General features: G+C 53.4%; 18 protein-coding genes across 38 annotated transcripts in view; 11 read left to right on the forward strand and 7 right to left on the reverse strand.

The window, feature by feature from the left end:
* Nucleotides 1-21,124: 21,124 nt before the first annotated feature.
* Nucleotides 21,125-34,154, reverse strand: IL9R (interleukin 9 receptor). The gene is made up of 9 exons (XM_032607056.1): nucleotides 31,286-34,154; nucleotides 30,832-30,945; nucleotides 30,403-30,508; nucleotides 30,130-30,308; nucleotides 29,528-29,673; nucleotides 29,002-29,203; nucleotides 28,420-28,525; nucleotides 26,990-27,074; nucleotides 21,125-24,069 (listed from the first exon to the last, which is right to left on the reverse strand). The coding sequence occupies exons 1-9, from the start codon at nucleotides 31,458-31,460 to the stop codon at nucleotides 23,572-23,574; spliced, it is 1,611 nt and encodes a 536-aa protein (XP_032462947.1). The 5' UTR covers nucleotides 31,461-34,154; the 3' UTR covers nucleotides 21,125-23,571.
* A 4,005-nt stretch (nucleotides 34,155-38,159) lies between these two features.
* Nucleotides 38,160-43,293, reverse strand: POLR3K (RNA polymerase III subunit K). 2 transcript variants are annotated; one of them, XM_032604973.1, is made up of 4 exons: nucleotides 43,170-43,293; nucleotides 42,422-42,455; nucleotides 41,730-41,817; nucleotides 38,160-40,530 (listed from the first exon to the last, which is right to left on the reverse strand). In XM_032604973.1, exons 1-4 carry the CDS (start codon nucleotides 43,241-43,243, stop codon nucleotides 40,403-40,405), a joined length of 324 nt encoding a protein of 107 aa, XP_032460864.1. In that variant the 5' UTR covers nucleotides 43,244-43,293; the 3' UTR covers nucleotides 38,160-40,402. The 2 variants fall into 2 exon arrangements, with proteins under 2 accessions (XP_032460864.1, XP_032460863.1); XM_032604972.1 differs by lacking the exons at nucleotides 42,422-42,455; nucleotides 43,170-43,293 and adding an exon at nucleotides 42,876-43,059.
* SNRNP25 (small nuclear ribonucleoprotein U11/U12 subunit 25) lies at nucleotides 43,234-46,075 on the forward strand. The gene is made up of 5 exons (XM_032604975.1): nucleotides 43,234-43,459; nucleotides 44,241-44,331; nucleotides 44,557-44,662; nucleotides 45,275-45,349; nucleotides 45,804-46,075. The coding sequence occupies exons 1-5, from the start codon at nucleotides 43,418-43,420 to the stop codon at nucleotides 45,859-45,861; spliced, it is 372 nt and encodes a 123-aa protein (XP_032460866.1). The 5' UTR covers nucleotides 43,234-43,417; the 3' UTR covers nucleotides 45,862-46,075.
* Nucleotides 46,076-46,693: 618 nt separating this feature from the next.
* RHBDF1 (rhomboid 5 homolog 1) lies at nucleotides 46,694-65,888 on the reverse strand. 4 transcript variants are annotated; one of them, XM_032604959.1, is made up of 18 exons: nucleotides 65,812-65,887; nucleotides 54,084-54,224; nucleotides 53,884-54,014; nucleotides 52,720-52,933; nucleotides 52,069-52,278; nucleotides 51,873-51,995; nucleotides 51,643-51,800; nucleotides 50,884-51,141; nucleotides 50,671-50,782; nucleotides 50,484-50,558; nucleotides 50,237-50,398; nucleotides 48,999-49,099; nucleotides 48,775-48,838; nucleotides 48,295-48,389; nucleotides 48,004-48,079; nucleotides 47,831-47,931; nucleotides 47,560-47,713; nucleotides 46,694-47,356 (listed from the first exon to the last, which is right to left on the reverse strand). In XM_032604959.1, the coding sequence occupies exons 1-18, from the start codon at nucleotides 65,815-65,817 to the stop codon at nucleotides 46,937-46,939; spliced, it is 2,601 nt and encodes an 866-aa protein (XP_032460850.1). In that variant the 5' UTR covers nucleotides 65,818-65,887; the 3' UTR covers nucleotides 46,694-46,936. The 4 variants fall into 4 exon arrangements, with proteins under 4 accessions (XP_032460850.1, XP_032460852.1, XP_032460848.1 ...); XM_032604961.1 differs by lacking the exon at nucleotides 65,812-65,887 and adding an exon at nucleotides 62,611-62,702; XM_032604957.1 differs by having other exon boundaries at nucleotides 53,884-54,224; nucleotides 65,812-65,888.
* On the forward strand, nucleotides 62,824-76,609 carry MPG (N-methylpurine DNA glycosylase). 3 transcript variants are annotated; one of them, XM_032604968.1, is made up of 4 exons: nucleotides 62,824-62,949; nucleotides 69,857-70,090; nucleotides 72,711-72,951; nucleotides 75,366-76,609. In XM_032604968.1, the coding sequence occupies exons 2-4, from the start codon at nucleotides 69,869-69,871 to the stop codon at nucleotides 75,770-75,772; spliced, it is 870 nt and encodes a 289-aa protein (XP_032460859.1). In that variant the 5' UTR covers nucleotides 62,824-62,949; nucleotides 69,857-69,868; the 3' UTR covers nucleotides 75,773-76,609. The 3 variants fall into 3 exon arrangements, with proteins under 3 accessions (XP_032460859.1, XP_032460858.1, XP_032460860.1); XM_032604967.1 differs by lacking the exon at nucleotides 62,824-62,949 and adding an exon at nucleotides 67,689-67,850; XM_032604969.1 differs by lacking the exon at nucleotides 62,824-62,949 and adding an exon at nucleotides 67,692-67,850 and having other exon boundaries at nucleotides 72,747-72,951; nucleotides 75,366-75,810.
* An 869-nt stretch (nucleotides 76,610-77,478) lies between these two features.
* Nucleotides 77,479-78,614, forward strand: LOC116740444 (DNA-3-methyladenine glycosylase-like). Its single transcript, XM_032606090.1, has 2 exons — nucleotides 77,479-77,535; nucleotides 77,617-78,614. The coding sequence occupies exons 1-2, from the start codon at nucleotides 77,479-77,481 to the stop codon at nucleotides 78,058-78,060; spliced, it is 501 nt and encodes a 166-aa protein (XP_032461981.1). The 3' UTR covers nucleotides 78,061-78,614.
* Nucleotides 78,615-78,962: 348 nt separating this feature from the next.
* On the forward strand, nucleotides 78,963-80,375 carry LOC116739972 (DNA-3-methyladenine glycosylase-like). The gene has a single exon (XM_032604976.1). It carries the CDS (start codon nucleotides 79,998-80,000, stop codon nucleotides 80,346-80,348), a length of 351 nt encoding a protein of 116 aa, XP_032460867.1. The 5' UTR covers nucleotides 78,963-79,997; the 3' UTR covers nucleotides 80,349-80,375.
* Nucleotides 80,321-115,848, reverse strand: NPRL3 (NPR3 like, GATOR1 complex subunit). 5 transcript variants are annotated; one of them, XM_032604962.1, is made up of 14 exons: nucleotides 115,503-115,748; nucleotides 111,115-111,184; nucleotides 104,279-104,408; nucleotides 102,935-103,009; nucleotides 98,125-98,278; nucleotides 96,878-96,959; nucleotides 89,411-89,548; nucleotides 88,350-88,506; nucleotides 85,667-85,773; nucleotides 85,098-85,227; nucleotides 82,927-83,065; nucleotides 82,594-82,800; nucleotides 81,703-81,895; nucleotides 80,321-81,188 (listed from the first exon to the last, which is right to left on the reverse strand). In XM_032604962.1, exons 1-14 carry the CDS (start codon nucleotides 115,618-115,620, stop codon nucleotides 81,023-81,025), a joined length of 1,866 nt encoding a protein of 621 aa, XP_032460853.1. In that variant the 5' UTR covers nucleotides 115,621-115,748; the 3' UTR covers nucleotides 80,321-81,022. The 5 variants fall into 5 exon arrangements, with proteins under 5 accessions (XP_032460853.1, XP_032460857.1, XP_032460855.1 ...); XM_032604966.1 differs by lacking the exon at nucleotides 82,927-83,065 and adding an exon at nucleotides 108,398-108,436 and having other exon boundaries at nucleotides 82,594-82,783; nucleotides 115,503-115,746; XM_032604964.1 differs by lacking the exon at nucleotides 82,927-83,065 and having other exon boundaries at nucleotides 82,594-82,783; nucleotides 115,503-115,848.
* A 13,963-nt stretch (nucleotides 115,849-129,811) lies between these two features.
* Nucleotides 129,812-130,620, forward strand: HBM (hemoglobin subunit mu). The gene is made up of 3 exons (XM_032604971.1): nucleotides 129,812-129,963; nucleotides 130,119-130,323; nucleotides 130,434-130,620. Exons 1-3 carry the CDS (start codon nucleotides 129,872-129,874, stop codon nucleotides 130,560-130,562), a joined length of 426 nt encoding a protein of 141 aa, XP_032460862.1. The 5' UTR covers nucleotides 129,812-129,871; the 3' UTR covers nucleotides 130,563-130,620.
* A 1,616-nt stretch (nucleotides 130,621-132,236) lies between these two features.
* Nucleotides 132,237-133,069, forward strand: LOC116739968 (hemoglobin subunit alpha). Its single transcript, XM_032604970.1, has 3 exons — nucleotides 132,237-132,410; nucleotides 132,517-132,721; nucleotides 132,845-133,069. Exons 1-3 carry the CDS (start codon nucleotides 132,316-132,318, stop codon nucleotides 132,971-132,973), a joined length of 429 nt encoding a protein of 142 aa, XP_032460861.1. The 5' UTR covers nucleotides 132,237-132,315; the 3' UTR covers nucleotides 132,974-133,069.
* A 2,315-nt stretch (nucleotides 133,070-135,384) lies between these two features.
* On the forward strand, nucleotides 135,385-136,193 carry LOC116739661 (hemoglobin subunit alpha). The gene is made up of 3 exons (XM_032604199.1): nucleotides 135,385-135,558; nucleotides 135,665-135,869; nucleotides 135,996-136,193. The coding sequence occupies exons 1-3, from the start codon at nucleotides 135,464-135,466 to the stop codon at nucleotides 136,122-136,124; spliced, it is 429 nt and encodes a 142-aa protein (XP_032460090.1). The 5' UTR covers nucleotides 135,385-135,463; the 3' UTR covers nucleotides 136,125-136,193.
* Nucleotides 136,194-137,700: 1,507 nt separating this feature from the next.
* Nucleotides 137,701-138,416, forward strand: HBQ1 (hemoglobin subunit theta 1). The gene is made up of 3 exons (XM_032604200.1): nucleotides 137,701-137,836; nucleotides 137,927-138,131; nucleotides 138,230-138,416. The coding sequence occupies exons 1-3, from the start codon at nucleotides 137,742-137,744 to the stop codon at nucleotides 138,356-138,358; spliced, it is 429 nt and encodes a 142-aa protein (XP_032460091.1). The 5' UTR covers nucleotides 137,701-137,741; the 3' UTR covers nucleotides 138,359-138,416.
* A 17,537-nt stretch (nucleotides 138,417-155,953) lies between these two features.
* LUC7L (LUC7 like) lies at nucleotides 155,954-186,754 on the reverse strand. Of its 3 annotated transcripts, XM_032604198.1 has the most exons (11): nucleotides 186,538-186,754; nucleotides 185,636-185,706; nucleotides 184,565-184,659; nucleotides 180,424-180,522; nucleotides 168,491-168,601; nucleotides 167,432-167,575; nucleotides 163,243-163,419; nucleotides 160,607-160,695; nucleotides 157,585-157,614; nucleotides 157,020-157,187; nucleotides 155,954-156,302 (listed from the first exon to the last, which is right to left on the reverse strand). In XM_032604198.1, the coding sequence occupies exons 4-11, from the start codon at nucleotides 180,517-180,519 to the stop codon at nucleotides 156,161-156,163; spliced, it is 957 nt and encodes a 318-aa protein (XP_032460089.1). In that variant the 5' UTR covers nucleotides 180,520-180,522; nucleotides 184,565-184,659; nucleotides 185,636-185,706; nucleotides 186,538-186,754; the 3' UTR covers nucleotides 155,954-156,160. The 3 variants fall into 3 exon arrangements, with proteins under 3 accessions (XP_032460089.1, XP_032460087.1, XP_032460088.1); XM_032604196.1 differs by lacking the exon at nucleotides 185,636-185,706 and having other exon boundaries at nucleotides 186,538-186,749; XM_032604197.1 differs by lacking the exon at nucleotides 186,538-186,754 and adding an exon at nucleotides 186,004-186,440 and having other exon boundaries at nucleotides 184,565-185,706.
* A 9,417-nt stretch (nucleotides 186,755-196,171) lies between these two features.
* Nucleotides 196,172-227,384, forward strand: FAM234A (family with sequence similarity 234 member A). Of its 5 annotated transcripts, none has more exons than XM_032605342.1 (14): nucleotides 196,172-196,257; nucleotides 201,053-201,177; nucleotides 215,796-215,843; nucleotides 216,150-216,447; nucleotides 222,675-222,794; nucleotides 223,031-223,222; nucleotides 224,007-224,137; nucleotides 224,367-224,499; nucleotides 224,654-224,783; nucleotides 225,131-225,271; nucleotides 225,517-225,592; nucleotides 225,729-225,884; nucleotides 226,174-226,276; nucleotides 226,364-227,384. In XM_032605342.1, the coding sequence occupies exons 4-14, from the start codon at nucleotides 216,183-216,185 to the stop codon at nucleotides 226,573-226,575; spliced, it is 1,659 nt and encodes a 552-aa protein (XP_032461233.1). In that variant the 5' UTR covers nucleotides 196,172-196,257; nucleotides 201,053-201,177; nucleotides 215,796-215,843; nucleotides 216,150-216,182; the 3' UTR covers nucleotides 226,576-227,384. The 5 variants fall into 5 exon arrangements, with proteins under 5 accessions (XP_032461233.1, XP_032461238.1, XP_032461236.1 ...); XM_032605343.1 differs by lacking the exon at nucleotides 196,172-196,257 and adding an exon at nucleotides 196,286-196,509; XM_032605347.1 differs by lacking the exon at nucleotides 224,654-224,783 and having other exon boundaries at nucleotides 224,468-224,625.
* A 982-nt stretch (nucleotides 227,385-228,366) lies between these two features.
* On the reverse strand, nucleotides 228,367-237,577 carry RGS11 (regulator of G protein signaling 11). 3 transcript variants are annotated; one of them, XM_032605350.1, is made up of 17 exons: nucleotides 237,475-237,577; nucleotides 237,011-237,107; nucleotides 236,883-236,933; nucleotides 236,630-236,736; nucleotides 235,947-235,998; nucleotides 235,773-235,831; nucleotides 235,485-235,561; nucleotides 235,236-235,317; nucleotides 233,962-234,030; nucleotides 233,010-233,033; nucleotides 232,866-232,927; nucleotides 232,634-232,747; nucleotides 232,440-232,555; nucleotides 232,257-232,344; nucleotides 232,033-232,171; nucleotides 229,208-229,290; nucleotides 228,367-229,129 (listed from the first exon to the last, which is right to left on the reverse strand). In XM_032605350.1, exons 1-17 carry the CDS (start codon nucleotides 237,535-237,537, stop codon nucleotides 229,027-229,029), a joined length of 1,386 nt encoding a protein of 461 aa, XP_032461241.1. In that variant the 5' UTR covers nucleotides 237,538-237,577; the 3' UTR covers nucleotides 228,367-229,026. The 3 variants fall into 3 exon arrangements, with proteins under 3 accessions (XP_032461241.1, XP_032461240.1, XP_032461239.1); XM_032605349.1 differs by having other exon boundaries at nucleotides 233,010-233,039; XM_032605348.1 differs by having other exon boundaries at nucleotides 233,010-233,057.
* Nucleotides 237,578-239,949: 2,372 nt separating this feature from the next.
* On the forward strand, nucleotides 239,950-242,488 carry ARHGDIG (Rho GDP dissociation inhibitor gamma). Its single transcript, XM_032607077.1, has 6 exons — nucleotides 239,950-240,114; nucleotides 241,178-241,357; nucleotides 241,435-241,518; nucleotides 241,771-241,847; nucleotides 241,930-241,993; nucleotides 242,089-242,488. The coding sequence occupies exons 1-6, from the start codon at nucleotides 240,042-240,044 to the stop codon at nucleotides 242,286-242,288; spliced, it is 678 nt and encodes a 225-aa protein (XP_032462968.1). The 5' UTR covers nucleotides 239,950-240,041; the 3' UTR covers nucleotides 242,289-242,488.
* Nucleotides 242,489-242,619: 131 nt separating this feature from the next.
* On the forward strand, nucleotides 242,620-245,876 carry PDIA2 (protein disulfide isomerase family A member 2). The gene is given in 11 exon segments (XM_032607076.1): nucleotides 242,620-242,854; nucleotides 243,473-243,679; nucleotides 243,749-243,882; nucleotides 243,961-244,098; nucleotides 244,181-244,297; nucleotides 244,387-244,512; nucleotides 244,590-244,787; nucleotides 244,881-244,904; nucleotides 244,906-245,002; nucleotides 245,075-245,256; nucleotides 245,393-245,876. Coding segments are annotated over 11 exon segments (1,656 nt in total). The 5' UTR covers nucleotides 242,620-242,643; the 3' UTR covers nucleotides 245,615-245,876.
* A 211-nt stretch (nucleotides 245,877-246,087) lies between these two features.
* The window catches only part of AXIN1 (axin 1), a 57,557-nt gene continuing 28,143 nt past the window's right edge, over nucleotides 246,088-275,501 (reverse strand). Inside the window, exons 3-11 of one of the 3 annotated variants that reach the window (XM_032604848.1) lie at nucleotides 266,976-267,116; nucleotides 263,561-263,657; nucleotides 258,768-258,905; nucleotides 254,125-254,651; nucleotides 253,435-253,605; nucleotides 251,135-251,380; nucleotides 249,314-249,421; nucleotides 247,503-247,670; nucleotides 246,088-246,874 (exon numbers count right to left, since the gene is read on the reverse strand). In XM_032604848.1, the coding sequence (XP_032460739.1) occupies nucleotides 246,748-246,874; nucleotides 247,503-247,670; nucleotides 249,314-249,421; nucleotides 251,135-251,380; nucleotides 253,435-253,605; nucleotides 254,125-254,651; nucleotides 258,768-258,905; nucleotides 263,561-263,657; nucleotides 266,976-267,116 (1,723 nt within the window). In that variant the 3' untranslated portion in view covers nucleotides 246,088-246,747. The other 2 variants (XM_032604851.1, XM_032604849.1) reach the window with 2 other exon arrangements.

The following is a 275,501-nucleotide window of genomic DNA, read 5'->3' on the forward strand; positions in this document are numbered from 1 at the left end:
AACTGGCATCAAAACCCCCGTAAGATGGTTTTTCAGAGACACTAGTCTGCCATCTTCTCGGTCTACCAGCTTTCCAAATGAAGTTGTATCCCTTGCCTCAGCACCTCGACTGACTTATTGGTCTGTCACGCAGCAAGCAGAGCCAGCTTAGGCTCAGTAACACCCACATGATGCCTCTCACATTCCACCCCAATGTGGTCTTTCTGAAGCATAAAGGAGATTGACTCTCTCCCTCCTGTGATTCCCCCCAAAAGTTTTCCCTCATTTGCTTGGGTGTCTGGTGAGACACACATCTGCCAAGGCCCTGAGAGTCTCCAGCATCCCTGCTAGGCTGTGGCTCCTGGGTTCCCTGACACTGAGCGCCTCAGCAGGCCAGGTGACACGGCACAAAACCGCAGAACTGCTCACCTCAGGAGGGGGCTGGCACTGCTGCTGCGTGATCAAAGAGAGCAGAGAAGGGTTCCCCAGCTTGGAGACAAACACTGCAGGAGTGGCCTCTCCCTGGGCCATTGCATGATCCCCGTGTGACCTGAGGGAAGGAGGGACCAAGGCACATGTTGGTACCTAAGCAGGATGGTGTGGGCTCAGCTGTGTCCCCCCAGATTCACATGCTGAATCCCTAAACCCCAGGACCCCAGATGTGTCTGTACTTGGAGACGGAGTTTTTAAAGAGGTGATCAAGGTAAAATGGAGTCACTAGGGTAGATCCTAATCCAATAGGACTGATGTCCTACAAGAAGAGATTAGGACACAGTTAGGCACGGGGAAAGACCATGTGAGGACAAGGGGAGAAGAGATGGCTGTCTATATGTCAAGGGGAGAGGCCTCAGGAGAAACCAGCCTGCAGACACCTTGACCTCAGACAGCATCCAGGACTGGGAGATTGGTCTGTTGTTTAAGCTGCCCTGTCTGTGGTATTTGTTAGGGAAGCCCCAAGCAGACTCACACATAGGGTAGTAACTCAAGTGTCAGATGGACAGAGCCCACTCTCCATTCCCCCGTACGTGAGTTACAGGAATCTCAGGAACTGAGGATGTTGTCCCCGAGGAGAGGCCCAAGGTAGAAGATTTTAGGCATAACACAACTGCATTCACGTTAAACATGCCTGAACTACATTCACACGAGATGGTTTTGTCTTGTGTGTCCATCGGCACCTTCAGTCTGAACCGCAGACCTTTGGCTTGAGCGCCTCCACTGAGAGCATTAGCTTCCCCTGCTGTGAACCGCCTCCTGTAGGATTTCCAGAACCACAGAGCATCAAAGAGCTCATGCTGAAGTGTCATCACATTGCACAGCACCCAGGACTGTGTACTGGTGTCCGGGCGACCCTCACAGCAGAGCCGCCCAGCTGCCCACCAGAACCCATTTTCCTTTCCTCTGCTCATGGCTCCCCTGCACCTCCCAGCCTTCTCACCCCTTGCAGCTGGGGCGCAGTATCTCCTGTTACCAAGGGGAAGTGGTGGAGGGGGTGAGGGCCTTGGCCAGTCTGCATCCTAGGATGGAGGGCTTGGTGCCCACGTGGTCACCCACCGTGCTGGTTGGAGCTCTCCACCTGGAAGCAGGGAGGAGAAGCAAGGGGGACAGAGCCTGGGCCCTGACACGCACCTGCCCTGGACTCTTGCATGAAGGGGACAGAGACACCTTGAGCCTCAACCCATCCGAGGAGACCCTTTGCTCCAGCAACGAACATTTGCCCTAAAAGCCAAGGTGCTTGACAAATCCCTCCCCAGCTGTTACAGAAAGTAAGGCTTAATCTCATCACACTTTTCTCAAACCACAGCTCACGCTGAGACCACCACTCAGGTGATGGTGCTTCAAAGCAGTTTCCTTGACAATCTTGACAAACCTGACTGGTTTCCTTGACAACCAAAGAAGACTGGTTCACAATCTCCCAAAGAAGATTCCTTCACAATCTCCCAAACTCTTCTCCTTCAAACATTCCTATTCTAGGCTTGATGAGCCTAAAGTGACAGTGCCGTCATCACACACCAGAAAGCAATTCCTCCAAGCCCGTAGTTATTGGTTACATGACGCTATTGATGATGAAATCGCAGAAGAGCCAGCTTTGCAAGGTAACCACTTCTGCACTTGCACTGGGCACCTTTCCACGGACAGAGTGGAGTGGCTGTTTTCACAGCCCCCCGTGGAAGAGCTCACCAGGCCTTGATCCTTTCCAGGTGCTTCCTGGGTCCTCATTCTCCCCAGACCCCCACCCACATGGCTGCTGTCTGTGCCAGTCTATACAGGACCTTGGTAATCTCCTAAAATGAGAGGGTTATTTCATACATAGACAATGGGTTGAATGGTGGCTCCAAAAGATGTGTCCCCCCAGAACACGTTAACAGGACCATATTTGCGGAAAGGGTCTTTGCAGATGTAGTTAAGGATCTCGAGATGAGGTCATCTTGGGTTAGAGTGGCCCTAAAGCCAATGACAGCGTCCTTATAAGAGACAAAAGAGGAGAGACCCAGACACAGAGAAGAAGCCACGTGAAGACGGAGGCAGAGACGAGAAGGATGCAGCCACAAGCCTGGGGACGCCTGGAGCCCCCAGAAGCTGGAAAAGGCAGGAAATATCCTCCCCTTGAGCCCCTGGAGGGACCTCAGTCCTGAGACATCTTGATCTCAGGTGTCTGGTCTCCAGGACTGGGGGAGGATGAATTCCTGTTGTTTTAAACCACCCAGCTTGTGGTCATTTGTTAGAGAAGCCACAGAACAGTCACACAGACCCTGCTCTGTAGGATCCTGGAAGTGGGGTCTCACTAAAGGCAGACAGAGGCTGGATTGCAGAACCCTTAGAGTCAGCACTGGGCCCCTAGAAACCCTAAAGCAGTGGATGCACACCAGAATATTGGGGGTCAAGTCGGAAGCCCATCCCTAAGGGTGCCGGCTGCACACGGCCTCCCCTGGTTCTTACACCTGTACGTGTGTGGGGTAAGTATTTCAGTCTTGATTCAGGACCTTTGATGTCGCCATCCACGCTGCTAATTAAGAACCCGCCAGGTACACAGATGAAAAGCCTATCAGGACACTTGCTTCACCGATGAACAAGTCTCAAGCTGGTCAGAGGTGGGCAGTTTTCTCTCAAGCAGCCAGCAGCTCCCCCCACCCCAAGGAGCGTCCTCGTTGGAAAGCTGGTGCGGCGGTGTCTCTGAGTAAACCTTAGCTGACCCCCAGGCCAGCTGCTCCTGGACTTTATCCACCCTTGGCAGGGAAGCAAACCTAAATATGTGCAAGGACCTTACGGGCTGGAGGAAAGGGCTTGCAGCACGCCAGTGGCAGCACGCTTACTGAGTTGGCTCCCGCAGGCCATGTAGGATGGTCCTGGCCCCTGCTCTCCTGGGAGCTTTCCATTTACCTACCTGAGCTATCCCTCCTCTCCTGACCCCCACTGCCTTTTTTCTTGCTTCCTCACCTCTGCCTGGGGAGAACTTCCAATGGCAGGTATGGGCGACACATCCTCTTCCTTAGCAGGTAGCAGCCCAGCAACTCCTGTGGAAGGTCCAGCAGAGCCCCACTCAGACCGGGCCGGCCACAAGGCCGCGGCCCCTCCCTCCCTCCCACAAGCCCAGCCCCGCGGTAGCTGATTGGGCAGAGAGTATGGCTTCAGGTACAGCTGTGGTTCTCTCACTGCCCGGAGCGGGTGTCTATACAGAGCTCAACCCAGGCACACCTGGGGACGGCTGGCTGGCTGGGGGAGGCTGCCCAGGTCAGCCAGTCCTTGCCCATCAGGGGCTTGTAATTGCAGAAAATGGGTCTTGCTGCACTGGCCAAGTCCAAGGAACAGGTGTCTTGAAGATCAGGATGGACATGGGGCTGTAGCTCTGGCTTGTTTTCTAATCATTTTATCTGGCCCACGAGTGGGAGACAATTTCAAGAAGACCCTCTCCTACTGAGAAGAACCCAGGCGTCGGGGAGAGGAGGGGTGGTGGGTGGAGACAGGAGCCCAGTGCCCCAGAGGCAGCGGAAGCCTCTGGAAGACCTGGTGGAGGGAGGTGCGTGAGTGAAGCCCAGGGTCACAGACCTATCCAGGAGCTGCTGTTTGTTAGTTCAAGTCCTGCCCTGACCAACAGGTGGGCTGGGGATACTCTGCATCGAGGGCTATGTGCACGGTTCCTGTGTGTTGAGCCTGTCGGGGGGCCTGCAAAGATGGGCCCTGTGCCTTGAGAGGGGTCTTCCCACGCGAGCCCCATGGGCTGCTGGGTGCCTGCCCAAGAGAGCCCTGTGTGCTGCAAGGGGCATGTGAATGAGCGTCCTCTCCGATTCTTTCCTGAGAATATTGGGCGGGGGGGGGGGGGGGGGTGGGGATTCAGGCAACAGAGCAAACAGCTTGTTCTGGATGTTACTGTGGGGAAGTGGGGGCATAGCAACAGGGGCTCAGCCTGCAAAACCCCAGAACCACTCCCAGAGCAGCTCCAGAACCGCTTCTGGAATGGCAAGAAGTGGATCTTCCACCTACTAGAAGTGGAGGAAAGGGGTGGTGTCTGCAGGGCTGCCCTCACCTTCAGGGACTTGCTGGGAGGCTAACAGGACTCAGCACATGTTTGTGTGTTCACGGGTGAGATGGGTCACGGTGCAGAGTAGGGATGCACGGGTGGGAGGGCCCCTGCTCCAGACACGTCATGACCCTTCGTGCCCCCTCCTTCCTTCGAGGGTCTCTGGGGTGTCTCTTCCCCCAGCGAGGAAGGGCAGAACCATGACAGTTACCCCCACCCCCGCCCCCCTGGGGAAGCTCATTAGAGACTTGGCACCCAGCTGGGGGCTGGTCACGTGGTGTTGTCTGCCCTCACCCTCCGAAATGCCAGTGCCCAGAAGGGGAGCCAGGGTTCGGTGTGAACCACATGGTTTGTGCAGACAGCACAGGTGCAGGGGGCTGCCTCTAACGGGAGGAGGGAGGGTTTAGATCTGGGTGGGGAGCTGCTCACCAGGTGCATTAGCTTCCTGGGGCAGCTGTGACAAACGGAGGCTCAGAACAACAGAAACCTGTCCTCTCAGTGCTGGAGACCAGACATCTCACATCAAGGTGTCCCAGTGCCGCGCTCCCTCCGAGGCTCCAGGGGAAGGTCCTTCCTGCCTCTTCCAGCTTCTGGGGGCTCCAGGCGTCCCTGGGCTTGTGACTACATCTCTCCCATCTCTGCCTCCATCTTCACCTGCTGTCTCCTCTCTGTCTCTCCTCTTGTCTCTTAGAAGGACACTGTCATTGATTTAGGGCCACCCTGATCCAGGATGACCTCATCTCCAGATCCGTAACTAATTGTACCTGCCAAGACCCTGCTTCCAAATAAGGTTCCATTCTCAGATTCTGGGGGGCATGACATGGACGTAACTTTTGGGGGCCCCCCATTCAACCCACTGCAGCAGCCCAGTTCCCAGCCTTGCTCAGGACAGCATCAGGCTGGTGATGTTCTCTCTTTCTGCACAGAGGCATCTTTTGTTTCTTGTGGTGACAGTGAGGTTGGGTGGGGGCGCTGCTGGCCAACCTCCCGGTCATTCCAGGGGCCAAGCTGAAGTGTCCTCCCCCGGGAGGGTGCGAGCACGGCCAGGGCTCCCTGTGGTCAGTCACACCTCCCCGCATCCCGCGGTAGGGCCACCTTTCCTGCGTCCTGGGGCAGGGTCATGCCTGTGTATAGAGCAGGGCACACAGCAGTGCATGCAGCAGGCCTGATACCTGCCCTTGCCATGGAGCTGGGGGCTTGGTGACGGTGGAACATCCGACGGGACACGGGGCCGACCTCGGGGAGGATGTTGGATGAAGCGTTTGGGAGCCACTGGAGGGAACGCTCACCTGTCTGCACAGGTGGATTGAGGACAGCGACCATGGGTGGGCAGGCGGGGGAGCCCAGGGAGGGTCCTGGGTCATCCCTGAGGCTGGACGAGGGGTGTGGAGCTGGGGGTGATGGCGGTGGGGAGAAGGGGCTGATGGCTGGACAGTGAGGAGACGGACCATCCGAGGCAGCGGGGAAGGTGAAGACTGTGCCCAACGGGAGGACGGAGAGACCAGCAGGTGGCGCTGCAGGCGCGGGGATCAGGGCTGCTCCCTGCTGCTCGGTGCCTGAGACCCGCACAGCTGGAAACCACCCGGTGTCTAGCCAGACCCCAGCCGGGAAGAGAAGGGAAGCCCCGTCTACACTGCTGGAAACACCGGTGCCGGGCAGTCACCCTCCTCTTCACCCGGCGGGGAAACAGGCAAACTGAATGGGAGAGTGATGGGGCTGAGATGGGAAATGTGGGTGCTGGGAGCCTGGAGAGGGGGTTCCTGAGGGGTGAGACCACAGGGCGCAGGAGAGGGGCAGGGGGTGGGCAGGGGGCTGGCAGTGAGTGTCCGGCGCTGGAGCACGTCCGTCCTCCCTCGGGCCAGCCAGCCTCCCCCGAGCCTGGGCCTATGAACACAGGGGACCCTGGAAGAGAGTTTTCTGTCTGGCTGGTTCACTGAGGCTGGATGTCTGTGGGGACATGGGCCAGCCTGGTGGCCCCGGTGAAGACATCGTTCTCTCTGGGGGAATGAGGTGGACACTCAGTCCCCGCTCTGTGGATGCTCTAGCCCTCTGGGTGTCATGTCTCTTCTTGGGGGTCACTGGGGCTTTATCCTCACTCCATGGGGTACGGGAGGGGAGCGATGGATTCGTCCTGGCCTAGCTGTGCCTGGGCTCCTGGGGAAGATCTCTCTGGCCCACAAATTCACAGGCCTCAGTAACCCCTGCTCGACATCCCCCTCCAGGAACTCAGCACGAGCACCTGCCCTGTGAAACGGGGAGCCTGGGTCGGGGGCGCTGGTGGGTCACTTCTCAGATGACCACGCTCAGGTCTCAGGGTGGGGTGGGGTGGCCTGCAGCCACTCACCGTGGTCACCATGCTGCTGTGGCTCCTTTCTGGGGCCTGAGATGCCCCAGGGGTGGCGGGGGTAAGGTCGCCGTTACAGGGACATGTGGGCTGGGAGCCCTGGGTCCCTCCCCGAGGAGGAGTGGGGGTCATGCCCAGAGGGGAGGGGCCAGTGACGGTCCTGAGTGTCAACAAGCACAGTGTCCCCTCGCCAGGCCGGGTGTGGGTTTCCTGCGGCCCCCTCACTGCACACCAGATGGGGGGCAGGGGTTGGAACAGGGGACATTTACTCTCAGGCCAGGAGCCCTAGATCAAGGCGTTGGGGGCCCTCCCCTGCCGGGGGTTCTGGGGTCAGTCGGTCCCAGGCCACCCTCAGCCCCGTCTCTGTCTCTGCCATCACACTGCCTTCTCCCCCGTGTGTCTGTGTCCAAACCTCTGCCCATGAGGACCTCCCCACACACAGGTCAGTGACCTCGCCTCTCCCCGGGCACCTCTGCGGTGGCCCATCTGCCCACAAAGTCCCATTCTGAGGTCCCAGGGAGTCTGTCTTCCAGGGCCTCTTGAGGTGACCAATCCTGGTGGGTGACACAGCTCGTGGGGGTGGGGCCCCAAGGCCGGAAGCCAGGAGCCTCACGGAGGACATGGTGTCCTGACTCAGGGAGGACAGACGGACAGGCAGAGGCGAGAGGGCGGCCGAGCGGGCGGTCAGCCCTTCACTCCGGGGAATGAGGAGTTTCTTGAGGGCCAGGCCGGAGCTGGTGGGCGGGACGCGGAGGTCAGAGGCAGGCGGCCTGGTCTGCGACATTTGGGTCACATAACTAGGCCACCAGCCCCAGCCCTAATGCTAACCCTCCAAACCACTAACACCAAGCCAGATCTAATCAAAGCACACAAATACATCATACAAAAGAAAATTACACCAGTATACCTTGTAAATATGAACGCAAGCATCCTCCACAAAATTAGAGCAACATGACACCAACGGAACATGAAATGGACGATGCCATAAGCAACTCTCTCTACACCAGAAATGTCAGGTTGTTCAACATATTAAAACTAAGCAATGTATTGAACCTCTATAACGGTGTGAAGTAAAAACACATGATCGCATCAATTATTGCAGAAGAAGCTATAATCAAAATCCGGTGCTATTTCATGATACAAACGCTCAAGCAAGTAGGAATAAAAGGAAATTTGTTCAATATGAAAAAGAGCAGTACACAAAGCCACAGCTAGCATCATGCTCAATGTTAAAAACTGAAAGCTTTCCTCCTGAAATCAGGAACAAGGCCAGGAAGCTGGCCTCCACCACTGTTACTTAATAGTGTACTAGAAGTTCTACCCAGAGTTTTGAGGAAAGAAATAAAAGGCATCCATGTGTGAATGGAAAAATTAAAACTGTGTCTACTCACAGAACACAGATCACATCATCTTATATATAAGACATCCTGTAACAACAAAAAATTATTTGAGCTAGTCAACTAATTCAGCAAAGTTATAGGACAAAATATCAATTCACAAAAATCTATCTTATACGTATACGTTAGCAATAAATAATCTGAAAAAGAACTTATGAAAACAATTTAAATTTAAATAATGTCAACATTAATATTTAAGAATATATTTAATCAAGATATAAGACTTGCTTTTATGTATGTAAAGTTGTCTGTACATTTGAAATTACTGGGAAGTAAATTACTTTTCCAACCACCATGTCAAAACCATGCCAGAAAAGCAGAGAAAACATCAAACTTCCATACTGAGGCCAAGCCTTACCCAGACCCAGTTCACCCAAAGTCCACATGTCATTTAGAGGCATTGTGGGAAGACTATATTAGGACTTCCCAATATAAAGGACTTCCCTTTCTTCACTGTTGTGGATGACCTGGATGTGGCAGAAACAGTGGGATTTTGGAATTCCAATTTTCTACAACATTCCACCAAAAAGCTATTAGAAATAATAAATGAATTCAGTACAGATCAATTCACAGAAATCAACTGCATTTCTAAACACTAATAATGAACCATCAGAAAGAGGAAAAAAAAACTCCACTTACAATTGCATCAAAAAGAACAAAATAACAAGGAATAAATTTAAGCAAGGACGTGAAAAACCTGCACACTGAAAACTTTAAGACGTTGATGAAGAAACTGAAGAAGACACAAATCAATGGAAAGATACCGCGTGCGCATGGATTGCAAGAATTACTATTGTTAAAATGTTCATTCTGGGCTTCGCTCGTGGCGCAGTGGTTAAGAATCCGCCTGCCAATGCAGGGGACACTGCCCGAGCCCTGGTCGGGGAAGATCCCACATGCCGTGGAGCAACTAAGCCCATGCGCCACAACTACTGAGCCTGTGCTCTAGAGCCCGCGTGCCACAACTACTGAAGCCCACAACTACTGTTGCGGAGTCCACGCTCCGCAATGGGAAGCCAGCGCACCACAACGAAGAGTAAGTAGCCCCCGCTCACCGCAACTAGGGAAAGCCCGCGCGCGTCAACTAAGACCCAACGCAGCCATAAATAAATTTATCAAAATAAAATGTCTATTCCCCCCAAAGCAATGTACACAGTGAATGCAAGCCCTCCTAAAATTCCAATGGTATTTTTTCACAGAAATAGAGCAAAGTCTCCTAATATCTGTGTGGAGCCACAAAGGACCCCAAATAGCCAAGGTGACACTGAGAAAGGAGAACAGGCTGGAGGCATCTCCCTCCCCGACTTCACACTACCCGTATGAAGCTACAGTCACCAACACGGTGCGGAATTGGCACAAAAACAGGCGCGCAGGCCAGAGGAACAGGACAGAGAGCCCAAAATTCAACCCACATGGAGGGGGTCCATTAATTTATGACAAAGGGGCCAAGGACACACCAAGAGGAAGGACAGTCCCCGCCATAAACGGTGCTGGGAAAACTGGACACCATCTACACAACACACCAAACTGACTAAAAACCCAGCTTTCCACTGCAAGCGCTTCTGGGTCGTCTGAAAACAGACGTCAGTCACCCAGAGGAAGCTTCTCCCCACTTCTCCTCACCTTTTCCTCCCGGCGTCGCCTGGGTCGTCAGGAAACCCAGCTCCCGTCAGCGTGGACGCAGCCCAGTGTTGTCCTAAAGCTGAAACCCCGGCGAGTCCTAAGGAGACTGAGCTCTGTCAGCAGAGACGCTGACCCGGGCGTCCCAGCCGAAGCCCCGGCGGTGCCTGAGGAGACCCAACTGCTCTCAGCTGGGCGCAGAGTCGAGCCCGCGGGGAACGCGTGTGCGCAAGCTCAGGAAGTCTCCCCACTTTCTCCTCACAATTTCCTCCCGCGTCGGCACCTTCGGGCAGGTCCTGAGGAGACTGGACTCCTGTCAGCGAGGACACGGCCCCGCGTTGTCCCGAAGCCCTGGCGGGTCCCGAGGAGGCCGAGCTCCCGCCAGCCAGCGGCAAACCGAAGTCCGGGGGCGGAACTCGCACGCACGGTGGGGTCAGCCTGGTGGGTTGCGCGCCCCCTGCGGGACGCCCGGGAAGTGCAGGCCCCGCAGCGCTCCGCTTTCAGCCAGGCCGCACTCCCTGCGGGCCCTTGGGCTGCTCCCACTAAATTTTGGAAATTCAAACTGAAATCGAGTTGAATATCCCGGCGTGTCTTCTCAAAACATAGTTAAGGAGCAAATAATTGGAAACCATATGGAATGAAATGAATGCAGACAGAAGCTTTACAACTGACACCGAAAGGCACTCAAAATTGTCCACAGGGCTTCCCTGGTGGCGCAGTGGTTGAGAGTCCGCCTGCCGATTCAGGGGACACGGGTTCGTGCCCCAGTCCGGGAAGATCCCACATGCCGCCGAGCGGCTGGGCCCGTGAGCCATGGCCGCTGAGCCTGTGCGTCCGGAGCCTGTGCTCCGCAACGGGAGAGGCCACAACAGTGAGAGGCCCGCGTACCACCAAAAAAAAAAAAATTGTCCACAAATTTAAATCGCAAAACTAACAATTCTAGAGGAGGGGCTTCACTGGAGGTCCAGTGGTCAGGACTCCGCACTTCCAATGCAAGGGGTGCAGATTCATCCCCGGTCGGGGAACGAAGATCCTACATGCCCTGCAGCACAGCCAAAATAATAATAATAATAAAATTTTAATTAAAAAATACGAGCTAGTGGACTAGACAGTGATGGTGGGTGGCCTCGGCCTGCAGCGGCTTGAAGCAGTGTTTCAGTTCCCTGCCAGAGACTGAAGTCAGGCCGTGGCAGTGAGAGCGCTGAATCCTAGCCACTAGACCACCAGGGACCAGTGGCCAGTGACAAGGCCCTGGCCTATCAGCTGTGTAGAAATGAATTTCCACATAGAGATGGAAAATAGTGAAACAAGTAAAGTGTTTATTAGGAGGAAAAAGGGTACGTGTAGATTGACACAAGGGCAGGCTCAGAGAGAGATTTTGCGCCCTCATGGTAATTTGAATCACTTTTATGGGGCATTTCTTCCAGGTTTCCTTTGGCCAATCATCTTGCTTTGTCTGGTTCTAAGTCTGTATTTGGTTTATCTCAGGGTCCTCCCATGTGTGCGCGTGCATCTCTTAGCCAAGATGTAGTCTAGAGAAGAGGCCTATGGGTAGGTTGGCATCACTTACTGTGGGGTGTCGCCCCCTCCCTATTTGACCCGCAGGAGCCTTTCTGTGCATGTGTAGTCGGAGAGGTCTCCTTGACCTCGAGAATGAGGAATATGTGGGTTTTTATCTCTTATCTGGGCAGGACTCAGCTCTTCTCTTTCTCCTCATCTTGGAGTATCTGTCCACACGGGACAAACTCCAGCTGCTCAGCCTGGGGCCCATCTTTCTCCTGCCTCAACAGGAATTCTCCTTCCTTGCTGGTGGGATGCACGTACAGCCATGCTGGAGGTCAATTTGGCAGTTTCTTCCAAATCTAAACAAATCTCACTTTAGGATCCAACAATCACACCTCCAGTATTTAGACGACTGCTTTGAGAAACCGTATTCAAACAAAAACTAACATAAAATTATGCACAGCCCAAGACTGTTGTTTTGGGTCTGTGTAGGGATTTTTGGTTGTTTTTTTGTTTGTTTTCTTCTTAACTCCATAGACATTATAACTGTACATACAATCAATGTTTGTATTTACCACTGTTTTTGTTATTCATTCTTTCTTACAGCTCAGACTTCTGAAATATATCCTTCAGTAGAGTGAGGACAGGGTGGGACTAGTGAGGCACCAGGGGCACGACATTCAAGGAGGAGCTCCTGGGACTTCCCTGGTGGTCCAGCGGTTAAGACTCCGCGCTCCCAATGCAGGGGGCCCAGGTTCTATCTCTGGTCAGGGAACTAGATCCCGCATGCCGCCGCAACGAAGATCCCACGTGCTGCAACTAAGAACCGGCGCAGCTAAATAAATAAATATTTTTTAAAAATTATGCACAGCACATTCCTAACGGCTAAAAACTTAAAGATATCAGGATGTCCTTCTGTAGATGAATACATAAGGAAATTGGGGCACATACATGTCAAGGGGAGCAGAATGTGCCACCCCAAAATATGTCTCTTTGGCATAAGGATTATTGTGAGCTCATTTTTTTTTTTAAATATTTATTTATTTATTTATTTATTTGCCTGCTTCAGGTCTTAGTTGTGGACCGCGGGATCTTCATTGCAGTGCCCAGGCTCCAGAGCACGTGGGCCTAGTTGCCCTGCGGCATGTGGGATCTTAGTTCCCTGACCAGGGATCGAACCCACGTACCCTGCATTGGAAGGTGGATTCTGAACCACTGGACCACCAGGGAAGTCCCTGAGCTCATTTATTTTTAATTAATTAATTTAATTAATTTTAATTAATTAATTTTAATTTAATTAATTTGGGTGTGTCAAGTCTCAGTTGAGGCACACGGGATCTTTGTTGAGGCATGCAGGATCTTTTTTGTTTTTTAAGTTGTGGCATGCGGACTTCAGTTGCAGCCAGCGGGCTTCTTAGTTGCTGCATGTGGACAGTTGGTTGCAGCGTGCGGGATCTAGTTCCCTGACCAGGGATCGAACCTGAGCCCCCTGTATTGGGAGCTCAGACTCTTACCCACTGGACCACCAGGGAAGTCCCTCATTTATTTATTTATTTATTTATTTTATTTATTTTTGACTGCGTTGAGTCTTCGTTGTTATGCGCGGGCTTTCTCTAGTTGTGGTGAACGGGGGGCTACTCTTCATTGCAGTGCGCTCCCTCATTTATTTTTAAAAACAGCAGACACAGGAGAATCTCTGAAAAATGAGTAGAATTTGCCCTTTTGGGAGGGAAATTTACATTTATGCAAATCTCCATTTGAAAGGGTTCTCCCTCTCCGCACAGGGAATTGAAGGATGACTAAATCACATGAAACTGTTGTCAGTGGAGAAGGCCTGAACTTAAATCTGCACAAGAATCATACCCTTGTTCACTGTGCTTTGCCTGATAAGCTCCCTTACTGGCTCCCCCGAACCCCATCATCTTTCTTTTGTTTTTAGCTGAAGATGGCATTTAAGGAAATAACTTGGGTCATTTAAGGGCGTTACTCAGTTTTCCTGGGTATCTCCCATGTATACAATAGGTATACATGTTATCAAACTTCTATTTTTTTTTCGCCTATTAATCTGTCTTTTATTGGTGGGGGGTAAGGGGATCTCAAGCAAACCTAGAAAGGTAGAGGGAAAATTATTTTTCCTCCCATACACATGCAATGGAATTTACCGATAGAAAGAAATGAACCATCAACCCATGCAAAAACATGGATGAATCTTACATATGTCACCGTGCAACTCAGATTGGGACTTGAACCCACGAGGGAGTGGAAGTTACAGATAAGCAAGGGGAAAACCTTTGCCCTCATAATCCTGGATCTGGGCTTCCTGGGAGGACGGTGTGGGGAGTCGACTGGCTGGGGGAAACACACAAATCTTCACGCTTGGAAGACCCTGCAGACATAGTAACCTCACACCCCATCTTTCCACCCACACCTGCAGCACACACTCGGCCCTCCATAATCAGCCACTTGCAGTTTTTAAGACTTCTTTGGTGGAGCACTGGATGGGAGTCAACCTGCCAATGCAGGGGACGCAGGTTTGATCCCTGGTCTGGGAGGATCCCACGTGCCACGGAGCAACTAAGCCCATGTGCCACAACGGCTGAGCCTGTGCTCTAGAGCCCGCAAGCCACAACTACTGAAGCCCGCACACCCTAAAGCCCACATGCTGCAACTGCTGAGCCCACATGCCACAACTACTGAAGTCCACATTCTCTAGGGCCCGTGTACTGCAACTACTGAGCCTGAATGCTGCAACTACTGAAGCCCGCAGGCCTAGAGCCCGTGCTCCACAACGAGAAGCCACCGGAATGAGAAGCCCGCGCACCGCAACGAGGAGTAGACCCCCGCTCACCGCAACTAGAGAAAGCCCACGCACAGCAACAAAGACCCAATGCAGCCAAAATAAATGAATAATTTTAAAATCTTAAAAAAACAACAACAACAACAAAAATTCTCATCCCCAGGCAGATAAAGGAGTGTGAGGCTCTTGAATTACCCCAAAGCTGTCCCAGGGGGCTGGAGCCAAGGTGGGGATGCCTGGGCTTCTGACCAGCAGGTGAGAGGAAGGAGGAAGGCCAGTCCCAAAGGCAGGGGTCCCCTGAAGTCTGTGAGCCCTGGTGCCCTGATGGGGTTCATTCCCAGTGGGGACATCGGCGGGGCTGCAGTGGTTCTGTGTTCCACCCAAGCCCCTTTGATGAAGCCACAGCAGTGCCAGGCTCAGGGGTCTCCTGGTGGTATCTCAAACTCTGACACAGCAGCTTGACAAAAGAACGAGAGAATGTGCTTCAGAACCTTCCGAAATGAGGGAGAGAAGAGTGAAATTGAAAGAGAAGAATCTGAGGAGCTTTTCCTATAAGGGCCCCTGTTGGGAGAGGCAGGGATGGAAAAGCAGGGAACTGGTGGACAGCAGCCCTCACCAAGCACCTCCCTCACACATGGGTGGTTTTGAAACACAGAGGACCTCATACCCTCCTGGAGAGCAGTCCCAAGACCCACATGCATCTCCTGGTTTGGGATGGGGATCGGGGTGGGGGACCCCTCACCCAGCATGTGTCTCTAGGTGACACTCTGGTCACCTGACACATCAAAGGCCACCTACGAGGGGACCCTCCCATGAAGACTTCTGAGAGGTGAGTCCGAGCAGGGTAAAGTGGGCTGGAAGGAGGGGGTGCAGGCCTTACCAGGGATGTCATCTCGAGGCCCCTCCAAGTGTCAAGGTCTCAGGGGGTTCCAGCTGCTGGACCTCATCCCTTCCCCTGGTCACACTGACCCCACCCCCTACTCCCCACCAACCATCTCCTCAGCCTCCACACTGGGATAAGCGGACATCCTAACCATGGGGGCACCTCTTCTAAGGAACACAGGCCTGTGGGTGCTCCGCCCCCTCTGTAGCCCCGAAGTGCCCCTAAAGCACACATGTTCTGGTGGACAGGTTGTCACCCTGAACAGGTGAGCATCTGCAGGCTGCAGGGGGATAAGCCAAGAAAATCATACCCAGTGGTGGAAATGATGAAGAGACACCCAGACCTTTGGAAGCAGCTCTCCTCCCCAACCCCATGAATCCTCCCCCTGGAACCCTGGACCCTAGAGCACCAGCCAGGGCTGGTGTGAAGCGCTGGGCTGACAGCTGCTCTTTGCTTGTAGCTGATCTTTCCTTTCTCAGATGTGACTTGGAGTCTTGGAAAGAAATGCTGATTCTGTGAGATTGGCTTTTTCAAGTGGTCTCCTTCCATCTGGTCCTGAAGCAGGAGGTTGAGGCCGAAGATGACTTGATGCTGCCAGAGATGGGCCAGAAGGGGGAGAAATCGGACCTGGGACAGTTTGCTGCTCTCCACCTCCCAGGGCTAATAGCCCCTCACTCACCTAGAACTGGAATTTCTAGTCAACCGTTGATGGCAGGAGGAGGTGGGGTAGGGGGAGGCCAGGGGGTCATTTCAGCACCATGGATGTCTGTGTCAGAGCCATATATGCCCAGGTAGCTCTGCTCTGAGGGCTGGATCCCCTTGGACGTTACATCTGGGCTCAGAGATTGTTAGTCTCCATTCCAGCTTCCATGCCAGCGGCCCATCTGGTTGTGCTGAGGCGTGTATGTGCCATGGGTGGAGGCCAGCCCTGGGGTTGATCGTCACCTGGCAGCAGCAGGAAATGTGGCATGAGCCACGGAGTGGAGTTTATAGGAAGGCCTCAGCTACAAGCCAAGTCACTGGGCTGTGAGTTGCTGCTCCATAAGTCGTGGCTTATTTTCTGGAAAACTTATTTGTGGGGGTAGCCTTGTCAACTCAGATTTTCAAAAATGTCTAATTTGATTTGCTGTGAACTGATGTAATATGATAGAACCTAATTTGATCTTATTGACATGGATGAGGCTGAATTAGCTAATGTCAGGCCCATTTCCAAAGTGCACAAAGGCTGCCGAGGAGGGGGCCCCGTGAGGTCAGACATCGCTGCATTGGAGGCCTCGTCTTTACTGCAGCCCCCTGAGACCTGGAGGCCTGGGGTGCAGCTCGCAGAGACCACTGATGCTCTTGCTCCTCAGACAGCGAGAAAGACACCAGCTTGAGTCATGACTGCAAAGCACCTGCTACAGAGCCTGGGAAATTCCTTGCCCACCGGGGCCATGGCATGCACATCTGCAAGATCAGGCCACGCCTCACTGAACAAAAGAACGGCTCTTGGACCCAAGGAAGCAGCCCTGATACCACCTGCTCTGTGTGCTGGGCTTTTTGATCTCTCAGATCTGCTGCTCAGTTTTCCGGTCTCTTCCTCTGGTCACCGCTGCCAGCGTGCCTCTCCTGCAACAGCAAATACCTCCTGCCTTCCATTCTCTGTGCTCCAGCTGTCCTGCGGCTGCACTTTTTTTTTTTTTTAGAATTTGATCTTTTTTTTTTTTATTTATTTTATTTACTTATTTTTGGCTGCATTGGGTCTTTGTTGCTGCGCGCAGGCTTTCTCTAGCTGCGGGAAGTGGGTCCTGCTCTTCCTTGTAGTGTGTGGGCTTCTCTTGCTGCAGAGCACTGGCTCTAGGCGCATGGGCTTCAGTAGTTGTGGCACATGGGCTCAGTAGTTGTGGCTCGCAGGCTCCAGAGCGCAGGCTCAGTAGTTGTGGCGCATGGGCTTAGTTGCTCCGTGGCATGTGGGATCTTCCCGGACCAGGGCTCAAACCAGTGTCCCCTGCATTAGCAGGCAGATTCTTAACCACTGCGCCACCAGGAAAGCCCTGCACTTTTTATAACAGAGCAGAGAATAAGTGCCTGGTGAGCGCACTGTGAGCAAAGCGGTGCCCTCACTGTGACTGTTGGGATGTGGTGTGGCTCCTTAGGGCTTCCTGGATGTCTGGGTCAGCCGCACGTGGGTGTCACCTGGTCACATGCACGTACGTGAGTGCCCGCTCTTCTGAACTCATTAGACAAAACGTCTGATCTCAGGGAGGCTGCACACCTGTACACCAGGTGACACTCAATCTCCTGAGGCTGACAACCATTAGGGACAGATGCCATCGGGGCCTTGTGTCTGAGTCAGAGAGGGAGCCGATGCCTCCAACACTGCACTGCTCCCTGAGGGCAGGCAGGACGTCTCACCTCCCTCCCTGGACTGGGCATGTGCACTTCCAGAAGGAGAGCAGCCCACACGACGGACACTTCATTTGGAAAAGAGAAGCAAACTTTAAGTGAAGCAATTTGATAACTACTATGATATCTTAATCCCGAATACTACTCAAGTGTATTTTTTAGAAGGTTAACATTATTTATTATAGCTTAAAAAATGGAATATCCAGCAACATGGCACTAAGTAAACAAAGGAACGCTCTGGAACCTTTGCAGACCAAGAGAAGATGTTCACGTAACAGTGTTTACTGAAATGAGAAGAACGCAAACACTATAGCATAGATGAGAATAGGTGCCTGGTTCTGCACACGTGAGACAAGTGACATGACAACTGTGGACCAAGTCTGGGGACGGACCAGGGGTTCTGATGTGAGGCAGCAGTGACCTCAAGTAGAGGCCAGGTTTCCATGGGGAACACCCATCTCCCCCAAACCTAGATGTACTTCCTGAGAGCAATGAACACAGGAAGATGATGTAGTAGACAAAAGAATTCACTCAGGGGCTTAATGTCCCCAAGACCGTTTGGCCTTTGTCCTCCACCCACAGATCTAAGTATCTATTGAACAGGAGCTAACCAGGGCCAGAGCCAAACACAGAAGCTGCTACACAGCAGGCGCTCCATAAAGCACCGTTGAATTAATGGAGCTGCTCCTACGTGGAGGCTGAGTAAGGGATCTGACGCATCTCACTGCCCTTTACTGACTGAAAATGCCAGCCCACTAACAAGGTCTAAGTTGATTGATTATAGAATTTAACACATTTATTTTAAAAGGGATTGCAAAAGAGTGTCTTGATAAAAACACATACAAAACCGGTCACATTCTTTATCATACAGATTGATTTATGTGCAATGTAGCCATTTGTTGAAAAGCTAGCATTCACTAGATATCAATTATCAGCAGGTGAAAACTGGATATCATGTCCTAGGCGTGCATGTTTATTCACATGCTAAATCGTGGGTACAATCGCCTCTCTAGATGTGTCTAGAAGACACACAACACGAGTTGCCAGTTTATTTCTAGAAGTTCATGATGAGGTGGTGGGAGTGTTACCAAACCAAACTCAGGTCCACTTACCTGCGCACAGCAAAGCCAACCTACTGACACCGGGTAGTGGTGAAGGAAAGTGCAGCGTTTATTTCAGGGCCATCGAGGAGGATGGGCAGCTCACGCTCAAAAGGCCCAAACTCCCCGAAGGCTTTCAGGGAAACGTTTTTAAAGACAGGTCAAGGGAGAGGGTTGCGGGGTACGTGATCAGCTCATGGACATTCTTCTGACTGGTTGGTGGTGAGGTAACTAAGAGTCAGCATCATCAACCTTCTGGTTCTAACAGGTCTGGGCTCTATGTGCTTGTGGTCAACATGAAGTTAACTTCTTCACCTGGTGGGGGTTTCAGTATCTGCAAAACAGCTCAAAGTATATGACTCAGAATATTATCTACAGCCCTTGAGGAGGAATTAAAGGTCCTTGACTTTGTTTAATGGCTAAACTATTATTATTTTGTCTTGCCTGACTGTTTTCCTTTGTCTCTGAATTTTTCCCTTCTCTGATTAAATCTATTCTTTGGAACTTGGGGAAGGCCTAGGAGGCTAAAGCTTTTCTACAAACCAGAGGCCATGGACACAGAAGGCGGGTGGTGTTTCTGTCCCAGGAAAGGCCCTGCAGGGTCCTGCTTGGTTTCAAAACTCTAAACCCAGAGGAAAAGGGTGATTTCCTAGTAAAAATACACATTGACAAAATGGACAGTAAAGTAAGGAAAATATAAAAGCTCCCATTGGAAAATATTGGTTTACAGTTAACAACTGAATGTTAATTGACCTTTAACACATTCTGATTTTAATATCAAAGCTTGATGTACTTACATGTTTCATCTAATATAGGATGTCAACGTTTTACAAAACAGACATTATTTTACGTACCATTACAACTCTGATGCCAATTAAGTTTTTTGACTTGATCAAAAAAATTTCTTGATGAGATTACTTCCATTAAAGCCAGAAAAGTAAATTTTTAAAAATATATATATATTTATTTACTTATTTGGCTGTGCCGGGTCTTAGTTTCAGCACACAGGATCTTTAGTTGCAGCATGCAGGATCTTTAGTTGTGGCATGCAGGCTCTTAGTTGCAGCATGTGGGATCATTTAGTTGCAGCAGGCAGGCTCTTTATTTTTTAAAGATTTATTTATTTATTTGGTTGCACTGGGTCTTAGTTGTGGCAGGCAGGCTCCTTAGTTGTGGCTCCAGGGCTCCTTAGTTGCAGCATGTGAACTCTTAGTTGTGGCATGCACATGGGATCTAGTTCCCTGACCAGGGATTGAACCTGGGCCCCCTGCATTGGGAGTGTGCAGTCTTAACTGCTGGACCACCAGGGATGTCCCCAGAAAAGTACATTTTTAATAAATTCTGGTTTGGGTCTAAATATTAAATTTAAACTTAAATAATGCTGCGAGTTTTAATACACCTACTTTTCAGTGTGTCAATTTATTTTTTAAACTGTGTTAACACTGTAACAAAAAAGGACCATTACAACACTTGAGGGCAAGAACACAGGGGCATCTGGCCCTCAGGTGGACGCAGGACTGCCATCCCCACGGCCCAAGAGTTTCTCCTCTTTCTCTGCAGGGACTCCTCCCCATAAACACCCTGAATCTTTAAGAACCACAGGGTGCCATGAGTAAGAGCGCCCAAAGCCTTCATGCAGGTATGCTTTTATAAAATAAGTCCTGCTGATATACTCCAGGAGAAATAGAGATACACCATGTGGCAGAGTCCAAGAGACAAGCGTAGAAGACTAACATCCCTGGGAGGACGCCACACCTCCCCGCTGCGAACTCAGGGCTGCCAACACGATCCCAGCTGTGTCCTCTGGGATGCAGCGCCCAACACGCCCCACTCACAGTTTAGCAGTGGCCAGTTCATCCCCTCCGACAGTCCTGGTGAACCTCTGAAATTCAGTGTTCTGATTATTCAATGCCATAATTTAGAAATTCCAAGTGAAGTAGAGCCCACCAGTCCTGTGCCTTGATCAGAAAATATACAGGTAAGGAAAAGCAAAGTAGAAGGTCAACCAAAGTCAACTGATTTTCTATATCACAGTCCTATGGTCGGAATGTTTGTGTCCCCCCAAAATCCACAGGTGGGAATCCTAACACCCATGTGATCGTGGTAGGAGGGGCAGCCTTTGGGAGGTGATTAGGTCATGAGGGTGGAATACTCAGGAATGGGATTAGTGCCCTTGTAAAGGAGACCCTAGCCCCTTTCCTCCATGTGAGATACAAGGAGAAGTCTGCCACCAGAAAGCGAGCCCTCACCCTACCAGGCTGGCACACTGATCTCAGACTTTCAGCCTCCAGAACTGGGAGACATAAATTGCTATTGCTTATGAGCCACCCCGTCTGTGGTAGTTTGTGATAGCAGCCCAGATGGACTAAGGCAATCAGCAATGATGTAGGGGACAAATTGGAATTCGAAATGAAAAAGAAAAAATTACAATAGTGCGCAGCAACAAAGAGTAGCCCCCGCTCGCTGCAACTAGAGAAAGCTCGCGTGCAGCAACAAAGACCCAACACAGCCAAAAATAATAAATAAATAAAATAAATAAATTTATTAAAAAAAAAACACTACGCTAGGAGAAAAAAAATGAACACGAAAGGCCATGCATTATATGACTCCATTTATATGAAATATCCACAGTAGGTAAATCCATAGAGACAGAAAGTGGACTCGTAGTGGCGAGAGGTCAGAGGGAGGGTGGGGAGGAGAGTGACCGCTTAAGGGGCAGGGGATTTCCCTTTGGAGGGTGAAAATGTTTTGGAACTAGATAGAGGTGATAGTTGCAAATATTACAGACGTACTAAATGTCACTGAATTGTACACTTTAAAATGGTTACTTTTGTACTATGTAAACTTCACCTCATCAAAAGCCAAAGAAAGAGAAAACGTCCTGCAGCCTCCCCTGAGCAGGGTGAGTTTGCTCCCCTTACCCTGCCCTGGCCTGGCCTCCAAGGTCTTCCCTGGTCCAGCCACATTTTGGACCTTTGTGCTCCAGCCACACCATGCTCTCAACTCCTCCACCAGCAGCTTCCTCATCGAGTCCCAGGCCACCTTCTCTGACTCCTTCCTAGACACCTGAGGATCAGCGACTCCTCACCAGGGCTCACGGGGTCTTTCGAACGTTGCGATCTCAGCGTGCGGTTTCCAAGGGTCATCTCGTCGGAGTAAGTGGAAATTAGCATTTTCTGAGCCCCACGACATGCAGGCACCTGGCTCAGGTACTGCCAGGCCTGTGTCCTGAGGGGCGGGCACGGCTCACCTACAACCACCGGCCTCTGAGTAGCTCCTCACTCAGGCACCACCAGGACCGAGTGTGTTAGTCAAACGAACACTGTCCCCGGGTATGGAATCCCATGGGGGCCCAAGTCCACGTGAAGCCACAGGAGCCATGCAGCTGCTGTCATATACACAGCAGCTGGGGGTTCCAGGGTTGGCTCCAGGAAGTGGAGTCACACTGGTATTTTTACCCTTGGTTAGAGCGGACGGTGCCTGCGCCTCATTTCCACCTGCACCCCTCTGCTCTCTGGATACTGAAGATACATGCGGGGTCCTCTTCATCCCTGCTGACCAGGATCTGGCTCTGCTGCGGCCCCCGCAAAACCTCAGGGCTCCACAGGCACACAGAGGGGACCTTTGCCTTCGGGGGCCTGGGGCTGCATGTGCTCCTCTCTGCTCAGGCTGCAGGGGACCCTGGACCCCCAGAGAGGTGCCCCCTCTGGCTCAGCACCCAGGGAGACAAACCTCCATCTATCCCACATTCAGTACTTCAGCACCTCCAACGCCAGGACAGTCTTGGTCCAGCCCTCACTGGGTGGAGGATCCCAGCACCAGACCCAAGTCCCGCAGCCCGGCGGTGGGATAGGGTCTCCTGCCCGAGGCCCCGAGTAAGAGTGGCGGGGCTGTCCTGGGAGGGACCACGGCGCCTCAGGCCAGCAGAGAGGTGGACATGGCTGGCAGGGGCACTGCCCAGAAATTCATATGTTGAAGTCCTAACCCCCAGTACATGTGAACATGACCATATATGGAAATAGGGTCTTTACAGATAATCCAGCCAAAATAAAGTCATTCAGGTTGGCCCTAATCCACTATGATTACATTGGTATAAAAAGAGGGGCTTTGGACAGGAACACACAGAGGGAAAACACCTTGTGAGGACTAGAGCTGCGCTGTCCCAAGCCAGAAACTACCAGAGGTGCAGGGAACCCTGAATCAGATCCTCCCCGGTGCCCTCACGGCCCTGCCAACACCTAGATGTCAGACTTCCAGCCTCCAGAACTGTGAGACAATAAATCTCTGTTGTTCTAAGCCACCTAGTTTGTGGGACTTCGTTATGGCAGCCCTAAGGGACAGACATAGGCGCCCTCTGCTCTGTCCCCCTCTCTCCAGACCACGGGGGTGGGGGTAGAAGCAGGGCCCTTCAGAGGCCAAGACCACTGCTGGGTGGTCACTCTGGCCACAGCACTCAGCCCCCAGGGGCCGACGAGGAGGGGCGGGGAGGCGGCCTCCCTGGAGCTGGTCACTGAGCCTCCCCCTGCTATTCGTGGAGCCCAGAAAGCCCAGGAATAGCCAGACGCCACCCTTCCTGTGTCCTCTGGGCCCCTCTCCCAGCCATCAGCAGTTTGAAACAGCTGCTATGTCCCTTTTAATCTCAGTAGGGGAGAGACCTCAGGAAGGCACAGAAACAGGACACTAGGCCTGGTCACGGTGTCTCACCTGTGTCCACGGGGCCCAGGCTGGCCCTTTAAGGGACTGAGGGCAGAACTGGCTGTGGGCCCTGGGGTTAAGCCAGGAAGCAGGGAGGGAAGTGGTGGACGGGGGGCCAGGATGGCAGGATGCTGAGGGCAGAGCCCCCTCCCGACAGATGCAGAGGGAGGGGAGGAGCAGAGAGCCTCCTGCCTCCACCCGGACCGGACATGTGACGGCTGCATGGGTGGCCCTCCGCAGGTCCAGTGCCAGTCAAGTGTTGGCTCCATGGATTTTGCTTCATGTTCCCCAGGATGGACGTGCTGCTGCACTGTGGGGACGGAGCCCACGGTCTGCCGAGAGCAGGAGAGCCTCATGCGGCCCATCCACCAGTGTCCTGCCTCTGACTGTGACCGACGCCTGCACAGTTACCTCCTGGCCGGGCATCCAGGCTCTGCTGGTCACAGAAAGGGCCACAGGCCAAGGCAGCGTCGGGCTCAGAGCTCTGTGCGCTTCCTGTTAAGGTGGAGGGGCAGCCCCACCTGGAGCAGCCCAGGGTACAGTAGTCGCTGCTGCTGCCCTGGGACTGCGGGGGAGCCAGCCTGGTAGGGCCTGCGGGGGCCCAGGCCTCCTGTGGCAGGTAGGCGGGCAGCGGCCCCCCCTCCTCCACACATCCTGCGGGCAGCGCATCTGCTGGGAGGCCAGTGCCAGTGCTCCCCTCCTCCTCCAGGCCCGCTAACGGCCCCACGTCCACCGGGTCATAGGTGAGCAAAGCGATGGCCTCCCGGACACGGGTCTCCCAGGCTCCTCGTGCGGGGCCTGTGCAGTCCGGGCTTGGCTGTGGACCAGCTCTGTTGGCCCCTATCCAGGTCTGGAACAGAGCACCGAGAGGAGGGAAGGCCTCAGGCAGTGTGTTCAGGACTCACTGTGGGAGCAGCCTCCCCTCCTCCAGGAAGCTCTCCAGAAATCCACTCCCAGAGACCAAGAGCACCTGTGCCCAGAACATTCTGTCTTCCCCCCATGGGCCAGCCCAACCTCAACACAGAACCCCCATTCCCTTCAGGACCCTCCCCTGGCTCCCAGCACAGGCCTGTGCTCACAGAGGCCTGAACCAGGGTACAGATGGTGACAGGGCTGAAGACACTGCTGCCTCACACACTGCCAGCAGCTGCAGAGCCCGGGCACCCTCACCCAAACCCCACTACACGCACGCACGCACGCACACACAGGAGGTGCTGTTGGGCCTGGCACCTTGGGGCCAAGGCCAGCAGACCTGGACCCTCTGTGGGGCCACAGGAGGCCCACTACCTCCAAAAGGAAGATGTTCCTGCATGTAAATCAATGACGTTAGAACACACCCTCACACCACACACAAAAATAAACTCAAAATGGCTTAAAGACTTCAACATAAGACAGGACACCATAAAACTCCTAGAAAAGAGCACAGGCAAAACATTCTCTGACATAAATCATACCAGTGTTTTCATAGGTTGGTCTCCCAAGGCAACAGAAATAAAGACAAAATAAACAAATGGGACCTAATCAAACATATAAGCTTTTGCACAGCAAAGGAAACCATAAACAAAACGAAAAGACAACCTACAGAAGGGGAGAAAATATTTGCAAATGATGCGACCGACGAGGGCTTAATTTCCAAAATATACAAACAGCTCATACAGCTCAATAACAAAAAGAAATCCAATCGAAAAATGGGCAGAAGACCTAAATAGGCATTTCTCCAAAGAAGAAATACAAATGGCCAAGAGGCATGTGAAAAGATCAACATCACTAATTATTAGAGAAATGCAAATCAAAACTACAATGAGTGGGCTTCCCTGGTGGCGCAGTGGTTGGGAGCCCACCTGCCGATGCAGGGGACACGGGTTCGTGCCCCAGTCCGGGAAGATCCCACATGCCGTGGAGCGGCTGGGCCCGTAAGCCATGGCCGCTGAGCCTGCGCGTCTGGAGCCTGTGCTCCGCAACAGGAGAAGCCACAACGGTGAGAGGCCTGCGTACCGCAAAAAAAAAAAAAAAAAAAAACTACAATGAGCTACCACCTCACACCAGTCAGAATGGCCCTCACTAAAAACTACAAATAACAAATGCTGGAGAGGGTGTGGAGAAAAGGGAACCATCCTTTACTGTTGGTGGGACTGTAAGTTGGTGCAACCACTATGGAAAACAGTATGGATGTTGCTTAAAAAATTTAAAAATAGAGCTACCATATGACCCAGAAATCCCACTCCTGGGCATATATCCAGACAAAATTCTAATGCAAAAAGATACATGCACCCCTATGTTCATAGCAGCACAATTCACAATAGCCAAGACATGGAAACAACCTAAATGTCCATCAACAGATGAATGGATAAAGAAGATGTGGTACATACCTACAATGGAATACTACTCAGCCATAAAAAAGAATGAAATAATGCCATTTGCAGCAACATGGATGCAACTAGAGATTATCATACTAAGTGAGGTGAGTCAGAAAGACAAACACCATATGGTATCACTTACATGTGGAATCTAAAATATGACACAAATGAACTTATCTACAAAACAGAAAGAGACCCACATACATAGATAACAGGCTTGTGGTTGTCAAGGGGGTGGGGGTGGGATGAACTCGGAGTTTGGGGTTAGTAGATGCAAACTAGTGTGTATAAGATGGATAAACAACAAGGTCCTACTGTATAGCACAGGGAACTATATTCAATATCCTATGATAAACCATAATGGAAAAGAATTTAAAAAAAAAAAAAAGGAAGCTGTTTCCTAGGTGGGACCAGGAGTCTCCATCAAGTGCACCACATACCACACCTTCCATCATTGTCCTGCCCCCTGGAGAGCCAGCCCGTGGCTCCAGACCACCTCCCAAGGGGTCTAACTAACCCCTGACAGGTGCTATGGTTCTACAGAGAAGGGGCTGGGTACCTGCAGCCCAGAAGATGAGTGCAGGGCATCAGAACATTTACTCCCCATGCAGCCCTGACAAAGTGCTCGGCTTTAAGCTTCAAATTATATTTTTGGATGACAAGCTTGAAAACTAGACTCCCTGTTAAGAGAGAAAAGAGCCAGGCGGAAGGCAGCCACGCGAAGCTGGTGTGGGAGAACCTAGGCAGCACCACCTCCATCCTCTGCCCAAAGTGAGGGGCCCGAGAGGGTGGGGACCAGAGACCACCCATTGGAGCTCCTCCTCCCCTCCTCCTGCCTGTGGAGCAGGAACTACCAGGCCAGCAGGGAGGGTCCAGCGGGGCCTCCAGGCTGTTCTCAGCGTCGCGGCCTGTGAGAGCCCACCAGGGCACCACGATGTGGGGGTGGTGTAGGGTCAACTCATCGCTACCCAGGGGGCCGGGAGGGGCCAGGCACTCCATGACGGCCACCAGAGTAGCCCAGGGACCAGGGAGGGCCCCAGGGGCAGCACAAGACACAGATGCCTTCAGGTGCACACTGCCCCCTGAGCTGGCACCTTAAACTGACGATTTACCTCCAAGGGCTGCTGCAAACCAGAAGAGGCAGAGATAATGTCATGAGAAACTTGACATTTTTTCCCATCAGCAACGGAATCAGAGACATGAGAAGAAAAAGAACTCAGCAATAAAGAATAAAGCTAATTTGTCTTTGGCCCCTTTGAGTCATAGTGCGTACATATACTACATATACACTATATATACCACTATATATAGCAAAAAAGCTCAGAGCACTGACAGAGGCCCCCAACCTCACCCAGAGCCCACACCCTGGGCGGTCCAGACATCTGGGCACCCCAGGCCCACCGGGTCACGAACCTGAAAGTCCCCATTGTGCACACTGTACAGGGACTGGAAGAACGGGCCTGGGGATGGCACGTCCTGGTACAAGGCTGTCTTCATCCTGAGGTCAGGAGACAGCAGTCAGAGGTCCAACTCCAGGAGGTCACTGCCAGGAACGCGGCTCCTTCCAAGCAGCAGGGACCAGCCCTGCCCCGTCGGTGCAGCTGTCGCCCTCTCCTCTCGTTGGGTCCAGGCCTGACACCTGGCACCTGCGGCCCCCTCGCTAATGACCCCACAGAACTGATTTATACCAAGACATGGGTCCCTTTAAGGTGAGTGGTGATGGCGGGTTCAGGGGTGGGGGTGACCAGCTGTGTCTTCAGCCGGAGGGGGAGACAGCACTTCCGGGAGCCCCATCAGACTTCTCCCCGAGCACCGGATCTACCCGCCCAAGACCCACTGCTCCTCCCCTGAGAACGGCGCCCCAGACTCCGACCCAGCAAGTCCAGATCAACCTCACCAGCCTCCCTGGGGGCCTGTCCCGATTCCCCACCCCAGGGTGGCATCAGGGGCCACGAGTCACATCGCATCCACCCAACGTCCCCTCACTTTCCCGTCCTGAGACCCTGTCACTCCCTGCACTTTGCTCCAGCTCTGCCTCTCCCGCCAGCTCACACACAATTGCCTCCCTCTGGACCCCACCCCTGGCCACCCCGCAGGTCCTCCTCCTCACTTGTACCACAAAACTCCATTCTCAAAACATAAACCAGATCCCATCCCACGTGACCAGGCTTCAGGAGCTCTCCTGGGACCCGAGGGCAAGCCTGAGCCCTCCCTGGTCTTCTTGGCCACCCATCGGGCCCTGCCCAGCACCCCGTCCCTCCCTCACCCTGGCTGCCTCTGTCCAACCTCCTCTCATCCTCTCTGCTACCCGTCCATGCCTGGCCGGTCTCCTGTGGGACGAGGCCCCTGTACCCCCTCTCGTAAGTTGACATGTGTGATGGCTTGTTTCAGGAGAGCTTTTTTGTTCATCTGGTTGTCCGTGGCACCCATCAGGGCGGGAAACAGGGCCCCGTGAAAACCAGATGCCCAACACTGTCTGCATAAAACCACTGTGCAAATGAGCCAGTGCCAAGCACCTCCGGAGGCAGGAGACAAGGGCCTCAGGCGACTCGGCCCCAGGGACTTAGGGTCCCTTGAGGGCTCTTTTGGGCCACACTGCCCACCACCCACATGCACCTGGCAACTGGGGACATCCCCACTGGTCCGGGTCAGAGGCCTGAAAACCCCTCCCCACCCAGGAGCGTTGTGGGAGGGCGTGCGGGTTTGGGCCCTCAATGCACCGCCTACCCCACACCCACAAACGCACACACACGCTCATGCACATACAAATTCTCACACCCACATGTACAATAACACATTCACGTACATGCACACACTCCCACACACACTCCTTGGCTACAGACCTGGGTGATAGCTTGAACAGCAGGTAGGTCAGGCTGGTCAGCAGGAGAAAGATGGACACAGAGACCAGGGTGCTGTCACGCTGCCCCAAAGCTGGGACCAGGAGACCTATAGCAGGAAGGGCCCAGGGCTGTGTTCCTCCAAACTCACCTGGCAAAAGCACCTGGATGGGCGCCTCAGGCCAAAATGGAAGGTTTATGTCGCGCCTCCGAGAGTACCCTGGGTGAATCACGCACCCCTGGGCCTTGCCTTTCCCATCCATAAGATCACCAGGGTCCGAGATCCTTTCCAGTACCTCTGTGCACAAGAGTCAGCCCAGCCCCCTAAGCAGACGAGGCCCTGCCCGGGCTCCAGAGACAGCAGCACCAGCCTGCTGTGCAGCTGGGGCCACACTCGCTCCAAGGAGACCGGGAGCTGCAGCTCCCTGGGAGGCCCAGCACCTGGCAGGTGTTTCCCCTTCACACAGACCTCCAGGGGAAGGCAGTCAACTGGGCCACGAGGGAGGAGGTCCCAGGAGGGGTAAGGGGTGGGATGCGAGGGGGCGGGGAGGCCCCACCCAGGCCCCTGAAGGCAGCAGCGCCCACCTTGTCTCTGGGGGGAGTGGAAGCGGGCGGGCTGGCTCCACTCACTCCATGGGCCCTCGTAGCGCTCCTCCTCCGCCACCGCGTCCTCTGGTGTGGCCATCTGGACACGCAGCCGGGCCTCATAGGTGGAACCAGGGTCCAATTCAGTGGCTTCAAGTTTCAGCCAGGTCACCCCAACGATGTGATCCTTGTGCCGAGCCCGCTGTGGGGTGAAGAGTTAGGAGGTGCTGGGGGTGAGACTGGGCCCATCAGCCCTCGAGGACGTGTACACACACACGTGGGCACACTTACACGTGTCCACACACTTACATGCATCCACGTGCATGCACGCTCATCCACACAGGCACGCCCTGTGAACGCTCACACGTACACACAGGCACACTCACCACACCTGCACTCACTTACCCTTGTCTCTGGTCACTTCCCTCCTCACAATTCCAAGGTGACACCACCCTAGATGGGACGAGGAGTGACCCTGGCTGCTGCTCCCAGGAGAGGCCCCCAGGGTAGACAGACCCAGCCTTACCTCCCAGGTCTCCTCCTGCCTCTTGAAGGCCAGCTCGTAGCTGAGGAATGAGGCCAGCGGCTCCAAGGCAGCACTGATGCTCCAGGTCAGGACACAGTGGTCAGAAGTGATGTTGCTCAGCAAGTCAGAGGGAGGGTCCAGCTTCACTGAAACAGAATGAAGCTGTGTAACGGTGTGGGGGCCAGCACGCCCAGCACTGGGGATCGCAAAGATTCCCGGGAAGGACGGGGCATGTGGCCAAGGCCTTCTCAGAGCAGAGGCCTCACTGGAAAACTGGTCCAGAGAAGCCCCAGGTGGGACAAGACAGCAATGACTTCCTCCAGCCTCTGCAGCCAGACAAGGTGAGTTTCAGATCTAAGCTGCTGCTGGAAGTTCTTCCTCCTAGTGTCTTACTGAAGTCCTTCCTGCTGTGACTGAAGTAGATCGCAAGTGACTCAAACTGCAGCTCCTGCCCCAACTCAAAGCCCTGCACCTTCAGCCTCCTCCAAAACCCTCCCCCTCCCCGGGGCCCCGTCTGATGCTAGCCCTGGTTCCATCAGCAGGGACCGTGGGGGGTGATGTAGCCAGGATGCTCCCGGCCAATGCACTGACCCAGGCCTCACCGTGTCTCCGGGGCAGGTACTGTGGATCCACCAGGCTGACCTGCTCCTTCCCAGAGACGTGACGGTGGAAGGTGATGGTGAAGTTGTCAGAAGGCACGAGCACCTCCTCGGGTGGCAGCTCCACTGTGCACACGCTGGCCCGGAAGACGCACCTGTGCTTGCTGCCTGGAGCGTGGTTGCTGGAAAAGGCATGTGTTGGCACCAAAGGGCCACTGCACCAGCCCGGCTCCCTACCCCCACCCCTGCCCTCTACCCCCTGCCCTCCGGCCTCACCTGGTGAAGAGCAGCCAGGGGCCGGCCCCCTGGCCCAGCTCTGGGGCAGACCAGTGGCAGTCAATCCTGAGGATGTTGTTGGTGTGGCACGTGAAAGTCCCAGGCCCTGGGAACAGTGACCCTTGCAAGCCCACAGTGGCTGCTTCAGGGCAGGGCTGGGGGAGGGGGAGGGCGTGGCAGCTGACCCCTCGGACAGGGCAGGCCCCAGAGAACGAGCCCAGGAGAAGTTACCGCGGGCAAGGCTGGGAGACCCCGAGGGGATGGGCTCTGAACGTGCAACCTGGGTGGGGCTGAAGCCCCGGCTGATCTCAGGAAGACGGGTGCCCGCACAGCCCAAACCCAACCCTTCCCCGTGGAGCCTGACGGGGGCACCCCTGCCCCCAGCTCTGCCCCCACAGCCCCCCACACACACACAGTGCCAGCCCTCACCTCCTCCGTCCCCTGGGACAGAGACGCCCAAGCCGGCCCAGGCGCACATGCAGGTGCAGGTCAGGAGCCAGGTGCCCACCTCTCGCATCAGGACCTCGCTCTGCAAGGTCCAACCTGGAAGACGCTGGGCTGAGGGGCTGTGTGCGGAGTGCCCCAGTGGGTGCTCCCGTGGGGGGCACTCCGAGTGGGTCACCACCTACACCCTCACTCTGTCCCGTGAAGGAGGCTGAGCACCGCTGTCCAAGCAGCACCGGCAAGAACCTCCAGCTCAGGCTTCCCGGGGTCACTGGACTCTGACTCAGCCACGTGTCCAGGTCTGCCCAGTGGGCGCCTCTCTGGGCCCGGCCTCCTATCCCTGGGCCCAGGTCCCCTCCCGCAGGGGAGGCACGGTTGGGGGAATGGGGTCGCGGACAACAACCACAGGGAAGCTCTGCTGGACCCCCTGGTCCCACACCTGGGCCGACTGTGTGAGGCGCATCACCCACGCGAATTCCCACCATAGCCACATGAGGTGGGGGACAGTCCCTGATCACTGACAAGGGAGCTGACCCCAGGGTCACACAGCTAGCTGCTCCCATCCTGGTGCTCTGCCCCAGAAAAGTGGAGGAGGGTGGCAGCCGGGTGTCCATGCGACAGCCAACACCTCCCACACGCTGTCTATCACACGCCTGTCCCCAGGTGCCCTGCAGAGGACAGCGCCCCCGGGAGCAGGGCTCTCAGTGCAGGGGTGTCAGCCCCAGGATCCCTAGAGACAGGGGCTGGGTGCTGGGAAGCATCTGGGGGTGAACAGGCCACTAACACCCTGTCACCCCATTTGCAGCTCCAGATGGTACACTGATAGCTCCTCTGCAGGAAGCAGGACCAGCCTGGTTATGCAAGCCTGATGAGTGATAAGGAAGCAGAAGAGAAGCAGACATGCACAGACCGCAGCACGGAAGCGCTCCAGGAGCCCGCACACACTCACCCGGTAGCAGACACACTCCCACCCCGCCCACTGCAGCCTCTCTGTGGACCCACAGGATGGACCCCTGTCAAGGCCAACAGTCAAGAAGACCCCACCCTTCCCTAGACTGAAGCATCACCTGCTACAACCAGCCACGGCAGGAGAGGCTGCAGCGGCCACTGGATGGAGACAGGCAGCCTGGCAGCAGCTGGCTCTCAGGGCGCATGAGGACAGGATCAGAGGGAGCACCAGGATGGGGGCGGCTCAGGCACAGCCACCACTGCCTGGCTAAGAGCTGGCCCAGGCCACAGTGGGGATGGCCACTGCCCCAGCGGTGGAGGGACACCTGCATCTGTGAGACTTGGGCCGGCACGGCCACAGGCTGACTCAGGAGCGTGGACTGGGGCGCTCCAAGCTCAGCTGGCCCCAGGGGCAGGCGTGGGGAGGACAGGACCCACACGGGACACTCATGCGAAGTAGCAGGCCAGGCCCACCCTGGGGAGAGGTGGGCAGGGCACACGGCAACTCGGCCATCTACGGGGAGGGTTCCTGCTTTTCCTCTGCACAACGATTCTGTCCAAACATGGTGAGCCGAGCAGGGCCACCACCCTCCTATGGACGAGGAGGCTGAGGCCCAGAGACACCAGACTTGCAGGATTGGGGGCACTGGTCACCTGGCCTGGGCACCTGCTCCACCAGCTCCCACGCAAGCCTGTGAGCTTCCCCCTCCCCGGGGCATGAGTCTCTCTCCTCAGGGAGCCTCGACACTGAGGCAGGGCTGCCCCCATCCTTGGCAACAGACACCGGGCCAGGAGGGGCAGAAACCCCACCTGACTACTCCCTGGTCCTGGAAGAGGCACTGGGATGGCCCCAGGGAGGCCTAATCACAGCTCAGACAAGACCAGGTCACGGGATGGCTGTGATGGCAGGAGGATGGGACCCAGAATCTGGGCCCTCGGGCAGAGCCGCCCACTACACCTCCCATCCTGCTGGGAGCCTGGCTGACATGTCCACCCAGCACCGTCCCTTCCCATCAGGACCTTCAGCACACAACCACTCTGGCCCCTTCTCAGGACCCCATCTCCTCCCTGGCCTCTAGGTCAAGTTCTGGCCCAAATGACCACTGGTCCCCACAGCTTGCCTGCCCTGGTTTCCCGGCCCAACATGAAGGCATGGGCTGCCGTGCACTGGACCCCTGCCTCGGGGCCCACAGACGCTGCCAGCCCAGGGCCAGGTCTCCAGAAGGACTCAGCCCCCCGCTCCCCTGAGCGCTCACCTGCTGCCAGGCGAACTGCCCGGCCAGAGCAGGCCTCTGTCATGGGGCTGGTGCATCGCAGCACGCCCTCCGGACTGGCTTCATGGCAATTACCGCACCCACTTTCTGTCCCCTTTCACACAGAGTCTGTGTTTTTAATGGGGAGCTAGGAGCACCCTGTTACTCTCCCTGCCCACCCCAGAAGCTGGCAGACACAGAGGGGGTGAAATGGAGGCTGCTGCTCACCCACCACTGTCCTCTCTGCTGGGGCAGGAGGAAGAAATCCAGGTCCTGGCTCCCCAGAAGCAGCTGGAACCTGGGGGAGGCGGGGACTAGCCAGGAAATGAGGCTGGAAATGGGATCAGGCAGCTCCTGCTCTGGGCCCCACGTGTGCAGGTGGGCGACCCCAGCACCCTCGGACCTGATGCTGTGGGGCAGAAGTACTGGAGGACTCCGCTTCCCACGGTGGTGCCAACCCTGCTGGGGAAGGGCAGGGAGCAGAAGAGGAAGGAGGCTCCACGGCGCACTTGCCACCTGCCTTCCTAGAGGGCTGAGCTGGACGGGCGCCCGCCTCAGTGGGGTGGATGTCCGGGAGATGTGGAAAGGCCAGGCTTGAGCCAGGGGCGGCCTCGGGTGGACAGGGGCACAGAGGGCGGGGCCCAGAGCAGAGGGAGGAGGAGGTCCGAAGATGGAAGTCGGAGGAGCACAGAGAGGACCTGAGGGCCCTCAGGACAAGCCCTCACTGTCCCCTCTGCCCGGCTGCCTTCTGCGTGATGAGCCTTCATGAAGCCCCCGAGTCCCCTGGCTGTCTCCCCAGCCAGAGCAGACACCCCTGAGCCAGGCCCAGCCTGCTTAGGACAGGGGCGGGGGCAGGGCAGGTAGTGGCTATGGGCACGGGCTGGAAGGACACTGACACAGGCCTGGGGCTAAATGGGGGGAAATGATGCCCCTGCTCTTCCCGTGCTGCCCCTGCAGCCCTGGCAGCGAGGCTCAGCCGGCATCGCCCCTGCATCTGGTTCCTCCAGGGCAAGAACCTATCTGACTTACGCTGCATCCCCTGCACCCAGCCCCTCACTGTTGAAGAAGCACATCCTGAACCTCCCCACAGGCCCGCCCTTGCCTGGGGTAGACAGTGTTAACGCCTTAGGTCTCCTGGGGGCTCTGAAACATTATTCAAGCAGAACCCTCTACTCCCCTCCCTCACTTAGCTGAGTAACCCTCCCAGAATCCCACCCTCACCCACTGCCTCGTCCACAGCTCCAAGGGGAGTCCACAGACTCACAGCTCCTCTTCTGTCCTAAAGCCCCCCAAAGGTGTCGTGGAGAGAAGGGGCCTTACCAAACTCAGGACTGGGCCTCAGCTCCACTTGTGGTTGTCATGGCTGAGACCACCTGGCCCCAGAACTCCCGCTCACTTGTCCCCACAAAGGTCAGGACCTACAAACTGCCTGACAAGCTCAGAGCCCTTCTTTCTGCCCAGAGGCACCCATGACCCCTACAGGCCTGGGAATGGCAGCCCAGCATCCTGTGATCACCACTGCAATCCTGCTGTCTCTGGGAGATGCCCGAGGCCAGGACATCAAAGGCGGTGAGATGAGGGTGGCCGCCCAAACGCCCTCCGCCCTTCTCGTCCAAGTGTGGTCCCCAGGCTCTTCCTGGGGCCTGGGATGGCAGGCCACCAGTCTCTCTGTCCCACAAAGTTCACGCTGACCTGAGTGGTTGAGAAGCCCAGATTACAGACTCACCTTCCCAGACGCATCTGCTAGGTCCCATGGCAAGTCTGACTGGCCCCCAACCCTGCAGCCCTGGAGGTGACTTGTCGCCCTACCACCCCCGCGTTTGCAGCAAGTCCCTCAGCCTGATTCAGGAGATAACTGCACCGCCCGGTGACGTGAGCCTCTCATGGCAGGCTGACACAGGCCACCCACAACTGAAACCACGAGCCCAGAGCCGAGCAGCTGTCCCAAGTGGGGATGACAGGCGACCATCACCCCAATCATAAATCCTACCTTTCACTCCTCAGGAACAGAGAAGTTGCTGAACGCGGACTTTGGTGACCCATCCACTGATTGGCGGATGACTGTCCACCATGTTCCTCTCAAGAAACACCAGTGAGATGTATTAAATTAGTGCCGGGAGGTGAGAACCCTGACCAGGCACAGAGCAGGTCTTCTTTCCTAGGCTTTCTGGGAGGTGCAGCTCAGGCGATCCGTGAGCACTGGGGTGGGTGGAGGGGGTGTTAAACATAAAAGTACTGCAGTCTCAGTTCAGGAAGGAAATAAAAAATGGGAGTCCCCTTTGACCTCAGAGAGGCAGCCCCTGTATGAAGTCAGGCACAAGTCCCTCCAGACCACGTCTAAGCTCCAACAAATGCACATTTAATGGCCTCGTTCCTCACTCTGAGCTTTGCGGCCTCCTTGCCGCTCTGGCTCTTTTCAAAATCTTTCTAGGGAACTACATAAAAACCTACCTCACGCCTTTGCGGGTGGTGCAGGCCATGGTTTAATAATCCTGCTGATGGACATTTAGATTGTTACCTACATACGCTATTTTAATTTAATTGTCATATATATAACTGACGTTATCATATTAGTTTCAGGTGTATATATGCTACATGCTATTCTAAATGAAGGTAGGAACTTCCCTGGTGGTGCACTGGTTAAGAATCCGCCTGTCAATGCAGGGGACACGGGTTCGAGCTGTGGTCTGGGAGGATCCCACATGCCACAAAGCAACTAAGCCCATGCTTAGCCCACAACTACTGAGCCTGTGCTCTACAGCCAGTGAGCCACAACTACTGGGTGGCTAGAGCCCATGCTCCGCAACAAGAGAAGCCACTGCAGGGAGAAGCCTGTGCACTGTAACGATGAGTAGCCCCCGCGCACCGCAAGTAGAGAAAGCCTGCGTGCTGCAACAAAGACCCAAGGCAGCCAAAAATAAATAAATAAACTTTTAAGAAATTAAATGAAGGTTGTGAACAATTCCAGGCCTGGATCTTTAATCACCAGGATGAGTACTGTACAAAAAATGGCTAGGGGGCTTCCCTGGTGGCACAGTGGTTAAGAATCCACCTGTCAATGCAGGGGACACGGGTTTGAGCCCTGCTCTGGGAAGATCCCACATGCTGCGGAGCAACTAAGCCCATGCACAACTACTGAGCCTGTGCTCTAGAGCCCGCGAGCCACAACTACTGAGCCCACGTGCCAAACTACTGAAGCCCGCGTGCCTAGTGCCTGTGCTCTGCAACAAAAGAAGCCACCACAATGAGAAGCCCGTGCACCGCAATGAAGAGTAGCCCCTGCTCGCCATAACTAGAGAAAGCCCGCGTGCAGCAACGAAGACCCAATGCAGCCAAAAATAAATAAATACATAAATTTATTATTTTAAAAAATGGCTAGGTGTGGAACTGTTGTGTCTAAGGTTGACCGTTGTAAAATACTGATAGATATTGCCAAGTGGCCCCCTGAAAATGTACCAACTTCTGCTCCCACTAGATGTGTAAGAAAGCCTGTAGCCCTCACCAACTGTATACATTATCAGTCTTTTAAATCTTTGTCAATCTAAAAAAAAAAAAATCTTTGTCAATCTGATAGGCAAAGACATTTCAATGTTGTCTTAATTTGCACTTGATTATCAGTGAAGATAAGCATCTTTTCATATACTTATTGGCTATGTGCTCTTTGGGGTACCAAATAAGGTCACATTTCAGTGTGTCCTTGTGCCTACGTTTAGGTGTGAGTGCGCATGTCTGTATTCTGTGCATCAAAACAACTGAGGCACAGTCTAGAGGCCCCAGAGCTGGTTTCCAGTTTCTCTGGAGTCTGAGAAACCAAGACCCATGGAGAGATGGAATCAAAGGCTCAAGTCCGTGAAACACCTTAAGAATGACCAGGGGCATAATCATACTTCTTTCTAATATTTAAATTTCAATTAGCTTGGCCCCTATCTTACCTATTATAAGCACGTACTTTCATACTCACTGGTGCCATCCCTTCCCTAGTATCCTATCAAAAGAGCTTACTTCTCTCTGTCAGGTTAGAACTTACTACCTTGAGACCAGCAGACCACACACCACCCACACCACAACCCCACAAGGAGACACCACCAAGGCTACAAAGGTGGGTTATCATGGACACTTAGATGCGGGAAGAAGGCCAGTGCCTCTTTGCCCAGAAGTGTTCTGACGGCACAACCTGACACCCCACCCCCTCCCATAACAAATGGAGATAAAAAGAAAAACAACATCCATAGATGGAGGGTAAAAGACCATACAACCAGAGTCACCAAATACCTGTTGAAACCCAGCCCCTTGAAAGAAAGGAACAGCCAATAACAAACACCACTGGTCAGACATGTCCTAAGGATGTTATATGTGAAGCTACATAAGTCCTCACAACCCTATGAGGTAGACCAGAGGTTAGCAAACTACAGCCCACAGGCCAAATCCACCCCACCCTTTAAAAACAACCTGTGAGCTAAAAATAGTTTATACGGAGAATTCCCCGGCAATCCAGTGGTTAGGAATCTGTGGGCAGTCCAGTGGTTAAGGCTTTCACGGCCGTGGGCCCAGGTTCAATCCCTTGAGGGAGACTTCCCCGGCAGTCCAGTGGTTAAGGCTTTGCCTTCTAACGCAGGGGGTGCAGGTTCGATCCCTGGTTGGGGAGCTAAGATCCCACATGCCTTGTGGCCAAAAACCCAAAACATAAAACAGAAGCAATATTATAACAAATTCAATAAAGACTTTAAAAATGGTCCACATCGAAAAAATCTTAAAAAAATGAAAAATAAATAAAGTCCCAATCCCTGGTCAGGGAAATGAGACCCTGCAAGACGCGCCTCACAGAAATTAATTAATTAATTAAGATAGTTTATACATTTTTAAATAGTTGGGGGGAAAAAGCTTAAAGAATTATACGACATGTGGAACTACTATGAAATTCGGATGTCAACATCCAGCTTCACTGGAAGACAGCCACACCACCCACTCGTGTTACCTGCAGCTGCTCTCATGTGCTGACAGCGAAGTACTGGTGACAGGGCTTCCAGCCCTTGCTCTGCCGGCTCACAATGCAGCAGTGACCTTAACAGCATTTCAAGGGACACCATATGGTTGTATCCATTCTCTTTATTCTTTTTTTTTTTTTTTTTTTTTTTTGCTTACTATGAGTGCACACCCAGCATGTCAAAATAAGAAAAGTGGGCACAGAATGTCATGTTTTTAAGGCACAGGGCAGTGCAGACTATCTTGTCAGCAAACTGGATAGCAGAGCAGTGTTTATCACGCAACGATACCACAATGGTCGACGTTGCCAGACCGAGCACTCGTCACTGGCGCGAATCTCAACACCAAACAGAATTCCTGGACTTCCCTGGTGGCGCAGTGGTTAAGAATCCGCCTGCCAATGCAGGGGACACGGGTTCAAGCCCTGGTCCGGGAAGATCCCACGTGCCGCGAAGCAACTAAGCCCGTGCACCACAACTACTGAGCCCGCGAGCCACAGCTACTGAGCCGGCATGCCAGAGCTACTGAAGCCCGCGCGACTAGAGCCCGTGCTCCACAACAAGAGAAGCCACTGCAATGAGAAGCCCGAGCACCGCGATGAAGAGTAGCCCCCGCTTGCTGCAACTAGAGAAAGCCCGCGCGCAGCAACGCAACACAGCCAAAAATAAATAAATTAATTAATTTTTAAAAAAAAAAGAGAGAGAAAGTGCTCACAGGCTGTGAGTCTTCACTGCACTATTCACCTGCAAATATGCTGAGGAAAACACCTGCATCTCTCACCACACTGCATCTACTGAATCCATCAGCAATGTCAACAGTGAACTTCCTCTGCTCTCATGGCCTGAACCAGTATGAGATGCACGTTTGCAACGCTGATGACGAGGAACACTAACTCTGAACCTCAATTACGCAAAATGGTATCCATTCCTTTCATCAGTGGACTCGCATTACAAAATATTGTAGGATTATATTTTGAATTTCTTTATAAGACTTTGTTTTCTTGTGTTTTCCTAGATTTTGACTCTTGACCCACAAAACCCAAAATACTTACTATCTGGCTCTTTACAGGAAAAGTTGTAAACTCCTGAAATAGACTATTATTATCTCCATTTTACATAAGAGGAAACGAACTTGACAGGCAGGCAGGCTGACTTCAGAGGGCACGACCTTCGCCACTGATCCACGCTGCCTCCAACAACAAAAACGAGAACAGGCATCTGAGGAAACGTAACTAACTAATGGCACAGAAAGAAGACACTGAAGATAACAGCCACAGGATAAAACCACATTTGCAAATCCAGCACAAACTGCTCTGAAACAGAAAAAATTGGACACAGTGAGCTCAGGACCTGGTCTACCATTACGTGACCCATACAGATTAATAGTTTCTTGGAAAGATAACAAGTTTCAAAAAAGTAAAAATCTGTATCAGAGACATAAATTTAAGTCCCATTATTTCATAAGTGAGACTTCATTATGAAGAGAATAGATACAGGAAACTACATTCAATATCCTGTAATAAACCATAATGAAAAATAATGTGAAAAAGAATACATGTACACATAACTGAATCACTTTGCTGTACACCAGAAATTAACACAGCGTTGTAAGTCAACTATACTTCAATAAACTAAAAAAAGAGAGAAATCTGAAAAAGCAATTAAGTCTGAGCAAGAAACCAATCCATCAATAACCAAGATCCTGTCCCCTGCTAGCCCAGGGTGTCCTTTTTCTCTTTAGAGTAGAAAGATAGACACAGAAAGTATAAAGTGTAAAAAAAACATACTACCTATTAAGTTTATTGCAATCCTAGGAAAAAAGAATATAAATCATAAAGAAACAGAAAACCATGTTACTCACCATTTTGTAACTAGTTTGGCCCTAAGTATAGTAGTCAGTTTTGGAATCCTGTTTTGGGGGTTGATGTCTACTTCTTCAGGCATTTAAAACACTGAGAAGGTGATATTAGACTTTTAACTTTAATTAAATTTTCAGAATAAATTTTGATTAAATAAGTTTGCAATTAACAGTTTAAATACTGAGGGACATCTAATGTACTAAACTACTAAGTTTTACCTTATTAGTTGTGCAAACAATGTAAATGTTTGAGTGTCGGCTGATGGTGAGAGAATGTCAACTGCCCAATAAACGTAAAAGATGCAGAACAGGACCTTAAAGTTATGGATACTCCTCTCCACACACACAGTCTCCTGGACATTAATGAGTTAATCCACTGACTGGGAGATGGGCTACATTTCCTCAGCCCCTGGCCAGCCACCCTAAAAGGGTTAGCTTTCCACCACACTCGCAGCTGGGAATCCACCCTGGGGAATACGGTAAGCAGACGCTGACACAGCTGGGCCAGCCTGGCCCTAGTCCCGCCAGCGATGTCCACACTGAGCATTGCAGCACTTGTAGAAGGTGGTCATGGGCTCGTCTGCAGAGCGGGTCTGAAGCTGCATGAAATAGGCACGAGGATGTTCGCATTTGGGACACGGCTCTGGCAATGAGAAAAACAAACAAGTGACCCATGTTTACTTAAAAAAATGATGCTTGTGACCAACACACTTGTTAGAAGTAGGTGTTATGTGAAAGACAGCTCATCTGGAATCCCTTGCCCAGGGTGCCCTGCACCACGATTTAAGGTTACCGACAGCGTTATCATTCCCACTACGCTCTCACACTGAGGGAATGAGACCTGTGATCTTGGAAACAGTCCTCCTTTCCCTGGGTCCCTTTTCTTCAACTCTGGCTGAAGACTGGCTAGAAACACCATGTGAAAGGTGACACGGCTGCCGTGTGCATTACAGGGTCCATGCCCTGCAAATTCCCCTAAAAAGTGCATCTCCACCACCTGGTAATGGACAGGCCCTCTCATCTTCCCAAAGGAAATCCCAATGCACGACCAATCCACTTCCCCTTGAATTTAGGGATCCGTCTCGGCAGAAGTTGTCCAGGCTGTTCTTATCAAGATCTCAACATACATCCCACGCCTTTTCAAAGTGTCCCAAGGCACGTATTTACTTTCACTGAGATTTCAATTTGAGAACCTTGCTTTTGATGGAAATGCCTTCAAACACTCTCAAACACCATTTTGGTAAGTAATTCATCTCCTAATGACAAATTCTGCCAGTGCTGGATTTTTAACATAGCAGATCTGGATGTTCCCTGGGGGAAAAAGACAGCAGTGATCATGCACTAGCTCTTCCTCCTCTCAATACAGGTAATGTCTAGGGCTCTCCTTCCTTCTTTGGTCACATCTAATCTCTACCAGAAATGAATCAAAACTTGGAATAAATATTTATTTTACTGAATGTTTAGTGCAGTTTAATACTCTGTATCATTAACTTTTAGAAATCTGTATTAGAACAAAATCCTTAAACTGTTTTTTTATTACTCCAATCACATCTGCTAAGTGCCTGCTATATGCCAAACGCTCATTTGTGCTCTCACAATCTATGACTATGGATTAGCCCAGACAAATCAAGGACACCCTGAGACTCTTAAGTCAGGTCTGAAGGACTCCAAAGCTTGTGCCAATATTGTTTGCCTAACAGATACATTATTAGAGAAGAAAACACTTTCTAGTTTTAGAAGCCCACTTCACACAAGTACATCACAGACTCTGCCGCACAGTGGCACAGCCAGCAGCCTCATCCTTACACGCAGCTCTGGAACAGAAAAGGTTTTCCCTCTCACCTGCAGTAGAGTCAACATTCTCCCAGGCAGCTGCTCCACCGAGCACATCATCCACTTCTTTCAGCTTTGGATACTTCCGATTTGTTACCTAATAAACAACAGCAGGTCTTCAGACTCTACAAGTAAGTGAACAGTACAAACCTGGGTCACCAAACCATACCCGTCCTCAAGTGTCTCCCCAGCCTTCGCTTCCTTCCTTCAACACAAGACTGGAGGAATACTAAATGAAAGCAGAGTTCCTGCTGTCACAGAGCAGGATGCTCCGTCAGAATTTAGAGGATCCGCAATTGGGATGTCCCCAAAAGAAGTGACAAGATCTCTGCAAGGATTGGATGAAGCAACAGAGCAGGAGGAAAAAAATGGCTTAGGTGTGACCCTCTTCTTTTCCCACACCTCTAAGATACTTGGTAATCCAAGATAAGAGAACCAAATACAACTGAAGCCAAAAAGGAGTCCAGCCACTCTCCCCAGGCAGAGAGTTTTCTGTTTTCCAAGTTTTACCAGACGTCCTTGAAATGTCACCCTTTGCATAGTTTCAGACTCTAAACTCCCACAACACAGCTATACGGTGGAATAGTATACAAACATTAAGAATGAGGTAGTACCAACATGCTCTACTTCTAAAAATTAAAGCTGTTCTAAAAAAGAAAGATGCACTACCGAGGGAGAGTAATAAAGTGTGCATTACTCACGTAATGAACATCCAATACATTCCAGTTGTTCAGACTAGAACATAAGAGGGAACAAGACTGAAAAATCCCTGCCCTCCTACAGCTTATGCCCTAGTATTAATAAACAAAGCGCATAAGTAAATTGCAAGGCGTATTGTAAGGCAAATGAGTCTTACGGAAAAAATAAAATTAGGGGAAGGAGCATAAAATTTAGAAAGAGGCTGCAATTTTAAATAATCCTTTAAGCAAAGACACGAGCAACGACTGACATGGGTACCTAGGGGAGAAGAACGACCCAGGCGGAAAAGTCGTGCACAGGCTACAGGAGTAGTGCCCGTGCCGGGCGGGAGCGCCTCGGAGAGGCTGGCGTTGCGGGCAGAGGGCCCGCTGGACGCGAAATCTGAGCAGAGGATGGGCGGGGAAGGTTAGGGTCGGCCTCTGCGCTGTGCGCGCCGCGCGGCCGGCCGGGGCCCACCTTGCGGGTGACGTTGTGCACATAGGGGCAGGTGTTGCAGGCGAAGCGGTGGCAGCGCTGCCCCTCCTCCACGATCAGCCCGTTCCCGCAGCCCGGGCAGAAAAGCAGCATCGCGGCGACTAACCCGGTTCTCCCGGCAGCTCTCGCGACCGTTCGACGCCGGCGCGCCAACGCTCCGACGCCCCGAACTCCCATTGGTCCCGGCAGCCTCCCCGCCCCAACCAGCCCACCAATAGTCACGCCGACTTCGCGCTCCCAGGGAGCACTGCGGCTGGCCGACTCCCAGTAACTCACTTCTCATTGGTCCTCGAGGTAGCCCCGCCCCTCGACGCCCCGAGGGAGAGTCTGCGGTGGCGGTCCCCGCGCATGCGCGCCGCACCACGGTCGCGCCGACCGGCCGTGCGGGCTGAACCCGCGGGAGGCTAGGCAGCCTGGAGGAGGCGGGGGCCGCGGCGCGGCGGGAGCCGCAGGAGGACGAGGAGGACGAGGAGGAGGCGCTGCCGCACTCCGAGGCGGTGGACGTGTTCCAGGAGGGTCTGGCCATGGTGGTGCAGGACCCGCTGCTCTGCGACCTTCCGATCCAGGTGCGCACGGGCCGGGGGCCGTCGGGGCGCGGACGGACCCCGGAGTGTCGATGGGGGCTGCGGCCAGAGGCCTTGGGATGGCGTCTCCGGGCGTAAACGAGGGTCTAGGCTCCGGCCCGGCCTGGGGGCGAGCGAGGCTCTGGCCTCTGGCGCGGAATTTAAAGGGGCGCCCAAAACCCCCACTAGTTAACACACATGACTTTTCAGCAGTGTTTTTAAAACGCAAAGTTGGTTTACAAAAGCCTACGGCAAACAAAATAATATCATTTTCAAATAAAAGATCACTGTCACCGGTTTTTCCTTTCTCCTCAATCTTCAGTGAGTTTTGGCACTGTCATGTTTTAAAGTCCTTGTTATTTTGCCCATCGTGGAATTTTTAAAATAACTTCTGTTGTGTTAACGGTTGTATTGACATGTTTATCTTTTACCGTTTTTTGGTGCCCCAGCCTTGCCTGGGGCCCTGGATCCTGATGATCAGGGGCTCTCAGGCCGGAAGGTGGGGCCCAGTGTTCCTCCTCCCACCCAGCACCTGGCCCGGAGGAGCCAGGGGCTGTTCCTCAAGGCGATTCGTTCTCCTTGTCCATTTCTCCCGAGCGTCCATCCACTTCATAGAAAACGTGGATAAGACATGAGATTAAAGTGCTGAAAAACCGGGAAATCCTAACATATATGCAAGAACCTCCCAAAAATGTGGCACCACTTTTTGAAGACTATCAGCTGTTTTTCTTTGTTGTTTGGGGTGGTGAAGAGAGCTCCCACCTCCAGTCTTGGTCTTTTCTAGGTTACTTTGGAAGAGGTCAATTCCCAAATAGCACTAGAATACGGCCAAGCAATGACAGTCCGAGTGTGCAAGATGGATGGAGAAGTTATGCGTAAGTGCTGCCCTCCCCCTCAGGCCGTGCAGTCTGAACCTTCACGGGAGAAGATGTTAGCAGGGTTGGTCAGTGGAAACTCAGGGCCATGCCCAGGGGTGTTGGGGCAGCCACAAGCTCCCCCTGCCCAGCCTTGAGCCTCAGGAAGAAGCTTCTGGGTTCCTCTCCTGCCATCTGAGGCTGTGGCTGTGGATTCCCACCACGGATCTTCTCCCATCTGTGCAGCTGTGGTTGTAGTCCAGAACGCCACAGTCCTGGACCTGAAGAAGGCCATCCAGAGATACGTGCAGCTCAGGCAGGAGCGCGAAGGGGGCATTCAGCACATCAGCTGGTGAGTGCAGCCACAGCTCCTCCTTGCAGCCCTTCCTAGGAGCTGGACTTCACAGGAACTCTTGCTGGACATGAGCCTTTTCATCACCTGAGCTCTGCTCCAGAGTGCGGCCTGGAGCAACGAGCTCCCTGTCCCGAGCCTCGGCCAGGGCAGGTGCTTCTGTGTCACGAGCCCTGCCTCAGCTGCTCTTCACTGACATCATCCCACCCAGGCAGCTGGGTATCTTCACGTGAGGACACCTTAGGGCACTTGCGGTGTGCCTGGAGGTGGTTTCCCTGGTTACAGATGGTGCAGCTGCCAGCTCCTCGCCTGGGTGCTCTCAGCTCTCAGTCTCCTGGATCAAGTGTCCCGTTAACTGTGTCTTGGTACAGCCACCCGTTTCATTAGCAACGTGGGTTTGGCCCCCAGCCACCCCATGCATCCCTTTGAGAGCAGTGCGTCCTTGAACCTGCCTCAGGCCTGGTACACACAAGGTACAGGGAAAGAGCCCAAGGAGGAGGCTGGCGGCCTCAGGCCCCGCAGAGCTGAGCGCCTTGAGCCCTCCTCAGGCACAGTTGCATCCCAGCTGCCCTGCTCACCCTGCTCGTGGTTGACTGAATTCCCATCTTGCAGGTCCTATGTGTGGAGGACGTACCACCTGACCTCTGCAGGAGAGAAGCTCGCAGAGGACCAGCGGAAGCTCCGAGAGTAAGTTCAGGCTACGCCTTGAGCTGCAGGGAAGTATCTGGTCTGTGGCCCTCTGATTCCCCATGCCCTGCCATTCGGCTGGGGTCCTCTCCAGAGGCTCGTAAGGGAAGGAGGGATCTTAAATCAGTTCCTGGGGAATGTGTGAGACCAGGAGAGTCCCTGTTTGGACTGAGGCCCTCCTGCAAGGAGCTCCCTGGAGGCCTCCCTGCCAGGAGGACGGGAGACAGAGAAGCAGTGGAAGGGGCCCTGCGGCTCCTCTCCAGCAGCAGTTCAGGGCTGCACAGAACCGGGAGGACAGAATTAAGAGTGTGCATGGCCCTTGCCATCCTCCTCACCTTCCCGGACACCATGCTCTTCCCACCTGGTCTCCGTTATCCCTCACAAGCCTCAGGTGGGGAGTCACAAATGTGCCCTTCTGTAGATCGGACACTCTGTGCTTTTACTTCTCTTTCAGTTATGGTATCCGGAATCGGGATGAGGTGTCCTTCATCAAAAAGCTGAGACAAAAGTGAATCTCCAGACATGGAAAACCCTCTGTGCTGGTGGCCGAGCTTTTCCCCGAGAGGAGGAAGCCTTGGCCACTGTGCCATTTTCCCAGAAGAGTGTTGAGATAGCCTCACCCCAGCTGGACCCACCTGGACTCTCAACGTGAACCCCAATCCCATGGCGGATCCCACAGGGCTGTGGGCCTGGCCCTGTATACAGAATAAACCTATTTGCTCCTGAGTTTGGAGAGTCAAGCCACTGTACGGGGGCAGGCGGGACTGGCGCTGCCCCTCACAGTGAGGAGGCGAGGGCAGAGAACGTGCAGGCACGTCACATGGTCTGAATGCTGCACCTGAGCCCTTGGCCACCCCATTCCCCAAGCCATACACACCTGTCCCTGTAATCTCTGCAGCAAGGAGAAGGTGAAAGCTGAGCGGCTGGCTCTCTGTTTCTGCTTGTGGGGAAACAAAGGCCTGTGTCTGAGCCCAGCCATGGACAGGGCCTCCAGCTTCAGCCTAAGGGCTCACCTACAGCAGTGCCTTCACCAGCTCCTGTAAAGGGTGGTGGCTCGGGGCTGGAATTGGAGCTGCCAGCTGGGCAGGGAGGGCTGGGGTGGGGCGCCTCTCAGTGTGGGTAGGGAAGTGTGACTGTGCATTCATAGGTCCTTGTCCCTTTGTCGCCTACCAGTCCTCCTATAGAACGGGGACAGGGTGTGTGCACTTGGCTGAGGACTTCCCTGGGAGGTGTACGTGACACTGAGTTCCCTGTTCTGGGGACTTGTGAGTGGGAGGCCTGGGCACTGAAGGACCTCCCTCCACAGCCTCCAGCCAGAACCCGGAAAGGAGGAGGCAGCTCTGGTCAAGTTAGTGGCAGCTAAAACGCTCCCGGTCCATTTATTGGCCACATGAGGTGGTCGTCGAGAGGCTAGTTAGAAGGTAATCTCGGGAACTACTGTGATAAATGCCCGGAAGTACGAGGGGTTCAACAGCAGTGAACACGGCACAAGGGGTCTGTGCAAGGGGAGCAGGGCTCACAGGCGGAGTCCCGAGCCTCAGGCCTGGCCCCGGCCCACAGGGCACACGGCCCCAGCACCCCACCAGCTCAGTGGAGCTGAGCGTCCAGCTCGTACTTCTCACAGAACTTGTCAGTGAAGGGGATGCAGGTGAGGAACTCACACCACTCACAACGCACGGGGTAGAAGTAGAAGAGGACCACCAGGCCGGCCAGGAGGCCCAGGAAGACCGCCTGAAAGACGATGATCTGGCAGCGCTTGCGGTACAGGTCAAACTTGCCAAAGCTGATGTAGGGCAAGAAGGCAAAGGAGAGGAAGAGGCCGCTGACGAAGCCCGAGATGTGGGCGAAGTTGTCGATCCAGGGCAGCAGCCCGAAGGTGAACAGGAAGAGCACCACAGCCAGCAGCTTGAAGAAGGCACGCCAGGGCCGCGCCAGGACCTGCCAGCTCTGGAAGAGCTCCACGAAGAGGCAGGCCAGGATGCCGAACTGCGAGCCGGCGGGGCCCACCTGGGGGCGTGTGGGTGCCTGTGAGCCGGTGGGCCTGAGCGGGTTGCCCCGTCCCGCCTCCCTCCGCCCAGAGTGTATCGGGACAGGAGCCAAGTGGAGCTGCTCCCAGGCGGGGCGCTGTAGGAACTCGACTCTGTGATGGAACCAGTTCATGCTGGGCAGCAGGTGCACGTAGGAGGGCCCCACCCTGGGGGCAGCCTTACCTCTGCCCGGTATGGCAGGAAAATGGCACTGGCCAGGTTACCAGTGATGCCACTCAGCAGGTAGATGATGGCTATGCGGTGCCAGCCTGCCAGCTTCTCCAGGTCCCGCAGGACAGTCATCTGGAAGCAGACAGACACCAGGCAGTGCAGGATCCTGTGGCGGGGGGGGGGGGGGCATTCAGCAGGGAAGGCTCACCAGCTACTCCTGGGGTCCCTGGGACCACCCACTCCACTCCACCCAACCCCGCTCAGCCCAGATGGTGTCACTTGCCCAGCGTGCAAGAATAGGGACAGCCACAGGCGGTAGAACTGGTCGGGCACCTCGGGGTTGAGGAAGGGCAACAGCCCACACACGTCGTCCATGCAGTGCACCTGTGCAGAGTGGCCTGTCAGCACCCGCCGTGGCTGCAGGGACGGGGAGGGACCCTCACCCCGGAGGCCTACCTGAGAGCAGAGTGTGGCCTCCTCGTGGAAGTAGCCCCTCATGAAGTCACAGTACTCCCGGGAGGTGATCTCACACCTGGAAGGTCAGGCCAGGGTTGGGAGGGCTTCCAGGCCCAGGTTTCAGCCCCACTTGCCCAGCTTTGTTGGCCCTGGATAGGCCTAGCCCCTTCCTCACCCCATGCCCCTTGGTATCTTGAGTTATTTTGGGACTGGGGAGGGGAAGAGGGCACAGCCCCAGGGCAACACTTTGTGCCCAAGACCAGCTGCACATGCCCACACAGGCAGCCCTACCTGCCCTTGGTGCCAATGCAGCAGGGCCGGCCCGTGATGACACAGTCCATGTGCGGGTGGTTGGTGTAGTTCCCAGCGCTGTTTTTGGTGCAGATCTGTGTCACAAACGGGGGTGAGTTGGGTCAGGGTCTCCCCTAACCTTGGGCCCCACGCTATGCTTGGTTGGGGCAAAGATGGACAGGCTCCTAGGATGGGAAATAGGCTTCCTTTGACTTCAAGCAGGTACTACACCCTAAGCCTCAGTTTGACCATCTGTCAAATTGGAATAATGTCATTTGACCTCCCAAGGCTCCACGTGGTTCTGCTCAGAGAGGTAGGCTGTGGTGGATGGACAGGCTGGCTAACAGCCAGGGCAAAGCATCTGGAAGCACAGGGTGGTCCCCCAACGGGGACCTCTGTGGCATCGCTGATGGATGAGGTGTGGATTCCTCCCCCACACGATAAGGGTGACTCCCAAACAACCCCTCCACCCCGGCTCACCGGCCACTTGGTGATGTCATCTGGCCACTCATGGGGGTCCTCGGAGGAAGGCTCATCACACACCCTGCACGAGCCCAGGATGTGGTCAGTCCTTGCTTTGTGCCCTTGGCTTAGCCCCCTCCTGCCCGACTGGACAACAAGGAGAGCCATTATACCTCTCTCCACCCGCACTCCCAAGGGAGACGTGGACAAAGGAAGGTAAGGGAGGGGCCAGCAGGACTGACCTGGGGTCCTGGTGGCAGACAGAGCCAAAGTGCCTCTTGTGGCCAGCAAGGTCTGGGGCGCTGGGATGGAAGGGCCACTTCACCCATACTGCCAGCGTGGACTGTGGGAGGACACGGGCTCAGCCCTGGTCAGAGCCCACGTCCCGGTACAGTTCCCAGACGGGAGGAATCAGAAGCACTGATTCTGAGCTCCTCCCTCTGGCTCTACACGCCCACCGCTCTGAACTTAAACTCTGGAAATCGCTCGCGTGTTGGGAGATGGTTATAAGGAATTCAACAGCATAATTCCTATTAGCTTAAAAATAGAAACCACCAGTGTTCAAAATCAGAGAACTGGTACAAACTACAGCACCTCCAAATAAGATGATAAAAACGTGGATAAAGTTTTTAAAATTCAGGGACTTCCCTGGTGGTCCAGTGGTAATGAATCTGCCTTCCAATGCAGGGAACACGGGTTCGATCCCTGGTCGGGGAACTGGGATCCCACATGCCGCGGGGCAACTGAGCTTCCAATGCAGGGAACACGGGTTCGATCCCTGGTCGGGGAACTGGGATCCCACATGCCGCGGGGCAACTGAGCCCTCGCGCCACAACTACTGAGCTCGTGCTCCTCAATGAGGGCCCGCGTGCCACAAACTACAGGGCCCACGACTCTGGAGGCCGCGCACCACAACTGGAGAAGAGAAAAAACCCCATGCCACAACTAGAGAGAAGCCCACTCGCCGCAACAAAGATCCCACCTGCCGCAAATAAGACCCGATGCAGCCAAAAAAGTATTCAAAAAAAAAATTTTTTTTTAATTTAGTGGGAAAAGGCAATACCATTTATAGAAACTTAAGACACGTGCACAAAAACAAGATGAACACGTGTGGGAAGAGCACACCCAAATTAAGGACACATGCGTAATTCCCTGGCGGTCCAGTGGTTAGGACTTGGCGCTTTCAATGCCGGGCCTGGGTTCGATCCCTGGTCGGGGAACTAGGATCCCACAAGCCTTGCAGCGCGGTCATAAAAAAAAATAAATTAAGGACACAGGGTCTACAGGGTGAGCAGCATGAGATGGAGGAGGTGCGGGAAAAAAGGAAAATGTGATGCAAGGGGTCTGGCACAGACGGATGGCATAATGTGCTGAGAACTAGGGGTTTAGGATAACCAGCTGGCTCTATCTGAAGTCCCAAGGTAACCACAAACACAAGGTGCAGACAAGGGTGCGAGCTGAGCTGCGGGCAGGCACTCACCGAGCACTCCTCTTCCGAGGTCTGCACGCAGCCAGACCGGTCGTTGCGCACACAGCAGGCCGAGTGCTTCTCACGCTCGCGCGCAGCGTGGATGAAACTATGCACCTGGGGATCCTGGCGCATGCAGGGCGAGAACTTGGCACCCAGGTGAATGAGAGCCTCCTGCAGGGAAGAGGATGTGCAGCTGCGGCCGGGCCCTCGGCCAGCCCAGGGGCCCTGGGGCCCCGCCCCCCGGCCCCACCCTCACCGAGCTGGGCCCGATCCAGAAGTTCTCCTGCTGAACGTACTTGACATTCTCATAGACCCCTCGGTTGCGCAGCACCTGGAAGTTTGGGGAGAAAGATCAGACGGAGCTCAGCCGAGCCCTCTCCTCCCAGAATGGGTGGGAGGGAGCCCAGAGCCCAGGGCTCGCCAGGGAAGGCGCCGAGGCTCACCGAGTCTACGGTCTCGTGCTGTGAGAAGCCTACGGGCGCCACGCCATAGATGCAAACGGCTAGAATGGTGACGAGCGAGTGCACGAAGGTGAGCCAGTAGGTGAAGAAGGGCCTGCGGGGCAAAGCGTCAGCAGAGGCGGCATCCCCAACCCGGAGCCCCCACGCCCACCTGGAGGCCTTGCCTTCCCGAAGCCGCATCCCCTCCACGCCTACCTGTGGTCGTCCATGTCCTCAATCTGGCGTTTGACATAGCTGTCGATTCGCTTGCGGTAAGTGCGGTTGGTTAGCCGGCCCACCATGCCCAGCCCATACGGCCGCTTCTCCCTGGCGAAGAACTTGCGCACCGGCATCGCGATGCGCTGGCCCCGCCGCTGACCCGCGGCGCTCACCACCTCCTGCCGCAGCCGCACCTTGGGCTGCGGGGCCCCTGCACCGCCCTCCTTCTGCTTGCGCCAGCCACGTTCCAGGGGCCTGGGGGAAGGGGTGCCGTCACTCCCAGCCCCAGAGCTCCCACCTGCCGCAGTCCATCCCCGGCGGGACATAGGCGACACTCCGTGTCTGTCTTGCTCCCAACTAGCGGTGAAGACACTGTGCGACAGGCTGATGTCAGCCCACACCTCACCAGGAAAAGCATGATCCCCAGCCGCTCCTGGCATGGCAGGGAGGTGGGTTCGGACCTACATGAGGGTCCCTGGCTAATCTGCGAGTGTTAACTACGTCACCTCCTCCTTCCCCCGAGATTCTCTCCAGCCTGTGGGCTCTGGGACTGAGATCCTCTTCCAGGTGTGGGCAGTCCAGACTCGAACGGTGCCCACCCCTGGGTCCCCCAAACACAATTGCCAAGCTGGGCTCCCAGTCCACAAGATGACCTCCTCCCGGGGCCCTCTAGGGTCGTGCCTTTGGGGCCAGCCGCTCCTGAGAGCCGCAGGACCTGCCCCCCGGCCCCCTCGGAGCCCGCCAGGAGGCACTCACAACATTAGGTGGCTGCGCTCCAGCTCGCTGCGGTCCAGGGCCCCACCCGTGAGGTCCGCCTGCTCTGGGGCTCTCTCCCAGTCCTTAAGCGCTGCCTCCGATGGGGACTCGAACACCTCATCTGGGTATGTGGACAGCTCCTCGTGGAGGACACCTTCCTGAGCAAACACGCATGGTCAGTGTGGGAAGCATAGGCACAGGGGTCATGGGTGATGGTGCCAGGCTCTTACCCGGGCAAAGAAGGATGTGTCCAGCTCGTCGGGGAAGTCAGCCGTGTCCTCCTCCAGGAAGCTGGCAGGAGTGAAGCTTCGGCGCTGGACCCGGCGCAGTGTGCCATCCCTAACCGAGCGGCCCTGCCAGCGAGGGGGTGAGGACGCAGCGTGGTACTGGCTCAGCCCCCGCCCCCACCCCGGCCCCTGCACCCACCTTCACCAGCGCAGCGGCTGCCCGGAAGCTCATCTTGGCCACCGACTCGCGCTTGCGCCGCCGCGGGAGCCGGTTGAAACCCGAACGGGAGCTGGAGAAGGAGCAGAGGGAGGCGGCACCCGGCGTGACCGGCGTGTGCGGGGCACTCAGGCCATCGGCGGCATCATCCGCCAAGCGGAAGGCCCGGCCCCGGGCCAGGGGGTCTATGATCTGGAGGAGGGGAGGAGATGCAGGAGTCGGGGGCTGGGTCATAGCCAAGGGGGCTCCTCCCCCACCCGACCCCGCCATGGAGAACACAGCTGCTGCTCGTCCCGCTCCCCAGAGGCTCCCTGGACAGCTGAGTGGGTACCACCCCCACCCCCACACTGCACCAGAGGGGTCCCGTTCTCCGCCTGTATTTCCTTTACGCTGCTGTTCATCCTGGGATGCTCTCCCACCCAGAGGCTGGCCTGTGGTACAATCCCAGGACCTGTCCTCTCCCCCAAGCCCCGCTTCCCAGAGAGTATCTTAGGTGCCTTTACGGGACCATCCGACCACCCGCCCAGACCGTGAGCTCCAAGCAACCTCTGTGCTTAGACTGGCTGTGTCCCCAGCCCCAGCTCAGGGCAGCAGGGTGACGGAACTGTGGGAGGCAGCAGCGGGAGGGCATACCTTCTGCATGCCCAGCTGGCATGGCCCCACGTACAGAGGAGGGGGCGTCTCAGTGCTGGTCAGCGACACGTTGTCCTGGCTGGGCAGGTCTAGCTCCCGGATGACCTGGGGCTTCAGCTTCCCGTAGCGCTGGCTGCAGTGACGGATGCTCTTGCGCTGCCACTTCTGGGTGCTGTCACTGTCCTTGCTCACCCCAAACCAGTCGGCAGTGCCCCTGCCAGGGGAGGGACTCAGCAAGGGGAGGCCAGCTGTCCCCTCTCCCCAGCAGCGGCCTCAGAGGCACTACACCTGGGCAGCATGCCCGCCCCAAGCCTCCGGACACTCCAGGGTCTGGGGTCCAGGTGGGCTGGGTCTGATTAAGAGGATAAGTGGGTTTCGGCCCTGGCCACCCTCTAAACAATTAGCCAGCTCCAAGCTGCCACCAGCACCAGAGATGGCAGGTCTTGATGAAATAGGTGAGTATTTCACACAGGCCCTCATTCCATCCCTGAGACGGGCATTTGTGGGGAGACACTGAGTCTGGAGACAGAGGTCAGAGTTCAGCCCTTAGCTCAGCCAGAGAAAGCGTGGCCCTAGGCAGCAGCTTGACCTTGGACACCACAGAAGTCAGGCAGGGGGCGCCGCACACCCAAGCAGGCTGCCCACAGTCCTTGGACATGCAAGCAAAAACACTGCCAGCACCTGCCGTCAGGAGCCCCCGGGGAACACCAACCATGCTGGCGGCTCCCGAGAGGTCACAAGCCATGCACACACCAGCTGACGCCAACACACTCATGCCCTGCCCAAGGTACCTGAGCAGGGACCGAGAGAGAGACGAGCGCTGTGTGAGGGCCCTGCGGGCAGCAGGGGCGCCCAACAGAGGCAGAGTGTGGACACGCCCAAAGCGCACCTGTCGGCTGTTCAGGGAGGACCAGAGCATTGGGTGGGGGGGGCGGGCGAGAGAGAGAGGAGAGAGCAAGTTCTGGGGGGGAGCAGAGAAAGGCAGTAGGTGACAGCAGTCAGTCCCCAGAGCAGGAGGAGGACAGGGTGATGAGGGGAGGGGATGGAGGAGAAAGCCCTTGCTCCACTTCCAGCCCCGGTGCCCGAAGGGGACCCTGTATGCCTGCTTCTGTCCCACCGGCCCAGCCCCCAACCCGCCGCGGAGCAGCCGGGACAGCGAAGTACCTGCGGATGGTCTGTGTGATGGACATCTGGCGCTGCAGCCCCGGCCGCCGGGGCTCCTGGTGGGGTGAGGGGACGCGGGTGGGCTCGGCCGGCATGCTCACACTGCGCAGGAACGCCTGGCGTCTCAGGGGCTGGGCAACGGGGACCCAGTGAGGCGGCTGGATGGGCTGCACCTGCAGCCCCCGCTGGCCAGGGCCTACCTGCAGGAAGCTGGACTCCTCTGCTGCCGGGGGCACCACAGCCGGGATATCCAGCTTCAGCCACGGCGGCTTCTTGCGCTGCAGGCTGCTGGTGCTGTCCCTGCGGGCCTCACCCATGGTTCCAGGCAGAGCTAGGGGGGCCTAGGGGGCGTGGTGTGTTATTCAATAACAGCGCTGACAGGCATTTCCCTGGCAGCCCAGTGGTTAGGACTCCACACTTTCACTGCCGGGGGCCCGGGTTCAATCCCTGGTCGGGGAACTAAGATGCTGCAAGCTGCATGGCGCAGCCAAAAAACAGCACTGGCAGATCTCTGAGGGTTCATGGGGCCCAGACACAGGAGGAGGGAGAAGCTGGGATAGCCCAACAGGCGTGGGCATGGCTCCGCTGCCAGAGTCCCAGCACGGACTCGGCACCCACGCACTTGGTTCCTGCCTCTGCCATCCCGAAAGACACGGCTAGGCACACACTAGGTCCTCAAACAACACGCGTTCATGTGATGAATAGCTGAGGACCTACTATGAGCCACTCCTAGATGCTTGGGACATGTTGGTGGAGAAGCAGGGAAACCGAAACAGACAAAATCCCTGCACTCCTCAAGCTTAGAGTCCAGACAAACAATAAGCTCACATGTAGATACACCGTGCTAAAGGCTGCAACGTGTGACAAGGATAAAACAGCACATTAGGACTTCCCTGGTGGCGCAGTGGTTAAGAATCCGCCTGCCAATGCAGGGGACATGGGTTCAATCCCTGGTCCAGGAAGATCCCACATGCCACGGAGCAACTAAGCCCGTGCGCCACAACTACTGAGCCTGCGTGCCACAACTACGGAAGCCCGCACACCTAGAGCCCATGCTCCGCAATGAGAGAATCCACCGCAATGAGAGGCCCGCGCACAACGAAGAGTAGCCCCTGCTCGCTGCAACCAGAGACAGCCCGCGTGCAGCAATGAAGACCCAACGCAGCCAAAACTAAATAAAATTTTTTAAAAAGTTAATTAAAAGATAAAGGAAAACCCAGCACATTACAGTCGTCAGAGGAGCGATGCCTCTCTGTGCGGTGACGTCTGAGCAAAGGCTTTCGAGTTGATCTAGTGAGCAAGGTTAGGTGGCAGGGTGTTCCCCACACTGGGAATGGCCAGTGCAGAAGTATGAATAAGCACGAGGGCAGAGGCAAGCTGAGGGGCTGGCCCGGTCTGTACACGGGGCAAATCTCAAGCCTATTGAACACAGACCTCAGCTTCTTAACCACCATGACAGCTGCTCCAGGGACAGAGGGTTCACTATGCCCACGACAGGGTGCATGGTCCCTCCATCTCTCAGAGGAGGGACCACCTGGCTTCCCAGGGGCCAAGGGCTCCTATAGCCAAGAGACCTCCTGGAAACCACCTGGTGAAAAGGCCGCTGTGACCACCAGGGGGCGCCACAGGCCCAGAAACAGCAGCAAAGCCCCACAGTGCTTCGAGACGCCTTGCTCTGTGCCACCTTAAGCATCTGAGACCCCTGTCCCACATTACCTGGGCACAGGGAGAGGGCCCAGGACCCAGAGCAGAGAGGCCAGGGCTTGATTTGGGCCACCCCAGCCTGGCCATGTGACCGTGAGGCAGTGGCCACATAAGCATGGCGCCTTGGCACTTAATTCTCCCTTTACGAAATGGCAGTTTCAGGGCGTATCTGCTTCCCTGGCCCCAGAGAAGGATCACAGGGCCTGGAAACAGGATATCCAAGACTAGAAGGGTTCCTAGAACAACGGGGGCAAGGATAGCAGGGGCGTGGTGGAGACTCCAAAATTCCTCAGCCTCTCAAAGAGCTTCAGACCCTGAAGATTCTGACCTGCGGGGTCTGTGACCCATCCACTGAGGTCGCTAGAAACAGCTTCTACTTTGGAGCCTCCCTCTCAACTGCCTGGAGAGATACAGAGAAAATACTTTACAAATCAGGAAACTGAGGCCTAGAAAGAGAGGCTTGTCTTGCCCAAGGCCACATACTTCAGGCGGCATAACTAAGGACACAGTTGCTACTGGCCCTTTACAGATCAGGGAAGGTCCAGGGGTCCAGAACCCTGCTCAGAGCCACCACCAACCCCAGCTCTCTATGGACCTGGGAACGGCCTGGGATGTTGCTCATCCCGCACCCCACCCCCACCCCCGGCCCCGTGACACAGACGCGGGATGGCACAGAACACTGCTGTGCTGCTCATAAGACACGGGGGGCCCAGGACGCCGCTCCCAGCTCCTAGCGGCCCTCTGCCACCCAGGGATAGGCCCAGGACAACACTCACAGCTTCTATCGGCCCTATGACAATCGGGGACCAGCCCGGGACCCAGCACACAGGTCCTACTGGCCCTATATTGACTGGAGACCAGGCCAGGATGCAGCTGGCAGCGCCTACTGGCCCTGTACCAAATGGGGCTGAGCCTGAACACTAATCACTGGGTTCCCACTGGCCCTACCCCAACCAGGAACAGGCCTGGAGGGAGGCAGTCCGGGGATGCCTTCTGACTCTTGGCCCATCCCTCACGTTCCGACCTTTTCCCTGAGCTGACTATGCACTCAGGAGTCTTTCCATCACAACATAGCTCCCAGGGCCAAGCCTCTCTCCCCTGCCCTCACCTGCTCTGGTCTCAGGAAAAGGGCTGAGGGCAGCATTTGTTCCCACATCCCTGGGAATCCCTTCCTGGCCCCACCTACACTGAGCCCCACAAGCTGCGGTCAGATGGAGGGTCCCTGGAGAGGATGGAGGCAGCGTCTGACATGAGGGCATCCTGACTGAGAACTGGGTCCCTCTGGGACCAGCACTCGGCATCCAACTCACACCACAACCCAGCCCAGCCCTGCACGGCTGTGGCTGACCAGGCCACAGGTCAGCATCCTGGGAGGGCAGCGTCTTCCTTGTCATCCGCCAGCCCTCTCTTCACAGACCAAGGTGATTGTAAGCTCTCCCTGCTGGTAAGGAAATGACTGGGCAGGACAGCTCCAGGTCTCAAGCACTAGTGGTGGAACTTCAGACAGTGTTAGGCTTATCGAGAAGGCAGAAGGTGCTGAGAGGCGCGTCCAGAACCTGCAGGGCTGGGACAGCACCCTGGGTGCACCCTCTGAGCCACGGTGGGCCGGGCCTGCCAGGTGGAGATCTGGGCGATCGGACTCCTCAGATGGTGCTGTGCCCATGAGGCCTTGTCGGGAAGGGGCCAGACAGGATGGGGACCCCCTTAGCATTTCAGATGGGGGAGGCTATGGTACCTTAAGTCTGTCTCTGCCACCCGACCACCCCATGCCTCACAGAGTTTCATACGCTCCTGGCAAAGCTATTGTGAGGTCTAGAGAGGCCAAGTGTGGACCTGGGATCACTGCTGGTACCCGGCAGGCTGGGTACCAGGGACGAGCCCCTACAGGAGCCTGCGCACGCCCAGCACCTCTAGGTGACAGAAGCTGGTTCTCCACTCAGGAGTGCCAGAACCGTTGCCAGCTGACTGGCTCAGCATCACACACACACTTGCGACCCTCCCTGGCTCCCACTGTGCTCCCACAGCCTCTCCTCACACCTGGCTCTCCCAGTACACGCATTCTGCCCACGTGTTCAAGGATCCCCCGCCTCAGTCAGGCGGCCCCTCCCTGACAGGCCCTGGATTCCCTTGGCACGGTCGGGAGCGCACCCACATGTGTGCGGTCCGGTCCTGTCATGCCGGGTCCACAGTGCCTAGGACAGGGCTGCTCCAGAGCCACTGCTGAATGATCACTGGTCATTTCAGGGCACGAGCTAGCAGGGGCCAGTCCCCATAAAGTGGGGTGATGGCATATTCCCAAAGATGCCCCTCCACTTGGCTCTGGGAGGAGGAGCTACCACATGACCGGGTGGGAACAGAAACAGCACAAGCAAGGAGGTGGGAAGCGGGTGGTGAGCACACACAGGAGCCAGATGCCCCCCCGACCCCCGCTGGCCTGGGCCCACCAGACACAGGAGCCGCTCACCTCACGAGGGAGGCACCAGCTCCCTGCCTGGACATACAGACCTCCCGGTGGCCCTCACCCCACCAGATCCCTCCTGTGTCTGGGGCAGAGGCTGGAGGGTGCCCCATAACCCACACAGCTCCCTGCCCTCAGTGCTATGGGTTCCCGGCCTGACCCACCCCTGTGTGCCCAATCCCCTAGCGCCCCTGCGGCAATCTGGGCATCAAGTGGGTGGGATTCACAAGCAGGGTCGGGGGTGGCTCCACAGTGGACCCTGAGGGTGTGGGGGAGGGTCGGGTCCAGACCGGACAAAGAGTCTGGGCCGGGAAGGGGCACAGCGCCCGCCCAGAGGAGACAGTGGCTCAGTGTCTGGGTCTCCCCCAGGCGCACAGTGGGCTCTTGTTCCTAGACGGTCCCTGAGGGGGAATCCCAACAGCATCTCTGCTCTGCTGCCCCTCAGTGCAGGGAGAGACCACAGCCCAGGGAGGGCCTGCCTGCCGTCTGAGTCACTCTGGTGACATTCGTGGTTGCCCACCCGGGGCCCAGACCCACCAGGAGACACCCAAACAGGCAACTAGAAGCGCAGTGGGGAGGCTGACGAAGCAAAAGCTAACTGTGAAGACGGAGCTCTGAGCAGCTCAGGAGTGTGGGGTGAAGCTGGAGGGGATGCAGAGGGAGGGCCTGCAGGGTACCGGGACCACCAGGGCTGCTTTAAGCGGGAGCGAGGGGAGGGGGAGCCACTGCAGCCAGCAGGGTGGAGGGCTGTGGGGCAGCCCTGAGAAGCAGCCATGCCTGCTCTGGGGATGATGGGGGACCCTGGGCAGGGGTCCAGGGGGGCGTCCAGAAGCAGGAGCCAGTGCAGGCAGGCCGGTGTCGGGGAGCCTGGCCTGAGACACTGTGCACTGACCCAGCTCCCCTCTACCACCTGCAACCCTGAGATAGCCTGAATTTTCTCCTCTGAAATTCAGGGGCCACAGCAGTGCTGGGCACACAGTAGGTGCTCGAGAAGCAGCAGCTGAATCAATTTCAGCTGGACCTAAAACGAATATAATATTGTAAGTCATCTATACTTCAACTAAAAAGAAACAAACAAACGAGCAGGCTGGTGATGCCTGCCGGCTGTGGGGAGCTCCCCAAGGAGGGCCCGGGAGCACGTTCAACCAGAGCACAAGGCGTGGGAGGACCCAGGCCACACCCTTTGGGGAGGCCCAGTTTGGGAAGGTGTGGCCAAGAGGCAGGAGGAGACCGGGGAGAAGTTCTGGCCCACCCAGGCCTGGACAGGCTGTGGCCGGGGTTAAGCTGGACCCTCTATTTCTGCACTTAGGCCTGCCCCGCACACTTGAGGGACAACACGGACCAAGGGCAGCTGGAGGTCAAGTAAGCGGCCCGGCCCCAGGACCAGACCCACCAAGCCTGGGGCCTACCCTGCCCAGGGGACCACCGGCCACCCATGTCAGTTGGAGCAGTTGGGCCCACCCCAGGACACCTGCCCAGACGTGTGCCCAGCTCACCTGAGCATGGTCCCAGGATGCGCCAGCTCCTCTGACCTCCCCACGTGAATGCTGACCTCTGACCCTCAGTGTCCTGTCTGACCCCTAGTCTGATGCCCAGCCCCAGGTCTCCCTTGGGAGGGGGGAATCACCAGCTGTCTGGCAGCCTAGAATTCAGTCCTCCACTACGTGCTACTATGTGGCAAAGCGAAAGTGAGCTGGCTGCTCTGTGCCTCTTGACCTCACCATCAGTAACCGGCATCTTGTCGGGAATGATCCTGGCCAGGCCCTCACCCCTCCCAGAGGCCCCTCCACTCTTCTGTGGAAGATATGAGGTTCAGAAGGGAGCAGGGCAGACCTGACACCTGGCCAATGGCTTGCTGGGTGCCCCGTGCTGTCCCCAGGAGGATACATCGGATCCCTGCCCCCCCAAGGCGCCCATCACCAGCTGTCACCCCAGATGATAGCAATGCAGGGATCCAACAACAGAACCACAGGAGGCTCTCTGCACAGGAGGCCCTGAAGGTAACTGCCCTGGGAGGGTGGTGCAGGAAAGGGAGCACTGGCCCTGTGGACTGGGCGCTGCCCAAAGCCTCAGCAGACTATGACCCAGAGGGTCACTGGCCACCAGAATTAAAGCCTATGACCCGGCTGGGTCTGGCAGGGTGGACGCACCCTGGGGTCGGGGTGCCCCAGGCTCAGAAAGGTCAGAGGACCCATCCGTGCCACACAGCCAGCAGTGGGGTAGGGCAGGGGCTCAGCTATAGCTTCTGGGTGGGACAATCTGGGATCTAGCTGGACCTCGGGAGTTAGGTGCAAGCCTGTCTCAAGCTACACAGTGGAAAGACCCACATCCCAGCAACAGGCCTGGAGAGAAGGCGGATGAGCAGCCTAGTCACCAGTCAGAGGCCCCACAAGTGCCCCTGACCAACCCCCCACCCCCACACGAGCTCCCGGTGCCCACATACCCTCTGGTTTAGCAACCCTTCTCAGGACACGTCAGCTGCTGGATAGTATCTGTAAGGCCGCGGGAGGGGACACCAAGCCCTTGAAGTCGATTATCGGAGCAGAAACGGCTTCAGTCAGCAGAAGCCTGGCACACCTGCCTCAAACCTGACTCTGGCTAGCCCCACTGACCTGTCACAACCCCTGCAGGGGTCCTCTGTGTCCATCTTACAGATCAGGAAACTGAGGCTCAGAGAGGCCAGTCACCACCTGTGGTCACCAAGCCTCCAGGGGGGTTCAAAGCCTGGGGCCATGTCTGCCCAGGAGCTGGGGAGGTGGCCACAGCCCCCCAGGGGAGGGGCAGACCATCTGGGCTCCTCAGGCTGGGGAGGGCTAACAGGCCCCTCTGGGCCACCACTCCACCCCACCTCCACCCAGAGCATCTCAGTTCAGGGAGGAAGGAGTCACCCTCAAACACACCTAACCCAGAAAACAGGCAGAAGCTAAGGAATCTGATCCTTGGGCTGAAAGTCGATCCTGTCACAGACACCGATGACATGGAGGGACAGGAGCTGGGGAGGTGCGGGCAGGGAGAGCCCCTCACATCTGGGGAGAGGAGCTACAGGAGGTGCCCTGGGCAGCAGCTTGAGTCCAGAGGCCCTGAGGGTGGGCCCAGGAAGGCAGGCGAGGCCTGGGTGACTCCCTCTGAACCAAGGGCTCCCCTAGAATTCGAGCTCCCAAGGGCAGTGGTTTGCCGGCCGGCCCACTAACGCTGGACAGGGGATGCTGTCACTGCAGTGCTCCAGCTCTGGTGCTCTCAGTCAGCTCCCTGTGCAATGGGCAGAGATTGCTTGGAGGGTTTGGGAAGCAGCCTGGGGCCTGGCACATACCATCCAGGGCCACTCAACTCTTATGCCCCACTAGTAGCCCCTGCTTTTCTCAAGGAAAAGGACCCAGAATAACCCCTGGTTGCAGGGGGCTCAGCCTCAGGGACCCCTTGGGCCCCCGCCATCTGCTGGGTGGCCCAGCTTCCTCCCAACCTCTGGGTGGGGGCTAAGGGGGCTGGGGCTGGCTCCACAGGGGTGGGGAGAACCCAGCATCTGGCTGGGCCAAACCTGAAAAGCCAGTTTCATCCTTGAATCTTCTCTGCCAGGAAGTCCCCAGGTCGGGGTGGGGGGGCCTTTCCCAGCACAGGGCTAGGGCCTCCAGACCCAGACCTCGCCCACCCAGACAGACACACAGACGCACCACCCCAAACTGCACACACAGAAGAAGGAACTCTGCTCAGGACCATCTGGCTCCACTGCCCATTCCCCACCCAGCCCCACAGACATGCCCCCAGCAGGGCAGACAGCCAGGCCCTCCCCCAGTGCCCTGAGCACCTGGGGTCCAGCAATCTCCCCAGCCAAGAGCAGGCCTGCTTTGAGGCACCGTGTAGTGGCCACAGGCTCAGCCCTGGCCTGCTCCTCTTGGCCACTGAGCACAGGGTAGGGAAAGTGCCCGGCAGCTTCCAGTGTTTAGAGCCGGGGAGATTGGGTTGTGAAGCGGAAGGTGGGGTCACTCCCTCCTCGCACCGCCCACCGCCCCCCCCTCCAGTTCCACAGCTACTGCTATTATTGCTGAAATTATTCCCATCCCCAGGGAACACGACTGGGACAGGGATGATCCGGAGAAGTCCCACCCTCTGAGCTGGAGTTTCGACTTGGAGACACCACCCACTGGTGGTGGCCGGGAAGGAAAGCGTAAGGGGGGGAGGGTACAGCTCAGAGGCGCCTGGGGACACCCCCGGACTCCGAGCCCTCCCGCTCCCGGGACCCTCAGCTGTCGGGCGGGGGATGGAGCCGAGATGTCCGGCCGGGTCAGGCCGCCGGGACGCGCTAATCCGGCCACGGGCTATTTTTGCGGCGCGCCGGGTTAGGAATCCGGGGCTGGGCCGCCTCCTCGGGCGGCTCGGGAAACTCCGGGAAGGAAAGTCCAGCCGCCTCGGGCGGAGAGTCGCCCGAAGCCGGGACGCAGCCAGACTCCGGCCGCTCCGAGCGGCTTCGGCCGTGGAGGGGTGGAGACGGGCCCCGCGCGCGCGGCGGACGCAGCCCCGGAATCCACCCGGCCCGCGCCCCGCGCCCCCCGCCCCGCGCGCTCACTCACCGCCGCCGCCGGCACCGGCGCCTCGGGGGTCCTGAGGGCTTCGGGGAGGGGCTGCCGCCGCCGGCCCGAGGGCACCCGCGCCGAGTCCCCGCCCGCCCGCCCGGGAATGCCATGGAGCGAGGGGCGTGCGCGCCGGGGGCGGGCCCGGCCGGAGGGGGCGGCCGCGCTGACTCAAGGCTCAGGAATGCGCGCGGCCCGCCCGGCCCGAGTCACCTCCTCCGGGAGGGCGGCGGGGACACCTGCGGCTGGGGGTCGAAAGCGCCTTGGTCGGGGAGGGAGGACCTGGTGGCCCAGCTGGACCGAACCTGATGGTCAGCGGCAGCCACTCCCGGACTCCGAGTGAGTCCTGACCTTATTCTGCTTTGACTTGTGCTTGAGAAGTGGGCGGGGGGCGCTGTGCGGAGGGGGAGGGGGAGGGGGGAGGCGGCCCTGGATCTACCGTAAACCGAACCGCCAGCCTCCTCCGAAGGCCGCGCTGCCCAGTCTCTCACCCTAAGCCGCACGGGAGCCTCACTCGCACACACATGCCCCTGCGTTCATCACTTAAACACACACGCTCTGTACGCACTCACACTCATGCTCGCCCACGTGTTCCTTTACCCACACCTGTTTACAGACTCACATACACACACCTCCGCATATACACACTGTAACACCTCCATGCTCACTCCCATTTACACACGTGCACACAACCACTGATGCACACTCAGTCGCACTCGCACCAAAGGCAGGATCAGAGCAGTGACCTCCTCCCGGGGCCCCAGTGCTCCCCACCCGCTGAATCCCTCCTCCCCCAACAGGCACTCCCAGGCCAGGCTAGAACCCCTGGAGCAGAGGTGCAGAGGCAGCAGCACCATTTCCGGCGACCACTCTGTGCTCCTCCCTCTTTCAGGGCTCACCCACCAGCCCTGTGGGCCCATCCCTGCACTCCCTGAATCGAACACAAAATGGCCCATCTGCTCTAGGCTGAGGCTGCTGGCGGGAGTTTTCCAACATTCCTCTCCCTCTCTCCTGACATTGCAGGAGTCGGTGGGGCACAATCACCAGAGAAAGACCCAGGAATGGGGGAGGGGGTGCCAATAGCAGGGCAGGGCTGACCAGGAGCTGTGAGTGGTGGAGGGGCACAGACTTCCCCCCCGTAGGGAGCAGAACTGGGACCATGGGTGTCCTAAGGACCCTTCTGCTGGGAACGAGAATACTGAGGCACATGAGGCCCAGCCCCTCCAGCTTTGGAGGGTCCACAAGTGTGTCTTCACAGGCCCTTTGCTGGTCTGGGACCAGGAGGCAGTGGTCCTCTCTGAACAGAGGTGCTGCCACGGTCAGGTCAGCAAGCTATGCCCAGGGTATGACCGCAGACAAAGCCCTGGTCCTTGGCTACACAGAAAGTAGACAACTTGAGGTGGCAGCCAATTCACAGTTGGCCCTGGAGCCTGGGAAAGGGACAGAATCCTCCAACTGTCTCCTCATCCATACCACAGGGCAGAGTGGTACCTGCACACTCTGGGTCATTTATGAACTCAGGTAGATCAACACAATTCCTAGGTAGAGAGAGACAATGGAAGCTTTGGAGGGGCTACGAGAGGACTCCTTCACTGGGGGGTGGGGTGGTGACTACAAGTGCCTTGGGGACACAGGCAAGAAGAAGGCTGAAGGCTGCCCAGTGCCGATGCTCAGGGCTCTGGCTGCCCACACTGCCACCCCTCCCGTGCCAGGCTCTCACCCACAGAAAGGACAGTCTCTCCATGCCTGGCATTCTCGACCCCCGCCAGGAATAAGCATGCCCCGTCCACCTGGACGCTCAGCCTGGGCTGGCAGGGCCAGCGGCAGTGGTGTCATCTCTGGAGTCCAGGGCCTGGGCTCACCTCCAAAGCTTGCCGTGGCCAGGCGTCCAGTGCTGCCAGGTCTCCCGCAGTGGGTACTGCAGGGTACCCAGGCCCCCTCCGTGACCCAGACACTCATTCCCAGCTGCCAGGAGCATAGCCGTAGCTGGCTCACGGCTGAGACAGGTGCCCATCCCCCAGTCCCCCCCACCTCAACCCCCGCCCCACCTGGAGTCACCTTTAGTGAATGAGAGCTGCCTTGCCCCAAGTAACACCCCCTCCCCAGAGAGGGTGGTCTATGTGTCCAGTCACAGGTAAGTGGCTTCCCCCTGGTTCATTCGTTCAGGTTACCTCCAAAGGACCCTCTCAGCTCCAGTGGGACCCCAGCAGCCTCTGTTGCAAACACTTGCCCCTCACAGGTGTGGCTCCCAAGTACACCTTGGCAGGCAAACCCAGGAATCCCCAGGTTCTGCGCCCACCAAGCCTCCTGAGTGACGACCCGGGTATCAGAAGGACAGTATGAGCAGAGGCCTGGACCCAGTCCACAGGGACACGTGTGTGCACACACATGTGCTCTGTCTCACACCTGGCCCACTGCCCTGTGTTCTGGTGGAGGAGGGCCTGACACAGAAACCCAGCTCCCTGTCCCTCTTTTTCCTTTTCCCAGGCCCTGGAAATAGAAATCAGCTGCAATTGCCCAGTATGTGTGCAGGTGACTGGGGATGGGCAAGTATCTGGAGCACCCCATGACTACACTTCACTGTAGGACCTGAGGGGGTGGCAGTCCTGACCACTGACAGCAATCCCCACCAGCCACTCTGGAATCAGCTCAGCAGGCCAGCCTGAGCTTTGGGGGGCCTGAATGGGCCCGGGACCAGCCCCTGGCTATTTGGGGAAAAGGCAGAAGTGGGCCAGACCAGCCAGGGCCTGAAGTCACTGTCTATTTGAGGCAGCTGCCCCTCCCCATGTCTTGGGGCCTGGCAAGGGGGGCCCTTAAGTACCTGGCCTCAGGACCCGGCAGCACTGGCGGCACAGCCCCAGGAAAGGAAGATGCAGCCCACAGCTGCTCACTCTGCCCAAGGAGCCTCCGAGCCCCCAGGACCTGTCAGCTGCAGAGGGCCCCAGAGGCCGCCCTACTGAGATGTCACCCCCAGAAGGTGCTGCCCCTTTCACGGTGTTAGCTGTCCCTACATAGAGAGAAGGACAGTGAACAGTGTGCTGGGTAGGAACAGTGCTGGCCTCTGTGGCTGGTGGAGCCGCTGTCCTTTCTCTCAAGGCTCCAGGGTCTGATGGCTCCTCCAGAGGCCATGGCTGGCCTGGCAGGGCACAGAGCAACTCACCCCAGTACTGGCCCCTTTCAAAGCATTGAGGGTGTCCTCACCTTCATCCTCCATGGACATCCTCCAAAGGGCCTCTCCCAGCCCAGAAGCAGGGCACTCTGGGGATAAGAAGGCCCCAGGCCCCTCCTCCCACGGAGACCACCTTCTTACCCCCAGCCTGCCTGCCCTGTAGGCCACAGTGGGAATGCTCAGCCCACCACTTCCAGCCTGTGGTGGAGCCTCAGACCACAAACCAGGAAGTGGGGGTGGGGTGGGGGGAAGGGGGGCAGAGGTTGTGCAAGGCCCTGCACTCAGGCTGGAACATCTGGAGAAGGGGTTGCTGGCTCCAGCCCTGCGTCCTCCTCCTGGGCTGTCCTCCAAGCCTCTCTTTCCTCATCTTCAAGTTGGGAAAAAGATGTCCCTCTGGGAATGCGTGGACTCCCCATGATTTCTACAAGGACCATGCACTATTTGTGAAATCTAAATGAAAATGAATACAAAACCGCACCCACCCTGCCCCTGCCCCCACCAGGGGGACTGGCCCAACTGTAGCCTCAGTTTCCCTCCCAGAGCAGGGAGAGGGGGAAGGGAGGAGGGGAGGGAGGCTGGGCACACAGGAAGGCAGGAGGGGGAGTCATTGTTCGGGCAGAATGGCTGCAGCGGGTAAGGAGGAAAGAAAGGGGTGGGAGTCACATCCAGGCCCGCCTCACAAGCACTCATTGACGACACACCGCCCACCCCCGGAAGGAAGCGGCACAAAGTGCCGCAGACAGCTGGGTGGCTTCCGGCAGGAGCTGAAAGGCTGCTGCCCCTCCCTCCGCAGGAAGTCCTGGTTGGGGCCCTGGGCGGAGCGGGGAGTACAGCTGGGCCTGGGCCTGGGCTGGAGTTGAGCTCCTGGGCTGGTCCAAGGAGGAGGAGGAGGAGTTGGAGACCAGGGTTCCCCCAGCTGGACTTGCCCTGAGACCAGGTGCCACACTCGCTCATCCCAGGGCCCCAGTCACGTGGCCCGTCCAGCATCTCCCCCCCCGCCCCACACACCATCCTTTGCCCAACTGTTCTCCAAGGCCCCACGGGTACCCTTCACAGGGCCAGGGTGACACAAGTCAGACAGCTCAGGACATGGTCCAGGGCAGGGGCGTTCCCTCTGCTGCCCCAAAGGGCAGTGGCATACCTCACACTGCCCCCAGCCACTGCCCTGCAGGAGGGGTGTTCCTGGGTTCCCACAGCCCTCCTGCTCGCCTCAGCCTCTTCAGGAGGCTGGCCATGCTCCAGCAGGCCCACCCCTGGACTTGGGCGGGCTCCTCTCAGCATCCTTCCGTGGTGGGAAAGGTGGGGGCCCCACTGCAGACACAGAATCCCAGGACCCATCCATATTGTGATGGGAGTGGTGGTGCTTCCAGAAAGGCCTGGGTCCACTTCCAGGACAAAGTCTTCCTGGCCCACTCCCCCGCCCTATCTGTCCCCTCCACCCAAATGCTCCGCAGGTATGGAGCAAGTAATGCCCCTCCGCAGTCCCAAGGACCAGGGGCTCCGACACCACCTCCCTCACGCACACTCCACGTGCACCCCACCGAACCGTCTGGGGCACCCCCAAACCACTACACCCCCAGCCGGGGCCCCTCTAGGGCCCAGTCAAGGTTCACAGGGACCAAGCCTCTTTCTTGGTGGTCTGACCACCAGCTGGAGGTCACCAGGTGGAGTAAGCGCTGCGGCTGCGGCGGGACCAGGGTGCAAGTGGGGCGGGGGGCGGAGGGCTTCCCTCCACCCCAGCTGCCTGCTCCCCCTCCTCACACCACAACTGTCCCAGCAGCCCCGGGCCTTTGTCCCGGATGGGAGGTAGGGCGCGGGGCAGGGGCTGCAGCGGGGAACTCCGATCGCTAGCCCGGCCCCACCCCCGGGGCGGATCCGCGCCTGCGCCCGCCCCCTCCCCCGCCGGGCTTCCGTCCTTCTCCGCGCAGGCGCCGGCTCCAGCCCCGGACCCGGCGGCGCTTCCGGGTGGGCGGTGGGGTGTGTTCCGCGCCGGGCTGGGCTCAGCGCCGGCTGGTACAAGTTTCGAGAGCCCTGACGGAACTGCCGGTCGCCCGCGCGCCGCGGGGCCCAGGTGAGTGCGCGCCCAGGTGAGCGTGCTCCTCGCCGGACGCACGGCCGAAGGACTGGCTCGGGGGCGGACCCCCCGGAGTCGCACCGCCACCGCAGTGAGCCCTGAGTGGGAGCCAGTAATGTGCGCATGGGCCGCCCGTAGGCGTCTGCAGTTCCCAGACGAGCGCCTGACGGCGGGGTTGGGCCGGCTCGGATGCTCCATTTGCCAGAAACAAAGCCGAGGCCCTGCCCAAGGTCGCCAGTGAGGTCTGAGAGGAGCGCCCGCCACCGGTTTCTTGCTTACGTGCTGGGCGCTCAGCCTGGCCCAAACGCCGCCTGCCCCGAGCTCGTCTGCCGCAGAAATGACCATAGGGTTGCCTCGAGGGGCCACTTCCCCACACTCCTCCCTTCAGTGTCTGTCCCACACGGATAAATGCTCTTCCTTTATTTACTAACCCACTGTTTGCCCAGGTTTTGATGGAGGGCTGGCGGGTCCCTTGGGTGCCCCCATCCAGGCTGCTGTTTTCTGCCCACCACTGGCTGGGCCCAGCCTGGGAAGTGACCCTTGTCCCCAGGTTTTGCGTTTCTTCCTAACATTGGTGAGCGCTCGCTGTACCCAGACAAGTGCTTACCCAGCTTCTCATTTTATTCTCAGAACCATCTTGTATGACAATGTTGGTTCCTTTTCTGCAGATGATACAGAGGCACAGACACCCTAGGTCACTTTCTGGGGCAGTGGTCACTCTTGGGTGCAACGGCAGGGTCACCCCACTCTTCAGTCTGAGGTTCTGAGGCAGGTTCAAATCCTAGGTCTGCAGAGGGGGAGACAAGGCCTCTCTGAGCCTCAGTCCCAGGGCATCTGCATGAGCCGACCCCCACTGCCCAGGGTGGGTCAGGGCAGAGACCCAGCGCCACCCCAGAGCCTCGGGGCAGGCCGGGGGCCAAACCTGGGCGGAGAACGGGCTGCAGCGTCCTGGAGTCAGCCTGTGGTGGGTGTTGGCAAATGCGCCCGGCTGCAGACAGGGTCATATCAACATCCATTCTCAGCAGGCTGGCGGCTCCGGACAACATAGAATGTCAGCACTTAACGCTAAAAATAACGGGTCTGTCACATGCCAGGGAGGTATGGGAATCAGCCCCTAAGGAGGGTGTTTCCAGGCCCCAGTGCTCACCTGCTGCTCCTTTCCTTGGAGAGCAGCTGGTCCCCGAACGGCCAAGGGTGTGTGGTCAGGTTTTCCAGGCCCTGTGGCAGCAGGTGGGAGGCAGGCAGTGTGCCGGTCTTGGCAGATCCTCCTCATTCCTCACACCTCACTTTTGCCTCACTTATCCTTATTCTGACATCCTGGGTCATGAGACAGAGGACAGCTGGGGACTCATTGGGGGTCATACCCTGAGCGCTTGGGATGGGGCCAAGTAGACAGTCTGCCTGGTGCTCACCCATGTGCGTGTGTCAGGCCTTCTGGGCCATTCTAGGAGGGGTCTGGCACAGTGGGAGCCCTGCCAGCATTGGGGAGGGGTGTGGATGACACAGTGACCCACAATCCGTTCCTCGGCCAGGCCCCACTGAGGTCACAGCTGTTTTAAAATTCCTGGTTAGGGGCAGGTGCAAAGGGAAGGGTTCCAGAAAGAAGCTCAGAAGTTCATTTGGAGACTACGTGATGAGTGGCAGTCAGAGGGCAGCAGCCCTCCTGTCCCAGGCTTGGGTGTCACTGTCCCCTCCCCAGGCCCTGCAGCCCTTTGCCACTCCTGCTTGTGGATGGCACATGCAGCAGAATGGCTACCAGTCACTGCTGCCACCAGCCTGCCTTCACGTGCCGTCATTTCCCAAGTCTTCCTGGGTCCCAGCGCAGGGCTGAGCATGCCAGGTATGGCTCAAGTATGGCATTCTGTTTGCACAGGCTGGTTGCCCTCTTTTTGCATATGAGGAGACAGGCAGGCAGTTGAATGAGTCCTTGAGCTCCTGAGTTCACTGCACAACCATCTGTTCTCTCCTCTTCAGACCCTTTATCTTGTCCTTTCCCGTTTCAGCTTTCCTGAAGAATGGGGCAAAAAAAGCAGCGACTGTTGGAGGCCAAGCGGCATCAGAGCCCGCCAGATGGGACCCGGACATCTTACCCCAAGGAGCCCCGCTTGGAGCCACCCACGACCCTCGGCCCCCAGCGCAGCATCTATTTCTCAAGCCTAAAGGGCCGCCCTGCTCGCCTGGGATCAGAGTTTTTCGACCAGCCCGCAGTCTCCCTGGCACGGGCATTTCTGGGACAGGTAATGGAAATGTAGCAGCGTGGCCTCTGCTGAAGGGTCATCACCGTGCAGCGTCTGTGGGCCCCAGCCCTCTCCCCGCTGGGCTCACGTCCCTGACTTGGCCCTGCGTGGCCACGTGCAGTCAGCCGCTTTGCCCACATTTGCTCTTGGGTAGCTTCACCTCAGTCATCTGGGGCAGCCTCTGGGTCCAGGGTCAGCTGGGAAGAATGCCGAGGTTTTTAGGGGCGCCTGCCTGCTCTGGGCAGTGAGGACGGGGCAGCTACAACATTAGCCTTCCCCCTGGGGCTGTGGGAGCATTACCCCTGGTCCACCTGGGATTGCCCTCAGGGCAGGTTTCTTATAAGGACCACGGTCAGTGCTGGCCCCCCTGTCTGTGAGGGGCTGCTTTTGCCTGCCCCATCCCCTGACACAGTCAGTGCCCCTGCTGGAGCTTGTCTATGTGTGTAGCAGCTTTAGACACATGGCAGCTGAGGCCATGGCCTACGGGCTGCCCAGCATCAGGGTTGTCTTGATGAAGGACAGCCTCCTTCTCCCCACAGGGGCTCACAGTGCCAGAGCTGGCTTCCCAGCAGCCCCTGCAGCTCCAAGTTCTGGGGTGGGAAGCAGGACCGCCCAGGGCCCTTGGGGGTGGAGCCCGTCACCATGTTGTGTGTACATGGCATGTGCCTCAGCTGCAGAGTTTTGGCCACATCCATCTGGAGTACCATCTGGCTAGGCCTGGCTTGCTGGTCCTCCTGGAGGTTCCATGGCTACCCTGTGTCCTTTAGTGAGCCTACTTTTAGGTTAAAATGGCCAAGGAGAGTCAGTTTCTGTGGCTAATAGAAAATTGGTGCCAGGAACAGATCCTAAAATGTGAGCTAGTGGAGTGTGACCTAAAGTGTGGCCTCATTGAGAAGCGACCAGAGTCTGTTACATGAGGATGCTTTCAGCTGCAAGGGCCAGAAGGTCCTTGTAAAAGCACCTTAAGTCAGGAGAGGTTATGATCTCATGTAAAAGGGCACATGAGGCAGGTGGGCCCAGCATCGGGTAGAGGGCCCAAGGGCCTCAGTGTGTCACAGTCTCCCCCTAGGCTCCCCTAGGCTCGCATCATGCCTGTTTGAGCCCGAGGGTAGACAGGGTGATGTCCAGCAGAGAAGGGAGAGTCTCACCCTGTATGTGCCTTTGGTTAGGGAGGAGAGCCTTTTTCATTACCCCTCAGTGGACGTCCTCACAGACCTCTTGACCAGCCTTGGTCATGCACTCATCCTTAAGCAGGTCACTGCAAGGAGCAATGAGTTGCCATGACAACCCAGACCACTCTTGTGTCACCCTCTCGGCTGAGGAGGGTCTTGCCTCTCTCGGGACCCTCCACCAGCAAGGAGGAGATGTGTATAACGGGGGTGAGGGGCAACCACCATCTGCTATCTGGAAATGATATCAGTGAAATTCAGGACAGGAAAGAAGACAGTGAAGAAAGGGCTGTGGGAGGCTCCTCCCCACGCCCCATGGAGGTGTCAGGCTGACAGGGAATGCTCCCTCTCATCTCCTGGGAAGATGGGGGGGAGGCCTCACCTGAGGTGCTCTGGCCAAGCCCACCTGTGCACACATATAGGGATTTGTGGGCTTTGTCTCCAGGAAGGCCTCCTCTAACCCTTACCCCCGAGTCCGGCCTCCAGCACGCCCCTCCCTGCCCCCACGACACTGACCCTGGCCGCAGACACATTGAGCTCCGTGGGCTAAGGCATGGTGGCCTGGCCATCCAACTTGCCTGAGGCTCTGGCCTAAGGACAAGGCAGGTGCTAGGGACAGGCCTGGTGAGGTGGCTGGCCCCTGAAACTCCACTGTGAACCCTGGTTGAGTCAGACCTGGGGCTCCGGACACTGGGCATGACTGCTGGCCATTCCTGGAACCGTACCATGGTGATGCGTGGCGAAGGGCAGAGGGGCTCCAGGCGGGGGAGGACTCAGCTCCCGGGGTACTCAGCGCTCCGCAGGCCCTGCCTGGCTCTCCTGTGGCCTACTCTGTTCTCCTAGGTGCTCTGCTGGCCTGAGAGCACCCACCCCTCTGGGGACAGCCCCTGACAACTGTCCCCTGCCCTGTCCTCGGCTGGGCCCTCTGTCCCCTCCCGTACCCACCCTGCCCAGGGTGCTGTCCGAGGCAACCGTCGCCAGGCTTGCCTTCGTGGCCTGCTGCCTGCGCTGACCCACTCCTTGTGGAGCTCGTTACCGCCAGGGCTGTGGGCCAGGCCTGGGGCACTGCTGGGCAGCTGGTCCTGCTGCTTTCAGAGTTGGCTGGGTAGGGGCTGAATGTGACGGTCCTTTGCAGTTAGTCCAGGGGGAGGGGGCTCCACAGGCTCTGGAATCCCAGTGTGCCCTTCACACTGCTCGGCCCCAGGCTAAGCTTTAAGTCCAAGGGGACCCTGCTGAGAGGAAGTGTGAGAATTCAGTAGTGCTGGTGCCCAGCCCAGCCCTGGTCGGCCTGAGATGGCTGCACCTTGTGGACAGGACACTTGGTGAGCAGGGCCTGTGGTCCAGTGGTCCAGCAGGATGGAGGGGATGGTGGGGAAGAGCCAGCTGTACCTGGGTGTCCTGTACCTGTACACCCTGAGCTGGAGAGATGAGTCCAGGCTGTGGACTGTCAGGGAGGAGCGAACCCGGCTCCTTCCTACGCTGAGCAGGTCTTGGTCCGACGGCTGGATGATGGCACAGAGCTCCGTGGCCGCATCGTGGAGACTGAGGCATACTTGGGGCCAGAGGATGAAGCTGCCCATTCGAGGGGCGGCCGGCAGACCCCCCGCAACCGCGGCATGTTCATGAAGCCAGGGACGCTGTATGTGTACCTCATCTATGGCATGTACTTCTGCATGAATGTCTCCAGCCAAGGTGAGCGGTGCTGGGGCTTGGGGAAGCAGGAGGCCTGGGCAGAGCCCCCTCAGCTGGCAGACCCCGGGAGGACCGGGTTGGCTAGGTGATTGAGCAGGGGCTTCCCTTGCTAGGCTAGGCGAGGGTTTCAGGAACTTTGGCTGCACGGATGGTGGTTAGAGGTGCCAGGGGCCCCACAGAATAGAGGTCATGGGTTGACTTGAACACAGAGCACATGGGTTCACGAGCCCACCGCTGGCCCCAGAGCTCAGTGCTGGCGTCACTGCCGGCCCAGAGAGGACTCGGGAGGGGCTGATGTGGGGAAACGAGTGAGATCGATTTGGGGTGAGCTGGGCTCAGGCAGGAGCCTCGCCAGGCGGCCAGTTATGGGGTCTGGGTCAGTTGTTCTCAACTGGGGATGATACTGCCGCTCTGGGGAACATTAGGCAATGTCTGGAGACATTTTTGGTCATCACATCTGTGGGGATGCTCCTGGCCTCTAGTGGGTGGAGGCCAGGGAGGATGCTCAGCAGTTCACAATGCACAGGATGGCCAACTCCACAGAATCATGGCCCCAAAGGTCAATGGTGCCGATGGGAGAGATGCTGGTCTAAAGCTCCCGGGAGGGTCCACGCACCTTGGGGGACCCACTGGGTCTTTCGTGGGTAGGCAGCTGTGTTTTCTGAGTGGTCTGTGCTGGGAAGGAAGTGCCCAGCACCGTCTTGCCAGAGCCGCTGCTGACCAGCAGCGGCGGGTGGGGTGGGGGGTGGGGGGGTGGTCTGCCCAGCCCACTCTGGCTAGCCAGTCCTAGCGTCCATCTGCCAAGCCTCCCGTTGCCGACGCAAGATGAATGAAGGCTCGAGGACAATAAGGGGCTGCCGGTCACACACGTGGAAGGATTCCAGTAACGTGTGAGTTGTGATTGCCCAGAATAGACAGCTGGGGATGCTTGATGCCAGAGCCACAGGGCCAGAGGACACAGGGAATCCACGACTGGCCCTGTGCCCAGCAGAAGGCAGGTGCTGTGTGAAACTGAGTGACAGGGACTGCCCCTGAGGGCCCTGTTATCAGGCACAGAGCTTATTCCGGTCGCTGAGCTTTTCTTTGGCGTTAGAACCAACCCCTCACGTGAGAGGAGACTGCACTTGGACAAGGGGCTGCAGTCAGTGAGGAAAGGGAGGAGCCCAAGTTTCTGCGGGTACAGTGGACAGAGCAGATGTGGGAGGTGGTGTGTTACTTTCTCGTTACGTGACCAGGATGCCCCAGGAATGTCGAGGTTAGGGGAGCTGAAAACCACATGGGTACAGACAGGGCCAAGGGTCATCCAGGTGGAGTGAGGGAGAGGGGCAGCTGAGACAGTCCTTGCCTGTGGGGTGGAGGCCGTGCAGAGACCGGGACTTGGGGCTGCGCGGTTGGTGCAGGCAGACGGGTTTGGCGGGGGGATGATGGGGAGGCCTGGTGCGATGAGGTAGGGGTGTTCTGTTCGTCAGGAGTCTGGACTCAGGTGCATCCCAGGAGAGGGAGGGGTCAGCTACTCCTCCAGACCTGTCTGCAGGTGGTACCCACTACGTTCAGGATGGAACCAGAGAGAGCTTTGAGGCCAGTGAGGGGAGCTACCCGGGAATCACAGAGGGACTAAAACTCAAGGCTTTAGGTGCCCTTGGGCACATCCTGAAGTGCTTTGAAAGCTGGCTGGTTAAGGGACATCTGGTCGCACACACCCCCACACTTGCTGGCTGTGCAGGAGGCCAGCTCCTGGGTGCTGATGGGAAGGCCTGTGCGGCTGAGGCCTGAGAGAGGGACTGGCCTGGCCACGCCTCAGGCTGAGCCCCTCAGACTCCCAGCTAGTGGGTGGGCTGAGAGTCAGGGGAGCAGGTGTCCCAGGACTGTGGCCTTGCTGGAGGGTCAGGGCGCCTCTGTCCAGGGCGCAGGGGGTAATCACTGTCCCCAGCCAGGAATCCAAGGGGGTCTGGACAGAGGTGTCTTCTCGAGGGAATCCCTGGGCCTGGGTGTCTGCTTGCCGTCCCACAAGTGGCCTGAACTGGTTGGGGAGGGGACCCCACGGAGGTGGGGGGCTATTCCTGCTCTGTCAGTTTCCACACTGGATCCTAGGGTGGGGCTCACCTGCGTCCTGTGCACACTGGTGGCTGCTCCAAGCCAGGCTTCCGGCTTCCCCAACCGCCCGGGGGGGGGGGGGGGGGGGGGTTGGGGGACCCTAGGGTTTTCTTTGCTGACCTCACAGAGGGAGCTAGGGAGCTCCATGCCTCCCCAGCTGGTGCCCATAGGAGGCACAGGTGCCTTGTGGGTGCAGGTGTGCGTGAGGGGGAGGCAGGCAGAGGGTCTGGATGGTGAGTGAGCACAGGTGTCACCCCCAAAGCTTTGGTCGGGCCTTGGGTAGTGGGGCGACAACCTGGGAGGCTTCATCTCTTCCACAGGGGATGGGGCATGTGTCCTGCTCCGAGCGCTGGAGCCCCTGGGGGGCCTGGAGGCCATGCGGCAGCTTCGCCACACCCTCCGCAAAGGTGTTGCTGGACGAGCCCTCAAAGACCTTGAGCTCTGCAATGGTCCCTCCAAGCTGTGCCAGGCCCTGGCCATCGACAAGAGTTTCGACCAGCGGGACCTGGCCACAGATGAGGCTGTGTGGCTGGAGCGGGGCCCCCTGGGGCCCAGTGAGCCAGCTGTGGTGGCAGCAGCCCGAGTGGGCATCGGCCATGCAGGAGAGTGGGCCCTGAAGCCCCTGCGCTTCTATGTGCAGGGCAGCCCCTGGGTCAGTGTGGTAGATAGAGCGGCCAAGAGGAACACACAGGCCAGAGCAAAGGCCAGCCGGGATGAGGATTTTTAATTATTTAAAAATGAAATAAATGCTGTGTTTATAGAAAACTGTCATTTGTGTCTCGGCCGGAGCCCCTGTCGGTGGCCAGCTCGTCTCTGTGGGAGGACCCGGGGCCAGCAGGTGCACTTCCTCCTCAGGCCTGAGGCAGCCGTGTGTGGGGAGCAGCGGTGCAGACACTCCACCCCACCCCACCCCCGCCGGCCAAGGGGAAGCTAAGACAGCTGTGGGACACCGTTAGCCCAGGTCCTCGTGCCTCGGGTGGCACGGGGGCGACCGCTTGGCCATGGCCTCCTGGTGGCTAACACAGGACTGTGGGGGGCGGGGAGGGGCTGGGCCAGGCACCGGCAAGCTGGGGGGAAGGGTGCCTGCAGGCGGCCAGTGCTGGCCATACAGGCCAGGCCAGGCCAGGCCCTCGGACCTGAAGCTCTGGACGGCCCAGGCCCGGGGAACACGGGACGGGGAGCGGGGCTCTGAGAGAAATACGGGCCAAGTTGGTGTGGGCAGCATGCAAGCCTCACTCCGAGGCAAGAGTCCTGGACGCTCTCCCAGCTGGAGCCTCACCTTCTCAGCTCAGAGGCCCTGAGGCTGTTCCAGGACTGGAGGCGGGTGAGGATGTGGAGAGCAGGGGCCCCATGGGGAGGGAAGGAGCCTGGGGTGGGGGAGGCTCCCTCCGGTGCCCCAGCTCAGGTGAGCAGGGCCTGGAAGACAGTGATGACCGGATCCTCGTGGGTGGTCACCACCAGGACACTGCGGAACTTGTCCACCAGCGCAAGCAGCTGGGAGCGCCGCGTGTTCTCGTTGTACATGATCTCCTCCAGGTGGTGGCGGCCGCGGAAGTAGTGCAGGAGCCTGGGGGGTGGAGGGTAGGTATGAGCACAGCTACGGAGCTGGCGGGAGTTGCGGGGGGGGGGTCCTCAGACAGGCCCCTGCCCCAAGCAGTGCCCTGGACCCGCTGCTCACCGTGGCCCCTGAAATGTCACCCTGCCTCAGTGCCCACACACATGCTGCAGGTGGTACCCACTACGTTCAGGATGGAACCAGAGAGAGCTTTGAGGCCAGTGAGGGGAGCTACCCGGGAATCACAGAGGGACTAAAACTCAAGGCTTTAGGTGCCCTTGGGCACATCCTGAAGTGCTTTGAAAGCTGGCTGGTTAAGGGACATCTGGTCGCACACACCCCCACACTTGCTGGCTGTGCAGGAGGCCAGCTCCTGGGTGCTGATGGGAAGGCCTGTGCGGCTGAGGCCTGAGAGAGGGACTGGCCTGGCCACGCCTCAGGCTGAGCCCCTCAGACTCCCAGCTAGTGGGTGGGCTGAGAGTCAGGGGAGCAGGTGTCCCAGGACTGTGGCCTTGCTGGAGGGTCAGGGCGCCTCTGTCCAGGGCGCAGGGGGTAATCACTGTCCCCAGCCAGGAATCCAAGGGGGTCTGGACAGAGGTGTCTTCTCGAGGGAATCCCTGGGCCTGGGTGTCTGCTTGCCGTCCCACAAGCGGCCTGAACTGGTTGGGGAGGGGACCCCACGGAGGTGGGGGGCTATTCCTGCTCTGTCAGTTTCCACACTGGATCCTAGGGTGGGGCTCACCTGCGTCCTGTGCACACTGGTGGCTGCTCCAAGCCAGGCTTCCGGCTTCCCCAACAGCCAGTGGCGGGGGGGTGGGGGTGGTTGGGGGACCCTAGGGTTTTCTTTGCTGACCTCACAGAGGGAGCTAGGGAGCTCCATGCCTCCCCAGCTGGTGCCCATAGGAGGCACAGGTGCCTTGTGGGTGCAGGTGTGCGTGAGGGGGAGGCAGGCAGAGGGTCTGGATGGTGAGTGAGCACAGGTGTCACCCCCAAAGCTTTGGTCGGGCCTTGGGTAGTGGGGCGACAACCTGGGAGGCTTCATCTCTTCCACAGGGGATGGGGCATGTGTCCTGCTCCGAGCGCTGGAGCCCCTGGGGGGCCTGGAGGCCATGCGGCAGCTTCGCCACACCCTCCGCAAAGGTGTTGCTGGACGAGCCCTCAAAGACCTTGAGCTCTGCAATGGTCCCTCCAAGCTGTGCCAGGCCCTGGCCATCGACAAGAGTTTCGACCAGCGGGACCTGGCCACAGATGAGGCTGTGTGGCTGGAGCGGGGCCCCCTGGGGCCCAGTGAGCCAGCTGTGGTGGCAGCAGCCCGAGTGGGCATCGGCCATGCAGGAGAGTGGGCCCTGAAGCCCCTGCGCTTCTATGTGCAGGGCAGCCCCTGGGTCAGTGTGGTAGATAGAGCGGCCAAGAGGAACACACAGGCCAGAGCAAAGGCCAGCCGGGATGAGGATTTTTAATTATTTAAAAATGAAATAAATGCTGTGTTTATAGAAAACTGTCATTTGTGTCTCGGCCGGAGCCCCTGTCGGTGGCCAGCTCGTCTCTGTGGGAGGACCCGGGGCCAGCAGGTGCACTTCCTCCTCAGGCCTGAGGCAGCCGTGTGTGGGGAGCAGCGGTGCAGACACTCCACCCCACCCCACCCCCGCCGGCCAAGGGGAAGCTAAGACAGCTGTGGGACACCGTTAGCCCAGGTCCTCGTGCCTCGGGTGGCACGGGGGCGACCGCTTGGCCATGGCCTCCTGGTGGCTAACACAGGACTGTGGGGGGCGGGGAGGGGCTGGGCCAGGCACCGGCAAGCTGGGGGGAAGGGTGCCTGCAGGCGGCCAGTGCTGGCCATACAGGCCAGGCCAGGCCAGGCCCTCGGACCTGAAGCTCTGGACGGCCCAGGCCCGGGGAACACGGGACGGGGAGCGGGGCTCTGAGAGAAATACGGGCCAAGTTGGTGTGGGCAGCATGCAAGCCTCACTCCGAGGCAAGAGTCCTGGACGCTCTCCCAGCTGGAGCCTCACCTTCTCAGCTCAGAGGCCCTGAGGCTGTTCCAGGACTGGAGGCGGGTGAGGATGTGGAGAGCAGGGGCCCCATGGGGAGGGAAGGAGCCTGGGGTGGGGGAGGCTCCCTCCGGTGCCCCAGCTCAGGTGAGCAGGGCCTGGAAGACAGTGATGACCGGATCCTCGTGGGTGGTCACCACCAGGACACTGCGGAACTTGTCCACCAGCGCAAGCAGCTGGGAGCGCCGCGTGTTCTCGTTGTACATGATCTCCTCCAGGTGGTGGCGGCCGCGGAAGTAGTGCAGGAGCCTGGGGGGTGGAGGGTAGGTATGAGCACAGCTACGGAGCTGGCGGGAGTTGCGGGGGGGGGGTCCTCAGACAGGCCCCTGCCCCAAGCAGTGCCCTGGACCCGCTGCTCACCGTGGCCCCTGAAATGTCACCCTGCCTCAGTGCCCACACACATGCTGCAGGTGGTACCCACTACGTTCAGGATGGAACCAGAGAGAGCTTTGAGGCCAGTGAGGGGAGCTACCCGGGAATCACAGAGGGACTAAAACTCAAGGCTTTAGGTGCCCTTGGGCACATCCTGAAGTGCTTTGAAAGCTGGCTGGTTAAGGGACATCTGGTCGCACACACCCCCACACTTGCTGGCTGTGCAGGAGGCCAGCTCCTGGGTGCTGATGGGAAGGCCTGTGCGGCTGAGGCCTGAGAGAGGGACTGGCCTGGCCACGCCTCAGGCTGAGCCCCTCAGACTCCCAGCTAGTGGGTGGGCTGAGAGTCAGGGGAGCAGGTGTCCCAGGACTGTGGCCTTGCTGCAGGGTCAGGGCGCCTCTGTCCAGGGCGCAGGGGGTAATCACTGTCCCCAGCCAGGAATCCAAGGGGGTCTGGACAGAGGTGTCTTCTCGAGGGAATCCCTGGGCCTGGGTGTCTGCTTGCCGTCCCACAAGCGGCCTGAACTGGTTGGGGAGGGGACCCCACGGAGGTGGGGGGCTATTCCTGCTCTGTCAGTTTCCACACTGGATCCTAGGGTGGGGCTCACCTGCGTCCTGTGCACACTGGTGGCTGCTCCAAGCCAGGCTTCCGGCTTCCCCAACAGCCAGTGGCGGGGGGGTGGGGGTGGTTGGGGGACCCTAGGGTTTTCTTTGCTGACCTCACAGAGGGAGCTAGGGAGCTCCATGCCTCCCCAGCTGGTGCCCATAGGAGGCACAGGTGCCTTGTGGGTGCAGGTGTGCGTGAGGGGGAGGCAGGCAGAGGGTCTGGATGGTGAGTGAGCACAGGTGTCACCCCCAAAGCTTTGGTCGGGCCTTGGGTAGTGGGGCGACAACCTGGGAGGCTTCATCTCTTCCACAGGGGATGGGGCATGTGTCCTGCTCCGAGCGCTGGAGCCCCTGGGGGGCCTGGAGGCCATGCGGCAACTTCGCCACACCCTCCGCAAAGGTGTTGCTGGACGAGCCCTCAAAGACCTTGAGCTCTGCAATGGTCCCTCCAAGCTGTGCCAGGCCCTGGCCATCGACAAGAGTTTCGACCAGCGGGACCTGGCCACAGATGAGGCTGTGTGGCTGGAGCGGGGCCCCCTGGGGCCCAGTGAGCCAGCTGTGGTGGCAGCAGCCCGAGTGGGCATCGGCCATGCAGGAGAGTGGGCCCTGAAGCCCCTGCGCTTCTATGTGCAGGGCAGCCCCTGGGTCAGTGTGGTAGATAGAGCGGCCAAGAGGAACACACAGGCCAGAGCAAAGGCCAGCCGGGATGAGGATTTTTAATTATTTAAAAATGAAATAAATGCTGTGTTTATAGAAAACTGTCATTTGTGTCTCGGCCGGAGCCCCTGTCGGTGGCCAGCTCGTCTCTGTGGGAGGACCCGGGGCCAGCAGGTGCACTTCCTCCTCAGGCCTGAGGCAGCCGTGTGTGGGGAGCAGCGGTGCAGACACTCCACCCCACCCCACCCCCGCCGGCCAAGGGGAAGCTAAGACAGCTGTGGGACACCGTTAGCCCAGGTCCTCGTGCCTCGGGTGGCACGGGGGCGACCGCTTGGCCATGGCCTCCTGGTGGCTAACACAGGACTGTGGGGGGCGGGGAGGGGCTGGGCCAGGCACCGGCAAGCTGGGGGGAAGGGTGCCTGCAGGCGGCCAGTGCTGGCCATACAGGCCAGGCCAGGCCAGGCCCTCGGACCTGAAGCTCTGGACGGCCCAGGCCCGGGGAACACGGGACGGGGAGCGGGGCTCTGAGAGAAATACGGGCCAAGTTGGTGTGGGCAGCATGCAAGCCTCACTCCGAGGCAAGAGTCCTGGACGCTCTCCCAGCTCGAGCCTCACCTTCTCAGCTCAGAGGCCCTGAGGCTGTTCCAGGACTGGAGGCGGGTGAGGATGTGGAGAGCAGGGGCCCCATGGGGAGGGAAGGAGCCTGGGGTGGGGGAGGCTCCCTCCGGTGCCCCAGCTCAGGTGAGCAGGGCCTGGAAGACAGTGATGACCGGATCCTCGTGGGTGGTCACCACCAGGACACTGCGGAACTTGTCCACCAGCGCAAGCAGCTGGGAGCGCCGCGTGTTCTCGTTGTACATGATCTCCTCCAGGTGGTGGCGGCCGCGGAAGTAGTGCAGGAGCCTGGGGGGTGGAGGGTAGGTATGAGCACAGCTACGGAGCTGGCGGGAGTTGCGGGGGGGGGGGGTCCTCAGACAGGCCCCTGCCCCAAGCAGTGCCCTGGACCCGCTGCCCACCGTGGCCCCTGAAATGTCACCCTGCCTCAGTGCCCACACACATGCTGCTGTGGCTCTTAGGGCACCTCGGCTGGGGGCTCAGTCCCTGACAACCTGACGCTCCCAGAACACCATACACCCAGTGCACCCAACTCAGGGTTGAGTGTGACAAGTCTGTGTCACCTATGGCGTGGAGACCAAGGGCCCCACCCGATCCCCATGAGGACAAGAACTTGCTGCTGCTTCCCAAGACGTGACAAGAAACACCCAGGAAGTACAGAAGAGACCCCCCCACATGCAGGTGCCAGGTAGCGACGGCTGTGTACTGGAGATGCCACCTCAACCAGTGAGGGCTGTTTGCCATCGGGATTTAAGCTGAGATACACTTTCTGTCCTGTCCCTAGATGTGGCCCCTGCTCTACCTGGCAAACATGCGGAGGTCCTCAGGGTTCTGTGCCGCGGGCACGCTGAGGATGGCTGCCCGTTCATGCTCGGACAGGCTGGCCAGCAGGTTCTCCGTCATCCTCCTGTTGAGTGGCGAGTCCCCACTGGGGAGCAGCTCTGCACTGGAGTTGTCCATGCTGGGGCTGGTGAGGGTCATGTCATCACTGCTGGCTGAGGACGGGCACAGTCAGGGAGCGGCTGCCCCCAACCCCACAAGTCACCTGCGCCCACCTAGGAAATAACTGCTGTGCCCTTGGGGAGCAGCCCCTCACCCCAAGGCCAGCCTGGTCATCCAACCCGTCCCACCCACTCAGAAGACAGGAGCCCTGGGCAGGCAGGTCCAGCACTGAGCCTGATGTCCAAGGCCCCGCCTTAGCCTGGGGAGGTGCCTCCCCCTAAGCCTTCCAGCCCCTCGTCTTCCCCAAGCCAGGGACCTGGGGCTCGGGGCTGCTGCCTTAGGGGGCACACCGTGGCCAAAACAGCTCCTTCGAAGAGGGACTATGACAGTCACTGTCTCCTCAGGCCCTGAGCATGGAGGTTTCAACAGTCCTCCCAGGGACGGGGTGTGGTCTGCTCTGACCCCAGGCTGGGCCAGGCTGCTCCTGACTCAGCAAGGTAGAGCCTCGTCCTCAGGGAGGCGGGGGAGGGGACCTCCCCAAGGGAGAGCTGCCCAGCTGGGCGAAGTGGCGTCCTCGGGGACACAGCTGCCCACGGACACCGTGTGTGCACGTTTTCGAGTGCAGCCCTGTGAAGGTGCTGTGGTCATTCCCTGAGGCGCCCAAACTGGGCCTCCTGGCCGCCTGCCTCTTCCAAGGGCGCCCAAGGTGCTCACCCCCCACCAGACAGATGCCCTGGGCAGGGGGTCCTACTTGGGGAGCCAAAGCTGAGGGCGTTGGGCGTGCTGAGGCTGCGGCCGCCAACCCTGGTGGTGAGGGGCACGTCATCCTCCCGGGGGCGGGGCTCGTCCTCACTTGGCGAGGCCATCAGGCAAACGTAGGTGTGCAGCTGGACCAGGAGCCTGCGCTGCAGCATCCACACCACCATCTGGATGAGCTGTGTCTGCAGGATGGGCAGGCCTGAGACATGACCCCCAGGTCACCCCGGAGGTCAGGGTGAGGCCCCACACCTCAAGAGAGGGAGCGCCCAGCCACCAGCCGCTCTGCAACCCCAAATCCCATCCAGAGGAGGCAGCGGGGCCACACCTGCCCTTGCTCCATCACACGCCCGGGCTGCCCATGGCTGTCCTTTCTTGCCCAGAGCTGAGGAGCAGGACCTGTAACGCGGAGGACCTGCTCTGCCTCCTCTTCCCCAGCCCACTGGCCTCTGTGGGGACCCTGGACACTGTTGGGAAAAAGGCTGCTGGCAGCTGCCCTGACAGCAAAAAAGTCCTCCCCTTGGGTCAACCTGAAAGCCTGCCCGGGGACCGGGAAGCCTGTGCAGGTGGTGCTCCAGCAGCCGTTGAGTGGGGGTGTGTGTGCACATGGCGTCCATGTCCTCAGACCCACACACCCACCTGCTCATCCCTGGGGGTCCCTTGCTGGGAGGGGCTGGCTGACCGGGCATGGAAATAGGGGCATATGTGACCCAGTCACACCAAAGAAAATTGAAAAGGATTGTAAAATAATTAAATTATGAGGGACTTCCCTGGTGGTCCAGTGGTTGGGGGTCCGCCTGCCGATGCGGGGGACGCGGGCTCGTGCCCCGGTCCGGGAGGATCCCACGTGCCGTGGAGCGGCTGTGCCCGTGGGCCGTGGCTGCTGAGCCTGCGCGTCCGGAGCCTGTCGCTCCGCGACGGGAGAGGCCACAGCAGTGAGAGGCCCGCATACCGCAAAAAAAAAAAAAAAAAAAAAAAGACTCCTTGCTCCCAATGCAGGGGGCCTGGGTTCGATCCCTGGTTGGGGAACTAAGATCCTACATACCACAACTAAGCCTGCGTGCCGCAACAAAGACCCAGCGCAGCCAAAATAAATAAATCAATCAATTTAAATAAATAAAAATTATATTAAGAGACTTCATCAGCACTTGAGCATGTTCTGGGCCTGAAGTAGTAGGTATGGAAGGCAGGTGGCCTCACCCTGGGACTGAGCAGAACCAGAACTAGCTCCATCCGGGCCCCTCGGGCTTGGCCTAGAAAAGCCACCCGCCATCCGGACCATTGGGAAGTTTCCGCTGGGGAGGGGAGAGGGTGAACATGCAAAGTGTGTCTTTTATTCAGCTGGCACGACCTGGCACAGTTCCTGGAAACCAAAGGTGCCATGAAAGACAGCATTCAGAACAGTCACGCTTGGCATCTAAATGAGCGGACCAACAGGGTCTCCTCCTCATTCACAACTTGAGGAGGAAAAGGGTTTCCTTTTAAGCATTTTTTTTTTTTTTTTTTTTTTTTGTGGCGGTACGCGGGCCTCTCACTGTTGTGGCCTCTCCCTTTGCGGAGCACAGGCTCAGCGGCCACGGCTCACGGGCCCAGCTGCTCCGCAGCATGTGGGATCTTCCCAGACCAGGGTATGAACCCGTGTCCCCTGCATCGGCAGGTGGACTCTCAACCACTGCGCCACCAGGGAAGCCCCCTTTTAAGCTTTTAAGGACTGGTTTTGCCTAACAGACCTGGCACTTATTAAAGCAAATACTTTACTTTTGAAGACAAAGCCTTGAGAACACCCAGACCCATCTCCGACACCTGTCCCACCTGGCCCTGCCCAGAGCCCCAGAGCCCCAGGTTTGCAGTGGAGGGGAGGAGGCAAAGCCTCTCGGATCCAGGCTACACTCAACCCTGCCACAAACGCAGAACTCACCAGTTCGCTCCACACGTCTCACCCTTCCCTGGTGGCCAGCCCACCACACCCAGCACCCTGCCTGCCTCTCGCCCTGACCAAGACCCAGGACCCCTTGGATGAGGAGATTCTGGGGATCAGTGAGCCCAGGACTTACACCCACAGACCCTGTGGCCACCTGGACCGTGGCAGGCAGGGGAGGGAGTAGGAGTGTAGGGACCAGACTCAGTGAAAACAAAATCCCCTCTGCGTCCCCCAACTATGGGATCCCCAGGCCCAGAAGGGGGCACCAAGTGGCTCTGTCCTCCCAGGAGAGGTCACCGATCTCCTGCCAATTGGGCCTCTTACCTGCGTTCTAACCCTAAGAAGTTCCCACCATGGGCAGGGGGGCTCCATGGGGGGAGGGACTTGCAATGCTCAAGTGTCTGCAGGCGGCCTAGCCAGGGACACGGCTTCTGGTCACCCTGGCAGGGCAGGTACCACCTACACAGCAAGCACCTCCCCCCAAACCAAGGCTAAAAGCACAGCAGCACTGAGAGCCTGGGATCAGGGACTGACGGCAGGTGGGTGGTTCCTGGGCTCCCTGAGCTCCTGAGACTCACCTCCTGCACAGCAGGGGCCAGGGGGTTCCTAAATTCTGACAAGGAGACCGGCAAGGAGAACTTAGCGAGGACAGACGGCAGGTCGTGAGATGGAAACTGGCGTGAGAACTGCTCAGCCAGTGGAGAGTACCTGGGGACAGGGGGTGAGGGTCCGTGAGCTCAGCAGACCTCCCCACCATTCAGGCGTCTGCACCCTCACCATGAGCCTGTGGTGGGCAGGAGGGGGCGCAGCCTGGTGGGTGGGCCAGGATGGGTGCAATGAGCACAGAACCCAGATGCTTTCCCCACACCACAGCCCCTATGAGCCCCTTAGTCAAGGCCAAGGCTCCTGACCTCCCACCAGGTGCCCCGTGCAGCACCCACTGGCTGGCCAGGTACGGGCAGGCGCAGACCCTTCCTGGAGCCCGTAGGTGCTGGAAGAGCACAGGCTAGGGGTGCCATGCAGGGCTGAACCAGGCCAGAACTGGAACGTGGGCCCAGCTGACCTGGGGAGCACCGCCTGGCCGGCCCTGCTAGCCACTCCCCTGCCCACTCAGGGGCCCTGGGCTCTCGCAGCCAGGGGGACTCACAGACACACACTGGCGTTGGGAGAAAGCATGTAGACGTTGTTCTCACACAGCGGGTAGATGATGATGGCCTTGCCCCAGTACACCAGGTGCGCCGCAAGCTGGAAAACCTGCGGGCAGAGGGCCGGGAGGAAAATGCTGGGGAGGCCAACCCACACAGCCCCCTGGCTCATGGCCACAAGCCTCTCCATCACTGGTCCCTGAGCCGTCCTGGCTGGCACCAGCACGGGGACGCTGGGGCACCCGAGATGAGGCCAGTCCAGCTGATCAAGGGGCTTGGCTGCACATCCCAGCAGAGGCCAGCCCACAGCCCAGCCGGCGCCCAGCACGGAGACGGGGCTCCACGTGACAGTGGATGTGGGTCACTGCACCTGCCCCCTCCACACACTCATCCCTGGAGAACATCCCACTGTCCTGCTGCCCTGACTCTCAAGACACACAGACCATGATGACAGGACAGGGAGCCAGGGTGAGACCACGGCAACGGGCACCGCTCATCCTGCAGCACCACGGCCAAGTGCCTCTGAGGGTGCATGCATACCTGTGACAGTGCCGGGGACACCTCTACCTCGTCTCGGCAAACAGGGCCTCCAGTGCCACAGCCAAATCAAACACAGAAGTTTCAGTTCCATCGCTGACCCTCTTCTTTCTCAGCCCAAGTCCCAGTGCTGATGGCTCTAAAGGACACAGTCCCCCTTCCTTCCATCTCTGCCACCACCCTCGCCCAATGGGCTCCACCTCCCACCTCTCTGCAGCCAGAGCGCCCTCTGCAGGCCACAAGTCTGAAATCAGGATCACCTGGCTGAAGTCAAGCTGTCAGCAGGGAGACTGTTCTTTGCTTCCAAGTTGCTGTGACCACACGTCTCATCTCTGCCTCATGGTCACATCCCCGCCTCCCTCTCAGAAGGGCCCACCCAGATCATCCAGGATCATCACCCTGTCTCAAGGGCGTTATTCCCATCTGCAAAGTCCCACATAAGGAAGGTCACACTCACAGGTCCCAGGGATTAGGTCTACGGGGCCACTGTTCACCCAATCACAAGTAATGTGTGATCCTAATTTTGTTATTCAGAGATTATGTGTTAATATGTACATAAAAAGCTTGGAGGAATCTAGGTTACCACGAGGATATGGGATTATGGGGACTTTCTCTTTTTCTGTTTATAATTTGTATGATATTTGAACTTTTATAAGAATATATTAATTTCATCATGACAAAAAACCCTCAAAATACTTGTAGAGCTTTTTTGCCTAGGATGGAACATGAGTGATTTTAAATCATCTGGTGACATTGACACCTGTGCTTGAGGTTCCAGCTGGGCTCGCTGGCCTCCCTCCCCACGGGGGCCTCCGCTAGGTGGTCTGCTGCAGGAAGCAGCAGTCCCAGAGGCTGGTAAGGTCAACCACCAGGGCTGGGCCCCAGGGGGCGTCTGCACGACCACACCAGCGGCAAACCCTGATTTGCACCAGGTTCAGCGGGAAGGGGCATGGAAGGAAACAGCAAGGGAACCCCATGGCAAGGCCGGGGAGAGGCGAAGGGGACATCATCAGAGCTTTGTCTGTGTCTGGGGGACTGTGAGGCGCAGTGTCCAAACAGGCTCCGTGTTGGGCAGCCTCAGGGGACAGTGAGGGTCACCCCCTCAGAGCCGCACACTCACAGGCACCTGCTGATCAGCCAGTACTGGTCAGAACACAAACTCCGCAGCACACACGCAACAGCCAGCGCATTAAATGTTCTTTGTCTCGTGGGTGCTAGGTAGGCAGTCCAGGAGCCCATGTGAAACACGAAGGCAGAGTCCAATAAACACTTTCAGATGGGGTGGACAAAGGTCATGGGGTAGAGATGGGGGAAGGGCTTATTTGGGACGAAAGAATCCAGAGAGGCTGCTTTGGGGAACATGGCCTGAGAGTCAGGCCTGGAAGACAAGCTCCCCTAACGTGCTAAGGAGCAAAGGCCAAGGGCTCCCTGGAGGTGCCTCACCTCATGGTGCTCCACCCTTGGCCTTTGTAGGAGCCGCTGGTCCCTGGGCCAGGCCCTGCTGCCCCCTGGTGGCCACACAGTGCCCCGTTCCAGACCCTGAGTCCACCGTCAGGCTGTCGCTTGGAAGGCCCCCTGCCCCTGGCCTTCAACTTCTCCCTGTGCTTTTCCTTGCCCCCAGTCCCTGCCCAGGTTCAAACCAAATCCACAGCCAGGGAGAAGGGGCCCCCATCTGGTCAGAAAGGGCAGCTCATGAGCACGTGGCTCGGCAAGGAGGTGGCACCTTGCACAGAAACACAGGCCTGTGTGCCCGTGGGGCGTGGCGTGGGGAATCAAGGCCACTGGGTTTGATGCTGGCTCTGCATGGCTCCCACGTGGGCTAAGGCACCCTGTGTACCCCTGCTTCAACCCTGCAAGCCCCCAGCCCTGGCTCTGGTCCTGTGCGGCCCCGTCACCTGGCACCACGATGGCCTCACTCCTCTGCCACAGTTTCACTGCCCCCTCCCCTCCACAGAGGAGGAAGTCAATCCCGAGGCCTGACCCCAGGTCAGACTCCAGATCCACCCACCACCACAGCAGGCCACGCAGCAGCCCTCGGCTGCATGCAGGCCCTAGGGAGGCGACCTGAGGTGCCAGCTGTGATGCGTCCAGCCCCTCCCTGCTGCCCATCCTGCCCACCCAGGGTGTCTCCTCAAGCCCCCAGGGTACCTGCAGCAAGGCCAGGTCTGCGTCCTGGGCCAGCTGCTGCAGGTTCTTCACAGCAGACGTGGTCTTGATCACACGCACCAGGGCTGGGGAGCAGTCAATCGGGAGCTCGCCCAGCAGGGACTTCTCGTCGCTGAGCAGCAGAAGGGCGTGGTACGGGCTGTGGGGCAGAGACACGGGTCATCACAACCAGCGAGCCCCAGGCCCTTGCCCTGGGTGTGCATCTGCAGAGAAGAGGCCGGGGAGGAAGCGGAAGACAGTGCTGTGCCCTGAGGCCTCTAAAAACCTGCAAGGATCACCCACAGAAAAAACTGAGGAAGGCCTGACGGGTGACCTGGCTCCATCCCACCTCTGGGATTGCCCAGCAAATGTTCGTTCGAAAACGAGTGAATCTTTCCTAAGGAAAGAGTCCCAAATATGGGAAAAGCAAAATCCCCACTGCAGACTATGAATAGAACTACCTAGAAATACACTTAGCAAGGAAGCCCGGGGCGGCGCACAGGCCTGGGGAGGGAGGAGGGACCAGGCAGTGCTTTGCTTTCTGTCGTCTCAACATTTTCTATTATGTACCCAGATTTCCTTTTCTGGTTAAAAAACGTTTAAGGAAACAAAGGACTTGATGGAGGAGGGGGAGGCAGAAGATTGGGCTCAGCGCTTTCCTTGAAGGAAATCAGTGACATGAAGAAACAGATCTCACAAGTTCTGATCTGAGCAGGAGGTCCGGTGAGTAACACCATGAAGACACAACGTCTCCCGTGGTTGGCTCCTGGCCCCTGCCATGATGCTTAGCCCCACAGCCCTGCCCAGGTCCTCGTCTGGGACCGCAGCATAGCGCCCCGCTTGGCCAGGCAGTGCTGAGAGGGCCCGTGGGGAACCTGGGGTGGTCATCTCTAGACAAAACTGGACACAAAGGCGTGTATTTTTACTCTGTAAACAGCAGCGCCCTACCTGCCAATTTCTGTGGCAGGAAGAGGAAAAGACGATTTTTGGAACCAAGTACTTGGTAAACCTCAGGACACAGGAGAGCAGGGCCCTGGCAGGGTGTGCGTGGGGCTGGCACTCACCGGATGGCCTTCAGGCTCTGCTCGATGGCCTCGGGGGGAATAAGGCTCGTGGCCGCGTAGTGGATCTTATGGGGCAGGCAGAAGCTCACCTCCAGCCAGCTGTTGACGTGGAGCCGCACCACGCCAGATGTGCACAGGCTGCAGAGAGCGGGCCGTCAGCCACCCACATAGCAGCTCCCAGCCGTGCACACAAGCCACACAGACATCCCTGAGGGCGCCTCCTCCCAGCACACGGAGGAAACTGCAGGGGGAGACTTCCAGAGCAAGAAAGCATCTTGTCCCGGACCTCAGTATGTGTAAGAGAAGAAAAAGTATTAGGAACACCCACAAAAACTGTATTCCTGGCCAGCCCTGGAAACTCTAGTCCAACTAGAGAGCCAGGGCTCCCATCTCTGTCCCACAGGCTCAGTGCACTAGGGGTATCCTGAGGCCGCCTCTGCACACCTGAGGAAGGCTCCATCACAGTGGGCTGCCTGGCAGGGCAGGGCCTGTCACCAAAAGGGAGAGTTGAGCAGGAGAGGAAGGTCCTGCCGGGGAGGGGCCCATCCCCCTGCAGACACCAGCAGCCCCAGGGGCTCCACGGCCACCGCCAATGCCAGCCTCGGCTCAAACCTTCGGCTTCCCTCGTCTCCGTGATGGAACTTTGGTTCTTTCAAGCCCTGGCCTTGCTCAGGCCAGACATGGCAACTCTGTGTCTGACCCTCATTTCTCACATCCCACCTCAAACCATCTGTCAATCCTATCTGCTTCATAGCAGGGACAAAGTCCAGACCTTCTCCGTTCCGGCCCCCTCTGTCCGCCCTCTCCACTCAGACCCCCAGGGTTCCCACGTAAGCAGTCCCAACCAAGACCCCAGAGTGCCGGAGCCCTGTGCGACCTGCCCACTCTTCTCCGACCCTGTCTCCTCCCCGCCTCCCATGGGTCCAGCAAAATAGGCTGCCCTGCGGCTCTCCAGGCCCATGTAATTGCCCTGGCCACACACTCTCCCCCAGGTGCCCCGGGGTTCCTTCCCCCCTTTTCAGATCTCAACTCAAGCGCCACCTTCTCAGTGGCTCAACCATGAGCCAGGCCCCACAGGCTGCTCACAGTTCCCGTGTGTCCTGTGCACCAGGCAGCAGCACGACCTGCCGTCTCCTGGTCAGTGCTGTTTCCCGACCAGAATTCAGTCACAAGGTGCACTGCTCACCGTACAACCCGTAATGGTGGGGTACGTGGGGGCACTGAGGGCATTTCCTGAATGGAGGAAGGAAAAGGCCCGAGGAACATGTGTCCGCTCTGGGGGGACCATCTCTCAGGAAGACCCTGCCAGGAGAACAGTCTCCTAGCAGCGCCGTGCAGGGGGACCACACACAAAGCTGGGGCCATGGCTCCGTGGCATGGCACCTGGTGTGGACGTGGGGGGAGCGACTGCTGGAGCAGAGGGCAAGGGGGTCTGTGCCCAGCCAAGGCCCGCCTGCCCTGCCCGGGGTACCCTCCCCGTCACACTCCAGCCCCACTCTGCTGGCCCCGCTGGTGCTCAGGTCTCAGGGCTCTCAGGCACACAGATGCAGGATGCTGGGAGGCGGCCCCGCGGCCCCCCCCCCCCCCCCCCCCCGCGCCCACAGGCCGTTCTTACAGCCTCTCCCCACAGCTCCGCCCAGACGGACGGCAGAATCCATGGTCAGCAGTTTCAAATGTAAAAATAAGCCTTCATTGTCTCCAGCAGGGAATGGGCAACGGGCAAAGGACCGTGGGAAGAACACAAAGCACGTCTGTGACCTCAACTGCCCCAGGACTCCTGCCAATACCGGCGTCTGCTCCCTCTGCCTGTCCTGCCACCAGGGCGTCAGGAGAACCAGGCCCCCAAGAGACCCCCTCAAGGGACGGTCTTAGGCTCTGAGCTGCAGGCTGTAGCTGAGTCTGGAGGGCAAAGGTTTGGCCAATGCTAATGACACAGCCCCTTAAGGTGAAACCCAGGCACGGGTTTGGTGACTGTCACAATTTGGGGAAGAGACCCCGGGTCCTTCCCCAGGTCCCAGTGGAGGACACCGCTCTTGGCTTCTTCCAGGAGGAAGCAAGTACACCTGAGCAGACAGAGGCTCCTGGAGCCTCCCCACTCCTTGGCCAAGGGCCTTTGTGGGCTGGACGGCTCACGTCAAACCCTGGGAAACAGCGTCTTCAGGGATCAAAAGTCACACGAAGGGGACCCAGGGTAGTGGCTCCACTTGCCTGGGCAACATTTATGCTCTCAGCATCTGTGTATGAGAGAAGCAGGCAGGGGAAACTGGGCGCCAGCTCCTCCTCCATTCACTTCACCCCAGCTCGGAAAGGCTGGTGGATTCAAAATCAAGGTCTTCCTGTCTCTGAGCTCCCCTCTAGGACACGGCTCAAAGTGCCTGCTAGAATGAATGCCGCAGAGTCAGAAGTAAACACTGAGAGGCCTCTCATTTCAGAGGTAGCCGTGTGGGCTCCTCAAGGAGCCCAGGGATGCCACGTGCAGGTTGCCGAGCCACATGGCACATGCAGAGGCCCCAAGCACTGGTTCGGGCTCCTGGGGCACAATTTACAGCCCTGCACTTGGGGGCTCCCACTCAGCGGTGCCGAGAAAGACACAGGGAATCGTAAGCAAACTGTGTGAACACGAGAAGCCCAAGAGAGTGGTAAGAAAAGGGATGGGGGGAGGGTGCAGGGGTGTGTATGGGCTGGGAGGGGGCTTGGGACAGGCCTCATGGAGACTCAGCTGCAAGTGCCGAATCTGGGTACCAGGGAAACGAAGAGTCAAGGCCTGTGCAGACTCTCCATCATGTCACTGTCCCCAGAGCCCTGGCCACACAGTCTGGGCACATGCTGGCATGGGGTCCTCTTCTCTGGGGGGAGACACGCCCTCCCTGGGTCCCTAGTTTCCACGTGGACTTTACTCCATGTTCCCAACACTGGCGACTGCCTCCTGTGGGGCACTTGGCACTGAGGCTGGTGCCTCTTTACAAACAAACGGAGCTCTGTAGCGTGCAGACCCTGAGCGCCATCTCCAGCAGCACCCGAGGGCCAGCTGCAGGCCCAGGCGAACCCCGGGACACCCTGGAACAAGCCAGGAGGGAGGGCGCCGCACTGGGAATGTCCTATAAACCCCACCGCTATCAAGAGGTGAGCCCGGAGCTGTGCTGAGGTCTGTCAGGAGGAGGAAAGAGAGATGTTTGCCCTTGTTTCTCAAGTGTGTGCGGCTTTAAGACAAAACTAGCAGAGCAGAAGTTGGGCCCGAAATGGGTCCTGGGAAGCTCTCACTTCTATTTGCTGGCAGTTAACGGTTGGGTCTGGGAACTCTGAGGAAAAACACTGCCCCAGTGTGAGGCTTATCCGGCCCCTCACACAGCTCCCAGACACCGCCCCGCCTGCGACTTGAGATAGATGCTCCTCCAGAGCCCGCGTCCTGAGGCGGCCACACCGGCCTTCCAACAAGCTCTTATCTTTCACACCCCAGACGACTGTGCACCAGCTCATTTCATCAGCTCACACCTCAGCATCCTAGAGAGAATTTCAATTCCTAACCTAACGTCCTCCTCTAGCCTCGGACCGGTCACCCTTCTTCCTGCCCCAGGCCAGAGACCTTCGAAGCCAGCCCTACACCCTTTGGTCCAAACACAACATGCACTGGGACGAAACTGCACATGACCCACGAGGTCTGGGTGGGCTCCAAAAGGCCAACCTTGAAATGTTTAAGTTTAGGTTTAAGTGCGTTTCATGGCAACAGAGACTGAAATTCCCAGGATACTTGCGGACGTGTCTGTGGGCCCACCCCTGCTCTGGATGGGCAGCAGTGAGGCAGCATCCCCAGCGCACACAGCACCGCCCACAGGCCCGGACCTGGGTGGCTTCCCCAGGCTCCCAGCCTCCCGGGCCCACCACAGGCCCTGTCAGCTCTGAGAACTCTTCAACAAGCACTCCTTCAAGCCCCACGGAATCCACATCAACGGGACTCGTGTTTACTCATCCCTTCAACCACATGCCGAGCACGAGGGCTGTGTCACAGAAAGTGAGGGGATGTCCCTGACCTCATGGGGTGCTGTCACTCAAGTCACAAAGCTGCACAGGCAGACACAGGTGCTGGGCAAGTTGAGGCGGCCACAGGCGCCTAAGTCCCGGGGCACAGGACCGCCAGGCCACACCACAAACCCGGATTTTAATTAAAGCAGCCAATCCAGAGCCATTCCTTTGCAAAGTCCCACCCCAACCCCTAACCTCAACCAGTTCTCACAGCTTCCAGCCTCTCACTTCTGCTCTGAGAACGCCCTTCCCAGGGGTCAGCCAGCAAGTCTCCACCAGGAAAGAGCTGTATGTTCCCCACCGCCTGCACAGCCTCCCCTTCTTAGCTCCAAGGTGCAGTCCACCCTGCAGGAGCAGAGTGGGCCAGGCCAGACCCTCGAGGCCAACATGGACCTGGTGGGTCAGAGGGAAGGCCACAGACCAGGGGGCTCCTGGGAAGTCTCAGAGCCGCTGCTGTTGCCAGGCGGGGACAGGGGACGGGGAGGACACCGATGCCCCTGGGACTCCTGCGGGAGAAGCACCGCCGGTTTCCCTGGGGCCGGACCCAGGACCCAGGAGCCCGTTTCCAGACCCCACTTGGTCAGAGTGAGGTCTGGAAATAGGAAGGATGGGGTGGTGTTTCACCTGGAGGAAACTGACACACCTCGGTTCTGGAAGGAATCTAAGTGCTGAATGGTGGACCCTGGCAGCTGTTTTTGCCGCAAACGCTGACTCCTGTCCTTGGAACTAGTGCCACTAGAGGGTGCTGGGCTGCCGCAAGCCCCAGCTCGGCCGGCCCAGCAGGTCACCAAGGAAGCAGCCAACTCTCCAGGGCCTCATTCCCTCCAACTTTCCAACACAATTCAAACCTAAGAAATCACAGCTCATTATTCACTTAGAAACATAAAGTCTGGTTCTGGTTTGCTTTTTATTGTAATTCCACGTTAGTGTGAACTTAGCTTGTAGTCTAATCCTACTTGAGGCATGCAAACTCCCACTCAGAAAATGGCAACAGTTTCCAAGGAAGGGGTTTCTCATACCAGGCCACCCAGACCAGAGGGCAGTAATGCTCTTACTGCAGGAAAAACTGCCATGTGATCATGTGGAAAAAAAGAGACAGGGTCAGACTACAAGACCAGAAATCTGTTCTGGGTCAAGACCAAGGCTTCGCCAAGAGGTCTCCAGAGCAGGAGGGACCAGAAACCAAGGCAATCATGCAGCAAGGGGCGTTTCACGCTGCTCTGATCTCCCCCAACGCCCAGAGGTCACCGAAATAAAGAAACGGAAACTCCAGCCCGGACGCACACCCCAAAGGACAGCTCTCCCTCCCACATAAAGGCACCTGTGCCCCCAAAAGAACACGGGTGAGGGGGGAAAACTTCCCTGGCGGTCCAGTGGTTAGGACTCCGCTTTCACCACAGAGGGCGCAGGTGCAACCCCTAGTCGGGGAACTAAGATCCCCCAAGCTGTGCAGCTGGGCCAAAAAAGAAAAAAAAACCAAACAGGTGAGGAGTTGGAGCAGAGCGCTCACAGAAAAGGAAACAGGGATGTTCCACACGTGAAGTCGCGCACACCTGCGTTCAGATAAAGCTGCCCTGAGACCCCGTCCTCCACACATCACGGTGGGCAGTACCCAAAAGCTCACAAGACCCTGTGCTGGCAAAGCTCAGGTGCTGCTGATGGGAATGCAGACTGAGCCACAGAAAGAAGCGCCTCCAAATGACACGCACACCTGACCTATTCAGCCCGGCAATTCTACTTCTAGGAATTTATCTCATGGATGCACAAGCACTCGCACGAAATAACATGGATATAGCTGAGCAGCGCCTCTTTCAGCAGCAAAAGCTGGAGTCAATGATGCCCCAGGGAGGGGGCAGGCAGCTGTGCAGCAAGAAGTCAGTGCCTGTTTACCCAGACAGACGTCTGTCGGTAAGCTGCACGTCAAAGCGAGGAGGTAAAGGGCGAACCGTGCACTCAGTGCGCTCTGGCTACGAAAGGGTTCACCGTATGTGCTTTAGCACCTTGCGATGGGGCGCACGACACTCACTGCCTGATGCGCCGCACCTGCCACCAGGAAGGAGACCTGGTGAGGGAGCAACGGGAAAGAAACTCTGTGCTCTGACTTTCAGACTCAAAGGACAGGTGACCTTTTCAAAGGCTTAAGTTAAAAAAAAGGAAACTTACCAAAAGGTCATAGTGATTATCACTGGGTATGGGATTATAGATGATTTTTATTTCCTTTATATTTTTTTATATTTCCTAAATGTCTATAATAAACACATATCATTGGTGAAATCAGAAAAAATATTAACATCAAAAAAAAAGAAAGGGACTTCCCTGGTGGTCCAGTGGCTAAGACTCCACGTTCCCAGTGAAGGGGGCCCAGCTTCAATCCCTAGTCGGGGAACTAGATCCCGCACGCTGCAACTAAAGGTCCCACACGCTGCAGTGAAGATCCCCGATGGTGCTGTGGCCCCAGCTCTCAGATCAGGTCCACCTCCAGCAGGGAATGTGGGTCCACTGGACAGAACGAAACCCCGAGAAAGCCGGGGTGGGGGAGGTGCGGGAGCAGAGGAGAATGTGGGGAAGTTGGGGGTGGTGGAGAGGAGAGAGGCCTGCACCTACACACTATCTGTCCAGCAACATGCCTGGTGCTGCAAGGTCCCCTCAGCCCTGAGAGGCCCCTGGTGAGCCAACTGGCCAGATGCACTTGGGCAGACAGCCCCCCACCCCCATTCCCCATCCCATCCCCACTGCAGACCCAGGGCCAGGGAGCAGTGGTCAGAGCCACACGGACGCTCTTTAAAAAGAAGAGAAGTGGGGCTTCCCTGGTGGCGCAGTGGTTGAGAGTCCGCCTGCCGATGCAGGGGACACGGGTTCGTGCCCCAGTCCGGGAAGATCCCACATGCCATGGAGCAGCTGGGCCCGTGAGCCATGGCCGCCGAGCCTGTGCGTCCGGGGCCTGTGCTCCGCAACAGGAGAGGCCACAGCAGTGAGAGGCCCACATACCGCAAAAAAATGAAAAAAAAAAAAAGAAAAAAAAGAAGAGAAGTGCCTTGCTGGTCCACATTTAAGAGAGTTGGTGCTGAGCCACTAATATGAGCAGTGTCTCCAACGCCTGCTGCCCTCACACACTCAGCGTCCCAAACCCCCACGTCCCCGGTGCGGGGGAAGCAGAGGCAACCCCAGCCCCAGCCCCTGAGCCTCAGTCTCCTCGTGGGTGAGGTGGTGACAGTGACCATGCCTAATGAAGGTGGGCCTGGAACTTGGCACGGTGTTGCCCTCAGTCAGCGTCACCGTGCATTTCAGGTCCCATGCTCAGCTTTCTTCAGGTTCATTTTCTGGCTAAAGACAAGTCTGGAGGTGACCGTCCCAGCGGGGCTCCTCCCCAGCCTCCCCCCATCTCAGGCACAGCAGGGAAACGGCACCAGCCCGGAGAGGCCCATGGGAAGCAGGCCACCGTCTCACCTGTCGTAAGCGTCCTTGAGGTCCCTGGCCAGCTTGCACTTGGGCAGGATGTGATGGAACGGGGACTGAGGCCCATCATTTGCTGCAAGAATTGTAACACAGAGGACTCAGAGTCTGCACAGCGAGGAGCTTGCACAGGCCAGAAGACAAGCTTAACCTAAAAAGAATTTTAGGTGGCTGTAAACCAAACATCAGGAAATTCTCCACTGGTGTGCTCAACCGTCTTTATAAGGGATGTCTAGATTTACCCTTCACCAGTGGCCCAACCTGACCCTGTAGCCACAGCCCTCACAGGAAGAAACCCTTCTGCAGCTACCCTGCAGGCTCCCCGCAGGCTGCCAGAGCCACCCCCACCTCAGGCCAATCACTCCCTGCCTCACCCCACTCCTTCCCCCACACACACCAGTGCAATTTATTTTCATGATCCAAAGTCTCTTGTTAATCTTTTCTCAAAAATGTCTAACAGAAAATATATGTACTTAAATTAAACTTTTAAAAATTTCCTGTGAAAAAGTCACAGATTCTAAAGAGAATGTTTAAAAAACAAAACTTCTGGATTGTTATTAGCTAGTACATAGCTGGGCAAAACAAATATATTACACATTTGACAACTAACTGTCAAACATCAAAAGATAACTTTTACTGAAAAAATGCACCCGAGTGACACAGTTCATGTACACTTCTACTTATTGTTAAAATTAGCCCAGGTTCACTGGCAAATCTGTTCCTAGTTTTCTCTTCTGTTACGGAGGTGCTGACCCGAGAAGACGGAGGTGAACAGTCTGTGACAGGTGGGCATCTCTCTGCTCTGAAATGTTGACAGTACACCAAAGCCTCATGGGGATCTATCATCAGACATTACTTTTAATAACTGGTCAGCTGATAACTCAGTTGGGTCCCCCTTCAATTTAGGTGAAAGCAAAGAACTCCCCCCCCGCCGCCAGCTCAATCTTCCTGCTGCCCCTCTGCATGCCCCCTGCTTCAGGGGACTGTCCAGCAGGACCAGGGCGGGGCAGGCGGTGCCTGACCTGCAGGAAGAGCCACCGTGCAGGGGTCTGGGGGGAGGGGAACGTTTTGGGCTGGGAAGCCACTCCTGGAACATCAGTTCAGGAATCTGGGTCTAGCTGTGTCCCTTGGGGATCTTCCTGTGCACCCAGGGCATGCTGAGCCCACCATACAGACCATAAGTTTCCACATCGGCCCACCCAACGGGGTCCCTGCCCAGAGAGGCCGCCCGCCGCCCTCACCGTCAGCCATGGCAGACACCTCGTCCTGCAGCGCCAGGATCAGCTTGGCCTCCCGCGTGAGGTACTGGCAGCGGCGCTCCTCGTGCTGCAGCACGGTGGCAAGGCGGCGGGAGAGGTTGTGCAGACAGTTTATCACCGATGGGTCAGCGTTGGCCTGCAGGAGAGAGGCCACAGCCAACTCGATCGTAGCACATGCACTCGGGGAGGACATACGGCAACACTCAGAGCCCCTCTCTGGGTGCCACCACTGTCCCCAGTCCTGGGTCCCCTCTAGGGCCTGTCCCAGCAACGTGGGCATGGAACGGCCGCCTGGACAGAACACAGATGGCTCCGTGGGGGTCCCCGGTGGGGAGGGAGGGGGGACACAGGCATTTCTAACAAGCAGAGAGAGGTGCCTATGCTCAGGGCCCCAGGCCAGGGCCATGCAGAGAGAGGTGCCTATGCTCAGGGCCCCAGGCCAGGGCCATGCGGAAGGCAGAGGATGTTCAGGCATCCACTCTGGACGTGACAGAGGCAGCCCAGTGGCACAATGGAAGGCACAGATCCCATCAGCCACCTGCTGTGCGACCCCGGGTCACAGGCTCTCATCTGAGAAAGGAGAACAGTGGCCCCTCTCTCAGCAATCAGTCAACATGTCAAGTGCTCAGAACAGAGCAAAACCCCTGGCAGTGTCTGCGGTCACCAATGTGCCACTGAGTGCTAGTGGACAGGATCGGTTGTGTGAGAATTTGGTCACACAGCCCATGTTACAACAAGGACACAGTGTGAGAAACAGAAGCACCAGGCCCACTGTTCAGTGAAGACCTGTCCTCAGGGTAAACAGCTCTTCCTGAGACCCTGGCTAACAGAGAAGCCAGGAGGCGCCAGGCCATCCCCTTCCCTCCGCGCCCATGCTCACTCTGGGACCTATCAGGGGCCACAGCCAGGCCAGGCGGGCGCATCTACCCAGGCCAAGGGTGGGGCAGGCAGCTGTGGGGTCTGTGAAGATGGGACACGGAGCAGATAACCAGCCACTGTGACTCAGCGCTCCAGGAGGCCACCAGAACAGCTGAGTCATCCCGTGGGTGGAGGTGGGAGGAGTGGTGCCCACGATTAGAACCTCTGGTCGCCCCGCTCCCGGTTATCTACAGGCAGGGCCCTGCGGTGAGTGTCCACAGCCAGGCTCCTGGGCCAGACCCTGACCTGACTCAGTAAACCCGTTCACCACCTGGAGCTGGAGACACTTTCTGAGCTCCTACAGACCCATGTTCGTAAACAGAACACACTCCAGGCAGCACACCTGTGCGGGGACAGGGCTGAGGGCTGACTCCACACCGGGCCCACCTACGGGCAGCAGCCCTGCCCCAAGCCCAGGACAGCCCCTCAAGTGTCCCCGCAAGGTCACGGAACGGAGGGTCTGGGGTATAGGGTGTACACAACTGCCTCAAAACAAAATGTTCTGCTTTAGATTTTAGAGAAATCTGTGTAAAATTCCTCCCCGCAGCAAAGCAGAGAGAGGAGAATGACCTGGGCGCATGGTTACTCCCTTGAAGAAGTAGCCCAGTCACACCTGAGAGCCTCATCCTCCATCACGCTCCTACTGGCTAGGGCACAACGGTGTCGCAAGTCAGGCGTCTGGGGCCGCTCGCTCACACTCCAGGATGAGCGAGGATGGAGCGTGCCTGGGTGTCCCAACCGGCTGCACAGGCCAGGCTCGGCTCAGGGTGCCCACAGAGCCTGGGCTACGTGGGGCCACAGTGAGAAAGCGGCCACCCAGGATGTGCCAGCCCTGAATGGAGCTCGAGAAACACCCACTCTCCCCACACGCGACGTGAAGCAACAGTGAAGTGTAGGGATCTGCCTGCGAGATTTTCTCACCCTGAAACTTGTACCCAAATCCAGTCAGGCCTTCAGAGCTAACGTTCAGCTTGCGGAAAACACACGGACATGGAGCAAGCCTGACTGCACACTGAGATGGGTCCGACCGTGGACCCTTCACAGGACAAAGGAGGGGAGAGTCAGAGACCTGGAGACACAACCCCCAAGCTTGTGTGGGCTGGCTTCTGGTTTTCACCCAGGTTCAGACAGGTCAACGGGAAAAAACGCTGTGGCAACTAGGGCACGTTTCCATGGACCAGGTACTAGTTGATACCAACTTACGGTGAGTTCTGTCAGGTATGGTATAAAATAGCTGTCCCCCCTTTTCCAGAGATGACTTCTGAAGTATGTGGGGGTGAGCACACATGGGGTCTGAGACTTGTCTTGAAATACGTGAGCGATGGGTTGGGGGCAGATGGAGCCAGGGTGCAAGGCAGCTGCTGTGGGATCTCAGAGACAGGTGTGCAAGGACCATCAATCTATTGTCACTAGCTCAGGGTTTGTTTACAACTTTTCAAAGTAAAAAGGGTGCACATTTTTTTTTTAGCATGCACATTTTAAAATAACTACAGAAAAGAAGAAAAAAACTGGCCCACCCTTTATGCTATTTTAAATTCCTCCCACTGTTCACCTCACGGCCTCTGTGCTCTGAAATCCTACACTGCCCTGTTCCCACTGCTTTAACCTGGCAGTGAGCCACCCACCCGCTCCAGGATCTGGCCTCGCCCCCATTTCTCATCTTCAGTGGCCACAGGACGTTTCAGTGTGTAAAACCACTACCCTGTCTAATCATTCCCCAACTACCGGATACCAGGATTATTTCCAGGCTACTTATTATAAAACTCTTCGTACAACTTTAAAATCTGCCTGTTTTCTTGACTGTCGGGTCCATGGGTGTCATACACTCCGCTATCACACCCTGCTCCCCAGAGATGAGGGCTTGCCAGCAACGTCCAGGGTGGGGCCGAGGCTGCTTCTCATGGCCCACCCCACAGGGGCTATCAGTGCTGACGGGGGGAGAGCACTGGTCATGGTTTTGGTTTGTCTGTCTTTAACTTGAGTTCTCTTTGTGGATGTCTGTATTACGTAATGATATAAGTAATAAAGGGACACTGTGAAAATGCAAACACTATGGAAGTGCACGGAGCAGAAAGTAAGAGTCTCCTCTCGGAACCTCAAGTCCCAGGGACAGCCACCAGGAACAGCTGACTTTGTTTTAACTTGCAGCTCTTTATTTATCAACAAGGTGGGACAGTTTTAAGAATTAAGCTCCCTTCAGAAAGGAGAAAGCTCCATTCAGGAGCTTTTCCCTAGCATTTTTTTGATTCTGAACTCTTCAGTGAGACCTGTGGTCTTCACAACAGAAAAGCCTCAGTGGGAAAAACACTCTGAGACTAAGGCACCTGATATGACAGGCTCCCTCCTGCTCAGGCTCACCCGCGCCACAGCACAGGGTACAGAGCACACTGCTCCTTGTCACCAAGATCTAGCCACTTTCTCACTAACACTTCTGTACAAAAGCCGTCGTGCAGCTCACATGTGCCCAGCCAGAAAGAACTACTGGATTCTTTGGTGAAAACCGATAGTGGGATATTTCTAAGGAATGCCATTATTTAACAGTATGGAATATATACATTTCCTAAATTTCAAAGTCCCTTCGTAGTAATACCAGCCAGTCCTTACCCAGGGGTGCTTTTTATATTTATTTAGAGCCCTTGTATTTTGACAGCTTTATTGAAAAGAAATTCCCTGTAACTAGTGAAAACACAACTTCAGACAGTGCTGGGAACTGCCAAAAGAAATAATTACACTTAATTATAAAACAACAGAAAATAACAAGTGTTGGCAAGGATGTAGAGAAATTGGAACCCTCGTACATGGCTGGTGGGGATGTAAAATGGTGCAGCTGCTGTGGAAAACAGCCTCAAATGGTTAAACGTAGAGTCACCACGTGACCCAGCAACTCCACTCCTAGCTATCGATCCCAAGGGAAAGGAAAACCTGCCTACACAAAACTTGAACACAAATGTCCTTAACAGCATTGTTCTTATAGCCAAAAGGTAGAAACAACCCAAAAGTTCACCAGTAGATAAACAGATAAAGTACGGTCTATCGTACAATGGAATATGATTGGGCCACAAAAAGGAATAAAGTACTGATATACATTATAACATGGATGATTCAATTAAAAGATTATTTTTTTAAAAAACTAAAAATAATTTTTAAAAACCCACAAGGACCTGCTATATATCCCTACTGTATAGCAGTAGAGATATATATGTATCTATAGATATACATGTGTATTCTTTTTCAGATTCTATTCCATTATAGTTTATTACAAGATACTGAAGGTAGTTCATATATATACCTAACTGAATCACTTTGCTGTACACCTGAAACACTGTAAATCAACCACACTTCAATTAAAAAAAAAAGATTATAAAAAAAATGGATGAATCTCAAAATCATTATGTTAAGTGAGAGAAGTCAGACACCAGAGGTCACATATCGTAGGATCCCTTTTATGTGAAACATGCAGAACAGGTACATCCACAGAAAGAGAAAACACATTAGTTGTTTCTGGGGGCTGGAGGAGGGGAGAGAATGAGGAATAACTGGTGTCCTTTTGGGGCAACAAAAACTGGATAGTGGTGATAGTTACACAACACTGCTACCAGATGCCACCAAAATGTCTCTTTAAAATGGTTAAAATGGTAAATTTGATGTTATGTATATTTTACTTAAAAAAAAAGAAAAAAGAGGGAAACAATGAAGTTAGACTCTTCCAGCACCCCAGGAGGGCCAGTGCTGTGCCCACAGCGGTCTGAGCTCTAAGTCAACAACACGGTCACTGGAAATGAGCTCTGCCCTCTCACCCCCTCCCCACCGCCCTCCCCAACCCTCCTCCCCACCCCGCCTCCCTGATCTGCTCTTCAGCCATTTATACACTCACCCTCAGTGCAAATACCACATTAAAAAGAATCATGGTGGGAGCCTCCCTCTTCGGAGATGGATCTGTCTTGGAGACCTGTGAAAGAGGCATAGTTCTAGTGAATGAGAGCCACCACCTCCCAAGAAAAGCACTTAGAGCTATTACTTCAGGCAGGGAAAGTGTTCCAGAATACAGCAGAACCAGAGAAAAGCAGAGCGCTAGGTCTCTGATAAGCGACCAGCGCCTTTGCACAGGCAAGTGCTGGCTGCATGGAGACAGTCACAGTGGAGAAAGGAGCAGGAAGGTGTTGTGACCCAAAGTGACAAGACTGTCCCAGTCACCTCGAGTGAGCTGAGGTGCCCAGAGGAGAAAAGGTGGAGAGGTGCCCAAGTGGCTGGAGTGCTCCCTGACCAGACCCTCCCTTCCCCACGCCAACCCCCGTGCCCACTTGAGTCCTCCCAGGCAGGACAAGTACTCAGGACAATGCTCCCACCCAGGAGAGACAGGGCTGCCGCTGGGGCACCCAGCCAGCCCAGGGCCCAAACACCAAGCTGCCTACAAGTGTTGCCACCAGAGGGCAGAGGAGTCTCTGGGCCATCTCAATCAGGCCTGTCACCATCCCTGTCCCTCCATGTCTCCAGGCCAGTACTGCCAAAGCTCCCCTCCGTCACCCACAGGCCATCAGTGGGGCTGAGCCTGTCTGAGCAGCATAGGTGCCACCACAGCCGTCTCCTCAGCCATGGCCCCCTGCCCTGGTGCCTCCATGTCTCAGAAGCTCCTCCTGTGGGCTTAGTCATGGAGAAGATCTGAGGACCACAACCCAGACCCTCACGGGATTTCTGGATTGTGTAAGTGGAGCTAAGTCTTGTGCTGTCACATCAAAACCCTTCAGAATCTAAGTGACACTGTGTGCAAAGGACTGACTGGCAGCTTCTGGTGTGCAAATTCCCTTGGGTAACAACAGTGCATTCAGGCCCCATCAGAGAACGCATACAGAGGGTGTGGCACAACAGTAAGAGCTAAATTAATAACAATATTGGCTATGATATCACTTAATAAGAAGAAATGCTTGTACTACTTTATATAAAGTTCAAGAATCTGACAAACGCTGCTTAACTCGTCCTCTTGGCCTCCCCGCAGAAACCGGCATCATATCTACAAAGTAGAAGGCCACAGTCAGGAGAAAGGCTGGATGCAAACAGCAAAAGCTAAGGGCAGGGGCTGAGACACCAGGGCAAGGACGTCTGTGTCCTTCTCTGCCAGGCCCTCAGGGCCCAGGAGGAGGTGCAGCCAGGCAAGCACCTGACGGGATCTGCTGCACGGGGCTGCCTTCTGCAGGCCCGCATCAGCCCAGGGAGGGCGTACCTGGCCCAGCGCGTGCTGCAGCAGCGTCGGGTGCCCGACAAAACGCACGTTATCGATCTTCAGTTCAAACTTCTGCCCACACATTTCAGACTTGGTCGCCAGAATTGTTGCCAGAATGACATCTGAAAACCTTAAAATTAAAAAAAGGTAGAGTGGAAAAGAGTTAACCAAGCACCACAGCACCAAACCTGCTGCCCCAGGGGTAGGGGGTAGCTGCGCGCAGGGTGGCTCTGCCCCCACTGCTGACCTGGAAGCTTCTGACAGTCTCCCTTCTTTTTTTTGGACATTGGAGATTTTTCCTTTATTTTTTTTTTATTTATTTTTTGATGTGGACCATTTTTAAAGTCTTTATTGAATTTGTTACAATATTACTTCTGTTTTATGTTTTTGGTTTTTTGCCCCAAGTCATGTGGGATCTTAGTTCCCCGACCAGGGATCGAACACGCAACCCCCTGCACTGGAAGGCGAAGTCTTAACCACTGGGCCACCAAGAAGTCCCTATCTTTTAATTTATTTTTGGCTGCATTGGGTCTTTGTTGCTGTGCGTGGGCTTTCTCTAGTTGTAGTGAGTGGGGGCCACTCCTTGTTGCAGTGTATGGGCTTCTCATTGCAGTGGCCTCTCCTGTTGCTGAGCACTGGCCCTAGGTGTGCGGCCTTCAGTAGTTGCAGCACGCGGGCTCAGCAGTTGTGGCACGTGGGCCCTAGAGTGCAAGCTCAGTAGCTGTGGTTCACGGGCTTAGCTGCTCCGCGGCATGTGGGATCTTCCCAGACCAGGGACCAAACCCACGTCCCCCGCATTGGCAGGCGGATTCTCAACGACTGCGTCACCAGGGAAGTCCCCCGACAGTCTCCCTTCTGAAGCAATCCCCAAGACTAGGGTCGCAAAGTCACCAGAACTACAAGGCGGAAGGTGCGTGCTGCCACCCTGGCCCCCGCCCGCCTAGGAAGGCAGGAGGAGCAAGGCACCTGCCCGGAGAGGAGGAAGCTGCGGGAGCCTGCGTGGCTTGTCAGGCTGGGGGCCTCCCCCACTGGCCCAGGCGTGCTGGGCTGCCCCCCTCAGCTCCCGGGACCCCCACCCCTCAGTGCTGTGCGAAGGCCGAGGGGAAGCACGAACTGCAGCGTACTGATCACTCTCCTCACAGCTCGGCTGCCGGGCCCTTCCCTTACCCTCAACACTTAAACCTTCCAGTTTTTATTAGGGAAGAAAGGTTCCAGACACACTAGATGTGCAGACCCACTGACTGACATGGACGGAGGGATGGACAGGGCTGGACACCATGCAGGAGGAATGACTGGGTGCAGGTAAGAGCAGTTTGGATATGATCCCTGTAAAACTTCCCCTTTTCCAGGCTCTTCTGCACCTTTAGGTCTCCTTCCTGCCTGGGGGGCGGGGGGGGATCAGATAAGGGAGAGTCACTGCAGGGAGGAGAGGACAGCGCAGACTCTTATCTCAGAGCCCAGGCTCGGGGCTCCACTCTGGAAACTCGGATGCACCGTGTCTAACCTGGAGCCAGAAGGCAGACAAGTCCTGTGCTCATTTCTCCACCTGGGGAAAGCATCTCCATCACGCAGGTCGGAGGACAGGTTGTGCTGAGAGGGGCCCCAGCCTCCCTGGGGCCGCATTCTGTCCTAAAGAGCCCATCAAGGACAAACACTCAGCGTTGAGTCTTGGGCTTTCCCGAGGAGCTGTGGTGAACGGGCACCACACCAGATACTTCTCTCCAGGAGGCCCTTGCTCTAGGGGGAGGGAAGCACTTCACACCAGAACCCTCGTCTTCAGAGAAGGGAAGCGTGCTGCACACTGCTGCAACTCCAAAACAGCAAACACCTCCAGGATAAACAGATCTAGGAGAGGGGCCACTGGCTCCTGGCTCCTCGCACACTGCAGGGCTCACCAACCGATGCAGGAGTGACTCGGAGCCACCTGCAGCAAGGGCCTGGCTACGCTCGACCTGCATCGAGCAAGACAAAGCCCGGGACTTCCCAAGCCTCTCCCCTCCAGAGGGTGGGGAGCCTGGGGGGGGTCACGCTGGTGTCCAGCCTTCCTCCAGGACTGACGTGGTCTTCTAGGCGTCCTAAGTCGCCCTGTGGCTCCCAAACAAACCAGATGCAGAGGGTCTGTCAGAATGGGCTGCCATTCCACTTGCACTGTCTGGGCTGCGGTCAGACCTTCTGACACCGATACCATCAAAGACATTCTGGGACACGCGGCCCCCACAGCCAGAGCCCTTGGCCTCCCCTGTGGGTGTCTCCTCCCTGGAATACTGCTCCCTGGAGTGATTAAACCAGAGATGGAAGATTCCAGTGTCTTAGACCAGAATCGTTACATGCTTTCTTCAAAAGCCCCCAGTGGCTCACTCTGCCCTGGAAGCCGCATCTGAGGGCCCAGTTAGGGTGACGGAGGGCCCAGGGTGGTGGAACCTAACAAACACTGCTGCCCTAGAGCCTGACCCAGTGCCAACACTACCCGCCCTATCTGAACAAACACCTCCCTCTACTCTGCCACCCACTGACTCAGGACACACCAATAACAGATAGAAAAACAACCTTCCACCACCCCAGAGACTTCACTTTTTACTGTGATATCCAAAAATCTCCACCAAAAACCTCTGCTCTGCCACGAAGAGCCTCAGATGGGCCTGAGCCCTGGCCCTCAGCCACCATTCCAGGAACCTAAGTTAGCCGGGCTGTGGGATGGGGACTGAGATTCAGAGGCAAGAAGTGGTGGCCTAGCTCACGACTATAAATGTCCAAATCCAAAGGCCAAACAGAAAGCGCTTTCCCCGCTTGGGCCCAGAGAGGCCGGGGTCTCCAAAAGCAGCCAACCAGAAAGCCAGGTGTGCTCAAGTTAAAAGCCACACTGCCCTAAGTGGCCACTCAGGGAGGTCCCTCTGCTGTTTGGCCACTCTGCTTGTCTGAGCAAGTCTGGCCCACAGAGAAATCCACTCACCAGAGCTTAATATTACACACTGATGACAGAAAAAACACTTGAATGGCTTTATACTTTATACAGCATCTGCTGACATAACATGCACAAAGACAGAGTTATGTCCATCATGACATAACTGCCATAAATAGCAAATCAAAACAAAAACAAGTGTCAATGTTTGTTTGTTTGTTTTGGTCACGCCACGTGCCTTGAGGGGTCTTAGTTCCCTGACCAGGGATTGAGCCTGGGCCCTGGCAGTGAAAGCGCCAAGTCCTAACCACTGGACCGCCAGAGAATTCCCTCAATATTTGTTGTTGTTTCCAAAATTTAGAAAAATACTTTTCCCTTGTTTTGATGGTGATAGGTCTGGTAAACATATTGTAACACAATAAAATCGCTGCTACAAAAACTAACATTTAGAGATTAAGAAAGAAAACACATTTAGAAAGATGAATCAGCCCAGCTGGAAGACAAGTCAAGACCTTCCATTCCTGCTGAGACACTTGGGAACAGGGCTTTTTCTCTGACCTGGCCAAAAAAAGAAGGGACAGCACGGAAGAGAGCTCGACTCTGCCCCCTCCCATTCTGGGGGCTCCCAGATGCTCTGTGCACCTCCAACACCCAGGAGGTACGCCCTGTCGGGGATGGGAGGGCCCCACTGTATCCCTACCTCCCAGAGAAGTGTCATATAAACCCCATGGGAACATTTTTGCCTCTAATGGGCACACACAACAGCATCCAAGCCCAAGCATCACATGGAACACTCAGCCCTTGGTAGAGACTCCCACTAAGCCCCTCTGATAAATGAAGGCAAGGAGCAATGATCAAGGGTCTCTCTGGGGGGCAGCAGGTGGATGAGACAAGCAACCTTGCTCCTGCTTGCCAACCACCCTCCCAGGGCACGGTGTCTGCCTGGAGGAGGGGGCATTTGTGTGCATGCCTAGTCCCAGAAGTCCCTGGTGCCAGCCAACCCTGTCTTGGCACTCAGGTACAGAGAACCAGCTAACTAAGTCCAGGGGGAGAAAGGGCAGGGGCTGTGGAAAGCCTGGGCACTCATGGGGCACAGGGCAGTGAGCCTGTGTGCCCGTCAGTCCTTCTCCAGCACTGAGGGAAATCAGGAGTCCAGCACAACCACAGGAGAAGGCGGCAGGAACTGAGACAGAAGGACGGTGGAGAAGCCTTGGCCTTACCCTGCAGCCAACCACCCATCGCCTGGAGGACACGGCTCGCTGAGACGGGAACAGGACCATCGAGACCAAACAAGAACACAGCAACTCTAAAAATCATGAAGAGTTACGAGGTCGTGATCAACACAGTGCTAAGGTCTGGCAGAAGTACCACCACTTATGTTAACTACTGAGGTCAAGGCTAAGCCACTCTGCCACACAAGCAAGAACAGACACTCCCCACGTGGAAGACGTACTGCACAGTCTTTCCACCAACGCTCCAATTCTTACGTGTGAACCCAGGCCGGGCAAGAATGAGTCAGTTCCCAGAAGCAAGAGCAAGGCCAGAGGACACCAGTCAGAGCCCAGCACCACACGCACTAGCTAGACGCCTGGGCACAAGTGTTCAATCTTCTGACCAAACCGTCTCAACAAGATCAAATGAGGTCCCACAGGTAGAAGCCTCACGAAAACTGCAGAGCGATGATGAGTATCTCAGCCCCAATTCCCGAGGTCCTGTGGCCACTTGCAGAGCTTACCTCCCTAACAGGAAGACCGCACCTTTCCTAAGCTTGACCTTCAGGCCGTAGAGAAAACAGACAATATCCATTTTCTTCTCTCCCTAGTGAATTCTAGAAAAGGGTTAAAAGAATTGTGATGGTCAATTCCTGTACCCTGGAACACATCATCACGATGATTCATCTCATAAAACTATCCCGTGCTCTAAGGCAGTGCAGCCAACAAAGCTTTCGACACGGTGGAAAGACACTAAACCTGCGCCTTCCAACACAGTGGCAGCTGGTCACGTGGGGCCACTGAGCACCTGAAATGTGGTCAGTGCAACTGAGGAACTCAATTTCTTTCTTTCTTTCTTTTTTGGCCACACCGCACGGCTTGCGGGATCTTAGTTCCCCAACCAGGGATCGAACCCACACCCTCGGCAGTGAGAGCGCAGAGTCCTAACCACTGGACTGCCAGGGAAGTCCCAGTTTCTAATTTTATTTAATTTCAGTCTACCTCATTTTAAACGGCCACCCGGGCCAGGGAGGACAGCCCTGGGCAGCGCAGCTCTGCGTCCTCCCTCCCCTGAGGCCAGCCATCACCACACGCAGAGGCAACCCATCAGGCCTATTAACGTGCCTTTGACCTGGCAAACCAACAAGCAGGAACGTTCCACCGGTTGCAGAAGAAAAAGCACCTCTGAAAATGACAACCAAGGAAAATGGAGAATGGGTGTGAGGCACCGTCACTGCGTGGCTCCGGGAAGATGTCTGGGCTGGGACAGCGCCCCCCGGGTGCCAGGGCAAGAGCAGGAGCTTGGCAGGTCTGTACAACAAAACGCAGCTGGGCCCCTGGGGGTACTGACCTGCACCTCTGAAGGTGGGGTGGGGAGTGGGATCACCAGGTGCTACAATGTGTTAAAATGACCAAATAGAGGCATTCTTCAGTTTTATGAATGTCTAAAGAGACCAGCTTGTTCTCCTTAGGGAACAAGCATGTCTGGGGTCCCGACAGACCCACAATGTCTTATTCCCTTCCCCTGGTTTCCTCTCTTCATTATGCTAAATACAGAATGAATTCCCCAGAAAACATCCTCATGGTCATTTTATTACAAGCCTCTGAAAAGTAACTGCAGCAATTAGGTGCTGCCAGTCCTCCTCACAGACTGTTCGAAGAGCTCTTTCTGAATCTTCAGCAGCCCGAGCCTCACGTCACGGAGCAGGCGGGTGGCCAGCCCTGCTCTGAACTCTCCATGACACAGGTGGGGGACAAAATGCACTCAGCGGGTGTGCAGGGGCAAAAGCTTTCTATGTGCCTCACAAACAAGAGTTTGTTCCCTGTTGCCATCTTTAAAGGACACGACATCCACAGGCCTCTAAGTCAAGCAGGATGACCCACGGGATATCCAGCAGCACCCCCCCACCACTGGTCCCTCTTCCAGAACCCACTCCCCTCAGAGATAGTCACTGGTCATGCCAGAGGTCCCTGACACCCTTACACAAAGGGATACAAACCCCTCTTGGAAGCACACAGCACTATGGCAGGCGTGGTGCCGTGTCAGAGAACTGAGGGAAACCATACTAACGCACTGCATGGCGAGGGCCCAGCATGGGGACCTCAGCTACTTTCCCACAGACGTTACCTCACGCAGGACTGGCAATTTACAATCTTTTCTCCTTCATCTGGGCCTGAGTTTCAATTCATTAAGCTTTAAAATGAACATAAGAAGGCAGAAGTGGTCATTTCTCAAGGCTGCCACCTAGAAAGCACTTCCCAGAGAGAAGAGGGGTAGCATGCACAGGAAGGAACAGGACCTGCCTTTCATCCGGGCCCTAAAAAGCAAGGGTCACGACAGCCCTGGCTCTCAGGCCACCTCACCACCTGGACAGGCTGTGCTGCACCCAAGCACCTACATTTGACCTCTGGACACGTGCTTGACGACTAGGGTCTGAGGACAGCACCGCGATCTGCCGTCCTGCACGTTCCTCTCATGGGAGATAAATGTCCTGCAGGGACACGGCTTCATCTGTTCTCCAACCTGCCCTACCAACCACACAGCCCACAGCAGGACCATAAAGCCAAACTAGGCAGAAAGCCAGAGACTGGCAACACAATCCCCACCTCTGTCTGCCTGAAACTCCTGACCAAGTGGAAAAGAGAACACGGGGTTCCTCAGGGGAAAAAACATCTGGGTCAATGGGAGGACCAGACCCGCCACGGAGTGAATGCAGAGCCCGTACCTGGAGTCGCCGTCCTGGTCCTCGGCATGCTCTCTGGTGCTGTTGACAGCATATCTGCTACGAGGCTTACCTGAGTGAAGGCAAAAAGGGGAAAATAGATAAGAAAACAGGATCTATCCACATACAGGAAGGTTGTTGAACCATTAAAAGTGATGGCTTCTGCTCTTGGATTGGAAGAACTAATATTGTTAAAATGGCCATACTACTCAAAGCAATCTACAGATTTAATGCAATCTCTATCAAATTACCCATGATATTTTTCACAGAACTAGAACATATAATCCTAAAATTTATATGGAACCATAAAAGACCCAGAATTGCCAAAGCAATCCTGAGGAAAAAGAATGGAGCTGGAGGCATAACCCTCCCAGACTTCAGACAATACTACAAAGCTACAGTAATCAAAACAGCATGGTACTGGGACTTCCCTGGTGGCCCAGTGGTTAAGACTCCGTCCTTCCACTGCAGGGGGTGTGGGTTCAATCCCTGGTCGGGGAACCAAGATCCCGCATGTCACATGGCACGGCCACAAAAAAAAAAAGTTTAACAGTTTTTCCAAGAAGCTGTGATAACATGGGAAATGTTCTTGCTACTATGTTAAGTTAAAAAAAAAAGGGATTATATATATATGCACACATGCGCACACACACACTCTCAGTGTATGCTGGCAACTAGGCTGGAAAAAGCACAGGTAAAAGAAAGAATTTTTAAATGTCCATACAGCAATATCCTTCATATACAAAAACAACAATATCTTACCCAAATAATAACGTTTAAAGACTTAAGGACAGGGACTTCCCTGGTGGCACAGTGGTTAAGAATCCGCCTGCTAATGCTGGGGATACAGGTTCGAGCCCTGCTCAGGGAAGATCCCACATGACGTGGAGCAACTAAGCCCGTGCACCACAACTACTGACCCTGCACTCTAGAGCCCGTGAGTCCCAACTACTGAGCCTGCATGCCACAACTACTGAAGCCCACGCGCCTAGAGCCCGTGCTCTGCAACAAGAGAAGCCACTGCAATAAGAAGCCCGTGCACCGCAACGAAGAGTAGCCCCCGCTCGCCTCAACTAGACAAAGCCCGCACGGAGCAACGAAGACCCAATGCAGCCAAAAAATAAAGGAAAAAAAAAAAAAAGAGACTTAAGGACATTTATCACAGGCAAGTTTTTCATGTACAAGAGGCCCAAGAAGAAAACAAAAATGCTAACAAGGGTGACGAGGATGAAAAGAGGACAGACTATGTTCCTGAATGAGAAGATTCAACATAAAGATCCCGTTTTCCCCATTTAATCACCATGTTTAATGTGACCCCCAAAACAATAGCAATGGCTTGGGAGTGGGATCTAACACAGTCACTGCTAATGTTTACAAGGAAAGCAAGCAGAAACACCAGGATGATGCTGAAGAAGAAAGGTGATGATAAATGACTAATCCTACCTGATGGTATAACACACTATAAAGTTACAATAATTCATCTGTGTGGAACCCACACATAGATAGATTATTGGGAGAGGTAAGAAAAGTCAGAAAACAAACTCAAATAAACATGGGAATTTAGTATGCCATGAAGGCAGCAAAACTAATCAGGAGGGCAACGTGAATGAGTCCATAAAATGATGCTGGGACTAGGCAGCCACACGGAAGAGAAAATTATACTGACTCTGAGCCAACCCCTCTCTAGCCGTGTGTGGGCCGCACGTTCCCACATCTTTCTTCATCCATCACAGCGCCTGCTCCACAAGGCTCCAGGAGGCAAACAGGGGCATACACACAACTCTCAGCAAGTGCCCAGAAAATTCCAGCTCTAGGAAGGAGCCTTCACCTTACACCAAAAGAAACACATTTTTAAAACAAGAAGATAAACATTCCACGGGAAAACACGAGAGACTCCTTTTGTTAATAATCTTGGAGAGCAGAAGGCTTTTCTATGTGTAACAAAACTCAGAAACCACGAAAGAACAGACTGAAAACTTGATTCCATGAAGATCAAAACTCAGAGGCACGGCTTCCCTGGTGGTGCAGTGGTTAAGAATCTGCCTGCCAATGTAGGGGACACGGGTTCGAGCCCTGGTCTGGGAAGATCCCACATGCCGCGGAGCAACTGGGCCCGTGAGGCACAACTACTGAGCCTGCGTGTCTAGAGCCTGTGCTCCGCAACAAGAGAAGCCACGACAATGAGAAGCCCGCGCACTGCGATGAAGAGTAGCCCCCACTCGCCGCAACTAGAGGAAGCCTGCGCACAGAAACGAAAACCCAACACAGCCAAAAATAAATAAATAAATTTATTATAAAAAAAAAAACTCACAGGCAAACTGGCTAAATATGTACAGCTTTGTCAAAAAGGTCTATTTTTATCCTAAATATATAAAAAAACTCCTTCAAATCTGTAAAGAAAAAAAATCAAGCAATCCAAGAGGAAATTAGGCAAAGGTTATGAATAGGTGGTTCACTAAAAAGGAAATCCAAATGGCTTTGAAAACAGGAAAACATGATCACTCTCAGCTGGAAGGCAAATGTCCATTAAAACTACTATCAGATACAATTTTTCACCTATCTCATTAACAAACATAGAAAAATCTGATCTATTAAAAATACATAGCGGAGGGGCTTCCCTAGTGGCACAGTGGTTGGGAATCCGGCTGCCAGTGCAGGGGACACAGGTTCGAGCCCTGGTCTGGGAGGATCCCACATGCCATGGAGCAACTAAGCCCGTGTGTCACAACTACTGAGCCTGCGCTCTGGAGCCCACGAGCCACAACTACTGAAGCTGGCATGCCTGGAGCCCGTGCTCCGCAACAAGAGAAGCCACTGCAATGAGAGGCCAATGCACCGCAGCAAAGAGTAGCCCCTGCTCGCCACAGCTAGAGAAAAGCCCGCGTGCAGCAACAAAAGACCCAACACAGCCAAAAATAAAATAAATTAAATATATTAAAACAAAAAAACACAGCGGATCATCCCTTGGATATGAACACCCCATTTCTGTGAATTGATCATATATTCTGCAGAATGAAAATATATATCCATAAAGGACATTCACACTGTATTAGCAAAAGATTGGAAACAACTTAAATGCCCATCAACAGAAGACTGGATGACTAAATCACAGCAAATTCCTCCCATGATTCTGATAATTCTGAATCTATATCCAAGATGTAAAGTGAAAATGGAAACAGGGCAGAACTGTGTGAATTGTGTGCTCACATGTGTTTAGAAAATAAAACAATGCATGTATATGCTTGCATTTACACAGAAGGTTTCACAAAGACGCACAAGAAAATGGTAACAGCACCTGACACTACAAGGGGATGTGGGTGGCTAGGATCGATGAAAGAACTTTCTTTTCATAATCTAAATCCATTTGTACCTTTAAAACTTTGTACCATAGTTAGAAATTTAAAAGTAATTTTTAGGGCTTCCCTGGTGGCGCAGGGGTTAAGAATCCGCCTTCCACTGCAGGGGACACGGGTTCGAGCCCTGGTCCAGGAAGATCCCACATGCCACGGAGCAACTAAGCCCTCGCGCTGCAACTACTGAGCCTGCGCTCTAGAGCCCACGTGCCACAGCTACTGAAGCCCGCGTGCCTAGAGACCGTGCTCCACAAGAGAAGCCACCACAATGAGAAGTCCGCGCACCGCAACAAAGAGCAGGCCCCGCTCGCCGTGACTAGATAAAGCCGGTGTGCAGCAACGAAGACCCAACACAGCCAAAAATGAAATGTATTTTTTTAATAAGTAATTTTTTAAATCACATAAATTACAAATTGAACATTCATGATAGTGAAAAACTGCAAGTAACCTACACGTCCACCCATAGGGAAAGGGCATGTTCTTACCAGGCAGCTGTGTACAACCAAAAAGGGAGGTGATCTGTTTACTAGGTTGGAAAATGCTCCATGGCAGATGGCCCAATTGAAAAAAGAGCGACTGATAACAATACAGCTATGCGAGAGGGGGAAAAAACCCAAAGCAATAAATTATTTTTCTATGGAAGTATATTTGGTGTCTATGTACAGGAGGAACAATTACGAACATGGTAAGTGGTGATCCCTGCAAGCGAGGGAGGAGCAGCAGAACTGGGGGGAAGAGGTCAAAGAAAACTTCCGATGTACCTGGATTTCGTACTTAATCCAAGCTGAATACATTCATACGGTGCTTTAGCTCTTTTAAAAGGCCAGAGACACCGATGAAACGTTAGCAGGAGTGGCTTTGGCATGCTAAAACTATGAGTGATTTTTTTTTCCCTGCTTTTTTTTACTTTTCTATCCTTCCCCAACACTCTGTGATGAGAAGGCACCGCCCGTACGATAAGGAGAAGGAAAAAGGAAACGACTTCTCCGCTAACGGCGAGGGAGGCGGCGCCAGGCCCTCCGCCCGGCGCCCACTTACTTGTCTGGGACGCCGGGTGCTCCTGGCTCCTCTGGAAGGGGTACCTGAACAGCAGCTTATTGCCCCGGCTCCCCGAGCTCACCAGAATCACGCTGATGGGGCTGGTGTTGTCCCCCATCCCGCCGGGGGCCTGGGGAGGGGTCGGGCCGGGGCCAAGGCCGGGACGGGACCTGGGGGGGGGGGGGGGGGCCGTGGGGACCCCCACGTGGACGGGCCGGGGACGCGGAACTGAGCGCTCTGAGGACTGGTTGGGGGCGGGGGCCGAGGGGAGCCAAGCCGACGTCTCCCGCGCGACAGTGACGCAAACCAGGCTTCCTCCTAACGCGGCCGGCAACGCTCGCGAGACTCGCGCAACAGCACGGGGCAAACGCGCATAAGATACCTGCGCGCGGACCGAAGGCGTTTGCGCAGGCGCAGGCTGCTGTGTGCGCAGGCGCGAGGCCGTCTCTGGGCGGGGCGCGGCCCCTTTCTGGAGTCGGGAGAAGAGCCAACGGGAACGCTAGCGGGAGGGTGTGGCTGGGTTAGTCGTACGGTTCAAGGAATCTTTCTCTAAATGTTGTTTTATTCGTTATAAAAGGAACACTTGCTTTGGGCAGAAAGTTCTTTCTTAGAAACATAAAGGAATAAAATAAAAAAGTAAAAAAAAAAAATTACTTCAGTGGATCACGGACCTAAATGTAAGAGCTGACCCTGTAAAACTCTTAGGAGAAAACACGGGGGTTAAGTCCTCGTGACCTGGGGCTAGGCAGAGGTTTCTTAAATACGACACCAAGTGCACGAGCAACCAAAGAAGAAGTTAATTGTCCTGAATAGAGTTGCGAAATTTTGTGCTTCAAAGGACAAGACCAACAAAGTTAAAAGAGCGCTCACGAACCGTGAGAAAATGTTTTCAAGTCATATATCTGATGAGGGAATTGTATCCAGAATATATATATTTTAAACTCTTACAACTCTACAAGAAAAAGACAAGTAGCCAACTGAGAAGTGGGCAAAAGATGTGAATAGATATTTCCCCAAGGAATATAGACAAGTAGCCTGGAAGTACGTGAAAAGATGCTCAAACATCATTCCTCGTTAGAGAAACGCAAATCAAAACCAGAAAGAGAACACATCACACCCACTAGGATGGCTATAATCCAAAAGAAAAATGACAAGTGTTGGTGAAATTGGTATCTTGAGACACTGCTGGTGGGAATGTAAAATGATGCAGCTACTGTGGAAGACAGCCTAACAGTTCCTCAAAAGGTTAAACATAGAGTTCCGATATGACCCAGCAGTTCCATTCCTTAGTATATACCCAATAAAATTAAAACATACATCCACTCAAAAACTTGTACTGTGTTCATAGCACCACTATTCATAATAGCCAAAAAGTGCAAATAACCCAACTGTCCTCCAACTGATGAATAGGTGAATCCAATAAGGTATAACCTATGCAATGGAACAGTATTCAGTCATAAAAAGGAACAAAGTACCGATACATGAGTGAACCTTGAAAAAATAGATACTGTATGATTCCATTTATATAAATGTCCAGAATAGGCAAATCCTTAGAGACAGAAAGTAGATTAGGTTGTCTGGGGCTGGGGTAGTTGGGGGGTGTGTGACTGCTAATGGGGATGGGGTTTCTTTTGGGTGATGAAAGTGTTCTAAAATTGTGGTGATGGTCACATAACTCTCTGAATATACTAAAACCCGCTGAACTGCACACTTTGAATGGGTGGAATGTGTGATATGTGAATTCTATCTCACAGTACAGCTGTTTTTAAAAAGTAAAAAAAAAATCACCCCACCCACCCCATCCCAGTCTTCCCCCGGAGATTACTGTAGTGAACAGTCTACTGCAACTGTTTCCAAATCTTTTCAAGCACATCAGATGCATGAGAAAGTAACCAATGGGCTAAGGAATGAGATTTTCATTGCCAAAGTAACCTCTTGCACTGAAGATGACACAAACGTGTATTTTGCAGGACAGATTCATGGATTGAATCTGCCAGGATAACGGGTACATGCATCTGAAATGTCTCAGACGTTGCCCACCAACATATTGCCCTGCCCAGGGCTGCATAGCATGGACTTTATTTTTTCCCAAAATTTCAAAAAAAAGGAAATAGTGTGTTATGTTGCATTTTTTTATTGCTGAGGAGAAGAACTAACTGTATCACTTGATTATTTGCCAGAGCCTAAGAATTGCCTTCATGTTTCCTTTTGGGTTGTTTGTCCTTCTTTGATGTATTTTTATTTTGTGAGGGTTAGTTACCCTCTGTTACAGATTCTGCAAGCCTTTTTCCCAGTCTAGAATATATTGATTTTATGTATCATCAAAAGTTTTCTGAGTTCTCCCCCAGTTCCCATGAATGTCCCCAGAATGGAAACAAGGGCACAGGAGCAGGATGTGAGGTTGGGAGAGCTGGGTAGATGGGCTAGCTGTGGTAATGGGGGCCTCCCCACAGGGGTGCTGGGAATCTGCGGGTGCCCAGACATAATAACCAGGACTCTGACTCAGGCCTCCTTCCTCCGACTTCCCTGGACATGCTGCTGCCCCATTGGATGGTCCTATGGCCCCAGAACCTGGCTGTCCTTGGGCTGGGGGAAGGCCCAGACATGGAGAAACCATTATTCCTCAATTACCCACTCAGGGCCCTCTCCCTGCTAGCAACCTTCACAAAAGTATCCATTGTTTATTTTTCTGGCTGTGTGGCTAATGTCTTTTTATTGTAACAAGCACTGGAATCCATGAATGGTGATGGGAGCTCACCAGGATCCCCGCTCCCAGAGGTCATGGATACAACCCTTCCCAAGGCCCAGGTGCAGGGCTGTTGGAGGGCTGGACTGGAGGAAGTGGGGTCCGAATCCCACATCACCTTCACTGGCAGCATCTCAGTCCATGTCTGTCTGTCTGTCTGCCTCACTGGGCTGTTAGGGAAACCAGGGCTCATGGTCACTCCCTGGCCAATCCAGCCTGGTGCCGGCAGCCAGAGGGACCGAGGGTAGGCTGGCCCTACTCTGGGCCTCAGGTTCCCCACCAGTAACAGCAGTGGGAACAAATGGTCTCCTGAACAATGATGTGCCCAGGCCCAGCCTCTGCTCACTGCAGGGTACGTCCTCAGACTCCTCCCTGCCAGCACCCCACACCTCTAAGTCCTCATTTTAAATTTAAATAACTCTCTTTACTAACCTGCTTTTTGGAAGGTAAGTGGATTCTTGGAAACAGAAACTCTTGACCTTTCCTCCCAGCCTGGGTTCTCCCCCCACTCCCCAGGGCAGGGCCAGGAGGCTCCTTGGACGGGCCAGGCCTTATCAGTCCTGCCACTTGGTCTGGGCCTGATAGAGCCACCACAGACTGCCAGAGGGCCAGGCGGGGCTCACAGACCCTATCTCAGACCCACCTTGACATCTCCACCATCTCTGCTCAGGAAGAATCGTTCACCTACAATAGGAAGCACAATAATCTTGAATTCATGCTGCTGTGTCCCAAGGTCACAGGGTGACAGCTCATCCCTCTTAAGAGTGTGAGGGAGGCTATTCTAACCCCCATCCGAGGTTAAACCAGGGAAACTGGGGCTCACAAGGTACCCGACCCTGCCCAGGGTCACCTGGGGCTGCTTTTGGGTGAGGGTGTGCAGATCCCTCCTCCGTCTTCTGCTGAGACCAGGGCCCTCTGAACTCAGGCCCAACTGCACAAGCTCAGAACAAGCCTGGGGCTTGGAATTCGGCCCAGAGGCCAGCAGGTTTCAGCACCCTGAAGCCCTGCACAAGCTCAGGCTCCTCTTGTTTCAGGCGGGGAATGCAAGGCCCAGAGACAGAAGACCTTGCCCACAACAAACCTTGGTCTCCTCTGCCCACTGGGGCTGGTCCCCCTCTACTGAAACTGAATGTGTTTCGTAACCTTCCCGAGCCTCTGTTTCCTTATCTTAAAACATGTCATGATAATAAAATAAAACTTCTCTCACAGAGCTGTGAGGGTCAAATACCCAACGTGAAGAGTATCGGTCTATGCCCAGGACTTAGAAAGCACTTGGTAAATGTTAGCTAGGGCCACACAACAGACCTTACCTCACACCACACAAAATCAGTCCAAGGTGGACTGTTGCCCAGCTCAAAGGACCAAACAGTAAAGTTCTTAGAAACGTAATACAGAAGGTTCACTTCACTGAAGCCTTCAGTCCAACGCTTATTCCACTTGCTTAAAAAATTGAGGTAAAATTTGCACAACGTAAAATTAACCATTTGAAAGTGAACAGTTAATTCAGTGACATTTCATATATTCGTAATGGACGCAACCATCATCACTAACTAGTTCCAGAATATTTTCATCATTCCCCATCCTCCCCACTGCCCTCCCCCCAGCCCCTGGCACCCACTCATCCACTTCCTGTCTCTTTGGATTTGCCCGTTCTGGATGCTTCATATAAGTAGAATCACACAATATGTGGCCTTTCACGTCTGGCCTCTTTCACTTAGTATAATGTTCTCAAGGTTCATCCATGTCAGGGTGTGTTGGTGCTTCATTTTTATGGCTGAATAATATCTCATTGTACGGAAGTATCATGATTTGTTGATCCATTCTTCCACTGATGGACATTTGGGTTGTTTCCACCTTTTGGCTGTTGTGTATAGAAAGGTACAACACCTTTTTTTCTTTTTGCGGTACGCGGGCCTCTCACTGTTGTGGCCTCTCCCGTTGCGGAGCACAGGCTCCGGACGCGCAGGCTCAGCGGCCATGGCCCACGGGCCCAGCCGCTCCGTGGCATGTGGGATCCTCCCAGACTGGGGCACGACCCCGTGTCCCCTACATCGGCAGGCGGACTCTCAACCACTGCGCCACCAGGGAAGCCTGAAAGGTACAACATTTTTAAACCCAATTTTAAAAATCACTAAATTTTATTGCATTAAAATTATAAACTTCCATTCAAAAACAGTGCTAAGAGAGTGCAGGCAAAGTACAGACCTGGGGGATATAAGACACGTGAAACTGACAAGAACTTATATCCAGAATATTTTTAAAATTCCTATAAATCAATAAGACTGGCAACACAGTAGAAAAATGGCCATGACTTGGAAACTTCAAAAAAGAGGAAATCCAAAGTACAGCAAATATGTGAACAGGGGCCCAAGCTCATCAGCGTTAGGAAAGTGCAAATTAAGACCATGTGAGAACTAATACACACCCACCAGAATAGCTAAAATTTGAGACCAGGAGACCTACCACAGCAAACGTTTGTAAGGATGTGGAGAACGAGGAACTCAACCATCACTAGGGGAATGCAAGGTGGTAGTACAGCTGCTCCAGAAAGCGGTCTGGCATTAATTACTGAAGCTGAGAATTCCCATGCCCTAGACCCAGCAGCCCCGCTCCTAGGAATATATCTGACAGAATGTTCACTGCAGCATCATTCACAGCAACCAAGAACTAAACAACCCAAATGTCCATTCCCCAGTACCCTGTGTAACTCTGTGATATATTCCTACAAGGAAATACAACACAGAGATGACAATGAACACCCACAGCATCTCTGGCATGTCACAAACATGGGTGACAGAAGACACTGTACTGTTTCATGTACCTGAAGGCCAAAATCAGGCAAAACCAACTAAAGTGCCTAAGGACACATATTTGGGTAGCAAAAAGTTATTGAGGGACTCCCCTGGTGGCGCAGTGGTTAAGAATCCGCCTGGGCTTCCCTGGTGGCGCAGTGGTTAAGAATCCGCCTGCCAATGCAGGGGACGCGGGTTTGAGCCCTGGTCCAGGAAGATCCCACATACCGCAGAGCAACTAAGCCCGTGTGCCACAACTACTGAAGCCTGCGTGCCTTAGAGCCTGTGCTCCACAACAAGAGAAGCCACTGCAATGAGAAGCCCGCGCACCGCAACGAAGAGTAGCCCCCGCTTGCTGCAACTAGAGAAAGCCAGCGCACAGCAACGGAAGACCCAACGCAGCCAATAAAATAAATAAATAAATTAATTAATTAATTAAATCTTTTTAAAAAAAGGAAGTACTAAAAAAAAGAAAAAGAATCTGCCTGCCAATGCAGGGGACCCAGGTTCGAGCCCTGGTCCGGGATGATCTCACATGCCGCAGAGCAACTAAGCCTGTGCGCCACAACTACTGAGCCTGCGCTCTAGAGCCCACGATCCACAACTACTGAAGCTCGTGAGCCTAGAGTCTGTACTCCTCAACAAGAGAAGCCACCGCAGTGAGAAGCCCACACACTGCAACAAAGACCCAACACAGCCAAAACTAAATAAATAAGTAAATAATTTTTTTTTAAGTTATTGAAAAGCAAGAAGGTAAGTCAGGGTAGGGGTCACCTTTGGGGAGGACTGGGTTGCTGAATATGTGCCTTATAATAATTAATTAGGCTATGACATAATTCATTAGGCTATGATGTAATCTTGTGCTATATTTTACAATGAAAAAAGTAAAAAAAGAAAAGGGCTCCTGCCCACACCAATGCTTTGCAGGGCTTGGTAGTTTCAGAAACAAAGTGGCTTCCTGTGGCTCCCTCTCTTATGGAGGCCAAGGATGGGGGGGAGGTGCTGCCGGGAGAGAAACAGGAGGCCCTGAGGCCAGAGAGGAGGGGAGGACCGGCCCCATAGTGGGAGGCCTAGAGTCCACACTCATTACCTCCCACACTGGCTCCTGGCCACAGACCCCAGACACTGCAGCTGGGAGGCTTCTCCCAGACACATCCCTCACTGAGACCCTACTGTGCCTCCCCCTCTGGCAGACTTAATACCTTCGCCTGGCAGGCCAGCTCCAGCCTCACCCAGGACCTCCAGATTCCCTCCCTCTGCGTGACCTTCCACCTGGCGCTCAGCCTCCTCTGTCTCCCTCGCTCAGACTGTTTTCTCTGCCAGTCTGTCCATCTGTCTCTGTCTGTCTCCCTGCTGACACCTCTCCTTTCTAGGAGCTGAAGCCTCAGGATCAGGCTTACATACCCTTATGGAAGGCCCATATGCTGGTGGTGGCCCTGGAGTTTCCTTCTGAACCAAGCAACAGCCAGAGGTGACTGGGGAGGACCAGGCTCATCCCATTCTGGAACGAACCCAGAGAGGCAAAGCCACACTCCCTGTGAACACCTGGGGCCCTGGAGTCAGCACTGCCAGGAGAGGTAGCAACAAGCCTAAGGCCAGTGGAGGGTGGGCACCTCCCTGGGAGAGGGTGACCCTGTCACAGGAGAAGAGTGGGACAGATGTGAAATGTAAGTAGGGAGAGACCGGGAAGGGGCTTCCATGAAGGCAGACTCTACCTCCCGGCCACAGACAGGCACCAACAGCCCAGGTGAGATCCCCGCCCTCTCTGCTCAGCAGTGGGGAGGTATCCATTGGACTCAGCTCCTGCATTCAAACCTCCACACTCCCATCAAGCCCGGCTTGGGCGTAGAAGAGACCAACATCATGACACAACAACGTGCCGAGCACAGTGTCTGGCACACAGAAGGTGCTCGATCCTTGCTTATTCTTGTACACATTTTCCAATCAGAGGGCTTGTCTGAGCCTCACAATTTTCTCTAAGAATAGTTCAGCAAAATATCTGTGATCAGAACTCTCCACGCGGGAAACGTTTACCCATTCTGTAAAAAGTCTCATAGGCTCTTGTGCAGATAACTCTTTGACTCACTCCAAAATTCATACGGAAAGGCAAAGGAACCAGAATCACCAAAACCATTTTGGAAAAGAATAATGAGGGAGGAATGACATCACCCAGGCTTTTAACACCTTTATTGAGATAAAATTCACATACCATATATCCCACCCATTTAAAGCGTGCAATTCAGCGGGTTTTAGTATATTCGAGAGTTAGGCAGCCATCAGCACAATTTTAAAACGTTTGCATCACCCCAAAAGGAAACCCATCCGCATTAGCAGTCACACCCCCCAACTACCCCGGCCCCAGACAACCTAATCTACTTTCTGTCTCTAAGGATTTGCCTGTCCTTGACATATATATAAATGGAATCATACAATATGTATTTTTAATTTTTTTTGTCTGTGGTGGGTCTTTGTTGCCGCATTCGGGCTTTCTCTAGTTGCAGCAAGTAGAGGCTACTCTTTGTTGTGGTGCGCGGGCTTCTCATTGTGGTGGCTTCTCTTGTTGTGGCGCACTGGCTCTAGGCCTGCGGGCTTCAGTTGTTGCAGCACTCAGGCTCAGTAGTTGCAGTACACGGGCCCTAGAGAACGTGGGCTTCAGTAGTTGTGGCATGTAGGCTCAGCAGTTGCGGCATGTGGGCTTTAGGGTGTGCGGGCTTCAGTAGTTGTGGCTCGTGGGCTCTACAGCACAGGCTCAGGAGTTGTGGCACATGGGCTTAGCTCCACGGCATGTGGGATCTTCCCAGACCAGGGATCAAACCCGTGTTCCCTGCATTGGCAGGTGGATTCTTAACCACTGTGCCACCAGGGAAGTCCCACAATATGTATTTTTTCAAGGTTCATTCATGTATCAGTACTTTGTTCCTTTTTTTGATGGAATACTAGTCCATTGCATAGATTATACCATGTTTGATTCACCCATTCATCAGTTGAAGGACATTTGGGTTTTTTGCACTTTTTGGCTATTATAAATAGTGGTTGGTGCTACGAACACAGTACACGTTTTTGAGTGGATGTATGTTTTCATTTTACTGGGTATATACTAAGGAATGGAATTGCTGGGTCATATGGGAACTCTATGTTTAACCTTTTGAGGAACTGCCAGGCTGTCTTCCACAGTAGCTGCACCATTTTACATTCCCACCAGCAGTGTCTAAAGATTCCAATTTCACCACCTCCTCACCAACACTTGTTATTTGTCTTTTAAATATAGCCATTCTAATAGGTGTAGGTAAGGTTAGGGTTAGAGTTCAGGGTTAGGGGTTTTGATTATAGCCATCTTAGTGAGTGTGCTGTTTGGTTTTGATTTGCATTTCCCTAATGAGTAACGATGCTGAGCATCTCTTCATGTGCTTATTGGACATCTGTATGTTTTCTTTAGAGTATTGTCTATTAAAGTCCTTTGCCCAGTTTTCAATTAGTTTTTTGTCTCTATTTTTCAGTTGTAAGTTTTTTTATATTGTGGATCAGTCCCTTATCAGATGTATGATTTGCAAATGTTTTCTTCCATTCTTGGGACAGGATCTAATTTTAAGACCGATCATAAAGTTTACAGTAATAAACACAGTGTGATTTTGGTGAAGGATAGACACATAGATCAATGGAACAAAATAGAGAGTACAGAAACAGACCTGTAGAAATATGTCAAATTAATCTTTTACAAATGAATTAGAGAAGGTAATTCAATAGAGAAAGTATAGTGTTTTCAACAAAAGGTGCTAGAAAAATTGAACACTCATAGGCAAAGAAAAAAAACCTGGACATAAACCTCACACTTCATACAAAAATTATCTCAAAATGGATCATGGATCTAAGTGTAAAATATAAACTATGAAACATTTAGAAGAAACCATAGATAAAAGTCTCTGTGACCTGGGATTAGGCAAAGAATTCTCAGGCATGACTCTAAAAACATGAATCTTAAGAGAAAATCTTGATAAATTAGACTTCATCAAAAATAAAACTTTGGGGCTTTCCTGGTGGCGCAGTGGTTGAGAGTGCGCCTGCTGATGCAGGGGACACGGGTTCGTGCCCCGGCCCGGGAAGATCCCACATGCCACGGAGTGGCTGGGCCCGTGAGCCATGGCCGCTGAGCCTGCGTGTCCGGAGCCTGTGCTCCGCAACGGGAGAGGCCACAACAGTGAGAAGCCTGCGTACCGCAAAAAAAAATTAATTAATTAATAAAAAATAAAACTTTGGCTCCGCAAATGACACTATTAAGAAAATGAAGTGACAAGTTACAAACTAGGAGGAAATATTTGCAAATTGCATATCTGACAAATGATTGCATCCAGAATATATACAGAACTCTCAAAATTCAACAATAAGAAAACAAACAACCTAATTTTAAAATGGTCAAAAGACCAGAAGAGATATTTCACCAAAGAGAATATATGGGACTTCCCTGGTGGTGCAGTGGTTAAGAATCCACCTGCCAATGCAGGGGACACAGGTTCGAGCCCTGGTCTGGGAAGATCCCACATGCAGCGGAGCAACTAAGCCCATGCGCCACAACTACTGAGCCTGCGCTCTAGAGCCTGCGAGTCACAACTACTGAAGCCTGTGTGCCTAGAGCCACTGCTCCGCAACAAGAGAAGCCACCGCCATGAGAAGCCCATGCACCACAATGAAGAGTAGCCCCTGCTCACCACAACTAGAGAAAGCCTGTGCACAGCAGCAAAGACCCAATGCAGCCAAAAATTAATTAATTAATTAATTAATTAAAAAGAGAATACATGGATGGCAAATAAGCCCATGAAAAGACGCTGCACATCACTGGCCATCAGGGAAACACAAATTGAAGCCACAATGATATATTGTCTCACAACCGTCAGAACGACTAACATGTAAAGATTCTGACAAAGATGCACGGAAACTAGGACTTCCCTTCATTGCTGAGTGGAATGCAAAACGGTAAAGCCACTCTGGAAAACAGTTTAGTGGTTTCTTACAAAGTTAAACATACACTTAGCACATGAACCAACAATCCTACTCCTAGATATGGTATCATCCCAGAGAAAAAAAAACTTACGTTCACATAAAGACCTACACAAGAATGTTCATAGTAGCTTTATTTGTAATAGCCCCAAACTGGAAAAAGCCCACATGTTTGAGTGGGAGAATGGATGAACGTTAGCAATAAAAGGAAGCCAACTACCGATACCGGCAATGACATGCATGCATCTCAAGGGTATTGTTCTAAAAGAAGCCAGTCCTACAAGATGACATACAGTGTGGTTCCACTTATAGGATAGTCTCGAAAAAGACAGAATTATAGTGGTTGTCTGGGTGTAGGGGACAGGGGAAGGTGAGACTGCAAAGGGGCAGCCTGTGGGAGTTTTGCGGCTGATAGAGCTGTTGTGTGTCCTGACTGTGGTGGGGTTACACAAATCTACACACATGTCAAAATTCACAGAGCAGTACATTAAAAAAAATCAACTGTATTGTATGTTGAAATAATAACGTGGTGAGCAACAGAGCAGTCCCCAAAAGCACATGACATTAGGATTCTCTTATTGACCGGCCACCTCCTCCAGCTTTTCAGGAACAGAACCAGTCAGTACCTCCCTCCTCAGGGCCCACTTGGCAAAACCATTGCTTTCTTGTAGGAAACCCAGGGATCCTAGAGCCAGTGTCTGGGGGAGTGGGTGCGGGGGGGATGCTGGCATGGGGGTCCAGCCACAGGACCCACGGAGGAGCAATGCAGGCAGCAGGGGCACAGGCCAGCCGAGGAGGGTGTGTGGCCACTGCTCCTCTGGCTTCTCCCATTTTGTGATTCTGAAACGGACAAGGGCAATGCAGCACTGGGCTGCCTGGGCCCCTATCTCCCCTGGAGTCTGGTCAGGCTGCGGCCAACGCCCACTCTAAGGCCCAGCAAGGGCAGCCGGAGTGATAGCCCCTCACCCCACCAGGCCCACCGGGCCTTGACTGCCCACTGTCACTGGATCTGATAAGAGACCCACCCCCCATGGCCCCCTCCCCTCTCCCAGCGATGACCACAGCCTGGCCCCCACCCTGGCTCCACGTATATAAGGGGACCATGGGGGCTGAGCACCACGGACACCAGTTCTCAGCACACCCAGCTCCCACTCAGCCGCCACCATGTCTCTGACCAGGGCTGAGAGGACCATCATCGTGTCCATGTGGGGCAAGATCTCCACACAGGCAGACATCATCGGCACCGAGGCCCTGGAGAGGTGAGCACCAGGTGGGCTGGGATGGAGCCTGGTAGGGGACAGTGTGGGTCACTGAGGACAGGGGTCAGTAGGAGGGGTCAGGGAGGATAGGTCAGCGAGGAGCGTCAGTGAGGAGGGACAGTGAGGAGGGGACAGTGAGGAGGGGAGAGTGAGGAGGGTCAGTGAGGAGGGTCAGTGAGGAGGGACAGTGAGGAGCGTCAGTGAGGAGCGTCAGTGAGGAGGGTCAGTGAGGAGCGTCAGTGAGGAGCGTCAGTGAGGAGGGTCAGTGAGGAGCGTCAGTGAGGAGCGTCAGTGAGGAGGGTCAGTGAGGAGCGTCAGTGAGGAGCGTCAGTGAGGAGCGTCAGTGAGGAGCGTCAGTGAGGAGGGCACATATGCAGGTTCAGTGAGGAGGGTCAGTGAGGAGCGTCAGTGAGGAGCGTCAGTGAGGAGCGTCAGTGAGGAGGGTCAGTGAGGAGGGTCAGTGAGGAGCGTCAGTGAGGAGGGTCAGTGAGGAGGGTCAGTGAGGAGCGTCAGTGAGGAGGGTCAGTGAGGAGCGTCAGTGAGGAGCGTCAGTGAGGAGCGTCAGTGAGGAGCGTCAGTGAGGAGGGTCAGTGAGGAGCGTCAGTGAGGAGGGTCAGTGAGGAGGGTCAGTGAGGAGCGTCAGTGAGGAGGGTCAGTGAGGAGCGTCAGTGAGGAGCGTCAGTGAGGAGGGTCAGTGAGGAGGGTCAGTGAGGAGCGTCAGTGAGGAGCGTCAGTGAGGAGCGTCAGTGAGGAGCGTCAGTGAGGAGGGCACATATGCAGGTTCAGTGAGGAGGGTCAGTGAGGAGCGTCAGTGAGGAGCGTCAGTGAGGAGGGTCAGTGAGGAGCGTCAGTGAGGAGGGTCAGTGAGGAGGGTCAGTGAGGAGGGTCAGTGAGGAGCGTCAGTGAGGAGCGTCAGTGAGGAGCGTCAGTGAGGAGCGTCAGTGAGGAGGGTCAGTGAGGAGCGTCAGTGAGGAGCGTCAGTGAGGAGCGTCAGTGAGGAGGGCACATATGCAGGTTCAGTGAGCACGAGCAGCGGTGAGGTGGGTGCTCGGCGGTCAGCGGGCAGGAAGAGGAGGGGCATGGGGAGGGTGACAAGGGTCGATTGTGTCCCTCCCTCAGCGCCCAGCACCCAGGTCTCCACAATCATTGTTGATTGAATGAGTGAGTGAAGGAAGGTACGAATGACTGGAGGACAGGGCGGTGAGGGTGAGGTGGGCCGGACCATACTGGAGCCGGGGCAACAGCTGAAGTCCGCGATACCGATCCTGTGTGTCTTTAAAATGTTCATATTGGGGTCAAGTTGCACTTTTTGCCCTAATATTTACGTTTTAACTCCCGCGTGCAAACGTGACGTGTCCCGGCTCGGCTCGGCCCGCCCCGCCCGCAGGCTCTTCTCCAGCTACCCCCAGACCAAGACCTACTTCCCGCACTTCGACCTGCACGCGGGCTCCGCGCAGCTGCGCGCGCACGGCTCCAAGGTGGTGGCCGCCGTGGGCGACGCGGTCAAGAGCATCGACAACGTGGCGGGAGCCCTCTCCAAGCTGAGCGAGCTGCACGCCTACGTGCTGCGCGTGGACCCGGTCAACTTCAAGGTGGGCGCGGGGCGGGGCCCGGGGCGGGGCGAGGTCCGGGGACGGGGCTGGGTGCCCGCCGCTCGCGCCGCGCCCGCCCTGAGCCACCCTGTCGCCCCAGCTGCTGTCCCACTGCCTGCTGGTCACGGTGGCCTCGCACTTCCCCGCTGACTTCACGGCCGACGCGCACGCCGCCTGGGACAAGTTCCTGTCCATCGTGTCCCGCGTCCTGACCGAGAAGTACCGCTGAGGATGCCTCCCGACCCCCAGGGCAGGCTTCGAGCCCTCCCCTTCCCCTGCACCCTCTTACGATTCCACCCGGGACCCCCAATAAATGGATGAGGATGGAGGGAGCCTGGCTGTGCGTCTCAGTATTGGGGGAAGCGGAGGAGAATGAAGGGAGGGAATGGAGGCTTCGCAGGAACACTGCCGACCCTAGTGTCACCCCCGGCCTGGAGGTCACTCCAAGGGTGCTTTGGGGGCGGTCCTTGGTCCTGAGGACCCCAGAGTCGCGACCGGAGGGAGAACAGCCCAGGACCGCCCACGCCGTTTTCTCGGGTCAGACCTGAGTTTGTGCCTCTTTCCCGCCTCCCAAATCACCCAGTCTGTCGCTTCAGTCAGCGTATTGTGTGTATGTGTAGGGACTCAGGGGCCTTTCCTCAAAGCTTGTTGTCACAGCTCAGGCACTGAGAGGACCCTTGACACCTCCTGGCCCTCCGCGCTCTTTCTCCCAATCCATCAGCTCCCTGTGGAATAATTGTAGATCCCCCTAAAGTCTGCAGCCAAGGCGCACACACACACACACACACACACACACACACACACACACACACACACACACGGCGTGATTCAGTTCCTCTGCGGTGACAGGGACCTGGGTTGGCAACCAGGGTCCCCAGGTTCCCGCCGCTCTCCTGAAGATAAGGGCGGGCAGGGCGCCGGAGGGCAGGGCCGCTATAAGGAGGCCGGGACTGCGGGCGCGGCACCCAGAGCACGCCACGCCAACGCCATGCTCAGCGCCCAAGAGCGCGCCCAAGTAGCACAGGTCTGGGACCTGATCGCCGGCCACGAGGCGCCCTTCGGGGCGGAGCTTCTGCTCAGGTGGGTTGGGGCTGGGTCTCCAGAATCGTAGCGAGGCGGAGACTGGGGTGTTGGGCCTGAGTCGGGAGGGGGGCGGGCCTGACCGGGGGTTCGCGGGGTCTGGGCGGCGCAGACGCTGGAGGGACCGCCCTCCCTCTTCACCCTTGCTCCCGCAGGCTCTTCACGGTGTACCCCAGCACCAAGACCTACTTTAAGCACCTGGGCGACCGCCCTGACGAGGTGCAGCTGCTGAGCCACGGACAACGTGTGCTCCAGGCGGTGGGAGTGGCCGTCCGGCACATGGACAACCTGCGCGCGGCCCTGAGCCCGCTTGCCGACCTGCACGCACATGTGCTGCGCGTGGACCCCACCAACTTCCCAGTGAGCCACCCCGGGACGTAGCAGGGTTCGCGCGCGCAGCCGAGGTGGGGAGGCATTCGGCAAGGAACTGGCGAGGACAGAGCTCTTCTCACCGGCCTTTTCTCCCGCAGCTGCTGATCCAGTGTTTCCAGGTGGTGCTGGCCTCCCACCTGCAGGGCGAGTTCACGGTGGAGATGCAGGTGGTGTGGGATAAGTTCCTGACGGGCCTGGCGGTAGTGCTGACAGAGAAGTACCGCTGAGTTCTGTGCCCCGGGTCTAGGTCTGCGCATGTCAATAAACAAGCCTCAAAAGTCTGGACCCCGCGCAGGTGTGGTCTTTGGGGAGCAGGCGGACTGACGTCACAGTTGCGGGCAGAGAAGCTCCGGGTCCTGAGGGGAGCCTCGCGGAATCTTAGGGCAGGATCCCCAACCTTTGCTAACAATGGAACCAGGGGCACAGGAACAGGACCTTGGGCACTCAACAAACCCTGAACGACGACAGTTCCCGGTCTGACAGTCTGGGGGTCCGGGCCGGGTGTGTACACCCAGAGGCTTGCACAGAACAGTTGCCCTCCCGGGGCAGGGGAATGTGGTGGAGCCGAGCGCGTGCTCGGATGGGGGAAGGGTCTTCGGCTTCACCTCGCATCTGGCACCCGTGCGGTGCCATACCATTCGCAAAGCACGTCCTCATTCACACACTCATTCATCTCCGTCCCTACCTCACTCCAGGAACTGCAAGCCTGAATCTTCGCCTCTTTAACAGATAGGCGGGGCACCGGGGCCTAGGGGGCAAGTTCCTGGCCTGAGGTCAAACAGACTTCGTGGCCCAGGGCTCCACAGACCCTCATCTCTGTTCTTCCCCATCTTCTCCCCTACTTCCAGCACTCACTCTGTAGTTGCCTTGCCCTGGTCCAAGTTAGTCCCTTCCTCTGAATCTCCTGGGGCAGGGAGTGGGGGTAGGAAGGAAGACCTCTACGGCCACAACCCATGTCACGTCAACATGAGGTGCGATACTAGGCTTGTCTCTAAGCGATCTGAGCCTGATGCATCCGACGGAAAATCCCCAACCGCGCTGGGTCTTTTAAATAATTTAGAAGATCCTAATGCAGGGTGGGTGCCTGGCAGGCCCACGGCCACCCAAACCCCACCCCAGCTCCAGCCGCCCCGCTCAGTCTCTGGGGTCGCTGGGCCATGGCGCCCCACCTTACACACACACACACACACAAACACACACACACACACACACGTGCCCTGTCAATCTCTCTTCCCTCTGCAGCACTGGTGCAGGGATCTTAGTGCTCCATTTAGAGCCTTTGCAAATGCAGGAGCCTGACCCTGGGAGCTCTCCAAACTCTGAATGAGAATGGTTCCCTGGCTGAAAATCTCACATCTGTGCAGGGCTGGGAAGTCGGGGACCAAGTCCAAAGCAGGGGGTGGGGAGGGGCTGCTGGATGCCAAGTCCTGACCCTGGCTGAGTGGAATACCCCCGCTGGCCATGACAACACCTGCTAACCCACGCTGTGCCAGGGCCTGCCCACCATTGTGGGTACGATGCTTAAAGGACTTCCCCCCTGTTACATCCTGCACCCACATTATTTACATGGGCAGTTTACAGCTCTTCATCCTGGGGAAAAGTTTAGTGCGAAAGCAGCTTGTTTCACTTCGGAAAAGACTGTGCTCCTCTCCAAGACTGGCAAATAGACACCTCGAGGCTATGCCAGCTGGGGACAAACTCGGGTGCCAATGGGTTTGCGTGGCTCGGAAACACGTGTGAGCTCCCAGACCCACAGGAGCAGGAAAAGAGTGGGCCCCAGGACTGGGTGGGGCCCACTTGGGACTCCAGCACTCCCGCACCCTCTCAAGACCGAGCTTTCCAGGCTGGCACCTCCTGGCCCTGTGCCAGCCAATGAGCACGGCACGATCGGGCGTGCCCCTCGCGCCCCAGGCATAAAGGCTCGCGCACCCCCAGCCCTGCACGCTTCTGGTCCTGACCCAGACTCAGAGAGAACTCACCATGGTGCTGTCTCCCGCCGACAAGACCAACGTCAAGGGCACCTGGGCTAAGATTGGCAACCACAGTGCAGAATATGGCGCAGAGGCCCTGGAGAGGTGAGCAGCCCACCTGCCCGGCTGGGATTGGGGCCGGTCGCCCCGTCGCATCCTGGTCCTGGGCCGACCGGCCTAAGCCCGGCTCTCCCGTCTCTTCTCCACTCAGGATGTTCATAAACTTCCCCAGCACCAAGACCTACTTCTCCCACTTCGACCTGGGACACGGCTCTGCCCAGATCAAGGGGCACGGCAAGAAGGTGGCTGACGCGCTGACCAAAGCCGTGGGCCACATAGACAACCTGCCCGATGCCTTGTCTGAGCTGAGCGACCTGCACGCCCACAAGCTGCGTGTGGACCCGGTCAACTTCAAGGTGAGCTCGCGGGCAGGGCCGGGAGAGATCTGATCTAGCAAGGCAGAGAGTGTGGTGGGGTTCCAGAGGTGGAGCACGGCGGCACTCCCCCAACGCGGCCCCTGATACCCCCTCTCTCCGCAGCTCCTGAGCCACTGCCTGCTGGTGACCCTGGCTCTCCACCTCCCCGCCGATTTCACGCCCTCGGTCCATGCCTCCCTGGACAAGTTTTTGGCCAGTGTGAGCACCGTGCTGACCTCCAAATACCGTTAAGCTGGAGCCTCTGCGATTCCTACCCTGGTCTGGGGCCCTCTGGCGCTCTGGGCACCCTCACTTCCCGATCTTTGAATAAAGTCTGAGTGGGCTGCAGCCTCTGTAGCCTCAGTTCTCTGTGTCCACAAACCGTGCTGGGGTCGGGGTGGTTCCCAGCAACGAGGAATGGGAGGGCTGAGGAGGGATGGGAGCTAAGGCTGAGGCCTCCCAGAATCTGCTGAACCAAGCTCTGACTTGCAAGGGCTCTGCCCGAGGTGGGTAGTCCTAAAATGGCACCCTGTTTTGCAATTTTTCTGATCCCCCTTAAAGATACAGTTAGGGGCTTCCCTGGTGGCGCAGTGGTTGGGAATCCGCCTGCCGATGCAGGGGACGCGGGTTCGTGCCCTGGTGCGGGAGGATCCCACATGCCGTGGAGCGGCTGGGCCCGTGGGCCATGGTCGCTGGGCCTGCGCGTCCGGAGCCTGTGCTCCGCAACAGGAGAGGCCACAGCGGTAAGAGGCCCGCGTACCGCAAAAAAAAAAAAAAAAAAAAAAAAAAAAGATACAGTTAGATCCAAACAACAAACCACACAATCAGGCTTTTTGTGGTGTCTCCCGGCAGTTCTGCCTTGGTGCTGTGAGCAACCTTCACAAAGACCCCCGTCCCGCGCGCCAGTGCCCTGGACTCCACGCTGGAACCTTGCACACCCCACCCACCCTGTAGACCTTAGGGACCCTATCAGCACCTCCAGCCAAGCCCCCATCTTCAGGGCAACACCCAGCGCTGGATAAAAGTTTGGGGAGGGTGGTGGGGCCCCTGCTCACCACTTTCTTTCTGGACAAGGACCTCTTCGAACAGCTGGGGAGTTGGCTTCCCCCTCTCCACCACACACTCTTCCTCTGCCCCACAGCCCAATTCGCTTTCATTTAAATATAGAAAAACACTGAAGAATTAAATTAAAATCCACCCATGTTTTTTTTTTTTTTTTTAATTTATTTATTTATTTTGGGCCGTGTTGGGTCTTCGCTTCTGTGCGAGGGCTTTCTCCAGTTGCGGAGAGCGGGGGCCACTCTTCATCGCGGTGCGGGGGCCTCTCACTGTTGCGACCTCTCCCGTTGCGGAGCACAGGCTCCAGACGCGCAGGCTCAGCGGCCATGGCTCACGGGCCCAGCCGCTCCGCGGCATGTGGGATCTTCCCGGACCGGGACACGAACCCGCGTCCCCTGCATCGGCAGGTGGACTCTCAACCACTGCGCCACCAGGGAAGCCCCACCCATGTTTTTTTTCACACACACACGCACACCGTTTTTGTGTGATTCAAAGGAGAGAGAGAATCCCTCTGTCCTGTCCTCCTAACCCCCACAGAAAAAGCCAAGGCTCAGAGTTTGGGACTGACCCCACTGCTCCTATCTTCTGCTGAGGGGACACAGCTACATCTACAACTGTACTTTTTTTTTTTTTTTTGGTCAAAAATACCATTCTACCTTAGGCATATTTTTCTTCAACCTGCTCTTCTCACTGAACTGTGTCTCCTCTACCTGTCTTCTGGCCAATTCATTCAGCTCTGTCTCACTTCATATGTTTGTTGGTCATTTTGATATTTCCATTAATTTCCTGTTAAAATCCTCTGTCAATCGTTCTCATAAGTCATTTGTCTTTTCCTTATATCTTTGTGGGAGGTCTTCCCATATTGTGAATGTAAGACATCAGCTGAGAAATGTTCCTCAAATCTTGCCTTAAAAGGGCCGCGGTGGGGACTTCCCTGGCGGTTCAGTGGTTAAGACGCCGCACTTCCAGTGCAGGGTGCACGGATTCGATCCCTGGTCGAGGGACTAAGATCCCGCATGCCCCGCGGCTCACCCGCCCCCCCAAAAAAAAGTCTGGGGTGCAGCAACTACCACCCTGGAAGAAGAAACTTGAACCCGGAGCCCCCCAGCCGGAGGGATTCCAGTAGACATTTGTTGAGGACATGTCACCGATGCGCACACGTCTTGTGTGCATCCGTCTCTGGCCTGAATTAGACGCACCGAATCGCCCATTCATTCACTGATTCTGCCCAAATTTAAAATGCCTAGTGTGTGCCAAGCCTAGGTCCAGGGTGGGTGGGACGGGCTGACCTACTCCCTTCTTCCATCCCTCAGGGGTTCTAAAGGGTGTAAGAGCGGACATCCACCCCGCTCCACAAACCGGCCCCCGCCAGCTGGGACCAGGATAGCACTTCCGGGGAAGGTGGACGCAGCGGGCGGGAAGCAGCCGGTGGGAGGGCGAATACCCTGGCCAGAATCTCCAGGTCCCTCCCCAAACTGGGAGCGAAGCACGCACCGCCCAGCCAGGCGCAGACATTGCGCCGCGCGCCCCCTGCTGTCCAGGTCCATAGGCGCATCCCGGCCCCGCGCCAGCCAATGAGCGCGCCCGCGATCGGGCGTGCCCCTCGCGCCCCAGGCATAAAGGCTCGCGCACTCCCAGCCCTGCACGCTTCTGGTCCTGACCCAGACTCAGAGAGAACTCACCATGGTGCTGTCTCCCGCCGACAAGACCAACGTCAAGGGCACCTGGGCTAAGATTGGCAACCACAGTGCAGAATATGGCGCAGAGGCCCTGGAGAGGTGAGCAGCCCACCTGCCCGGCTGGGACTGGGGCCGGTCGCCCCGTCGCATCCTGGTCCTGGGCCGACCGGCCTAAGCCCGGCTCTCCCGTCTCTTCTCCACTCAGGATGTTCATAAACTTCCCCAGCACCAAGACCTACTTCTCCCACTTCGACCTGGGACACGGCTCCGCCCAGATCAAGGGGCACGGCAAGAAGGTGGCCGACGCGCTGACCAAAGCCGTGGGCCACATAGACAACCTGCCCGATGCCTTGTCTGAGCTGAGCGACCTGCACGCCCACAAGCTGCGTGTGGACCCGGTCAACTTCAAGGTGAGCTCGCGGGCAGGGCCGGGAGAGATCTGATCTAGCAAGGCAGAGAGTGTGGTGGGGTTCCAGAGGTGGAGCACGGCGGCACTCCCCCAACCCCGCGGCCCCTGACACCCCCTCTCTCCGCAGCTCCTGAGCCACTGCCTGCTGGTGACCCTGGCTCTCCACCTCCCCGCCGATTTCACGCCCTCGGTCCATGCCTCCCTGGACAAGTTTTTGGCCAGTGTGAGCACCGTGCTGACCTCCAAATACCGTTAAGCTGGAGCCTCCGCGATTCCTACCCTGGTCTGGGGCCCTCTGGAGCTCTGGGCACCCTCACTTCCCGATTTTTGAATAAAGTCTGAGTGGGCTGCAGCCTCTGTAGCCTCGGTTCTTTGTGTCCACGAACCGTGCCAGGGGTCGGGGTGGCTTTCTTTGCCTTGGACCAAGCAACTCTCCGAGGCAGGTGAAGAGAGGGAAGGGGAAAACAGTACAGAAGAGGGGTGGAGCCGGCCCCACTGCCACTGCCTGGGATTCTCTGGGCAGCCCTCACCCTCACCCTGGAGTGACTTGCTGAGTACATCCGCCCTTTACCGAATTAATTCCAGAGACGTGCATATTCATCGCGGGTTTGCTCAAATAATGGGTTTGTTTCCTGTCTTTACATTTTATGGCACACACACTTGTGCTGAGAGTTGGTGGACCTCCAGCCTAGGACCTTGGAGCTCTCCCAGGGCTCTTCCCAGAGTTGGGTGGTGGGGAGAACACAGAGATCACACTTCTTCAGAGGCTCACTGAGTACCCCCTCCCCATCAAGTGCCTCCCAAGTACATGCACAGTCTAGAGGAAATTGGGGTGAGCAGTGCCATTGCAGAGCCAGGCAATTTCCTGGATATGCCCCTTTCACCTGGTACACCCCCCAGGACACTCACAGGGTCTAAAGGACTGATTTGGGGGGCCCAGCTCAGGATCCACTGCATCACCCTGAGGCCCACTGACTCACCCCAGTGCAGCAGTGGAGAAGAGAGCCCGGGGGGTGGGGGTGGGGGTATGGGCGCCTGCACTCCGATGTGCTTCCGTCCCATGGAGAATGCCCCTAGTGCCCAGTCCTGGTAGTCGTCCAGCCCTGAGCCCCCGACTGAGAGCAGTGTCCTTTCTCTTCCCTGAGCCCAAGTGTCATCCTCAGAAAATGCGATGGCAGGTTGCCTGACTCAGTGTGTCATGCTTTTAGCACAGCTGGTAGCACAGTATGAGCTCTGTAAGAGGCAGTCTTATTTTATTATTAGGAAAAATGAGGGCCTGTACACTTTAAAATAGCTAAGACAGTAAATTTTATGTTACATGAATTTCAACGCAATTTAAAAAAACAAAAGGATGTACAGTGATGCCTGGCACAGCATGAGTGCTGCATAGGTATTAGCTATTATTTTGGGATCTATCCTAGGCACCCATTATAAATGCTCATTGTCAGAAAGGGGCATCTGTTATGAACCAGGCACAACCTTGGAAAGAAGAAATTGTTATCTTCCTTATATACCATAAATGAGAAAATAGACTCAGAAAGGTGTCATAATAGAGTCGGGAGGGAGGTAGAATAAGCTGACGTTCAATGCCAAAATCCACGCTAAAATTCAGGGCAACCTAATATTAATGATACATACTAAATATTAGTTTCCATAGAGTAAACCTTCAAAAATACGGGCCTCAGGGTCCAGGTTGATTAGGAAGGCCCCAGGTCGGAGTAGACGCTCTGTGGAGCGCTCCGGGCCCCTGGGGCCAGATTCTGCGACCAGAGGCACGGCGAACCCAGGAGGCCGAGGGGACCGCGGGCTGATACGCGCAGGCGCAACCCGGGCTTCATCAAGGCTCCGAGCGCGCGGCCGGGCGGGCTCCACGATGGTGCTGGAGGCGGCGGACCGGGCTGCGGTGCGCGCGCTGTGGCTGAAGCTGGGTAGTAACGTCGGCGTCTACACGACCGAGGCCCTGGAGAGGTGCGCACAGGCCCCGGGCTCCCCTGCCTTCAGCCCGCTCGGGAAAGCGTCCTCCTTCCTCCCCAGCCTGACTCGCCGTTCCTCCCGCAGGACCTTCCTGGCCTTCCCTTCCACCAAGACCTACTTCCTCCACCTGGACCTGAGCCCCGGCTCCGCCCAGGTCAGAGCGCACGGCCAGAAAGTGGCCGACGCGCTGACCCTCGCCGTGGACCACCTGGACGACCTGCCCAGCGCCCTGTCGGCTCTGCGTGAGCTGCACGCGCATAAGCTGCGCGTGAACCCCGTCAAGTTCCAGGTGAGCTCGCCGGCGGGGACTGACCCCTGTCGCCGGGGGAGGGGGCTCCCGTCAGGGAAGGGGGGTGCACCCGCGTGGAAACGACTCCCTCTCCGCAGCTGCTGGTCCACTGCCTGCTGGTGACCCTCGCCCGGCACTACCCTGGAGACTTCAGCCCCTCCCTGCAGGCCTCGCTCAACAAGTTTCTGAGCCACGTGATCTCGGCGCTGGCCCCCAACTGTCACTAAATTGAAAGGGTTGTCGCGTGGGGCTCGTGTTTGAGTAAAGTCCGCGGACAAAGCCTCAGGTGCGCGAGTGTTCTCTCTAGGGGAGCGCGCCCTGGGCCTGACAGGGGGCGTGGGCGCCCCTCCTAAATGAAGTAGGGGTCTGAGGAAGCCCGAGTCTCACACTACCAATTGTCAGATCCCAGCAGGACGCCCCCCGAACCCCGGCAGCTTGAGGCAAGTCTGGACAGCGGGTCCCAAATCCCAAGTGGTAAACCCCGATTAGCCATGCCCTTGGGCGCGACCACTTAGCGATGCAGACCCGGGGCTTCGGCCACTCGGGAAGGGGTGGCAGGTGGCGGTCATGGTCGCAAGCTGGCGAGGCCGGACGCTCCTCCGGGCTGCCCACTTCGGACACCTCAGATCCACCTAGAAGCGCGCGGCACAGCCTGGGAGAAAATTAGGGACCGGCGCCCCTGCCGGCGCGGACCGGAACTGCGCCTCCGGAACGTGCTGGGGACTTTGGGTAACCGGTAGGCTTGGGGTCAAAGGCACATTTGCCAGACTCTGGACCTGGTGGAAGGAGGTGGCTCCTGCAGCGGACAGGGCGGACCAGGGAGCCGGCAGAGAGCCCTGCCCACATGCCACACTTCTCAGGAAGCAGACCTCAGAGCGTCTTCCTTTAAAAAATTCGGAGAACTACTCCACTTGCTGCATCTGCCTGTGTATCCCAGTGGGCTCAGCACATCCATTATTCCTTCACTCCCCACTTGACACATGGGGAAACTGTGTGAACAATGGAGGGCATGGGAGTCCCATCCAAGAGTACATGTGACATGCACAGATAGAAGTCCCCTCTTATCCTGAGGGATATATTCCAAGACCCCCAGTGGATGCCTGAAACCTCAGTACTGAACCCAAAGCATGATATGTTTTGTCCCATATGTACACACCTATAGTAAACTTAATTTATAATTAGGTACAGTAAGAGAGTAACAGCAATAACTAATAAGACAACGATAACAATGTACTGTAATAAAAGCTATGTGAATGTGGTCTCTCTCTTTCAAAATATCTTGCCGTGCAAATTTGATACCTTTTCCATCTCAATACCAGAGCAGTTACCACGCACTGCGGCCCTAACTTTTGCAGTTTGAAGTGCGACAGCAAAACAGCATGAATTTTTTTCCTTCTTCACAATTTCACAGATAGAAGATTCGTTCTTACCATAGATCTTAGCAACCTCAGCATACGATTTTTTTCTTTCCTTATTGTCTGGAACTTTTAGCTTTTATAAAAAAGTTAATTTTTGGCTGTGTTGGCTCTTTGTTGCTGTGTGCAGGCTTTCTCTAGTTGCAGAGAGCGGGGGCTACTCTTCATTGCGTTACACAGGCTTCTCATTGCGGTGGCTTCTCTTGTTGTGGAGCACAGGCTCTAAGCATGCGGGCTTCAGTAGTTGTGGCGCGCAGGCTCAGTAGCTGTAGCGTGCACAGGCTTAGCTGCTCTGCAGCATGTGGGATCTTCCCCGCCCAGGGCTAGAACCCGTGTCCCCAGCATTGGCAGGGAGATTCTTAACCACTGCGCCACCAGGGAAGCCCTAGCTTTTCATTTAAAGGAAGCACTTGAGGTCTTCTCTTTGGCACATCACTCCTCTTGTGCTTTGAGGCCATTATTAAGTAAAATAAGGGTCACTTTGAACACAAGCACTGAGATGCTGGGACAGTCCATCTGATAACAGAGAGGGCTAGTCAGTGACAAATGGGTGGTACACACCGGACAAAGGGATGGTTCACATCCCAGGCGAGATGCAGTGCGACAACCGGAGATTTCATCACAATACTAGAATGCACATTTTAAAACTTATGAATTGTTTATTTCTGGAATTTTCCATTTAACATTTTTGGACTTGGGTGGACTGTGGATAACTGAAAGCATGGAAAGTGAAACAGTGGATAAGAAGGGAATAGAGGGCTTCCCTGGCAGCAAAGTGATTAAGAATCCACCTGCCAATGCAGGGGACACGGGTTGTTCGAGCCCTGGTCTGGGAAGATCCCACATGCCTCGGAGCAACTAAGCCCGTGCGCCACAACTACTGAGCCTGTGCGCTAGAGCCCACGAACCACAACTACTGAGTCGACGTGCCACAACTACTAAAGCCCGCAAACCTAGAGTCCATGCTCCGCAACGAGAAGCCGCCACAATGAGAAGCCCGCGCACTGCAACGAAGAGTAGCCCCTGCTCACTGCAACTAGAGAAAGCCCGTGTGCAGTAAGGAAGACCCAACACAGCAAAAACTTAATTAATTTAAAAAAAAAATAAAAAGGGAAGACATACCACACACACACAGGTGCAAACACCCACAGGCAGAACAGCCCCACAGAGACATGTGACAAGGTAGCATGTAATGTAAGTCTTCCAGGTCCTTCTAGGCACATTTGCAGAGATTTTCTTTTTTTTCTTTTGGCCGTGCAGTGCAGCATGTGGGGTATTAGTTCCTCAACCAGGGATCGAACTCATGCTTCCTGCAGTGGAAGAACAGAGTCTTAACCACTGGACCACCAGGGAAGTTCCTTGGAGAGATTTTCTTAAGAAATGGTATCCTCAAAGTGTCACTGGAAAAAATGAACACACTGGATGATATAAAGAGCAAAAACTTGGTATGGGAGGAAAAGACACCATAAACAGAGTTAAAAGAGGAACTGGGAGAAAAATATTTGCCACCAATAGCAAAGGGTTATTATTTTTTTCTTTACAAGATCCAAATTCTTCTTTCCCACCCCCTCTACTTTTTTTTTTTTTTTAAACACCAGTCAACCCAATAGAAAAATAAGCCAAAGGACAAAGAGGCAACTCATAGTATACCAATGACCAAGAGACATTTGCAAAGATACATAAAGACATGCAAATTAAAATGCTCATTAACAAGACACCTGTCATGGAAATATTTAAAAAGGCAAGATCAAATACACTCCTGGTGGAAGTTTTAGTATAACCTTTTGGGAGGGTAATTCAGTTGTATACAGTTGTGGGCTGGTAAACATTTAAATAACTGGCACTCAGGAAGAACGGAATGGGAACTGATTTGTAGCATATGCCAATTTCCGTGATGTAACTACTGCCATCATGGTTGATTCAGGCTATCAAACAGGTTATCACTGAATGGGAAATTAGGAAGAGATATATAGGGACTTCCCTGGCGGACCAGTTGTTAAGACTCTGTGCTTCCACTGCAGCGGGGTGCCGGTTCAATCCCTGGTCAAGGAACTAAGATCCCGCATGCTGCATGGCTTGGCAAAAAAAAAAAAAAAAAAAAAAAAAAAAAAGAGTGATTTGGTTTCACCTTAAAAAAAAAAAAAAGAGGAAGAGATGTATAGTAGCTGCCATTGTGTCATATTTCCACTGTCCAGATACAAGAGATGTAAACATAGATGATAGTAAACTGTAGTAACATAATTAGGAAGTAATTGGCTTTCAGTATTTATTACCTGTTTTTCACATGACCTATTTAGTTGTAAATTACTATAACTTAATTTTTAATAGTGGTTGTGTTTAACAACAAGCTCTCAAAATTCCTACAACTTAACCTGAGCCAATACAAGCAGGTTCCAGCACACCGCTGGCTGTATCCTTTATTTATTTTTTAAAAAATATTAAATTTCTTTTGGACTTCCCTGGTGGCACAGTGGTTAAGAATCCGACTGCCAATGCAGGGGACACGGGTTCAAGTCCTGGTCTGGGAAGATCGCACATGTTGCAGAGCAACTAAGCCCATGCGCCACAACTACTGAAGCCTGTGCTCTAGAGGCCATGAGCCATAACTGTTGAACCCATGTGCTGCTACTGAAGGCCATGTGCCTAGAGTTCATGCCCCACAAAAAAGAGAAGCCACCGCAATGAAAAGCCCGCACACTGCAACAGAGTAACCCCCACTCACCACAACTAGAGAAAGCCCGCGCGCAGCAACAAAGACCCAACACAGCCAAAATAAAATAAAAAATAATAATAAATTTACAAAAATATATATTAAATTTCTTTTATTTCTTTACCTAGGAATAAATCTACATCAAATATCAGTATATAGGGACTTCCCTGGTGGTTCAGTGGTAAAGAATCCACCTTCCAGTGCAGCGGACGCAGGTTTGATCCCTGGGCAGGGAACTAAGATCCCACATGCCATGGGGCAACTAAGTCCACACACTGCAACTACCGAGCTCGCGCGCGAGCGCCTCAATTAGAGAAGAGAAAACCCTCACAGCACTAGAGAGAAGCCTGTGCGCTACAATGAAAGATCCCGCATGCCTCAATGAAGATCCTGTGTGCCGCAACTAAGACCTGACACAGAAAAAAAAAAAAAAAAAAAATCAGTATATAATTTATCATTATCACAAAAAGTTATTCTGGAATAAGAGGGAAAGACAATCTCAAAATTCACCCATCATCAGGATGTTCCAATGACCAAATCAACCTCATGTTCACCTTGCTCATCTACAGAACTCATTAATATAACCAAATTTGCCTCACAACTACATATATATATACATATTTTGGTAGGCCCTTCTTGGTTATCTATCTATATTTATTTATTTTTGGCTGTATTGGGTTTTTGCTGCTGTGCACGGGCTTTCTCTAGTTGTGGCAAGCAGGGGCTACTCTTCGCTGCAGTGCACGGGCTTCTCATTGTGGTGGCTTCTCCTGTTGTGGAGCACGGGCTCTAGGTGTGCAGGCTTCAGTATTTGTGGCACTCGGGCTCTGGAGCGCAGGCTCAGTAGTTGTGGCACACGGGCTTAGTTGCTCCACGGCATGTGGGATCTTCCCGGAACAGGGATCGATGCCGTGTCCCCTGCAATGGTAGGTGGATTCTTTTTTTTTTTTTTTTTTTTTTAATGTGGACCATTTTTTTAGTCTTTATTGAATTTGTTACAATATTGCATCTGTTTTATGTTTTGGTTTCTTGGCCACGAGACATGTGGGATCTTAGGTCCCTGACCAGGCATCGAATCCGCACCCCCTGCATTGGAAGACAAAAGTCTTAACCACTGCACCACCAGGGAAGTCCCAGCAGGCAGATGCTTAACCACTGCACCACCAGGGAAGTCCCGGTTATCTATTTTAAATATGCAGTGTGTACATGTCAATCCCAAACTCCCAATCTATCCCCCCACCACCAACCTTACCACTGGTAACCATGTTTTCTAAGTCTGTGAGTCTGCTTCTGTTTTGTAAGTTTATTTGTATCACTTTAAGATTCCGCACATAAGCGATATCATATGACATTTGTCTTTCTCTGTCTGATTTACTTCACTTAGTACGATAATCTCCAGGTCCATCCATGTTGTTGCTAATGGCATTATTTCATTCTTTTTAATGGCCGAGTAATATTCTATTGTATATAGGTACCACATCTTCTTTAACCATTCATCTTTTGATGGACATTTAGGATGCTTCCATGTCTTGGCTATTGTGAATTGTGCTGCTATGAACACTGGGGTACATGTATACTTTCGAACCAAGTGTTTCTCCAGATATATGCCCAGGAGTGGGACTGCTGGATCATATGGTAGCTCTACTTTTAGTTTTTCAAGGAACCTCCATAGCGGCTGCACCATCTTACATTCCCACCAACAGTGTAAAGTTCCCTTCTCTCCACACCCTCTCCAGGATTTATTGTTTGTAGATTTTTTGGTGATGGCCATTCTGACTGGTGTGAAGTGATATCTCATTGTAGTTTTCATTTGCATTTCTACAATAATTAGCGATTTTGAACACATTTTCATGTGCCTCTTGGCCATAAATGTCTATTTAGGCCTTCTGTCAATGTTTTGATTTTTTTTTTTTTTTTTTTTTTTGCGGTACGCGGGCCTCTCACTGTTGTGGCCTCTCCCGTTGTGGAGCACAGGCTCCGGACGCGCAGGCTCAGCGGCCATGGCTCACAGGCCCAGCCGCTCCGTGGCATCTGGGATCTTCCCGGACCCGGGCACGAACCCGTGTCCCCTGCATCGGCAGGTGGACTCTCAACCACTGCGCCACCAGGGAAGCCCGGGTTGTTTGTTTTTATGATATTGAACCACATGAGCTGTTTGTAAATTAGAAGACTAATCCTTTGTCGGTGTAAATACTCCCCAACTCATTCTATGAGGCCACCATCATCCTAATATGAAAACCAGACAAAGATACCACAAAAAAAGAAAATTACAGGCCAATATCACTGATGAACATAGATGCAAAAATTCTCAACAAAATATTCGCAATCCAAATCCAACAATACACTGAAAGGATCATACACCACGATCAAGTGGCGTTTATCCCAGGGATGCAAGGATTTTTCAGTATCCACAAATCAATCAGTATAATACACCACATCAACAAACTGAAGAATAAAAACCATATGATCATCTCACTAGATGCAGAAAAAGCTTTTGATAAAATTCAACACCCATTTATGATAAAAACTCTCCAGAAAGTGGGCAAACAAGGAACACACCTCAACATAATAAAGGCCATTTATGACAAACCCACAGCTAACATCATACTCAACAGTGAAAAGCTGAAAGCATTTCCTCTAAGATCAGGAACAAGACAAGCAGGATGTCCACTCTCACCACTTTTATTCAACATAGTTTTGGAAGTCCTAGCCACAGCAACCAGAGAAGAAAAAGAAATAAAAGGAATCCCAACTGGAAGAGAAGAAGTAAAATTGTTATTGTTTGCAGGCAACATGATACTATACATAGAAAATCCTAAAGATGCCACCAGAAAACTACTAGAGCTCATTGATGAATTCAGTAAAGTGGCAGGATACAAAATTAATACACAGAAATCTCTTGCATTTCCATACACTAACAACAAAAGATCAGAAAGAGAATTAAAGAAACAATCCATTTACCATCGCATCAAAAAGAATAAAATACCTAGGAATAAACCCTACCTAAGGAGACAAGACCTGTACTCTGGAAACTATAAGACACTGATGAAAGAAATCGAAGACTACGCAAACAGGTGGAAAGATATATCATGTTCTTGGACTGGAAGAATCAATACTGTCAAAATGAACATACTACCCAAGGCAATCTACTATCAAATTATCAATGGCATTTTTTACAGGACTAGAACAAAGAAATCTTAAAATTTGTATGGAGACACTAAAGACCCCAAATAGCCAAAGCAATCTTGAGAAAGAAAAACAGAGCTGGAGGAATCAGGCTCCCTGATTTCAGACTATCCTACAAAGCTATAGTCATCAAAACAGTATGGTACCAGCACAAAAAGAAATATAGATCAATGGAACAGGACAGAAAGCCCAAGATAAACCCACCTACCTATGGGCACCTAATCTATGACAAAGGAGGCAAGAATATATAATGGAGAAAAGACAGTCTCTTCAGTAAATGGTGCTGGGAAAACTGGACAGCTACACGTCAAAGAATGAAGTTAGAACACTCTCTAACACTATATGCAAAAATGAACTCAAAATGGATTAAAGACCTAAACGTAAGGCTAGATACTATAAAACTATTAGAGAAAAACATAGGCAGAACACTCTGACATAAATTGCAGCAATATCTTTTTCGATCCATCTCCCAGAGTAATGGAAATTAAAACAAAAATAAACAAGTGGGACCTAATTAAACTCAAAAGCTTTTGCAAAGAAAACCATAAACAAAATGAAAAGACAACCCACGGAATGGTAGAAAATATCTGCAAATGATGGTTGTATCCTTTAAATCCAAAAAGTGCAAATTCTCTAGGCCTGCAGTCCTGATTCTGGGATTTATCCTGCAGAAAACAGGCACACACATGAAGATGTATGCACAGTGATGTTCTTTGCAGATCTGTTTATCAGAGCAGAGAAACAAAAAGAAAATAAGAAAAAAATATGGTGCACAACCAACATTCATCAATAGGAGAAAAGTTTAAAAATTATGGTAGATGACACCATAAAACTCCTAGAAGTAGATGACACCATAAAACTAGAAGAGAACAAAGGCAAAACATTCTCTGACATAAATCATGCCAATGTTTTCTTAGGTCAGTCTCCCAAGGCAATAGAAATAAAGGGAAAAATAAACAAATGGGACCTAATCAAACTTACAAGCTTTTGTACAGCGAAGGAAACCAAAAACAAAACGAAAAGACAACCTACGGACCAGGAAAAAATATTTGCAAATGATGTGACTAACAACAGCTTAATTTCCAAAATGTACAAACAGCTCATACAACTCAATAACAAAAAAACTAACAACCCAATCAAAAAATAGGCGAAAGACCTAAAAAGACATTTCTCTTTTGATGGCCAGATGGCCAACAGGCACATGAAAAGATACTCAAAATCTCGAATTAGAGAAATGCAAATCAAAACTACAATGAGGCATCACCTCACACCAGTTAGAATGGCCATTATAAAAAAGTCTAAAAATAACATGGGAATTCCCTGGCAGTGAGGTGGTTAGTACTCAGTGTTTTCACTGCTGTGGCCCGGGTTCAATCCCTGATCGGGGATCATCCCAAGAGCCGCGAGGTACGGAGAAAAAAAAAAAGAAAAAAGCCTATAAATAACAAATGCTGGAGAGGATGTGGAGAAAAGGAAACCCTCTTACACTGTTGGTGGGAATGTAAATTGGTGCAGCCACTGTGGAAAACAGTCTAGAGGTTCCTAAAAAAGCTAAAAATAGAGTTTCCATATGAACCAGCAATCCCGCTCCTGGGCATATATCTGGACAATACTATAATTCAAAAAGATAAATGAACCCCAATGTTCATAGCAGCACTATTTACAACAGCCGAGACACAGAAACAACCTAAATGTCCATCAACAGAGGAATGGATAAAGATGATGTGGTACATATATACAATGGAATATTACTCAACTATAAAAAAAAATGAAATAATGCCATTTGCAGCAACCTGGATGGACCTAGAGATTATACTAAGTGAAGTAAATCAGAAAGAGAAAGACAAATGCCATATAATATCACTTATATGTGGATTCGAAAATATGACACAAATAACTTATCTGTGAAAGAAAAACAGACGCACAGACATAGAGAACAAACTTATAGTCACCAAAGGGGAAAGCAGGGATGGGGGAGGGATGGATTGGGAGTTTGGGGTTAGTAGATGCAAACTATTATATACAGGATGGATAAACAATAAGGACCTACTGCATAGCACAGGGAATTACATTCAATATCCTGTTAAACCATAATGGAAAAGAATATGAAAAAAAGGTATATGTACACATAACTAAGTCACTTTGTCATATAGTAGAAATTAACACGTAAGTCAACTATGCTTCAATAAAGTAAATTTTTAAAAAAATTATGGTAGAGGCACACAGGGAGGTCAGCCTCTGGGCACAGACAGTGATCAATGCCAAGACGTTCATGGAACAAAATACACAGCAGGTCACTGTAGAGAATAAATCCAGGTTCATATTGACATAATCACAAGAAAACTGAAAACAACACACACTAAGTGATGGCAGCAGTTCATGGGCGTGGGACTAGGGAGGCAGAGAAGACAGCTGTCAGTATACCTGATCTAATTCCAGAAAAGGAAAGTGGTGGCGGTATGAGTGATTATTCATTTATGTGTATGTGTTTCGCCCTTTCACAATTAATTTGCAGAAAACCTTGTCCTGAGCATTTGTAGCAAAAATTCTATGCACAAACATAATTTTCCTTGGGGGATTTTTATAGAAGTGGAATTTCTGGTATGCCCATTGCTATGGCTTTTTGATAAAATTTCCAAAACTGCCCTCCTGAGTTTTGTGAGCAGGAGGCGAGAGCCTGCACCCCCCACCCCGCAGCCCTCATTTAGCTCATTACTTGTGAAGGTGAACGCTGCTTGCTCCATCTTGACTTCTCTGTAGAATCACCCACTTTCCCAGGGTGGTGTTTGTTCTTTGTCAGGTCTGTGGACCTGACGCCTTTGCCCATTTTTTTCTGTCTTTCTTGGGGGGAGTCTCTCCTCGAAATATACCCAACCCTTCCTTCAGGCCTCTGGGCCCTGTCATGCTCCAAGGCTTTGCCTGCTCTGTGCTGCCATTTCCAACCTGGCAAGAAAAGAGGCTACAGCTTTATTTATGACAATTTAAAATACTGGATAAGATGCCTTTCATCTTCTCAACAGCACGAAGGGCAAGCAAGATGATAAGGAATTTTCAGACCAAAAACCAAGTAAATGTGAGAATTCAGAAATGTCACAGCACCTATACCACCTGGGTTCTGATGTACTTGACGAAACTAGCAAACTTGAGCTGGGATTTTTTTTCCTTACAGGCTCATAGGTTAAAAGGGCCAGTATAAGGTGACATACCCAAAAGGTGACTCCTCTCCATAAATCTGGGGCCCTAAAAGGATACCCCACTGGGTATCCTTTCCCCAAACACAGGGACTAGGAAAAATGAGCAAAGAAAGAAAGAAAAAAAAAAAGCAAAAACAAAAAAACCCTTATGTTCAGCAGAAAAGGGAAAACAATGCCCTGATAAATTGAAATCACATGCTGATACCTGTGGCTTTGCAGACCAAATTCGCATCACCAGAGGGGCCCTCCCCTTACCAAAATCTCCAGGCTGTGAATTTTGTGTAAAATGATCCTGGACTCCCTCATCGACCCCTGGCAAACAAATCCTCCCTTGAAGAAATCGCCATAGGCCACAAAGGGCCAGGACTAGCAAACTCACCAGGCACAGGGGGAAAGAAGACACCGTGCGTGAAAGCCAGCAGATACATGAGTCAGCAGAATGGACCTGCCGAAGTGTCAGATTCAATTACAACTTTGCTTGTTCAGAAAATTAAAGACAAGATTTCAAATATCTGCAGGGAACCATAAAATATAATAAGTCACACAGCACATGTGAAAAAGAACTTTTAGAAATGAAAAATATAACCATCAAAAATTAAAATGGGGCTTCCCTGGTGGTTGAGAGTCTGCCTGCCGATGCAGGAGACACGGGTTCGTGTCCTGGTCTGGAAAGATCCCACATGCATCGGAGCGGCTGGGCCCGTGAGCCATGGCCGCTGAGCCTGCGCGTCTGGAGCCTGTGCTCCGGAACGGGAGAGGCCACAACAGTGAGAGGCCCGCGTACCGCAAAAAAAAAAAAAAAACAAAAACAACGCAATGGATAACCTTAACAAAACACAGTCATAGAATTAGTGAACTTAAAAATTAAGTCAGAATCAATTATCAAGACCGTAAGACCCTGCACAACACCAAGCAGGAGCTCTTCCTTTTTTAAAATTTTTAGTATTTATTTGGCTGCACCGGGTCTTCGTTGCAGCACGCAGGCTCTTAGTTGTGGCATGCAGGATCTAGTTCCCTGACCAAGGAGAGAACCCATGGCCCCTGCACTAGGAGCTCAGAGTCTTAACCGCTGGACCACCAGGGAAGTAGCTTCCCAGCTCTTCCCTGAATGTCATGCCTCGGGTGCCTCACTTGCCCCACCCTGTCCTGACTCTACTGAAGGATATATTTCAGGAGAAGTCTGACCTGTAAGAAGAGTGAATAACAAAAACACTGGTAAATACAAACACTGATTGTATGTAAAGTTATAATGTCTATGGAGTTAAGAAAACAAAAAAAAAACACCAAAAAGCCCTACACAGACGCGAAACACCCGCTGATACTAAGCAAGAAGGGGTTCAGAGCCCTCAAGTCCTCTTAAGTCCTTGTACCATCTGTCATGCAAACAATGTCTTCATTAACTTTAGACTCAGTTTCCTATTGCTGGTATAACAAAAACTCAGTGACTTAAAACAACGCAAGTTTATTCTCTTACAGTTCTAGAGAGCAGACACCCAAAATCAGTTTCTCTACGCTGAAATCAAGATGTTCACAGGCCATGCCCCTCGAGAGGCTTTGGGGGAAAATCCTCTCCTCACCTTTTCAGCTTCTAGAATTGCATTCCTTGGTTCTTGGACACTTCTTCCAGCTTTAAAGCCAGGAGCACCCGGCCTTCTTTGGTGGCCAAATCTCCGTCTCCCATTTGTGACTGCATTAGGACTACCTGGATAATCCAGAATCATCTCCATCTCAAAATCTTTCACTTAATCACATCTTCAAAATCCCCTTGCCATATAAAGGAATATTCACAGGTCCCAGGGATTAAAACCTCTATATATTTGGAGGCTATCATTCAGCCAACCACAACATATCAAGTATGCATGTTGTAAAATTTTAGGGGAAGAATAGAAAGAAGAATAGAAATAGAGCATATGACTTCCAATCTAACAGAGTGAAAAACACTGTTAAAATAAAACAATCCCCCCAAAAAGGGGCAAAAATGGAAAGAGAATGGGTATGACAAATGGAAAGCCCCCCCACAAAAGACAGTGTCAACAAAACCAAGAACATTGTTAACTACACCGACTATGTGACTTAACTAATCCAAAGGATAAAGATTCGACAAAGGACTTTCAGACAAAAGGCACAAATAGAGTAAAAACAAGCGTCACTAATAACAATGATGGGGACAGACTCTAGAGTGGAGCCTGTAACCCCACCTCTTGGTGTTCTCCCCCTGTGTTGGCACCTCCCTTTGAGTGTGGCTTTGCTTTTTGTTTATTTGAAATTTATTTTATTGGAGTATAGTTGATTTACAACGTTGTGTTAGTTTCTGGTGTACAGCAGTGACTCAGTTATACATACATATAATAGTTTGCATTTGCTAACCCCAAACTCCCAATCCATCCCTCCCCCAAGCTTTTTATTTTTAATATGGTGAAATACACATAACATTTACCATTTCAACCATTTTAAAGTGTACAATTCAGTGGTGCTTAGTACATTCACAATGGTGTGCAATCATCACCTCTATCTAGTTCCAGAGCTTTCTCATCCTCTTAAAGAAAACCCTGTGTCCATTACCAGTCACCCTCCATGCCTCTCCCCCCCCTCAGCCCCTGAAAGTCACTCACCTACTGTCTGTGTGAATTTACTGATCCTGGACTTTTCATGGAAATGGATACAGTACGTGGTCTTTTGTGTCCAGCTTGTTACCCAGCATAAGGTTTTCAAGGCTCATTCATGTTAGACATGCATCAGAATTCCAGTCCCTTTTAGGCCGAGCAATATCTCATTGTAGGAACAGACATTTTGGGTTTTGTTTGCCCCTGTATCTGTTACATTTGGGTTGTTTCCACCTTCTGGCTACTGTGAATACCATAAACACGCTTGTACAAGGATTTCTGAGTCTCTTTCAGCTCTCCCAAGTGTGTCTCAAGGAGTGGACCTCTGCTGGGCTCTGTGGTAACTGTTCCCCACACCCTCTCCAGCACTTGCTGTCTCCATGTCTCTCTCGCCCGCGCTCCCCCACCCCCACCCCCTGACCACTTGTCTTGTTTTTAACCCACAGGATTTGGGGTGGGAATGGGAAGGCACTCCCAGGACTGAGGTGCTGCCTGTCTGGCTAGGAGACCCTCTCCCTCACCCGCTGCCCTGAGCCACCCTGTGGAGGGCCTCCTGCCAAAGCTGGAAAGCCGCTGACTGCTGCCACGACCAGGTGAGCTGGGGAGGACCCTTCCCCAGTACAGCCTCAGATGACACCCCTTGACTGCAGCTCTGGGAACCCTGATGCTAAGAAGCGGTGGGACAATAAATGTGTGTTGTTCGTGGTAAGTGATTTTCAAAGAGAGCAGAGACCTCTGACAGGGATTGTGGGGGAAGATGGGGGCTCCCAGGAGCTGGAGATGTCCTATCTCTGGACCTGGGTGCACATGCAGGGCCTGCTCTTCATTCTCTAAACAAAGTGTTTTGTGCTTTCTTCTGTACAGAGCCTGGGCCTGGCCTGGGGCTGACTGGCCTGGATTCCCAGGCAGGCTGAACTTCGGTGGGGCTCCAAAGGAGGCACTAGCAGCTTCAGAAGGAGGACCGGAACAATACAATACTGTATTGTAATATATCACATTATTATGTAATTATAAGCATCATACTATGTATACAATGATACTGTGTTATATGTTTGAAGTTGCTGAGTAGAGGTTAAAAGTTCTCACCACAAGAAAAAAATCATGTCGCAATATATACATATATCAAATCATTATACCTGAAACATAACATTTGTCAATTACATCTCAATAAAAATTAAAATATGAAGGTGGTCGGGATCCAGGTGGGGGAAGTCACCTTGGCTGGCCGCTCGCGACTTCTTTCCTGGACAGTGAGGACAGTGCTCCTCGCACAACCTCCTTGGGAGAGCACCCCAGCCCCATGGGCACTGGGCAAGGAAATCAGGCAGGCCAGGTTGTGGGGATGACACGGGGAAGGGAGCCAGCCATGGAGGGTGGGGAGCAGGTGCCCCAGGGAGGGAAAGACGGAAGAGCAGAAGAGGCCGGAAAGCGCCAGAGAGCTGTGGGTGCTCAGGACACGCAGGGACCCCCAAGGACCCCTCGGGCTTTCCCAGTGGACTCCCAGGTGCCCCGGGGCAGGGGGTGGAGGGTCGCCTCCGACCAGGGATCACTGGCACTTGGTGGCAGACGTGTAGGTCCTCAAGCAGCCATCAGCTTTGTTGCCTGTGACCCCGCGCCCAGGGCCACATGGCACCAAAGCCTCCTGTGCTGGAGCGTGCCCAGGGGTGTGGGAGGAGGAAGGGTTGTCTGAGGGCCGGGCTTAGAGCCTGTGCAGTGGACATAAAGGAATACAATGCGCCAGCAACTGTGGACAGGACTCAACCCTCTTCTCCTCCGGTCCAAACAGAACAAGTGTTATTTTCCGCATGTGCCCTGGTGGCAAGAGCTTGAAGCCCTGCTCTAAGGAGTTGGATAGCAACTCAGTTCGTGTCCCAAGAGATATGCCACTGAGGGTTTGCAGCTGGTGGCCCAGCTGTCGGGGACCCCTCCTGCTGCCCCCAGTCCAGCTCTCAGTGTGTTCCGGACTAGCAGCACCAGCAGCCCAAGGAACTGTTACATTCTTGGTACCAATACAGGCTACAGGGTGGATGAACCCTCCAACACCACGCTCAGTAGTAAGAGGTGCTAGTCACAGGTCACATCGTGTGATTCCAGAGACAGAAAGCAGATTAGTGGTTGTTCAGGGCTGGGGCCAGAGGGATGGGGGAGTAACTGCTAATGAGTACAGGGTTTGGGGTGATAAAAATGTTCTACAGCTACACAGTAATAAACTAGACAGCACAACATTGTGAATATACAAAACCCACTATACCATACACTTTAAAGTGGTTAAAATGTTGAACTTCATGGTAGGAGCATTTATCTCAATCAAAAAAATCTACCTGAAAAATAATTTTAAAAGTCTACATTCTTGGACCCCTCCCTAGACCAAGAGAAAGTCTGCAGGGGGTGGGGGAAGCCACCTGTTTTAACAAGTCCTCCAGATGACAATGACATGCAATAAAGTCCAAAAACCACTTAGCTGACCCAGTCTCCCCAGAGCAGGACCACGTGTGGGTTCTAAGCCCCACTGTGGCCCCCATCCCATTCCCAGGCAGGGGGCCCACCAGAGGCACTGCTTGTGCACACCCCCTCCCCAAATCACACAAACCATGGCTGGACACGGCCCCCCAGCCCCCAGGCCCAACCAAGAGCACCCAGCTACATCCTGGGAGGATATCCCTGTATCCACATGATGCAGCGAGGGCCTGGGAACTGCCTTGGATGCAATGGGCTCCCACGCAGCAGCAGAGCCAGCACAGATCCTCCAGCCCTCCCTTCCCTAGATTGTAGCTCTGGGCCTGGCTAGGATCCCCAGAAAGAGAGGGGAGAGCAGCCGAAACAGCCCTGCCCCCTCAACAGCCTGGGGCCTCCATGCACTTAGGAGATTCCACAACCTACACAAGGTGCTACCACCATGCCACACCCCACCCCTGCCAGTGGCCAGAAGCATGATGTGTGTGTGGGAGTCCCTGAGAATTTGGTGACAGGGAGGGTCTGAGGGCACCACAGAGCCCTGGGGTTGACCTCAGGGGCCTAGGGCCCACCATCAACATGGGCCCCGGAAGCATCTGCACCTATTGGCTGGGCCGACCCAACTCTCTGCTAGGACTGCAATCATCTCCCTACCTCCATCCCTGCTCTTCCCTGTTAAATGAGTGATTCCCCACATCAGTATTTTAACAAGGAGTGAGGGGGCTCAGGTAGGTGGCCCCCTCCGGCCCCAGTCCCCTCCTCTCAGCACCCTCTGGGTCCTCCACCCACCTACCAGGCCCTCTGCTGGAACCCACCCAGGGTGCGCTGTGGCGTCCTCAGAGCAGCCTCGGTGTCCTGGGTTGTGCACTGCCCCCACCAGTCTGACCTCTTCCTCTGCCCATCCAGAGCAGAGGGCCACGGCCGGTCTGCTGCACTCCTATGCCCAGGAGTTGGGCCAACACGGAGAACCCAAGGCTCAGGGGTCAGGGATACCAGGCTCTCAGGATCTGTGATGTGCCAGGGGCAGGCGGGTGCCTCCAGCACAGAGGCTGGAAGAGCCAGGTAGCAAGGGCTCCCACTGCCTCATCCTGGACTGACTGGTGAGCATCCAGGTGTAAGGGGAGCAGAAGCCGCCCTACAGGCCCTCCTGGGCGTCTTGACCCCAGCGCCACCTGCTTTCTGGCTGGGACCCCAGGCCTCCTAAGTACAGGGACACCATCTGCCCTCTGCCTCTTCAAAACCACCCCTCTACGGACAGTGGCCACCACAGTGATTGCCACTCAACTGTAGACTTACAAATGGTTACAGTGGTAAATGTATGTGTACTGCACGACAATAAAAACAGGACAAAACCCCAAAACATCCCTTCCGGAGGTGACGAATGGAGGTGTGAGGAGCTGTGCAGCCCTGCCCCGGCTTCCCGCTCAGTCCAGCCCCCGCCGTCACAGGCCAGGCTACACCGTTGAGTCGGGAACCCATGACCATAGCCCTCACTCCCTTTGCCTCTACCCTCCCAGGAGACTTTTATACCCCCTGCCCTGCCCCCGACCCAGGCTTTCTGCCAACTTGTATCCACTTCCCACCTGGGAGGGCACACCTCCACCCACCTATCAGACAGATACTCACCCTTGGCTTCCCAGTGGTCTCCCACTGTGAGCAGGGTTATGTTCCAGCATGTTCTGGCCCAGCCAGAAGCTCCCTCCAAAAATACCCCCACAAAAGTGAAAACAAGAAAAGAGCTCCCAGTTATACTTTTCTGAAGGGCTCACTTTAGCAATACGAGCAAAAGGGCTGAGGGAGAGTGGGTAACACCACCAGGCCCCCCAAGGGTGAGTCAAACCACACCTGACCCCAAAGTCAGCATGCCCCCCTCTGAAGACCTCGTGGCTGTCATGCAGATACTATGCACGGGTCTTTCTTGGCCCTAAGTAACTCCAAGAGGGGGAACTGTAGTTCATCTGAGCTCGAGTGCCATGCTGAGGCTGCTTACCACAAACCAAACAGGCAGTCCTCCGTAAGAGTGCAGCTCAGACTTCAGAAAGACATGTGGAGCCCACAGAGCAGACGGCCGGGCACATCCGGCCCCAGCCAGTCTGGGTGTTGGAGGTGCACAGCACATCATATGCCAAAAGTCAAAGGGGAGTCCAACGTAAGTCACATTTCTAAGCTCAAGTGAGATGACCCCTGGTGTGTCCCCCAACCTGTGGAAGCCACGGCGAAGTCTAGCACACCGGGGACAGGAGAGACTGCACCGCGGCCGTCAGGAAGCAGTCTGTCAGGCTATTTATTCCCACTTGACATAACCCAAACACAGGAGCAACTCTGTACATCTCGAGAAACTCACAGCTAGCTCCAAAACAATAGAAATGGTAAACTACAAAAGATGAGTTGTATTCAGCAAATATAAAGGGTAACGTTAGGCTGTGTCAAACATGTATCGGACTATTTACAGCGCCTGGGTGTGGGTTCAGATCTCGCCGGCCTCCTTTTCCTCCGACCTCCGTGACGCAGTCTTTCCATTGGTGCTCTCAAGCCTCCAGTCGGTGGCCCCCCGCTCACTCCGCCCGCGCTCCCAGGACTCCTCCCTTGAGGCCCGCTCTCTGGAGAACCTGGGAAACAGGAACCAGAGGCTCAGCAAGGGCTGGCCCTCCCTCCTGGCTGCTCCTCAGGCACTGACACCTTGGACCCTCAGCATCAGGCCAGGTAAGGGTAGGACCCACCACGGCTGGAAGGGCCCTAGCAGACCAGAGGGTGCCAGGCCTGCCGTCTTGTGCCCAACCCACTGCCCAGGGAGGGCTGGGCAGCCACTAGAAAGTGACATCTGCAAAGGTTTCTAGTAACAGGAAAAGCTTTCACTATAATGTGAACACTGCAAAGGAAAATACAACAAGAGTCCACACATGGAATACGATCCATTATGTAAAAACACAATGGAAAAAAAGATATTTAAAATTCATCACACCAAAGCTAACAGTGGTCGTCTCTGAATATGATCATTAGTGGTGTTTTTTGTTGTTGTTTTTCCTTTAAAAAAACCACAACAGAGGTAAGCAGGGCTAGTCAGGGGCTCTGTGTACCAAAGTGACAGTGAGTGTGCAGCCCCTGAGCATGGCCATGCCCACGTGCGACCACCTCTCAGCCTCTCAACCGTCCCAGCCCTGAAGCCATCTGCTGCCCTCGACTTAGGGCTCTCAGTGCCCTGGGCCCCATTCAGGACTCCTCAAGGCCCTAACACTCTGTCCCACAGATGACAGACCCCCATACCCTGGCACACAAAGAAAGGGTTCACTCCTGGATGCAGCTACTGAAGGAGTCAGAGTAGTTACTTGTATTTCGAACTCCGGTCCCTGGATGCCCGGCGGTGGCCCCGGCTGTGGCTCCGGGAACGGCTTCGGTGGCGCCGGTGTCTGTCTCGGGACCGGGACCGGGACGACTTCCGCCGCTCTCTGGAGGTAGATCTTGACCGCCTCCGACGCCGGTCCCGGGAGCGCGACCTGCAGCAGATGTTCTGCTGATGCTTTACTGTTATCTCCCCTCCTCCCACAAACTTACAACTTGGGTTCACAATAATCCCACCAACTACTCTCTGGTAACTACGGCCAGACCCTTCCCGCTGACGTTTCCTGTACATTGGCCAGGAAACTCCCATCTGCCCAGCAGGCCCCAGCAGCGCCCTGACTGTCCCTCTCATTGACAGTGGGTCCCCACTCCCACGCTGCACTAAGCCCCAGCCAACGCCAGCTACAAACGGGACTGGAGTCTCACCCACGTCCTGTGCCCTTCATGAGCCAGACCTGACCACCAGATAGTAACTGTGAAGCTATAAAGGTTAAGTATTAAGTGCATATAGAAAAGAACATCTCACTGAGAACACATAAATGGAAAACCTACCTCCTGCGATCTCTGGTTCTTGATCCAGACCTAAAATGGAAAAAAAGATGAACAATTTCCCAAAAACAGCTCCATCCCTTACAGCTGAGGGGAGGTGCCTCAAGTTCATGTGGTGAAGGAGGGCCGACTTCCCAGAGGACCTGCTATAAGGCCCGCCTCCAGCCCCAGCTGCTTGGAGGCAGAACGCAGAGATCAGCACCCAGGGGTCCATGCTGCACTGAGTTGAACCAGTGGCTCTGCAAACTCTTCACAGTGGACACCACCTCAGCTACACAGATAGTCACATGGCAGGTGCAGGGCTGGGCAGGACACCCAAGTTGCAAACACAGGTTCACTGTCAGTGAGTGTCACATGAGCTCCCTGGGAAACATTATACAACCAACAACTAAGAAATGCACTTTACAATGAGGTCTCATTTCATTCCAAGCAGAAATTTACAAGATCACCACCAACATGTGCTCAAGGAGGAAGTGACAAAAGATGCTCACACATCATGTGGCTGGAGGGTGATCTGACAAAGCCTCTTGAAAAGCCATTTTTGTAACACCTACCAATATTTATATATTATATTCCTTTATCCCAGGAATTCTAAGGAATTTTATAAACCCTCAAACTCATACAAAGATGGTCACTAGATTACTTGTTCAAAAATAGTTTCATAAAAACTTAATCAAAAATTTTTTTTAAAAAGCAAAGGCTTTGGGCTTCCCTGGTGGCACAGTGGTTGAGAGTCCGCCTGCTGAGGCAGGGGATGCGGGTTCGTGCCCCGGTCCGGGAAGATCCCACATGCCATGGAGCGGCTGGGCCATGAGCCATGGCCACTGAGCCTGTGCGTCCGGAGCCTGTGCTCCGCCAACGGGAGAGGCCACAACACTGAGAGGCCCGCGTACCGCAAAAAAAAAGAAAAAAAAGCAAAGGCTTTAAAAAACATAAAAAGCAAAGGCAACAAAAGCAAAAGTCAACAAGTGGGACTACATCAGACTAACAAGCTTCTGCGCAGTGAAGGAAACCATCAACAAAATGAAAAGGCAACCTACTGAACAGGAGAAAATATCTGCAAATCATGTATCTGATAATAGGCTAATATCCAAAACACAAAAAGAACTCTAAACAGAAGGGGGGAAAAAAAAAGGTAAAAACATGGGCAGAGGACCTGAATAGACATTTTGTCAAAGAAGACATACAGATGGCCAACAGGCACATAAAAAATTGCTCAACGTCACTATTCAGCAGGGAAAAGCAAATCAGAACCATAACGAGGTATCACCTCACACCTGTCAGAATGGCTGTCATCAAAAAGACAAGAAATACACTTGTTTGTGAGGATGCAGAAAAACGGGAATCTTTGTGCACTGTTGATGGGAATGTAAATTGGTGCAGTCACTACGGAAAACAGAAAGGAGGTTCCTCAAAAAATTAAAATGGAACTACAATATCCAGAAATTCCAATTCCGGGTATTTTTACCTAAAGGAAATGAAATCACAATCTTGAAAAGATAGCTGCACCCCCATGTTCACTGCAGCATTATTTACAGTAGCTTAAACATGGTAACAACCTAAGTGTCCACTGATAGATGAATGGATAAAGATGATGTGGTTGTACGTATACAGTGGGATGTTATTCAGCCACAAAAAAGATGGAATCCTGCCATGTGTAACAATATGGATGGACCTTGACAGCATTATGGTAAGTGAAATAAGTCAGACAGAAAAAGATAAATACTGTATGATCTCAGTTATATGTGAAATCGAAAAACACCCAAACCCATAGATACAGAGAACAGACTGGTGGTTGCCAGAGGTAGGGAAATGGAATCGAAAAACACCCAAACCCATAGATACAGAGAACAGACTGGTGGTTGCCAGAGGTAGGGAAATGGGGGTGGACAAAAGGGGTGAAGGTGGGAGAATAAAAGGATATAGTTAATTACAGCATCATAGTAGGGACTTTGTGTAGCCTTCAAGAGCACAGCTGCTATGGGAAGATCTCACATGTGGAGGGTTCCACATATACCCATGCACACAACATGTCCAGTGACTGTCGTCACTTCTGTGTCTTTTTACTTAATATATTTTTACACTGTTTTGAGTCTATTTATAATCAGAATCTGTTAGATAGTTAAAATAATGAAAAGAAACACAAAAGATACAATAAAGGATTATTTGTCCTGAGTTATTCACTAAGGAATTCCTCCAGGAAAGCCCAGTTTCTGTGCCCAATATGAAAGCGTGGTTACTCGGCGCTCCAGCCTCTTCCTTGAACTCTGACCAGACCCACTGTCTCCACCTGCATGTCTCTTAGGCTGAAGGGATGTCTCTTAGGCTCAAATATGGCCACAGCCAAATTCTCCTCCCCACCTCCTCCTCATCCCAACACACCATTCCCAGTCTCCCCACCGCCATAAGCGGCCACTCCTGGTCAGAAGCCCTGAGCCAGCTCCACTCCCCCTTTGCACAACTCGCTCTGTCCACTAGCAAATCCTATCAGCTCCACCCCCAGAACACATCATTCCCTCCTGGCCCTCACAGGGTTCGAACTGCCACCTCCTTGGCCTGGACCCCAGCTAGCTCACGTTCTCTCTGCTTCCACCCTACCACCCACGAGCCTGGGCCCACACCGGAGCCCGCCCCTGGTGGGTCCTGCCCACAGCAGGCATGGCTGCGTGAGAGCATGTTCCTCTCTGGTGTCCCAGTTCCTGCCTGTCCTGCTGGTCAAGGGCTGCTCCACAGGAGGTGCTGTGACAGGTCCCCCTCCACCCCTGCCAGGGAGTCCACATCTTTCTAGGTAAGCATCAGGTGGCCACAGCTGCTCGAGCGGCTTGGGTGTCCTGTCCACACCACACAGCTGTGCACACAGGTCCTCCTGGACCAGCCAGAACCTCGCTTGACCGAACGTGCTATGTGTTTGCTTATTTTTCTTTTAAGAGCCACCCAGGTAACTGGCAGACCTCAACTGTCAAGGGCAGTAAATATGCAGTGCTGCCAGGAAGAAGTGGGGTGTCCTCAGGTCGCATGTGCTCACCTCCTGCTCAGTCGTTCTTCCCGCTCCCTCTCCTCTCTCCTCCTCAGCCGATCCTGATTTCTCTTCTCCTGCTTTTCAGCCACAGTTTTCTAAATAAACAAAGAATAGGAAGATGGGGGAGGAACAAGTCACACACTAGAGTGAACATTATTGAACAAAGCACCTTTATGTGACCTCAATACTGGCAATTTGGGGCTTCCCTGGTGGCGCAGTGGTTGAGGGTCCGCCTGCCGATGCAGGGGACGCAGGTTCGTGCCCCGGTCCGGGAAGATCCCACATGCCGCAGAGCGGCTGGGCCCGTGAGCCATGGCCGCTGAGCCTGCGTGTCCGGAGCCTGTGCTCCGCAACGGGAGAGGTCACAACAGTGAGGCCCGCGTACCACAAAAAAAAAAAAAAAAAAAAATACTGGCAATTTAAGAACCTAAGAGAAACTCAGGAAACAGGAACACATTCTTCATAAAACCTCTTAAACAATGGAAAATACATGGGGAAAAAAAACGCTTTATCATTTTACAAGTTCAGTGACAAACTACATATCCTAAGTGCTGTACATCTAAGTCACAGAAATTTTATCATATTGCTCAAATCAATCCATAAATTTAATTTTTTTACCCCAAGGAGACTCCACAAACTTCATGTAAAAGAGAAAACATGTATCTGACCGAATCCATCTTGCTGCGGGAGCCAATCTGCCCTGCCAAGTTGCAGCCTGTCCCGGGGTGCTGGCGGGGCTTCCTGGGGACAGCAAGCTCCACACGTCCCATCAGGCTGGGTCATGGTGAGCACAGTGGACAAGGAAGGCAGACAGGCAGGAGGTGGCCTAGCAACCCCCCTGCCAGAGCACCATCCACTGGCTAGCTCAGAGCACCCCAAAATCAACTCGGAGCCTTTCAATGCCCCCCCTCACGCTGCTGAGGGGAAGGCCCTGAGGGGGAGGAACTTAGAGCCAGGAGACAAAGGCCCGAGAGGGCATAAAGGGTGACCTTAAATCTCAGTTCGGATGGGAGCCAGGCCCCAGGAAGAGAAGGCGTGGCCAGGACAAGGAGAGGCCGAGAACCGGCCTATGGGCTGGCATCACCTCCTTCCCAAACCCTCCCCACTCCCTAAAACACTAGGTTCCCCCACCTGAGGAAAGTCCTCACTCTTCTCACCCTGCATCCACCTTGGAGCATGGCCCAGGGGGTGCATAGCCCAGGGCGGGTGCACACCTCCAGTACCACTGGGAGTGAAGCCATCTCTGATTAGGGCACACAACTCCCACCTTCCTTATCGTTAAGAGGTGCACTTCCAAATACATTTTCTGTTGATAGTTTAGCAGCTATTTATCAAAATCTGTAACTTAGTTGGGTTGTTCTATCAACTATATACTGCTCATAACTGCAATGACAATACATGACTTCTAGATCAAGTGAATACTTAAATTCTAAAGGTTTCAATGTATTCTGAAGCAAAGGTACATCTTAAGAAAAAAACAAAAGGCTTTCAGATATAAGAAACATTAGGACAAAATTCTGGGGTGTTATGGAATGGGAAGACAATTTAAAGGAAATTCCCTAAGGAGCAGATTTTTAATGGGGATGGTAGTTGACACCAAATTGTTATTTACATTCTACTGACTACATATAAAATATTTTTACGTGTTTTATACCCATAAATTTATAAGAAAAAAATTCCAACTTAAAAATGTGACAAAGAATATCATTTTTCAAAATTCTACTGGGAGCACAGGAGCAAATGTTTCAAGACCAGTGCTGAGACTGCCACCCAGCTCCCTCTCCCAGGGCCGAGTCGCACATCACTTATGGGGGACCGTCCTTGGATGCAGGGCCCTGCTACCCGCTGCTCCTTCCTGGGGGCACACAAGGCCCAAGGCCTTGACTATCGTGGTGTCCTACAGTCAGGTGCCACGTGTCTGTCCTTCCAATAGATTTCAGGTGTCCGGATAAAAGGCCTGCCACATTTCCCAGCATCTCATCATAGGGTCCCAGTACACAATTAGGGAAAGCACCATCCATTTGAAGAAGACAATTCAAAATATCACAAACTTATTTAATCTTCCTCCTTGGCATTCCGTACCCAAGATGTCGAATGTTGTAGAGCTTAACCCAGAACAAGGAGGAGCCCCGAGGAAGGGACACAGGCATCCAGCAGTGGGGCAGGGCTATCAGAAAATGCCCCATCACCTTCTCATCCTTCTAGCCAGTCCACCCTCCATGTGTCCGCCTCTGTCCAAGAAAAAAAACTGCAGACTACTGGCTCTTTCCCATCACCAACAGAAGTGTTTTCAGAGGGGTACGAGAACTCTCTGTACCGTGGGACTGAATTCTGCCATTTTCCTCTGTAAACAAGGGGTAGCAGACTAAATAAATATCCCAGGCTCTGCTGGATTCTGAGATCTTAGATCTCTTGTGGGAACATATGGATGAAATCTGAGTAGTTCACTGTAAAACTGAAGTATAAAACCAAGGCATGATCTTAGAATCAGAACAGAAGGTTTTCAGTACCTCCACCAAACCCCCTCCCCCAAAAAACAAAACAAAAACAAAAAAGAACACAAGGTTTTCTAAAAGCAAAGAGATGTAAAGACAATCAGAAAACTTCTCGGGTTTCTTCAGAAACACAACACATTAACATACCCTTAATTGATCGAGCTTCTCACGGATCTGAATGAACCCCAAGTGTAACTTGCCCCCGAAGTGGTCTGCAAGACGACGGTCATTGTCATGGAGACCAAGGTAGGCTGAACAGACTTCACAAACACGCAGCTTCTGCTGCTGAAAACTGGATGCAGGCATGGAATTCCTGTATTCTTCCTGGAGAATGGGAAGAGAGTGAGAGTCAAATGTCACTGTCTACTCAGCCCCTAAAATGGAAGTATGTGAAGGGACTACAGAGATGACTTTTTTTTTTTTGGCTATGTGGCATGTGGGATTGAACCCGGGGGTCCTGGCAGTGAAAGTGCCAAGTACTAAGTACTAGACCACCAGGGAATTCCCTAGAGATGACTTTTATTTTTTTTTTAATGTTTTATTTATTTTTTGGCTGTGTTGGGTCTTCGTTGCTGTGCGGGCTTTCTCTAGTTGTGGCGAGCGGGGGCTACTCTTCCTTGCGGTGGCTTCTCTTGTTGCGGAGCACGGGCTCTAGGTATGCGGGCTTCAGTAGTTGTGGCATGCAGGCTCAGTAGTTGTGGCGCATGGGCTTAGTTGCTCCACAGCATGTGGGATCTTCCCAGACCACGGCTCAAACCCATGTCCCCTGCACTGGCAGGTGGATTCTTAACCACTGCACCACCAGGGAAGTCCGAGATGACTTTCAAATACATAAAAACTGAATCGTTTACAAAGCTTCAGATTCTTGTAACCAGCCCAATTTTAATTGCTTAAGAAATGAACTACCAGTCATGATTTCAAAGCAACAAGGGGTATTCAGAACACTAAGACACACAGGATGCTGTGTGTGCTAAAAGGCTAGCAGGGAAGATGAGTCCCTGCTATGGTGGAGAGCTCTGCAAAGACGAAAGAAACAAGAGGGGAGAATCTTCAACAGGGGTCTTAAAAAACAAACAAAAAACCTAAACCAAAGAGACGAGCAAAAAACACAAGAGTATCTACGGAGATTGTCCCGATGTTCAGGAAACTGTATCCCAACGCAGCTCCAAAAGCTAAAATTTGGAAGGACAAATACATTAGACACTCTCTTCAAAGGAGGAAGTGTGCCAAATGGAACAAAGCACACTCCCTCCTGCAGCCAGTGCAGTCTGAGTCTAATCCTAAGAAGTCACTACGGACTTCCCTGGTGGCGCAGTGGTTAAGAATCCGCCTGCCAATGCAGGGAACATGGGTTTGAGCCCTGGTCTGGGAAGATCCCACATGCCGCAGATCAACTAAGCCTGTGCGCCGCAACTACTGAGCCCGCACGCCACAACTCTGAAGCCCGCACGCCTAGAGCCCATGCTCCACAACAAGAGAAGCCACTACAATGAGAGGCCCACGCACTGCAATGAAGAGCAGCCCCCACTCACTGCAACTAGAGAAAGCCTGCGTGCAGCAACAAAGACCCAATGCAGCCAAAAATTGATTAAAAAAAAAAAAAAGTCATTTGGCTTCAAAGCAAAATACACGAAACACAAAAGAAAATGAACCAGAACATGGTTACTGCCGCTTGTGCTCAAGTTAAAACATTCCTTCAAAATCTAGGTTTAAGAAATGCATTTCAATAATCATTTGCCCTTAAAGGGAAGACTGAATGTAGTAATCTTCCATTAATTCACACATTCAAAATGTTCCCTAGGAAATGCAAATCAAAATAAGACATCACATCACTCACTAAACCAGCAAAGGTACAGAAAGGCACTCTAGTGCCCAGGACCCCCACTGTCCTTACTCCGGCCACTGTCCCCATCCTCATCACCTGAGTGCCCCCCATAGGCCTTCCTCAGAACTACAGGACAGAACAGGATGGGGTAGGGTGCTCTTCCCCCCCTTAGCAGGAGGCAAGGCTGTCTCGTCATCCTAAGAAATGATACAGAGAGGTGCTGCGTACTCTTTACCCAGTTTCCCCCAATGGTTCTATCTTTAAAAACTATAGCACAACATCACAGAAAGAACACTGAGTGATACAGTCAAGGTTCAGAACATCCATCACCACAAAGGTCCTGCCTGCTGCCCCTTCACAGCCACACCCACTTCTCTGACTCCTGGTGACTACCAATCTGCTCTCCATTCTTATGGTTTGGTCATTTTAAGAATGTTATATAACAGATCCACATAGTATTTAACCCTTTGGGATTGACTATTTTCACTCAGAATAATTACAATTGATTTTGAAAGAGATTAGAGGAAGGCATTCAAAGTTTTACAACTACAGAGAGGGGCAGAATAATATCACAAATAGTGTACCCACCATATTCAGCACTTCTGCTTAAGGTTTCTGTTTTTCTTTTAATGAAAGATATAGAACATTATGATGGAAATTCAGTTCCTGATGTTTCCCTCTCTAGTGTCTGTTCTCTCCCTCCCCAGAGGCATTCGTGTGCGTTCAGCATAATCTTCAGTGCTGTCTCTGTACTTCATTGCACATGTGGACCCATAAACCATGTCAGTGGTCAGCACTGTGTCAGCACTACAGGTCTTTCTCCCACCTGTGTTGCTGGAGAGCTCTCTCCAGGATGCTGCAGGCAGATGTGTTCAGTTCGTTCACTGCTGCAGGACTCCATTTCAGGGGCACATGGCTGTTTGTCCATGGGTGGTTTTCCAGGTTACCGACGGCTGCTCATTTTATCAGTTCTGCTGTGAGTGTCCTTGCACCTGCCTTCTAGCAAGGATGCTTGGAGTCCTGGGCACAAGTTGCCATGGGTCCCCTATCCTGCTGCCCTCTTGGCTGTCTGCAGACATCCAAGTGGTGAACCCCACATCTACAATCATTCAGCCTATGCATAAATCTCGGAGCCATCTCACGGGTTTCTGGTGTCTGCTCTGCTCTTCAAAGCAGGAAGGCTTGGCCTCAGGACTCGCTAAGAGGCCGCAGAGCTTCCTTCCTGACCCTCTGGCCTTTCTGCTGGAGCTGTCAGCAACCGAGGGAGCCTGACTTTTTTTTTTTACATGTAAACATAAATTTCCCATTTAAGTACACAGGGGTTTAGTATACAGCCGTGTAGGATTTCTATGCAGGACTTGCGACTCTTCATGCACATGTCATTGCCTGAGTGGGCCTCGCTCGAACACCCACAGGCAGTCAGCAGGACTCGTGTATTCAGCTGAGAATTGTTGTGTCATCGCTGAGCTGCTACTATGTATCAGGCACCATGACAAGCCGGGGGTGCAGCAACAACCAAAACCAGCCCTGCACTGGGGCACCGCCCACTCCACCATCTCACCTCTACCCACCATTCTGAGAACCTTCTCATCTGGTCTCAGCTAAGGGCCTTCCAGGGTCCCTCTGTCCTACCTGGACACGCCCTGCACCCGCCAAGTGCACCCATCTTCATCAGAATTAATCTTATCCGTTGCTCACATTCCTTTCTGCCTGGCCCCCCTCCCCACAGCAGTATCATCTCCAACAGGAGAGGGAGTCTTCCGGCTTGCTCACAACTAGAGAAGTGCCTGGCCCATAGCTGGAGTATGACAAGCACTTACTAAAGGAACACACCTGCCCCGTCTTCCTCTGACTACCATTCCCACCGTTCTCGAAGCCTACCCAAGCCATCTCCGATTCCAGCAGTGAGATTTGAGAACCAGGGAGTATGCAACAGAGGAAATCATCTAGGAGGAAAATGGTTGTCACCGATACAGACATTGAGTCCCTGACTCAGCTTCTCCACCACACAGCAGTGTGTCCTGGCCTGGCAGCCTAGCGGACACCACCTGGGTACCACCCGCAACCTGCATGGGTCTCTCTACTGAGGACACAGTGTCACTAAGCACCAGGCCTCACTGTACATAGCATCTGCAATGCAAGTCTGGCCCAATTACACCAGGTGAACACCCACCACGCTGCCCCCTCCCTGGGAGCCAGATGGACAGACGGCAGGTGCTCACTAACACTCCTCCGCTGACTGTTATACTCAGGACGCACTCTACACGTGGGAATAATGCACAGAGCTGGCAAGTGCCTAGTCTGAGGCCACACGGGGTCACAGGGGCAGAGTGAAGACACAAACCTCAGTGTGTGCTGACTCTAAACCGTACAATCCTGACAATATACCACCTTATTTCCAACTCCTTCCCAATATGTATACAAAAAAAGAAGGCATGGCTTAATCTTAGCCCAAAAGGTCAACTCTGGAGTTACTACTTCCTCCCTCTCTAAGACATTTTTGTCACCAACCTCAGCTTCTTTTTTCTTTGCACGGACTTTCTCCACTTCCATAAGAATCTTCTGGGATTCATCCACATTTCCTTCAGCTCCTAGCTGTTCAGCTTTAGCAAGAAGCTTCCCTATTTCTTCATTCAACTCATGTACTTTTTCTGCCTACGAGAGAGAAACAATCAGGTAAGGAGACATCTAAAAACAACAGATTTTTTAATGCAAAGAAAACGAGTGTTTCTCTTGTTGCATTTCTGGTCTGTTCCACTGAAAATATTAGAACAGCTGGAAACCCTCACTGATGACATGTGAATTCTAACAATTACGACATCCTTAACGCCACCACTGAGACTGATCATAACTAGACCTGTGCACCACGTTCCAATAAAAGCAGTGGCACCGCTGTTACTGCCAACAGGTTGCAGGGACCATCATGTGGGTCAGCTTCTAGACCATCTCTTTTTATGCCTTCTATTACAGTTCAATCTTCTGGGTAAGGGTAAAAAAATGCATGGGTCTAAATGCATACACTTATACTGTAAGCAAAATGCCTAATTATTGGGATTTGCTTTCAGAAATAAAACGGCACCGTTGATCCAGTTTGCAACTGTCTATTTCCTAAGAAATGCTTTTATAAAACTGAAAGGAAAAAAGACACTGAAGAGAGTTCCACTGAAGAGACAAGGGTCATCCAGATGACACACAGGCCAATTTCACACAGATCTACTTTCTTCTTCCGTGATGTGGATGCACCACAGTTTAACCATTTCCCTGCTAACTTTTCTCATTTCCTGTTTTATGTAGGAATGTTAAAAAAAAAAAAAACTTTTAAAACATACGCACACGTGCGCACACACACACACACCAAAAAACAAAACAAAACAAACAAAAAAACCCCACACGCACAGTGTGGGGAGGGGCTAAGAGCTCAGCGACGGCCTTCCCTCCTCACTGGGAACAGCCAAGGCAGTGGGTACCATCCACCCCAAAGATGCACACTCAGCAGTGACCGTGACTGCTAGCCCGGTGGCAGCCCAGTTCTTACGACAACAATGTGAGGCGAAGGCCTCCCCAGCATACCTTTGCGGAAACTTCTGCACTGATCTCCTCCTGCGTCTCTGCCAGCCGCTTCTTGGCAAGCTCAGTTCTCCGATCACACTCAGCAATAAAGGACTCCAAGTGATCCATCGCCTAGCTCAGGAGAGGCAGAGAGCTACAGTCAGTGACATGCCTACGACCTCAGAACTCACGTGTTTGATAGGAAATAACAGTCCTGGGTTGGTTCTTAAAGCCTGTAGGTTCAGTGGGAAGATCTGAAGCTACACTACAGCTAAAATGTCCACAATCACATTCAATTAAGGGGCTCTGTTAAACCAAATGACCACTCAAAAGCATGTCTTCTCATCTGATTTATTTATTTCCAAAATTTGTAAAAGAACCCCCATCCCTCAACAACGTTTCCAAGAAATTTCTGAGGAAAATTAAAACACCTGGCCATAACTAACAGTGGTCTCTGAGGGTCAGAAAAGGCTGGACTGAGCTAATGTCAGAGGCCCTCTCCTGGTGAGTCGTGGGAGATGCAGATGATGTACTCACTGGTCTTTGTGAGCCACGTAAATATTATTCCCTCATGTTCTGAGGGTAGAGTTCCCCCTTCCACCTCAAAACAAAACAATAGAACAAATGTTACTGAGAGCTGTGAACACGTTTAGTTATTGCCCACCGTCTAAAGTAGCGGGAAAACTGGTTACTACTTACCCAAAAAGGTAAAGGAAAAGACACTCTGAAAAGAGTTGGTGGGAATCAATAAAATACCAATTAATAAGCAGTCACATATGCTAAGCACTTAATTTGCCGTAATTAGTCAAAGGCCCCAACATAACTTCAGATAAACATACAAACAGGACGTCACTTTCCCAACTGTCAGGCTAGGACCAGTGATAAGTAGCACCTCCCAAGTTGCTGAAGTCAGCATCATGTTACATAGACAGCAAGTGAGGTTAGCAGTGGATGACCGGGTTAGACAGGGTGAACGATCCACCGCTGAAAAATAGAGAAAGGAAAGTTCTGGGTGGAAATGATAATAAGGCAGGTGAAAGTTAGGCCAACGGACCAAGGAGTGATAATCTATGTCTCTTCCTCCAAATATGGTCAGGACAGAGCACTCCTCAAGGATTGGTGTGACACTGGAATGGACAGTAGGGACACTGGAGAGGATTACAGTCCCCTCTTTTCAAATAAATGCATACTTGGGAGTAGGTCAAGACAGGGAAGAGGCTCGTGATGGTGCCAAGCCCCACTGCCCACAAGGCCAACTCCCAGATTTCACTCCACACACTTGGAACTCAGGACCTCTTTCCTGTCATTGGTCCCCAAACATTCTCAATAAACATTTCACTATGTTCAAATCAAACGAGCAGGAAAGCCGATGACTGGCATTTGTTTGCATGCATGCACTGCATTTCCTGGAAGTATGTCAAGTTGACCAGCTCTGCTGACAAGGTGGGGGCTTGCCAGGATCAGAGCGCCAGTGAGCTGACTCGGGTCACGTACCATCTGTGCTCACCTGGAACAGCAGCTCCTAACAGACCAGCCTGAGAGGTGCAAGGGTCATGCATGCACACGTGCTGAGACTTTGACGCAGAGTTCCTCTATTGTCTACCCAAAAAGAGGGATCTCACACCTGACACAGCCAGGGATCTGCTCAACAGGGGTTGAGTGGGGAATACACATTGACAGTTCTGCCAGTGCTTTTACCAATCAAGGCAACCAGCTGCATCGAAGCAAAATATAAACTGACTCAGACATCTGATAAGCTAAAAATTAAATGGTAAACTTCACAACACAGACTAGACATACTGCAGAGACGTCTCTTAACTGCCATGTTCTTTAAAACATGGCTCTGTCCTACTGCCCCTCCCTCTCTTCAATGTGCTTCTCAATTCCAGATTGGTTCCTAAATCAAAAAGCAGGTTTAGCGTTTCCCTGGTGGTACAGTGGTTAAGAATCCGCCTGCCAATGTAGGGGACACAGGTTTAAGCCCTGGCCCGGGAAGATCCCACATGCCGCGGAGCAACTAAGCCCGTGCACAACTACTGAGCCTGCATTCTAGAGCCTGCGAGCCGCAACTACTGAAGCCTGCGCCCCTAGAGCCCGTGATCTGCCACAAGAGAAGCCACCACATGAGAAGCCCATGCACCGCAATGAAAAGTAGCCCCCTCACACTGCAACTAGAGAAAGCCTGCACGCAGCAATGAAGACCCAACGCAGCCAAAAAAAAAAAAAGCAGGTTTAAATGATTAAAAAAAAAAAGGTACTCAAATCTAAAAATTAAGTCCTAATCACAAGGTACCATTTACTAGGAAGTTATCCACCTTTGTAACTCAGGGGTGGTGTGATGAACCATGAACTACTCAGGGGGCCTGGGCACACCGCTGGCACAGGGGGCACACAGGTCTCACTGCCGCTGGAGGCTGTCCGTCCACACACAGGACCATGAGGTGCTCTCCCTGACCCTGCCTGCCTAGCAGCATCAGTGAGCCTAAGAGGAGCCCATGCTGTCAGCAGAACAGTCACAGCAAACGTGTGCCTCAATACAGCCACGCAGGGGCTCTCAAGGTACCCAATTTTCAGATGAAGAAATGGAGGCACAGTCTCCAAACTCCTGAGCGATGGCATCAGGATGCAAAGCCCCTTGTGGTTTGACTCCAAAGTACCTACACTTAGTCCTCACAGCTCTGAGGCAGTTTTCACCAGCCCAGTTTATAGAAAATAGAAAAGGGCAAAATAACTCGCCCAGTGTCACACAAGGACTCTCACCCAGGACCTGACTGGGAAAGCTTGACTGTCACACTGCACACCTACAGAGACCAGGTGTAAGCAGAACTGGTCCCATTAGTTGATATGGTGTGTTGCTCTGGAAACCTGTCAAATAAAACATCACAAAGCAAGACAATGTGGGGGAAAAGTGAACCATATTTTCACTGAATTAGAGAGAAGCAATCTTTACATTTTCCACATGTGAACACTGAAGAAATGGGCTGCCCTGTAACCTTAATGTTCTGTGTGTCTGTGTTCAAGTTGAAAAACTTGAGATGTATTTATAGAGATGACCAATTCCCTCTCCTAGGGAATTCCATAACACTCTCAAGAAATCAAGGCCTGGCCCTGGTGCAGTCAGAATGAGGCTGTACTGGGCTAGAAGGAGCCAATGGTGAGGCACTTTCTCCCAGATAACCTGAATTTGGGGTGGAAAAGTGCCAGAGGTCTCAGCCATCAGCCCAAGCTGAGGGTCTAGGCAGTGAACACCTACACAGAGAAACACCTTTATGACAACCCTGTCAGGCCCACAAAGAAATATCTTTTTACACCTTTCTGATTGGCAAAAACTGAAAGTTTGGTAACTCGCTGCTCTGTTAGTAAAGATGTGAAAATGGGAACTCTCACACATCACTGGTGGGATCATTCACCCCTCTGGAGAACTCCGTGACACTAACTACCAAAACGACAAAAGCACATCCTTTCTGGGCCAACAGTCCCGCTTCTAGGGATCTTTCCTAGATACACTCACAATGTGCCAATGTGCAATGCAGCACTATGACCATCAACAGGGCATGGTCCTATAAACAGACAAACCTCCTGTGGAATACTACGTAGACACAAAAGGATGAAGTACACTATACAATAGGAAATAATCTCAAAGATATGCTGAAAACTTAAACCAAAAAAAAGGGAAGGGGGGCAGGTATAGAGCATGTGTACAGCAGACTACTATTTGTGTTTAAAAAAAAATAGAGGGTTTCCCTGGTGGTGCAGTGGTTAAGAATCCGCCTGCCAATGCGGGGAACACGGGTTTGAGCCCCGGTCCGGGAAGATCCCACATGCCGCGGAGCGACTAAACCCATGTGCCACAACTACTGATGCTGCACTCTGGAGCCGGCAAGCCACAACTACTGAGCCCACGTGCCACAACTACTGAAGCCTGCGCACCTAGAGCCTGTGCTCCACAACGAGAAGCCACTGTGATGAGAAGCCCACACACCGCAACGAAGAGTAGCCTCCGCTCACCACAACTAGAGAAAGCCTGTGCACAGCAACGAAGACCCAACACAGCCATAAATAAATAAAATTTATAAAAATAAAATAAAATAGAAAGTAGAGATACATGTCCCTCAGGTATCCACATAATCTCTGAAGGAAAGAGAAGAAACCGAACAACTGGTTACCTCTGGGGCCAACCGGGGGCTAAAGAACAGAGAAAGAGGCAGGCTTCACAACATACCTTTCATATCTCAAACTCTTAATCACGTGAGTGTTTTACATGTTTTTAAGTTACTGACAGGACTTCCCTGGTGGTCCAGTGGTGAAGAGTCTGTCTTCCAATGAAGGTGATGCAGGTTCAATCCCTGGTCAGGGAACTAAGATTCCATATGCTGTGGGGAAACTAAGACTGCATGCCACAACTGGAGAGCCTGCCATCTGCAACTACTGAGCCTGTGTGCTGCAACTACTGAACACATGCGCCACAAAAAAGAGCCCGTGCACTGCAAAGAAAGATCCTGTGTGCCACAACTAAGACCCAATGCAGCCAAATAAATAAATAAATAAACAACTGACAAGCAGTAACCCTAGTGACATAACTGATCTAGGCAATAATCCTCAACTGCTGCTTGAAGCATGAGACCAAAGGCTGATGGGGGCCTGTGCAACCAGGTCAGGCTGCCTGTGCCACCCAATTCCACAGACGTTTTGCCACCCGAGGTGACGCACCAGCCAGTGCCCGGCCCGGCCCCTGCACTACTCTGTCAAACGAGAACCTGATTCTGACCGTCAAGCTTCCAGATCTAACTCCCAGGTTATAGGAAGTTTCAAAGATAAAGGAAAACACATTAAAAAGACTGCATTATAAGGATGCAATCAGCAAAATCCAGGATATGAGAGACTTAAAAATTAATTTCTTCAAACAGATTTAAAATGACTTACAATACATCCTAATGTGTGGCTCTTATTTTGAATTCTGAGTCAAACAAATGATCGTAAAAAAAATACTTTTTGAGATAGTCTGGGAAATTTGAGGACTTAGATAATGTTAAAAAATTATTTCTTAAATTACCAATACTTTAAATAAAATTATCTTCTAGATGTACTATTTGCAGTACTTACAGATGAAATTCTATGTCTAGGAACTACTGTAAAATAATCCAGTGTGGAAAGACAAGAATAAAGATGAAATAAGAGTCTTCACGTCAACAATCACTGAAAACTGGGAGATGAAACCCAGAGATCTCATTATATTATTCTGTTTACTTCTGCATGTTTAAATTTTTCCTCAATGTATTTTTAGAAACAACGTTAATAAGATACAAACTACTATATACAAAATAGACAAACAAGATCCTACTGTACAGCACAGGGAACTATATTCAGTATTTTGTAATAAACTATAATGGAAAAGAATCTGAAAATGAATTTATATATATGTATAACTGAATCGCTTTGCTGTACACAAAAAAACTAATGCAACATTGTAAATCAACTATATTTCAGTTAAAAAAAAACAACAACAAACAACATGCTAGTAAGGAGATTCTGTCATAACCAAATATAATACCAGATCTTTGTATGAAGAGTAAAGAGAACTTCAAAAGCCAATGGCAACACTGAAATATTTACAGATGAGATGACAGGATGTGTGAGGTTTGTTTTGAGATTTGTGAGAAGTGGGTACACAAAGATGAAACACAGTTGGTCCTGAGCTGATCATTCCTGAGGCTGAGTGATAGGTACATGGAGATTCAGTATACTGTTACACCTCCTTTTGATGTATGAGATTCTCCATGGTAAAACAAACAAACCAAAAAACAAACAAAAAACCCTGACCATCCAAGGTCAGCCTGTGGCATTTGAGCAGCAAGCTGTTGCCTCCTTCCACCTTAAAGCTGTGGTAAGGGACTGCCTCCAGGGAGCGGGAGGGGCACAGGGAAAGGGGGCTTTTGGCGTTTTCCATGATAGTCAATGAATTCTGATTCAGCCACAGGCTTCCAAGGAGAGCACACAGAAATCTTCAGTATACACAATTTTATCTTTGTCTTTCTCATGATTTCCTAAGGAATTTTAAGTCATTGAACAGGTGTCACAAAGTTTCAAGGGCACAGTCTACCATTTGAGTGCATCATAATTTGCTCATTCATCATTAAGCCTTTTTTGTTGCATCCAACTTTTCAATCTTATATGCTAGCTACCACAAACATCTTTGTGTACCAGTGTTTGCCTGTGTTTTCAATCACAGTTGACCCTTGAACAATGAGGGGGTTAGCGATGGATCGTGTAGTACTATAGTATTTATTGAAAAAAAATCCATATGTAAGTGGACCCAACACAGTTCAAACCTGTGTTGTTTAAGAGGCCACTGTACTTCCTTAAGATAAGAGATCTGTAGAAGTAAGTTACAAGGTAGAAATACCTTTAAATTTTCATTTCTGCCTACTATTTTAGCAACTTGACTGGACCTAATAACTTTTCACGACTTAGCATAATTTGGAATTCCCCGGCGGTCCAGTGGTTAGGACTCCGTGGTTCCACTACAGGGTGCACTGGTTCCACCCCGAGTTGGGGAATTAAGATCCTGAACACCATGAGTCAAAAAAGAAAAAAAAGAAAAGAAAGCATAATTCTTTCTCCTCCCCTAAGAAATAGTCACTTAAGAGCTTGGTATATACCTTTTAAAATTGTATCAAAACACATATAAAAGCAAACAATTTTTACTCCATTTACGAGTTTTTCAAGCTTTTTTCATTTTTCACATCAATACACGCATCTTCTGTATCTATAGCTGTGTTTCACTGTATTTTAACACAACTATAACCATTCCACAATGAATACACATTTGCATTTTTTCACTTTTCACTAATCCAAAATGATGCAATAAACATCTTAAGTCTTCTCATACATAGGCAATTATTCTTCTAGGACAATTTCTTACAAATTGCTGAGAGGGGACTCAAAGTCTATAAATATCTGAAAGTAGTATAAAGGGCTGATGACCTCTTATAAAAGATTTACCGAGGGACTTCCCTGGTGACGCAATGGTTAAGAATCCACCTGCCGGGCTTCCCTGGTGGCGCAGTGGTTGAGAGTCCGCCTGCCGATGCAGGGGACGTGGGTTCGTGCCCCGGTCCGGGAAGATCCCACATGCCGCAGAGCGGCTGGGCCCGTGAGCCATGGCCGCTGAGCCTGCGCGTCCGGAGCCTGTGCTCCGCAACGGGAGAGGCCACAACAGTGAGAGGCCCGCATACCGCAAAAAAAAAAAAGAATCCACCTGCCAACGCAGGGGACACAGGTTCAAGCCCTGGCCTGGAAAGATCCCACATGCGGTGGAGAAACTAAGCCCGTGCACCACAACTACTGAGCCCGCGAGCCACAGCTACTGAAGTCCACGCACCTAGAGCTCGTGCTCCGCAACAAGAGAAGCCACTGCAATGAGAAGTCCACACACCACAACAAAGAGTAGCCCCTGCTCACGGCAACTAGAGAAAGCCCACATGCAGCAACGAAGACGCAACGCAGTCAAAAATAAATTTAAAAAAAACCTTGTATGATAAACATGGCTTAAAATATAATTCAAATGCCTGTTACATTAATAATATATTTAATTTTTTCAATATGAAGACAAAATAAATGCTGTACTGTTTTTGTCAGCTGTCTTTCTAACACAACCTAGATAAAAATAGCTCCTAAATATCCCTGACTGATCTGCTAAACGGAATGATTCCTCTCCCAGCGTCACTTGATACTGCTTGCATTAATTCTGGCATCAATCTTATTATACTTTCAGAGACTTTGGAGATAAATGTTTGGCTCACCTCACAGATTCACTGTCAACAGTGAAGATATTCTACCAAAACACTTGGTGAGATACATAAATACAAGTTATTAAGAAAAATCAGAACAAGTCATGATTTAGCGATGGTTCACAACTTGTGAAAACAAAACCTGTGTCCATCTTCCAACAGCGATGACTACACTGTAGTCTCTCCAGAAACCAACCTCAACATGGGAGCTGCTGGTCCCACGCCTGGGAAGTGAACAGTCCACAAGCTACGTACGTGGCAGGCTAGGAGCCTAGCACCAACAGCAGGTCATCAGGAGGCAGCAACAGGTCAGTGATAGCAAGAGTCAGCCCACTGGCCACACCTGGCCGAAAAGCTTCTGAGGTGTTCTGATTTATCAAAATTGCAATTTTGACAAGAAAAATCACAACTAGCCTTTCTGACATATACATATATACATATATATACCTACATACATACATAAATATATTTATACATACATACATACATACATATATATATATCTGTTCATCCTGAATGGCCTATCTTTGAAAGATACAAGTGACCTCTGAAGACAGGTACTGGATGGCTAGTCACATGGAAAGGGAAGACTTTTCACCTGGAATCTGTAACAGTTACGTTTCCTACTGAAGAGATTTAAAAATTGGATTTTTATCAAATTCTTTTAACAAATCTATATTCTGGAAAAGCACTTTATTTTTTCCTTCTAAGTTTATTCTGCATAACTAAGGGGAAAAAAAGTTATTTTAGTTTGGTATTTTAAAGTCAGGCCACATTTACCTCTATCAAAGTAACCCATCCCGTGCACCACAACGAAGAGTAGCCCCCGCTCGCCACAACTAAAGAAAGCCCTCACGCAGCAACGAAGACCCAACGCAGCCAAAAATAAAATTAAAAAATAAATAAATAAACCCATGCATATCTAAACACTACTGATATATATATGTTAAAAATTTTAAGGCAGGGTAAATTTTATGGCTTGTGAATTATATCTTAAAGCCATTATTTAAAAAACCTTTTTATGGTAAACTCTCCCTAACACCCAGAGGTACCTGCTTAGCGCTCCACAAAGCACCACTCACTGTGTGGCAGGACCACACCTTACGCAAGTAGCCCCCACTAATAAACAGTTCCAGTACATCCTCCTCTTTTTACTTCAGTCTTTTACTTTCACAAAGAAAGCTGCAATGGGCACCTTTTCTGTGTACCCATTAACACATATCACTAAGATACAGTCCCAGCAGAGTTCTGGAACAAGTGTATACAAGCATTTGACATGCTGAGAGCCACCTGACAAGACTGCCCTCCCACAAACACAGCTGCTCCAAGTCACCCTTCGTTCTTCAGGACAGGAGGCCTCCTGCGTAGGTTTACAGCACTAGCCATCAAACATTTCAACATGAGCCATCTGTTAGGTCAAATACGATTTTTAAGGAGTTGAAAGAACAGGTGGTTACCTCTTTAACAGGAAAAGGTATTCCTGCAAATGGTACATTTTCACAATACAAAAAGGTCTCGTGACCCACTTGAGCCCTCCAACTAAGACAAGAATGTTCATAATCTCTTGGTTTCTTCTAAAACTACTCATACATCTAGGTACGTCAATGGGTATAAATGTCCTTCCTTTTTAAAAATCACACTGCAGAAGCCATCGTATCACACTTGCTTTTCCTCTTTATCTGGAAGATAATTTCACAACAACATACACTGAACCACACTGAACTCAATCCTCTTTCCATAGCTATACATCATTCCATTGTAAAGAAGAGCAATGACTTAGCCAAGCCCTCACTGAAGAAGCCTACAGTGTTCTGGCTTTCTGCAGCTCTAATGCTGCAGGAATATTCTGGAGCAAATTTATCTTTGTACATATGCAAAAGTATCGGTCAGATATACTCTCAGAACTAGCACTGCTGGGATGTGCTTTCACATCTTCAGATGCTCAATTATCCAGGAGGTGTATCAGGATTACTTAACTCTCCATCTCCTTAGCTATGAGTGAGGGTGAGTATCTGCCACAGGATTAGATGCCTACCAGAAAGTGTCCTTTTCTATCCTTCGCCCATTTTCTATTCAGCTATTGTTACAGTTCTTCTCAATCATGATGAATTCTATATACAAAGGATACTTGCCCTTCGTCATATGTGCTGCAAACATTTTGTCCCAGTTGAATTCTTATTTTATGTATAGGAATTTTTGATATGCTAATATCTTAAGTCCCTACTCAGAAAAATGTATCCATCTTTCCCTTATAGCTTCTAGGCTTTATAACATGTCAAGATGACAGAACAAAATTCTCTTTTGGGGGATCCAACCTGGTTTTTCCCCCAACTAGCTAATCCATAGTTCCTAATAGTGTTCATGGAAAAACTCATCTCCACAGTGGCTGAACACATGCCTTTCATAAAATACTAAATTACCGTATATGTTTCAGTCTTTCTGTAGTCTAAATTTCTTCTATTCATCTATTCTTCAGCATAAATTCATCAGGGCATTTAAAAAGTACACTGACATTCTCATGTAGCAGAAATGCTTAGATTTGTGATCCAAAAAAATTATGTTACAAAAATTGAAAATTTAACCTATACATCTGTGTATCTAACTCTTTCTGATATCCCAAGGTAATGGTCTCTTTACATAAGTGTTTTTCAGGTACTGAAGAATTTAAACTCACAATAAAGAAAACTTTCATCTCCAAGCCCCATCTATTAGTTGAGCTGTTTGTTGCTAAAGGCATTTTTAGTTAATTCAAAGATTCAACGCTGATGTTGAAGACTGTACTTGAAAAAGAAATGATAATTTTAATCACTTTTTAAGATTACTGATTTAAGTAGAATTGACTCTAGCTATAATATATATATCTCTAAAATGTCCATTGGCAGAAAAAAAAAAAAGTCTTTCCTTGGTTTTGCTTTTCTCTGACTTCCTCCCACCAAGCTCAGTGCCTTCCCAGTCTTCACTGAGGAACCTGAATGGCATCAAACCCCTCACTGACCTCTGGTCAAACCAGGGATGGAGGACTTAGAAAAAGAAAAAACTAACAGAGTGACTCCATGGGAATTCCCTGGCAGTCCAGTGGTTAGGACTCGGCGATTCCACTGCAGGGGACCTGGGTTCAATCTCTGGTCGGGGAACTAAGATCCCACAAGCAACAGAGCACGGCAAAAAAAAAAAAATGTAAATAAATAGAATGGAGTGACAATCATGCATTCTCAACGGGGACAGGGATGAAAACTTGTCATGAAGAGTGAAAAAAATCTTAGATATTACAATGGTTAGTGGCCTGGAAAGGATCACATAAACTGATATGCTGGGTATCTGTGGTATCAAAATTTCATGGCGGGCAAGTAGACAAATTATGGGAAAAGGTCTAAAAAAGGCTCCTTTGGGAGGCAAAAATGACAATAAAGTTATGAAATGACATTTTATAACCATTAAATTGCAAAAATTTAATGGTCTGACAATACCAAATGTTAGTAAGGATGTGTACACTGCTATTAGGGCTGTAAACTGATACACATTCTCAAACAGGGAGAAAAAAGAAAAAGACAACATTACAGATCTTTCAAGAATAAACGTGCCTCTCCTACAATCCAGCAATTCCTCTCCTAGGAATATACCCTAGATAAACCGTTGTACACGTGCACCAAGAAGATATTCAAGAACATTTATAACACTGTTCATAATAGTTTAAGAATAAAAAATTTAAAAAAGAAACTAGTATCAACCCAATTGTCTATGAACACAAAATGGATAGTTTGGGGAATACTCAAGCAGCAATGAAAACAAACAAACCATACTCAACAAAATATGTAAACTGGAACATAATACTGAAGGAAAAAAGTTATTAAAGATTACCTATGCTATGAAACCATTTTTATAAGACTCAAAGAGAAGAATAAACACAATGTCCAAGGAATCATAAAATATGTAATAAGAAACATTTTTAAAGAAAATGATACATACAAAACATAGAACCGAATAGGGATGATAGACACACAGACACAAATCGGTACTGGCCACGTTCTAGCTCCCAGCCAGAGAGCGGTGGAATGACATCTATTTCATTATTCTGCTTCATAACTTACATAGGTTACATTATTCTTGTTAGTGCTGTATTTGGCTCTTCACAGTAGGGAATAATTAACACAAAATAAAACTTACATCCAATTCAAAAAAGAGGTCCCTTTCTTTACTTGCAATCTCATAATCTGCTCGGAGGGCCAAATCGTGGATTTTGGTACATTCTCCTAAATCCATGCGCTGTGAGAAAGAAACAAAAATTTACACATGAACATCAACCCATTTGTAGGAAGCACTGTGACCTGGTGTTTTAGCTGTCATCAAAATAAACAGTACTTTTTTGGATATTAACTATGATAAGAAAATTTAAAAATAATATGGCTAAGAAGCCTTATTTTCCTTTTATTGATACCGTCATGACTATATGACACTCAGAACAGGTGCATTTAAGTGTAATGATTTATATCTCTTACAGAACCAGAAATAGACTAGTAATGTTTTCATTATTTAGCTTTTGCCAGTTTTATTATTGCATTAGTCACATAAGAAATGTTTATTCGGTGAAAACATGAGGGGTGAGAGGGTGGCAAGGAAGAGGCCAGGAAACAAAAGTATCACTGATAGCAGCAAGTTTCCATGCATTCCTTCTTGCAGCCATGACTACTCAAGATGCTACAGAGACAAAAAGAGGAAAAAGAAAGAACAGAGAAAAACGAGGTTTTGGAAATTACAACATAACCTAACACCGGGCTTTGTGTAGCTCTTTGTATACCAAAGGAAATAAAGCAGAACAGGCTGATTCAGAGCCAAAGCAATTCTCCAAACATTCTCCTAACCTGCTAAATGGCTCTGGACACGTAACTGGGAACACAGACTGGACCATTCACTTGCCCCATTTGAAAAACAAAAGGCTCTTTTAACAAAACAAATTATTTGTGTTACCAGTAAGATTTCGCCTGATGTGCTATTACATGTTGTGAGCACGTACAGAACAATTAGCAGTGCTTATTTCTCATCTAAATCCTAAGTAGAGGATCCTGTACAGGGACACCCCCACCCCCACCCTTGCCTCTGATCATCTAAACAGCAACAGGGACGTTTGGATGCTGAGGGTCAGGCTAATAAGTCAGAGAATGCAAGTTAAGAAAACCCAACAGCCCAATGAGGAGACACCTTGGGAACCCAAGCTGTTGGTCACAAGTACGACTAGCAAACAAAGAATGATGGAGTTCAGGAACTCCTTTAAGCTCAAACTACAAGTGTGTTCAAAACGAGATCAAAAAAATCTTCGTGGGTTACAAAACACTCAACATTTTAGTTTTTAGGCACATGAGAGAGGCTCGCCGTGCCTGACTCCTGGGTCCGAATCTCAGAAAGTGCAGCCATGCTCTTAACAAAATTTCCTTCAGTATCCCAGTGACAGAGCCATGAGGGGACTGTCTAGGCTGGAGTTTATCTTCATTTTGACTGAAGGCTACATGCCAAAAGCTCTTTTCTCCTTCATTATGCTTACTCCGAAGTCATGTGTAGTTTACACATGTTGGTTACGTGGGGAATCCAGAGGTAGGGAAACAAGTTCCAAAAGCCAAAGTTGCAGCTAAAATTGCTATCACTGTAAAGCTGACAACTTTTGCTTCCTTCACTCTTTTAAATAGCAAGTATAATTCTTTAAAAATATATAGCTTCCACAAACAAAACTAAGTGCAACAGCTGAAAAATGAGAGATAGCTATCAGAAATTATTTAAAAGCTAACAAAATTCTGTTACTCAAAGAAAAACCACCTCCAGATGAAGCAAGCACTGAAACCGCTGAGTACTATAATTTTGACTGCAAATCAATTTCCATTCTAAAAACTTCAACTGTCAAGAAAATTTCGACATTAGGGAACCACACATAAAGCAAAATTCACCATTATCTTCCCTCAGGTGGAAGCTCTCAAGCTAAAGCAAGTGGAATACAGGCCTGGGGTTCCATGGTTACTCTGGAAGTAGCTTTTCAGCTTTGCCAAGGAGGCAAGGAAGTACTGGCCAATTCCCCTAGCAGCCAAACACCAAGCACAGCTGAAATACCACGCTCATAAACTTCTTCCAAAATATTCCAAATGGCTGTCAAATCCAGCATGTCAGACCCCCCCCTTTTTTTTTTTTTTTACTGAACAAACATCTGTGTCCTCTACCCTCCAGTGGTCTCACACTGCAGACAGGGAAGGGCAAATAAAGGCTCCTTCTAGAACCTTCAGGAAACCAAAGTTCTACCACGAGACAAGTTACACTACCTTCCCTCCAGCTATCCCTCCGCTCTTACTAATCAATACATTTTCCCACCAAGCCTCAATAAAACGATTGCTTCCATTCCTCCGTTGTCTCACCCCTACTGACAGGAGACGGTTTTGAGCAAAGATTTGGTAATGGAGCAGCCCGTGGCAAGCTGAGGGTTATAACCATTTTCATCTTGCAGCTGTGTTCTAAAGAATTATATTCATTCCAATTTAACACAACACAAACTCTACCTCTCACTTGCCACCTCCACATAGCCCACACCAGTTAAGGCTCAATCTTTACAACACCATCCAAGTTCCCAACCCTCATCTCAACTGACCTCACGACCCCGCACAATTGTTCACGGCACCCTCACATGAACATGGGTCTCCTGGGCTCCCTCCTCCTCAGTCTGAGCTGCCCTGTAACCCACGCGGGACGGAGTGATGCTGAGCAGTACTTGGCCTCTCATCACTGCTCTGGTTCCACGGCCTCTGCCTCCCTCTCCCTGAAGGACACCAGCCCAGAGGCACCTGAGGCACCCGTTTCCCTCTGCTCCAGCATCCACCTGGAGCGTTAATCCCCCAAACGCACACGTGTGTTTTTTCTCACCATTCAGGTCTCTGCCCTCATGTTCCTGAGAGGCCTTTCCTTATCACCCTATCCAACAGTCCAGAACCTACTCATTCATTATTTACTGTCTGTCCTGTTCCTCCATTAGATGAGAGTCAAGTTTTTGTCTTATTGGTACCACATCCCCAGTGCCTGGCACAGAGTATGTGTCCAACAAATATCTGGCAAATGAACCTATACCTAACACAATAAACATTTGTAGGAAATGCCCTCATTCACCAGCATTCTGGAACAATGCTACATAGGGATCCAATCAAAAAAATATGGTTGAACTGCTTCACTCTGGTGCATGTCCCTCTATTCCCTTTGACTTCTTCCACTAAGACCTACCAGCAATTCCAGGTTATGATGTCTCATACAGGAGTATCCTACCGCTGACTGCTTATGACCAGTGGAAGCCAGTAGTCTACAGTGATGGCACCCACAACAATCTGGAGCACACAGTAGTTATAATGTTTTCCTATACCAGGTCAACCACTGGCAAAACCCCAGCTAACAAAGGCACAAGGCTTGGCTTTCATTTCCTATTTGCTGTCAGAAGAGCCAGCTTGAGAAGATTCAATACACCTGTGCAGTTTGCCAGACGCTGCTCCCCCAAAATGGTAATAATAAAAGCAACAATTAATTATGAAGAAAACGTTCCCCAGCACATGCACATGTGACCCTTAAAATGAGTAGACATTCCAGGAGGGAGCTGTGAAATCTGAAAATGCTGATGGTGTTTACAAAACTAATTTTCTGTAAGTGGCTGAATCACCGTAGATAATCTACACTCTTTAATCTTCTTAAATCCTACCTAATTTTGAATAAATGCACATTCTGCAAAACTAGCATTTATCTCTTTGCTTCATCTGAAATGAACTAAAAAGTTTCACTTAGAATTTTACACTTCACTTAGAAGTAGAGAGGTCTATACTTATTGGATCATGTATCGATTTCTTGAAAGGGTGGCATAACACAAAATTGCAAATCGATGTTAGTCCTGATTTTTCAAAAATCTAAAAATCTGGGGAAGAAACATACCTCGTTAGATCAAAAGTCTAACATGTGTTTAACCTGAAAACAAACCAACCCAGAATCTTAGAGCTACAGGCTGACCTGAAGTACACTTTTTGCTAAAGCCGAAGGAGACTAGTATTTGCACTACTTAGCTATGAATACCTCAGTATAAATGACTCTACAAAAACCTGATAACTTTACAAAGAGAACTTTATAGAAGTGAAATATGTCATTATATAAAATTCCACCACACTAACAGAACCTATCACTTGAAGGGCAGTAGGTAATTTCTGCCTGGTAAAGGAAAACAGAATTCAACCTGAAAAACCTTCAGTGCCTACACAGCATCCATGTCTGAGTGTCCTATGACATCCCCCCCAAATGTACCTACCGTCCCAGCCAGAATGTCGTGGGGGCAGCAGTCCAGAAGGTGACTCTTGCAGACACGGTCATCTGTAAACTTGACCCTCTGTCTGGTTTCGTCTCCTGAAATTCATGTGTGGTTTTAAATAAGACAATATTATCACATTAAGCACAAAAGCATATCTGGTACAATTCACCTGGATGATTTGCAGACTACCAAATACACTGAAAAGCTTATCTAGAGGTATTTACAACTGGAACGAAATACAGATGATTTTTGATGCTAAATATATCATGAAGAATCACACTTAAAGAGATCTGACTCCGTCATTGTGCCAAGGAAGTCAAGGAGTCAGAAGGAAAATGCTGAGCACCAAACAGCCATCAGCCCCACACATACACGTGGGCAATGAGACACCAAAACCCATGCTAATCAGAGGGCGATGAATCACCATGTATGACTTAAAGCTGGTAGTTTCCAACAAAAGCTATTTATTAGTCTAATCATTTTGCTATAGACCAACGTATAGGCAGTATTTTGCCAAAATTATATGAAGAAAGCTTTCTCTCTCTACTACCGACTGATAAATAATCTGAACCTAGTCTACCTATCCCCCTTTAACCCCCACCCTTAAAAAACAGTTGGCACCTGAGAGTCACTTTTAACAAGACAATACCAAGAAGAAAAAAAAAAAAAGGCAAAAAAGGAACTAGGTTAGTCAATACACACTGTGAGTTCCAACACATACTGTACCCATCTGCATTCTTCAAGACCTCAGCTGCAGAATTTTATGCCCGCTGTTGAAAAGTTTTAAAGGAAAAGTTTTCTTGCCCAACCTGCAGTAAGGAAGTCAGGGGAATGATACATAAAAGTAAAGGCAAAGTGGAATGTGACAAATTTTAAAGCTAATCTGTGTATATGACACAGAGCTGTGTAATACTAAAGGAGGAATATATTTTAGGATTTGCAAGCATCCAGGATTAATGTAGTGTCTTTTTATTGAAAATGTTTTCTTTCTAAACTACACTTTTAAAGTTACTTGTGAAAAAAAGCAAACACTTTTTTGTTATAACAGCTTAGAAATTGGTTGTGACTCACGGCTCGATGAACATGAGGCTTTTCTGCAACTCCCTTGCAGATTGATGTAGGCAGGCAAAGATACACTGAACCTTTATAAATAAAATAGAGGGGCCACAATTGTTCAGTTTGTATGAAATAAAAATATGGGAAGCAATTCAAAAGCAACTCAATATACAAAGAAAGCTAAAAAGCACTTATTCGCCTATGAAATAAAGTGCAAACAATCTGCACAGCCCTGCGAATGTGCCAGTGTGAACTTACAACTTCATTACTTCGGTAGAAAAGAAAACACAAACCACAGCAGGTATATAGTTTTGCAAAGATGCAACCGCTTTCTCCTGAGACAACCATCAAGATCTTGCGCTCCTCCCTACAGTACAACCTACCTAACGACTGCCAAGCGCTGGCTGAACAGAGGCTCTCCTGTGTGGCTAGAGGAAAAGGGGGCTGGAAAAGCACGCGGCAGGAACCCCCGTTAGAAAAGCTCAATTTACGGCTCCCCTTGCAACGGTACAGAACAAGACGGCCAGGGTTTCCAGGCCATCCGGCTCCCTTGCGCGGAGGAGCTCCGCCAGCCCGCTGCCAGCGCCCAGAGCCCCCGCTGGCTGCAGCCCTTCGCCGACTCCCGGTTCGAGGGGCGGCGGGGGCCGCGGGGGTGGAGGGGGGGCGGAGAAATCGCAGGAAGGTCAGCGGGGAGGGGGCTGGCGCCCCACCGACGACGCGGGCTCCGAGGGAGGAGCCCGCCGGGGACCCAGCCTGCGGGAAGAGCTCAAACAAAGGCCCGGCGCCCCCGGTCGGCGCGCGGGGGAGGGGAGGACGCCCGCGCAGGCGCAGACGGTCGCGGCCCCCCGCCTCAGGCCGCCCGGCGGCCTCGCCTCGCTCCCGCCCCAGCCCCCGCCTGGCCGGCCACCCCTACTCACCGTCCCGGGCCGTGCCCATGAGCTGGTCTAGCAGGGCCCGCATCTGCGCCTGGGCGGACATGGTGGCCGGAGAGAGCGGCAGGAGCGGCCGCGACGGCTTCTCTCAGACTGCGGCAGCGGCGGCAGCGGCGGCAGCGGCGGCAGCGGCAGCGCGGCGGCAACGAAGAAGGGTCGCGTCGGCCTCGAACCCGCTCGGCTTCTTCCCGCCGCGAGGCACGCTGGGAGGAATTGCGTCGGCGCCGGCGCTTGGCCTGATGGGAAATGTAGTTTAGGGGCGGAGCCAGAGTCTCCGATGAACAAGCAAGCTGTGCAAGGGGCGGGGCCAAAGTCCCAACCCTGATTTTAGTGTGGATTCCAAGACTTACGTGCTCCGCTGAGGCTAAACCGCAATAAAGTGAAATAAGTGTAGACAATACAAAACAAAAAAATAGGGCTTCCTTGGTGGCGCAGTGGTTGAGAGTCCGCCTGCCGATGCAGGGACACGGGTTCGTTCCCCGGTCCGGGAAGATCTCACATGCCGCGGAGTGGCTGGGCCAGTGAGCCATGGCCGCTGAGCCTGCGCGTCCAGAGTCTGCTCCGCAATGGGAGTAGGCCACAACAGTGAGAGGCCCGCGTACCGCAAAAAATACAAAACAAGGAAATAAATCCCGTGTTTTCTTTCTAGCCGTGAAACTGGGAATGTATCCTTTAGCTACTCTCAGACTTTTTTTACACCTGTGAAAATGGTGCCTGTCACATGACTTGTGAAAGTTAAATGAAGCTTGGAGTTCCTGTCAGGTTCTGTGACTACTACTTGGTGGTGGTCCCTGAGTTCACAGTCTGCCATCCACCAAGACTGCTCTAGCCCTGGCCACTTCCGAGACTGACAATGAGCCTCTGACACATGCGTACAGCGGACAGTAGGGGACCGTGATTCATACCATTGGAACTGCCCACATATCCAGATGTGTATTTGCTCGTTCCGACTGCAGTGCCCTCACACCCAAAGGTCTGCAGGATGCCTGATTTACTGACATGGAATCCTGCACAACTTTGTCTCATATAAAGAAATCCATTTTATGGTAAAGCAGGTCACTTATTTATTTCTGTGTAGCAAGCTGCTTCAAAACTCAGTGGTGTAAAACAAAAATGATTTATTATTTCTCATTATTCTGTGGAGTTCAGGCAGGGCTTAGCTGGGCCCCGGGCTCTTTGCTCTAGGTGATTTGGCTTGGTTCACAAAAAACTGGGCTGAGCAAAGATCCAAAAAGGCTACACTGATGATCTGGTCCCTCTGTGGTTCTCCATGTGGCTTCTGTCTCTGTACATGACATCATAACATTCTGAAGTCTAGCCCAGCTTACTACATAGTATGGCAGTTGGCTGCCCCAGGGGAAGGAGTGGAAGCTGTCAGTCCTTTTAAGGCCTAGGCTGAGACCCCCAGAACTCTCCTTCTACCATTACCTATTGGTCAAAGCAAGTCAAAAGGTGGGACTGCCCTGGTAGTCCAGTGGGCAAGACTCCACACTTCCAATGCAGGGGACACGGGTTTGATCCCTGATCAGGGAACTAAGATGCTATATGCCATGCGGCATGGCGCAAAAAAAAAAAAAAAATCTGTGATTTAGTTAGTAACAATGTACTAATGTTAATTTCTTAGTTTTGACAAATGTATCATAGTTATGTAAGATATGAACCCAAGGAGAAACTTGGGTAAGGGTATATGGGAATGTTTGTACTATTTTTGCAATTTTTCTGTAAATCTAAAATCTTTCCAAAATTAAAATTTATTTTAAAAATAGTATGTAGAAACAAATTCAAACAAGTTATTATCACAATAACTATAAAGAGATTAAATTTATTAGTTAAAAGAGAAAATCAAATAGGATTTCATGAAAATCCATTTTTATGTTATTTAGAAGCAATACACTTGAAATACAAAGACGTGTAAAGGTTGAAAGTAAAAGTGTGGGAAAATATGTAGGCTAACACCAACATAAACAAAGCTGATATAGTTACAGTATAAGGTTTAAAGGAAAAAATATTAAGTATGGAGAAGTCATTGTATTGAAAAGGGTTTTGTTCACAGTAAGATTCAACTATTTTAATCTTGCATGCATCTAATCAAACAGCCTCAAAATATGCAAATCAGGGCTTCCCTGGTGGCGCAGTGGTTGAGAATCCGCCTGCCGATGCAGGGGACACGGGTTCGTGCCCCGGTCCGGGAAGATCCCACATGCCGCAGAGCGGCTGGGCCTGTGAGCCATGGCCGCTGAGCCTGCGCCTCCAGAGCCTGTGCTCCGCAACAGGAGAGGCCGCAGCAGTGAGAGGCCCGCGTACCGCAAAAAAAAAAAAAAAAAAAAATGCAAACCAAAAGATGACAGAACTGCAGGAAAAACAAATACACCATCACAAAAGTGGATTTCAATATACACCTTTTAAAGTGTTTTGACTAACACAACATTGTAAATCAACTATACTTCAATTTTTAAAAAAATGTAGGGGGCTTCCCTGGTGGCGCAGTGGTTAAGAATCTGCTGTCAACACAGGGGACACAGGTTCGAGCCCTGGTCCGGGAAAATGCCACATGCTGCAGAGCAACTAAGCCCGTGCGCCACAACTACTGAGCCTGCGCTCTAGAGCCTGTGAGCCACAACTACTGAGCCCATGCACCACAACTACTGAAGCCTGTGCACCTAGAGCCCGTGCTTCGCAACAAGAGAAGCCACCGCAATGAGAAGCCCGTGCACTGCAACAAAGAGTAGCCCCCACTCGCTGCAACTAGACAAAGCCCGCATGCAGCAACGAAGACCCAATGCAGCCAAAAATAAATAAATGTATTTTTTTTAAAAAAGAAGGAAATGTAGGGAATTCCCTGGCAGTCCAGTGGAGGTACTTTAACTGTAGGGGCCCAGGGTTCAATCCCTGGTCAAGGTACTAAGATCCTGCAAGCTGCGTGGTATGGCACCCCCACCCACCCCCCCAAAAAAAAGTAAATGTATAGTCTTAAATGCTTAAAATATTGTTTTAAAGGCAGTAATTTCGTGACCTAACAAGCATTCAACTTGAGTTAGAAAAGGAAAAACACAACATGGCTGAATAAAGCAGAAAGGAGATTACTAAAAGAAGACAGAAATCAACATAACAGAAAACAAACATATAATAGAAAGGATCAACTGGGCCAAAAGGTGGTGTTTTGTTTTTCTGAGGTTTTTTTTTTTGGCTGCATTGGGTCTGTTGCTGCGCGCAGACTTTCTCTACTTGAAGCGAGTGGGGGCTACTCTTTGTTACGGTTCACAGGCTTCTCATTGTGGTGGCTTCTCTTGTTGCGGAGCACGGGCTCTAGGGCTCTAGGCGCACAGGCTTCAGTAGCTGTGGCATGCCAGCTCAGTAGTTGTGGCTCACAGGCTTAGTTGCTCCGCGGCATGTGGGATCTTCCCGGACCAGGGATCGAACCGTGTCCCCTGAATTGGTGGGCGGATTCTCAACCACTGTGCCACCAGGGAAGTCCCAAAAGGTGTGTGGGGGGGTTGCTGTTGTTGTTTTTTTGCGGTACGCAGGCCTACTCACTGTTGTGGCCTCTCCCATTGCAGAGCACAGGCTCCGAAAGCGCAGGCTCAGTGGCCATGGCTCACGGGCCCAGCCGCTCCGCGGCATGTGGGATCTTCCCGGACCGGGGCACAAACCTGTGTCCTCTGCATTGGCAGGCGGACTCTCAACCACTGCGCCACCAGGGAAGCCCCAAAAGGTGGTTTTTTGAAGAGACTAACAACATAGACAAACTTCTGGTGAAACTGATGAAAAAAAAAGAGAGAGATAGCACAAAGTAAAGAATAAAATGGGAGTGTAACCACAGAGAGAGAAGAAATTAAAAACTAAGAGAACACTATGAACTTTATGCCACTATATTTGAAGCCTTGTATTAAATGGAAAATTCCTGGAAAAATATAATATTAAAATGGACACAATAATAACAATAAAGTCAGAACTGCCATGTAATTGTTAAATAAACTAAAAGAGTGATTTAAAATCTTTCTCAGGCCCCTTGCAGCAGTTTGTGTGATGGCTGAAAAAGCATCTGAACTGCAAGCAGAGAATGATGATGGCCAGCAGGTTCATGTGATGCCTAGGAGAGACCTTGACAGTCCACAGGAGCAGGTAGGCAGAGGCAGCCAGCATTGGTCCAACCTTCTCACAGTGGGGTCTTGCTGCAGCTCTAGGAAGAGGGGAAAGGAGGCCCCCAGAGAGGAGGAGACTGCTGACCATGGAAAAAACAAATAAAACACTAAGATACACTTAATAAAATTAAGCTCTAACTCTAAATATTACAATGTATGTGAAAGTACAAAGGAAAAAAACACACACTTGTATGCTAGGGAAAATTCTATTTTGCTTTCTCTAAATTTTAATTTTTCTCAAGAGTCAAAAGGTGTTATTGTGCTTCATTTTAAGAACAGCAAGTCAGAAACTTCAAAAATTTAAAGTGTCATCCACCTTGGGGCAAAAACCAGACTTACGCTATCAGTCTTTAAAAGCCTTCAGCCTGGATTTCCCCGGTGGCTCAGTGGATAAGACTAAGAAGTCCACATGCCGCAACTGAAAAAAAAAGAAAAAGAAAAAGAAAAAAAAGATCCCGCATGTCGCAACTAAGAGCCAGCGCAGCCAAAATTCAAAAAAAAAAAAAAAAAAAATGTTGCTCTCCATCTGGCTCTACAATGATTAGGTGACCAGCCACTGCAGTCGCTGACCTTCAACACACCCTGAAAGAAGTTCAGGGCCAAGATCAGGAATGAGGCCCTCTGTGCTCTGGGAAAACTGGCAGAACAGGCCTTCAGATAGGTAGGTATTTTCATTACAAAACTTTATGAACCCAATTTCTTGCATCTTTTCATACCTAGAAAAGCAGTAAAATAATTAACAGAGACATCTGCCCCTCATGACTAGCAGCAGCCTCTACCAAGATGTATGCTTGATTGCATATTACTCCCCTCACCAAAAGCATATACATAATATATACTGACCCCGCCCAGTTCCAAAGTTCAGAGCTCACTGACCGGCTGTCTCTCCTGCTACAGTCCTCAGTAAGCCGCAAATGAAACTGAACTCACAGCTCTCATGTTGTGTGTGTGGCTTGTTGTGTTTTTTTTCAGTTGACATTACCCAGAACGTCACCTCAGTATCTGAAGTTTCCCTCTGTCCCCTCCTCCTCTAATAAGTTGGGGTTTTATGCACCAGCATCAAGGTATTAATAAATCTTATTTAAAAATTTTTCCACAAAGAATGCATCAGGCCCACCTAGTTTTATTGGTGAAAGACTGGTTTTCTACCCAACTTTTTAAAGGAACAGACCATTCTAATCCACAACCCCTTCTGAAAAATATAAAATGATTAAATATTCCCCAATTCATTCTATGGGCCAACAGTGGCCATGGCCCACGGGCCCAGCCGCTCCGCGGCATGTGGGATCCTCCTGGACCGGGGCACAAACCCGTATGCCCTGCATCAGCAGGAGGACTCTCAACCACTGCGCCACCAGGGAAGCCCGAGGCCAATATAATCTTGATAACAAAACTAGACAAGGACAGTAAAATAAAGTGCTGTATAATCCAACCTCACTCATAAACATAGAGCCAAACATTCTAAACAATATCAGCAAATGAAATCCAGGAACATGTAAAAGGATAATAGGCCATGAGCAAATTGGTTTAATCTAGGCATACAAGGATCAGTTATCTTTAGAAAGTTAATAGCATTTACCACATTAAAAGATTAAAGGAGAGAAAAAAAGATTAAAGGAGAAAAACTGTATAATCATCACAGGAGATGCAGAAAAAAACACTTAATAAAATTCAATGCACATTGATGATGTAGATGAAAAATTAATCAATCAACCTGAGACAGAAATGAAAAATTTTATCCGAGCCAAATTTGAGGACTATAACCCAGGAAGAGCAACTCAGAAAGCTCTGAGAACTGTTCTGCCCATTAGAAGTCAAGGAACAGTTCTTTAAGTTTTTTGAGACAGAGGGCTGTACATCACATATTATTGACAGTTTACATGATCCAGATCTAAGTGTCATTGTGGTAGGTCATGTGGTCCCGTACAAGATCAAGAAAGAATGTTATCTTTTAAGGAGTCCTCTTGTGGGTGCTGGGAGAACGCTGCTGTTTATGGTTGAGCAGGTATTTCTGCAGATGCGGAGGTTTGGTCGATGCATAATGCAGATATACAATGCACAGTGGTGGGGAGATGGGAGGCAAAGGGCAGAGAAGAATTTTTTATGATTAAATTTTTCTTGTCTTGCCATAAAATATGAATTTTATTTCACAACAATAAGAAAAACTCTTAGGGAATTAGGAATAGAAGGAAACATTTCTAACCTGTTAAAGAGTATCTACAAAAAAAAAAATCCTACAGCAAATGGTCAACTATTGTAAATATTCTCTTTAAAATCAGGAACAGGACAAAGATGCACACTACTGCTTCTATTTATCAGCTCAGAATGGCAAGAAAAATAAAGACATAAGGATTAAGGGGGAAGAAACAAAATTGTCTTTATTCAGATTATATGACTATATTCCGAGAAAGTTCAAAAGAATCCACCAACAAAGTATTAAAGATATTCTTAGAATGGTTGCTGGTTAAAAAAAAATATGGAAATCTTTGCACTATTTCGATATGCCAACAATGGAAAATGTAATATTTTTTAAAGACACTTTTTTTTTTTGACTGCACCTCACGGCTTGTGGGATCTTAGTTCCCCAACAAGGGATCGAACCTGTGCCCCCTGCAATGCAAGCACAGAGTACTAACCACTGGACTGCCAGGGAATGCCCAAGAAAATATTATCAATAGCATTGAAAACCGCAAAATGCCATCTAACAAAAGAAATAAAAATCTTACTGTAAGACATCACAGAAGGCCTAAATTAAGTGCAGAGAGAGTCTGAGCCCATGTTCTTTTTTATTTATTTATTTATAGCTGCATTGGGTCTTTGCTGCTGCGCAAAGGCTTTCTCTAGCTGTGGTGAGCAGGGTTTACTCCTCGTTGCGCTTCGTTGCAGTGTGTGGGCTTCTCATTGCGGTGGGTTCTCTTTTTGCGGAGCACGGGCTCTAGGTGAGCAGGCTTCAGTAGCTGCAGCATGCGGGCTCAGTAGCTGTGGCTTGCAGGCTCTGGAGCACAGGCTCAGTAGTTGTGGCACAGGGGCTTAGCTGCTCCGCGGCATGCGGGATCTTCCCAGACCAGGGCTCGAACCCGTGTCCCCTGCACTGGCAAGTGGATTCTGAACCACTGCGCCACCGGGGAAATCCTGAGCCCGCGTTCTATGTAAGAAGATAAATCATGTCAGTTCTCCAGTGTGATTTACAGACTGGGGACCATTCTACTGAAAAGCCCTACAGGGTTCTTTTGTGGAACTTGGCCTGATTGTGATTTTGACTGAAGAATGAATGGCTGAAGCTTTCCAGAAGAAAAATAAGGTGGAGGGACCTGTCCAACCAGGTATCAAGAGTTACTATAAGGGTATTGTAACTGAGATTGTGTGGCACCTGCACGCCAGAAGAGAATGTAATGATCCCAGGAAGAAGCTGTGGGCATTTAAGACTTCCCTCCATTTCCCAGTGCTCCAGTAAAAAGCCCTAGTCCCCTGAGACTCTTCAGATGCTTAGGAGAATGAAGTCTGTAGTAATTTGTCTAGTTAATTGCTGTGATTCAAAAGTATAATAACTTGCCTTATCTTTCTGAGAGGGTCAAGTAGTTTCAGGCTGGCTTAGGTGCCCAGGTACCCTGGGGCTGCCTGGGCCTGGAGAGATTCATCTAAATATCAAAATACTTGAGTCCAGAGGGGATCCTTTCAGGAGATGAGGAGGACAGATGTCTCTTTCCCTTTATGAACAGATGGAAGTCATTTCTCTGAATCCCTCACCTAGGGATGTTGTGTCAGTCCACTCACAAAGGAAAAATTTCCATCAGTTCTCAATGGGCTGGGTCGGGGGAGGTCTGTGGGAGGTGTGAGGGATGTTTCATACTTACTATTACTGTGGGGTAATTCACAAGAAACCTGGTTTGATGCAGAACACCTTGTGTGAGCATTAGGACAAAGTTATCAATAATGAAGCTGAGGACTTCCCTGGTGGCGCAGTGGTTAAGAATCGCCTGCCAATGCAGGGGACACACGGGTTTGAGCTCTGATCTGGGAAAATCCCACATGCCGCAGAGCAACTAAGCCCGTGCGCCACAACTACTGAGGCTGCGTTCTAGAGCCTGAGAGCCACAACTACTGAAGCCCGCGTTCTAGAGCCCGTGCTCCGCAACAAGAGAAGCCACCGCAATGAGAAGCCTGCACACCACAACGAAGAGTAGCCCCCACTCAACACAACTAGAGAAAGCCCGTGTGCCACAATGCAGACAAAAATAAATAAATAAATTTATTTTTAAAAAATAATAGGGGCTTCCCTGGTGGCGCAGTGGTTGAGAATCTGCCTGCCAATGCAGGGGACAGTGGTTCAGGCCCTGGTCCGGAAGGATCCCACATGCCGCGGAGCAACCAACCCCGCGAGCCACAACTACTGAGGTCCGCGCCTACAGCCCATGCTCCACAACGGGAGAGGCCGCCGCAATGAGAAGCCCGTGCACCACAACAAAGAACAAAAGCAGCCAAAATAAATAGATTAAATAAATTTAAATAAATAAATAATAGAGCTGAATTTAAAAAACCCAACAGAAACTCATGCATATACATTGTTTTTTTAAAAATATGCCAGATCATTGGGGGAAAGAGGGACTAAATAAATGGCATTAGCACTCCTGGTTATCCAAATGGAAAAAAAAAAAATGAAGTTACCTTCTTACCCCATACTAAAGCTACTCCAAGCTGAATTAAGGACTTAAATGTTAAAATCAAAACTTTAAAAAAACATTAGGAAAATACGTGGGAGAGTAAGGGGGTAGGAAAGGATTCCTTAATCAAGACACAGAAAGTACTAACCATAAAATATTGGCTTTTTTTTTTTAAATTAATTAATTAATTTATTATTTTTGGCTGTGTTGGGTCTTCGTTTATGTGCCAGGGCTTTCTCTAGTTGCGGCGAGCGGGGGCCCCTCTTCATCGCGGTGCGCGGGCCTCTCACTGTCGCGGCCTCTCTTGCTGCAGAGCACAGGCTCCAGACGCGCAGGCTCAGTAGTTGTGGTTCACGGGCCTAGCCGCTCCGCGGCATGTGGGATCTTCCCAGACCAGGGCTCGAACCCGTGTCCCCTGCACTGGCAGGCAGATTCTCAACCACTGTGCCGCCAGGGAAGCCCTGGCATTTTTTTAATATTAAAGTAAAAAGACGAGACGCAAACCGAGATATTTACAACACACGCCACCGACAAAAACTTAATATCCAATTCAGAGCGCCAGGAAACAACACGAAAAGACAAGCCTTTCAGCAGAAACCTGGACCAAAGACCAGAACAGGCACTTCCGTAAGAGGAAACGTCAGGCCAACGCAAGTAAAACCAACTAAAGATGCTCGAACGCGCTAACAACCGCGGAACCGGAGCGGACCGGCAGCACCCCCAAAGCAATCTGCGGGTCTGACACTACCGTCCGCGTTGCTCAGCAACCGAGCCGGCCGTGGGGCGGGGCCTGAGCGCGCTTTCCGCCCCGCCCGACCGGAAGTGACGCCAGGAGCGGGGCCGAGCAGCCTGGTGGCGGCGCGGGCAACAGCTCTGGCATCCTCGGGAGGGCGCGGCGGCGGGTGAGTAGCGCGTCCTCTTCCTTCTCGCGCGTGCGCTCCGCGGCCTCGCGCGGGTCCACCTCTTCCCTCTCGGGCCGTGTCTCTCCGCGTCGGCGCGGGGCCCCGGGAGACCCCAGCCCCAAGAGCCCGCCCGTGCTCTCGCCCACCGCCCAGCGTTGGAGTCCGTGCGTGTCCGCGCCGCGCTGTGGGTGGAGGAGCTACGCGGGAGCCGGGCAGCGCAGCGGGTTGGCAGGACCGACTGCCACAGCCTGGGTTTGTGTGGCGCTCAGTTCAGCCCCGCTTTCCCCCAAAGACAGGATTTAACTCCCATTAGGAACCTTCCCACCCCAGTTGGCTGCACAGGAGGCAAGCTAGCCATCGCTGCACGGGTTGCCTGAAGTAATTAAAAATATACTAATACTAAAATGAGCTGCCTCTCGCCAGGGTCAGATATGCATGTCCTCTTTCTAGGACGGCGTCTGTTTGACGACTGGCTCAGTAATCCAAAGCTCAGCTGACGGTTACTCACCTATAGAGGTGATTGCTCCCTACAGCCTGTCTTACTAAGCAAAAGCAAAGCAGAGTTTAAAAGCGGGGAAGAACGCTGTCAGTCTGTGAGAGTTCTCACCTCCCCCATGACTTGATTGCCTGGGAGCTGACTGATAGGTTATCAGGGTATAGACAACTGCAAGTACTTGCAACTCCGTGATTTCAGCTGAGGAGCTTGTGCGATGTGCTCACCTACCCCTAGGCTGCTAATGTTCTTCTGAGCCTCAACCAGATGGCTCCATTGCTCTCTTTGCACTTTCCCTGTGAGCCTGAAGTTACAGCAGCCTAGATGAACTCAGCAAGTACTGAGTGTCTGCTGGGTGCCAGGCATATAGCACTCATCAAGACAGAATTCCTGTCCTCAAGGAGCTTCAATTCTATGGGAGGATACAGATAATAAGTAAGATAAATAAGCAAAATATGGAGCATGCTAAAGAGAGAATACGGATCAGGAAAGAGTGAAATGGAAATGACCCTGTTATCAATGAAGTGGACATTTATTTGGGCATTTTACCAGTTCTCTGAGTCCTTGTTGCACGGATTGGAGTGCTTTTGGCTTCAAGTGTCAAGCGTCCATTAAAACGAGATCAACCTCTGGAGGCATTCCACCTACTTTCACTTAGGAAAGTCCAGGGGACCAGAAATAGATGGGGCCAGGGGCTTAAATGAGATCATCAGGATTTAGTGATGGAGTGTGGGGGTCTTACTACCATCCTCTCACACACTTTCTCTTTGACCTGTTTCTCTCTATGTTGCCTTTCTTCTTCTCAGGTTCCTGCCTCTGCTCTACCTGCTTGTATTAGTTATATGCTGCTCCGTAACAAATCAACATCAATGATGTTTTAATGGATTAAAACATCAAACATTTATTACCAGTTTCTGTGGGTCAGGAATTCAGGAGTGAATTAGGTGATTATAGTTCAAGGACTCTCATGGGATTCTTTTTTTTTTTCCACGCCATGCAACATGCAAAATCTTAGTTCCCCAACCAGGGATCGAACCCATGTCCCCTGCATTGGGAGCGTGGAGTCTTAACCACTGGACCGCCAGGGAAGTCCCAAAGGACTCTATGGGGTTACAACCAAGATATTGGCTGGGGACACAGTCATTTAAAGTCTTGATTGGGACCGGAGGGTCTGACTTCAAGACAGTCCACTCACTCAAGGCCTCAGTTCCTTGCTGGCTGGCTGTTGGCTGGAATCCTTATTTCCTAGCCACAGGGCCCACGTCCTCACATGTCGTTGTCTTCCCTAAGAGCAAGCGATAAGAGAGGAGAGAGAGGACGGTGGAAGTCACCATGGTTTTTATGATCTAATTTTGGAATTTTGCTGCTGCTCCTGCCATATTCTGTTTGCTGGCATCACTAGGTACTAAAGACTTCACCTTTGAAGGGAGGCACATCAAAGAGCTTGTGAACATATTTTAAAACCACTCCTGTGGGAAAAGAGTGCCTATTCCTGTAATTCCAGTTGCAGTTCCGGATCTAGTATTCAGTTGGGTCCTAATCATGTGAATCTGATTAGTTAGCTAGCCCTGGGTAAGGAGCCCTCCCCAAAGTTACCAGAACCACACTAAGCTTGTGGGAAAGTGGATTTACCCAAACAAAGCCCAGGTGCTGTTACAGAGAGAAGGAGTGGATGTCGGGTAGTCAAATTGACCCCTATGTCTGATACATGCTATCTATTTCAAATCAGTTAGAAAAGTTTACAAGCAGAGCATAGCAAGAATTGGACATTTATTCAGACAGGTGAATGTGTATGTTTATTTTATGCCGTGCACTATGCTTTGTCCTGGGAAGACAAAGGCAATAAACGAGTGATGCCCTCCGAAGTTCTTCACCATCTGGGGGTAGGTCTCACCAGTGGCTCAGTGGGTATGGAGCAGTGGTGGGTGGTGGGTGGGTGGGGGACTGGTTTGAGTGGGCTATGAAGGCCCAGTAGGAGTTACTGGTAGGTCAGCCTTGTGACGGGGGAACAGACGTTGGGTATAGGGTTTGGGAAGACATGATACTAGAGGTAGGCGATAGCCAGGTGGTGGAAAGACCTGAAGGCAAACTCAGGTGGCTGAGCTTTGTTCTAAAGTTGTGAAGCGTCAGTCAAGAATTTCAAGCAGGGGAATGACATGATCAGGAGATATTAGAAAGATGTCTCTTGCAGCATCAAGGAAGGTTTGAGAGGGCTACAGAAATCCAGGTGAGAAGTTATAAAAATACGATCTAAAGCAGCGGCCGTTGAAAGGAGGGGTTCAACTGAAGAGATACGTCAGAATCTACAGGGTTTGTGGTTGTTGCAAAATTTACTACGTACCTCACCCGAAACCAGTCTTTAGAAAAACCACAAACTTAGTGAGTTTTGTTCCCGCTCTGACTTTGTAAAATCCTTCATGGAGCTTAGGTTGTCTGGATGTAGTGTCCAAAAAGAAGAATGCTGATTCCTAAATGAATAACCAGGAAGCAGATATTGAGAGATCTAGTGGCATATCTCTAACTGTTTAAAAATTGGAGTAAATTTTTTAAGAAATTGGAGGTGGGGCATGGGAGAGAAGTGTGGTCTGTAGATGGAAAAGGTTGGCTCTGTGTTGGTAATTGTTGAAGCTGGGTCGTGGATGAATGGGGCTGGTGGTCTCTACTTTCATGAATATTTAAACATTTATGTGACAACAGGTTTTTAAAAAATAAAGGTAAATAAGTAAAGTGAAGTTAAGGCATATTTATAGGGTTGATCAAAAGTGATCAAGTAAGAATTATACTTTATCTTCTTAAGAGCTTCTGCTGTCCTTAATGTAAGGACAAGAAGAAACACTGATTTGTGGGGGAATCAAAGGAAATTGAATCTTCCTTAGAACTCAGGAAAAAAGCTTACTCCATGTTATTTTACAGACAAACCTACAAAACTTGTTCTGTGTAACAGTTGCTTGTCTAAAATTCTGATAGCCACTTCTCCGTAACTCCCTTTTAGGTGGTATGTGAGCTGCCCTCAATTACTCTGAAAGTTTTGCATCTCGTGGAGAGGAACTGTGTGCTGAGGTTCAGGTCCTAAGCACTGAGCTGCCTGTGAAACACTTGCCTTTAACCGGGAACCATGCATGACCTTAAAATTTGTTCTCATTTGAAAGATGATTAAGGGCCTATTGTCTGTCTTGAGATTATTGTTTGGTGAAGAGAAGAAGTAGTTGTTCGGCTGTAAACGGCTGAACACTGTAGCCGTCATTGTCTGACTTCTGCTTTGCTCAGCCGAAAACCCAGTCTGCCCAGTTGGGTTCTGTGGGCGTCTCTCACATGCCTCTGGTTGAAGTGCTGTCAGAACACTCGGGCCACTGGGCCGGGACACAGGCCTCCTAATGTATAAGAAATTCCTAAACCGTTTGTATATGTCACAGCTGGCTTTGGGGACGAGCATTTGAGCACTCACACTATAAGATCGGTTTGTGGGGCTTCCCTGGTGGCGCAGTGGTTGAGAGTCCGCCTGCCGATGCAGGCGACGCGGGTTCGTGCCCCAGTCTGGGAGGAGCCCACATGCCACGGAGCCTGTGCTTCCGGAGCCTGTGCTCCGCAACAGAAGAGGCCACAACAGTGAGAGGCCCGCGTACCAGAAAAAAAAAAAAAAAGATCGGTTTGTGATTACAGGTCATGAGGTCTGTGCATCCAGACAAGCTCTTGAATGAAGAACTTGATGGGCCTTATCTCACCTTCTTGTCAAGGAATGGCTCCCAAAAGCTCTCTCCCCCGTTTCACTGACACTTAGTTTAACTGACACTTACCAAGTGTCTGTCGTTTGTTTAGCACCAGGGAAGTCCTGCTGCCCTAAAATAGCTCTCGGTCAGAGGCTGTGGGAGGAGTATTATGGGTGCTTTGAAAGAAAAAGTTCGAGTTCTCAGGTGGAAGGTGGCCTTCCTGGTCCGTGGTGCTCACGTAGGCTTGATGGTAGTCCAGCCAAGGCTTGGAGCACTGAGAGGGCCTCCTGGCAGGAGGACCATCCTGAGGGAAGACTTGAAAATCCGGATCCCTGGGAGTTCCCTGGTGGTGCAGAGGTTAGGACTCTGCGCTTACACTGCTGAGGGTGCAAGTTCAGTCCCTGGTGGGGAACTAAGATGCCATAAGCCGCCTGGCACAGACAAAAAAAAGAAAAGAAAAGAAAACCAGGATCCCTTACTGGTCAAATCACAGCAAGGCCAAGTGGACAAAAGGCGATTTGCAGATAAAACACATGCCCAGTGGATACATAACAAGATGCAGTATGTTTTGTCTAATGTAATTTCTGTCCTCTAGAAAAGTAACCCCGCTGAGTGTGAACTGGGGGTGAGAGCTCCCCAGTGGAAAGAGAGAAATCTGCTCCACTCCCAGCTGCACCTTCAGAGTCACCCTGGACCATATCAGTACGCAGTCCAAGAGTGGTAAGCTGATCTTTTCATGGTTTAATCCAGTGACAAAATCCTTTCAGTTTCTATTACTAACTGGTGAAGCTAGATAGTAAAGTTAATCTATAATCAGAGTCTTTTCCTAAGTATTCCTTACATATTTTCTCCATTTAAAAAGCTCATCTGCACAACATTGTAAATCAACTACACTCCAATAAAAATTAAAAAAATAATAAAAAATTAAAAAGCTCATCTGCTGTTTCCTCCAGGCCTCTCCTCTGCCTATTTAAATGTATTTTCTCTCTATGTGTTTTCTAATTTGCAGGTACCTTTGATTAAAATAATGTCTACTTTGTGAAATTGTCACCCTAGTGAGGTCAAGTAATACGAGAAGTAGCTGTTCCTGTGTGAGTGGAGGAAGGTGTTCTGTGTCTGGGCAAATAGAAGTGGGCTACTCCTTCCGTATTCTGTCACAGAGCTGACTGTAGTACCAAGTTCTCAAAATTCTCAACTAAAACCAGAGTTAAGATTTTAAGGCATCCAGTTTAAACTGAACAAAAATTTTACTTAGTTTAAACCAATTTTTAAAATATGCAAACTACCTTTCCAGTGGAAGTGCTTAATTTTCAAAGTCTGATCTCTTTGATTCGTTGTCCGAAAAGAATTCTGTAAAATTGAAAATTTAAAAATTGGGGGTGGTGGTGCATCTCTTATTAAAGTCCCCTGAAGTGATCTTTTCTCCCCCCCCAAAAAAAAAGTTACCAAATTTTAGTTTAAAAAGGTTAAACCCCCTACTTTCATAATATCTATAGAATTGTCAGTTATTTGTTGGGGCAATTTTCCCTTTTTCCTCTGCCCTTGTTAGAATCTTTTTTTTTTTTTTAAGATTTAATTTTATTTATTTTTAGCTGCATTGGGTCTTCATTGCTACATGCAGGCTTTCTCTAGTTGTGGCGAGCGGCGACTACTCTTTGTTGCAGTGCGCGGGCTTCTCAATGTGGTGGCTTCCCTTGTTGCGGAGCATGGGCTCTAGGTGTGTGGATTTCAGTAGTTGCAGCATGCAGACTCAGTATTTGTGGCTCGCGGGCTCTAGAGCACAGGCTCAGTAGTTGTGGCTCACGGGGTTAGTTGCTCTGCGGCATGCGGGATCTTCCCGGACCAGGGCTTGAACCCACGTGCCCTGCATTGGCAGGCGGATTCTTATGCACTGAGACACCAGCAAAGTCCCTGCCCTTGTTAGAATCTTTTTTTTTTTTTAACAGCATCATTGCTTATTTATTCTCAGTGTCTCACCTGTTAGAATCTTTATGCTTTCTTTATCCATCAAAAAAAGTTAGAGACATTTTTATTTTTGAATTTTCTGTTCTCTCTGTCTCAGTAAACTGTTCTCAAGAAAGAGATCTTGGAGAAAAAGGAGTTATTTCCTTTACACAAATACTGCGTATTCCTGCCCCTCCAAATGTTAATTGTTACTGGGCTTTACTGTCCTTCCCCACCAGGGAGGAGGGCAGGTTTGGCCTTGAGCAGACACACCTGCAGGTGTGTGGCCCTTTGAAAAGCTGTACACAGGGATTGCATGTTTATCTCAAGCAGGTTATTCTTAGACTCATACCTTTTACCCTAATGTGTATCATATTGATACATTTTCTTTCTCATCTCTCACATTTTTCTTCATTTCTTTTTTGTTTCGTTTTACTTGACACTTAAGTCAAAAAGTGTGCCGCATAGTCATCATTTCAGAAGCTCAGAAGTGGCAGGAGAAAATCCCAGTCAGTGACTGTCTGGAAATCCTCTAAACCGATTTCTGATCTCTGTCCTTAAGACCACGAGCTAGTTAGAAATGACAGAAAAGGACATTAGATGCAAATGAGGTAAAGATACAAGTCTCTTAACCTCAGAGTCTTTCCCTTTATTATCCTTTCTTCATTTGCTGTGTCCTAACAGCTTTTGTTTTAAGTGAAAACTTCATTCCTTTGCAGTACCTGGGAAGTGTGTTCCTTTAATTTTCTGTATATGTGTACAAATGTGCATTGTGTTTCCCTTAAGATCTGCTGCCCTGATGTTCCCCAGGACCCCTGTTCTCCAGACTTCTCACATTGAGTTTAGCTAACACAGAAATATGCGTTTTTATGCCCAGGTTGGACTTCCAGAAGCCTGTCTTTCCAATGGGCCTGTTACTTAGAGCACATAGGCCGTTGGCTATGGGTCTTTTCTGTGCTGGACAACGAGGAGCTAGTAAACACACCTGATTTCAGGGATGCGCTTTATTCTAGGTTATGGTTGCAGCTGCTTCATTGCTGTATTGGAGGCAAAAGACTTTTTAGGTTTCTCTTACTTCTTTATGTGGAATTTAACAACAGCAGCTTCGATTTGAAACAAAAAGGAAAAGAGCCTGGAGTTCACAGACTTAGTGATTCGGCTTAGGGTTAACCCTTTGCGTCTGCTGGGGTCAGGTTGGCACCTTGAGCTGCCTGTGTGCCTTTGGTGTGAGCCTTCTGCCACAACACCTGGGCTCAGGATCAGGCGTGTCCTCAGTGTTGGCGGCGCTGGGGCCCCGCCGTCGCCACAAGCGCTCCCCTGCTGTCCAGACGGTCCTGCTCCCGGGCCCTCCGTGACCTCGGGCACCTGCGTGGTACTGTACATGTTCCCGGGTGTCACTGTACACGAGCAGCAAGGAACCACACGGACCTTTTCCCCACGGTGGGAAGGGAAGTGATTGCCGTGGGGGGTTTGCAGAAAGGCTGTAATTATTTTGAAATAGTGGCAGGTTGGGGGTTGGCTGTTCTTTTGGATGTCCTCGTAGAACTGCACTGTGGTTGATGTTCTGCCAAGAACAAGCAGAACAAAACAGAAACAGTACCCACCTCTGGAGCAGAAACTTCATGATTGGGCAGTTCTGAGGTGTCGCCGGGCCCTGGGGAAGCTCTGACCCCCCTCCCTTGCTCAAAGTTTGTTTGTTTGGTTTTTTTTTTTTTTGCGGTACGCGGGCCTCTCACTGTTGTGGCCTCTCCCATTGCGGAGCACAGGCTCCAGACGTGCGGGCTCAGCGGCCATGGCTCACAGGCCCAGCCACTCCACGGCATGTGGGATCTTCCCGGACCGGGGCATGAACCCGTGTCCCCTGCATCGGCAGGCGGACTCTCAACCACTGCGCCACCAGGGAAGCCCTCAAAGTTTGTTTTTTAAATTATTTTTTAAATTTATTTATTTATTATTTATTTATTTTTGACTGCGTTGGGTCTTCGTTGCACGCAGGGTTTCTCTAGTTGCAGTGAGCAGGAGCTACTCTTTGTTGCGGTATGCGAGCTTCTCGTTGCGGTCGCTTCTCTTGTTGCGGAGCACGTGGGCTCAGTAGCTGTGGCTCGTGGGCTCTAGAGCACAGGCTCAGTAGTTGTGGTGCACAGGCTTAGTTGCTCCACGGCATGTGGGATCTTCCCGGACCAGGGCTCGAACCCATGTCCCCTGCATTGGCAGGCGGATTCTCAACCACTGTGCTACCAGGGAAGCCCCTCAAGGGTTTTAATTTTTTTTTTTAAACTGTTTATTTGGAACTAATTATAGACTCACAAGATATTACAAAAAGCTTGAAGTGCTTTCCCCCGGGCCTGGTGGTGACGTCCCTGGGGCTAGCGCATTATCAGAGGTGGGAGCTAGATGCTGGCACAGTGCTGATCACTGCGCCACAGACCTGCCCCATTCCTGTTTCGCCAGTTCTCACATGGGCTCCCTTGTCTGTGTGTCTGATGATATGAGAGTCTATCACATGTGGACGTTTGTGCAGCCAGCAGCACAGTTGGCACGTGGGCCGACCCACCTGACACGGGCCCATCCTCACTGCCCCTCCCCACCCGGCACTGTGGTCCCACCGCCTGCCCTTAGGGACCCGGCTGAGGGGGAGGATTCTCGAGGTGTCAAATAGAGAGGTTATCATCTCTCCCTCTGTCCAACTCAGTTTGTTTTTAGGTGAATAAAGTTTTGTTACTTGAGTTGGTTATGCTGGATATGCCCTCCCTACCTACCCAGCTTTCTCTCCTGAAGAATAGAAACCTTCCCTGGAGAAGGATCACAGTATCTTTCACCTATCTGTTATGAAGTATCTTTAACTTGGAACTCTGTTAATGATTAAAAGGAAAAAAAAAGAAATTATTCAGAGTAATGCAAGTGAGCCAGTGATTTCTGCGGGAACAGTGAGTGAAATCCTTGCTCTTAGAGGGATGATGGGAAGCAGCGCTTAGGATCAGTTCTGCTTCAACCTCCAGTCGGAAAACGCCAGAGCTGGAGCGTCCCGAGCTGTCCCTGCGCTGGGACCCTCCGTCTGGAGGGCATTTTTGCCTCGCAGGAGCTGAAATGGCTGCTGTGGCTTCTGCCCTTTGGCCCTCGTCTTGCTGCCACTCTTCTGCATGAAGCCCGTCAAATATTCAAAGACGTTACAAAGCAGAATTCAGTATTTCCCTTTTTGTAATTTTTTATTACTGACCCCAGTATAAAAATAGCGCTGTGAGGTCAGGCTTTGTCTGAGGTGAGGGCTGTGGCCATTGGTGTTGCTCACAGTGCAGTGTCCTGAGGCCTGGGGTCTGCGTGGCTCAACCCGCAGGACTGGGAAAGCCCAGGTGTGACGTTTCCCCACTGCTTCTCTACGTTTGAGAGCTGTGTTTCTTTTTTTTTTTTTTTTTTAAAGCTTCAAGTGAGCTTTATTTGGGAACGCTCCCGGGCGAGGTTCACTGGTCCTAGAGAAAGGGGCCAGAGAAGTCGCCGAGAGCTGTGTTTCTTTGGGGCCAGTTTGTGCTTGGTGTTGTCTCCAGACTTCTCCAGGGAGCTGGTGAGAGCGTGTAGTGGAGAGAAAGGGTCCCAGCCGAGGGGGCTGGGTTACCCAGCCTGTCCTCGGAGGGTCCCCCTGAGAGAGCCTGGGGGTGGCAGGGCCTGGTGCCAGCGGCTGTGTCTGAACCAGACTGCCCCCACGGCCATGGGCCCGACGGAGCCTCAGCCACCTTACATCCCTGGCGTCCACCCGTTTTCTGAGTTTGACTCTCTGGTCTCCCCATCCACTCTGGACACTGTCTAATCTCTTTCCAACAAATTCTCTTTCTGCCTACAATAGCTAGAGTGTTTTTGGCAAACAGGAACCTTGACTGGTGTAGAGAGGTTGGGTAGATGCCCGGGTGCCTCGGATGGGAGGGGGTCTCTGCCCGGGGGGCCTAGGATGGGAGGGGGTCTCCAGTCCCAGCCCCTGCTCTAGACTACACCGCCACCTGTGGTGACTTAGATTAGATAGGGAATCATTCCTAAATTGTGACCTCCCTTTTAAACAAGTATCCCCACTGCCAAGAAAAAAAAAAGCCAGACTGGCTTTGGGTCACATTTGGTTAGAAGAACCAGAAAAGGCTTCATAAATAAGATGGCATTTTCCATGGGCCTTGAGGGGTGGGTAGGGTTTGAAAGGGAAGGATGTTTTAGGTGGACTTAGACACAGAGAAGTGTTAGGATTAGGCTTTTCAGGGACACTGGAGGGTCTGCAACCCGTCATGGGGGCCACAGCTGTGGGAGTAGCAGGTGACACCCTCCCAAACACAGTTTTTTAATTTATGCTCTTTGGACACTTGAAGGGTTTACATGTAGGTAAAGGGATTAGATATTATTCCAAAGCACAGAATCTGGATCAGGGGACAGTTACAGGAGAGCAGATTTTAGTTCAGAATATGGCAAATTCCTAGTAACCAGGACTGTGCAGCGTGTAGGGCTTGGCTCCATATTCCAGGAGTGGAGGTGTCCCCAGAAGGGACAGGAAAAGGCCAAGAAAGCAGTGTTCCCACTTCATTCATGTGCCACTCAGGATTGTGCCATACTCGCAGCATAACTACACAGTTATTTTTATTTAGTACTTTTCTTTAATCAACTCACTTTTTCTAGTTAAATACACTTTAAGAGAAAACACCAGAGAGGCCAGGGGCACAGAGCTGGAGGAGGGAGCCATGTCCAGAGGCCCCATGGCCTGGGCTGTAGCTCTCCCACCCGGGATTCTCACAGCTGTGCTGCTGCCCCAGAAACCAAAATAATGGCTGAACATATCCACCACTTGGCAAAAGATGTAAACCTACAGGTTCAGGAAGCTGAGCAAACCTTCAGCGGGAAAAACCCAAGGAAACCCATGCCAAGACACATTGTAATTAAACTTCTGAAAACTAAAGACAAAGAAAAAAATTTGAAAGCAGCAAGAGAGATTGACATCTTAGTTATGGGGAAAAACAATTCAAAGGACAGCAGATTTCTCACTGGAAACCGTGAAGGCCAGAAGGAAGTGGCATCATGTTTTTCAAGGGCTGAAAGAAAAGAACCTATCAAATGTCAAGCACTGAATTCTGTATCTGGGGAATTATTCATCAGGAATGATGGAGAAATAAAGACATTATCGTGTGAAGGAAAATAAATTGGTTGCCAGCAAACCTGCTCTAAGAGAATGACTGAAGGAGGTTCTTGAAACGTAAAGGAAATGTTAAGAGAAGGATTCTTGGAACATTGGGAAGAAAGAAAGAACAGAAAAAGCAAAAATATGAGTAAATATAATAGACTTTCATTCTCTTGAGTCTTCTAAATTATGTTTCATGAATGAAGCAAAAATATAACACTGATGTGTAGATGTATGTAAAGGAGATATTTAACACAATTCTATTATACACAGACTGGTAAAGGCTTAAAGCAGGGACGTGAGGTCTCTACACTTCACTTGAACTAGGAAAATGCTGACAGCAGGAGACTGTGTTAAGTTAGATGTGTCTAATAATGTCCAGATCAACCACTAAAAATCTTCAGTGAAACACGCTAAAGCACCTAGATAAATAAAACTAGAATTGTAAATAATATTTCCCTTATTCATAAAGTAATCCACAGGAAGTCAGGAAGAATAAAAGTGAGAAACAAAAAACAGAGAACAAACAACAAAAGGCAGAATAAAGGCCTAATATATGGATAATTTCCTTAAAAGTAAGTGGTCTGAAAATACAGATTTGCAGAGTGGATTTGAAAAAAAAAAAAAAAAAACATGATCCAGGGACTTGCCTGTCAGTCCAATGGTTAGGACTCAGTGCTTTCAGTGCCGTGGCCCCCAGGTTCGATCCCTGGTCAGGGAACTAAGATCCTGCAAGCCGTCTGGCACTGCCAAAAGAAAAAAAAAAGATCCCTGTGCTGTCTAAAAAAAAACCTACTTCAAATATATGATATAGGTAGATTGAAAATAAAAGGATGGAAAAAGATGTACCATGCAAACATTAAGAGACGATAAGAAGAGCTATTAATGTCAGATAGACTTTAGAGCAAGAATTACTTGGGGACGGGGGGGCATTGTGCAATGATAAAAAGGCTGAGCCACACAGAAAATACAGCAATCCTACATATGTGAGTAACAAACTACAAAGCTGCCATTTCTTTAAAAACTGAGTTGGCTGTCTGTATCCCCTGTTCCCCATCTGTGAATTCAACCAGCTGCAGATTGGAAGTATTCCAGGCGGAAAAATCCAGAAAGTTCCAAAAAGTGAAACTTGAGTTCAATGCACACTGGCAACTGTTTACATAGCATTTACAGTGTACTGGGTATTATAGGTTATCTAGAGATGATTTAAGGTGTATGGCGAGGGGTGTGTGTGTAGGGTTGTGCATCCCATTTGATGTAAGGGACTTGAGCGTCTGTGAATACTGAGGGACGACTACTCAGCAATACACGGAATCAACTGTATTCATACAGCAGCAGCACAGAGGGACCTCAAGGGCATTGTGTTGGGTGAAAAAAGCCAGTTTCAAAGTTCACATACTATGTTATTGCATTTCCATAACATTCCCCAAATGACAAAATTTTAGAAATGAAGAACAGGTTGGTGGTTGCCAGGGGAGAGGGATGGTGGGTGTGGCTCTTTGTGGTGATGGAATATAGTTCTGTATCTTGATATACGTGAATCTACACAGGGAACGCCATGGCATAGAACTATGACGTCGCTCTCCTGGTTTTGATACGGTTCTGCAGTTGTGCTGTAACCGCTGGGGAAGGCTGAGACGGGGCTTCTCGGTATGATCTTCGCAACTTCCTATAAAGCAGTGACTTCAAAATAAACAGTTAGGGAAGGAACCTTTATCAGTTACTGGAAGTCTAAGACCACTGTCACCATAAACGGAAAGACATCTGTGAAAAAATACAGAGATAACTAGAAATAAAACTGTTCACCTGGCACCACCTAAATTGTCTTGTGTGTTGCCAGTGGTGTAGGACCCAGGCTTTGTGAAGCCCCCTTACGGAGGGGTGGGAGGTCATGGGACTTCACTGGAGGACTTGGGACCCTTCAGTGCAAAGAGACTGTGTTCCTTAGTGAAGTTCAGGTTCTCAGGATCTCAAATATAGACCCTCAACTCCTTGGGCAGCACCAGGCTTGAAACACTTCGTTTAACAGGAAAAGAGGGCGCTGGTGAGATTCCTGAGGTCTCTGTGTCTGGAGAAGAGAAGGAGCAGCACAGGGAGAGGGTGGTGACAACGATGGAGGGAATCGCCCCCCTGCGCCCCCGCCGAACACTGAGCCCCCAGCTCTACATGCACTACCCAAACCTTCCCAACAACCTAATAGGAAAAAGAAACTGAGGAAAGCCACAATCCAGAGGCAGAGCTCACTACCAAACCCAGCTTCAAAATCTGCTCTTTCTCGCCATCCTGTACCCTTACGTACATGCATTTAGGGTTCTTTTATTTTGGTGCTAATCTCTCTCTGTCTTTCTCTTTTTTAACCACCAAAGCATTTTTATTTTTGTCACTGACAACGTACACAACAGTGGAATTGTACTATTACTTTGCTTGACTTCCTTAAATATTACTTAAGTAGGCATGTACGTTTAAGAAAAGTAATACCTTGAAGTATTCTGTAAACGTAACCCCTCTCAATATGTTTTCCTGCTTTGTTTTATACATAAATAGCATTTTACAAAGTTATGAATAAAACTCTGAACTCTTTTTTTTTTTTAAACTCTGAACTCTTATGGCCTAAAAGTGTGTGTAGATTCTGGAGCTTGACAAGATGTTCTCTTTATGATTTTATAGCTAACATACACTATTTTTAAAAATTGAAGTATAGTTGATTTATAATGTGTTAATTTCTGCTGTACAGCAAAGTGATTCAGTTATACATATATATGCCTTTTTAAATATTATTTTCCATTATGGTTTATTATAAGATATTGACTATAGTTCTGTGTGCTATACAGTGAGACTTTGTTGTTTATCCAGTCTATATATAAAAGCTTACATGTGCTGACCCCAAACTCCCAATCCATCCCTCCTCCAACCCCCTCCCCCTTGATAATCACCAGTCTTCCTCTGTGATTCTGTTTCTGTTTCATAGATAGGTTCATTTGCGTCATATTTTAGATTCCACATATAAGTGACTTCACTTAGTATGATAATCTGTAGTTGCATCCATGTTGCTGCATATGGCATCATTTCATTCTTTTTTATGGCCGAGTGGTATTCCAGTATACATATGTACTGCATTTTCTTTATCCATTCAGCTGTCAATGGACATTTAGGTTGTTTCCATGTCTTGGCTATTGTAAATAGCATTGCTGTGAACATTGGGGTGCATGTATCTTTTTTTTTTTTTTTTTTGGCCTCACCGCACAGTTGGCAGGATCTTAGTTCCCCAACCAGGGATTGAACCCAGGCCACCGCAGTGAAAGCACTGAGTCCTAACCACTGGACCATCAGGGAATTCCCTGTATCTTTTTTTTCTTTAATAAATTTATTTTATTTATTTTATTTTTGGCTGCGTTGGGTCTTCGTTGCTGCACGTGGGCCTTGTCTCGTTGCAGCAAGTGGGGGCTACTCTTCGTTGTGGTGTGCAGGCTTCTCATTGTGGTGGCTTCTCTTGTTGCAGAGCCTGGGCTCTAGGCGCACGGGCTTCAGTATTGTGGCCTATGGGCTCAGTAGTTGTGGTTCGCGGGCTGTAGAGCGCAGGCTCAGTCGTTGTGGCACACGGGCTTAGTTGTTCCACGGCATGTGGGATCTTCCCGGACCGGGACTCGAACCCGTGTCCCCTGCATTGACAGGTGGATTCTTAACCACTGTGCCACCAGGGAAGCCCCATTCCCTGTATCTTTTTGAATTATAGTTTTGTCTGGGTATATACCCAGGAGTGGGATTGCTGGATCATATGGTAGTTCTATTTTAGTCTTCTGAGGAACCTCCACACTGTTTTCCACAGTGGCTGTAATGTGTACTATTTGCAGTGTTTATCATGGGTCAAATGACTTATCATCACAAGTTACTGCATGAGTTCTGCCAACGACAGACCTTCCAGTTCACTTAGTAAAGATGCCATGTGTTAAAAAGTCAAAATGGGGACTTCCTTGGTGGTCCAGTGGTTAAGACTCCGTGCTCCCAATGCAGGGGGCGCAGGTTCAATCCTTGGTCAGGGAACTAGATCCCGCATGCTGCAATTAAAAGATTCCCGCATGCCACAGCTAAAGATCCTGCATGCTGCAATGAAGAGCCTGCGCAGCCAAATAAATAAATAAATAGATAAATATATATATTTTTTAAAGTCAAACTGGCCAAGAGACATCATTATTATTTATTTTATTTATTTATTTTTCTGGCTGCACCACATGGCGTGTGGAACTTCCCCAACCAGGGATCGAACCCAGGCCCCCTGCATTGGGAGCGTGGAGTCTTACCCACTGGACCACCAGGGAAGTCCTCCCATGAAATTCTGTTACAGGAACAGAATCAATACGCTCCTAAATTTTCCAAATTTTATTTTGAACCACCACTTTGATTAGTTAAAACTTCCAGAATAAAAATAATGACACACAAAAATGATCTTAGAAAGGCACACTTACCATTCCTGGCACAGAACATTTGATTTTTAGTTTTTGATTGACTGGAAGTCATTATTCCTTAAGAAAATATTAATGTATTTGTTGAAAGTGATTTATTAGGTAAGTGAAAATGAATCTTGCACATTGGCTGTTTCATTTTATATAATGAGTAATTTTGTAGGTCTTCACTTATAGGGTATAAAACTTAGAAAAACATTCTCAAACTGATATGCTCATGAGAATTAAATGATTCAAGCTAAGCTAAGATTGAGGTGGGGATCCCATTGGCGATTTTATTTTATTATTTTTGTAAATTTATTTATGGCTGCATTGGGTTTTTGTTGCTGCGTGCAGGCTTTCTCTAGTTGCGGCGAGCTGGGGCTATTCTTCGTTGCAGTGTGCTGGCTTCTCATTGCGGTGGCTTCTCTTGTTGTGGAGCACAGGCTCTAGGCGCATGGGCTTCAGTAGTTGTGGCACACGGGCTCAGTAGTTGCGGCTCGTGGGCTCTAGAACACAGCCTCAGTAGTCGTGACACACAGGCTTACTTGCTCCGTGACATGTGGGATCTTCCTAGACCAGGGCTCAAACCTGTGTCCCCTGCATTGGCAGGCGGATTCTTAACTGCTGCACCACCAGGGAAGTCCCCTCATTGGCGATTTTAAACGAGTTTCTCACAAATTCTTTTTGATCTCAGATCAGTTTATGACCTCAACAGATGTCTTAGTGGCTCATTCACAGTTTTAGAAGCCAACGTCTGCTGGTTAAAAAGGTGGTTCCTGCAGGGATGTTTATCGCAACATGGCCCTGGACCAGGTCAGCCCACGGGGTGCTGGTCTCGCGGGGCTGCCTTGGCCCCTGCAGAGGGAGCTGGCCTCCTGAAGCCTCTGTCCGTCCTCCATCAGGTCTGTGATGGGTCTTATTTTGTCCTCCCCTGCATGCGGGCTTGGCCAGACCGTAGGTGCTGACCTGACTCCCCAGCTGTGTTGCTAAGGACCGTTTGGAGAGAGTTTCCCTTTCTGCTTCTACATCCAGATGGGTGGTAGCATGGGGAGGGGGTTCTCTCCGCCCTCACTGGGGGACCAACAGCATTCCTTGTGTTCCCTCCATGAGGCACCATTGGTCTGACTTAACAAGGAAGCCTGTGTAGCGGGGACTAGAGAATAGTTAGGGCTCATATTTCCTTTAATTTTCAGAGGTCAGGTTTATAACTCGATTATTCTACTCACATTTTAAAACACACTTTATGGTTTTCAGTGCACAGACTATTTCTGGAGGGAGCCGTAAGAAACTAGTACCACGCTTCTCCTCTTGAGCCTGGGGGCTACAAGAGGAAGGGCAGTTATGCTTTTATATCTTTCACACGTTGTATCATGTAAATTTATTGCTGACTTAAAAAAACCCAAACTACATCAGTAACTGTTTTGCACTGTCCTTGTTTCTTAGCTTAGGGAGTGAAAGACTGACTAGGAAAAGGAGTTGTTTAACTTACTGGCTCGGGGGTCATCGGCATTGGGGTTTACTTTACTAAGCTTGCCGAGAACTCCAAGGACAAGAACCTCCAGGCAGCTGGATGGAAGGAAGGTGCTCTTCCTCCCTTTTATTTGCTTTCCTCCAGGCTGGCAATGGGGAGGTGGCGTCTCCATGGCAGGGCAGGAGGCAGGAAGAATCTAGCCATGTGATGGTGAGAGTGGGGTGACCACAGCAAAAGGGCAGACTCTTGGGCCAGCGCTTTTTCCCAGGTGGCTGGACCTGGGAGTCGCCTTCTGCCCGGCCCCACCCAGACAGGCTGATTTGATCGGGTGGTGAATGTGCCCAAGGTGAGGATCATGGCTCGGGAGGGAGCTCTGTGCTCACCCCACTGCGTTCACAGACTGCCTGGTTGCATTTCACCAGCGCTTTGCAATCCCCACATGCGCCTGCGTTTGTGAAAGCGGATTCCCTGTGCAGACCTGGTCTCCAGGTGTGCCAGCCGCAAATGAGGTCTGGGAAACAGGGTTGTAAGTGGGACGTGAGTGGTTGTCATTTTGAGCAGGTGCCCTCGTGCTTGCACAGCCGTGGTTCAGAGAGCTTGAGTTTCTGGCCCAACGTTCTAAAGTTCTTACAAAAGAGAACTTTATAGATAGAGCTTTTAAAATCAGTAATTTTAGCATTCTGGTCTCTCATTCAGTTTTCTTTGCTTTGCTGAAAGAATCTACGCATGTTAAATATTTCACACTCCCCTCGCTGGGACCACAGAGGCTGGATGCACCAGGTAGATCCAGGCTCTGCTGCCGGCTCTTTCCCATCCCTCCCAGACGGGCCCCCACCTCCCGCCCCACGGGTAAGATGCTTGGGCTTGAGGAGGCCCCTGGTCATGAGTCCTTGTTTGATTTCCTGTGTCCAGCTCATTACCTTGACAGGCTCACCTTTTCTGACTGCAGGATGTTAAAACTCATGTCTCAGCACTAGGGGGAGGCACAGAGATTTGTTTGGTTTTCTTTTTAAATTGTAACATACACACAACACGAACTTTACCATTACTGACATTTAGTACACGCGTTGGGTTTTGCAGCCATTGTTACCATCCCAGAAGGAAGGCTCACCTATTAGCACTCCCCAGAGCCCCCTCCCCCAGCCCCTGGCACCCACTTATCTACTTTCTGCCTCCAGGGGTCTGCCTGTTCTGGACATTTCGTATAAACGGAGTCGTACGATATGTGACCTTCTGTGTCTGTATAATCTCACCAAGCGTCATGTTTTTGAGGTTTGTCCATGCTATCGCCTATGTCAGAGTTCACTCCTTTTCATGGCTGTGTAATAGTCTACAGTGTGGGCAGACCCCATTCTGTTTTTCCATCACCTGTTGATGGATAGTGGGGTTATTCAGAACAATGAAGCTCAGAGCATTTGTGTACAGGTGTTTGTGTAAGTCCCTGTTCTCAGGTCTCCTGGAAAAACACCTAGCAGTGGAGCTGCTGGGTCGGACAGTTGCCCCGTATTTGATCGTCTGAGGAACCACCAGGCCATTTCCACAGTGGCTGCCGTGCTTCCTCCTCGCCGCTGTGCACGACTGTGTTTCCCAGGGTCTCTACCTCCTCACCCACCCCTGCCATTTTACATTTTATTACCAAAGCTGCTCTAGTGGCTGTGTACACAGGCTTTTAAGTGAATTATTTTTATTAAATAATAGAGAAAAACAATTAAAGTCAGAAGGTAAAACGTTTATAGAGAAAACCAGCATTCTGTTGTCTCTTCCTGCCTCCCTAACCCACCCCTTCCCAGAGGGAGCCCTTCCCGCTGTCCTGGTTTTAACCACTGGCACAGCCTCCCTCTCATGTAGATGAGGCTTATAACCCACTCAGACCCTTTGATCCCTTGCACCCTCTCAATATAATTTGTGTTAGTTAGGACACTGGTTTGGCTGTTTAAAAAGGACCAAAATAACAAATATCTCGCCTTACGCCAGGCAGAAGTTTGTTTCTTTCTCGCACGATGAAGAGCACGAAGCTTGGTGATGAAGGTTTCCAGCTGTCAGGCCCACTATGTCTGTGGTTCAACTTCGGAAGTGTTTTCCGTCTTATTTTCCGAGGTGGCCGCCCCGGGTTTCCTCCCCGACACGCCCAGTGCTGCCAGCAGGAGGGGCAGGAAGGAGGAAGGTCGTCCCGCATCCGCCCCCCACCCCCCCCCAGCCCCTGTGTGACTTTATCTTGTTACCAATAATAATTAGCTTGAGTGAGTGCTCACTGTGTCAGATGCTGTTATAAGTGCTTCTGTGCATCTACTGCTTTAACCCTCAGAGTCTTGTAAACACTGTTGTTTTCCTTTCACAGGGAAGGACACAGGTGCGGTCAGACCTCGCAGCTCACTTGGGTCACCCGGTGAGTAAGTACAGCCCCCTCCCTGGGGGGCTGACCCCGACTCGGGTCGGGAGGCCGGTCAGAGGTGCCTCAGTTAATAGTTAATGTTTAATGCATGCTCTGCCGTAGTCTAGCCCGGGCGGCCTGCCCGGGTCAGCAGGCAGGAGCTGCAGAGCGTAGAGCTGCGTGCTGCCTCTGTGCGCCCACTGCCCTTCTGAGTTAGAGGCCTTCTCCAGTGGAGTCTGTGATACCCTTTCTTGGGCTGATGGGCCGCGGTCACAGCCGCTCCTGGGGCTCCTGACCAGCTCTCCTGTGTCGCCACCACAGTGGCCAAGAGGTGAGCTTGGGGGTGTGCACACGATGACGGACAGCAAGGACTTAGAAGCCGAGATCCACCCCCTGAAGAACGAGAACAGGAAGGTGCAGGAACATCTGGGAAACCCAGCGGGAAAGGAAACCAGCGTGAAGCCGCCCCCGCAGTCCCGCCTCTCCCGGTGCCGGACGGTGGCCTTTTTTCTTTCGCTGTTTGTCTGCCTTTTCGTGGTGTTCGTGGTTTCCTTCATCATCCCATGTCCAGACCGGCCGGCGTCACAGGGGGTGTGGAGGATCGATTACAAGGCAGCAGGTGCGGGCGGCTTGTGGGGCAGGGGTGCCGAGTATCCCCGGGTCCCCTGGAGTCTGGGGGCCGGGGGCCGCCTCTCATGGAAACAGGAGCGTCCTCAGGAAGGACGGGAGGGGGGTCAGGAAAGGAAAGTGGCCCATTTAGTTACTTTTCTGAATTAAAAAAACGTTAGTAAAACAGAGCAACTGGCAGAATAGATGTAGCGAAGACTGTTCTAAATGTGAAAACCAGGCAGCAGATTTGTGGCTGGGTCTCCCTGACGTGCTCCAGCCGAGTTTCTAGTCCGCCCCACCACAGTTGAGCACACTTGATTTCTCTCTCGTAAAATCTTGGCCTTATGGAAGCTGCTGAGTCAGCTTTCCTCTGGGCACTTCCCTGCCTGTTGGGAGTTGTGCCCGTATCAGCGGGCGTGGGTGCTGACAGCCTCGCAATGTTTCTTTGCACAGACTTGAAGCCCTCTCTGGTGGAATAAGGGGAATTTCTTGTTTAAGCCCCACTGACGGTCAATTTTGTTCAGAATTTGGTGCCTAATTTGAGAGGGTGAAGTAATACATGTTTGTGTTTATTTTTGGCAGCTTAATTGAGATATAATTTATTATCATAATATTCACTTGCTTTGAGTGTACGATTCGATGATTCTTAGTCAGTTTAAGACTTGAGCACTGGGACTTCCCTGGTGGTCCAGTGGTAAAGAATCTGCCTTACAATGCAGGGGACGCGGGTTCAATCCCTGATCAGGGAACTAAGACCCCACATGCCGCGGGACAACTAAGCCCACGAGCCACAGCTACTGAGAGCCCACGTGCCGCAACTAAGACCCGACGCAGCCAAAAATAAATAAATTAATTAATTAATTAAAGAACTATTATTTAAAAAAATAATAAAATAAACTTGTTCTAAAAAAAAAGAGACTTGAGCACCTGTGCAGCTGTCACCACAATCCAGTGTTTAGCACATCCATCATCTCTACACGATTCCTTGCCCGCAGGCCCCAGCCCCGAGCTGCCAGTGGGCTTCCCATCTCTATACACTTGCTGTTCCTGGATGTTTCATGTAAATGAAATCATGTAAGATGCATCTTTGGCCTCTCTTACTTACATGAGTTCATCCATGTGGTAGTGTGTTCCTTTGTGTGGACAGACCAGAGTATTCATCCATTGACCAGTTGGTGAATGTTTGCATCGTTTTCAGTTTTTGACTGTTAATGAGTAACACTGCTGTGAATATTTGTGTACAAATCTTTGTGTGGACATATGTCTTATTTCTCTTGGGTAGGTTGCCAGGAGCAGAACTCTTGAACCTCGTGGTAAGTTTGTGTTTGACTCCTGTCACTGCCAGGCCTTCCCTGGAAGCTGCACCGTTTCATGTCCCCACTGGCTGTGTGGGAGAGGATTCTGGCTTCTCCACATCCTAGCCAACACTTGTCATTATCTTTTTTTTTTTAATTAATTAATTTGTTTGTTTGTTTTTGGCTGCATTGGGTCTTTGTTGCTGCGCAAGGGCTTTCTCTAGTTGCAGTGAGCGAGGGCCACTCCTCGCCGCAGTCACAGGCTTCTCATTGCGGTGGCTTCTCTTGTTGTAGAGCACGGGCTCCAGGCATGCAGGTTTCAGTAGTTGTGGTGCACGGGCCCAGCTGCTCCGCGGCATGTGGGATCCTCCCGGACCAGGGCTTGAACCCATGTCCCCTGCATTGGCAGGTGGATTCTTAACTACTGCACCACCAGGGAAATCTCTTGTCTTTTTTAGTGTAGCCTTCCTAGTGGGTGTGAAGTGGTACCTAATTGCGTTTATAGTCTGCGTTTACCTGGTGACTAATGATGTTCACGTGGGTTATTAGCCATTCTTATATCATCTTTGGTAATTGTCTATTCAAATCTTCCGCTCACTTAAAAATATAATTGTTTTATTATTGAGTTATAAAAGTTCTTTTAACACAACACTGTAAATCAACTGTATGTCAATAAAAAATTTTTAAGTTCTTTATATGTTCCAGGTACAAGTCTTTAGTCACATATGTGATTTGTGAATATTTGTGACCTATCTGGGGCTTGTCTTTTGATTTTCTATAGTGTGTCTGTCTGCTGAAGCACAAAAGTTTCAAATTTTGATGAAGTCAAACGTACCATTTTTTTTAGCATGGGTTGTGTTTTTGGTGTCTAAGAACTCTTTGCCTAATGTAAGGTCATGAAGATTTTCTCCTGTTTTTTCTTTGAGAAGCTTTAGAGTTCTCACTCTGCCGTTTAGGTCTGTGATCCATTTCGAGGTTGTTTTTTGTATAGAGTGTTTGGTGGAAGCAAGTGGCAGGATTTCTAGAAATGGTCACACATGCCTTCCTCCCAGCAGGACCGTCTCAGAGGCACAAGGGCACCTCCCTGCTCTCAGCACTGATGCTGCAGAGCTCCCGTGAGTCTGGGGGTGGGAGGCGTGCATGTCGACAGGGTCAGGAACGTGGTCCTTCCCCCACTGAGTGGCCTGGCGCCTTTGCTGAAACGCATTCAGCCATCAGTGGTGTTCTGTCCTTCTGCGTCCTTACACCAGTGCCACATCGTCTTGATTTCCACAGCTCCACAGACGGAAGTCTTCCAACTCCATTCCTTTATTTCTCCTCAACATTGTTTTGGCTCTTTGGGTCCTTGGCATTTTTATAAAAATTTAGGAGCAGCTTGTCAATTTCTGTAAAAAAGGCTTCTTGGGTTTTAACAGAAATTGTGTAGAATCTATAAATTAGTTTGGGTAGAGTTGCATCATAACAGTATCCAACCTTGCAGTCCCTGTATTATAGGGGGTTTTACAGTGTTTTACAGTGTTCAGTGGGCAAGTCCTGCACTTCTTTTGTTAAATTTATTCCAAAATGTTCTGGTTTTTTTTTATGAGTACTTTTATCTAAGCATATTTTTTAATTTTATTAAAGTATAGTTGATTTACAGTGTTGTGTTAATTTCTGCTTTGCAGCAAAATGAGTCAGTTGTACATATATATATTCTTTTTCATATTCTTTCCATTATGGTTTATCCCAGGATATTGAATATAGTTCCCTGTACTATGCAGTAGGACCTTGTTGTTTATCCATCCTATACATAATAGTTTGTGTCTGCTAACCCCAAACTCCCAATCCACCCCTCCCCCACCACTGAATGTTCTCTTTGATGCTCTTGTGATAGGAATTGTTGTGTGAATTTAATTTTCAAGTTCCCTTTGGTAGTTTATAGAAACACTGCTGGTTATTATATGGACCTTTTAAATTGTGGCCTTGAACTCGTTAACTAGACTAGTAGGGGTGTATGTGTGTATTTAGAATTTCCTACCTACAGAATCACGCAATATGCAAAAAAAACAAGAGAGAGACGGTTTTACTTCTTCCTTCCCTTTTATTTCTTTTTCTTGCCTGATTTCATTGCTCGAATCTCCAGTACAATGTCGAACAGATGAGGTGAGAGCAGGTATCTTCCTCCCAATCTTGGGAATAAAACATTACATGTTTCAGCAGTAGGTGTGCTAATAGCGGTAGGCTTTTTGTAGATGCCCTTTATCTGTTTGGGTTTTTATAATGAAAAGGTGTTGGGTTTTGTCAAATGCTTTTTCTCTGTCAGACAACTGTGTGGTTTTTGTCCTTTATTCTGTGAACCTGGCATATCACCTTGATTTTCAGATGTTAAATCAACCTTGCGTTCCTGAGGTATAACCCACTAGATCATGTTGTACCATCACTTCTTCAGGTTGCTGGGTCCAGTTTGCTAGTTTGTGTCTGTATTAGTGAGGGATATTGAACATAGCTTTCCCTCCCTCCCTTTCTTCCCTTTCTTTCTTTCCTTCTTTCATTCTTACTTTTTTTAGATTATTAGCCCCATTTTATTTTATTTTTTTGGCCATGCCACACGGCTTGTGGGATCTTAGTTCCATGACCAGGGATCGAACCCATGCCCCCTGCAGTAGAAGCATGGAGTTCTAACCTCTGGGCCTTCAGTGAATTCCCAAACACAGCTTTCTTTTCTGGTGATGACTTTGTCCTCATAGACGTGGAGAAAGCAAGGGCCCTCTCTCGTCTCTCCTGATGGTGGGTGAAGCCTTCAGACTGCCCGTAATATGTGGGGTCTTATCAGAACCAACTAGGGTGTCTCACTTTCTGGCCCATCTCCCTATGTGTATCTCACCCTGGAGCTGGCTCCAAAGTTGGCCTCCCCTTGGTCTGCCCCGGAGATCACTCCTGTTTTCAGCCCCCCTGGCAGGAAGCTGCTGCTTTCTAATCTCACCCAGTGTGGTACCTGGCTGATGGAGGGTGAGCATGGGAGCAGCCCAAGGTGAAAGGCCCCAGATGTCCTCTGTTCCAACCCACGGCTCAATAGTGTTTCTTAAATCAGTGCTTCTCGATTTAAGGTGTGCCTTCAGTCTGGTTCCAGTGTCCTGAAATGGGTGCTTTTGACAACTTTGCCTCATTTTACTGTTATTTTTGGAGGAGAGGATTTGTTTGCCAAGCTCTTCACTCCATGATTCTGGAAGTCTTGTGTCTGGTATTCAGTTTTATTTTTAATTATAGTAAAATACACATCACCCAAAAATCGCCATTTTAAAGTGAACAAAAAGTGGCATTCAAACATTCACAATGCTGCATTGACCATCACTCTTTTCAAAACCTTTATCATCTCAAACAGATATTCTGTGCCCAACACACAGCAACTCCCATCCTGCCCTCCTGTCCACCCTCTGGTAACCTCTGTTCCACTTCAGTCTCTAGAATATGCCTGTTCTAAGTACCTCATATAACTGGAATTGTCTGTTTTTTTGTGACTGGCTAATTTCACTGAGCATAATGTCCTCGAGGTTCATCCATGTTGTAGCGTGTTGCAGAACTTCATTTCTTTTTATGGGTGAATAATACTCCATTGTATGGATGGATCACATTTTGTTTATCCATTCTTCTATCCATGGACACTTGGGTTATTTTCACCTTTTGGCTGTTGTAAATAATGCTTCTTTGAACATTCATGTACAAGTAACTGTCTGAGTCCCTGCTTTCATAATTTTATTTTTATTTTTGGCTGCGTTGGGTCTTCGTTGCTGTGCACTGGTTTTCTCTAGTTGCTGTGAGTGGTGGCTGCTTTTCGTTGCGGTGCGTGGGCTTCTCATTGCGGTGGCTTCTCTTGTTGTAGAGCACCGGTTCTAGGGGCGCGGGCTTCAGTAGTTGCAGCACATGGGCTCAGTAGTTGCGGCACGCGGGCCCCAGAGCACTTGGGCTTCAGTAGTTGCATCACGTGGGCTCAGTACTTGTGGCGCACAGGCTGTAGGGCACACGGGCTCCGTAGTTGTGGCACACAGGCTTAGTTGCTCCGAGGCATGTGGGAATCTTCCCGGACCAGGGATTGAACTCGTGTCCCCTGTATTGGCATGCGGATTCTTAACCACTGCGCCACCAGGGAGGTCCCCTCATGGTTTTGATCTGCATTTCCCTTATTACTAGTGATGTTGAGCATCTTTTCGTGTGTTTATGGACTATTTGTATATCTTCTTAGGAGAAACATCTGTTCAAGTCTTTTGCCCATTTTTGAATTGGGTTGTTTGTTTTTGTTGTTGGGTTGTAGGCGTTCTTTGTATATTCTGGATATTAATCCTTTATCAGAGGTATGGTTTGCAAATATTTTCTCCCCTTCTGTGGTCTGTCTTTTCACTCCCTCGATGGTGTCCTTTGATGAAGTACAATTTACTTATTTTTTTCTTTTCCTGCCTGTGTTTTTGGTGTCATATCCAAGAAATCATTGCCAAAACCAACCCCTATGTTTGCTTCTAAGAGTTTTACACTTGTTAAGTTTAGGTCTTTGATCCATTTTGAATTCATTTTTGTATATGGAGTGAGGTAAGGGCCTCATTTTGTTCCTTTGGTGTTTGATTTTAAAGCATGTAGTTTATCATTTGAGTCCTTGAATGAAGGAAGAGGTAGCCCCTGTGAGTGTGGACTTGTGGACTCCAGACCCCAGTCTGATTGGGGAGGGACTTGGCCCTGAGCAGAAGGTGTGCAGAACGTCCATTTGTGATGCCCAGGTGTCCTTAACAACTGACACCCAAGTGATGAAGAATTGCTGCTGCTCTGAAGGGGTGTGGGGCTGCCAGCCCACAAGGAAGCAGCGCTTCCCTGTGTTTGCTCCACGGGCAAATGCACCTGGCACTCAGCCCCACGGCGCCCAGAGTGAGGCGCGTCAGGCCTGGCCTGGGAAAGTAGCCGGTGGTTTCCTTTTCAGTTGCCTATGACTTTCTGGCCACAGAAGACGTGAACAAGGACAGGATCCAGGATGTTCTCTTTCTTTATAAAAACACCAACAGCAGCAGAAGCAATTTCAGCCTCTCCTGTGCTGATGAAGGTAATTTTGTTTTTACCCAAAAAATGAGCTCCCTGCAGGAGGAGGAATCCCCTCGCCCTCTCGGTTTTGGGGGAAGCAGTTGGTGGAATTTCTGGGAACTTTCATGTCACTCACCTTCCTCACTGGGCTGCTGACCCCATGGGGTCAACACCAGGGATCCAGGGACAGAGCCCAGGGCAGGGCCACAGCACGAGGCCGGCACGCTCAGCCCTGCAGACCTGGGTCTCTCCCTCCAGGCTTTTCCTCCCCCTGCACCTTCGTGGCCGCTGTGTCGGGGGCCAACGGCACCGTCCTCTGGGAGAGGCCCGTGGCCCAGAACAGGGCCCTCGTGGAGTGCGGTGTCCCCCAGCCGGGGGGCAGCGGGGCGTCTTCTGCCTGCATCATCCTTGGCAGACCTGGCCCTTTCATTGCGGTCGACTCGGTCACAGGTAGGCTGCTTCCCGTGTCCCCCAGGCCTCCGCACATGGGTCCGATGCCAGGATGCTCTGAGGAGGGTCAGCCCGGGCTCTTGTGGGCGGTGTGGCTGGATAGGAAGGAAGGCACGGGTGGGAGGGGGACGCCCCATGAGGAGTCACACTTCACTGTTATCCCCTCCTAAGTCCCGCCTGTGCCTGCGGCATGGCACCTGGAGGGGGTGGGGGCATTGCTGATGCCCGCTCATTGGGCAGGCCCCGGGGATGGGGTGTGTGGGCCTGGCTAGCTTGAGCCCCGAGACCTGCCTTAAGGCAACAGGCCCTGGTCCTTTTCCAAAGCCCTAAGGAATTCTGTGCCTTGATGCTAGATTTGGGGGTAGCAGCACTTCCTTTGTAAGTTGTGGTTTTAAGAGTAGGGAGGAGAATAAAGAGCAAGCTGGAAATACTTTGAGAAGAGAAGAGTCTGACTAAACACGGGCGTGGGCAGATCGTACTCGGGTCACATGCTGTCCGGTCAGGACCTCAGTCCCCGGGTCCGTCCACAAGGCTGCACTTTCATTCTCGTCCTGTGCACGGGGCAGAGGCTGCATGTGTGACCCCAGTGGGTGGCAGGGAGGCCAGGCCCTGCCCATCTGAGGGGGAGGATCTGCGTCAGCCAAACACTGGAAACAGGATGAGAAGAAAGGAGGGGGCTGTGCTGCCCCAAAGTGATGCTGCTGACACGTGCCTATGGGCACCAGGCGGCTACACACGCATGGCTTTTTCCATGGCAGCACACGGGCCCTGTGCTTGGTTTTAGGGGAGACCCTGTGGAGCCATCCCAGCAGCTTCGGGGGGAACGTGTCTGTCCTGAGCCCTCTGCTCCAGGTGCCCGACATCGATGCTGACGGGGTCCCAGACCTGCTGGTCATCACCCAGGAGGAGAACCAGGTAGAGCTCTCGTTCCAGCCACTGGCCTCCCCCGCTGCCCCGAGCTCGGGTGCCTGCAGACCCAGCGGGCACTTCTGGGCCCCCCAAGAGTGGCAGAGAGTGTGCTTCCCACTGGTGCCATGGGCACAGCTCTGAGGATGGTGCGGGCGGCCCCACGTCTCCCGGCATCAGACACTATAGGTTCGACCCAGTGGGTGGGCCTGCTCCCCTTCTCCTCCGTGTGCTGCAGGTCAATGGCTACGTCTATTCAGGCGGCACCGGGCAGCAAGTCGGCCCCCCGGGCAGCCTGGGTGTGGACGGGACCAGCGGCTCCATCCTCTATGTCACCAGTGCAGGTGCCCACTACGTCCTCATCCCCTGCGGTACGTGGCATCCGCTGCCCCAGGGCGGCCTCCCTCGTGGGCCTGCTGGCACCTGGGAGGAAGCAGATGTGGGGCTAGTGGCTCCCGCTGTTGTTCCAGGGACTCGAAGTCATCACCCGCTGACAGGTGACGCAAGGCTCTTCTTTGTTCACAGGCACCTCCCTCTGCAGCCACTCAGTGAAGGGCCTGTATGAGAAGGCCACCGGGAGGGAGAGCTCGCTCAAAAGCGACCCCCTCTGGGAGGGCAGGCTCAACGCCACCTCCCACAGGCTGCAGGAGCACAGGTCGGGGGTGTGGGGGCCTGTGCGCGGGGCCCCGGGCGCGAGGAGGAGCCGTAGGGCGGGCACAGGGCCCTTACTTTGTGTCATGTGTCTGAGGTCGTCCTGGGCTCAGACTCAGTAAACCGGCAAACAGAAGACGAATAAAAACGGGGGAGAAGATGGCCCCCCCGCCCCCGGGCTCACTGGTCCCTGCATCCAGTGAGGGCCTTCCTTTTAGTTTGAAACTGGAGAAGTAAGAAAGATGAGCTGAGCCCTGGGAGCCTGAGGGAAACAGCCCGGCAGGCATCGCTGGGGAGGGTCCCGTCCCCAACCCTACCCGGGGCCCTATCCCGTCCCTCCTGCCCATGTAGCTCAGGAGCTGTCCGCTACCTGATGAACGTTCCGGGGAAGGTGGGTGAGGACCTGCTTCTCGTGAGTTCCGAGGCCTGCGTGCTGCTGGACGGGCAGGAGCTGGTGCCCAGGTGGACCCTCGGTGCAGCCCAGGTCCTGAGGTATGGGGTCCTTCTCCAGGGAGCTGGGTACCCCAGCGTGTCCCCCCATCCCCACCCCTGGCGGCCCTGGGGACAAGGCCCGTATGCTTCTGCCAGAGGCCACTGCCTGTCACCTGGTGCCACCCTGCCCTTGGGGAGGAGAGTGAGACCCCCTGGCGTCAAAGCTCTGGCCCATGCAGGTGCAGCCTATCCCAGGTATCTCCTTCAGAGGCCCGTGTGAGCCCTCCCCTCCACTCTCCTTCCAGAAAACCCATCCTCGGCTACTACAAGCCTGACACCCCAGCCATGGTCATCGAGAACGGGACCGGCTCCGAGAGACAGGTTGCGGCACTTGCTCCTGGGTCTCACCTTTGCCCGTAGCTGAGGGAAGCTGGCTGAGCCGTGGGCCGAGCGGGGACCAGAGGCTTCGGTGAGCCGCCCTCTGGGACGCAACCTCGTGCTGCCCCTCCCTCTGCAGATCCTGCTCCTGGACCTCAGCTCCGGGGCTGTCCTGTGGAGCCAGGCTCTCCCAGGCCTCTCCAGGGACCCGCGGTCCGCCAGCCTTCCCACCGCAGACCACCGCTCCGCCTTCTTCTTCTGGGGCCTCCATGCGCTGGCTGGTGCCAACCAGACGGTACAGTCTTGGGTCCTGGTTTGTGGCATGGGGTGGAGCCGGTGGCTGGGTGAGTACAGATAGATAGAAGCCATGCAGGGTGGGCAGGAAAAGGGGGTCTGGGCTTTCTGGGAGGAAGTGGGTGCGAGGGGTGGCAGCTGGAAGACAACCGAGAAGGGTTAGGGTCAGGTGGGGAAGGGGGGCGGGAGGAGGGTGTTTTGTGGGACGCCGGCGGACACAGCTCTGGGTGTGGTCCCAGTCAGGAGCGTCCAGGAGGGTCAGCCTCATGCCCCCGCTGCACTCCCTGCAGGAGCCCGGAGCCGCTGGGCACCACCTGTACATGTTCCACCCCACGCAGCCCGGAGTCCTGCTGGAACTGGCCAACATCTCCGCCCCTATCGTCACCTTCCAGGGTGAGTGCGCCCCGCATGGGCCCGGGCCGCCAGCCATGGGAGGCCTGTGCTGGCTGGTCCCGGGACCTGACGGCCATGTCCCCACAGTGGTTCTGCTTGAGCCGAGCCGCCACGCTGCCTACATTCTCCTGACGGGCCCGGCCAGCCCGGATCCACCCGGCCTGGTCTCCGTGGCCAAACACAAGGTGCGGGACCTCATCCCGAGCAGCAAGGTAGTCCACCTGGCTGAGGGTGGCCCCGACAGCGACCAGGCCGTCAGGGACCGGTTCTCTCGCCTACGGTACCGGAACGAGGCCTAGACGTGCTTTGGCCAGAGCCCGAAGCAGAGGTGGCTGCTGAAATTTCACATCCTGGGAAATCAGCCCTTCACTGGCTCGGTCTGCACACCGACTCCCGACCTGGTGACCTGGCGACGCTCTCCACTGGGCCCGTTACCCCAGGGACGTGCCAGGTCCTCTCCCCTCTCCCGCCAGCATGCCAGGTCCTCACTCAGGTCCCCACTCCGAGCCCCACCCAGGTCTCCCTGGGCAGAGCCTGTGCTGGCAGCAGCTCACCCTCACTCCTCCATGCCTGGCCAGAGCCTTGGCTGCAGAATCCCCTCCCTCTTTCTGTCTGAGCCTTGCCTTCTCTGCACTGTCTCCCTGGGGTCGTGGAGCTCAGAGGGTGGTGGGCCCTGGTGGCTTGACGCAGGCCCACACCCTGGTGTGGTTGGTGGTAACTCGCCCTGGAGAGCCCATGACAGGGCCCATGAGGAATGGGTCCTGGGAGGATGTGATGGATGGGCTGCCTTGAGCTGTGAGTGTCCCGAGGACCTGGCCCCAGGATGTGCCCTGGGGTCAGCGTGCACCCCTGGGTACACACTGGAGCTCCTTGTCCCTCAGGGATCCCTGCACCCCTGGGTGTGGCCAGCGGCCCCTCCTTCCTGGTGCTTGGACACCCCCCCACAGTCGGTGTCACCTGATGCAAGACTCACCTCTGTGCCTTGGTCACCCCAGACCCGCCTGGTGCTGTGGGACTCAGCCGTGCCCGGACAAAAGCAAGCAGCCTGATGACCGCGGGTGCCTCGGGAAGAAATCAGAATAAACACTGGTTTTGCACTGTCTGGAAAGCCCCATGTGTGCCTGTGTTCGTCTGCTGGATCAGTGGGAAAGGCTGCTGGGGAGATGAGGCCAGCACCCACACCACCCAATCAGAGACTGGGAGCGTCCAGCACGGCCTCCAAGTGCATCTCAGGTCTGTGGTTCCCGCCCTGCTCACCCACAGCAGGCTAGGAACCCAGCCTGTGGGCACTCTCCCACCCGGGACAGGCAGGGGGTCCTCCCCAGCACCTGTGTCCTCCAGGACTGAGCTCTGGTAGCCGCCCAGGCAGCAGGAGCCCAGGGGGCTTCAGTGAGACAAAGGTTTGGGTTACCAAAGTGATGGGGGCTGTTGTGGAGAATCCTGCAGGAATTTCCTGAAGGCGCTTACGTGTGACAAGCCTGCTTCCAGAACCAGGTCTGTTTCTCCTTGTGAAGGCCTGGGAGGCAACAACAAGGCTGAGGTTGAGGGGTTGGATTCCCTGTCCCTGTGAGAAGCCACCCGGGCCCAAGGGCCCAGGTCTGGGTCCACAGCGGAGGATGGAGGAGCCGGCTCTGGGCAGGGGCCAGCCTTTAGGTTCCAGGATGATGTGCAGGAGTTAGGGGTCTGGGCCGCCCCGGAGACAACCTCACCAGTGCACCCTGGACTTGTAAATAAAGCCCGCACTGTGCTCCCTGTCACTGTGATGTTTTAGGGCACAGCTGACCCTGGAGAGGCTGGGTTCAACACCAGACAGCCTCCTGGACTCTGTGCTCACTCTCGCCTGGAAGACTCAGGCATCCGTGTACCACCAGAGCACAAGCTCCCCACTGTCTCCCCAAGTCTGCAGCCTGAGCCCAGCCCAAGGCCTACAGACCCCACACAAGGGATCCTCCACCCACCGCCTCTGACACCTGAACTTCCCGTTGTCCTTCACCACCTCCCTCACCAGTGCATTCCTCACCCACACGCCACACGTGCATGCACACCCACCACGTGTGTACCCACCACGATTTGGACCACAGCAGGACAGGCTCAGAGTGAGGACCCAAAGGTCTTTTATTTCTGCGCTGGGAGCGGGAGGGTGTGGGCAGCCCTGAGGGAGGGGTGGCGCTGCCCCAGCTGAGCCAGTCTGGCTGTACTCCCAAAGGAGCAGCTGAGTCTCGGGGGGCCCTCGGAGTGGGGACTCCCTGGTGTCTTTCCCCAGAGGCTCTGCCGCCCTGGCTGTGAACCAGGGCTGGCTGTTGGAGGAGCAACGATGCTGGAGCCATCTCTGTACAACACCGGGGAGAAGCCATGGGCCTCAGGTGGCCACGGAGGCGGAGAGGCCACGGCCCAGTGGGAGCAGCACCTCCCCCTGCATGCCCACGCCCCCTGCTGGCGGCCACCTGACAATGAATCTTGCCCGGGGAGTCGCCAGCGGGGTGGGAACCGGCGTGGAATGCCAGGTGTGCTGCCATCTTGTCTCAGTCCAGGGCACCCCTGCCCTGGGAATCAGCACCCAAACAGCCCCTTCTGGGGGAGGGTGTGACAAGGGAAAAGGTGGAAGCCACAGAGGTCGGTGCCCCCGTGAGGCCGGGCGCTCGGGGTCTGAGGGGACTCCTGCGCCAGGGAGTCTCAGTGGCTGCAAGGACCCTGGGCAAGAGGAGTTGATGAGGGCAAGATGGCCCCATTCTGCCCCTGCCCAGGCCCACCTAGGCCTCCCCGTCACCACCCGAGGGCTCCCTGGAGGCAGAGGCAGGACGGAGAGCAGGGCTGGGGCTGGAATGGCGCAGCTTCCGCATGAACGGGAACACCCTGTGGAGATGAAGGGGCCTGAGCACAGGGCGCCACCCCTGGCATCCCACCTGCCTCCCTGGGCACCACCTGGCTGACCGTCGCTTGGTCTCCGGGGGCACCACGGCCTCCGCCAGCAGGTCTTTGTACAAATCCGACTTCAGGAACCTCGGGTAGGAGTCCTGCAACAGACAGCATCTGGGCCTGATCCCTTCCCACTCCTGGTCTCAGCCAGCACTGCCCAGGCTCCTCCAAGGGTGGGGCCCACAGTGGACTGGGCCGGAGCAGCCTCCCCAGACCAGCCCCCAACCACGCAGGAGCCCGGTGCCCACACGGGGAGTGAATGTGGCGCCTCCTGCGACAGGGAACCGGTGTCACTGGTTCTTGCAGACCCACAGAGTGAGGCTGGTCATGTGGAGCGGGACAAAGGCAAGGTCGACAAAAACCACGGGATTCAGTAAAGAGGGACAGGAATCTACGAACCCAGGTGCTTATGTTTTAAAAAGAAAAATACACATTTTAAATTGTTAACTTTTGGTGGAGGGACAGGGGTATAAACAAGATTTAGTTGAATGTACTTTGTAGATTGGATTTTGAAGCTGTGTAGATGTTTTATGTAATTATAAAATAAATAAGCAACCCCCAAACACTGAAGGGGACAAGTGAAGCTGGGCGTCCAGCGGGCGACACCACCCTAGCCACACGTAACCGAGTGTCCAAGGGGCGTCTGAGGGGCTGTGGACAAAGGACCGAATTAACAAACAGTAAACGACTCAGTCACTGTGAATGGTAGTGTCGTGCTGCTCAGTTGAGCTACTGAGTGAATCTTGAGAAAAAGCAAGTGAGTGATTATGTTGGCACCACTGAAAACCCAGATTTTCAGTAGGGGAATGAGGAGAGAGAGATAGAGGCCAAAGAGGTTAAGGAAACTCTATAATCCTGATTCCGAATTAGAAGTATCAGTATGAACTCCTGGTATGTTTTATTTAAAACACGTATTTCCTGATTCTGTCCACTGAAAGTCCTGGGAACCATGACCACCCCTGGCGCTATGACAGGTTTGATGTGCAGGTCGTGGTTTCTGAACACCACCCCCGAGGGAGGGCTGAGGGCCCGAGGAATAGCTGGCTTTAGGTCTGGAGTAGGACAGCCCCTTAGAAAGCTAGGAAGCACCATAGATTTCGGACACGTCACAGGACTCAAGAGCAATCAGCCGGAGAGGGTGGGACCTCTGCACATCCCATGAGACAAGGACTGAAAGGGATTGAAACCCATCAAATATGGTCAAAATGTGAATTTACAATGGTATTAAAAGCATCCCAACCTCACTGACTACCCTTGGCAGATACCAGGGGTCCAACTGCTTATTTTGAAAAGTGGTACTTAAAGAAGGAATCAAGGGACTTCCCTGGTGGTCCAGTGGTAAAGAATCTGCCTTCCAATGCAGGGGACGCAAGTTTGATCCCTGGTCAGGCAACTAGGATCCCACATGCAGCAGGACATCTAAGCCCACATGCCACAACTCCAGAGCCCATGCACTCTGGAACCCGAGCGCCACAACTAGAGAAGAGAAAACCCACACGCCACAACTAGAGAGAAGCCCGTGTGCCACAATGAAGACCCGATGCAGCCAAAAAAATTAGGAAAAAAAATATTAAAAAAAAATTATGTTTAGGACTTCCCTGGTGGTGCAGTGGTTAAGAATTCACCTGCCAACGCAGGGGACACGGGTTCAACCCCGGTCTGGGAAGATCCCACATGCCGCGGAGCAACTAAGCCCATGCGCCACAACTACTGAAGCCCTTGCACCTAGAGCCTGTGCTCCGCAACAAGAGAAGCCACCGCAATGAGAAGCCCGCTCACCGCAATGAAGAGTAGCCCCCGCCCACCGCAACTAGAGAAAGCCCGCGCCCAGCAGCAACAGACCCCAACGCAGCCATAAATAATTATGTTTAAAGGAGGAATCAAGCCTCGGCCCTGCCTTTCCTCTATGATCGGTACCACTGGGCCAGCAATGAGCAGAGAGAGGAGGCGTCAGAACAGGGAGGCAGTGATGGGTTAGAACATCCCATACCCTCATGAAATCATGGATCTGGGCCAGACTGTCAAGGCTGCTTTCACTACAAAAGAGAGAGAGCTGGACTGACATCCCTCCTGAGTGGAGAACACATCGGACACCACCTCTGAAGTAAGAATTCCCAACCAAACCGAACCAACAACAACAAAACTGAAAACAATCTAATCAAGGAACATAGAAGCTGGAGAAAGGAGGACAGATTCTCCCCTGGAGGCTCCAGAAGAAACCAGCCTGCTCTCACCCTGATCTCAGCCCCGAGACCCCATCAGGCTTCTACCTCCACAGCACAGAGAATAAGCAGCAGCGGGAAACTAGCCTGAGGTCACGTGGGGAAGGGGACGCGACTGGCCACTCGAGGGCATTGAGTAAATACTGTTGGTGTTTCGCGTGTGATGCTGGCCTCTGCAGCCATGTTGAAAGGGAAGCAGTGGCCGTGTCCTTTAAGGGAACTTCCTGCAATACCTACAGACAGGAAGTCTGGAAATGGCTTTAAAGTCGGGGGTGAGGGGTGGTGTGTGGTAGGCCACTGGACAGGATGGACCGTGAGTCCAGATAGGCCCCGAGTCGACAGTTTGTGAAGGTGGGCTGTAGGTACGTGGGGATTCGTCATTTACTTTTTGTTCATATTTGACCTTTTCCACGTTAGAACACTTTACAACCACGGCTGGACAAGCCCTGCAGCCGCCCTGAGCCTCGGTTTGCTGCTCTGTAAAGCGCGCTGTGAGCTGCGGGACTAAGCTGGCAGGAGCCACGGGGAGCAGGTGCGGACCAGCCTCTGAGCTGTGGCCACTGAAGCCACCTGACACCGGCTTGGGGCGGGGGGGGCGGCGAGGGAGGAGGCGCCCACCTTCTTCATCAGCATGTAGATGTGCAGCTGGGCGTCGTCCAGCACATGGCGGTGCGGCCGGCCCAGGCCCACCAGCGTCCGCTCCATCGTCCGGCTGTCAATGTTGACCCAGCGGGCAGCACCGGGGGCCAGGAACTGCCTGGCATGGGAGAGAGGAGCCCCAGTGGGTCTGGGCCATTCGGGCTGGCCGCTGCCCGCCCCCCGCCCCACCCTGCGGCACTCACTGGTACACGGCGTCCACCAGGGCGGGGACCTGGGCCTGCCCTCCGTGGCGCAGCTCCTCACAGGCCTCCCAGAAGCTGAGGTTCTCAGCTGGGGGTCCGGGCACGGGGTCAGGCCCACCCCAGGCTGGTGGAAACCTGGGGTGGGGGGGGCTCGAGCAGGGAGCAGGGGCGGGGGCTTCTCACCACTGAACTCTTTCCTGAGAAAGTCCATGAAATGGGCCCGTCCCACAGGGTCTTCCAAGAGTTCCCGGAAGCTGAAGGCCCACTGCTCCACACGGAGCCTTGTAGGCACGGCCGCGCTGGGGGAGGGGCGGGTGGGTCAGGAGCACGAGGAAGGCAGGGGCACACCTGCAGCTCCTGGCCCACCCCAGGCTCACCTGGGTGCATTCATGGCCCAGTAGGTATCGTTGTCTGTGACCCAGGGGTTGCTAGGCAGGCACCCCGACATGATGGGGTCGTGTGGCCCACGCTGGCTGCTAAATTTCAGGTACCTGGGGGTGGAGGGTGGTGCCAGGGCCAGTGCAGGGAGTGCTGTGGGGACGAGGGCACTGGAGGAAGGGTTTGGGCTCTGGGCTGGGGGTCTCCAGCCACCACCCCCATCCCACTCACGCCTCGAGGCAGACGGAGGACTTCACCCGGGCCCTGCCCAGTGCCTTTCGTAAGCACTCGACCTAAGATGGGAGACCTGTGAGGGGCGCTGGGGCTGGGAGCCACCAGCCCACCCCTCCCCTCCCTTCTGCCCCCAGGACCTACCTCCCGCCTGTAGAAATCCACGGTCTTGGTCTGGAAGGGGCCGGTGGGCTGCAGTTAGAAGGCAGGTCGCTATAGGGACTGACATCCCACCCCTGCCCTGCCCTCCGGAGCCCTGGCCTCTAATGCAGGGGTCTGACTTTCCAGGACGCCTCCTGGGGCCTCAAGTCTGGACGTTTCGGGGTGTTCACCAAGCCCTCAGGTGCTCAAAGTTGCCTTGAGTTTCCCCAACTGTCACTATTTCATGTTTTCAAATGTACTGAAGGGAAGGGAGGGCAGACAGCACCCTCAGGACACTTGTGATGCCAACCTCTCCTCTCAGCTATCTGCGTGACTTTGCTGGAAATCACAAACCTGTGGCCGTGAACTATGATTTTGAAGTCAGGAAGATGCTTTCTCAGAAAAGTACTAGATGACTCCGCTCTATGTTTTGGGTGTCGTGGGATCTGACCGAGGACTCTGCTGCTACAAAGTTCGGATATGTGTCCTGGTCCAATTCCATCCAGTTTGGAGGCGCATGGTTCATTCGACCCTGGTTGCTCGGGCCCGTGGCCCTGCTCGCCACCCCTCCAAGTCCCCACAGACCCTGATGCTGCCCTAGCCTGGGGGAAAAGACCCCCTCCCCCCATAGGGTCTACTGTACTTACTTGCACCCAGGGCAGCAGGTGGGAGGTGAGAGAGAGCGAGAGTTAGCAGGGGGCTGGGAGTCGGGGCAGTGAGCTGGGGAGCAAAGCAGGAGACTTGGAGTGACTGAATCATTGGACATTTGGATGGACAAGTGGACAGGTGGGTGGGCAGCCCCCAAACAGTCCCCTAGTGGTGAAGTGGGTGGAGTGGGGGGGTAAAGTGGTGGGGGGGGAGGTGGAGGGGTTAAGGGAGGTGGGGGCACATGGAGCGGAGGGCACTGTGCAGGGGTGGGGAGTGGGCTGGGGGGGTGTGCATGCAGGGTCCTCACCATCTGCACTCTTCCAGCAGTGCAGGAATTCCGCTCTGGACCTTGCTCCAGCACGCTGGGGACCCCGGGCTGCAGAGGGGGGATGAGATGAAGCGGGGGCACAGCTCAGGCAGGCTGCTGAGACCCTCCTTACCCCATACACTGAAGCTCTGCGCCCATGTCAGGCCCTAATGTGGAAACATGCTCAGGGGAACTCGGGACCTGTATGCTCTCTGCCCATCCCCACCCCAGGGCACCCTCCCTGTCTAGCCCACTCTGGTCCCCTCTCCAGCCCCTCACCCAGCTCCTGGCTCCTAAAGCGAAGTCTGTGACCTGCCCCCAAGCCCCCCGTTCTTCCTCGCCTCAGCCAAACTCACCTCCGAGCTCCTGGCTGCTCAGGCCAGAACCCCAGCCCTACCTGAGACAGCCCCTCTGGCCGCACCTCGTCCTGACCACCCCGTCCCCAGTCACACATGCCTCCCCGGAGGCCACGGGCGCCATTACTGGTCCCTCCACAGGACCACCACCGGCCCTCAGCCCACTGCTCAGCCTTGGCCACACCCACTCCACCCTCAACGCCTGAGACCCCGTGACCCTCAGGTGGAAGATTAAGGGTCATTTTCCCAGAGGCACTACCCACACCTGATGAGGTAATCAGGCCCCTGGGGTCCTCTCTTTTTTTTTTTCATGGAGTATTTTCCCCCGGAGCTTCTATTCATGGTCCGCTGTGACTGCCCCTCACAGCACACATCCGTGTCTACTGGTCTCTCCACTGCCCCACACAGTAGGGGGACCTCAACCCACCTGCCAGGCCCACGGATCTGGGTAAGGCCTGACCCCAGGCCAGCACCCCAGAAGCTCTTGGCCTATGACCTCAGTCCCTCATGCTGCAGCTAAGCCTGCCCCCACTCACCTCCCCCAACCTCAAGGGCCTTCAGGTGCCCCCACTCACCTTCCCCCACCCCAAGGGCCTTCAGGTGCCCTCACTCACCACCACACCCCCCCACCCCCACCCCGCCCAGGGCCTTCAGGTGCCCACATTCTGCTTCCTTAGACCCAGAGAGAAGCTGCTGTGTCCTAGTCTGTGGGTGGGGGCAGCTCAGGCCTGGCCTTGTGACCTCTGGGTTCTCATGAACCACAGAAAAAGAACTTCCTGTCACCTGACAGGATCCCTAAAAGCATGTCCTTCCCAGGGGTCAGAAAGCAGGTCCTCCTCAGCGAGCACCTGAGGAGGCACACTGACCGCTAGCAGGACTCCGCTGCTGTCCAAGGACCACCCCCCACAAGGGGCTCACCGGGGGCCTGTTCACCAGCCAGTACGTCTGCTCCTGGCATGCGATGACCAGCCTGTCCCCCTTCCTGCACTGCTTAGCTGCCCTGCGGGGGGGGGTAGGCAGAGCTGGGGGGACACTGTACCCACCACCTCACCCCCCACTTCAGGCCGAGGCCTGGGCAGGCAGCCAAGCCTGGGTACGCTGTTTCTGGTCCCAGGGCTGCCAGTGCCTGGGCTGGGGGCGTGCGGGGCGTGCAGGGCGTGGTCTCACCACAGCTGCTCTCTCGCCTGCATCACTACCAGGTCCCACGTGTGGCTGATCTTCCTGTGCAGCTGGTCATAGTGCTCCTGCGGAGTGTCGAGGTCTCCAGCGGGAAACTCCCTCCGGTGCCCAGCTCTGGGGTGTGGACTCCCCACCTCCCCTCTGAGACCACCTAGGGTGTTTGTGCTTGTGTATCCACATCACCCTGGGGTCTGGGCTGTGTGCTCTGGGGCCACAAGTAGGGACTGGGTTCCTCTGGCTGGATTCAGCCTGGGAGGGATGGGGAGGGTGTCCCACCTTTTCGTGGTCAAACAGACCCCCCCACTTTCGGATGTTCTTCTTGGCCAGGTAGATGGCTGGAAGGACAGGGCACAGGTTGCAGAGGAGCAATGCCCCCTCCCCTGTGGCATCCCACCTGCAGCCACCAGTCCTGGGAGTTTGTCCCTGGCTAGCCCACCCCTCCTCACTCACCGTAGTCCAGCTCAGCGGCTGGCCACAGGGTGCTCATCCAGAAATAGGGCGTCTGGTGTGGTGCAAGGACAAAGGTATCTGTGACCTTCTGGGCCTTCCCCGCCCCAAGAGTCATCCCCACCCTCTCAGCTCCCTTGGGAGGAGACTGGGCTGGCTGGGGGGTATCTTCCCACTGTCCCAAGGCTCAGCTGACCATCCACCATTCCGTCCACCTGGACCGAGCTGCGCTTGGTTCACTGACTCTGGGCTCCCTGCCCAGGCCCAGGAGGTAGTTGTAGTGCTGAGGGGGTGGGGATTGAGGTCAGGCCCTGCCAGCGTCCCTGGTGTGGCCAGGGAGGGCAGGAGGGCGGGCTCCATCATGATTGAGGACGCACACTGGAGTGCAGGGATCCTGTCCTTAGGCCCCTTCTTCAGGGCTGGGGCCTAAGGACCCCGGGTAAGCTGGTAGAGTCCTCTGCAGGTACTACCCCTTATGGGGCCCTGCTAAAGGTCCCTCCCCTTAACTTGGTCTTTCTGTCACAGGGACGCTTCCAGTCCAGGCCTTTTGGGGAGGGGGCAGTGGACCACAAGATCTGCGGTGACATCACAGGTCCTGCTCCTGCCCCAGCCCCACCCCTTCCAGGAGTCTCTGCCAAGGCACTGCCTGGTGGGATGGGTCCTCTCTGCTCCCAATTGAGCCTGACCTGGAACCTATAGGGCGTTTCATCCAGCCGGAGCTCGAGGTGGCAGGGGTCTCGCAGTGGGTATAGGTAGCCATGCCGCACTAGGAGGGTGCCCAGGTGCAGGGCCTCTGGGGAGCAAGGTGGTGAATTCTTAGTGGGGGGAGCCGAGCTGGGTCCCCCAGCACAGTGGGCTTGGCCCCAGCCCAAGGCCATCAGCACAGCGACCCCAGGGCCGGGTATGGGGCGCAGGAAGAGCAGCGGGCTGACCCCTTACCCTCCTCTGTGATGCAGTACTTGTGGATCAACCACTCCATGACGTCGTTGCCTGCATAGCAGAGACTGGGGTAAGGGGGAGGCCGAGGCAGGGCCGGCACACCCCTCCCCGCCCCTGCAACACCTCACCAGTCACTGCGTGAGGAATGACGGTGATGAGCAGGCGCTGGCTCCGCATCTTCACGCCCTGGTCGGGGTCCTGCATACTCACGACCATCCGCTCCATCTGGGCAAAGGAGGTTGAGGGCCTGCGGTGGCCTCCTCCCCTACCCCCATATCCAGATGCCCCGGAACAGCCCGGGATGCGCCGGATCAGTGTGCTTGAAGGAGATTAACGCTCACTGATGGTGGGATTTCAGGCCGTGGCTGACCGCGGAGGCGAGGGGGGGCGCGAGCGAGCGGCGACCCCAACCCCGGGGTCTTCGCCGCCCCACCCCGCTCACACAGTGCCATCGCCCCAGACCCGCGTCCACACTCGCGCGCTCGCGTAGTGTCCACACTCGCGTGCACCCGCACTCACTCCTCTCCTGCCCCTCCCGGCCTCGCGTGTCGGGAAATCGGGGTGGGGGGGGGGGCGGGATCACGGCACCCACCTTGCTCAGATGCGGCCTCTGCGCGCGGGGGTGCCCGCCGTGGGACGCGGGGCCGGCGGCCATGGCTGAGGCAGGCCCAGCGGGGGCGAGGGTGTCCGGCCGCCCCGCCCCGCCCCGCCCCGCCCCTCCCCTCCCCTCCCCTCCCCTCCCCTCCCCTCCCCTCCCCTCCCCTCCCCTCCTCTCCCGGGCCGCCGCCCCGCCCGCGAGTTAACCCTCCGCAGCGCGGGGTCTGGGGTCTGGGGACGCGCGCCCGATCATCCACCTCGAGCAGGCTCCCCTCACGTCACGAGAAACCGAGGCCCGTGCCCGCGGGAGCTTGCCTGGAGCTTCGAGAGGGGGCTTGGACCCACCCGGACAGCGTGGGGGGAATCAGCCTCTGCTGGGACGGCGGTGGAGGCGGCTCAGAGGTGGGGTGGGAACTCAGGGAAAGGATGGGGACTCAGAAAAGGGGAGAGGGAACTTGTGGGGAAGGAGGGCTGGGGTGGAGGATAACCGTTTAGGGTCACTGTAACCCCTCCCCCATACCCACCTCCTGTGTGGCGCCCCAGGATGTGGGCGACCAGTGGTTCAGGGGCTGTAAGGTCTGGGTGAGGGGTCGAACTGCCCTAGGAGTGTGTCCCTGCAACTGTGACACTGTCCCTGCCGCATGCAGGTGCTACCGGGCTGGTTTGACACTGCGTGGCTGCATAGGTGTGCTGGGCGGGGGCCCTTGAGGCCTGGGGGAATATGGCAGGCAGCTCACTTCCCCTCTGCTGCACTGATGATGCCTGGGGCACCAGTTGGGGAGCAGAGACCCCACCCGGGGTTACCCCGAAACTGTGGGAGACTGTGGGAGGGGGCTTTACTGGGAGAGAAGATCTCAACACCTGCCCCCCAAGATTCGTGGACAGCCTCTGGGCTCAGGGCCCAGCCTGGCCGTTTCTCTCCCTCCTCCAACAGCTTGGCCACCCACACCCCTTTTGTTGGCGCCATTTTAAAGTGGTGCAAACAGGTCTATTTCTGATTTTTAGGTGCTTGGGGCAGGGCAAGATGTCGGGGTTAGCCTTTGGCCAGAGCCTCCGACATGGCCATCTGAACCCATTTCCACTGCAGGCAAAGCCATGTCCAGGCTGAGCTGGGGCAGGGGTACTGGAGGGGTGTTCTACCCTTGCCAGGTGCCATTCTCCCTTACATGCCAGTGAAATTCTCTCACCCAGCCCCACCCACACAAGTGGGGTCAGGCTGGCCCCAGGCCTGGCTGTCCTCTCTTCATGGATGGGCTTCTAGAGAAGCTGAAGGCCCCCAGAGGCCAGAGCTATCCCCAGCCTGGGGACAAGTGGCTTCCCTGACCACCTCAGGGAAGGGGCAGCAGGATGTGACCCTAGAAGGGCTGGGCTCCAGCTGGGGAGATCCTGCCTTGGAAAGACTGTGGGCAGATGCGGCTCCAAGGGGGACAGTCCCCACCCTAGCACACGTGCCTCCCGCACCCACGGCCTGCTGGCCTCCTTCTCAGATAGGGGGCTCCTTTGGGCCAGGGCAGATCTGATCCTTGGGTGTCCTCAGAAATGGGGGGTGGAGGGGTGTAAGGAAGCAGGGGGACTCTAGCTGGTGTTCTGCCTCCCCCTCCACTTTGACCCAGCTGTCCCCAGCCTCAGGTCCAGCTCACCCCTGCCCCTGCCCCGCTGACCCCCATCCACCTGTCACAAGGTCTGTTTAGGCATCAAGACCAGAGGCCCCTTCTGTGCGCCCCTCTCAGCACTCCACCACCCCGTTCTGTTTCAGATCAGTGTCCTTTTCTCCCCAAGGACGGGGGCCTCTGAGCATAGAGCATGCAAAGACACCTCCACCCCCAGCCACGCTCACACAGCCCAGTCAATAAACACTGGAATAATGGCTGTGTCTCCAGACTGCACCTCACTGTGTGTGTGGACACTGGCCCCTCCGTGCTGATGCCTGTGAACCTCTGGGGTGCGGGGCCAGGAGGCTGTGCATACACACACAGCATCCCCCACCCCCCAAGGCTGGGCAGACTCCAGGAGTCCCCTCTGCCCAGACATAAATAAGCTCCAGCGGGGGTGGGAGTAGGGGGAGGGGGAGGGACTGTCGGGCCCCAGGTGCTGCCTGCGCTGCCTGCAGGTTACGAGAGCCTGGGGACTTGTGGGGGGAGGACGCACCCGCTCCACTCGCGCCCCCAGCCCCACCAGCCCCGCCCAGAGGGCTTCCCCAGAGACTCCCCAGACTCCGGGCGGCGCCATGGGGTGGGGCAGCCCTGATGGCCAGAGCCGGGTGCAGGCGGGGCGGGATGCTGGGACCGTGACCGCGGCGGCTGTGCGGGGTCCGAGTGCGCCCGCGGCGGGGACCACCGGGTGCCGGCGCCAAGCGGGCGATACGCGCGTCTCTGCGGGGCTGCGCGGGGTCCGCGGAGCGGCTGGGGGCGCGCGGCGCGGGCGCGGCGCTGGGCGCGGGGGGCGCTCCCGGCCGGGATGAGCTCACCGCAGTCGCGCCGGGGCTGAGCGCCGAGCCGGGCGGCGGCGGGGCGGGCGGCGGCTCCTCGGCGGCTCGGCGGCGGGGCCGGGCCGCGGGCCACCATGCTGGGCCTGGACGCGTGTGAGCTGGGGGCGCAGCTGCTGGAGCTGCTCCGGCTGGCGCTGTGCGCCCGAGGTGAGCGGGCCGTGGCCAGGGCGGCCACGTGGGCGGGGGGCTCAGCCCGGGGCGCGGCGGCTTCTCCCCCGCGGAAACTTTGGGGGCGCTACGTGGGGACCTCGCGGCGGGGTCCCCCGTCAGGGCTCTGGCGGGGGTGGGGGGCTTCGTCCAGGCCAGACACTCATGGGGCAAGGGGTCAAGAGTGGGCGGGTCTGTTTGTGAAGCCAGGGTGGCAGGGGGGCCCTCTCCCCGTGGGAACCTGCCCCTGAGGTCCCATCTCCCTTGGGTGGGGCTGGGGCTCCTTCAGGGAGGGTGTGGATCCCGGGAAAGACTGGAGCGCAGTGGGCAGGGACTCAGAAAGACCCTGCCCCAAGGCACCATGGGAGCTTCTCCTAGGACTGTGGGAAGGGCTCAGAAAGACCCCTGCGTTAAGGCGCCAGGGGAAGGGGCTTAGTTGACTGGGTCTGGAGGCACCTGGGGAGGTGGCCTCGGAGCATAAGTTGAGGGGTTTAGAGAGAACCACCCCTACCCTTCAGGAGCATTATGGGGAGGAACTCCCAAGACTGTGGGGAGGCATTCAGGGAACGCAGTCCCTGAGCAGGGTGGTGGGGACCCTGAGAGGTGTCCGAGAGCCTTATGGGAATATGGGAAGAGGCCTAAGGGGACCCTAGAGAGCAGCGAAAAGGCAGAGCCTCTGCTCTAGAGAAGACCTCAGCGGTCACCACTCTGTAGTGGTGGACCCTATCCCTTGCGGCTGTCCCCCATTTGGGGTCTTCCTTCCCCCTACAGTCAGGGAGGGGCCTGGGATGAATGGGTGGGGCAGGAGGATGCAGCTGGAGCCTCCAGGGATCACCTGCCTCCATCTCTTGGGAGCCTTCTCCACTCCCCAGGCCCTTCCCCAAGAGGCTGGGTTTGGGCGCTGCTCTGCATCTTCTCGGCCCACCCCTCTCCCAGAGCTCTCACCGGACTCCTGTTAAGTTCCTTCCTTTGGGCAGTGGGAGGTCCAGCTGGCCAGACGGCAGGCTCCAGCAAATGCCAGGTCAACTGGCACACACCCTCACACACCCTCCCCGACCCCCAGTCCTCCTGACGGACAAGGAGAAGGGGCAGCTGCCGCCAGATGAGGTGCTGGATGAGGCCGTGCCGGAGTACCGGGCCCCGGGGAGGAAAAGCCTCCTGGAGATCCAGCAGCTGGACCCGGACGACGAGAGCCTGGTCAATTACAAGCGGGCGTTGCTGGGGCCTGAGCCGCCTGCCGTGGGTATGCCCATGCCCTGGGCTGGGGTGGGGAGGGTGGGTTAGGGTTAGGGCACCTGTACACTTCTGGTTTCTCTTCAGACCCAAGCCTGCCCAACGTGCAGGTGACCAGCCTGACACTGATGTCTGAGCAGGCCCCAGGGCCCATCACCATGGACCTCACAGGTAACTCCCAGGGTGCCTGGTGCGACCCTGAGCCCCAGGCAGGGACCTCACAGGTAACCCCCTCTGCAAAATACAAACTGATCTTTGGGGTAGAGACCTGGGCTCATTGCCATGTACCTCTTAAGACCCCCCCCATGCCCAATCCCAAGTACTCAGACCTAGACCTCACAGGTACAGGTCCCCCATGGGGGCTCCTGGGGCAGGGTCTCAGCCATCACAGGAGTTCACACTTAGCTGCACTTTCCCTAACAGGGGAGTTGGCTGCGCTGAAAAACCGGGTGTTTGTCCTGAAGGAGGGTGTTGATTACAAAGTGAAGATTACCTTCAAGGTGAGGGAGCTGTCACTAGGGACACCAGCCAGCCACAGGCCCAGCCCCCCCCAGGTTCCCCCTAACACCGTCTGTCCTTCAGGTCAATAAGGAGATCGTCAGTGGCCTCAAGTGTCTGCATCACACCTACCGCCAGGGCCTGCGAGGTGAGGGCTGCGTGGAGGGGGCAGCCCAGGGGGAAGGCTCGGGGTGGGGGCCAGTGGGGCAGAGGGCAGCCCCTGACACCCTCACCCTCCCCCAGTGGACAAAGCCGTCTACATGGTGGGCAGCTATGGCCCGAGCGCCCAGGAGTACGAGTTTGTGACTCCGTTGGAGGAGGCGCCCCGGGGCGTGCTGGTGCGGGGTGCCTACGTGGTCACATCCTTCTTCACCGATGACGACAGGACCCCCCACCTGTCCTGGGAGTGGGGCCTCCACATCTGCCAGGACTGGGAGAGCTGAGCGCCCCCTGCCCCAGGGCTGTGTTCCCACTTGCGGTCCTGGTCTCCCCCACCTCTGTCAGTCGCTGCAAGGGACCCCTGACCATTCCCCGGCCCCCTCAGTGGCCAGACCCCCCTGCCCTCTGTCCTGTCCCAGGACGCCCCCTCCCCGGGCCTGGCACTGTGCCCTGAACAGTCCTATTAAACGTTGCTCTGTCTTGGTGCCCTCGGTGTCGCCTGTCTGCCTCCCCGCCCCCGGGGTGGGGGGGGCCTCCCAGCCTTATCTTCCCTGCAACCAGGCTTGCGTGCCACGTGGCGGCAGCTGCTTGGCCCCCCACCCCCTTATCTGCCCCTGCCCCGTGGGCCCCGGCACTGCCATGGACGGCCAGCTCCTGCCAGTGCTGCTGCTGCTGCTCGGGGCCTCAGGCCTGTGGGGACAGGGGCCAGGGCCCGAGGGTCCCTTGGAGGAGCCCCCTGAGGAGGAGCCCCCCGAGGAGAAGCCCCCGGAGGAGGATGGGATCTTGGTGCTGAGCCGGCAGACCCTTGGCCTGGCCTTGCGGGAGCACCCTGCCCTGCTGGTGGAGTTCTGTGAGTGCTTGGGGCCGGTGGGGCTGGGAGACCCGCAAGGGCCACCTGGGGGGTTCTACCCCCCCATGCCAGGGCCACTCGCCCCCACCGTGCTCCTGGAGATCTGTCAGAAGATACCCGAGGCACAGCCCTGGGGCTGAGCTGGGCCTGGGGGTCCAGCCTCACAGTGGTGAAGGGCACAGGTGCAGGGGAGACCCACGATCATTGTCCTTCTACAAACTCTTCCGTAAAGGGCCAGCCAGCATTCAGGCTTGCACATTCTTCGGGTTTTTACAAGCTTTTCACACGTGAGAGCCATTCTTAGCCGGCAGGCCTCAACAGGCAGATGGCTGGGCGCCGGCCTCAGGAGGAGGCAACGGAAAATTCCTCCTAAATTCAGTCAGGACAGTACTGGCCACTGCCTCCCCAAGCTGGGGGCCTTGAGGAGGCTGGTCTCCGGCGCTTGGGCTCCATGTGGCCAAGGCTCAGGTGGGCCCCTGATGAGGGAGGTGTGGACAGGACATGCTTGCTCCCTGCTGGGCCTGAATGGCCCCAAGGTCAGCCAGCTCTGGCCGGGCGGGAGCAGGGGCTGCGGCTGGGGCCATGGAGGCCTAGGGCACTCATGGCCCTGTCCCCCAGACGCCCCGTGGTGTGGGCACTGCAAGGCACTGGCCCCTGAGTACAGCAAGGCGGCTGCCCTGCTGGCAGCAGAGTCGGCCAAAGTCAGGCTGGCCAAGGTGGACGGGCCCGCGGAGCCAGAGTTGGCCGAGGAGTTTGCGGTGACAAAGTACCCCACGCTCAAGTTCTTCCTTGACGGGAACCACAGGCACCCGGAGGAGTACACTGGTGCGGGGAGTGGGCGTGGGTGGGTGGGCGGGTGGCAGGGCTGGCCCAGGCTGAGGGGAATCTCTGTAGGCCCCTGGGAGGCCGAGGGCATCGCTGAGTGGCTGAGGCGGCGGGTGGGGCCCAGTGCCACGAGGCTGGAGGATGAGGAGGGCGCCCAAGCGCTGATAGATGCCCGGGATGTGGTGGTCATTGGCTTCTTCCAGGTGAGCTGGTGGCATGAGGGCCGGGCCTGGGAGCAGGGTCTGTGAGGCCAGTCAGCCTCATAGACTCGGGCCCCTCAGGACCTGCAGGACAAGGATGTGGCTACCTTCCTGGCCCTGGCCCAGGATGCCCTGGACATGAGCTTTGGCCTCACCAACCAGCCTCAGCTCTTTCAGAAGTTCGGCCTCACCAAGGACACCGTGGTCCTCTTCAAAAAGGTGGGTCAGGCCCAGAGTCAGGGCGGAAGTGGGGGTCGGAGTCAGGGCGATGGCTCCTGCTGACCCACCCGGCGCTGTCCAGTATGACGAGGGGCGGGCAGACTTCCCAGTGGATGAGGAGCTGGGCCTGGACCAAGGGGATCTGTCACGCTTCCTCCTCACACACAGCATGCACCTGGTCACGGAGTTCAACAGCCAGGTGAGTGGGGCTGGAGGGCAGGTGCAGGTGGGAGCGGAGGATGGGAGGCGAGCGCGGGAGCAGCCCACGAGCACCACTTGCCCCCGCAGACGTCCCGTAAGATCTTTGCAGCCAGGATCCTTAACCACTTGCTGCTGTTCGTCAACCAGACGCTGGCCCCCCACCGGGAGCTGCTGGCGGGCTTCCGGGAGGCAGCTCCCAGCTTCCGCGGGCAGGTACTGGCTCAGCCCACGGATAAGGGGTGAGGTGGCAGTGGGGAGGCGGGGCGCCCACGCGGACTCCCCGCTGGCAGGTGCTGTTTGTGGTGGTGGACGTGGGTGCCAGCAACGACCACGTGCTCCAGTACTTCGGCCTCAAGGCCGAGGAGGCCCCCACCCTACGCTTCATCAACATTGAGACCACCAAGAAGTACATGCCTGCGGACAGGGGGCCAGTCACCACCACCTCGGTTGCAGCCTTCTGCCACGCAGTCCTGGGTGGGGAGGTCAAGGTCTGCTGCTGGACTGCCCAGTTGGGGGGCGGGAGTGGGAGCAGCGGCTCTTGGGAGAGACCCCCCAATAAAGCACCTGGCCGGTTCTCCCAGCCTTATCGCTTGAGCCAGGAGGTCCCCCCCCGACTGGGACCAGCGGCCAGTCAAGACCCTCGTGGGCAAGAATTTCGAGCAGGTGGCTTTTGATGAAACCAAGAACGTGTTTATCAAATTCTGTGAGTGCAGAGGGCAGTGGGCTAGTGGGCAGCAGGGACCCTGCTGGCTGTGCTGATGCCCCCCTGTCCTAGATGCCCCATGGTGCACCCACTGCAAAGAGATGGCCCCGGCCTGGGAGGCACTGGCTGAGAAGTACAGGGACCACGAGGACATCGTCATCGCCGAGCTGGATGCCACGGCCAATGAGCTGGAGGCCCTCCCTGTGCACAGCTTCCCCACCCTCAAGTACTTCCCGGCGGGGCCCGGTCGGAAGGTGAGGCAGGACCCCATCCTTGGGTCTGGGCTCAGTCTAGGCTCTTCAGACCTCGGCTGGAGATGCGGCGTGGCCTCGGAGGGCTGGCCTTAGACCCTGCACGGTGTGTCCTCCAGACCTGCCCGTCCTTCCTCAGGTGATTGAATACAAAGGCACCAGAGACCTGGAGACCTTCTCCAAGTTTCTGGACAGCGGGGGTGAGCTGCCTGCAGAGGAGCCCACGGAGGTGCCCGGAGCCCCCTTCCCGGTGGGTGTCTCTGTCCCAAGGCTCCAGGTCTCTGGACGAGTCCTCTGGATGCGTGGCTGTGACATGGGCTGGGCTGGGCTGAGGGTGCAGCTTCCAGCTGGGTCTCTATGACCCTTTCCAGGAGATGCCAGAAAACACCACGGAGCCCAAAGACGAGCTGTAGTTGCACTGCTGCCAGCGCCCACCTGCGGAGCCGTGTCCCTTGGTGCCCATGGAAGCTGTGGGCTGTAAATAAAGAGCTCTTGTCCTGGACTGTGTGTGTGGTTCCTGAGCAAGGCAGGCCCCCTGGCCCTTGGTTTGGGCCCAATCTCAGCCTCCTGGGTCCTTCACATCTTGGATGGAAGATGGGTCCCTGGCTCAGGTCTGAGGCTCCACTGGGGCAGGAAGGGGGAGCATGGCATTGCTGCCAGCTTCAGGCCCCCTCTCTCTCCCAAGCTCTGCTAGCGTTGCTAAATGGCCCCCCCTCCCTGCCACGGAGGCTGGCCTGACTTCCTTTGGTGGCTGGGAGACAGGGCACACATCCCAGGAGCCAGCCGAGGGGCATTCCCACCAGCCACATTGGACAGGTGCAGTCCACAGCCAGGGAAGATTCAAAAATGGTTTTATTTCATTATTATCCAAGTACCTTTGAAAAGATAATTGTACAAGTCAGCGCATGAAAAACGGGCTTGGGGCAGCCCCTCCCCGCTGGCCCAGGCCTGAGAAATGTACATATTTACATGGGCCCTTAGGAGGAAGGGGCCCGGGACCCGCTGAGCCCATGCTTGGGCCTCAGTGCTCCGTCGCCGGGTCCACACAGTGAGGCAAGAGACAAGCTGTGTTGAAGGCACTCGGTGACATGTACAATGGACAGAGGCCCCACGGGGCCCCCTGCACCCCGGCTCTGGGACAGGCCTGACCAGGGCAGGCCATGGCGGGCGAGTCCCAGAAGGAGAAGCAGAGCCTGTGGGGTGAGCGCCGGGGGCGTCCGTGGTTAGCAGCAGGGGGCCGCGGGGGAGGGTCTCAAGGCGGCCGCATGGTGGGCTCCCTGCTGGGTGGGCTCTTGAGTGTCCTGCAGAGGAGTGGGTGGAAGGCTGTGGGACCCCAGAGGGACCCCCCCGCCCTCCTGGACACAGATGGACCAAAGGGGTGGCAGCTGTGAGGCGGGCAGCACCCGGCCTTCCGCCAGCAGCCGTGTGTCTGCCACACTCTCGCAACCCGGCACAGGCCCTCGTGGTGCGCAGCGCGGAGGCCAGGCCCGCCCGTCAGTCCACCTTCTCCACCTTGCCGATGACCTTCTCCTCGAAGACGGGCAGCACGGCCCCGTCCTCACGCACCTCCTCGAACACCACGCCGCATTCGAACTCGTCGCTCACCTTCTTGAAGTAGTATCTGCGGGTGGGAGGGGCGGTGAGGGCGGCAGCGTCCGGCAGTTTGGCGGCCGCCCCTGACACCTCCTGCAGGGCACGCGAGCCGATTCTGCCCGGTGCCTGAGTGCCGGTGCTTGACACGTGCGGTGACCACATGCAGGGTCCCTGCCCCGGCCTCTAGGTGCTGTGGGGGAGGAGTGGGTGGGCGTGGGGTTTCTGTCCTCTCCACTGGGCTAAAGCGCCTGCACTCGGCCCAAGGCCCCTCCAGTGGCCACAGCAAACCCCCCAGGCAGGCCCACGGTGGGCTGACCCCAGCCGAGACCCCATGGGCCCCACCCGACCTACAGAGCCCAGTGAGGAGCCTGCAGGGGCTGGTCTCAGGCCGGCAGGGCTGGGCAGCCCAGGGCAGACCCGCGGAGGACGGTTAGGAAGCTGAGACGAGGCCGACTCAGGTCACACCAGCACGGGGACCAACAGACCCTCTAGACCCCTTGCTCAGCCTGGAGCCCTCAGCCACCTGAGATCACCCATGCCCCATCCGTCGTGGGGCTCACGCCGACAGCCCGTGGCCAGACAGGTGGAGGCAAGGACTCAACGAGGCACGAGCACACAGCACTGTCTCCTGAGCTGACCCCACCAATGCCTCTCACCTGTAGTTGCCTTTCTTGGTCAGCAGCTCCTTGAACTGGCCCAGGGTGACCGCACGGCCCCTCACCAGGGTCCGGTAGGGGATGGGCTCCCCACAGAAATAGTAGGCCACGACGATGCTGTCACACGACTGGGCACTCCCACCGCCTGCCTTCCTCTGCGATTTTGTCCTGGGGGGCGGAGAAGCAGCGGTGACTGCTGGGCCCCAGGCACCCCAGTAAATGACAGAGCAGGGCCTGCAGGGTGGGCTGTGCCACGCTCAGAAGTGCCACACATCCACAGGCCCTGACGCCCACCCCACCCACACATAGCCACGTCCAGCCCCGGGGGGCTCACCCCACATGGTGCCTCAGCCCAGGTTTCCAGTCCTGCGCCAGCCACATGCCCTGACCCACGCGGACAGCAGCTCGTCGCCTGCCCGCCAACTGTCCGACCGGCGCCTTGGCCTGCCCACCACCCACTGCGAGGCCCTGGTCTCACTGTGGCTTGAACTGCCTGGCGGGCAGCACCCACTAACCAGACCACGTGAAGTTGGGCGAGCAGGCTTCTCAGAGCCAGAACCCACAGCAGATGCCTCTGCTGGGCTGCATGAGACAGCCAGCCAGGCCACAGAACCCGCCACAGCCACCGCCTCGAGGCTGGGCTAAACTGCTCGTGTCCTAGTAAGGCCTATAGGCCCAAGCTTCAGAAACACCTAAGGTCAGGGACTGGACGAATAGAACTGTGACGGATCCTGACACGGATCTGCCTCATGACAGAGAGCTTGTCACGAGACCATAAGCAGCAGCCAGCCACACTTCCAGAGACCGCTGAGGCCAGCAGCGCCTCCTGCCCAGGCTGAGGCAGCATCCGTCTCCTCTAGCATCCTGTCCTGTGACCGCTCCAGAGCTGTGCCGGTGGAGCCTGGCACAGCCCTTGCCCTGGCCAGCTGGGCATGTCAGTGTCATGTCAGGAAGGCCACCTGAGCTCACAGCAGGCTCTATTCTCTCTGGGGACCCCCCCGCCCCAGTGCTCCTGGGCACAGAGCAGGCTGTCACCTCAGCTGTGTGGCCATCCACTGCCTGAGCCAGGCTCCCAGCGCCCGCTTCCCTTCCCTCAGTCCTGCGACCTCAAGCCCAGGCTGTCCTGGGAGCCCAGCTGGGGTTCCTGTGGGGTCCATTCTCTGCAGAAGGGACGCCAAGTCCCTGCTTCTCCAGAGGCCACTGGAGGAGTGACCTATGGGGAGGCCGTGAGCCCCTCAGCACACTCAGCCGGGTGTGATGAAGTACTGTCTGGGGTCAGCCCTGCAAGGCTGAGGTGGGGGCCCCTTCCTTCTTCTCTGTCTTGAGCAGAAGTGCAGGGACAGGGTGGCCAGCACTGTCTACATACGGCCCTTGGCTCCCCAGTGCCCAGCCTGGCCCACGCATGCCCAGGGAGCCGACCTGCAGGTGCCTGTGGTCCACGTGAGAACAGAGCCCGCTTGCTGTGCACAAGTGCCCGGGGCTGACGCTTCCGGTCAGCAGTGCCAGGGGAGTCAGGGCTGCAGCCCTGAACCCATCAAGCCAGGCAGGTCGCTGACCAGCGAGTCCCAAGGCCTGGTGGGGACGTGAGGCCAGAGTGCGGGAGGCGAGTGGACCTCCTCTCTGGCCCGTTGGTCACTTGTCACCATGTGGACGGTCAGACGGTTCCTTTGACAGAGATACACTTGCAGACCCAGCTCTTCAGGTGCAGTGCCTGAGCTCCCATCGCGGGTACAGCTGCGCCACTGCAGCACCTGGCCGGAGGTGCAGTATGGCTGGGCAGTACCGGGAAGACCCGGGGGGAGCGCACGTACTCTGTCTCGGAGAGCTCCAGGTCGGACACCGCTGGCACCACGCTCAGCACGGGCGTGCACGCTGGCCTGACACAGGAGCGCCCCCGCTGGATGACCTCCTGCACATACCTAGGGAACAACGGCGTCAGTGAGCCGCGTGGGCCTGGGCAGGGCCTCCAGCAGCAGTTGGCGGTGACCACAGAAGACCAGCAGGAAGACGGAGCAGGGGCTCCCAAGACGCTCTGTCACCACAGATGAGGCTCCCACTGTGTGCAGCGGACAGGACACCAAAGCCCTCCTTGGGTTGTGGAGCAGGGCGGGAGGATCAGGGCTCCATCAGGATGAGTCGAGAGGCCGATGCTGCTTCCATCCATCCAGGGTTCCCAGACCCTCATCTGGGCAGAGCCTCGGGCACCGGGAACATGCTGGGGTCCTGTCACTTCATGCACACTCAGAGGAGCCTTCGCCTTCCAAGAGGAGCTGCCCTGGCCTCCTCCCTGGGGTGCAGCTCTTCCTACTCAGCACTCGACACAGACCTGGGCTCTGGAGCGCGGCCGCTGCTCCGTCTGAAGGAGACTCGCTGCCTGGCAGCTCCTCTCCCAGTGGCCTTCCACCCCGGGGGCGATGCTCTGTGGCCCTGACACAACTTCTACCTTCACCGGCCTGGGTGGAGGTCACCCCACGATGAGGGCCCAGCTCTCTGGTCTGTAGCCATTTACAAAAGGCCCACATGCCCTAGACTGACCACCGTGGAGGTGCCAGAGCCGCCCATGTGCTCAGCTCAGCGTCACCAGCCAGACAGGACGTGCCGCTGGGCAGGGCCTGTGAGTACTCACAGGAAGAACAGACAGCGGGCAGCAAGGATGATGGGCCAGGAAGCCCCTGCAGGGGGTCCTCACGGCAGGGAGGGTGTCCACACGCCCTGGCCCCCACGGTGGCCCCGCTGCTGCCCCGCTGGCCTCCAGCTTACAGGCTAGCATCAGGCGAGGCCACCTGCACAAGCCTGCTCCCCGGCTCTATGCTGATGAGTGAGATCACGGGGTGTGAGACAGCTAGGCGTAAACATGGTCACCTTCAGTGACCCAGGGGACACATGCGGGCTTCCAGCTATGCCCGAGACGGACGCTGGGCAGGGTCTGCACCCTGACGCCAGCTTCCCCAGAGCAGCACGGACCCAAACACGGTGAGGCCAGACCCCAGATGCCCAGCTGACCGAGGGCAATGGGAGCCAGTAACATCCAAGAAAAACAGTGGCTGCAGTTTGATGACCACACTCCCCAGATTTCCAGGCCCCTCAGAGACCCTGATCCACCTGGGAATCCTGATGGGTCAGCAGGCCCGGGAAAGTGACCTCAAAGGCCGAGCTGCAAGGACCCAGCCTGGAGGGACAACCTGTCCCCCATAAAGGGGAGGCCTTCCTGCCCCCCTGGGGCCACCCTGGCCCTGAAGGCCAAGGAGGGCACAGTGAGGAGGGCTGTGGGGCTGGGGTCTTTCCAGGAGAAGAGTTTACACCCACAAACATCTCAGCACCAACGTCCTGCCTGCACGTGACATCGGGGCTCCCCTCCATGTAGCTGTGAACCACATGTTTTGGGCCCCCTTCGTGGAGGCAGCTGGGAGCCCCCAGGACCGCCCCCTCCTGGCTCAGCCAGCACAGCAGCCAATGGTCATCTGACTGTGACCTCCAGCAGTCCCAAGGTAAGGGCGAGTGAGCACATGTGCAGGGCAGTTGTGACACAGGAAGGGCTCCCCCTCCCTCCCCAGAGGGACAGTGTGATGACCACCTGCCCTCCCAGCCCTCGGCCACACAGCAGGCAGCCCTGCTCTCCCGAGGTCCCATACCTCTGCCTCGAGGGCGCCTTGCTGGCCCTCTTCTCCTCCTCCTCCAGGCGCCGGCGGGCCTCCTCCAGCTGCGTCAGAGGGTTGGGGGCCGGGTTGGGCGGCATCGTGGGGTCCTGGATGAAGAGATGCGAGGGCTGCACGGAGGTCCGGAGCTGGGCGCTGACCCAGGGGTGCACGGCCCCGGGGCGCTCGATGGACAAGGGCCGGGAGCTCTCGTGGGCCTGCTGCTTTTTTGCTCCGGACGACCTGTGGGGCCAGAGAACAAGGTGAGCAGCGCCCACACCCCCCACGGCCCCCTGCACCTCGAACGTACAGTCCTTCCTGGAAACTTGTGTATTGAAATATAAATCACATCCTATGTGAATACTTTTTTTTTTCTGCTTCCCCATGAAAACTTCTTTTAAAGAAAAGTTTTCAGTGTTATTGAAAAGTATTTTGATATTAAAATAAGTGCTCTTTGTGAAAAACCTGAAACAGTCAGGAAATTCAAAGAAAAAAATAAATGTAATTCAGCAACAGCCACTCTAGGAATATTCAGTGTATTTCCTTCTCCATTAAAAACACTTGACACAGGGACTTCCCTGGTGGCACAGTGGTTAGGAATCTGCCTGCCAATGCAGGGTACATGGGCTCGAGCCCTGGTCCAGGAAGATCCCACATGCCGTGGAGCAACTAAGCCCACGCGCCACAACTACTGAAGCCCCCGTGTCCTAGAGCCCATGCTCCACAACAAGAGAAGCCTATGGCAACGAGAAGCCTGCGCACCACAACGAAGAGTAGCCCCTGCTCGCTGCAACTAGAGAAAGCCTCTGCGCAGCAACAAAGAACCAACGCAGCCCAATATAAATAAGTTAAAAAGAAAACCAAAAATACTTGATGTAATTAGCATAATTCTGAACATGTGATCTTTCCTGATTTCCCCCTCCACATGACATCACGCTCCCCATCATCAGACACTGAGAATGTGCTTTACATCTGTGTGACCTGCCGTCACTCAATCACTGAATGGAATTCGAGTGAAAACATCTGCCTCTCTCAGCTAGGCTGGAGGCCTCAGAAAGGGGGGCTTAGCCCCAGGAGCAAAAAGGAGGGAATCCCAAGGGGGCCCTGGGGAGAGTGGGTTGACCCAGTGCCCTTGTGATGCCAGAACTGCCCAGGGAATGTACCCCAGGGGGACGTGGACTCCTCCTAAAAAGTCCCACAAGGCCGGCCACAGGGAGACCTCACCCCGTCCCCCTACCCCTCACTCCCTGGCCCCACCTCCCCCCCATTCTCCCCTCTACGGGCCTCACCTCCCCTGGGCCCACAGATCCTAAGAAGTGCCTGGTGGAGATGCTGCAGCACCAGCATTTGATAGAACCTGCAGCCCAGTCAGAGGGCAGGAGGCTTCCAAACCCAGGAGGCTGTTTCTAGACTCTCACTCTTTACCCACAGAAGCCCTCCAACCCTCCATTTGGGGTTGGGGGAGCAGCCAAGGACAGAGCCAGTCCTTGTGAAAATCGCAAAAGAGAGAAATCCAGAGAAGCCAAAAATCCACCCCCACCAGAGCAAGAGAGGGGCTCCCAGAGAGGCCCCCCTACCAGGTCAGGCTCTGTGACTGCAAAGGGTCTGCACACTGGCAGGGGGCTTGTTCCAAGGTTACGTGGACCTTGGAACGTGTTGCCACGGGAACAAGGGACCCCGTGTTGCCAATGACCTGCCTCACCTGCCTCACACACACCACTCGGCCCTTCCCAGGAAGGCCCAGGAACGGCGAGGGCCAGGGAAGTCCGCCCGTGGGCCGACCCCGCCAGCCCCAGGCCCCCCGCCCAGCCCTGTCCCCACCATGAAGGGGACAGGGATGACACTGAGACCGACACAGAGCTCAGAGGGATGCAAACCAGATGAGAACTGCCCCCGGCAGCTGGAGGACAAGCAGGTCAGGCCCATAAGGTTCCTTGTGCAGGCCCTGCCTTAGCTCCTTCTCACAGGAGGGCAGCCATGTGGCAGGAGGCCCCTCCCCGGTGGGGTGGGGGGGCTGCAGCAACTTCAGACTGACCCCACCAGTGGGTACTCCTGCCCAGGACATTGAAGCTCATTGACGACCCCCACTCCATCACAGGGTCCCCACAGGGAGGTGCTGACCTCATGCTCCCATGGACTGGACCTAATTCCAAGGAATTCCTGCTTCCGTGGCATGTAGCTTGCACTAAGACCAGCTGCTCAGGATGCTGGCAGAGGGGCGCTAGAGGCTGGCAGGGTGGCTCTGGACGCCTGCGCCCACAACTGCACAGGGCCCACGCCCACACACAGCTTCTCACCCGTGGCCAGCCTTCCGGTGCCTGCTGATCTCCTTCTCGCCCTCGATGATCCACTGCATGATTTTCTGGTTCTTCTCTGCGTCCTCAGAGGGGCCTGGCGCCTCCACGCTGGTGCTCTTCCCCGACTCAGCCTTCTTGGAGTTTCTTTTGGAGGTCATGCTTGCCTTCCCGCTGCAAGAGCAAGACCAGGGTCACCTGCTACTTCAGCTGGCCTGATGCTGGACAGCTGGCCCAGGCCCTCATGGCTATGGAAGGGTGGCCTGGAAGGGCCCCTCCCTGAATGTGGGGCCTCTGCCCTGGCTCTGCGGGCATGAGTGGGGTTGTTTTGGCGGACTCTATGGTGGGAAGGAAAGGAAGGAAGGCGTCTGGGCAGCATGGGCCGGGAGGGTTGGAGCCAAGGGGGCGGCATCCAGGGCCTGGCCACCCTTCCTCACCCAGACACTGCCCTCCAAAACAGGTGCATCTGACCTGACCATGCTTCAAGGCTGGAGCTCCAGTGGCCAGTGCACCCAGGTGCCTGCTGTGTCTGTGGCTGACCCTGATTTAATGACTTTTAAAGGGGAATCCTGGCTTGAAGGCTGAACAGAGGCCACAGTAGATACGGCCTCTCGCCTTGACCCCTTTTTCCTGGAGACACACACAGCCTCACTGACACAGATGCAGAAGGAGGGAACCGCCGCAAACACTCACCTGTAGGCCAGGCTGTCACTGGTGGTGGGGGTGGCGCCCATGCTCTCCACGTGGCTTCGGGGCTTGGCCGCGTGGCCGTGCAGCTCTGTGCCCCACACGAAGCTGCTCTGGACCCGGCGGGAGGCCTCGGCCTCGGCAGGCTCCTTGGGCCTAGCTGAGCCATGGTGGCTGTGGTGGTGGCCGTGTCTGTGGAGGTGCAGGCCAGCTGTGTCCAGCTTCGCCCCCGACTTGGGCACGTGCTTTCCATGCCCGGGCACTGTGCCTCCTAGCGCTCCCATCTTGGGCATGTGTGCACTGTCCGGGGAGCGGTGGCCGGGCCCTGGTGACTGGCAGCCCGGTGTCCTCATGACTCGCTGCACATGCTCGTCCAGGATGCTCTCCGGGTTCTCCTCGTGTGCATCCCGCAGCCCCACACAGCTCACATCCGCGTAGCGGGGTGGGAAGTGGTGCCAGGCCGGGGCTGAAGGCAGCTTATGACTGGCCCCTGGGGGGCCAGAGGACACATCACCATCCTCACCTTCTTCCTCCTGTGGGGACAAGGCCATATGTTACCTCTCAGCACTGGACACACTGCGGAAACCCCACGCTTGGGGAGACAAATCACAAGCAAGCAAAGGCCAGGAGCCCTGAGCCTGGGATGAGGCCGGGCAGGTGAGGTGCTGGAGGGGCCGCCCGATCCAGAGCAGCCCCCAGAGCCCCCCCGTCCCTGCTGAGTCCCGAGCAAGCGCAGCTGGGCTCTGGGCAGTCTGCACGGCAAGAGGGTGCAGACGGATGGAGGCTGGGCTCACCACCTGAGTGTGGCGGGTACACGGTGAGGAGGGGCACAATGCCAGTGCCGCGGAGACCACTGGGAATCCTGGCACTGGTTCCACTTTCTTTTATGCTTATCAATAAAAATTTTGTTTTTTATTTTTCAGTTGAGTTTTCCTATTCCTCAATCTTACTGCCATATTTTCCATCATATTTTCAAAGGGAATGTTGCCCTTGTACAGAAGAGCTCTTGGTTTTTGCTTACCTTGCTACTGGTGTCTTAATAAATTCTGACATTAAACTAACAGAATTTCCTTTGACTCTCTGAGAATTACCATAACCACATCCATAAACATAAATATTCGATCACTTTAATTCCAAAAGATACTGGTCACATTTATTTTCTTGTCTTATTGACTTGTCCAAACCAGAATGCTGAGTATGTCTGGTCATAACTGAGAAAACGGGCGACTAAGCCACCCTGCACTTTAACACAAAAAACCTCCGGGAGTTCACCACAAGACTCACCACTGCAAAAGTACCTAAATGTCATTCGAACATGCCGTCAGCTGTGGGCACTGCAACTCAGGATGGAAAATGGCACTGAAGAGGACAGACAGGGAGAGAGGGATGGATGGAGGGGGAACACACACCCTGTAGGCACAGATGGGAGCTGCCCTGGCAGAGCCTCAGACCGTTGGGCTCCTGCACCCCATCCTGTGTCCCCATCCCGACCCCTGTGCTTTGCAGGGATGAGGGGCTGGGAGACTCCTTGCCAAGTCTTCCCCAGGGCACTGCACTGTTGACACTATTCACCTAGGGCAGCAGAGAGCAAGAGGGAACCTCCAAATTCCTACGGATCTGACATCTAGTTTTTCTTAATAGCTCTGCATGTGCAGAAATTCAATTTTAGAGCTCTATAATATTGATATTATACATTTACATAACCACTCAGCTGCTAGTACTCGTTTTTTTTGTTGTTTTTTTTTTTTTGTGGTACGCGGGCCTCTCACTGTTATGGCCTCTCCCGCTGCGGAGCACAGGCTCCAGACGTGCAGGCTCAGCGGCCATGGCTCACGGGCCCAGCTGCTCCGCGGCACGTGGGATCTTCCCAGACCGGGGAACGAACCCGTGAGCCATGGCCGCTGAGCCTGCGCGTCCGGAGCCTGTGCTCCGCAGCGGGAGAGGCCACAGCAGTGAGAGGCCCGCATACCGCAAAAAAAAAAAAAAAAAAAAACTGTAGTGGGACTTCCCTGGAGGTCCAGTGGTTAGGACTTGGCGCTTTCACTGCAGGATCCTGGGTTCGAACCCTGGTTGGGGAACTAAGATCCCACAATCTGTGCAGCACAGCCAAAAATAAAAATACTGCAGTTATTCCTCTTAAATAAGGACCCTCTCACTTATAGCATGATTCATATAGCTTACAAAGTCACACGGAGTAAGAGACTCAAGACCGCACTGCCAGCTGCTGGGCAGGGTGCCACACCCCTGGGGACTGAGGGATGCCTGTGGGAGCAGACCAATCGGAGCAGCCGTGTGCCTGAGAACGTGACCCTGAGGCCGGGCACCAATGGCCAACGGTCACTGCAAGTGGCAGCCTGCCTGAGCTTGAGGCCCTGTGCCTGCCGACCAGTTCCTGAACTGGCACTAGACATTCATTTGGACACTTTCTGTTAAGTCAGAGAACACCGTTCGGTCCAGTCCCTCCCCTGTGAGCTCATGGGCTCCAGGCACAGCCACCAAGCGCCTGTCAGGGACGCCACAAAGAGAAAGAGTCTCAGACTCAGACGTCAGAAAAGCACACTCAATACCTAGAGCTGCAGCTGCCTGTAGGATGTCTCGCCCAGAACGCTGACCTCCCAGGACCACAAGCACACGTAGCCCCTGAGCCAAGACTGAACACTTAACAGAACGATTACGAAAGCTCAAGTCCGCAATGAAAAGGTGGTGGATTCTCGCTTTCTTAAACTTCTTTCATGGAATGTTACACACGTTACGTCCTAAGCGCGTTGGTTTTAAGAGCTGTTAACAGCGACGTGCTCGGGGCTGCCTCACAGAGAGGTAGTGCTGTGGAAATGCTGCTCGCCGAGGAAGACACGGCCTCGTCACACGCGTGACCCGGGGCCAAGCTCCTGCTGAAGCACCTGCACTCCACGGGAACTCTGATCTGTGTTTTTTGTGGTTGTTGTTTTTTAACATCTTTATTGGAGTATAACTGCTTTACAATGGTGTGTTAGTTTCTGCTTTATAACAAAGTGAATCAGTTATACATATACATATGTTCCCGTATCTCTTCCCTCTTGTGTCTCCCTCCCTCCCACCCTCCCTATCCCACCCCTCTAGGTGGTCATAAAGCACCAAGCTGATCTCCCTGTGCTATGCAGCTGCTTCCCACTAGCTATCTATTTTATGTTTGGTAGTGTATATATGTCCATGCCATTCTCTCACTTTGTCACAGCTTCCCCTTCCCCTTCCCCGTGTTCGTTTTTTCAGAGCGGGGTCGCAGGAGGCGGAAACCATGCCCCTAACTGTCCCTTCAGCTCCTCCACAGGCCTCACGGCCTGAATGAGAGCAGCTCAGGCAGCGCAACCCCCGACCCCAGCCCTGCCGGCCACTCCCTCCCAAGCAGTGAGACCAAGTCACGGGAGCCGGCAGGGTGGGTGCCTGTCGGGTGACCTCGGGGGCTGCGCGAGGACAGCTGGTCAGCTCAGGGGAAGCCCTCAGGCCACACCTTCTCTGCTGTGAGGGCCGTGCCGTTGCCATGCGGGCGGAAGAGGAGAGCGAGGGCCAAGCAGGCTCCCTGAGGCTCCTCGCAGCACAGCCCTGCCCACCAGTGTCTCACTCTCAGGGCTGCCTTCTGGTGCTGTGAGGGGTCCCAGGTTCTGACACGCTACGGGAAACCTGCCTGCTATCTCCCCACAGGGGAAGATGGGGGAGCCAGGCCCCCTGTTTCAGGGCTGGGCATCACTGGGAGCTCTGGAGCCGGGTGCAGGCGGCAGGAGAGGGGACCTCCAGGTGTGACCACGTGCCAGGCCCCATGTCCACCCTGATGGCAGTGCCTCCAGACTGTTGTACACACGGCCCACCCGGGGAACGCGGAACTGAAACATCAGGGCCCTCCCAAGGGTTCTGATGGGGTCCAGCGAGGGCTCAGGTCCTGTATATTAAATAGGAAGATCGGGTGGAGAAACAACTCCTTTAGGAAACGTCACATTTTTGAGTTTCAGGTATTGGGCAAAATATCGAGAAGAGAACAGATTTCTGCTCTAAGAGAAAAAGCAAATGCCCGTGGGACACAGAACTGAGGCCCACAGAGTCCAGGGGGGACTGGGCACAGGGAGGGCGTGTGAGGGGCACACCTGTCACCAGCACCTCTGCACGGAGGCCCTGAATGTGTGGAAACGAATCTAGTAGAATGACACGCCCAGGGCAACAAAAGCAAGGTATCTCTGGCAGTTATGGGCAGAAAGGTATTAAAGCAAATAAATTACAAATATTATGAAACTTCTTAGCCTCCAAAGTTCCATCAAACAAGGCTGCAGGTCAGAAAACAAGACAAAACAGAGCCTGTGTCCAGACCTAAAAGCCACTCTGCACTCGGAAGTGACAAGTGGGAGCCTCCTGCCCCTCCTGCCCATGTGAGGGCATCTCAGCTCCGGGTGGCAGGGAGGGCACTGACCAGGATGCAGGCCAGGCCTGGGTCCGCGAGCAGGTGTCATGGGAGAGCTGTCCATAAGCCCCCAAGTCGGGGTGGAGCATGATCCAGTGGGGTGGGGAGGTGCTAGGGGGCCCTGGTGGGAGCAGCTCAGGGCCTGAAGGCCCCCTAAACTCTACCGAGTGTGGTCACACACCTCAGTGACCCGGCGTGGCGCCCCGCCATGGGACCCACTCACCATCCGGACACGCTTCAGCCGCTCCTCCAGCTTCTCCTCGGCCTCCCGCGTCCGCTGCACAGCCTCCAGGCGGTGGATGAGCTCTGCGGCAAACTTCTGGGGCTCCACACGGACTTCCTTTGGCATTCGGTACGTGCGCTGCAAGGAGACGCTGCTGGTGAGCCGTACGTGCAGTGTGGAGCTGCTCCGCGCCCAGGTGGCCTGCCACGCCACAGGTGAGGAGAGAACATGGGGCCTGCATTTTATCCAACCCAGAGCTGACCCAGCAGTGAGAACGAGCAGACACCACTGCTTCCCACCTCACATGACCCTGGATGCAGACACTGAGCAGGCCGGGAGCTGCGTCCCCAGGACAAAGGCCACCCCGGCGCCCTCAGCCCAGGGGCGCCTACCCCGAGAGCTTCTGGCCCGTCCCAGAGAAGCGCTTCTCGTGACTGCCCAGGCTGGGACCCAGGGCAGCTGGGGCTGTGGCAGAGGCGTGGCAGGAGAGCTGCAGCTGTGAAAACCACTGAGGACAGGACGAGCCCATGGGCCAGAAGGGCTGGCCGCTCCCTGCAGCGCCCGGCCTGCACACAAGGGGGCAGCAGTGCCTGGCACTCAGGTGTGTGTGGACCAGGCTCTGGACTCTGATGTTGGGATGAGGGACACAAAATACTGGGTACAGGAAAGAGTCAAGGGAGAGGTGGGATGACAGACGGCTCTTCCTTTCAGAGAACATAACTCCGCGATGCAGTTTACAACAATACACTGGATAGCTTTTTCTTTTGTGGGGGTGGGGAGTAGCTAGCTTTAATGTGAAATAATTTCAAATCCAAAACAATTGCAAGAAGAGTACGAAGAACTCCTGTGCACCCTCACCTGGACCCCAGCCCACTGCCACCTACCACACTTGCTGTAACTTTCTCCCCTAGACACAGACAGGCACACACTTTCCTGAGCCAGCAGAGAACACTCTGATCATGTGACGCCTGCTAACTCCCATACACTTTAGAATGTATTTAACAAAAACCAAGGACAATCTTGTACCCAGCTACAGGACAATTATAAAAAAAAAAAAATCCTGATACAATATTCTTATCTAATCACAGATCTTATTCCAATTTCACCAGTTGTCCCAATAAACGTACTCTATAGCAAAACATGTTTTAAAAATCTAAGCCACTGAGGTCTAAGTGAGGGAGGGATGGGAGGGATGGGAGCGGCAGGAGTGCTGCATGAGGAGGCTGGTGAGGGAGAGGGGAGACCCAAGGGAGGGAGGGCCTGGAAGGGCCTGGGGACAGGGTGGCGTACAGGGGCCCTCTCTGACCTCTGGGTGGATAGTGGCTATGTAGAACCCTGGCCTCCAGACAGAAGCAGGCGAGGCGGGAAGCCGCGGGACAGGGGTGGGAGCCTGGGCGGAGCTGGTGCCCACACAGCCCTCCTACCAGGGGGCTCTGGATTTGCACACCCATTCCTCATCTACAAGACAGGAGTGAGAACAGTTCCTGGTTCCTCAGAAACATGTAAAATTAGGGAAGAATGTGACATCAAGGGCTCAGAAACAAGCCACTGAGGCTGACGCTGACCACGACAGGCTCGAAGAGGCCTGGACACAGGCCAATGCTTCAGAGGCAGAGAAGCTGGTGCCAAGGGCCAGGCAGTGCCCAACACCAGTCAGAGGTTTGTCCTGGAGCCAAGGAGCCCATGCCCAAGAAGGGCAGTCAGGGTGCCCAGCACTTCTAGAAGGTCCTGAGAGAAGGTGGGTGTGGATGATGAGCCCCAGACGACTGGGTGGTGGGACGGCCAAAAGGCTGGGCCCTGGAAGGAGTCCTCAAGAGCGGGCGTTGGGACAGACCATGGGGAGCTGAGGGCAGCCCGGCCCCACCAAGCTGGCTGGTCAGAGGTCAGAGGCAGGAGAGCCGGGGCAGGGAGCACTGAGCCAAGAGTGCTGTGACACCAGCACGACATCCAGATGGTGAGAGCGCACGGTTCTGACCACACAAGAGCAGAAGGAAAAAGTTCTTGATGAGATCCAGCGAGTCCATTCTGGAAAACAGCCTCCAAGCTGTGCAGCTGTGACTCCAAAAATAGGAAAGCTACAATGATTATCAGAAGTTACAATGATTATCAGATTCATGGAAGAACGGTAACCTCTCCAGCTTTGAAGAAATTTTTAAAAATCCACAAAGGAAAATATTTCAAGTAAATAAAAATGTGAAACTTCTGAGGAATCTAAAAGGCCAACAAAGAAAGAAGAGGCTCCTCTCTCAGCCTTAAGGATCTCAGGACCAGACACTTCACATGTGGAGGGCCACAGGCTCCCCCACACGCTGGCACCTCTCTCCCACGACAGTCACCCACATGCGTCCCCTCTACTGGCCTCCCCAAACCCCCGTGCATCTTGCAGCGAGGAGCACTGAACACAGTAGACCCCCCGAGAAATGGCAACTCCCAAAAAAGACATACAACGGCAACAGGAGTCCCAGCTCCCTGGACCCACCTCCGCCCACCACCCAGCATCCGGTCCAACAATCAAACAATGTGCACGGGCTCCCGGGGCACCAGCCACAGAAGACATGTCGCTGGCGAACAGAGGCGCGAAGCAGCATTCTCTTCCCGTTGGCAGGGAAGGCGTCCACGTGAGTCGTGGTGGATGAGGCTGAAGTCTCTTCACCTTGAACCTCAAACCACATCACTGAACAAAACTCGGCTGCACCTTCTGCCCCGAGCACATGGCCAGGCTGAACACAGCTGCTGACCAGCCCCCGACCAGCCCTCGCCCTGGCAGGGACTGCGCTCCCCGCGTGCAGACAGCCGCACCCCAGGGAGGACTCCCCCGACTGCAGGCCACTCACGGTGTTTCTCCTCTCACCCCATTTACCTGGCACGGCCGTTCTCTTGAATCTGGGCTCAAGGTGCAGGGCCAGGAAACACAGACCCTCAGGATGCAGGACTGCCCGCCACGGGCCTTCCGGGACCCAAGGGCACCGCTGTTCTGATTCTGGAAGCTGCTCGGGCGGCACGTGGGCTCTGGGCCACCCTGTCCTCTCCGCCCCTCTCAGTGCTGCACGCAGACAACCCGCCCCCGTGCTACTCCGGCTCTTTCTGTAGGTTTTGTCTAACACTTTGCTTAATTTTTCAAATTAAAAAAATTTTATTTTGGAAAAAATCTCAAACTTGCAGACAAGTTGCAAGAACAACATGAAGAACGTTTTTTCTGGATCTGACAGCAGACGGCGTGCTTCCTACACGCAGGAACTCTCCCACACGAGCACCTCCAGCCCCGACCCGCCTCCCTGGGCTCACCCTGGAGGGTGCGGTGGCCTCAGCTGGGTCCACATGGGATTTTCATGACCCCGTGACCTATGAGAGTTAAAGGGCAGTTCTCGTGCAGGACGGCCCTCGGCTCAGGCTACGTCCTCGCAGGGGTAGCTCTGGCATCCTGTCGCGGACGTAGGAGCCCAGGCAGGTCCTTTCACAAAGCAGCTTTCTCCCCCGGGAGTATGTGGTCTGTGAGGGGACACTGGGGACGATGCTGACACCCTGCTCATCAATGGGCTCGACCCCCCCGTCACGTCAGCATCCACGCACGGACCCCACTCCACGGCACGACTGTGACCCTTTCCATGTCCCCTCACACCCCTATTTTTTCCAGGACACAAGATGCTGGGCACCTCTTCTGTGCCCCTGCCCAGCCTGGTCCACAGAGCAGAGAGGACACGTGTGGCCACGGCCTCGGCTCAGGCCCAGGCTGCTCCAGACATGAGCCAGCTCAGCGCTCCCCAGGAGGCTGCCCACAGGCAGGCACACGTATGCGCACACGCGTACATGTACACACACACGTGCACACACAGCCCTCACAGCGTCTTTCACTTGTCCCTAAGCAGACACCATCGGTGCCTGGTTCAGGCGCATCTGTGCCAAGGGGTAGCTGGGAGGTGACAAAATGCCCTCTTCTCAACCATATCACTTTTCTTATTTGGAAATTAAAGCATCTACAGAAAAGTGAAAAGACTCTAACCAAGGAATCCTGATGGAGGGTAGGTGTGTGCAACAATCCTGAGATGCATCTGCTCTCCCTGCACAGAAACCGCCAGGAAGACACGAGTCACTGTGGATGCACCAACGCGACAAGACCACATCTTCCCTGCAAGGTCTTTCCCGCTCCAAGTCAACGCGTCCAAACGAGAACAGCTAATCCCTCCCGTCATCAGCAAAGGAACTCTCTGCCCAGCCCCACCCTGCACTGGGCTCTCTGAGGGTCCCCAGTGCCCACGATCAGGAGAACCACTATCACCTTGTTATTTTTATCTAAGAGGTGAAGTTGAGGCAGCTTTGAAGTCAGGATGCCCCACAGTTCAGCCACAGGCGGCCGATGCCTTGTTTCATCCCGAACAAAGCAGTGCTCATGGGTGCTCAGGACGGGGGCACTGCCACGCTGTCCCACAGAGCCGCCGGCCGCCAGTCTGGCCAGGCCTGGGCATCGAGCCAGCGACAGGCTCCGAGCGGTTCTCCCACCTCCAGGAGAAGCACCTCACTTAACACGATGGGAAAGGCTGTGAGGAGGGCAGTCCCTGCTCATCTGTACCGACTGTGCAGGCCCTGCCCCCTCCAGCCACAGGGCGAGAATGTGTGTGACCGTGTGCCGTGCCTGGACCTGAGCTGAGCTCCTCGGAAGTCAGGCCAGTGCCACAGCAGCCTGGTCAGAGTGGAGAGAACGGGTGGGCACGGGTCCGGGTGGGCACGGGTCCAGGAGGGCAGGTGAGCCCCAAACTCGGAGACGGGGAGGGCGAGGGCTGTGCAGACAAACTTACAGGAATGTGAGGTAGAGGCACGCGCCCGTTGACCTGGACGCTCTCCTGCATCTCCCGGCGGTGCTGCTTGCGGATCCTGTAAGGTGGGACTCCATCCCTGTCCAGGAGAAAGAGACAGTCCAGAGTAAGCACAAATAGAATGGCTCAACCAAGTTCAGCTGAGCTGGCTTTATCTAGAGCAGGGCCAGCACAGCCTATTTTTCTGAGGTGTTATGGGCTAAGAATGACTTTAACATTTTTAAAGCAGAGGAGGAACATGGGACAGAGACTATTCGTGATCCTTTATGGAAAATGTGTGCTGACCCCTGCTTTACTGCCCAGGCAGGATATGGTGTGCCTACCTGGAAGGGGTGCTCTAAATGGACTGGAAACATTGGAGGGCTGCAAAATGGCCAAGACAATCTAGATATCGTTGAAAGAGATTTCCAAGGTTCCTATATTCTGCTTTCTTCCAAGGTAAATTGGTAATGCAGTGTAATCTCTCTGTCAAATGCTCAAATTAGCTTCCTTGACATAAATTTTAGTTATAAACCCTTTTGAAGATTATGATAAAAATAAAAATTAAATTACATACTGTTGGGACTTCCCTGGTGGTGCAGTGGATAAGACTCCACACTCCCAATGCAGGGGGTCTGGGTTTGATCCCTGGTCAGGGAACTAGATCCCACATGCATGCTGCAACTAACAGTTCACATGCCACAACTAAGGAGACCGTGTGCCGCAACTAAGGAGTCCTGGAGCTGCAATTAAGGAGCCCACCTGTTGCAACTAACACCTGGAGCAACCCAATAAATAAATTAAAAAATTTTTAAATTACATACTGTCTTTAAAATAACGAAGCACTTATTCAAGAGAAGTAGCAGATCCAACACATGGCTCACTGCACATGTACCGTCCCTTAAGAACTCGGCAGCTCTCTCCTGCCATTTGAAAGCTACTCCGGGGAGCACAGTGGCCAACAGGAGCCTTCTCTGGTCCCCGCTTCTGTCTCTGAAGGACTCTGCGGCATGCTGCCACCTCCGACAGCTCGAAGAGATGGCCCTCCCAATTGTCTGCTACTGAAAGACTCTAGCCTCCCAGTTGTCCGGCAGGTGCAGTGAATGTCTGTGCCAGTGATCCTAACCCCTTGCATCCTGCTCAAGCACTGCCCACAGGGCAAGTGCTGCCAGAGCAGTGCTGTTTTCACTGGACACCAGGATGTGAACATGCAGCCATGACAATTCTGATCTCACTGCATCGACTGCTAGAGCGCCTAGCAAAGGCACCAAGCACACAGCACTCGGTGTGTCCTGGTCCCATCCCGGGCAGACACACATCAACAGCTCTGTGGCTTTGTGGGCGGGCAGGGCTGCACCCCAGGCTGGGTGGAAAGGGTGCACTTAGGTTCAGAGCAGGGCAGAGAGAGGCTGTGGTGTACCCAGGTGTCCCTGGCTGTCAGGGTCCCAGGCAGTGCCACAGTGCAGATGGCTCAGCAGTCCAGCAGGGCCAGGCTGCTCCAGGGGACAGGCATCAGCGAAGAGCGTCAAGTACATCTGAACGCCCTCACATATCCCAGGGCTTGTTCAGGTGTCCCAAGCCACCAACTTGTCTGTTTCTCATGTACTCTGACAGGGCACCTAAAATCCATACGCTTCTGAGGATCAGGCACCATCCTCAGAATCTATGCCTGAAGTCAATGGACTACGAAGCACTTCACCAGGTGGAGGCGACCCTGAGTTGCCATCAGAAATAATTTAGATGAAACACACGATCCTATTTTTTGCCTCATATACATTCAAATATCTGCCACAATTTTACATTCCTAATTCTCGACTATGCCTACATTTCTGAGTCTCAGTGTAAACCAAGATGAATAGAACATCAGGGAAAAAAATATTAAAAAATTTTTAGATCTTCCCTTTAGCAAACACATGTCCTTTTCTTGGAGAGAATTAAGAGACTAATTGTCATTGCAGCAACTGAGTTTTGGGGAAGAGGAAAACAGATCTTGTGCTGTCAGCTGCTCCTGGGGGTCTGAAGGGCTGCAGTTCGTTGGAACCCTTTTATGTGATACTTCATATTCACGGAAGGTAGTGTTTGAAACCCCAGTAATTTCAACTAAGTTGTTAAAAACATGTCGACATTTTGTATTAAAGATTCAAGACAAAGGAGAAGGTAACGATGAATGAGAAATGCCCCACAGAGGCTCAACCTGACGGGATGATGCCTCCACCATGTGGTCACCAAAGGGGAAGAGAAAGGTCACCAGGTGCACACAGCACGGGGCTGCAGGAACCTGCTCAGGGACCCGTCCCGTCAGCGGCCTGACCCCCCATCCCATCCAGCAGCCTGCCCCATCCCGTCCAGCGGGATGCAGCGTGGAAAGCAGCGCAAAGACACAGGCAGTACAAAGCGTATACCGAGAAGACGGCCCACAGAGCAAGACCTCAACGTGGAAAGGCCTGCTCACCTACAAAGACGAGCTCGGCAGCCTTTTCCTCTTTATTTAGACCTATCTGACCTCTAGACCCTAGCCAGGGCGGGGGCAGAGTCCCCATGACCCGCTGAGAGCAGCCAGGGCCACAACCCCACATGCTCTCGTGGGGACAGGACACCTGCGGATGCGGCCACGGGCCCACACCTGCTGGCTTCACAGCCAAAGGATGCCTCCTGCCCTGGGCCTGGGCCCAGCCAGAACCTTCCCCTCGGTGGCAGTCAGATGGCAAACGGCGTACGACCGAAAGCTGGGCGAGCCTGACACTCATGGGTGGTGGATTCAGGGCCCCACGTGACCCAAGCAGGCAGATAGGCAACACCCTGATGTGACATGGCCATGGTCTGACACAATCAAACTTCTGACGCACGCCTGGGTCCCCAAAGTCACCTGCTGAACCAAAGAGGAAGGTATCAGAAACAAGCACTTCCCCCCAAGGGAGGGTTTTCCCTGGAGAGGACGATGAAGGAAGCTGTCACCATCAAGTGACACAGAGGCTCAATGTGGCTCCTGTGGCCCCTGGTGGCCACCCCTGAGCTGTCAGGCAGAACAGAACCACACTGAGGGGACGACAAGCACTGCTGAGCAGGTGAGACAGCTTCCAGATTAAAGGAGCGTGAGCGCAGAGCAGGATGGACCGGAGACGCCCTCGGGGACGGCCCGCCTTGGCCGCGCCTCCGACGTGAACACCAGAGAGACCCAGAACCTGGGGCGCCAGCCCAGGCAGCTCTGAGGCTTTCCCTCTTCCAAAGGTTCCAGCAGCCTTGGCCTGGAGGGAAGCAACTACAACAAACCTTGGCTCCAGTTTGCTTGCGGATTTCTAGCGACACTCCTTGCAATGCGGATGCACTGACACCCCACTGGGGAGGGCCCCAAAACAGCTTCTGGGGAGACGGCCCTGGCTGCCCCTTAAGGGCTGCTCTCCCAGGCAGGGGCACTTACACGCTGCTGTCGGTGAGGGACAGGCTGTCAGCATCGCTGGACAGGCTCTGCTGCTCACTGTCGTTGGCGCTGGTGGCTGGGGCGAGGGCATAGCCAGAGTTGACGTAGTAGGGGTTGACAGGCTCCCGCCAGGATCCATACCTGCCAACAAAGAGGCACGTTAGCAGCTGCCGGACAATGTCCTCGTGCATTTATCCACATTTTCATAATCATCTGATATCCCAATATGTCAACTGTGGATGCAAACAATTCAGAAGACGGAGCAGAAAGGGCTGGCGTCTCCACCCTGCCTCCCACTCCCCTGTCCTTCCCAGGGAGATGGGCATCTGCCACATCTTCCCTCCACATGAGGCAGACGTGTAAGTGAACACACGGAGCGTTATTTGGGTTGGCATTTTTATGCACATAACTGGAAACGGGGCACGGCTGCTCTGCTCTCCCTGCTCCTACAGAGCGCTGCCCGCAGACTCGCTAATCAGCCGCAAAGCCACCCGACCCCGTGGGCACAGCCGTAGCACCAGTGCCACGGCCCCCTCAAGAGGATCACGGAGTGGGCCAGGACTCCAGTGCACTGAGAACTGCCACAGGACGGATGAGGGGGATGGTGGGTGAAGGGACCTGTGGGTTTAACAGTGGCTGTCTCGATGCCCCACCGGCCACTTCTTCCCAGGAGCAGTCCAGCACTCCCTGGGTGGGACCCAACACCACTTGTCACGTGAATAGCCAGAAACTGACACCTGGGTTTAGTCTGCATTTCCCTGGTTGGTGGTCAGGCTGGAGGTTTGGGTGTCACTTAAATTCCCTCCTCTTTACCTGTTCATACCTCTGTCCATTTTCTATTAGACTGTTTATGAGTTTCTTAGTGATTTACAGATGCCTTTAAATATTCTTACTATTAACCTCTGGTTATATACGGGAAAAATATTTTCTCCCTAAATGTCACTTTTTAACATTGTTTATGTTGATCTTGATATTACAAAAGTTTTTTATTTCTGTGAAATCAGATTTACCAATCTTTCCCTTTATAGATTTTTCTGTATCTTACATAGGCCAGCTTTCCTCATTCAAAGATTACAAATATATTCTTCTGTTTTTCCTCAAATGCTTCAATCGTTGTTTTTTTAAAATTTAGATCTCTACCTGAAATATGTATGTGTAAAACCTACCTACTCCCTTGTATCAAAATGGAGAGGCAGCCGTTAGCATTAAGTACTGCACAATCCACCTTGTTCTGAATACTTTCACACCTAACTCCCCGAACACATGCATCGATTTCTGGAGTCTACTCTGCTCTGCTCATCCCACGATGGCCCTACCGGCCCTTCGCTGCTGCTCCCCACACTGCCTCCTCTTCCCAGAGCCTCCCTGGAAGCAACGCTGGTCAGTCCCCGCGGGCTGCCGAGGGCTACGACGTGCTGGAGGCCCATCGAGCCCGTGCAAACGCCCTTGGCTCCAGCCTCGCTCTGGTCAGGGCGCTCGTGAACAGCAGCTGCACTGACTCCAGGGACATGGTAGGAGTCACCTCGTCCCTTGGACTTGTGTCCTCGATGCGGGAGGAGAAGGGACCGCAACACTTCTAAATTGACGGAGCCCCGTGTGGACGCCCACCACCAGAAGAACAGAACTTCTGGAAGCCCTGGTTTGTGCTGTGCACACACTCAGGAAAAGGCACCTTTCCATCTTGGACACCTGTCATGCAGCACACGTGGGCCAGGCCGGGCAGCGCAGCTGGAGAGGAGCGGCCCACCTCCCCAGGGGCCACAAGCACAAACAGTGCAGCCATGGCACCCCACCTGTTCTGCCACTGAGGCCACAGTAGTGGATGGTGATGTGGCACACAACTCTCCCGCCAGCTCAGGATCAGGTGCTCATCATCCCCACACCACAGGGGGACACTGCAGAGGGTCAGTCACCACGCACCATGGTCCTTCTGACCCACCCACGGCAGCCTGAGGGCATCCCTGGAGCCCACTAACATGTTCTGGCCAAATGAGGGCAGCATCAGCGTCACAGAGGCTTATGGGAAGGGATGGGGACACGTTCACAGACGAGGACCCGCATGCACCTGGTCCTACGTTTACGCTGACACGGAGCAGACGTCTGCAACGTCACGCTCTTTCTCAGGGACACTGCTATTCCTCTGGTTCTTTAAAAACAAAACCGCCAGTGCTGTCACCATTAACAGTCACTGTACTGGAACTCAGATCACAGGGAGCGCTAAGCTGCTCTTCAGTGTCCCCGTCACGTCGTGGCCAGCACCCTGCACACCCATGAGGGCAGGACCAAGCCTGCGACGCCAACGCACCAGGGCCGTCTGCTCCCTCCTGACAGGTCCCGGGCACGTCTTTCACGCGTATAGAAAAACCAGCTTTGAGGCGATAAGCAGGAAAAACATGGATCCTTTCCACGGCCTCCAGTACAGAGCAAGCCCCACTATGTACACAGCTCCCAGTCCAGAACAAAGGGAAGCAAAGGGCTGTTGAGAGAGAACAGAAAGGAGGGAGACCAGCGAGGTGCTGACCGTGGACAGGAAGGCTGGCTCTCAGGACAGAGGCGCTGCAGGCTGCCGCGCGACAGAGGAAGTTCTGGGAAATGTCACTCGGGGGACGCTGGGCTGCTCCCCACAAGACGGCCAGGAATCAGAACCCAGATACGGCATCCAGGGAAACCTCCAAGCTCTCTGTAGTTTCCAGTCCTCAGAATAAAAGCCCGCCGGGGACCGTCCGGCCTCCCTGTCGCCTGCTCTCTGGGGTTGCTGCTGGCAGGATTTTGCTTTCCATCCTTTCACACTCAACCCTCCTAGATCCTTTTACTTTTGTGTGTCCTTTGTAAGCAGCTAGCCTTTTCAAGTTCCAGTTTGACCATTTTTCCTTTTAATTGCTTCCTTTGGTCCTGTTGCATTCAATGTGGTTACAGAGAGTGGATCCACCGTCTCATTGTTTGCTTTCTGTTTGTCACAGCTGTTCTATCTTCTTTTGTTCTTTCTTGCCTTCTTTTGGAATATTTTTTATTTTCCATCTCCTCCCTCTAACAAAGTAAGCCTTTTACTATTCTTTCAGTGGTTCCTTTAGAGATTATAATAGGCACCCTTGATGCATCAAGGTCCAATTAACTGCATTTTACCTGTTCCCAGGCAACACATGGTCAGAATTAACTCCACTAGGGACAGTCCAATGGTTAAGACTCCGAGCTTCCACTGCAGGTGGCACGGGTTTGATCCCTGGTCAGGGGACTAAGATCCTGGCATGCCCCCCAAAAATAATTAACTCCACTCACCTCCACACACACTTATGTGCTGTTGTTATCCTGGATTTTAATTCAGTGTAATGTCTTAAATCCCACAAGACATCATCAGTATTATTTTATCCCACCAGCAGTCACCTAGAGTTACCCACATACTTGCCCTTTCCCTCCTGCATTGGGTGTTTCCACCTGAGAGCATTTTCTTTCTGCCTGAAGAACACCCTTAAGTACGTCCTTTAGTAAAGGGGCTGCGGCTGACAACTTGGTGTTTGTTGGTCTGAAACTGTCTTAATTTCCCCTTTATTCCTGAAGGGTATTTTTACTGGGTTGGAATTCTGGTTGGTAATCATTTTCTGTTTCTAGGGAACTTTGTAAGCTTTTGGTGGGAATGTGAAATGGTACAGTCTCTGTGGAACACAGTGTGGCAGCTCCTAAAAATGAAAAGAGTCACCATATGATTCAGCAATTTCCCTTCTTTGCATATAGCCAAAGGAATTGAAAGCAGGGTCTTAAGAGACGTCTGTACACCCAGGCACTTTGAAATGTCACTCCTCATCATCGACCTCTCCACCTCCCGCAGCTCCTGGGAAGGTGAGGTGGTGCTGGCCCCACCCACCCACCCTGTTGCTGCCCCCCCTGCCACACCCGCCCCAGGCAGGCTCTCCTCCAGGCCCAGCGCCTGAGGCCAGAGTGCCACATCAACCCACACTTGGGATGCACAGCAGACAGACACGCCACAGACCAAAAACAGCAGGCAGCGCAACCCTGACATGGAGGTCGAGCTCGGACCCCGTCCACTGTCCCAGGAGTGGCCTCTAGAGCTATTCCTATGTTCCAAGATGCAGGCCACAGCCACACACTGACTGTCGTGTCTTCAGCCGCCTTCAACCCAGCTCCTAGTCCACCTCCTTCCCGAAGTGACATTCTCAAGAGCCTGGGCCAGTCGTTCCACAGAATGTCTCATGTGAGATCTGCATCTAACATTTCTGGCAGAACGTCACAGAAGTGATATTGTATCACCTCAAGGAAAACCATGGGACTTCCCTGGTGGTGCAGTGGTTAAGAATCTGCCTGCCAATGCAGGGGACACAGGTTTGATTCCTGGTCCAGGAAGATCCCACATGTCGCGGAGCAACTAAGCCCTTGTGCCACAACTACTGAAGACTGTGCGCCTAGAGCTCGTGCTCTGCAACGAGAAGCCACCACAATGAAAAGCCCGCGCACTGCAACAAAGAGTAGCCCCTGCTCGCTGCAACTAGAGAAAGCCCGTACACAGCAATGAAGACCCAACGCAGCTAAAAATAAAAATAAATAAAATAAATTTATCAGAAAAGAAAAACACCATGCCAGTTGGTCCCAATATTGGTGGCAAACCCAGTGCCTGCCAAGTGTTTCCACTCTAAATTTATTACTTTTCCTTTGTAATTAAGAGGTAATTTGTGGCGGAGATACTTTGAGATTATATACAAATCCTGTTCACACCCATCACTTGATCTGTATTTATCAGTTGGCGTCCTATGTACCCGAGCGGATTTTTATTTTATCCAGTGGATTATAATCCATTCCTTCCAGCTCTGCTCTTCCCAGAGCCCAGAGTCTGTCTGAGAACACTCCCCCACTCCCAGCCCCAGCCCTGACAGATTTCCACCAAGGAGGTATCCGTAAACCTCCTTACCTGGATCCCCAAGGCTTCCTCCTCCGCATTTTTTATCACATTGTCTTGTATTCTTGAGTGCCTGATTATTTTTCATTCAGTACCTGGTTATTCTGGATGGAAAGCCAGACACTGTGTGAAAATCTTTCTAAACTGGCCGCCTGGGATGATGCTTTCTTCCCTAGAGCATATGCATTTTACCCTGGCCTGTGACTGGTGCACTAGGAATCCAGCCACCTTAATCCAAAGTCAGGAACTGAGAGAGTCCGGGCTGGGCTGCAGGCTCTCAGAGGGTGGGGCGGGGGGGATCCCGACCCACGTGTGGGGCACCTTCCTCCCACACAGGCCCCAGCCCCCTGGAGCCCAAGGACCAGCCACACTTTCCAGACTGTCTCCCTGGGCTCCCTTCTCCTATGGGTCTGCCATTCCTTCCTGCTTGGTTAGCTCTCCAAAGGCTTCAATATGATTAAAAAGAAAACCAGTTCCCAGCGTTTCTAGCTATTCTCAGCAGTTTGCCCTGAACTGTGTGGTTGTCCAATACTAGAAGTGTGATTCCTCCATTTATGGGAGACCTCCTACCCCCTGGAAATCCTCTGGATGAAAGAGGATTCCTAACTTGCACCACTCCCGGGAAGAATGTCGATTAGACCTCTCTGCTGGTCCCACCACCTGCAGCCCAGCCTGAGTGCTTACACCACACAGCCCCGCAGAGCCCAGAGGGTGAGGCCTCATGGAATCACTTCTTCACCTTGGTCAGCATCCTTCAGCAGAAGTCTTGTGATTTTTTACTCAGAAATTCAGGCACATACTGCATTATGCTTCACGTTATGCTCCTGCTTGTTCTGGCATAAAAGTAATGCCGTAAGTGGCTTACCAAGTCCACTGAGCATTCCAGAAACACACTCAGGTTCCTGTCCTGCAGCAGCTTCACACGCTCAATTTGAGAAGCAAGGCTTCTGGTTGCCACGGCGAGACAGTCCCTGTGCCGCTCGTCTTCACATTGGTCTGGAGGAAACACCGGAGACCAGATACTCCACTCCCTGACTCTTTCCTAAGCAAGGTGGGGAGGTCTCTGAGGGGCCAATAAGGTGCAGTTTGCTTTTCTTAACATTGTAATTTGGCCACATACAAGTGCAGTTGCCTCAAGTACCTCCTAGAATTTTACTTGTGATTCTACTGGCCCCTAAAATCCCAAATCTGCCTGTGGGACACTGGTTCTTGATAGTCACTGGGTCTTGGCCCACACAGAGTTGCTAACTGTGGTGTGTGGTGCCCATCTCTCCTCCGGCAGGTGGCAGCTTCGGAATGGCGCCTGGCACGCGATGCATTCACTTGCCGACGTGGGGACATGGCCCAGCTACAACCTGAGGTTAAGCAGGAAAGGCACTTGTCTCCGTGCCAGGTGCCACTGGGAACACAGCCAACGAAACAGTGTGGGACGGGGCAGGGATGTGAACAATGATTAAGGTCATTTCAGACAAAGAAAATAAACAGAGACCAGAGGAAAGACGGAGCCTACGTGGCTTCCCCGACCGGTCAGACATGAGGCCCACTCAATAGTGGGCCTTAGCACAGCCCTGGGAGCCCTCCTGGCCCCCGTACCCAGCATCCTGCCACCCACTTCCTGACTCTGGATGCTGGAGTCGTTTCCAACCGTGGCAGCCTCATGTCTCAACCCACAATCCTTCTGCTCAGTGCCACACGTGCTGGAACTGGCAGGGCCCAACCCCCAAAAGTCATACCCATCTTCACCCAACACCTACTCCTCACTGAGCTCAAGCCTCACCATGTCCCAGGCCCGCATCTGCGTGCGGGGGGGCTGGCCTGGGCACTGTGGGGGTCCCTGCTCACAAAGAGGTGTTGGGGACGTACCACTGCACACTGTTCACAGAGGCCTGCAGTGGGAGCTGTTGGGTGGGAGGCTTGCCATGTGGCCAGAATCACTACCCCAAAGGGACAGCAAGTCCACTCCTGAGAGCACTTCCTCCATCAAGACCTTTAACTGATTAAAGGTCACACCTTCTGGACGAAATAAACCATCCCAAATGTGACCGGCATACCACCTGCTGAAACAGCATATCTATCTGTGCACTCACTCGTGGTCCTCGGCATTAAGGAAAATGTGCTTTCCTCCTGCCCACGGGGAGGCAGTTGGTGGTGCAGCCACCTGGACTTTAAGGCAAACGTGCGCTGCTTCCTCGGCCCTGCACCCCTCGCCATGCTCACCCCGCTCCATCTCCGCACGTGCAGCCCCGTAGCACTTGGGAGCTCAAAACCCTCCGGGCCATGGAAACCTTCCAGGCCTGGCCACTTCAGGGTCTGAGGCCAGGGGGCCTAGAAGGGCAGAAGTGTGATGGAGGGAGGGGACTGCCACGCTGCCCAGAGTCCCCGCCCTGCCCATGCCACTCTCTTCCCTGAAGAGACCATCCACCGTGCACGCATCGGTTACCACGGGAACCGCAGCACTGGTCCTCAGTGAGCAGAGGCCGAAGCCCATTCGTACCTTGGCCCTTCCTCCCGGGCAGGTCTAAGCCTTCCACCTGCCTCTCCCCAGCCCACAGGCCACAGCTGCCACGTATCTTAATTCCTACACTGCAGTGCCTCCAATAGTGCTACGTAATTCATCCAGACTCTGCAGTTGTTTCCAACTGAAGGGCTGGTCAGAAGACCCTGACTCTGGAAATAGGAATCCCGCCTTCCTCTGTTTAGGGGAGCAGAGGGGGCAGTGTTGCTTCCTTCTCTGGGGTCTCCATCAACTCTTCAAGGTGCAAGAAAATCCAGAAACCTCTTGTCTCAAGGTCTGGCCCACACTCACCCCATCACTCACAGACGTGGTGTGAGGAGAGCTGCGGCTCGGGCTTGGCCCTGGTGAGCTCGCCCCGCCTGCCGGACCCACCTGCCCGTCGTCAGCAGGAACCGGCCCCACTCCACCTTTGGCTGGTTCTGTGACCACGCCTGGCTTCCACACCTGTAAACCGAGGAGAGCAGACCCAGAACGAGCCCCACAGGCCCACGCACATTGCTAAATGGGAGCGGGCGGCCTCGTCCTATGAGCAGGAGGGCAGAGTCCTGCTGCCCTGGAAAAGCATCAGGAGAAGTGGGCTCTGGTTCCTGTTCTCTGTTTTTAAACCCACAGAAAATAGTATAGTTATGGAATTCATGGGCCGGAACCATAACGATGCTGAATGAGTGTAAGAGAACATGGCTGACCTTCCCCACGCTGCTTCTGACAGAGCTTCTCTCTCTCTAAGCAAACGCGAGGATTTAACTTTCAGAATACGTAATTCACTTGTATATTCAAACATAAGAAAGGTTAAAGGTACACCCCGGTGAACAGGGGGGTTTATCATCCCCATTTCAGAGGATGAGGGGAGCTGCCATCTGGTCTGCTCGGCCGGCCTGCAGGAACACGGACGCTGCGTTGCCTGTGCTCCTAAAACCCTGGGTCCCTGAGAGAAGGCAAATGATGTCTTGCACACAATTACAGAGCGCAGTGTGAGGGCTTCTGACACGCGTCCACCCTGTGCGGCCGCCACAGTGACCAAGAGGATGAGTGCGTCCACCGCCCCCAGTTTCCTTGTGCCCCTTCCGATCCCCTGTCCAGCCCCACCCCCACCCATCACTGTGTT

This window comes from Phocoena sinus, chromosome 15 (genome assembly GCF_008692025.1).
Source record: "Phocoena sinus isolate mPhoSin1 chromosome 15, mPhoSin1.pri, whole genome shotgun sequence".
Taxonomy (NCBI): domain Eukaryota; kingdom Metazoa; phylum Chordata; class Mammalia; order Artiodactyla; family Phocoenidae; genus Phocoena; species Phocoena sinus.

Coding starts and splice junctions, on each gene's coding strand:
- IL9R (XM_032607056.1), bottom strand. CDS start 31,460: ATGGACACCCGGCTGCCACCCTCCTCCACTTTTCTGGGGCAGAGCACC. Junction 30,309..30,402: donor CCCTGGCTGCTCTTCACCAG/GTGAGGCCGGAG, acceptor TGCCTTTTCCAG/CAACCACGCTCCAGGCAGCA. Junction 28,526..29,001: donor CCACTCCCCCCAGAGACAAG/GTGGGCGCTGCT, acceptor TTCCTGCTATAG/GTCTCCTGGTCCCAGCTTTG.
- POLR3K (XM_032604972.1), bottom strand. CDS start 42,986: ATGCTGCTTTTCTGCCCGGGCTGCGGGAACGGGCTGATCGTGGAGGAG. Junction 41,818..42,875: donor TGCACAACGTCACCCGCAAG/GTGGGCCCCGGC, acceptor GTTGTTTATTAG/GTAACAAATCGGAAGTATCC. Junction 40,531..41,729: donor GAATGTTGACTCTACTGCAG/GTGAGAGGGAAA, acceptor TCTCATTGCCAG/AGCCGTGTCCCAAATGCGAA.
- SNRNP25 (XM_032604975.1), top strand. CDS start 43,418: ATGGTGGTGCAGGACCCGCTGCTCTGCGACCTTCCGATCCAG. Junction 43,460..44,240: donor TCTGCGACCTTCCGATCCAG/GTGCGCACGGGC, acceptor GGTCTTTTCTAG/GTTACTTTGGAAGAGGTCAA. Junction 45,350..45,803: donor GACCAGCGGAAGCTCCGAGA/GTAAGTTCAGGC, acceptor CTTCTCTTTCAG/TTATGGTATCCGGAATCGGG.
- RHBDF1 (XM_032604957.1), bottom strand. Junction 50,783..50,883: donor GAGGACATGGACGACCACAG/GTAGGCGTGGAG, acceptor TTTGCCCCGCAG/GCCCTTCTTCACCTACTGGC. Junction 50,559..50,670: donor AGCACGAGACCGTAGACTCG/GTGAGCCTCGGC, acceptor CCAAACTTCCAG/GTGCTGCGCAACCGAGGGGT.
- MPG (XM_032604968.1), top strand. CDS start 69,869: ATGGGGCAAAAAAAGCAGCGACTGTTGGAGGCCAAGCGGCATCAGAGC. Junction 70,091..72,710: donor CACGGGCATTTCTGGGACAG/GTAATGGAAATG, acceptor GTGGACTGTCAG/GGAGGAGCGAACCCGGCTCC. Junction 72,952..75,365: donor CATGAATGTCTCCAGCCAAG/GTGAGCGGTGCT, acceptor TCTCTTCCACAG/GGGATGGGGCATGTGTCCTG.
- LOC116740444 (XM_032606090.1), top strand. CDS start 77,479: ATGCCTCCCCAGCTGGTGCCCATAGGAGGCACAGGTGCCTTGTGGGTG. Junction 77,536..77,616: donor CCTTGTGGGTGCAGGTGTGC/GTGAGGGGGAGG, acceptor GGCCTTGGGTAG/TGGGGCGACAACCTGGGAGG.
- LOC116739972 (XM_032604976.1), top strand. CDS start 79,998: ATGCGGCAACTTCGCCACACCCTCCGCAAAGGTGTTGCTGGACGAGCC.
- NPRL3 (XM_032604962.1), bottom strand. CDS start 115,620: ATGGGGGACAACACCAGCCCCATCAGCGTGATTCTGGTGAGCTCGGGG. Junction 85,774..88,349: donor CAGACCTGGCCTTGCTGCAG/GTACCCTGGGGG, acceptor CTCTGCCCGCAG/GTTTTCCAGCTTGCGGCGCA. Junction 81,896..82,593: donor CCTCAGCTTTGGCTCCCCAA/GTAGGACCCCCT, acceptor GCCCGTCCTCAG/CCAGCAGTGATGACATGACC.
- HBM (XM_032604971.1), top strand. CDS start 129,872: ATGCTCAGCGCCCAAGAGCGCGCCCAAGTAGCACAGGTCTGGGACCTG. Junction 129,964..130,118: donor GGGGCGGAGCTTCTGCTCAG/GTGGGTTGGGGC, acceptor TTGCTCCCGCAG/GCTCTTCACGGTGTACCCCA. Junction 130,324..130,433: donor TGGACCCCACCAACTTCCCA/GTGAGCCACCCC, acceptor TTTCTCCCGCAG/CTGCTGATCCAGTGTTTCCA.
- LOC116739968 (XM_032604970.1), top strand. CDS start 132,316: ATGGTGCTGTCTCCCGCCGACAAGACCAACGTCAAGGGCACCTGGGCT. Junction 132,411..132,516: donor GGCGCAGAGGCCCTGGAGAG/GTGAGCAGCCCA, acceptor TTCTCCACTCAG/GATGTTCATAAACTTCCCCA. Junction 132,722..132,844: donor TGGACCCGGTCAACTTCAAG/GTGAGCTCGCGG, acceptor CTCTCTCCGCAG/CTCCTGAGCCACTGCCTGCT.
- LOC116739661 (XM_032604199.1), top strand. CDS start 135,464: ATGGTGCTGTCTCCCGCCGACAAGACCAACGTCAAGGGCACCTGGGCT. Junction 135,559..135,664: donor GGCGCAGAGGCCCTGGAGAG/GTGAGCAGCCCA, acceptor TTCTCCACTCAG/GATGTTCATAAACTTCCCCA. Junction 135,870..135,995: donor TGGACCCGGTCAACTTCAAG/GTGAGCTCGCGG, acceptor CTCTCTCCGCAG/CTCCTGAGCCACTGCCTGCT.
- HBQ1 (XM_032604200.1), top strand. CDS start 137,742: ATGGTGCTGGAGGCGGCGGACCGGGCTGCGGTGCGCGCGCTGTGGCTG. Junction 137,837..137,926: donor ACGACCGAGGCCCTGGAGAG/GTGCGCACAGGC, acceptor TTCCTCCCGCAG/GACCTTCCTGGCCTTCCCTT. Junction 138,132..138,229: donor TGAACCCCGTCAAGTTCCAG/GTGAGCTCGCCG, acceptor CCCTCTCCGCAG/CTGCTGGTCCACTGCCTGCT.
- LUC7L (XM_032604196.1), bottom strand. CDS start 186,598: ATGTCCGCCCAGGCGCAGATGCGGGCCCTGCTAGACCAGCTCATGGGC. Junction 180,523..184,564: donor ACGACATTCTGGCTGGGACG/GTAGGTACATTT, acceptor TCTTTCTCACAG/CGCATGGATTTAGGAGAATG. Junction 167,576..168,490: donor GTGCAGAAGTTTCCGCAAAG/GTATGCTGGGGA, acceptor TCTCTCTCGTAG/GCAGAAAAAGTACATGAGTT.
- FAM234A (XM_032605342.1), top strand. CDS start 216,183: ATGACGGACAGCAAGGACTTAGAAGCCGAGATCCACCCCCTGAAGAAC. Junction 224,138..224,366: donor TCACCCAGGAGGAGAACCAG/GTAGAGCTCTCG, acceptor CGTGTGCTGCAG/GTCAATGGCTACGTCTATTC. Junction 225,593..225,728: donor GGACCGGCTCCGAGAGACAG/GTTGCGGCACTT, acceptor CTCCCTCTGCAG/ATCCTGCTCCTGGACCTCAG.
- RGS11 (XM_032605348.1), bottom strand. CDS start 237,537: ATGGCCGCCGGCCCCGCGTCCCACGGCGGGCACCCCCGCGCGCAGAGG. Junction 235,562..235,772: donor GTCTGTTTGACCACGAAAAG/GTGGGACACCCT, acceptor GACACTCCGCAG/GAGCACTATGACCAGCTGCA. Junction 229,130..229,207: donor CCCCCGGAGACCAAGCGACG/GTCAGCCAGGTG, acceptor TCATCTCCACAG/GGTGTTCCCGTTCATGCGGA.
- ARHGDIG (XM_032607077.1), top strand. CDS start 240,042: ATGCTGGGCCTGGACGCGTGTGAGCTGGGGGCGCAGCTGCTGGAGCTG. Junction 240,115..241,177: donor GCTGGCGCTGTGCGCCCGAG/GTGAGCGGGCCG, acceptor CCCGACCCCCAG/TCCTCCTGACGGACAAGGAG. Junction 241,519..241,770: donor CATCACCATGGACCTCACAG/GTAACTCCCAGG, acceptor TTTCCCTAACAG/GGGAGTTGGCTGCGCTGAAA.